General features: G+C 42.5%; 1 protein-coding gene and 1 pseudogene across 1 annotated transcript; both read left to right on the top strand.

Annotated features, from left to right (window-relative positions):
* Positions 1–106,662: 106,662 nt before the first annotated feature.
* LOC130860975 (serine/threonine-protein phosphatase CPPED1-like) lies at positions 106,663–206,840 on the top strand. The gene is made up of 4 exons (XM_057749491.1): positions 106,663–106,691; positions 203,049–203,494; positions 204,143–204,361; positions 206,743–206,840. Exons 1-4 carry the CDS (start codon positions 106,663–106,665, stop codon positions 206,838–206,840), a joined length of 792 nt encoding a protein of 263 aa, XP_057605474.1.
* A 571-nt stretch (positions 206,841–207,411) lies between these two features.
* On the top strand, positions 207,412–273,455 carry LOC130860974 (acyl-coenzyme A synthetase ACSM1, mitochondrial-like; annotated as a pseudogene).
* Positions 273,456–288,358: the final 14,903 nt, after the last annotated feature.

The following is a 288,358-nucleotide window of genomic DNA, read 5'->3' as shown; positions in this document are numbered from 1 at the left end:
GGGATGACATCTTTCAGGCTCCCTGATGCAGCGTTCACAAATTTAGCCTCTGCTTCCATGTAAAGCCCTGCCTCCCTGAGGCCCAGGTCCCTCCCATCTCTATTTTCTCCAGATTCCCTGGAGACACCGTGCCTCACAGTCTCCTCCAACCCAGTCCTGCTGGAACCCTTTCATCATCTGCGTGGACCACCCATTCAAGCCTTTAGCCTCCCAGTGTCTCAATGGCCTTAGCTCTGACTACCTTCACCTCCTCTCAAGTTCAACTCTTTACAGCCACAGCCTGAGTCTGGTCTGCAGTTTGGACTGTGCCACTGCAAAAAGTTCAAATTCAAAGGCCTCACGCTCTGCCTTCAACCTCTTATCTTACCATCTCTGACTCAGCTACTTGGACCCATCTTATCCTCAGCCTCACCAGCACCTCTTGTTCCCTGTACTCTCTCCCTGTCAGCCTCCACTTTCTTTCCATTTTTCTTTGTCTAGCCTGGACTACATGCTTTATTATTTGAGCTACTCTATTGCCAGTATTTCATTCTCTTGACATTTTCAATCCTCAAGTAACCCACCTCATCAGTTGGTTCTGTGTTTTCTCTCTCTCTCTCTCTCTCTCTCTGTGGCATGCAAACCTGTCTATTCTTAGCTCACAATTCTTTCTTCCCATCTTTGCCATGGTTCCCTGTAGGCAGAGCACTTTTCCCTGCCATGTGACCTGCTTTGGACAGTGGAACCTGGGCAGAAGTGATAGTGTGTCTGTTCTGAGCCAAGACCTTAAGAGTCTCCCTGTTCCTGGTCCTCCCTCTTCAACCTCTGCAACATGCTTGGCTAGCTCACTGGCCCAAGGATGGAAAGCATATGGAACAGCCCCAGGTACACAGACCTACACACAGTGCAGAGCCACCCTGCAGATATATGAGTAAGTCAAATAAATGTTTATTCTTACTGTAAGTCACAGGGACTGGGCTCGCTTATTATGCAGCATCATTGTGTTATTAGTATTGACTAACACAGCCTCCTATGTCTTAATCTCCTCTCCTTCCAGATCATCCCCATCAGTATTTAAATATGTCTAAGTCTATTTCATCTTACAAAACAAACCCTCCATCTCGCCATGTCCTCTTCTAGCTATTGCCCTTCTCACCCACACTCTTCTCAAGTAAGAGCCTAGAAAGAAGTGTCTCTTTTCACTGTCCCTCATTCTCTCTTCATCTTGCTGTTGTCTGGCTTTGCTCCACTACTTCTCTGAAACTGCTCTTGTCAGGGTCACCGTGTTTTTCAGCAATATTTACTGAGCACCTACTCTGTGCTCTGGCTGGACATTGAGGATACAATATGAAAAGATAGGCAGGAGATCTATCAGCCTCACGGAACTCATGGCCCAGGGGCACTAGACAGGTAAGCAGACAATTACAGCCCAGTGTGCTGAGGGCTGTACAATGAGATATCACCACACACCAGTCAGAATGCCCATCATTAAAAAGTCTACAATTAATACATCCGAGAGAGGGTGTAGAGAAAAGGGAACCCTCCTACACTGTCAGTGGGAACATAAGTTGGTGCAGCCACTGTGGAAAATAGTATGGAGGTCCTTCAGAAAATTAAAAATAGAATTACTATGTGATCCAGCAATCCCACTCTTGGACATACATCTAGACAAAACCATAATTCAAAAAGGTACACGCACCCGTATGCTCATAGGAGCACTATTCACAATAGCCAAGATATGGAAGCAACCTAAATGTCCATCCACAGATGAATGGATAAAGAAATGTGGTATATATACACAATGGAATACTACTCAACCATAAAAAAGAACGAAATAATGCCATTTGCAGCAACATGGATGGAACTAGAGATTATCATACTGAGTAAAGTAAGCCAGAAAGAGAAAAACAAATATCGTATAACATCACTTTCATATGGAATCTAAAATATGACACAAACGAACCTATCTATGAAACAGAAACAGACTTACGGACTTAGAGAACAGACTTGTGATTACCAAGGGGGAGGGGGTTGGGGGAGGGATGGATTGGGAGTTTGGGATTAGCAGATACAAAGTATTTTATATAGAATGGATAAACAACAAGGTCCTACTGTATAGCACAGAGAACCATGTTCAATATCCTATGGTAAACCATAATGGAAAAGAATATCAAAAAAAGAATGTATATATATATATATATATATATATATATATATATATATATATATATGTATAACTGAATCACTTTGCTGTACAGCAGAAATTAACACAACATTGTAAATCAACTATACTTCAATAAAATTTTTTTAAAAAGAGTGCACATGAGAGGGCATAAACCCAGGATGGGAGGTCAGAGAAGTATCCTTGGAGTAGGGGACATCAAATTTGAGAAATAAAGAACGAGAGGACTTAGCAAGGCAAAGAAGGGAAGAAAGTTCCAACTAAAGTGGGAAAAGTAATATTTTTAAGGACACAAATCCCATCAAATCACTACCTTCCTTAGAGCCTTCAAAAGTTCCTCTTTGTACTCATACCACTGCAGGAGGGTGGGTTCTTATTCACCATTTTATCCCCACTAGGCTCACAGTAGGAATTTGATGACCATTTCGTAACACAAAATAGTTAACCTACAAAATACAAAAGATTTAACAAGATATTCACAGGTGAAACATGAGAAGCACAAAGCAGAATGTTATTTGCTAGATTCTCTAGGAGACTATTCTTGATTATTGAGTGTTACAACAAAAGTAGCACTTGCGTAATGGCTAGTTTAATGTCAGTTACACAGTTGGTGCTTAATAAATGCTTACTGAATACATGTAATGTTTGGTAATTTAACAGAATTTAATTCTATTATCTTGTAATCCTTGTGTCATTTCCGTGAAAAATTTAATTTCTCAAAGGCTAAGTAAATTTCCTAAGATCACTCAACTAGTAAGTAGTGAGGTCACAATTGGATCTCAAGGCTTCCAGTGGCAAAATCTATGCTCTTTCCACAAAGCATGTAGGCTCCAGAAACATGTAAATTGTAGCATCGGAAAGGCCATCATGCAGGTGAGACTTGAGCTGCACTGAGAAAAATCAGTAGCATTTGGCTAGACCATAAGTGGTACAGAGAAGGAATTCTTGGTGAGAGGACCAGCATGAACACAGGAATGGGGAAGGAGAAAACATGCTTCTTTCAAAGGACGGAGAGGAATTGGTCTGCTTGAGGCAGAGGGACCACATGGCTGGAGCAGCACCACATCCAAGGATTAGATTGAACTCAAAGTGCTGACCCTAAATAGGTCCTTTTGACCCTAGTAATTGAGCATCAGATGGTTTCTGAGTACAGGCATCCAGGAAGAAAAGGAATCATGATAACAAACACAAGAATTGTCATCCAATGGGAGAAAGCACACCACAAGCTTCTCTACCCTCAACTGTACAAGCCTCTATATATATTCATAACGCTAGGTATGTGTGTGCAAGTACCAAAGTGAGCCACCTTGGTAGGATCAGCCAAAGATGCTTATTTCTTAGACCAAGCTATATGACCCAAATGAATTCACTGGGATTCATAGTGAATTTATCTGCTTGCGAATCTTTCACTGGGTATAAAATTTCAGGCATACAAGATGAGTAAGTTCTAGAGATTTCTTGTACAACATAGTGCCTATAGTTAACAATAATATATTGTGCCTTAAAATTTTGTCAAGAAGGTAGATTTCAGGCATACACACAAACCACAGAGGCTCAAGGAAACTTTTGGAGGTGATACATATGTCTATTACCTTGACTGAGGTAGATGGTTTCCCAGGAGTATGCATATGTCCAAACTCATCAAATTTTATACATTAAATATGGGGTTTTTTGGTAAATAAACTATGCCTCAACAAAGCTGTCTAAAAAAATTAAAAGAAGCATCTGAGATGAAACTAGAGGATGTAGCTTTGTTATACAAGAACCAAGAAGGAAGTGGAGCCAGAATCTGTGATATCCAAGAAGAGCTAGTGCTGCCTGGGGCTCAGCAGTCCTGCGTGAAGCTGGGAGTGGCAGCACGCATGGGGGTGGACAGTCTGAATGTGCTTTCAGAGTCTGTTGAAGCCCATAAATGTTAAAGTCGATATTCCATGTTAGTTGCTTTTACACCAAATTCCCTTTCTTGGTTTTGAATAATTTCTTCATGCTTAACAGGAAGACCAAGGTTTTCCTGGCATCAATTTTTTTCAGCTTACATTGCTGTGATTTTGTGTCTTGTAACTTTCAGTTCTTGTTTATTACCCAAGCAGTACTTGCTTGCAGATAAACTACAGTAGAAACTGCAGTTGAGCAAAAAGGAAGGAATGAAATGTACCCACAATCCCTGCACCCAGAGATGTGTTAAGTTATATATTTCCCCGGAATCTTTATATCATTTTAAACATAAAAATAAGACCATTATATACATACAATTTCATATTCTGATTTTTATCTGACAATATAACACTGAATATTTTTTTGTGTCAGTGAATATTCTTCCACAGTATCATTCGTAGCTGTGCAGTGTTTTGTTGTACTGGTGTTACCGGGAACCTATTACTTGACATCTAAATTGTCCCGAAGCTTCAGCTATCATAACCATCACTGATGCTTTGGTGAGCTTTCGTACGCACCCTCAATTATTTCCTTAGGGTACTTCACCTCCCTTTGCATCCTCCCCACTTTTCATCCTCTTACTCTTTCTTCTCTTTCTGGCCAAGCCAAGCTTCCTTAGGTTCCTGAAGTACGCCATACTCTCTCTGCCTCTGTGACCTTGTGCATACCCTTCCTGCCTAAAACATTCTCTCTTCACCTGTGATCCCCTGCCTAGCTCACCCTACTCATCATTCAGACATCACTTCCTCAGATGAAACTCGCTTGTCATCCTGCCATCACCATTATCACCAGACAAGGTCGGATATTCCTCCCATGGTGGCCACCGCTGCCTGCCCTTCATTCTGCTAGAGCATGATTCAGGCTGTATTTGTAATATCCTGTTTCTCTCTCTCCCCTTCAGTAAATTGTAAGGTCTGTGAGGATAGGGATCATGTCCATCTTGTTCAACGTACCTGAACAGTGCCTGGCACTGTTGGTACTCCACAAAACTTTGTTGAATAAATAAATATATTCCAAAGAATAAAATTGTTGGGTCAAAGATATGCACTTTTTTAAGGTTTATGATGCATATTTCCAAATTGTCTCCCCAAAAGACCTTCCCAATTTATCTTAACTCCTGTAGTGTGTGAATGTGTTCATTTCCTCACATCCTGGATAGCCTTGCAAAAAATTCTGAAAATAATTTCCCTCCACAGGGCTTTATTTAGGGAGCACTGGCTGGAATGATGTGCAGCGGGTTATTGAAGACTCTCAGCTCAGTGGGGTATAAACATGAAAGTTAATTTTTCCAGTCACTGCCTTCTGCTCTGTTCTGTCGAATCCCTTTCCTCATCACTTAATGATATTTTGAGTGGAAAGTGAATGTTCCTGTGGCTTTCAGATATTAAAATTCCTTCCAAATTAAATCTCCAAATTTGTATCTGATTCAAGCTCTTTCTCTCCCTCAAAACCCAGGAAGATTATGGCTCTAGGGACCCAAAGGAAGGAGCAGTGTGGTCTCTTCTTTCCCCTCTGCTCCTCCTCCTCTCTCTCCTGGGTCTTTCTTTCTAGGCTTAGGGGCAGGAAGGAGGGGTGGGGAGGCAGGAGGCATCTCAGTATGGCTGTGGACCAGTGGTGGTGAGGACGCATCTCCAATCTTGGCCTGGTTCAGTCTATCCCTTGTGAGGCTAGTAGATTCTACATTGAAGGTGGGGTGGTGTTTGGGGCAATGCTTAACTCAACCTGGGTCTCCTCTCATCCAAGGATTCACTCAGACAGGAGACGGCAAAGTCCTTCAGTCCGGTTATGGCCCCAACCTTCTCTGGATGGAGGTTCTCCCCACCTGTCACAGCAACTGTCTGGGCAGCCCGCAGCTCCTGAGCCCCTCATTCCATGCTCCTGTAGGTGGAACCACAGGAAAGGCTGTGGACCTCCTTTGTGTTTTCTAAGGATAAGGGGAACTGGGATGTGAGTTCCTCCAGTTCTTCCCTCCCACGCCTTCTGCAGTCCCCTCTCCCTCTGCTGGCATGGGCCACCTCCTCAGGCCCCTTACAGAAACCTGTAGACCAGAAATAGCCAGTGGTCCCTGTGATCACATATGTCTTCCCACGAGGAATGAAGGGAATGGCCCCTCATTGCGAATGCTGTGAGGTTGGCAGCCCTGATGCCATCTCCCCAGGTTCCCTGATCCTCTTTTCATATAAACAAGACTGGAGGATCAAGGATCAGGATGGGGTGTGGATGGAAGGTGGCAGGCTGATTCTGCAACCTGTTTTCAAACCACACTGTCATGGTCGGGATGCATGGGTTCTGCTCCTGTGCAGCGCTCTTTAGCAGGCAGAGTTCCTCAGTGCCTCTTGTCAACTGCTTTGGTTTGGACATTGGCCACAATTCTGGCACAGCAGACAACACCCCCTCCCATCATCTTGTTGTAGATGTACAACAAGTCAGGGTCCTCAGCAGTGTTTTTATAACAATTGCAGAACCAGATTGCACATGGTTATTCCTTGTAGCAGCATGGGATAAAAGCTGAGGGTGAAACAAGACAATTTGGAAAACTACCACATAAAGCAAGAAAGACAGCTCAGAGCCCTGTGCTGTGGGAGTGGGGGAGGACAAGGGGTGGACAATGAGAAGAGTAGGCACTCTTGTGCCTCCAGGGACCTTTAGGGTCAGGAGGCCTCTCTGTCCAGTCTTGTCCATTGTCAGGGACAACCAGACATCTCATGCAAAGCAGAGAGTTGGGGAGAACGAGGCCCCAGTGAAATCCTCTCACCCTGCCTCAGTCCTCCAAATGTAAGTGTCCTGTCCAACGAACCTCATGCTCTGGTCAGGGCCCCTCCCTCCCCCTGGCACTGGCCATGATCATCCATATGGTCACTTCCCAGAACCTGAGCTGTTACAGGCTGATTGGAAAAGTGCAGAGGTGGTCATGAGATGGGAGAGGGTGGCCAGGGGTTTCCACCCCCCAGCATCCATGAAAAAAGGAAGCTTGGATAGGGTCTCAATGCATCAATCATGGTGAGAAGGGCCCTCTTCCCTCCAACCTCTGTGGCATGGTCTATTGAAATAAGATCCTCAATATTGCAATTACAGTCAGAGTGTTGGGTGCCTTTGGATTTATTAGTCTTGACTTCAACGACATTGATTTCTTGTTTAGTAATTAGCTTACCAGAGCCCCTGATGGCATAATTGCTCTATTTACATAATTAAGACAAATCTTGAGGCTGGATAGTAGCCAGGACACTAAGGACACTGGACACTAAGGGCAGCAGGTGCTTGACAGCTTGTAGCCCCAATTCCACACTCTCACCAGCTAATGCCATTTGCTTCAGTGACTTCAATGGGCTGAGAAATTGTCCTTAGAAACATTTTTGAAGGTTCACACAAGGAGATCAATCTATGTAAATTAGGCTCACAGAGAGGCTGTGATGGTTTTAAAATACACTTACAACTTCTTTGACACTTGTTCCTTCAAACTTCCCATTCCTTCAACGTGGGCCAGAGTCAATGATGTGTTTCTAAGGAATAGAGTGTGGCAGAAGTGATGGCGTGTGATTTCCAACATTCGTTCAAAAGCCACTGCTACTTCCATCTCTCTCTCACTCTCTTGCTCTCTCATTCTCTCACTCTCTCATCCTCACTCTGGGATAGGTTGTTCTGGAGAACCCAACTGCCATGCTGTGATGATACTCAAGCAGAGTGTGGAGAGCCTACATTGCAGAAGAAACTGAGGCCACCTGTCAAGGACTAGCACCAACTTGCCAGCTGCATGAGTGAGCCGTCTTGAAAGTAATCCTCCAGCCTCCAACAAGCCTTCAAATGTTGCACTCCTGCTTGACATCTTGATGACCATCTCAAGTCAGAATCACTCAACTAAGCCACTCCCAACTTACGTCACAGAAACTGTGAGGATAATAATTGTCTATTATTGTTTTAAACCATCAAGTTTTGCAGTCAGTTGTTACTCACAATAAATAACTGATACAGGGGCATTGCTCTCTCCTGTCCTGCTCTTTTAGGAAAGAAATGGTCTGATTTCAAGACCAAGATAGCTAAAAATGTTCATACTTTATGACCCGGCAATTCCTCTTATAAGAATTTATCTTATAAAATGTTTGAAATGTAAAGACACACAAACTTGCTAACTATTAGTATAAATGTGTTTATTGCAGCATCCTTTGTAATAGTGAAAACTGAAAGCAATTAACATTTCCATCAATAGAGTTCAATTAAATTATGGAGAAATGCTAAAGAAGTTTATGTAAGCATTAAAGAAATTAAATTAGTAGTAAAAAAATATATATATTTCTGAGTATAAAACTCCAAGTCCAGATGATTTCACCAGTGAGTCTACTAGCAATTTATGGAAGAAATATTTGAATCTTTATACAATCATGAGAAATTAAAAAATAAGTAAATACATTCCAACTTAAGTATAACCTGGATACCAAGCCTGGCAGAAATATTAAAAGAAACAAAAATTATAAGCAAATCTCACTCTTGCACATAGATGCAATCATTTCCCAAAAAATTTTAGGAAGCAAATCCAACAATTTATAGCAAGACATATAACATGAATAAGTTGAATTTAATGCCGAAATGCAAAGTTGATTCAACATTAGAAAAGTCAGTCAAGGTAATTTACCTTATTAATAGGATAAGAAGAAAAAAATTATATGACTATTCCAATAAATGTGGGAAAGTCTTTTGATAAAATGCAACATTCATTTGGAATCACTTAGCTGAACAGGAAGAGAAAAAGTGCTCTCCTCCTCCTCCTCCTCCTCCTCCTCCTCCTTCTTCTTCTTCTTCTTCTAGACCTTTACTAACAGGTGCTTGCAGTTTATTGACTTTTTGGGGAAAAAATTAAGTAGGAAAGTTTTATTACAAATTAAAAATGAGATATATATATATATATATATATATATATCCAGAGAAAGCTGTAATTAGAAAAGATACATGCATCCCAATGTTCATAGCAGCACTATTTACAATAGCCAAGACATGGAAGCAACCTAAATATCCATGGACGGATGAATGGATAAAGAATATGTGGTAAATATATACAACGGAACATTAGCCATAAAAAGAATGAAATAATGCCATTTGTAGCAATATGGATGGACTTAGAGATTATCAAACTAAGTGAAGTAAGTCAGACAAAGACAAATATCATATATCACTTATATGTGGAATCTAAAATATGATATAAATGAACTTATTTACAAAACAGAAACAGACTCACAGACATAGAAAACAAACTTATGGTTATCAAAGGGGAAAGGTGGACTATACATTAGAAATTTGGGATTAGCAGATACAAACTACTGTATATAAAATAGATAAACAACAAAGTCCTATGGAATAGTATAAGGAACTGTACTCAATATCTTGTAAAAAACTATAATGGAAAAGAATCTGAAAAAAATATATATATATACACACATACACACACATATATATCTGAATCAATTTGTGATACACCAGAAACTAACACAATGTTGTAAATCAACTATACTTCAATTTTTAAATAAATAAAAATAAAAAATGACTTCTTAAAAATCTCAACTTGACCAGATATAAAACAATTTAAAAACCTCTAAAGATGTATTGAGAGAAACCAGGTTTTTAAAAAAAAAAAATTCCCACATTTGTCAATACCAGAAAGAGACCTCTTTAGATAAAAAATAATAAAAGCCCCAAGCTACACAGATATTGCAGATGGTTCTAGTTATCCAGTCAACAGGCCAAGAGCAAGCACTTAAGGTGTTCTCCCATCTTTTGTTCATTTCTTATTGCTGGAACTTCATATTCATTTCTTCTCCCCAGATGACTAAATCTGGTGATGGTAGAGACAGTAAGCCCCATTTACTCATCCCTGCCTTCTTCAGCCTCAGGAGTAGTCAAACTCACAGCTGCTTTTGTCTCTTTGCCACCTTGTGGTTGGAGGGTTTCTGGGTGTTGAGACAGATGTTGAGGTGTGTGCTGACCTTGGGTCTCCTCTTCTTGATTTCCCCCATCTTCTTCATTGCCATACTCTGTAGGCTGTCTTCTGTAAGAATAGTGCCTACTGAACCTTGATCAATAACGTGATATATATTCTGTCTCACAGGACTACCTTGTCTTCCTGCACCCTGGCTCTCAGCACCCTCCTCCCTTCTCCCTGCATAAGATGGCTGGACTGTGGGAGTGCTCATAGGATCTCTGCATGCAGTGAGGTGGGCACGGGGGCCTGTGGTAAGGCTGGTGCTGCTGGGCCTGACCTTTGGCAGCCCTCTCTGATCCCTTTCTTTCCCCACTCTCACTGTTTTGGAAATTCTGCTGATAACTGTGTGGAGGACCCCTGTGACGTGGGTAGGGTCTGTAAGTGTCATTTATGGTCTGCTACTGCCTTGCTCTGGAACTCCACCAGGGCCTGTGACATCTGCTGCTTCTGCATCCTTTTCTCCTTCAACAACATCAAACTCCACAGTCTCTCCACATTCTACACTGCAAAGATAGTTCCTTGGATTCTCTTCTTTTTGGCATTCTGGTGTGCAAATACATCTTTTCATTGATGAATCCATATCTATTTCTTACAATGAGCTTTTTTTACTGTTCCCAAAAACCTCATTGTGATGACTTTCTTGGTGCCTCCTAGGTGAGGCTGCTGGGGCCACTGCTCCCTTCACCCACTGCTCCAGTGCAGGGTTTGGTGTGGGCATCACTGAGGGCCAAACTGTGAGATGCTGGATCTCGCCTAGCTACTCATGGGTGTGGTGATGGTGACTGGGGGCAGCTGCAGCAGCTGTGGCTCCTTCAGAGTGTGATAGTAACTAAGATGGTGGTGGCATTGGGGCAGCTCTGAGCTCTCTGAGATGGTGCTTCCTGATGTGGTATAGGATATCTATTAAATGGTGAATAAGACAAGGATGTCTGATATAACAGTTGCAGTCTGACATTGTAGTAGAGATACTCCCCAGTGCATTAAAGCAAGAAAAATAAATGCAAGGTATAAAGATCATAAATGAAGAAATGACTGTCACTGTTCACTGGTGAAATTATTGTGTACCTAGGAAATCTGGACAAATCTACAATTAAACTATTAGCATCAATAAGAAACTTTATTGCTTTAGCTGGATACAAAGCTAGTATTTTTTTTAAATGATATTTTTGTATATCACCCACAAAAAGAAAATTTGTGAAAGACCCTTTTCATAATAGCATCAGAAAATATCAAATATCTAGGAATCCTGCTATCTTGCATTAAGCCAGATGTTAAAGAGTTTTGCAAAATTGTAAAACAACGTCAGTAATCTCTGTGCATTGGGTCTTTGAATGAACTTTTGGAGAATTAACATCTTTACAATTTTGAGTCTTATGATCTAAAGAATATGGTTTAGAGACTTCCCTAGTGGCACAGTGGTTAAGAATCTGCCTGCCAGTGCAAGGGACACGGGTTTGATCCCTGGTCCAGGAAGATCCCACTTCCTCAGACCTGGGAAGAAGTTGGGTATTTTTGTGGTTTTTGGAAAAGTGTAGGGAACATAGCCAGCAGAAGGTTGTGAACTGCTTGAAGAGGCTCTAACTGCCTGTGTTGTGTGGTTTTACAAAGGAGGATCTGCCTGATCCTGCTACTTCCAGTGGTCCAGGAAGGGAACTGCATAGCTGGAAAAATTTCAAATATCTTGGTGGTAAAAACAGGGAAATATCCTTCTAAAAACTCAACAGGGTAATAATTGCCAGTTCAATCATCTCTCGTTCAGAAAAGCAGAAATCGTATGTTCTACCACTAGTCAGTTTGACACCACAGTAGAAATGCAAACAACCTGCCTTATATGGAGCTGAAAGGATGACAAACCATAAGAAGACAAAGCAAAATTACAAGTCACTTAAGGGGACTCTGGAATCTTAAGGGGGGATGACTAAGTAGGAGGTGTAGAGCAGGTGGTTCATGTTGAAGAAGGGCTATTGGAAGAGAATATGAGAATATTAATTTTAAAAAGTGGTGAGGACTCTCAAAAAGATGAAATCTGAGCACAAAGAGACTTTCAGAAGCTGAAAACAAAACCTCTCTATTTAATAGATAATATTGGTAAACTGAGAAACAAGATAGTTACTATTGAGAATCACATTGGCGATCTAGAAAATCAAGAGAAATGCCTCATAAAACCAAGCCAAGGCAAAAAACAAAATTAATAAAAGATAACCAAATTGGATAAAGTTCCAGGAAACCTAACAAGCAAAGAATAGGAGATCCAGAAGGAGAACAGGAGAACAAATGCACAACACTCTTTGTCCTGAGTTCCAGATAAACTTGAAATTGCAGATTGAAATGACATTTTTAAAAAACTAACTGAGAACTGATGAAAATAGACAGACACCTAGAAATATCCTAGTGAAATTCCTAAATTATGATATTGAATCTTCTCAAAGGGTAAAGAGCAAAGTATTAAAAGCTGTCAAACAGAGAGGAAGGGGTAGAGGGTGAAAGGAAACACACATGAAAGAGAATCAGACTAACATTGGATTTCTTATCTGCAATGCTGCAGTTAAAAAGCAGCAGAATTATAACTGTAATGCAGACCACCAGGGCTCATCTTGGGAGAAAGGCTGTGCAAAATTATTCAAATAATGGGAAGAGAATTTAGTGTAGTAATAGAAGTGATCAATGTAATTCTGACTATTAGGAATGGGAAAGTAATTTACAAGAGAATTAGAGAGCATAACAAAACATTACAATTAATGAGAGGAAAAGAGAATAAGCAGAAATTAAACCAGGGAAATATAGTGAATATCTCTTTTTTTTTTTATTGAAGTACAGTTGATTTACAATATTAGACTAGTTTCAGGTAAACAACATAGTGATTCAATATTTCATAGATTATACTCCATTTAAAATTATAAAATATTGTTCTATTCCCTGTGTTGTACAATGTATCCTGTAGCTTATTTATTTTATACATAGTAGTTTGTACCTCTTAATCCACTACCCCATCTTGGCCCTTCCCTCTTCCCTCTTCCCAATGGTAGCCACTAGTTTGTTCTCTATATCTGTGAGTCTCTTTTTGTTTTGTTATACTCATTTATTTGCTTACTTTTTAGGTTCCACATATAAGTGATAACATATAGTATTTGTCTTTCTCTGTCTGACTTATTTCAACAAGCATAATACCATCCAGGTCCATCTGTGTTGCTGCAAATGGCAAAATTTCATATTTTATAGCTGAGTAATATTCCACTAGATAGATAGATGATAGATAGATAGTATAGATATATCACATCTTCTTTATCTATTCATCTCTTGATAGACATATACCACATCTTCTTTACCCATTCATCTGTTAATAGACACTAAGGTTGTTTCTATATCTTGGCTGTTATAAATTATACTGCTGTGAACATTGGGGTACACGTATCTTTTCAAATTAGTATTTTTATTTTCTTCAGATATATACCCAGGAGTGGAATTTCTGGATCATATGATAGTTATCTGTTTGTTTGTTTACTTATTTATTTATAGAATCTCCATATTGTTTTCATAGTAGCTGCACCAGTTCACATTCCCACCAATAGTGTACTAGGGTTTCCTTTTCTCCCCATCCTCACCAACATTTGTTACTTGTGGTCTTTTTAAAGATAGACAGTCTGACAGGTGTGAGGTGATATCTCATTGTGCTTTGGATTTGCATTAACCTACTGATTAGCAATGTTGTGCATCTTTTTATCTGCCTGTTGGTCATCTGTATGTCTTCTTTGGGAAAATGTCTATTCAGGTCTTCTGCCCATTTTTAAATTGGGGTGTTTGGGGATTTTTTGGAATTGAGTTGTATGACTTGTTTACATATTTTGGATATTAACCCTTTATCTGTCATATCATTTGTGAATATTCTCTCCCATTCAGTCGGCTGTCTTTTGTTTTGTTGATGGTTTCTTTTGCTGCACAAAAGACTTTAAGCATAAATTATGTCCCATTTGTTTATTTTTTCTTTTGTTTCCTTTACCTTAGGAGACAGATCCAAAAAAAGAATATTGCCATGATATGTCAAAGAGTGCTCTACATATGTTTTGTTCTAAGATTTTTATGGTTTCTGGTCTTACATTTAGAGCTTTAATCCATTTTGAGTTTTTTAAAATAAATTTATTTATTTATTTATTTTATTTTATTGGCTGTGTTGGGTCTTCATTGCTGCACATGGGCTTTCTCTAGTTGCGGCAAGCGGGGGCTACTCTTCATTGTGGTGCATAGGCTTCTCACTGTGGTGGCCTTTCTTGTTGGCCTTTCTTGTTGCAGAGCATGGGCTCTAAGCATGTGGACTTCAGTAGTTGTGGCACATGGTCTCAATAGTTGTGTCTCATGGGCTCTAGAGCACAGGCTCAATAGTTGTGGCGCACAGGCTTAGTTGCTCCACAGCATGTGGTATCTTCCTTGGGCAGGGCTCTAACCCATGTCCCCTGCATTGGCAGGCGGATTCTTACCCACTGTGCCACCTAGGAAGTCCGAGTTTATTTTTTTATATGGTATTAGAGAATGTTCTAATTTCATTTTTTTACATGTAGCTATCCAGTTTTCACAGCACCACTTATTGAAGGACTGTCCTTTCCGCATTGCACATTTTTCCCACCGCTATTGTAGATTAATTGACCATGTGTGTGAGTTTATTTCTGGGCTCTCTATTCCGTTTCACTGATCAATGTGTCTGCTTTTGTACAAGTACCATACTGTTTTGGTGACTGTAGCTTTGTAGTGTAGTCTGAAGTCAGGAACATACCTCCAGTTTTGTTCTTTTTTCTCAAGATTGCTTTGGCTATTCGGGGTCTTTTGTGGCTTTGTATAAACTTTAGAATTATTTACTCTAGTTCTGTGGAAAATGTCAAGGGTATTTTGATATGGATTTTGTTATATCTGTAAATTGCTTTGTGTAGTGTGGACACTAATAATAATAATCCCTCGGATCCATGAACATGGGATATCTTGCCATTTTTTTCTGTCATCTTTAATTTCCATCCTAAATGTTTTGTAGTTTTCAGAGTATGGCTCCTTCATCTCCTTGGTTAAGTTTATTCCTAAGTATTTTATTCTTTTTGATGCAATTTTAAATGGGATTGTTTTCTTGTTTTCTCTTTCTGATAGTTCATTATTAGTGTATAGAAAAGCAATAGATTTCTGTATATTAATTTTGTGTCCTGCAACTTTACTGAATTCATTTATTAGTTCTAATAGTTTGGTTTTTTGGTAGAGACTTCAGAGTTTTATATATATAGTATCATGTCATCTGCAGATAGTGACAGTTTTACTTCTTCCCTTCCAATTTGGGTGCCTTTTATTTCTTGTTTATCTTATTGCTGTGGCTAGGATTTATACTATATTAAATAGAAGTGGCAAGGTGAGTATCCTTGTTGTGTTCCTGATTTTGGAGGAAAAGCTTTCAGCTTTTCACCATTGAGTATGATGTTAGCTGTGGGTTTGTCATAAATGGGATTATTATGTTGCAATATGTTCTCTCTACACCAACTTTGATAAGAATTTTTATTATGAATGAATGTTAAATTTTGTCAAATGCTTTTTATGCATCTATTGAGATGCTCACGTGATTTTTATCCTTCATTTTATTAATATGGTGTATCACATTGATTGGTGAACGTTCAAGCTTCCTTGTGACCCTGGAATAATTCCCACTTGATTATGGTGTATGTCCTTTTTATATATTGTTGAATTCAGTTTGCTAATATTTTGTTGAAGATTTTTCCATCTGTGTTTATCAGAGATATTGGCCTGTAATTTTCTTTGTAGCATCTTTGTTTGGTTTTGGTATCAGGGTAATGGTGACCTTGTAGAATGAATTTGGGAGTGTTCCATTCTCCTCATTTTTTGGGATAGTTTGAGAAGTGTATGTATTAACTCCTCTTTATATGTTTGATAGAATTTCCCTGTGAAGCCATCCAATCCTGGACTTTTATTTGCTGGGAGATTTTGACTACTGATTCAATTTCACTACTACTGATTGATCTGTTCAAATAATCTATTTCTTCCTGGTTCAGTTTTGGAAGTTTTGGAAGTTGTTTCTAGGAATTTATCCATTTCTTCTCTGTTGTCCAATTAGTTGATCCATAATTGCTCATAATATTCTCTTATGATATTTTGTAGCTCTGTGATATAGATTGTAATTTCTTTTATTTTGTTTCTTTTTTTGTTCATTTGGTTCCTCTTTCTTTCTTTCTTGATGAGCCTGGCAAAGGCTTATCAATTTTATCTTTAAAAAAACAAACAAAAAACAAAACAGCTCTTGGTTTCATTGATTTTTCTTTTTTTTAAATTTATTTCTGTTCTGGTCTTTATTATTTCCTTTCTTCTGCTGACTTTAGGTATTGTTTATTCTTTAGATGATAGGTTAAGTTATATATCTGAGATTTTTCTTGTTTCTTGAGGTAGGCCTGTATTGCTATAAAATTCCCTCTTAGAACTGCTTTTGCTGTGTCCCATAGATTTTTGGAAAGTTGTGTTTTTATTTTCACTTATCTCGAGGTATTTTCTGATTTCTTCTTTAATTTATTTACCCATTGGGTTTTTGATAGCATGTTGTTTACTATCCATGTGTTTGCGTTTTTTCTCATTTTTCTTCCTGTGATGGATTTCTAGTTTCACACTATTGTGATTGGAAAATTGTTTCATATAATCTATATTCTCTTAACTTTGCGGAGAATGGTTTTTCTGTCCTCTCATTTGATCCATCCTGGAGAATGGTCCACGTGCATTTGGAAAGATGTATTTTGCTGTTCTTGGATGGAAGGTCCTGTAGATATCTATTAAGTCCAAATGGTCTAATGTGTCATTTAAGGCCACTTTTTCCTTATTGATTTTCTGTCTGCACAATTTGTCCATTGATGTAAGTGGGGTGCTAATGTCCCCTACTGTTATTGTATTATTTTTTATTTTTCCCTGTGTCTGTTAATATTTGCTTTGTATATTTAAGTGTTCCTATATTAGGTGCATATATGTTAACAAATGTTGTACCCTCTTTTTTGTTGATCTCTTTATCATTATATGATGCCTTTCTTTGTCTTTTGTTATAGACTTTGTTTAAAAGTCTACTCTGCCTAATATGAATATTGCTACCCCTGGTTTCCTGTTGTTTCCATTTTAATGAAATATCTTTTTCTATTTCTTCACTTTCAGTCTCTGTGTGTCTTTAGCTCTGAAGTGAATCTCTTGTAAGCAGCGTATAGTCTTGTTTTTTTATACAGTCAGGCACTCTATGTCTTTTGATTGTAGCATTTAGTACATTGACATTTAAAGTGATTATTAATATATGCATACTTATTGTCATTTTGTTAATTGTTTTCTTGGGTTTTTTTATTTTGTTTTGTGGGAGTTCTTTTGTTTTTGTTTGTTTGTTTGTTTTTTGTCTTTGTTTTTGTTTTTTAGTTCTCTGTACTTTTATTCTTCTTTTAGTTTCTTCCCTTTCAGTCTGATGATTTCTTTGGTGGTATGCTTGTTTTACTTTCTCTTTAGTTTTTATGTATCTATTGTAGGTTTTTGATTTGTGATTACCATGAGCTTCATATTATTGACTTATAACTATATCTACTTGTTTTAAGCTGATAGCTTTTTCAATTCAAATACATTCTAAAAGATCTGCATTTTGTATTCCCCTCCCCCATTTTTGTGTTTTTGATATTTATCTCTTGTTTGTTGTAGTAATAGTTGATTTTATAATTTCTATCTTTTATTCTTTGTGTTAGTTTATTTAAGTGGTTGATCCACAGCCTTTATTAGTGGGATTTTTCCTTTCCTACAAATTCTTACTTCTTGTTGTAGCCTTTTATTTTACACTTAGAAAAGACCCTTTAACATTTCTTTTAGGTTTGGTTTAGTATTGATGAACTCCTTTAGTTTTCATTTGTCTAAGAATTTCATTATTTCTCCAATTATGAATGATAATTTTGTTAGGTAGAGTATCCTATGTTGTAGGTTTTTCCTTTTCAGCACTTTAAATGCATCACACCACTTTCTTTTGGCCTGCAAAGTCTCTGCAGGAAAACAACTGATAGCCTTATGGGTTGCTCCCTCATAGTGACTCTTTGTTTTTCTCTTATTGCCTTTAGAATTCTCTATTTATATTTAACTTCTGCCATTTTAATTATGATATATCTTGGGTTCATCTTGTTTGGGAGTCTTTGTGCTTCTCATATCTGTTTCCTTCTTCAGGTTCAGGAAGTTTTCAGCCATAATTTCATCAAATATATTTTCAACCCTTTTCTCTCTCTTCTCCTTCTGGGACTCCTATGATGCAAATGTTAATATATTTAATGTTGTTTCAGAGATCCCTTAAACTATTCTCATTTCTTAATTTGTTTTTCTTTTTGCTGCTCTGATTGGGTGATTTCCATTATTCTAACTTCCAGATCACTTATGCATTCTTCTGTATCTCTTAATCTGCTGTTAATTCCTTCTAGTGTGTTTTTCATTTCAGGTATTGTATTCTTCAATACTGCCTGGTTCTTTTTTATATTCTCTAGTTCACTCTTAAATTTCTCCCCTTGTTCATCTATTCTTTTCTCTGATTCAATCAGCATTCTTCTTATTAATGCTTTGAATTCTTTATCTGGTAAATTGTTTGTCTCTGATTCATTAGTTTTTTTATCAGGTTTTTTTTTCCTGTTTTCTCATTTGAAACAAATTCCTCTGCCTCCCCATTTTGCTTAACTTTCTCTGTCTCTGTTAAAGTAGGTGAAACCATTACCTATTCCAGTATTGATGGGGTGTCCTTGTGTGGGAGCATCCCTATGTAGTCTAGGTGTGTCCAGTGGCTTTGGTGGGAGAGCTGGATCTAAAGTGACCACGGGTCATGTCTTCCCCCAGAATATGCTGGCAACTATCACCTTGGTGAGAGGTGTGCCTGGAGATGGAGACACTAGTCATAGTCAAGTGTGAACTAGACCTTTTCTTATGCTCAGTGGCTGTCACTGCCCCAGTGGGGACAGAGTCAGTTCCCAAGGTGCTGGAGCAGAAGTGCTGAAGGTCAGGTCTGAGAGGGTTCCATTCTCTCCAAGTGTGCACTCTCCCCACTCACAACAATAACACACTTGCCCCAGAGGGGAGCACTCCTGAAGCAAAAGGGGCCAGAGTGAGCACTTGGTATGGCCTGGGTCACATACTGTGTGGTCCCTGTGCACCAGGCAGAGTTCCAGACTGCTCCTGATCTGCTGTCTCTCTCAACTCTCACCCCAATTGGATGCCATGCTGGGTTGAAGCCAACTCCAGCCTCTCCCTCCCCCAGACCTCCAACTGTGTACTCTCCTCAGCAGTGGCAGTTTACTCCTTAGTGTGGAGCTGTGCTGAAGCCAGAGGTGCCAGAGCAGATGCTCAGAGTGGGCTGAGGAACACACTGGGGCAGTTGTGGGAAATCAGCCAGACCCCTGGGTAGTTTCAGTCTCCTTCCTCCACCTTGTTCCCAGGAGTAAGCAATTGTGTGTGCACCCTTCATGAGCTGAGTCTAGGTTTCTTACAGCTATCCTGTTGGTCCCACTCATTTTCAAAACAGCCAAAGATCCTTGCCTTCCTGGCATTGGACCTGAACACTGGGATGCCCAATATATGGATCGAATCACTCACTCCCCAGGGAAAATCTCTGAGCCCATGTAATCCCCCTCTTCCTCTGTGTCCCCTTCTAGGAGCATAGGTCCTGATCTGATAGCCTATCTAATCTTCCTACCTGACTCCATGTGGATTTTTCTTTACAGCCTTGGTTTTAGAAGAGTCTTTCTGTTACTCTCCAATTCATTTTAGTGAGAATTGCTCCACATGTAGATATATATTTGATGTATTTGTTGGGGAAGGTGAGTTCAGCATCTTCCTACTCAGCCATCTTGATCTCCTTCTGTAGTGGATATCTCTTATTTCTACCTTCCCAAAATCCATTCCCCCTTCTACCAACAGCACCTAGTTTTTTTTGTTGTTTGTTTGTTTGTTTTTTACTTACCTAAAACACGAATACAGCATTTGTTATTGTTGTCAGGTTCTAAGTCCTTTATAAATATTAACTTATTTAATTCTTTTAATAACCCATTTTACAGAAGGCTGATAAGTCTAGGAATGAATATTTTACCCATACTAAACAAACTGTGAGCCCTCTATTGAACTTTGCACAGGAATTTTTGTTAAAGAGACTTTCTTCTAGCATTGATAGGCAGATGAAGTGTGAGCCTGGATATGCTGTGAGTATATATGTTTCCTCATAGGAAGAATTTGCCTGTGTACAAAGCTAGAAGAGTGGAAGTCTAAGCTGCAAGAATATCCCTGGCCCAGCTTTGCCTGGCTCTACCCTCTGGACTTTCCATATGTAAGGTACAAATTTTTGATTGTTTGTTTATTTGAGTTCTTGTCATTTACAACAATAGTCTTGACTAAACTGTCAGCAAAATTAGGAAAAAGGAAAAGAAGAAATCAACAAAATAAAAATGGTATATGTAAAATACTTTAAATGTAATAATACAAAATATATTGCACTAAATGTGAATAGGCTACATTTTCCTATTAAAATACAGAGAGTTTAAAAAATCCAGAAAAATTTTTGTCAACCAAGCAACCAACAAGGGATTGATCTCCAAAATATGCAAATAGCTCATGCAACTCAGTAACAAAAAAGCAAACAACACAATCAAAAACTGGGTGGAAGATCTACATAGACATTTCTTCAACGAAGACATACAGATGGCCATAAGTCACATGAAAAGATGTTCAACATCACTAATCATTAGAGAAATTCAAATCAAAACTACAATGAGGTATCACTTCAGACCACCCAGAATGGGCATCATCAAAAAATCTACAAACAGTAAATGCTGGAGAGGGAACCCTTCTACTGATGGTGGGAGTGTAAATTGGTACAACCACTGTGGAGAACAGTATGGAGCTTCCCTAAAAAACTAAAAATAGAGCTACCATATGATCCAGCAATCCCACTACTGGGCATTTACCTGGAGAAAAGCATAATTTGAAAAGATACGTGCACCCAATATTCATTGCAGCACTATTTACAATAGCCAGAACATGGAAGCAACCTAAATGTCCATCAACAGAGGAATGGCTAAAGAAGATGTAGTACATATATACAATGGAATATTACTAAGCCATAAAAATGAATAAAATAATGCCATTTGCAGCAACATGGATGGACAGAGATCGTCATACTGAGTGAAGTAAGTCAGCCAGAGAAGGACAAATATAGTATGATATCACTTATATGTGGAATCTTAAAAAATGGTATAAATGAACTTACCTACAAAAAAGAAATAGAGTCACAGATGTAGAAAACAATCTTCTGGTTACCAGGGGAAAAGGGGGGGAGGGATAAATTAGGAGATTGGGATTGACATATACACACTACTATATATAAAATAGATAACTAATAAGGGCCTACTGTATAGCACAGAGAACTCTACTCAATATTCTGTAATGACCTATATGGGAAAAGAATCTAAAGAAGAGTTGATATATGTGTATGTATAACTGACGCACTTTGCTGTACAGCAGACAGTAACACAACATTGTAAATCAACCATACTCCAATTAAAATTTAAAAAAAAAATTTATCAACCAATAAACACACAGAAAACATGATGACAAAGAATATTTGAAACATTTGGAAATTAAAAAAAAAACAGGCAAACACAAAAGAAAGCGGGAATGGCAACAATAATATCAAATAAATTGGAATTCAGATCTGAGATAAAAAAAAGATAATTATAGTGATAAAAGACATAGTCCATGAAGAAAATAAAATAATTATTACCTTATGTGCATGACCAATATAGCAGCTGTATCAATAGGATTCTCCAGAGAAACAGTACCAGTAGGAGATGTATAGAAATCAGATTTAATATGGGGTATTGTTTCACACAATTGTGGAGGCTGGGAAGTCCAATGAACTGTCATCAGCAAGCTGGGGACCCAGGAAAGCTAGTATTATAATTCAGTCCATGTTTGAAGGCCTGAGAACCAGGGGAGCCAATGTTATACATAGTAGTGAGAGCTCCAGAAAAGATGAGATGAGATGCCCCAGGGCAACAGTGAAGTTGGACAAAAAAGGATGAATTCCTTCCTCCTCTGCCTTTTGTTCTATTCAGGGTCTCAAAAGATTGGATAATGCCCCAATTGGGGACATAATCTGCTTTACTGAGTTCACTGATTCAAATGCTAATCTCATCCACAAACACCCTCACAGACACACCCAGAAGTAGTGTTTAATCTGACCATTTTATGGCCAATCAAGTTGACACAAAATTAATCATCACAGCAGCCAAATCAGAAATTTTTGTCTTAAAATAAGAAAAATTAATAAAAAGAGTGGAAGATTATAATACATTTCATTTATTTATTTATTTATTTATTTTTTATTTGTCAATCTTTATTGGAGTATAATAGCTTTACACTGTTGTACAAGTTTCTACTGTACAACAAAGCAAATCAGCTGTATTTATACATATACACCCAAGTTCCCTCCCTCTTGAGCCTCCCTCCTGAGCATCCCACTCTCCCTATCCCACCCCTCTAGGTCATCAGCAATCATGAAGTTGATCTCCCTGTGTTAGCCTGTTGCTTCCCACTAGTTATCTATTTTACATTTGGTAGTACATAAATGTCAATACTACTCTTTCACTTTGTCCCAGCTTCTCCTTCCCCACCTCCCCATGTCCTCAAGTCTGTTCTCTACCTCTGTGTTTTTATTCTTCCTCTACCACTGTGTTCATCCATATCATTTTTTTAGATTCCATATATATGTGTTATCATACGGTAATTGTTCTTCTCTTCCTGACTTCACTCTGTATGAGACTCTAGATCCATCCACCTCACTACAAATAACCCAACTTAATTCCTTTCTATTGTTGAATAATATTCCTTTGTATATATGTGCCACATCTGCTTTATCCATTCATCTTCCAATGCACATTTAGGTTGCTTCCATGTCCTGGCTATTGTAAATAATGCTGCATCGAACATTGTGATATATGTATCTTTTTGAATTACGGTTTTCTCTGGGTATGTACCCAGTACTGGGATTGCTGGGTCATATAGTAGTTCTATTTTTAGTTTTTTAAGGAACCTCCATACTGTTTTCCATAGTGGCTCTATCAATTTACATTCCCACCAACAGTGCAGGAGGGTTCCCTTTTCTCCACATCCTCTCCAGCATTTATTGTTTCTAGCTTTTTTTTTTTTGATGATGGCCATTCTGCTGGGGTGAGGTGATACCTCATTGTAGTTTTAATTTACATTTCTCTAATGATTAGTGATGCTGAGCATCTTTTCATGTGTTTGTTGGCCATATGTATGTCCTCTTTGGAGAAATGTCTGTTTAGCTCTCCTGCCAATTTTTGGATTGCGTTGTTTGTTTGTTTGTTTGTTTGTTTTGACATTGAGCTGCATGAGCTCCTTAAATATTTTGGAGATTAATCTTTTGTCAGTTGCCTCATTGGCAAATATTTTCTCCCACTCTGAGGGTTGTCTTTTTGTCATATTTATGGTTTCCTTTGCTGTGCAAAAACTTTTAAGTTTCATTAGGTCCCATTTGCTTATTTTTGTTTTTATTTCCTTTACTCTAGGAGGTGGGTCAAGAGAGATCTTGCTGTGATTTATGTCATAGAGTGTTTTGCCTATGTTTTCCTCTAAGAGTTTTATAGTGTCAGGCCTTACATTTAGGTCTTTGATCCATTTTGAGTTTATTTTTGTATATGGTGTTAGGGAATGTTCTAAATTCATTCTTTTACATGTAGCTGTCCAGTTTTCCCAGCACTACTTATTGAAGAGGCTGTCTTTTCACCATTGTATATTCTTGCCTCCTTTGTTGAAGACAAGGTGACCATATGTACATGGGTTTATCCCTGGGCTTTTTATCCTGTTCCATTGATCTATATTTCTGTTTTTGTGCCAGTACCATTTTGTCTTGATTACTGTAGCTTTGTAGTACAGTCTGAAGTCAGGGAGCTTGATTCCTCCAGCTCCGTTTTTTCTTCTCAAGATTGCATTGCCTATTCAGGGTCTTTTGTGTTTGATACAAATTTTAAAATTTCTTGGTCTAGTTCTGTGAAAAATGCCATTGGTAATTTGATAGGGATTGCACTGAATCTGTAGATTGCTTTGGGTCATATAGTCATTTTCACAATGTTGATTCTTCCAAGCCAAGGACATGGTATATCTCTCCATCTGTTTGTGTCATTTTTGATTTCTTTCATCAGTGTCTTATAGTTTTTGGCATACAGGTCTTTTGTCTTCTTAGGTAGATTTATTCCTAGGTATTTTATTCTTTTTGTTGCAATGGTAAATGGGAGTGTTTCTGTAATTTCTCTTTTTAATTTTTCATTGCTGGTGTAAATCTGACAAATCAAGTAAAGAAAAAGTAACAAGGATAAAAAGGATTTTAAAATATAATCAACAGAGTTGATTTAGTAGTTTTATAACCAGAAAACATACATTATTTTTACATGAATTGAACATTTACAAAAATACATCAAAGATCTGGAACAAAGCAAATCTTATAAATTATGAAATATAAAGCTTGTAATAAGCCACATTCTCTGATTATAATCTTTGAAAATCTGAAAATCATTAATAAGCAATACTCTCCCTCCAAAAATAACAATGTAACAACTAACTGAAAGGTAAAATTTTTTGTTTATGATTTCAGATACAGTTGTTACTTTCTTAAATAATGACTACATTTAAATTATAAATACAAAATAATTGGAAAGAAAATATATATCAAAATATCAAAATATTATATATATTATATATCTTATCCAGCAGAGCTAAATCTACTCACAGATACTTTAATAGTATTAAATTTCCCCTTTTATTATTAATTAAATTAAAAATAAATCAACTAAGTATTCAACAAATAAAATTAAAAGATATGATAAAATAAACCAAAGAAGTTTTAGAAAAATAATTAATAAAGATAATTTAAATTAATATAATGGAAAATAATAAAAAATAGGAGAGCAAACAGTGCCAAAAGCTATTTTCTGAGAAAAAAAATTATAAAAGAATCCTTGCATAGTTGATTTAAGACAAAAGAGTGAAAGCAGAAGTACACAATGTTGGGGGGAAAAGAGGGATATAAATAACCACAGATATGCAATATATACAATAAGTGAATATTACATGCAACATAGTGAAACTGTAAAAGAAACTAGCTTTTCTTTCTAGTCAAATAGTACCTCTAGTATTGGCCTAAAGGAAGAGAATCTGGAGAGACAATAACTGTATACGAAATTGGGAAGATAGCTGAAGACGTATAATTAAAAATAACTCTAGGTTCAGATGTGTTTATAGGCAAGTTCTATCTAACCCTTAAAAAATTGCTCATTTCTATGTTATTTAAAATATTCCAGACCACTGAAAAAGTGGAAAGCAATCTATGACATACATCATAGCAAGATCCTTCTTGACCCACCTCCCAGAATAATGGAAATAAAAACAAAAATAAGCAAATGGGACCTAATGAAACTTAAAAGTTTTTGCACAGCAAAGGAAACCATAAACAAGACAAAAAGACAACCCTCAGAATGGGAGAAAATATTTGTAAATGACACAACTGACAAAGGATTAATCTCCAAAATACACAAGCAGCTCATTGCAGCACTATTTACAATTGCCAGAACATGGAAGCAACCTAAATGTCCATCAACAGAGGAAAGGATAAAGCAGATGTGGCACATATATACAATGGAATATTACTCAGCCATAAAAAGGAATGAAATGGAGCTATATGTAATGAGGTGGATAGACCTAGAGTCTGTCATACAGAGTGAAGTAAGTCAGAAAGAGAAAAAACAAATACTGTATGCTAACTCATATATATGGAATCTAAAAAAAAGAAATGGTACTGATGAACCCAGTGACAGGGCAAGAATAAGGATGCAGATGCAGAGAATGGACTGGAGCACGTGGGGTTGCAGGGGCAGGGGGCAAAGGGGAAGCTGGGATGAAGTGAGAGAGTAGCAGAGACATATATACACTACCAACTGTAAATAGATAGGTAGTTGGAAGTTGCTGTATAACAAAGGGAGATCAACTCAATGATGGGTAAGGCCTTAGAGGGCCAGGACAGAGAGGGTAGAAGGGAGTCGTGGGGGGGGGGGGGGATATGGGGCTATATGTATAAATACGGCTGGTCCACTCTGGTGTACCTCAAAAGCTGGTACAAGAGTGTAATATTTTCTTTATATTCCAATACAGAGCTTAAAAAAATAAAAATGGAAAAACAAAGTCCCATTCCCAAAAGGGACAAAAACTGTAAAATATTGAGGAATACAATTTATAAGAAAAGTATAGAAACTTTAAAAGAAAACACTGAACCCCAAATAGTAAAAGAGGGGCTATTTAACTACATAAAAATATTTTTTTAGTTCATGACAGAAGAGTCATAAGAAAATTGAAAAGCAAGTAATATAGGGAAAATATTTAAAATCAATTATTTAAGAGATAGTATCTTTAATATGCAAAGAGAGCTTACAAATTGGAAAGATAGACCAAAGTCCAATAAGAAAATGGGCAAATAATAGGAACTGACATTTCACAGAAGAGAATATCCAAAAGACCAATAAACTTGCAATCTCATTGTGTTATGCAAATGGAAATTCAAGCTGGTATGAGATACCCCTCCCACCCATTAGATCAGCAAAATATATATTCAAAGAATATTGAGTCTAAACAAACGGCCTGATTTAAATTTCAAATTACTAACTTTGTCAACTTTGGCAAGTTACTTAGCCTCACTGTGCCTAAGTATCTTCATCTTTAAAATAAGGGCAGTGGGACTTCTCTGGCAGTCCAGTGGTTGAGATTTCACCTGCTAATACACTGATGAAAGAAATCAAAGATGATACAAACAGATGGAGAGATATATCATGTTCATTTTTTTAAGCTCTTTATTGGAATATAATTGCTTTACACTGTTGTGCCAGTTTTTGCTGTACAACAAAGTGAATCAGCTGTATTCATACATATATCCCCATATCCCCTCCCTCCCATGACTCCTTCCCACCCTCCCTATCCCAGCCTTCTAAGTCATTGCCCATGTTCTTGGATTGGAAGAATTAACATTGTGAAAATGATTATACTACCCAAAGTAATCTACACATTCAATGCAATCCCTACCAAATTACCAATGGCATTTTTCACAGAACTAGACCAAGAAATTTTAAAATTTGTATGGAAACACAAAAGACCCTGAATAGCCAATGCAATCTTGAGAAAGAAAAACGAAGCTGGAGGAATCAAGCTCCCTGATTTCAGACTATACTACAAAGCTACAGTAATCAAGACAAAATGGTACTGGCACAAAAACAGAAATATAAATCAATGGAACAGGATGGAAATCCCAGAGATAAACCCATGCATATACGGTCACCATATCTTTGACAAAGGAGGCAAGAATATACAATGGTGAAAAGACAGCCTCTTAATAAGTGATGCTGGGAAAACTGGACAGCTACATGTAAAAGAATGAAATTAGAACACTTCCTAACACCATATACAAAAATAAACTCAAAATGGATCAAAGACCTAAATGTAAGGCCTGACACTATAAAACTCTTAGAGGAAAACATAGGCAAAATACTCTACAACATAAATCACTGCAAGATCCTTTTTGACCCACCTCCTAGAATAATGGAAATAAAAACAAAAATAATCAAATGAGACCTAATGAAACTTAGAAGCTTTTCCACAGTAAAAGAAACCATAAACAAGACAAAAAGACAATGCTCAGAATGGGAGAAAATACTTGTCAATGAAGCAACTGACAAAGGATTAATCTCCAAAATATTTAAGGAGCTCATGCAGCTCAATATCAAAAAGCAAACAACCCAATCCATAAATGGGCAGAAGACCTAAACAGATATTTCTCCAAAGAAGACATATGGATGGCCAACAAACACATGAAAAGATGCTCAACATCACTAATTATTAGAGGAATGCAAATTAAAACCACAGTGAGGTATCATCTCACCCCAGTCAGAATGGCCATCATCAAAAAAATCTAGGAACAATAAATGCTGGAGAGGGTATGGAGAAAACGGAACCCTCCTGCACATTGGTAGGAATGTAAACTGATACAGTCACTATGGAAAACAGTATGGTGGTTCCTTAAAAAACTAAAAATAGAACTACCATATGACCCAGCAGTCCCACTACTGGGCATATACCCGGAGAAAATCATAATTCAAAAAGATACATATACCACAATGTTCATTGCAGCACTATTTACAATAGCCAGGATATGGAAGCAATCTAAATGTCCATTGGCATTGATGAATGGATAAAGAAGATGTGGCACATAGATACAATGGAATATTACTCAGCCATAAAAAGGAATTAAATTATTTGTAGTGCGGTGGATGGACCTAGTCTATCATACAGAATGAAGTAAATCAGAAAGAGGAAAACAATTACCATATGCTAACACATATATATGGAATCTAAAAAATGGTACTGATGAACCTAGTGGCAGGGCAGGAATAAAGATGCAGATGTAGAGAATGGACTTGAGGACACAGAGGAGGAAGGGGAAGCTGGAACGTAGTGAGAGAGTAGCATTGACGTATATACACTACCAAGCATAAAATGGATAGCTTGTGGGAAGCAGCTGCAGAGCATGGGGAGATCAACTGGATGTTTGGTGATGACCTAGAGGGGTGGGATAGGGAGGGTCGGAGGGAGGCTCAAGAGGGAGGGAATATGGGGATATATGTATAAATATAGCTGATTCACTTTGTTGTACAGCAGAAACTAACACAACATTGGAAAGCAATTATTCTCCAACAAAGATCTGGAAAAAAATTCAGATATTGAAGTCCTAACCTCCAGCACCTCAGAACATGACCTTATTTGGAGATAGTGTCTTGACAGAGGTAACCAAGTTAAAATGAGGTCATTAGGATAGGTCCTGATCCAATCTGACTGGTGTCTTTAAAAGTGAAGGGGGAGGATTTGTACTTGGAGACGGACATTGAGGGAAGACAGTGTGAAGAGACACAGAGAGAAGACGAGCAAGGAGAGAGGTCTGGAACAGATTTTTCTCTCCGGGGACCAACCTTGCCAACACCTTGATTTTGGACTTTCAGCTTCCAGAACTGTGAGACTATACATTTCTGCTGTTTAAGCTACCCAGCCTGTGGTACTTTGTTAGCACGGCTCTGGGATACAATTTGTTTGATGGGTGGTTGGAGGCTTGGCTAAACAGATAAATATGTAGTAAAAGGAGTCCAGTAAAGTGTTAATGATAGGTGGAATCAAGGTGCTGAATCTACGAATGTTCACTGTAAAATTATTTCAGCTTTGCTGCATGTTTGAAATTTTTTAAATGTTAGGAGGCAAAAAGAGCAATACAAAAATATTCACTTAGAACAAAGATAAGTCAACTTCGTTTCAAATTGCAGTTCCATTCCTAGAAGTTCCATGACTAGATAATTCCATAGAAAAGATCGAATAGCTTTAGGTGAGCAATTACCACAGTAACAATGGCATTTAAAACTCACACATACATACCCCACATCCCTACATGTGGATTTAGAAATTCTACCTTGGAGAGTCATAAAAATAAAAATGCCCATATATAAGTATATATTTGCTTATTTCACTATAGATTATAATGACTAAAAAACAAAAACAAAAACAAAACCTGGGAAAGAGCAGTTTCTGTGCATCAGTAAGGGAATGGCTGACTAAATGGAGGTCCATCTGTGGAATACTGTGTTGCTGTTATTCAAATGAGGTTAATCTATATTATTTTCTGCTTTTAGCCTCTGCCCTATACTGTGGGGATGAAATGTGCTCTCACCTTCTCTTGACAGCTGGACAACAGTAGGAACAGAAACTGAGCTGGAGTTTGGGTCTGGTGAAGAAACTGGGATTCGTTCATTGAAAACTCAGGTCTCACGTGCCCAGCAGAACAAGACACAGCAGGTGGGTAAGCGAGTTTGAAGACTCTAGAACCAGAATAACCTTGCTTTGGAAATAACCTGGGTTTGGAAATTCTGGCTGTTCTATTGCCTGTGAGGCTGGGCAGATGCCTCACTCTATATAAAATATGTCTGTTGTAAGATGGAAAAATTGCAAAATGGGAATCATGGTATATTCCCCCTAGCTTTGATGAGAGGAGTAAATGCAATGATGTATGTAAGATACATACCACAGATACTCAGGAGGGACAGCCGTCGTCATCAGCATTTCTGTCTATGTATCCACTCAGAGCAGGGGCTGAGCCACGGTGACCGTCATCATCATGACTACAGTGCTTTCCCAGTCTTCCCTGGAGATGAAAAGAGAGAGAGAAACTTGCTTCTGCCCCCCTTGCTCTCTGCTCCACAACCCCGGAACCTCCTTCAGTTTCTTCTTTTATTATCTCTGCATGCAGCTGAGGAATGTGGTCCTTAGGCAACTTGAATGGCAGGAAGCCAAGGGAAGAAGCATCACAACAGTGTCCTGGTAATAACCAGTCTTGATTTACGTATGCAAATGGCCCATGTGTGCCCTGTGCCAATGAACACATCAGGATTTGAGGACCAAGTTTAGATATTTGGTCCAGGGCTGGGTTCTGATCGGTGTGTGTGTGTGTGTGTGTGTGTGTGTGTGTGTGTTTAAGAGAGACAGACAGAGACGGAGACAGAAAGAGGGAGAGAAGGCTTGCTTGCTTTACACAGCAGCAGGGTGAATAAGGAGACAATATCATGATATTCAGAATATTATTCATGAAAATCAGAAAACAATAGCCCTTGTGTTCCTGCAGCTCAGTCTGGAGGGTGCTTAGATGCAACAGGATCTGCTGTGATGAGCTGTATGGCTTATAAGCTGCCCACCCCTGTCTTACAGGCTGAGTCTGGTTAGCTGGTTTAGGCAGCAGGGGACGTACAGGTGGATCAGAAAATTGTAGAACCCGTCAATCAGAGAGGTGATTTTCATTCCCTTCCCTACAGGACAAACTAACCCTAACAATCCCAGCTGGAAAGAAAGGCTGCTGTGTTCTAAGGACCCTTGAAACCCCTCTCACACTGCTGGCCACCCTGTCTCTTTTAAAAGAAATCTCCCAACTTTTTTGCTCACAGGCTCACCGTCCTCATAGTCAGGAAACTCTTCCCCGGAGTTTCACTGGCAGTTTTACTGCTCTGATAAACCCTCTTTCCTCAACAGATACAGAATATAGGACATTTCCCTTCTTTAAATAAACCACCCATTACAAAATGAAGGATGTCTTTTCTTCTTTCACAAGAAAGTCCCAACTTGAGGGGACACCTAGCAGCTCTGCCCTGGTCTTGAGCAAGCCTCTGCATTCTGTCTCTGGCTCCAGCATCCTTCAACCTGACTAACCCCGCAGAGATGATAGCAGTGGGGAGAGCAGGCAGCTTCTTTGGGGAGGTGGCTCCTGTTCACTAGTGTTGTGAGCTCTGACCCTCTTGGGACCCACCCCAGCCTTGGTCTTTGAGACAGCTGATTCTCTATCTCAACTGGCTTTCCGAACATCCCATAGCCAATCTATCACCTGACTTTTCTTCATAGCCATGTACTTATCACCAGTCCAAGTCTATGGTAATACACAGACTAGTAACCCTGGACTAGTAACCACCAGTGGCCCTGGTGGGTGGGTGGTCATTGAGAACATCCCTTTTCTTGAAGGTTTGCCAGTCTCTTTCAGCTTAGCCACTTCCCTGCTATTACCTAAAGCTGGAAGCTGAAGTTAGTTTGGTTCTATCTCCCTTGGAAATTGCTCCACAGCTCTACAGTTCATGGCTGCTGCCCTGGGCTGCCCCCCCCCCCCATTATGTCGATTGCATAACAAGCACCTCTGTTCCTGGCTGAGTGTTGACATTACTCAAAAGTGACAATGCTCCTTTATTCTCCCCTTCCCAGAGCATCAGTGGCAGGCATTCCACACCATACCACCGTGAAAACCGTGAAAACTGAATCAGCAGGAGCCCGCTGGAAACTGACGCGTGATGCCTGAGAAACTCTCTCCGGATGCTAAACAGACACCCATTATTGGCACCTTCTCTTGACTCTCTCAAAATTGCTTGAGGGCCCTGTCGCTTTATCTGCTACACAAGTAATGAGCTGTTAAGCCTCACCTACCTCGGCCAATTGCACAATCGTTTTTGGACTCACTTAAGTTTCCCTAGAGTTACAGATTCCCAAGAAAGGTAGTGACCTGAAGAGGTCATTGAGTCCATCCCCCAGCTTCCAGGCTAGCCTGTCCATTGTCCAAGACAAAGGGGTGTCTGTTATCCCTTCAGTCCTCATAAGGTCCCCAGTGGAGGAGCTGTTCCATTCCCATTTCACAGATGAAAAAATTGAGGTTTGGAGGGAACACAAGGCTGGTAAGTTGTGGCATTGGCCAGGAACACAGACTTGGGGCTCTTTTCACTCCTCCAGACTGGCTTTGCAGACTTAGAGAAAACAATTCCCCTCCTGTGCTTCTTAGCTACTGCTGACAAAGAGGAATAGGGCTTGAAAGGGGGGCCTTGGTCACAGAGGCAACTGGAGTCCCAAGTCCTAACTGTGGAGAAGTGCTCCTTATAGCACGGGGGCCACAACAGGTGTGACAGCAAGCATGCTGGCCAGTCGAGTGTGCCGTGTGCCAAACTGAGCTAACACAGTCCCTGTTAGCCAGGGCTTTGTTCTCACTATCCCAGGAAAGGGAAGGAGAATAGATGCATGTGGGAAATGCAGACTCAGAGGTCTCCAGCTCAGGCTGCATCTGCCCTATTGAGGCCTTCCCAACAGAGAGGCAGCCAGGCTGCAGAGCCTGGACCCACAGGTGGAAGAGTTCAGGGCTCCCTTGCTGAAGTTACTGCCTTCCCTCAGGTCTGTATTCCTCCTTTGCATGCTTCCCTGTGAGATGAGGTTCCCTGAGTTTGGGGAGTAGGTCCCCCTCTCTGAGCTGGAGGACAGGGGGTAAACTCCCCCATTTTGATTCCCAGCTTCCAAATATCACTGCCAATGCCTTGTAGAACATTTGGGCTTTGAGGGGTTGGTTTGGTTGTGGCTTAGTTCAGCCTGCTATGACGAAATACCACAGACCAGATAATTATCAATAACTGAAACTTATTTCTCACAGTTCTAGAGGCTGCAAGTCAGGAGCATAGTGCCAGGATGCTTGGCTTCCGGTGAGAACTCATTTCCACGTTGCAAACAGCTAATTTTTCCTTTTATCCTCATGTGGCAGAAAGAGAGAGTGAAAAAGCAAGTTCTCTCCTGACTCTTATAAGGGCACTAATCCCATTCATGAGGGTTCCACCCTCATAACTTCATCTAATCCTAATTAGCTCCCAAAGGCCCCACCTCCTAATGCCATTGAGTGGTGGGGTTTCACCCTATGAATTAAGGAGGACACAAACATTTAGTGCATAACAGGCTGGAATATTTTTCCTTTCCTTTTTTGGTTTCTGTTAGCAATAAGAGCTGCTCCCATGGCCAGGCTCTTGTTGCATTTGGAGAGGTAAATGCTAAAAATGTAGGTAGTGCCTCCAGCCCTTCCACCCTCCCACCAACCCACCAAGTCTGTGGCTTGGGAAGAACATAAAACCAGGTCAGCGAGGGCTCCCAGGACTTGAGTAAGAGAAGGCAGGAGCGGCAGGGGAGGTGAAGACCTGTGCGGGGTGATGGATGGGAGAGAGGATGAAGGGGAGAAAGAGAAACCTAGAGGAAAGAGTGGAGGAAGGAAGAGAGAGAATGGAAAATGAGAAGAAGGGGGAAAATGATAAAGTAAGGAAGAAATAAGGGGAAGAGAAGGGCAGGGATATGATATCAGTGCTTGCAACGTGAATCCCATTGGTTTCAGGGCCAGACTGTGCAAGTTTCTGGCTAACAGTGGTTTTTTTGGGAGTGATACAGGCTGAGCCACAGAAAATTGAATCTGTTCTAAGAGTAACGATGATATTAATAAATAAAATAGCTAATGTCGAGGATAATTAAGGTTGAAAGGAAAGCTCACTGTAGTGAGAGAGAAGCCCTTCCACTGCCCATGTGACTTCAACTGGTGTCTAGTGGGGGGATTTTAAATGTTTTAGAAATAGTATTTTTGAGCCAGAAAGAATCTTGGGCATCTCAGGGACTGTCTGACTCCCTCATTTTACAGATAAGGCTCAGAGAAATCAAGTGATTTTTCTCACCGCCACTCAGCAAGTTAATAACACGGTCTGACTCAGGGAGATCTAGACGCCCATTTGATAGGTGGCTGCACAGAGCCAAGAGTCTGGGGCTCTGGAGCTAGGCAGCCCTGAGTTCCAATCTCAGCTCTGCCTTTGGTCCAGCAAAAGAGGCTTGTTCTTTTAGTGACTCCTTTATGGTAAGGGATTTTTTCTTTTCTTTTCTTTTCTTTTCTTTTCTTTTCTTTTCTTTTCTTTTCTTTTAATTGAAGTATAGTCAATTTACAATATTGTGTTAGTTTCAAGTGCATAGCAAAGCGATTCAGTTACACATATATATTTAAGATTCTTTTCCATTCTAGGTTATTACAAGATATTGAATATAATTCTTTATGCTATACAATAGGTCCTTGTTTTTAATCTATTATTTTATATATAGTGGTATATATCTGTTAATCCCAAACTCCTAATTCATCCCTCCCCCTCCACCTTTCCCCTTTGGTAACCATGAGTTTCTTTCCAATGTCTGTGAGTCTACTTCTGTTTTCTAAATAAGTTCACTTGTATCATATTTTAGATTGCACAAATGTGATATCATATGATATGTGTCTTTCTCTAACTTACTTCACTTAGTATGATCATCTCTAAGTCCATCCATGTTGCTGCAAATGGAATTGTATTCTTTTTTATGGATAAGTTTCCCGTGTGTATACATACCACGTCTTCTCTATCCATTCATCGGTCTATGGGCATTTAGGCTGCTTCCATGTCTTGGGTATTGTAAACAGGGCTGCTATGAACACTGGGGTGCATGTATCTTTTCATGTTAGAGTTTTTGTCTTTTCCGGATATGTGCCCAGGAGTGGGACTGCTGGATCTTATGGTAGCTCTGTATTTATTTTTTTAAGGAACCTCCATCCTGTTATCCAGAGTGGCGGCACCAACTTAAGGTAAGGGTTTTGAGAACTGTTGCAGTGGAAGAATGGAATCGTGTCTCCCTTGAGTGCTACAGGATTCAGCAGTGGCCTCCCCTTGTGATGCTGGAAGCGCCGTGAGAATGAGAATTCCTGCATCAGCCAGAGATCTCAGGAAGCCGCAACTCAGGAGGCCTGGCTCCCACGATGAGGGAAAATGTCTTATGACGTTTTCCACCCCACACAACAAGAACTTGACATTCTTGTCCAACTTACGTGCTGGTGTTTTCCTTCTCCTGGTCCACCCCAGGCTCAGGCTCCTGCCTGCCACCCATTCAGCTCTCTGCATAGACTTGTGCTGTCCCACAGGGCAGCCATTAGCTAACATGGCTATTTAAATGTAAATTCATTAACATGAAATAAAATTTAAAAGTCAGTTCCCTGTACTAGTCACACTTCAAGTGTGACGTGTAGCCAGCGGCTGCCCTATTGGACAGTATAGGGTAGAACGTTTCTATCACTGCAGAAAATAACATAAGACATTGAGAGTCAAAGGTCCACTTCTGTAGTCTTGTTGTTCTTATGTAAGTTGTCTTGCTATTTCAATTAAAAATTGCTGTAAGCCCAACCATTGATGGTTTGAGGATTCCTGCACTTGGTTCATGTCCCTGATTCATATTCTTTGCTTCCTTCATCTGACTGTCGAGGGCCCTGAAGGCCAAGGAGAAGATGTGTGTCCTGCAGAGCAGAGCGGCCACTGTGCCTCCTTCTGGTAGCAGATGAGTCGAGAGAGGTCACTCCATGCCACCTGCAGGGACTGATTGGCTGGTCTCTTTCTTTCTTTACCCTCATCCCTGATTTCTCTCTTCCTCCCTAGGTTAAATGGCTTAAACGGTTCCTCAGACTCCAGGGTCCTGCTGGGTTGAGCTGAGCACGGGGCATTAATCACCAAATCCAAACTGAATCATCCCTCCTCCTGTTTGTAGTTCCCCCTCCTCACCATGACCTCAATTTCCAATCCAATCTACGTGCTAACAACAAGACAGCAACCATGGAGATCTGCAAATTGGAACCCAAAGAGAAAAGGCCAGACTCCTGTTTCTGGGCAGTTATTGGCGTCTCCTAGAAAGAAGGAGAAGGAGTGACAGGAATGGGGAAGAAGCTACTTCTTGCTTCCCCAGAAAGTGCTGTTTATTTTGCCAATTGAGTGAAAGGAAAGAAGACTAGTGGAAGATCACACCCACCAATTTCCTGAACCATATAGAAGGCTCATCTGTCCTTGCTTCTTCAGTTTCTTGGTCCCAACTAAAACCGCTCCTATTAGCTCATATATTTCATTCATTCATTCATTCATTCATTTACTTAACCAAACCTGCACATCAGAATCACCTGGGGAGTTTTTCCAAAGCACACAACCTCAAACTATAGGTAAACAAACTGAACCTGAGTTAGTAGAGGATGGAGAGGGGGATGGAGGAGACTGGAGGGTGGAAGGGGCTCGTATATTTTGCAAAACATTCCCAGGGTATTCTGTTGCTCAGTTCCGAGTAGGAATCCCTGCATTAATTCATTCTTTCATCCTTCCTTTCTTCTTTCCTTCATTCATTCAACAAACATCCTTTGAATGCCAAGAACTCTGTTAGATGATGGGGAGGCAACAGAGTTTATGCAGGGGTTCTCAGCTTTGGTTGCACATTAGAAATATCTGGAGAACTTCTGAAAATCCTCATGCTCAGGCCATGCTCCAGAACAATCAAATGAGAATCTCTCCGTGGGGGGCAGCAGGGGGAGGGATGCAGAGATCAGCATTTTCAAAGTGTTGCAGGTGATTCCAATGGTGTGGCTTAGGGGCAAAAGAAATCTATGAAAGCATGGGCTGGGAGTGTGGGGGTCCTCACTGAACCCTGTGGGGGAAGTCAGCAAAGCTTCTCTGTAGATGGATGCAGTCACAGCACCCATGCTAGCTGGCTAAATGTCTTCGGCATCCTTCATCAGGCAGTGATTAGGGCAGAGAAGATGAAGAGGACAAGTCCAGGGCAGAGTTCAAAGAACATAGGTCTCAGTGCTGTCCAGAAGACAGATATTCACCCAGTCCCCTAGCTGGTCGGACCACAAACTGGAACTTGAAATGGCCTCATCCCATTAACACCAGAAAATCTGGTTTGAAGCCAGGTACTCATGGAGATGCCATCATTTCTAGGGGAGAAGCCGTGGGACAGGGCCAGGGGCAGGTATCTCTCATCTCCTTCCACTTCCTACTCTTTTGTCAACAATTTCGTCCATGTTTTTTCAACATTTTTGAGCACTTACTGTGACTCAGGGACTTTGCCAGATGCTGGGGGCCTAGAAATGACAGAGACCTGGTCCCAACCCCCGGTGAGCTCACAGTCTTGAGCAGGTATTGTCTCAGTCTCAGTTTCCTTATCTGTAAATCAAGTGCATGATGAAGGGAAATCTCTGGGGCTCTGAAGGGACCTGATGTCACATGCTTCTTTGACACTCTGATTAAAACAGAGTTAAACAGAAAGTTGTTCTTTGCCTCCTAAGCTGACTTTTCTGGTGGCTGGTAAATAATGCATACATTTTTGTGGTCCCCTGTAAGAAATCAAAGTCAATCCCAGCTGTATGTCTGCAACCAGGAATTCAGTTCTGATGAGAGGTGCATGCTCTGCTGAGCTCTGGGCGGGCATGTGGTAAGACCCCAGCCCATTCCCTTTCTTCAGGGTTCTCTGTCCCTAATCTTCTCTATCTCAGGAACAATGTTATCCAAAAACCTCTATCTGCTTGGGCATTGCCCCCTTGAATCTCTACTTAGAAAGTTGTTTGTTTGTCTACATTGTTGTGGTTGCTCCAAGCCCAAAGTCTAACCAGTTTTTTTCTGCTCAGCAGCCCTGCTCAGGAAATTCTCCTTAAGCCAGTGCTTGTAAAGCAGGAAAAGACCTTCCAAAGCTGAGAGAGAAGGTTGGCAGAGCTCATATTTATTCTGCATGGCACAAATTCTCTTCTATGTTATCATACAGTTTCCAAAAACTGCCAAAGGAAGGCAATGCTATGTTGGTGTAGGCAGGAATTTTGGAATTAAGAAAGAACTGGGTTCAAATCCTGGCTGCTTTACTTATAATTAGGCTGAGCCATATGAAATTGATGATATTTTTCCATTTTATACCTACAAAAGCAAAAATTTATATAGGTTTAACCTATAGATAAATTTAATCTGTGTCTCAGTTTGTTCATCTGTGAAATGGGAATAAAGTTACTTATCTGTCAGCATTGTTGTGAAGCTAAATGAGGTGGGTAATAATGTGCTGGGACAGTACCTGAACTTAGTGTTTTCATGTGAAAACTGAATGCTCAACATCTACTAAGTGCCCAGCCACTTGCTCAAAAAATGGCAGCCATCACTACTGAAATAGGCTGTTTGATAGCAACCTGGCCATCCTTCCTTATCCTAAGTCCCAGGCCCCTGCAGAGCCCATGTTGCATCAACAGTGGAGGAGAACTGGTGTGATGAAGGGCCAGGGGCCACACGGACCCACAGTAAGTCAGCTCTGTCCTCTCCCATCTGTGGGACTGCAGCAAATCACACCTTCTGAGACCCTTGGCTCTTCCTCTGGTGAAAGGGGATGGTGGGAGGGGTGGGGGTGGGGGTTCACATTTTCTTGAAAGTTTATTTTAAGGATTAAATGATTGCATATGCCTGGCACAGAGCAGGTTCTTAATAAATAACCTCAGACCACAAGGGACATGGGGTAGGGGTGCCGAAGGGAGCAGGGGAGGGACTCAGTGGGGACAGGGGAGTCGGGGGAGCTGGAGGCTAGGCTGAGCCCAGCGGTTTCCCCACTCACACTCTGAGACATCACCTTGGGGAGAGGTCTCTGGTCGTCAGGAGCCAGAAGGAAGGACCCCCTCCCGCTGGAAATTGTACTGGGCAGTGTGAGAGAGAGGGTGAGAAACACAATTACCGTCGCCATCAGCGACCAGATGCCGGATGCAGCTAAGGCCCAGCACCTTGATTGGGGATTAGAGGCTAAACTTTACCGACGCACTGCCTTGGTGGTTTCATTAAAAGCTGGAAAATTCTCCATGCAGGTGCGATGACCTTTTGTGAAGTGACCTAGAGACTAGCTGGGCCCCGGGGAGCGTCATGCCCCGGGCCGGACACTGGAGTCCTCTCCCCACCTGCCTCTTCTCTTGCCCAGCGCAACACAAGTCCACCCTCCCCCTTCCACCCTCCTGCAGCACCTGCCTACCTGCCTACCTCCTAGCCTGGGTGATGGAGCAGGGAGACAGGCTGACCAAAGACTTGTACTTACTTGTATCGTGTCACTTGTTGTGGCCTGAGCAATCCTGGTGCCCACATACTACTTTTCTTCCCAGAAAAGAAGAAGGGTCTGAACTTGGTCTGAACTTTCATCATTATGTTTAGTAAAGCAACTTTAAAACTCAAAACATAAATGTTTCTCTTTAAAATGCAGGTAATAATGACCTGACAGCTCTGTTTCACATGATCCAGGTGGTAAAGTTCATTAACACACAGACCATGTGATTCTCCCATGATCCTGTAAGTGAGGAAGGACAGAAGATGCCCTTCATAGTTTCAGAGGTGGAATTGGGGCATGGAGGTGGGGCAGTTTCAGAGGCAGGCCTGATCCAGGCCTTCTGATGCTCTGTCTTTCCCACGAACCTAGCAGGGATGCGTTACCCACCAGGTGGGACCTGGAGGGGCTGACGGCCTTGGACGCCTGTTGAGTTGGGGACGAGAAGGTGCTGCTGCCGAGAGGAGGGCAAGGCGGACAGAGGACATGAGGGCACGACTCTGTTCTTGCAGTGGAGGGATGTTCAGGAGAGAAGACCTGGGAGAGGGACATAAGACCAAGAGAAGAATTTTCGAAGAACAAGTCAGAACTCAGGGGCTGCTGGGAAAAGCAGACATGTTTGCTCTGAAGCCCTCAGTGAAGGGTAACTGCTCCTCACCTGCTGGGCCTGGTGGATGGCAGGAGCTGGATGAAATGACCTCTGTAAGGCCCTGTTGACTGGGCATCTGATGGCATTTAGCTCTGACCGGGTAGCATGCCCTCTCTGGTCCTCTTGGTTCTGGAAGGGGAGTAATCAGCAGACAATCATGGATGGAGATGCACTTTGCTGAGGGCACCATGGAAACCACAGAAAGCATGAGTCCTATTCTGATTCATGGAGCTTGTAGCCTAAATGGGGAGCCAAGACAGACAGACATCTAACGATGAGTCATGATAACAGGATCGGCTTCAATTTTCTTGTGACTATACCTAATTTCAAAGGATTTAGTACTTGGTGTTATGAATCTTTACATTTGTCTGTATGTAAAGCATTTAGCCCAATGCGCTGTGGAAAGCACAACTGTGAAGTTATTGTCGTTGTTATTATTTACATTATTTTACACTGAACTACAAGCTACTTGAGGGTGAAGCTGTATTTTATTCACCTTTTTTCCCTCTGCACCTAGTCTTGTATGCTTTGAACTAAAAACAGAATAAGTGTTTGTAAATGGTCAATGAATGAAGGTCATTTAAACCTCACGAAAAGTCTCTGGAGGGATTTTCCTTCCTCTAAAGACAAGGAATCTGAGACACAGGTAGGGAAAGTGACACATGATTAGTGAGAGAGCTGAGGCTAGAAGACATTCTATGCCAAGTATACAAGGAGCACCTGGGAATTCTGCACTGAGGTGATCAAGGAGGGCTTCATGGAAGAGGTGTCTCTTTCTCAGGCATTTTTTTTTTTTTTGCAATGACTGAGCTTCAGAGAGACACATAAGGAAGAGGCATCAATAACAGAGAACTTCATGAATGAAGTTCTGGAGGAGGAGGGAGTATTCTGCAGGGAGGGGTTTAGAGAACAAAAGGTCTAACCAGGCAGGTGGAGACTAAGCCTGGGGGGGCCTTGAGTGTCAGGCTGAAAGTTGAGGCTTAATCCTGAAGCTCATTAGGTCTGGGGTGCCACCTGGACCCCCTTCCACCCAAAGACACCAACTCTGGGCCTGTGTCCATCCAATGTGGGGGCTGTGTTGGCCACTAGTTCCTGAAAGGATGGGAGCACTTTCACCCCAGGGTGGCACAGGGCCACCTGCTGGGTGGCATGATTCATTCATTAGCACCAAGGAAGGGAGATGAGCAGTCTGCCTCAGCCCCTAATGAGAAAGATTGGAGGCCATCGGGTGCATGTTTATTACTGAAGGTGCTGCATTAATTGTGGACTCTGGAAGGGAAGAGGGAAGCTGTGCTCAGCCTGGGGACCATCTGGAAGACGTGGCCAGAGGACCGTGCCCATTACTCTGATCCCAGCCTCCAGGGCTCCCACTCAGCCCCCTGAGGAACGTTCACTCAGCTCTGTATTCATTCATTTACTCAGGAAATATTTCTTAAATACCGCCTGTGTGCCAGGCCCCTGCGCTGAGGCCTGGAGGCTTGTGCCTGGGAGGAACTCAGAATCTGGTGACTGCTGGGGACAGATGCACAATCATATATTTAGAGTAAAATCTGCTGGGATGGACTCACCCAAAGCATGGGCTCCTAACCTAGTCTGGGGGTGGCCTGGACCAGCAGGAGTTATCTGGGGATCCTTGCAAGTCACCTAAGAGGATGGTTCCTTAACTTTCTTTTCTTTTTTTTTTTTTAAGAACTTTTATTGAGGTATAATTGACATACAATAAACTGCATATATTTAAAGTGTACAATTTGATATTTTTTCTTATTAGTAATATATATATGGCAATCTCTCAATTACTTTCTTTTCTTTTTCTTTTTCTCTTTCTTTCTTTTTTTCTTTTTCTTTAACTTCCCAGCAAGGGGAGCCACTGGAGGGATTGAGAAGGGGAGTCACATGGTCAGATCTACTCCGTCTCACCCAAGGGCACCCAGAACCCCTGGCTGCCTCCTGCTTTCTCTCTTTTCCCCTTCAACTGTGCCTGTCCTGGGCTCCAACTCCTAAGGGACAATGGATGCCAGGATGCTACCCACCCCCCGCCCCCACCCCAGACTTCTGGAATCGCTGTGTCCAGCAGCTAGGCAAATGTTTGAAGGCAGGACGACCAATGGGAACTGTACTACGTGGACTAAGTGCCCGCCTGGTCCCCCCACCTTGGTTCCCCCAAAGTGCTGCTGAGACCCCGCTGGCCTAAGGTAGAGGGCAGCTACCCCAGACCAAAAGCCATCATAAGACCTAGAATCAGTGTTGGGACTGTGGCATCCTAGAGCCCATGTGGTGGGGGAGAGGGGAACAGCTCTGGGCAGGGCTCTGAGATCTAAGCTCCTAGGAAGCAGGAGCCCTGTGGTCCTGATTCCCCACTGCATGCTCACGTCAGCACAGGGCCTGGAGGAATTGTGAGTGAATGAATTGAACGAGTGATTGTTCAGATCTCAGCTCAGGCGCTTTCTAGCTCTGGGACTTTGGAAGTGTTTCTCTTCACCGTCTGAGTCTTACCTTCCACATCTGTGAAACACAGATTACAAAGTTTCCTGCACAGAATCGCTAAGATGAAGACGTGGGGTGGCTATGAGTGTAGTACACTATCTGACACTCAGGAAATGTCAGGAAATTCTTGAGAAAATATGACCCTGAACGTGTAAGTTTTTGTAGAAGGATTGTGTCATATGTAGGAAATTAGACCACCTTCAGGGAAAACATTCCTTTCACAGGGGTGGCCTCCCAGCATGGTCATTTCTGAGATACTCATTTCTGCTGAAATTGAGGTTTAAGGAAGCCTAGGGTTTGGCAAAAGTCACACCACTGATCTCAAATCTAGGTTTTCTGTCGTTCCATCATTCAATGACATTCAACAAAGATTCACTGTGCTCCCACCAGTGCCGGGCACACCACCATTCTTTCCATGACACCGCAGCTGGGACAGGACAGAGGCTCCCCAAAGCCCACCCTTGGAGACCATATTATCCACCATCCTCCTCTCTTGGGTGAGGAAAAGGGCACTGCTTGGTGACAGGTACAAGGTTACTGGACAGGAAGTGGTGACGTGAGCCTCGGGGATCTGGCTCCTCCCTTACTCTGGGACCAGGGGTCTGTTTCCCAAGGATCTGAGAACAGCAATGATTATATTGCCCAGGTGTACAGGTAGTGGAAATGAAGGGGGGTGGGGGGAGAAGGGAGGGAGGGAGGCAGAGCAGAAAAGAGGATCAGCTAGAGAAATGAGAGCTTGTTAAGGCCTTATTAACTCTCCTCCCCCAGGCAGGAGAGTTAATTCTGCAGTGCCCTCCAGGAACTTTCCAGGAGGTCTGGATAAGGCTGAAGAAACTATAGGAACAAGACTGGGGGCTGAGCTCCACCAGATAGGTTTCCCAGGGTCAGCCCCAGTGTCCCCTGTCCACTCTTGAGATGTTAGGTCTAGAGTTCCTACCTTCATCCTTGTCTAGGTGTGAGGCAGAGGAATGCAAGCAGGGGAGGAAGGGAGGGAGGAACAGTTATGTTGCCAAGTACCATTCTACGCTACAGCAACAGGGGCAAACTCTGTGTGTGTGTGTGTGTGTGTGTGTGTGTACGTGTGCACACTCACAAGTCAGAGTTTTCTAGAGAAAGGGAATAGAATGTGAATGTAATATAACATTATATATATATATATATGTATATATATGGGATTTATTATGAGGCATTGGGGCTTTGGCTTAGGCAATTATGGAGACTGGCAAATCCAAAATCTGCAGTTTGGGCCAGCAGCCTGGAGACCCCAGAGAGCTGATGCTATAGGTTGAATCCAAAGGTCATCTGCTATAGAATAAGAAGAACCAGTGTTGCAGATGAAATTCAAAATCTGTGTGCGGGAAGAATCTCTCTTGCTCAAAGGAGACTGGTCCTTTTGTTCTATTCAGGCCTTCAACTGATTGGATGAGGCCCACCCACATTAGGGAGGGCAATCTGCTTCACTCAGAGTCAGCAGATTTGTGTCAATCTCAGCCAAAAACACATCCACAGAAACACCCAGAATAACGTTTGACTAAATATCTCGGGCACCCAGTGGCCCAGCTGAGTTGACATGTAAAACTAACCATGTCACAGCACATGTGTGCATGTGTGGTGTTTTGGGGACAGGTTGAAGGCATAGTGTCTCCTACACCCAAGCCAGCTCCCAGCACCAGGAAAGCTCCCAGCCAGGGAATTTAATCAGGAGAAACCAAATCTCACTTGCTGGCCTCTCAGCAAGTCTGGGAAGGGTCACGCTCAGGCCTGTGAGTCTGGGTGTGTTCCCGTGCCAGTGTGATGCTGAGCGTCTCTCAGTAGGGTCCCTGTCTGCGGGAGTCATATGTCAGTGTCACTGTGTGTCCAGGTCTGGAGGTCAGTACCTGGAAGTGGCCAGATACTGGCGACAGGAAGCGTGTGGCTTCCTTAGCGAAGGCCAGGGAGATGAGTACCTGTTCTTCACAGCCACACTGCCTGCCACTTTCCTGGAGACAATGACGCATCACTGTCCAGAAAGGTTCCCATTTCCCTGCTGTGCAGACCTTTCTTTGCGAGATCACAGAAGCACTAAGTGGGGAGCGCCATGTCAAAATGCTCGGCGCTCGGCTAATACAGCCATCAGGGGCCTGGCGGCACCACCTGTGCCAGGAAACCTGTGATATATGTTTATCAAACCAGGAAACAGCACACAGAATGCAGGGAGGTGGGCAAGCCCTGGCATCCTCAAAACAGGAGCCCCTAATTATCCAGCGAGAAATGCCACTGTTCCCTTTATTCATCTGCCCTGGGACCTGACCCTCTTCCTTTTACCTGAACTGCACCCCTCTCAGAGTTCAGACCCATTTCGTTCATTCTGGTCTCCTTAGAAATGGATGACAGCCGGTCGCCCTGCCCCCCCAAGGCTCCCCCTGCCCCCGACTGCTGACACCACCTCCAGGGCACCCACATTCTTGGCTCTGGTTGCCATCTTCCCTGTGGTCGACTTGTCCATTCCTGGGCAGCGCCATGCTGGTTCTGTTTCTACAGCTTTGAATTCATCCTCACAGATGGCCAAGGGAGGTCCCCTTCTTTGTTCTTTCTCACAATTGTTTTAGCTATTTGTGCCCTTGATTCTACCATGTGACTTTTGGGATCATTTTGTCAAATTTCTGAAATATCCTCCTGAGAGTCTGATTCAAATTCATCAAATGTAAAGATTAACTGGGGAGAAAGGGTCCCTTACGGTGCTGTCTTCACATCAATGAATATGTTACATCTCTCTTTGTTTGTTTTCATACAATTTTCGCCAAAAAGGTTTTGTACTTCTCTGGTTAGGTTTATTGGTGTGGGTTCCCCCAGAAGCAGCCTCTGAGCCAACGGCTCAAGTGTGAACAGTTTACTAAAAGGTACAAGAAGTGCAGGAAGCAAGATAGCCAAAAAGGGTGCATGAATAAGCCAGCTTCCAAATAGGTGACTGGAGCTGAATCTTACAGGAAAACTTTGGGAAAAAAGAGCAATAAACATGCCTCAGAGGTATCTCAGTCAAGGGACAAGGGACCCTTCCATGCATCACTCATTGGTGAAGGGCTGCCTTTGGAAAGATATTAATTCCCAGGTACTTCTCTCCAGGTCATGCAGGCAAGTGGGTTCTAATAGCCCTGCCAAAAGGAACAGGAGTTGGTGTTACAAAGAAATGGCGACAGCAACAGAGGTGGTATTGGTACAGCATCTGCTTCAGGCAGCTTGCAAAAGAGATCCGCTCTCTCTAGGAGGGAAAACTAGGGCGATGGGTGGAAACCACAGACAGTTCAATAGCAATAAAAGCTTTCTGTCTAATCAATCTGCTGTCTGCGGTTGTAAAGGCCACCCTGGCAGTTTTCATACAGAGCCTGGATAATGTATCAAGGATGCACAGAAGGGATCCCATCATTGACAAAAAGTTTGGACCGGCTCAGCAATTCCCAAGGTTTATCTATAGAGATTTCTGATATGCTCATATGAGTACAATTCCCAGCTCTTTCTCTTTCCCCCAGGAAGGCTGTCAAAATGCAATTAAGTCCTAAACTATAACTTTAGATCCACTACAATCCATGATTTTTTGATGCAATAAATAATTTTCACTTTTTATTACTTGGTTGTTTGTCCCCATCTGTGTGCAGCACACACCCCAAATCCCCACAAACATCAGCTGTCCCCAGCCCCATTGTTGGGAACTTCAGGGCCAGTTGACCTCTGAGGGCCTGTCCTACGTCACCACTTCCCGTGGGTGGACAGGCCAGGGTGTTGTGTTTGGGACCTGGTTCCTCAGGCCTGAGGGCGCCTCTGCCTCTTTTGGCAAAATGCTTGCTTGGAATGTTGAGCAATTTCATATTCTTCCACCTAAAGTAAACATCACAATTAATTATTTGAGCCTGAACAGTCGGGGTTTTGAGCACCGCAAGCTCCTACAGGGGATTGCAGCTGGGTAGCACCAAGTGGATTCTCTGTAGAAATGCTCCCAGAATGGGGCTTCAAAGTGGTGGTTTCTTTTTGGGAAGCTAAAGGTGACAGAAAGGACCAGGAAGGGAAGCAAATGATTTCCTGTAAGGGCTGGATAAAGCAAGGCACTCCTGACCCCAGCTAGGCCCTTCCATCAGAATTCTCCATTCTGTCGGTGAACACCCAGAGCTCTCGCAATGACTGGACACTTCTCTTTCCCAGCTCCCTCAGTGAACACCTGTGTGTCAGAGCAGAGGGGGGAGTCTGACAGGCTGACAGGTAGAGTCAACCCCTCCCACCTCCACCCACTTAGGGCAGAGGGGTAGGGGAAAGCTCTAGCTAGCCTTCCTGACATACTTCTCATCCCTGATTGAATGCAATCTATTGCTTATTTTTTTTTTAAATTCCTGTCACAACAAATGCTTTTGCAAATAAAGAATGCCTAGAGATAGGGGCAGGGAGTAGGTGATGCGGGTGCCAGAACATACTTCACCCTGTCCCCCAAGGTTTCTGTGAATAAGTTCTCCACTCTGAGATTCATTTGGGGGCAGAGATGCTGTGTTTGATCAAATTCAGTAAACGTATATTGAACCTCTACTATGCAGAGGCAGCCTTTGGGCTATGGCTAAGGCACTAGAATGAAGTACCCCAAAGACACAATAGTTTAAAGGAAGAAATAGACAAGTAAAACACAAATGCTAGTTCTGTGCAATGTGTGATACAGTCATCTTTCCTCCCTTCTTTTCTTCCTTCCTTCCTTCCTATGATATTTATGTAATGTCTGTTATGTACCATCCTTTTTCTAGTTTCTGAGAACAAAGTGGCATATATAACAAAATCCTTGCTCTCATGAAGCTTGTATTCTAATGAGGAAAATAGACAATTAACAAATAAAAAAATCTATAAAATAATTTTCTATGAATGAAAACAAGTTGGTTAGAGGGTAACTGGGGGTGCTATTTTACAGGGGAGACAGAGACAGCCTCTCTGAGCAGAGGAATTTTGAGCAAAGACCTAAGCAAGATGAGGAAAATGAAGGGAAAGGGAGTTTTAAGCACAGGAAAGAGTAAGGGCAAAGGAACAAGCATAGAATCTTTCAAAACAATGGGACAAGTAAGAGAGACAAAGGAAGTTCAAGGCCAGGTTACCTAACTAGACAAATGCAAGAGAGAAATGGGGAAGGGTCAAGGAGGACTGATCTCTGAGGGATGCATAAGAGGACTGTGCTGGGCACTGGCTGGAAAGGGAGTTGGAGGAAGAAGTCACAGGCAGGGAACAGATATGCCATGTGCTGAGGCTGACAGAGCAGAGAGCCTTCTGGGCCCTGCAAGTGTTCTCTTCCTTAAGACCAAGGTTCCCAGGATGGTTTGGGAGGCAGAACGTTCAAGAGGAGAATGAACTCCTGGCTGGAAACCAGAAGGCTCATTGGCTGAGACTTTTTTTTCCCCTCTAACCCCTGGTTGCCCCATCTGTAAACGTAAGGTGAACACTCTTGCTTCTCTGTCCACTGAACATGTTGAAGGTCATGGCCTCCCGCCATGTGGAGGGGATTCTGAGTCCTTAGGAGGCGAAACTGCACCTGCTCTCTCAGCTCCTGCCCTCACAGGTGCTTGTCAGAAGCTGGGGCCCACTTGTCAGTAAGACCATTTTCATCTGAACCTGGTCTCCTCTAAGCTTGAAGACTCAGATCCTCCTGAGATCTGGCAGGGCCACCCCTGTGACCCACTCCCTGGCAATAGAATTGTAATAACATCAGCTAGGACAGTCAACTCCCAGCATGACCAGTGTGATGTAAAGTTGACACTTCTTCCTTCTCTCAGAAATCACCTCCAAACAACAAGGCAAATGAGAGGCCGGAACACAAACTCCATCTTCGCAAAGTAGGAGAGACCTGAGTCTTAGAACCATAGATAGATGGACATGTTATCCTGAAGTGAAGATCCAGGTGGAAGAAGTGAAGAGGGGAAGTCCCAGCTCAGAAAGAGCTTTCAAAGTACATTTCTGGAAGGTGAGAAGCCAGCCATCTTCAAGATGTAAAACCTAAACCCGTGATTTCAAAAGCAGGAATGGAGTACATGGGGTGGTGCCAGCAGAGTCTGTGGACCCAGTTCCGTGAAGCAGAGAAGGTGGGGCAAGACCAGGTGTCACAGAAACAAGCCATTTTTGTGAGAAACCATCTGTCTTTGTGACAGTGGGGAGGAGAGAGCTTTTTCCTTGTGAATTACCCCAGAGCTGCCCGTCTTCTCCGGCTGGAGAGAAGTAAAGCCCCAGCTTCTCATATACAAAACTCTGAGTCCCAGCAAGTAATTCCGGCCACCTGGAACACATGCTCACCCATCCCACACACAAACCAACCACTAATAGCTGCTTCATGGAAAAACTCTCCTCCATCAAAACTGTTTGAAAAGGGACCAAAACAAGGTCTATACACAAAGAGCAAAATAAAGGGGAAAAGAAATAGTAAAAAACAAATAGATGAAAAAGAATCAATAAGAAACTGTTTTCACAGAGCTGAATAAATTGTGACTAAATATTTCACCATGATTTTTTAAAAAGAAAGTAATGAGGCAATTATCTCAGTGAAGCAATAGCACTGAACAAAGATATGAAAGAAATTACTACCTATTATCTAAAGAAATAGAGAATTGAATGTATTATATAATTAACAGACTGTCTAAAGAAATAGAGGATTAAGCGTGTTATGTAAAGTTATAGTTATGAAGGTAATGGCCAGAAAAATACAAACCTTCCAAATTACCCAAGAAAAGGGAGGAAAAAATGTTCACAAAGATGACGGTTCTTTTTTTTTAATTATTTAATTAATTTATTTATTTACTTATTGGCTGTGTTGGGTCTTTGTTGCTGTGCACAAGCTTCTCAGTGCAGTGGCTTCTCTTGTTGCAAGCACAGGCTGTAGGCGCACGGGCTTCAGCAGTTATGGCACGAGGGCTCAGTAGTTGTGTCTCATAGGCTTAGCTGCTCTGCAGCATGTGGGATCTTCCCAGACCAGAGATCAAACCAGTGTTCCCTGCATTGGCAGGCAGATTCTTAACCACTGTGCCACCAGGGAAGTCCCAAGATGATGTTTCTTAAATAAAAAAGCCGAAAACATGACAAGACAATGACGTAATGAAGACCAAATGTACACATCATATAAATCCATGTAATGAACTAAACTCACTTGTTAAAAGAAAAAGATTTCAGATTGTATCACAAAGCAAAACCAATTCTGCTGCATATAAAAACCACCTAAAACAAAGGGACTTAAAAGTTTGAAATTAAAAGGGTAGACAATGGTATACCAAGTACATGTGCAGAAAAACAAAACAGGTCATGATCTAAATATCAGATAGGTTGAATTTGTATGAAAGCACACAGTGAGACAAAGAATGACACTTTATAATGCTAAATTATAAACTCACAGTGAAATAAAAAAATTATGACTACTTATAGGTAAATAGCATGCCATCAATATTTACAAACCAAAAATAAAAGGAGACACAAGGATAAATAGGTGAAAATACATCAGTAGCAAAAGATTTTAATTCAACTCCCTATGATCACAGGTCAAGTGGATAAAGATTAAGCTTACAGAACACCAAAATAACACAGCTCAATAAGTACATTTAGCTTACAATTTCCAATTCTGTAACCTCAAAAGAGAGAAAACATCTTCATTTGAAGTATACTCGAAGTCAGAAAGTACAAAATTCATTCTCTGTTCATACTGCACTAAAACTAGAAATGAATTAAAAAACCAAAAATAAAACATTCTTACCACTGGAAAAACATTTAAAGACTTTCTAAAACAACTCTTAGGTCAAAAAAGGTATGCAAATAAATATGGTACAATAGCTAGGACATGATAATTGAGACAATATATATAAATTCTATGAAATGCAGCTAAAGTAATATCAAGAGGGAAATTTATCTCAGTAAACAGTAATAATAATCAAGGGTCTATAAAATAAATGAGTTAAACATTCAATTCTAGAAGCTATAAAAATACTAAAACAACTCTTAGGAAAGCATAGAGAAGGATGTAATAGTTAAAAGCAGAAATAAATATATTAATTGAAAAAGGAAAATGTTAGGATAAATCCAAGAGCTGACTTTTAGGAAAATAAATAAGTAATCTAATTAATGAAAGAGAGAGAAAACCAAACTACCAAATAAGGCATATGGAGGAGGAGAACCACAGATGTAGAGGAAATTAAAACATTAACTCTACATAAATACATTTGAAAATTTCAAGAGAATGAATAATTGCATATGTTGTATAATTTTCTAAACTGACTATAAAAGATAGAAAACCTAAACAGACCAGTTACAAAAGATTAAATAGAAACTGTTGGCAAACTTTCTCTCCATAAAACTACCAAGCAAGAAATTTTTAGAAGGTAATTTTCTACACCTATTTTTAAAAGAAGAAAAAGAAAACAGTAGTTTCTAATAGCCCTGAAAATTTTTTAGAGCATAGAAGAAAAGGAATTCTTCCAAATTCTTTTGAATGAAGCAAGCATAACACTAATTCCAAAACCTAACTATAAACCAAAACACTTATACGTATCACTTGCAAAAATCCCAAATAGTGACTGGGTAAGATTTTTCTCCAGTAAAGCAAGGGAGATTCAATATTAGGAAATCCATTAATTCATTCACTATATTAATAGATAGAAGAAAAATGATGATTATCTGCACAGATGCCAAAAAGGCATACAATAGAATTCAACAATCGCTCTTTTCTGTTTTCTTTTTAATTTACATGTACTACATATACAGTAAAGAGCACGAATCACAAATATACAACTCAATGATGGTTCACATTTATATATCTAATCATCACCCTGGTCCTATTTCTAGCCCCCCAGAAGATTCCCTTATGTGCCTTCTCAGTCAATAATCCCTCCACCAAGGTGAACATTGTCCTCACCTTTTTTTTTTAACCATGTATTTTTGTCTGTTTATGAACTTCCATATAAATTGAATCATATCTTCGCCACATTCATTCATTAGAATCTCTTAATTAAGAGTTTTTAATGAATACTCCCTCAACATGATAAGATACATCTCTCTGAACTCCAAAGTTTAATGAGGAAACATCAGAAACATTTTCATTAGTGGTAAGAACACAGGAAAAATATCCACTATCAGTTTATTCTAGAAGTACCAGCCTATGCAGTTAGATATAGAAAGAAGTTAGAGCTATAAACATTGGAAAGGAGGAGGAAAAATTATCAGTGTTTTCATTTGGGGAACCCCAAAAATCCAACAAGGAGAAAAACAACACCAAATAAGCTATTACAAGTAGTGAGAGATTTCACTACATTGGCCAGATTCAAAATTAGTATATAGAACTTAAGGGCTTCATGTAAGCAAACTTCATGTAAGCATAATAGAAGACAAGACTGCATTTGCAACAGCAAAAAATACACATACAAATAAAGATGAAATACTAAGCAATAAAAATTAGTGGTAAATATGCAAGATTCATATGAGGAAAACTAAAATAAAGAAGAAAACTTGAACAAATGAAAAGGCAGACTATGGACTTGACAACACTCAACATTATAAAGATAAAAATTCTCCTCAATCTATGAATATAATTGATGTAAAAAGTACATTTAAGTATATTCAAGTATAAAAGTATATTCAAATATATTATAAAGCTACAAAAAGCAAAGCATTGTGATATAGCATATGAATAGACTGACAGATCATTGGGACAGAAATAAATAGACCAGAAATCAACCCAAATGACCTGGGAAATTAGCACATTATAAAGAAAGCATCTCAAATCAGATAAATGGATTTTTCTAAAAAAAAGATTCTGGGAAAATAGGATGAAAACCCTAAAAAGAAATTAAGTTTTATTCATACAACACCTAAACAAAAAGAAATTCCAAATGTTGAATAACAGTTTTAAATGCAAAACTGATATCATAGTAATATCAGAAGAAAACATGGGAGAATATTTTTTATTACCTCAGAGTATAAATGACATAAATATGATGCAAATCACAAAAGTTGCAAAAGAAACACGGAAAAACTTGTCAACCTAAATGTTTTTAAAGACCTGCATAGCAAAAGCCACCATATATAAGATAAAAAGACAAACTAAAAACTGAGAAAATATCCACAAGTCATTTCATGATTTCCTTAATGTATAAAGAGTTCACAAATTAATAAGGAAAAAAATCCTAATAGAATAATAGAAAAAGGAACAAAACATTTGGAACACTTTATTGAAAGGAAAATGCAAATGGGTTTTAAGCATAGGGAAAAAATACTTAAATCTACACACAATGAGACTTGCAAAATAAAATTATGCTGAAATACCATTTGTCACCTATTAAATTGGCAATTATCAAAATGTTAGGTATTGCTAAATTACTCTCCATAGAGGTGACACAAATTTACACTCTCTTTAACAATGCATGATAATGTATATCCCAACACACTCCACATGCTCATACATTGTTGGTGGAGGTGTAAATTGGTATAACATCTATGTTACTTAGCAGTATCTAACAAAATAAAAAATGAATGTGTGTTCTTGATCCAGACATTCTACTTCCAGGAAATTTATACTTAGCTAGACGCCAGCATGAGTGAAATAATACCGTTTGCTCTTTAAAGCACCACGGTTTGTAATAGCAAAAGGTTAGACAATAGTTCACTAGTTAAAGAAACTACTTATGAGAAATTGCAGCCCAAAGTGGAGGGGCAGGGAGGGTGGAAGTGCAATATAACGTTAGAAAGTACATCACCAGTTGTGTAATAAAAAGAGGGAGGATATATGTATTTTATTGGACACATATAAGCTATCTTAAAAGAATGCCCAAGAAGCTAGTAATGTTTGTCACAGTCAGGGAGAAAACCTAGATATCTAGGGAATACTGGTAAGAATGAGACTTTTCTCTCCCCCATACATATAATTTTGTACTTTTGGAATTCTGAATCATTTGGATGATTGAACTATCCCATAAATATACAAGAATTAGGGATTTTAATGATTCCAAAGTGTTAATAGATTATATTCTATTTAAAGTTATATAATATTGGCTGTATTCCCTGTGCTGCACAACATAGCCTTGTAGCTTCTTTATTTTATATGTAGTAGTGTGTACCTCTTAATACCCCTCCCCTGTCTTGCCCATCTCCCCTTTCCCTCCCTCCACAACTAACCACTAGTTTCTTCTCTATATCTGTGAGTCTGATTCTGTTTTGCTTCTTTCATTCCTTTGTTCATTTTTTAGATTCCACATATAAGTGATATCATATGCTATTTTTTTTCTCTGTCTGACTTATTTCACTAAGCATAGACCTCCAGGTCCATCCATGTTGTTGCAAATGGCAAAATTTTATTTTTTTTATGGCTGAGTAGTATTCCATTGTCTATACATATATATCTCCTTTACCCATCAATCCATTAACGGACACTTAGGTTGCTTCCATATCTTAGCTATGGTAACTAATGCTGCTATGAACATTGGGGTGCATATATCTTCTCGAATTAGTGTTTTCATTGTCTTCAGATTCTTACCCAGGAGTGGACTTGCTGGAACAAATGTTCTATTTCAGTTTTGGGGGGAATCTCCATAGTGTTTTCCATAGTGGTTGCAGGAGTTTACATTCCCACCAACAGTTTACTAGAGTTCTCTTTTCTCCACATCCTCACCAACAGTTGTTATTTGTGGATTTCTTGATGACAGCCATTCTGACAGGTGTGAGGTGACATCTCATTGTGGTTTTCATTTGCATTTACCTGATGATTAGCAATGCTGAGCATCTTTTCATGTGCCTATTGGCCATCTGTATGTCTTCTTTGGGCAAATGTCTATAGAGGTCTTCTCCCCATTTTTAATTGGATTGCTTGTTTTTTGGCTATTGGTTGTATGAGCTGTTTGCACTTTTGGATATTAATCCCTTATTGTTCACATTATTCACAAATACTTTCTCTCATTCAGTAGGTTGTCTTTCATTTTGTCAGTGTTTTCCTTTGTTGGTCAAAAGCTTTTAAGTTTAATTAGGTCCCATTTGTTTATTTTTGCTTTGTTTCCTTTGCCTTAAGAGACAGATCTATATATATCTATATATAGATACAGATAGATAGATGATAGATAGATAGATAGATAGATAGATAGATAGATAGATAGATAGATGATAGATAGATAGATGATAGATAGATACAATGTATGTCAAAGAGTGTTCTGCCTGTGTTCTCTTCTATGAGTTTTATGGTTTCCAGTATTACATTTGTCTTCAATCCATTGCAAATTTATTTTTGTATATGGTGTGAGAAAATGTTATAATTTCATTCTTTCTCATGTAGCTGTCCAGTTTCACCAGCACCACTTATTGAAGAGACTGTCTTTTCTCCATTGTGTATTCTTTCCCCCTTTGTCATAGATTAATTGACCATAAGTGTGTGGGTTTATTTTGGAGATCTCTGTCCTGTTCCATTGATCTATGTGTCTGTATTTGTGCCAGTACCATACAGATTTGACAACTGTAGCTTTGTAGTATAGTCTGAAGTCCAGGAGCATGATACCTTCAGCTTTGTTCTTCTTTCTCAAGGTTACTTTGGCTATTTGGAGTCTTTTGTGTTTTCATACAAATTTTAGAATTATTTGTTTTAGTTCTGTGAAAAATGCCATCGGTACTTTATTATGTTGAAGTATGTTCCCTCTATGCTGGCTTTGTTGAGAACTTTTATCATAAATGGACATCAAAAGCTTCATCTGCTTCAGTTGTGATGATCATACGATTTTTATTCTTTAATTTGTTAAAGTGGTGTATCACAGTGATTGATTTGCCGATATTGAGCTATACTTGCATCCCTGGGATAAATCCCACTTGGTTGTGTTGTATGTTCCTTTTAATGTATTGTTGAATTTGGTTTGCTAATATTTTGTTGAGGATTTTTGCATCTATATTCATCAATGATACTGGCCTGTACTTTTCTTATAATAACTTTGTCTGGTTTCGGTATTAGGGTGATGCTGGACTCATAGAATGAGTTTGAAGGCATTCCATCCTCTGTAAATTTTTGGAATAGTTTGAGGAGGATAGAGGTTAACTCTTCTCTAATTGTTTGGTAGAATTCACCTGTAAAGTCATCTGATCCTAGACTTTTGTGTTTTGGGAGTTTCTGTTTTTAATTACTGATTCAATTTCATTACTGATAATTGGTCTGTTCATATTTTCTACTTCTTTCTGGTTCAGGCTTGGGAGGAATTTGTCTATTTCTTCTAGGTTGTCCAGTTTATTGGTGCATGGTTGTTTGTAGTGGTCTCTCATGATCTTTTGCATTTCTGTAGTGTCTGTTGCAACTTCTCCTTTTTCATTTCTGATTTTATTGATTTGTGTCCTCTCTCTTTTTATCTTGATGAGTCTAAAGGTTGCTAAAGGTTTATCAATTTTATTTATCTTTTCAAAGAACCAGCTCTCAGTTTCACTGATCTTTTCTATTGTGTTTTGGTCTCTATTTCATTTATTTCTGCTCTGATCTTTATGACTTCTTTCCTTCTACTAACTTTGGGTTTTGTTTGTTCTTCTTTATCTAGTTCCTTTAGGTGTAAGGTTAGGTTGTTTATTTGATATTTTTCTTGTTTCCTGATGTTGGCTTGTATCACTATAACTTCCCTCTTAGAACTGCTTTTGCTGTGTCATACAGATTTTGGATCATTGTGTTTACACTTTGATTTGTCTCCAGGTATTTTTTTGGTTATAGGTCTTCCCCTTTCATCACCTTAAATGTATCATGCCACTCCCATTTGTCCTGCAGAATTTCTGCTGAAAAGTCAAGCTTATAGGCTTATAGGAGTTCACTTGTATGTAACTTGTTACTTTTCCCTTGCTACTTTTGATATTCTCTCCCTGCCTTTAATTTTTTTGCTATTTTAATTACAATGTGTCTTGGTATGGTCTTCTTTGAGTTGATCCTGTTTGGAACTCTCTGCACTTCCTATACCTGAATATCTGTTTCTTTTCCCAGTTAAGGGAAGTTTTCAGCTCTTACATCTTCAAATATGTTTTCTGCCTCCTTTTCTCTCTCTTCTCCTCCTGAGACCCCTATAATGTGAATGTTAGTATATTGATGTTGTCTCAGGTGTCTCTTAAACTATCCTTACTTTTTCTTATTTTTTTTCCTTTTTCTCTTCAGCTTCAGTGATTTCCACTACTCTGTCTTCAGTTAGCTTATCAATTCCTCCATGTCATTTAATCTACTGTTGATTCCTCCTAGTGGATACTCTTATACTCTTCATCTGTGTTTGGTTCTTCTTTATATTCTCTAACTCCTTGTTAAAAACTTCTAACTTCTCACTATGTTCATCAATTCTTTCCCTAGTTCTTTGATCATCTTTATGATAATTACCTTGAACTCTTAATCAGGTAGATAGCTCATCTCCACTTCACTTAGTTCTTCTTCTGGGGTTTTCATCTTATCCTTTCATCTGGAATATGTTCCTCTATCATCTACATTTGCCTCATCTGCAGTTTTTATTTGTGTATTTGGTAGGTTGGTTACATTTCTTGATCTTGCAGAAGTTGCCTTTTTTAGGAGATGTCCTCTGCATCCCAGCTGCACACTTCCCTCTGGTCACCAGAGCTATATGCTCTATGGGTGCCCCGAATGTGGGCTGTGTTGGTCCTCCTGTTTTGGTGGACTGACTACTGTGGGCAGTCTGGTAGGCATGGCTGGTCCCTGGTCTGGTTGGCTGTGAGTTCCTGCCTTGTGCAGAGGCTGCCAGCCACTGGCTGGAGGTGTCAGGTCACAAGGCAGCTGGCTGTGAAATCCTGGGTGGTCCCGTGACTAGTGCTGGGTGACTGGTGGGCAGAGCCAGGTTCTGGGGTGGGTGGTTGCATTCCAGGTTTCCCAGATCTAGTGTCAGCCTGCTGGTGGATTGGGACAGTTCCTGACAGCCGGCTGTGGGTTCTGGGGTGTCCCAAAGCTAGTGTTGGCCTGAAGGTGGGTGGGGCTGGATTCTAGGATGGCTGGCTGAGGAGTCCAAAACACCTCAGAGCTGGTGTCCACCTGCTGGTGAGTGAAGCCAGGTCCCAGGGCTACTGCTTACCACTGGTGGGTAGAGCCAGGTCCTGGGGTCTCTGGCTACAGGGGCCAGGTGTCCCAGAATTGGTATTAGACCACTAGTCAGTGGAGCCAAAGCCCAAGGGGTCCTAGAGCTGGTGCTGCCTCACTGGTGGGCAGAGCAGGAGAGCAGGATCTCTGGCTGCAGTGTCCAGGGTGTCCTGAAGCTGAAAAAAACTATTTTAATAATTATTATAGCTTCCATTTATCAAGTGTTTTCTATATCCCAGCATGCTTCTAAGATTTTACAAGCATCATCCCATGTAATCCTCACAGCAACCCTATAAAGTATCCTTCTTTCCATAGGTGAGTAAACTAAGGAACAGAGGGTTTAGGTAACATCTAAAAATCACAGAGCTAGAAAATATCCAGCACTCAAGCCAGGATTGAACCCAGGTTGTTCTACTGAGTATGCTCAGGAGCCCCAGCTGTTCCTCACTCAGGTATACACACTGCTTATCTATTTGTGGATTGCCTACCAGGTGGGAAGTGTATTAATATAGATCAGCCCAACCCCCTCTGAGAGGTCCCTGCTTTCAGAGACACATCCTATCAGGGTACCCAGCCTACAAAGCAATTTTATTGGTCAGTGCTAGACTTTCTGCACCCCTGGAGATAGGTGCATGAATGGGGAGATTTGCAGGATATGGCATTATTTGTATCTCCTTCTCTTTAGTCCTCATATTCCAACTGCACCAAATCTCACATTTATAACTTCCTAAGTGGCTCTCCTATGTCTCCCTTCTTCCTCCTTCCATCTGCCTTTGACTGAATTCAGGCTGCCGTCAAATTATAACCACAATAATTAAGGATAACCTAATGTATAGCACAGGTAACTCTAACTCAGCATTCTGTGGTGACCTAAATGAGAAGGAAATCCAAAAAAGAGGGGATATATATATGTACATATAGTTGATTCACTTTGCTGCTCAGTATACACTAACACAATACTGTAAAACAACTATATTCCAATAAAAAATAAATAAAATGGAATAATAATCACAAAGAAAGTTACAAACTTGAAAAAAAAGTCATAACTACGTTTTGGCACCAGCCTCCTCATTCTGTGGGTGGCGGCCAGAATAACGTTTTCCCATTTGTATTATATTGTACACAAGTAAATGTGTTTATTATAGGAAACCATTTAAATGCCATTATGCAAAAAAGAAGATGCCTTTCTAATGCTCTCCCTTGGTTTCCAAGTATTGGGGCATGATACAGTATAAGAACCTACATGGTCTAGGCTTTCTGGGCCCATCTAGCACACACTTTCTTCCTTCTGGATATGTGGAACGAGGAACCATATTCAACTTTCTGGGGGTTTCAAGGCGTTTCTCATCCTGGGGCCTTCATACACACTATCTCCTGTGTTCAGAATGCCCACCAGCAAATCCACCTGGCCAGCTCCCATTGTTACCCTGAAACTCAGCTCAAGTATTCCTTCCCTAGGAAAGCCATCTCTGACCCTCAGTCTGATGTAAACCCTTCTCCTCTCTTTTTTTTTTAAGCTCTTTATTTTCCAATAATTGCTTTACACTGTTGTGCCAGTTTTTGAGGTACACCAAAGTGAAACAGCTGTATCCATACCCCTCTCCTCTTTGACTCTATATGATCCAAGGCAAAGCTCAGTCCCAGTACAGATCATACATTCTAGAGTATTGCCAATTCTCTGTAATCAATGATCTGTGAGCTCCGTGAAAGCAGGGACAGTGACTTGGTCATCCTGGGATGCCTAGTATGTGGCATGGTGCCTGGTATTATTTACTTTGAGTGACTTACTACTTACTGAACATGGATTGAATAAAATATGTTAAAGCCATGTGCACCTCCAAGCACTGCTTTTTCACCTTCTAGACTTGTCTAATCAAGCCCTGCATTAGTTTCCTGAGCATTTATTGGCAGCTGCAGCTCCAAAGGCCACATGGTAGACTATCACATTGGTGGCTCCCACTACACCACATTTTCTGGTAGTTACACCCCTGCCTAGTCCCCAGCATTCTTCTAAGTCACAGCACTCTTCTTCCCACAGTGACTCTGGACTTGGCCATGTGACTTGCTTTGGCCATTGGGACATCAACAAGCATGATGCAAACAGAAGCTGGATTAGTCTTTGCATCCTGGGGCTTGTCCTCTTGGGAGGCTCCCTCTTGGAAGCCACCTGCCATGTTGTAGAGAAGCTCAGAGTAAACTATTGAATGATGAGAGACCACTTGGATAAAAGACGAAAGTCATGTTGGGCATTCCAGCCCCTACCAGCTCCCAGCAGAATGCAACCTCATGAGTGATCTCAGCTACACCTTGTAGAGTAGAGAAGAACCTCCCAGCTGAACCCAGTCTACTCATAAAACTGCAAGAAATAATGTCACTGTTCCTTTAAGCCACTATTGGTTATGATAGGTTTGGGGTGATTTGTTCTGCAGCAACGGACAACTGAAAGAGGCCCACATGGAAACTCCCATGTTCCTGACTCTCTGTGCAGCAATACAGTTTCCCTGGCAACCCTGGCTGGTCACTGCAGCTGCCCTACACACCCGAGGTCATTTTCTAGGACCAGAGCTGCCAGAAAAAGCAAATCCAGGTGAGAAAATGAGAGCCCCCAAATCAAAGCACAACCATAAAACAGAAACACCTGGGAAAGAGCCACAGCTGTCTCTGCGTGTGAGTGGCCTTTCTCAGAGAGAAGAAAGGAAGGTCAAGCCGAACTTTGATGCTGCCTTTGTCTGGAGCAGAGAAAATGCACAAAACTCCAGCCTTCCAAGACTTTTGATGTTAGAAAACAAAAGGCATGTTCAGTACCACCCCATCCATGCAGCGACCCCAGGGGAATTCTGCGCTCCGGCCCCCTTCTCCAGCGTGGGGGCACGTGCTCCTACTTTCTTTGTCCAGATCCCTTGTGCCAGGCGCTGTATACAAACCTGTGATTTCAGCTTATGGGCAAAAGGAGGTAAACTGTCAACCAGAGAGAAGATAGCAGCCCTGGGAGCCCTAAAGGAAAGGATGTCTTTCAGTTGAAAGACTGAGTACAGTAAGTATCCTCTCCAGCAAAACTAAGCTGGTTAAGCACAAAGCTAGTGCTTTGTGGCTCTTATTTCAATTACAATTAAATCATTTTTGGTGAATTTGCTCTTCCCCAGTAGAAAGACAGCTCCTCAAGAGTAGAGACTTATGTCCGTGTTGTTCCACATTGTAACTACCTTGCCCAGCACAGATCATGGCACAAGGTGGGTACTCAGTAAGTAGCTATGCAGTGAACAAATCGATAAATGAATGAATACCCAGCCCAGCACCATACACACAGGGTTTCTTTCTTCCTTCCTTTCTTCCTTCCTTCCTTCCTTCCTTCCTTCCTTCCTTCATTCCTTCCTTTCTTGGCTGAATTGGGTCTTTGTTGCTGCACACCAGCTTTCTCTAGTTGCTAAGAGCAGGGACTACTCTTTGTTGCTGTGCAAGGGCTTCATTGCAGTGGCTTCTCTTGTTGCAGAGCACGGGCTTTAGGCATACGGACTTCAGTAGTTGCAGCACACGGGCTCAGTAGTTGTGGTGAACTGGCTTTGTTGCTCCATGGCATGTGGGATCTTCCCAGACCAGGGATCGAACCTGTGTCCCCTGCATTGGCAGGCGGATTCTTAACAACTGCACCACCAGGGAAGTCCCCACATAGGGTTTCTTAACACTGATGCTGACGATGCTTTCTCCCATCTCTGTGCCTCTCTACAGGCTGTTACGCTGCCTGGAATTTCCTTTCTCTCCACATCTAACTGGCACTCAGTCTTCTTACTGGCTCTGGAATGGTAAGCTAGCTTCCAACCTCTTCAATCCTCAGTTTTCTCCTCCATGTATGGGAGACACCCTCCCTGCCTTGGAGAGAAGAGGTAAGGATAAGATCAGATCATGCTTATAATATCCCTGGCACCTAGTAAGGGCTTGATGAAGATAGCTGGCTCACTCTGACTTCTGGCCAAGATGCCTATGACTATTTCTTTGTACCATGTCCTCTGCCCCTGGTGCTGAGTAGCAGAAGTAATCTTTAGAGTTGTCCTTATCGTAAGGTGGTTGGGCAGTGATGGGAGCCCACAGCCGAGCTAGATGCATGATTCTCAGACTTTAACGTGCATGCATATTACCTGGCGATCTTGCAGGCTCTAATTTGGTAGTTCTGGGGAGGGAAGATGGCTAAGATTTTATATTTCTAACAAGTACTCAGATGATGGGATGCTGCTGACCCAGGGAGACTCTTTGAGGAGCAAGAGGGTACAGCACCAGCTGTGTGATGTGTAGGGAGAGAGCCGTGGGGTAGGCATGGGGGCAGTTACCAGAAGTAGGGAGTGGGGGTGGCCATGGTTCAGTTTGAGGAACTGGTCCTTCTGGTTGGTGGGTGGTGGGACCTGACACCAGCAGGTCTGGGGCCCCTTACTAGAGGCCAAACAGCCGAACTGCAGGTGTTTCCCAAGTTGTGGAAGTAGGAGGGAGCAGGGGAGTTTTCTCCTGGGGGGTTGCTCTAAGGGTTAATGCCTGAAGGGCACGTTTTTCCAGCTACAAACCTTTGCCTCTGCTCCTCACCCTCAGTACTAGAGGGCAGTGGAGGGGAACACTGATCACTTAAGGAGGTCAAATGATGAGTGCTATTCTGATGAACCGGAAGTCCTCCCCCAAAACTCCCTTAATTTGGGGCTGGACTGTAGGAAAGGAAGGGGAAAACTAACACTAGGCGTTTCGAGGAGCTCGGTCAAGCCTGCCTGTCGGTAGGCATGCAGTACATTCTTTGTAACCCAGCAGCCTCGAGGAGAGAAATCAGAACCCTTTCCAGGTCAGAAGAGCCCTCCTTCTCTGGGCTTGGGGGGTAGGGATGGGATTAAGTGCTTTACATGCATTATCTTGGTGGCTCCCAACCTTCCTGGGGGCCTTTGGGGACTCTCATCTCACAGCAAACATGTCCACAGACCTCCACGTGAGAGCACTGGCACTTGGGGCTCCAGAACACATCATTGCAAAGTCTACCAAGAATTCCAGGATGCTTGTTCCTAAATTTGCACTTTATTTATTATAAGAACACCAATGCACACACGAAAAATGGCTGAACACATATGAACAGGCAGTGTAAATTCAGTGTGCGGACAACGGGCTTGACGTGCCAGTGGAGACGCGTATCTTTTGCATTAATTCTTGCCCTCTCCCCACCCTGGTCTGCGTTATTTTATTTAATCCGACTTTGTCTCTTTCAGTCTTCATAACAACCCTGCAAGCCAGATATAGCTACCCTCGTTTTACAGATGAGGAAGCTGAGGCTCTAGGAGGTTAAATAAGTTGTCCGAGTTTACTTGCCAAATAAGAAGCAGAATCGGGTTTTCAACCTGGGTCTTTGAGGCACGAAAGCTCCCCCTCTTCGTACTACTCCCCTGGACTTCTTTAGCAGCTACTTAACATTGAATCACTCTGGCGCCCTCTGCAGGTCACTCCTCCATCCTGCCCCCTTATAAAGGTCCGTTGATCGCAAATTAATACCCATTGGTTTCTTCTCCCTTTTTTGTAAAGTCTGGCACCCAGAGGAGACTCTTAAGTAAAGGCTAGTTGAGTATTATAAAAATCTGTCCAAAAATGGAATCACGTGGAGGGCCCCTCAGCCCGCTCCCGCAGCAATAAAGAGAAGGGGAGGAGGTGACGGCCCCCTCCACCCCCACCCCGCCCCCACGCCGGTCCCACAGCTGTCTGTCTGTGTCAAATGTTCTGAACAGAGGTTGGGGGCTTCAGCTCCCCACACAAAGAGAGTTCAGAGCTGTCAGCACCTTTCTCACAATACACTCGGTGCTGAGGAGCAGGTGATAATTGTAGCCCTGTCACCCTCGTCACCTGGTGGTTGGGATTCTTTTCTTTCTTTTTTTTCCAAAACAAATGTTGTGCTGCCTGGAAATCAAAGTTGGAGTTTCAGGTGAGGAAATACACACATGCAGGCTGCTGCTCTTTCTCACCGGGCAGAGAGGAGATCCCTAGTTTGGCCTCCTGTCCAGGGAAAGAGGCTGAGGACAGCTGTCCTGCAGTGTGCCCGCACCCCCCGGGGCGAAGGCCTCCCATCCCACAGCCAGCTTGGCTGTCAGAGCTCCACCTGCCTCCAGCTGAATCCAACACTGCTTTCATTCTGCTGTTTGGAGAAAACACACAAGAGGTCTCAGCTTCCTTCCCTGCTAAGGCCCTTTCCGTGTTCTGCCCCCTGCCCTTTTGAGACCAGCTCTTTTCTCCAGCTTAAATGCTCCCTAGCTCTTCTGATCCTGGATTTAGAAGGATTCCAGTTTCACACAGATGGCCAACAGGCACATGAAAAGATGCTCAACATCGCCAAGCATCAGGGAAATGCAGATCCAAACCACAATGACATATCACCTCGCACCTGTCAGAATGGCTATCCTCAAAAAGAACACAAATTACAAATGTTGGTGAGGATGTAGAGGAAAGGGAATCCTTGTACTCTGTTGGTGGGAATGTAAATTGGTGCAGCCACTGTGGAAAACACTACAAGATGTCTCAAAAAACTAAAACTAAAACTACCATATGATCCAGCAATTCCATTCCTGCATATATATCCAAAGAAAACAAAAACATTGGTTCAAAAAGATACATGCTCCCCAATGTTCATAGCAGTATTATTTACAATAACCAAGATATGAAAGCAACCTAAGTTGTCCATCAAGGGATGAATGGATAAAGAAGAGTAGTGTACACACACACACACACACACACACACACACACACACTGGAATTCTACTTGGTCATAAAAAAGAATGAAAATTTTCCATTTGCAATGACATAGATGGACCTGGAGGGTACTATGCCTAGTGAAATGTCAGTCAGAGAGAGACAAATAGTGTATGTTATCACCTATATGTGGAATCTAAAAAATAAAACAAACTAGTGACTGTAGCAAAACAGAAACAGACTCACAGATATAGAGAACTAACTAGTGGTTACCAGTGAGGAGAGGAAAACAGGGAGAGGCAAGATAGAGATAGCGGATTAAGAGGTACAAACCTCTATGTATAAAATAAATTAGCTACAAGAATGTATTGTACAGCACAGGGAAGATAACCAACATTTTATAACTATAAATGGATTATAATCTCCATATAAAAAAAAACAGATTCCAGATTACAGTCTCCTCACGCTTAAGGTCTCCCTGTCCTCGGGACACACTATAGTGTGTCTGTAAAGGTCTGTGTTAAACAGTAGCATGAGACTAAAATATTCCAGAAGCATATACTCAGACTTTCACATTCAGATTCACACACACTGATACAAACCAAAGCAACGTCCCTTAAGAACAGATGTGGGTATGCATACTAATCACATCCTAAGTTAATTGTGCATTTTACTACATGCCAGTATTGTGCTAAGCATTTACATACATTATCTCCTTAATTTTTTTTTCTCTTTTTTTGGCTGTGTTGGTTCTTCTCTGCTGTGCACAGGCTTTCTAGTTGCAGTGAGCGGGGGCTACTCTTCATTGCAGTGCATTGGCTTCTCTTGTTGTGGAGCACGGGCCCTAGGCACATGGGCTTCAGTCTTTGCAATATGCAGGCTCAGCAGTTGTGGCGCACAGGCTTAGTTGCTCCACGGCATGTGGGATCTTTCCGGACCAGGGATCAAACCCATGTCCCCTGCATTGGCAGGTAGATTCTTAACCACTGTGCCATCAAGGAAGTCCCATTATCTCCTTTAGTCTTCACTCACCTTTAAGATTGCTATAGACCCTGTATCACCATCACTTTAAAGATAAGACAACTGAAGCTTAAAAATGTTAGGAATCCACTGAATCTCAGAGCTAATAAATTGCTGAGAAAGCACTGAAATCCATGTCTGTCTCCAAAAAGTAATGCTCTTAACCACTCCTTTACATTGTCCACTTCATATAAAGTCACTTAATGTTGTTTTCCCTAAAACAGCACATACGCTTCTATACAGCTCTTCTTAGAGCCACATGTGTTCATATTACATAAGTACACACAGAGACTCAAATAATTTCCTGCAAGCTGACATACAGACAAATGAAATTTCTATTTTGAAAAACTCCACAGAAATGTCATTTCCCAGTCTGAGTTACCTAATCAATTTTATTTACAACTACTTTTCATTGCAGGAACTATCACCACAGGTAAGAGCAGGGAACATTCAATACCTTCTTGTTCTACCACAGCAATTTAATCTCTCAGAAAGCAGAGGTTGAGGACAGGGCCAGACATCTATTTTGCACTTAATTCTGCTCCAATAAGGGTGAACTGCTTGGAAAAGGAACAGGGAGAGAAATCCTGAGAAACAGTAGCAAGGTCATCTCAAAGGTCATGCTATTCTCGGAGAAAATGCTGGGCATGGTCTGACATGTACATGACATGAGGACATGACTTTATGAAGGCAGATTGCAAAACCTTCAGAGGAAAATGAGCTGATCCCATGACCTTCCACTCTCAAGAAAGACAGTTCTGCAAGGATGACTTTCAAAAATGAAATTCTGATAGTACAATTGCAAATGACTCTGATACGAAAGAAACATGGTTGCACAGAATGAATACAAAGGAGGGATACAGACTTTTAAGTATCACGCCAGCAAGGCTGAAGCCAGAATGAGCTGAGGATCATGACACAAAAGGCCTTCCTGGATATAGTCAGAGCAACGAGAACAGGGAAGGACTAGATGCACCTCTCAAGTACTGGCTGTATGACCTTGGGCAACTTTTCTAACCTCTCTGAACCTCAGTTTCCTTACCCTTAACATGAGAATAATAGTTCTTACACTGTGGGTTTGTTGTGAGGATGACATGCAATGGCACATTAAAGAACAATAACAACAAAAACAAACAAATAAACAAACCCTAGCACAAAGGAAAGCTCTCAAAAAGTATCGGTTAGCAGTTTCCTCCCGTCCTTCTAGGACTAATGGTTTAAAATTAACCAAAAGCAGCACTCTTCAGCTTCCATCTTCCTGTCAAGGAAAATGGTCCCCAGATTAGGACATCTAGAATGAATGCTGATAAAGAGAATCCAATAGCACATGGATTGTTAAAACGAGATCAAACCTCTTGTCCCAGAAGAGTGACATTCCATGGTTTGAGGATAGCGTGCAGAGTGCTGATTGGCTGTTAGGAATCCCTGAAGAAGTCCATGGAATGGAAAAGGGAACAAAAGACATACCTGGGACATAGCAAGCACTCAGTTAGAATTTGCTGGATGCTGTTGAAAAGGGGTGAGAAACTAACAAACACCTTGATTTTCTCAAAGGGAGAGAAGGCATGCCTGAGGTCTATTCCAGGTACAAGTCCAGAACTGCTTATTAAACAGGTGGCTTTGGGGGCCTCAGGAAGAGATGCCGTGATCCCCATCATGGGTCCGTTAAGAACTCATCATGCTTGACATACCTCATTTCCTTTTCTGATAGAGTTCATAGAGGACCAAAATTGTAGTTTCTGGGGTCATTATCCCAGGTGGAGAAACGTGACTTGACTGATAATGCAGTCAGGGGCTTAGTGACTGACAGGTTGACCACACCAACGGGAGAAGATTAGCTGAGTTGATACCAATCTGGGGATGGGGGCTTGAGTCCTCAGGCAGGGCGCTCATCTTGGCCTGTCCTGGCCCACATTTTTCTTATCGATTGGAGGAGAGCGTAGATAGACTGCTCATCAGTTTATACATGAAACAAGGAGGGGCAGCTCATGTGCTGGGGAGCAGAATCAGGATCCAGCTACACTTGTACCTGCTGAATCTGGGGTCAAAAGAGCAATACTGTTTCCATAAATCTTTTTATTTCAAACTCCAGACTCATCTGGGCCAGAAGCTTCTCCCTCTCACTCATTCCCTATATCTATCCACTCACCAAATTCACTGGCTTTACCTCCTAAATATTCCTCAGACTTTTCCTCTGCTTTCAGTCCCACTCTCCCTGCCCAAATGTAGGTCCACAGTAGGTCATATTGGCCAAGGGTTTGGAATCCAATCAGAGTGAACTCTGTTCAAATTCCAGTTGATGCTGGTAGCTGTGTGATCTGGGGGTAAAATACTGAACCTTTCAAAATTTCAGTCTCCATTCGGGTAACCCTGGAGATAATAATAATATCATAACAGGGGTTATTGTGAGATTTCTAAGATAATACTTAAGCACTCAGCACTGTGCTTGGCATGGGATGAGTACTCAGAAAACATTAGTTAATATTAATATACTGGATGGCTGTGATAACCTCCCAACTGGTCTGTCCACCACCCGTCCCATCTTCCTTTGCATCAACTGCTTCTCATCAGAGCAGTGATTAAATCTACAACCAATCAATATTCTGCCCAGTGTAAACACCACCATATACGTGCGTGCACACATGCACACATACATGGCATTGCCCCAGCACAAAGTCCCAGTTCCTTAGCCTGATACATAAAGATCTTCCTGACTTTTCTAAACTGCAACTCGTAACTGCCTGCTGTTTGCACTGCATGGGCATCTGGTTCCCACCTCTATGCTTTTGAGTGAGCTTTTCCCTCTGCCTGGAATCCCCTTGCCCCTTGGCCATGCAGTGACCTTCAGCTTGTCCATGAATATCCAGGCAGGTGTCACGTCCTCTGTGAAGCCCTCTAGGTCCTCTGGAGGAGCCCTAATTCTTCTTCACACTCACATGGGTTCCGCCCACCAGAGGCATCTTGGAGCCTATGTGCCCACACCGGCAAAGTGATGCTTAAAATACCAACTCCAGAAGATGTCATTATGAGACTTAAGTGAGGTAAAACACATAGCAGGTCTAGGAGGTTGGAATGCAAGCAGATGCTGAGAGGCTCAGAGCCTTTCTTATGAAGGATGGTGGGCAGAATTGGGATTGTGACAATATCCAAGGGGAGAGAGTAGGGACTTACAATGTGAGTTCTAAGGGGCAGAAGCCATGTTCTATTCATTTTTGCATTACCAAGAATAGGAGACAGTAGATGCTTGCTAAATTGAGGTGAAGTATGAAAATCGATCATTCGGTCAGTCAGTCTTTCAGTCTTTCGGGACCCTTCTCCTGCAATGAACATGGGTGCCCTACAGCCAGGAGTTATACCAACAGTCACGCATCTTTCCTTCCAAGTGAGGAAGTCACTTTCTCAGTCTCACTGACTGCCCTGCCCCCTAGCAAGGCAAATATGATCATACCACCCTTATCTCTGGTTCACAGAAGGAGGAAGGGAGTGAGGCTCAGAGGTTAGATTCTTCCCCCAAGGTGCCCCAACTTGTCACCTGTAGCACCTGGCACTAACTGAGATTTAACCCACTTGCTTACACGCTGCTTCCTGAGGCCCCAGACAGAAACACGTGTGCTCATTGCCTGTGACAGCAGAGAGGCATGGGACAGCCTGGACCATCCCAGTAAAACAGCTTGGCCTCTCTCCTCATGTCTGAGGGACATTCCTTAGCTGTCTCTGCACCAGGGCTGCTGGGCCTGCTCCCTCTATCATAACCAAAGCAAAGAACCCCTTGCACTTTCTCAGGAGCTTTGAAAACTACTGTGGATCTTATTGTCAACAGGGGTTTAGCTTCAGAGATTTTTTGAAGTTGGTTTCATGAATCAAATGATCTCCTTATCTGCTCTTTGCTAAACATCACCTACAGGCTGGGGCGTGCAGTGCCTATAGCTCTCACTCACTAGGCAAGGCTGGACATCCCCTTCCTCACTCCTCGAAAGCAGCTCTCCAGCTTCCTGTAGTTTTCAGACCACACGGACTGCAAAACCTTGCACAGCAGGGCTGAGGGGGAAGCACTTGATCACCCAGGGGAATACTTCGTTGAGGTCACCCAGACTCAGGCTCAAACCTGGGTCCTGACTCCCAGTCTAATGTCCTTGCCTTTCACCATGCTGCCTGCCTGGAGGGTACCTTGGGGTGCCCTCCCCCTAAGGATGGGTGGAAATTCACCCATTTTTTCAGAGTCCTGAAACCCCTACAAGCCAATCAGGAACTCAACAGATAATGGGGCTGAAGACCTGGTGATTTTCACAAGGATAATCATCTCTGATTATCCACTTTTTGCAATATCTGTACATTTTTTTTCTCTTTGGACCTCACAAAACTTTATGAGGTGGGTGTTATCACTTCCACTTTACAGATGAGGAAAATCCTGTAACAAACATTCCAAGATTCCACATAGGAAGTGAACGGCTTTCATTTCAGGACCATGAGGCCCCAGGTGTAGCTGGGCCAGGCAGTAGCTTTGACAAGGTAGGGGAAAAGTGAGACTTCATCCAAATGAGAAGGAAAATCATTCATAAACCAGCTAGTAGACGTGGTGCAGACAAGGGAACTAGAAGGACCACAGTAAGAGACTCCTCCAGAAGACGCAGTGGGATGTCTGCTATTCCATGCAGGACAGCTGGGAGCCCAAGACTTATTTCTGTAAAGTCACTATGCCACAGCAAAAGCCCGGGTTGACCCGAGAGGCAAGGACAGCTGCAGAGGATACATGTGGCAACCCAGGGCCAGGAAGCACATTGTGAATCCTCATCCAGAGAGGAGGCAGGGCAGCAGGCCTGAAAATCCCTCTGAATCTGGCAGTTAGCAGGTGCAGCTGCCTCAAGTCCCATTCACGCAGGATCAACCGGGATCAGCATCAGCCAAGACGCCCTTGAGGCCTTAGGTCGCCTTAGAATACACATTTGATTAACAATACTGAAATATACTGAGCTTTCCATCTTTGCTTCATAATTTTTCTTTCCAAACATGTCAACCTGTGTGGATCAACCTTGGGTTAAAATGCTTGCCCCTCTGGCTGAGCAGAGCACCCCTAGACACTAGGTGAGATAATGAAAGCCCAGCTACCCAATGTGTATTTCCTGAGTACCTACTGTTTGCCAAGTCCTGTTCCACATTCCAGGTAGAAACCATGAGCAGAGCAGAAATGGCCCCTGCTTTCATGGAGCTAATTGCACAGGGCTGAACAAATACTATAAAGTGAATTCGGAGTAATAAGAGCATCCAAGGCTCTCTGTGGGCATCTCTCTAAGGAAGTAATGAGGTATTTTGGAGCTGCATTAGGAGAAGGAGCCCATCTTGTGAAGCCCTGGGGAGAGGGAACAGCAAACACAAAACCCTGAGATAGGCTGAAGCTTGGCATGCTGGAGGGATAGCCAGAGGTGAGCGTGATTAGCACCTGGTGAATGTAGAGATGGAGCTGGGATGTGAGATGAGGGTCAAGCAGCTGGCAGGCCCAGTCAGCAAGGTGAGCCCCAGGAGGACCTCACTTCTTTGCTGCACCCCAAGCCTAGCTGAGTTCTTTGCACAGGATAACCGCTTAATAAGCGTTTGCTGAATGAACAAGTAAGTGAGACAGCACCTAGATTCATGAGTGTGGGGTGGACCCTGGGGAATGAAAGTGATGGCTGGTGGCTTTCCCATAACAGACCTCCTCCAGGCCTCCAGCTCCATATGTGTCCTCTCCACCTCCCACCCCAACATGGTTCTCCCAGCAGGAACCCATTACTAAAGCAGAAAGGGACAGACCAAAATGAGGATCTCTGAGTTGGGAGACCCTAAAGCTGACTTCAGTCCATCTTCTCTGCAGAAAAATCATGTCTCTGGGATGCTGAGATCAACCCTGATATGGAAAAAAAGGGAAGTTTCCATTTGACCACCAGAGAGACACTCTTCTCACTAAGGATGCCTAAGATACTCAGGGACCCTAAGGTCCTGTCACTGCCTGGAGCTTCCCGGGGTTTACCCATAAAGACCCAGACTGGGCACAGGGGCTTCTGGACTCCCCATGCTGGTACCGCTGGCTCTGTTGCACAGAGGATTTTGTTTTCTAAGAAGAGGTGTTTTAGGCTCTGTTTCCACTTGTCTGTTGGCAGGACTGATTGAAGAATTCAGCTGAGATTGACAAACAGTGGTGGGCCCCACCTGCTAGGTGCTGGGCATGGACAAATGAGGAGCAGCCTAGAGCAGGAGACAGCCTCACACACAGAGCACACAAGCCCCATCAACACTGTCTGGTCGATCAATACATGTCTGGGGGTTTGCTCCCACAGAGCCGCAGAGGAGGATGTCAGTGAGGATTTCCCACCCACTCTCCCACCCTTGCTTCTTGCTCTTTTGTTTGTTTTCTTACAGGAGCCAGAACACAGGCATTGAAGTTTGGAATTATTGAAGCTTGTGGAAGCCAACAGGAGGATGCATTATTGAAGTGTTATGGTTGTTAATAGTATACTCCAAATCTCTGGTGATTATAAGACTACAGGTCATGAGGGGGTCAGTTCAAGCCAAATACTTTTCAGAGACTAACCCAGAATTCATATGATGCTTTTGAAAGAAGAGAAATGCCCTATTTCCCCCCAAATACTTAACCCAGGGGCAAGGGGGTGGGGATGCAAGTGGTTCAGCCTGTCTTCATGACATTGTAGGTCCCTCAGCAGGCCTCCTGTGGCCTCAAGCAGACTCCTGCAAACCCAAGACCTACCCAGTTTTAGAGGCCCTTGTTCACCTCATAGGGTCCGTGGTTATCCAGTCCTGTCTCTATGGTGCCTTACAGCTCATGGTCTCAGAATCACGCCATCCAAGCCAAACCTCACAGAACCTGCACCCACTATATGGAAGCCTCAGATAAAGCACCCAGCCTCTTCCTCCTGGGACAGACCTGGCAGTCAGCACCCAGAGGTCCCCCTGGAAACTCTCTCCTCTCTCCTCTTTCTGAGCACTATAGATAGTGAACTTATCTACAGCAACTTCTCCCCATAGTCGAACTGAAGATTTCCTGATTTAAAAGTAGCAGATGTTCAATAATTCAGTGATTATTCAAGGGCATTCTTCTAAGCATTTAGAATACTGATTTGAACAAACTGGACAAATCTAATTTTGTATCATGGTTGTCTTAGTCCATTTAGTCCGATATAACAAAAATGCAATAGACAGAGTGCCTGAAACAGCAAACATTTATTTTTCACAATTCTGGAAGCTGGAACCAAGATTAAGGTGCTGGCAGATTTTGTGTCTGGTGAGAGCTCACCTCCTGGTTGTCTTACCATCTCCTTACATGGCAGAAGGGGTCTGGGAGCTCTCTGGGGTCTCTTTTATAAGGACACTAATCCCATTCATGAGGGCTCCACCCTCATGACCTAATCACCTCCCAAAGACACCACGTCCTAAAACCATCACACTGCGGGGGGGGGGGGTAGGATTTTAACATATGAATTAGGGGCACATGCAAACATTCAGCCCATAACAGTGATTTTTTAACTTAATATTATGTCATAACTCTCTTCCTCAGAGATGTCAAATTTAGACAAAAATTCAGGACATCCAGTTAACATTGAATTTTGGAGACAGATGAAAATTTTCAGCGTAAGTATTTCTCGAGTACTTCATGGGACACACTTATACTAAAAAAATTATTCATTGTGTCTCTGAAATTAAAATGTAAACTGGAATCTTATATTTTATCTGGCAACCCTCTGGTTAAAAACTCACTCAAAGTCTTTTCTGGCCTCATTTTTGCCAGTGGCCTCCTTCCCTCATTCTGCTGCAAACATACTAACCTTGCACAGATCACCTGCACCTGCCACAGCCTCGGCCCTTGTTCCTCCTCCTTCTACGTGGGCACCCCTCCTCTGTGATTTGAGTGACTCCTTATTTACTTATTAAAAGGCCTTCCACCACCATTCTATCTGAAATGACACTCTCCATCTCTCTCCTGACCTCATCCTGACTGGTTCTTTTCATAACCTTCATCCCCCACATAACATTATACATTTGTTTATGGTCTGGCTCCATGATTGAAATCCCTAAAAACAAGAACTTTGTTCCGTATGGTTTTTCTTTTGTCTTTTTGCCATCTCCCCAGTGTATAGAACAGCACCCACTTGATAAATATTTGCTAAATGAATGGATACGTGTGTGTGTGTGTATCTGGTTATCAAGTCCATTCTATTGAACAATTCTTGAACCATTACCACACTGATTTAATTATCATAGCTTCATAAGTTTGCTTTTTAAAAAATATCTAATGGAGCTAACCCTCTCATTCTTCTTCTCACCCTTGGTTATTTTCAACTGATTATTCTTTCATCTAAATTTAGAGGCATAAAAATGACAAACAGTAATAGAGCATTTACTCTCTGCCAGGCATATTCTAAGCACTTTCCATGCATTAACTCATGTAATCTAACTCTCAACTGACCTATGAGGCAAGTACTATACATACCCCTACTTTCCAGATGAGGGAACTGAGGCTAAGTAATTTCGTCAAGATCACACAGCTAGTAGGTGCCAGAGCGGATGTTTGAACCCAGTCTGGCTGCAGAGGGCATCCTTTGAACCACCATTCTGTGCTGCTGTAACAAGTAACCACAAACTCAGCAGCTGTAAAACAGCCCACAATTATTATCGCACAGTTCCATGGATCAGAGGATGAAATCACAGTGTCAGTGGAGCTGCAATTCTCCTTTCAGGTTGGGGTCCTTTTCCAAGTTCCCTGGTTCTGTGGCCTGTGCCCCCCACAGCAGCTTCAGCATAGCAGTTTGCTGCTTCTTCCTCGAAGCCAACAGGAACCAGCATGAGTCTGTCTCCCCAGGACTTCCTCTCCTGCCAATTGCAAGAAAAAACTCTCCGCTTTTAAAGGTCTCCCCTGATTGGGTCAGGCCACTCAATCTCTGTGTCTTAAAGCCAACTCACTTGAGACTTTATTTACATCTGAAAAGTCCCTTCACAGCAATGGCTAGCTTAGTGTTCGATTGAATAATCAGAGGCAGGGATCTTGAGGAGGCTATCTTTAGAATTCTGGCTACCACAGTCTTTTTTTTTTTTTTTTTAATATTTATTTATTTATTTGGCTGCCTTAGGTCTTAGTTGTGGCACACAGGATTTTTTTTTTAAGAACTTCTATTGAGATAAAATTGACATACAATACACTGCATATATTTAAAGTGTACAATTTGATTTTTTTTCTTATTAGTAATGTAAATATGGCAAGCCTAATCTCCCAATTCATCCCTTCCCAACACCCCCCACTTTCCCCAATTCATGTCCATATGTTTTTTCTCTACATCTGTGTCTCTATTTCTGCCTTGAAAACTGGTTGATTTGTACCATTTTTCTATATTCCACCTATATGTGTTAATGTGATATTTGTTTTTCTCTTTCTGACTCACTTCACTCTGTATGACAGTCTCTAGGTCCATCCATGTCTCTACAAATGTCCCAATTTCATTCTTTTTTATGGCTGAGTAATATTCCATTGTATATATGTACCACATCATTTTTATCCATTCATCTGTTGATGGACATTTAGGTTGCTTTCATGTCCTGGCTATTGTAAATTGTGCTGCAAAGAACATTGGAGTGCATGTGTCTTTTTGAATGATGGTGTTCTCTGGGTATATGCCCAGCAGTGGGATTGCTAGGTCATATGGTAGTTCTATTTTTAGTTTTGCAAGGAAACTCCATACTGTTCTCCATGGTGGCTGTATCAATTTACATTCCCACCAACAGTGCAAGAGCATTCCCTTTTCTCCACACCCTCTGCAGCATTTGCTGTTTATAGATTTTCTGATGATGCCCATTCTAACTGGTGTGAGGTGATACCTCATTGTCTTTTTGATTTGCATTTCTCTAATAATGAGTGATGTTGAGCAGCTTTTCACATGTCTTGTGGCCATCCATATGTTTTCTTTGGAGAAATGCCTATTTAGATCTTCTGCCCATTTTTTGATTAGGTTGTTTGTTTTTTTGATATTGAGCTGGATGAACTGTTTATATATTTTGGAGATTAATCCTCTGTATGTTGATTCGTTTCCAAATATTTTCTCCCATTCAGAGGGTTGTCTCTTTGTCTTGCTTATAGTTTCCTTTGCTGTGCAGAAGCTTTGACATTTCATTAAGTCCCACTTATTTGTTTATTTTTTATTAACATTACCCTAGGGAGTGGATCAAAAAAGATCTTGCTGTGATTTATGTCAAAGTGCGTTCTTCCTATGTTTTCCTCTAGGAGTTTTATTGTGCCTGGCCTTATATTTAGGCCTTTAATCCACTTTGAGTTTATTTTTGTGTATGGTGTTAGGGAGTGTTCTAATTTCATTCTTTTACACGTAGCTGTCCAGTTTTTCCAGCACCACTTATTGAAGAGACTGTCTTTTCTCCATTGTATATCCTTGCCTCCTTTGTCATAGGTTAGTTGACCATAGTTTATCTCTGGGCTTTCTATCCTGTTCTGTTGATCTATATTTCTGTTTTTGTGCCAGTACCATATTGTCTTGATTACTGCAGCTTTGTAGTATATTCTGAAGTCAGGGAGTCTGATTCCTCCAGCTCCATTTTTTTCCCCTCAAGATTTCTTTGGCTATTCGGGGTCTTTTGTAGCACCATACAAATTATAGGATTTTTTGTTCTAGTTCTGTAAAAAATGCCATTGGTAATTTGATAGTGATTGCATTGAATCTGTAGGTTGCTTTGGGTAATATAGTCATTTTCACAATGTTGAGTCTTCCAATCCAAGAACATGGTATGTCCCTCCAGCTGTTTGTGTCTTCTTTGATTTCTTTCATTAGTGTCTTATAGTTTTCTGAGTACAAGTCTTTTACCTCCTTGGTTAGGTTTATTCCTAGGTATTTTATTCTTTTTGTTGCAATGGTGAATGGGATTGTTTCCTTAATTTCTCCTTCTGATCTTTCATTGTTAGTTTATAGAAATGCAAGAGATTTCTGTGTGTTAATTTTGTATCCTGCAACTTTGCCAAATTCATTGATTGGCTGAAGTTTTCTGGAGGCATCTTTAGGATTTTCTATGTATAGTATCATGTCATCTGCAAACAGTGACAGTTTTACTTCTTCTTTTCCAATTTGGATTCCTTTGATTTCTTTTTCTTCTCTGATTGCTGTGGCAAGCACTTCCAAAACTATATTGAATAGTAGTGGGGAGAGTGGACATCCTGGTACATGGGATCTTTATTGTGGCATGTGGATTCTTTTGTTGCAGTGCCCGGGCTTCTCTAGTTGCAGCATGTGGGCTTAGTTGCCCCACAGCATGTGGGATCTTAGTGCCCTGACCAGGGATTGAACACACATCCCCTGCATTGGAAGGTGGATTCTTAACTATTGGACCACCAGGGAAGTCCCCCACACGGTCATTTAATGCATATTTGGTTACTACTTAGGTACTGTTAAGTCCAACAAATCAGGAAACAACTGCCATGGAAAAAATGTTTTGTGATATTCAGAGATCCCAAGACAAAAGAGGGCCGCATAGGGAAGCATTGGCATCGGTCAGGAAGCAGAGAGAGTGGGGGAAACTAAGGGCAAGAGCTTTTATTGTGATTTCCATGGGAGGGATCAGGCAAGGCAGGTAAGCAGGTTTAGGATTCATTTCAATAATTTCAGGAGGCTCCTGGATTTAGGGGTTGTCCCTTGTTGTCTGCTGCCTCGCCCTGGGGTGATTAAGGCAGGGAGATAGAGACCTGGAATGTGAGAGCCCAATAAAGGAGGTGAGGAGGTGTGAGCTCTGGATTGGTTGCTTTGCATTTGAAAGACACATTCAAGGGCAAGCTCTAGGATCTGGCTAACCCCTGTACAGGCAGTCCCTCCTGGCTCAGCAAGGCCTCAGATGTGAAAACATCAGAATACAGAAAATAAGAGACCTGGTTAGTGCACACAGCTGCCTCTTTTGGTCAAATCCTCCTCTCCTTCCCCCAATCCCCCACCCTTCCAAGAAAAAAACAACTCTGTCTTTTGTGTGTGTGTACCAGACACTGTTATTAGCACTTAGCATGTAATTTTTTTAAAATTTTTATTGGAGTATAGTTGATTTACAATGTTGTGTTAGTTTCAGGTGTACAACAAAGTGAATCAGTTTTACATGTGCATATATCCACTCTTTTTTTTTTAAGATTCTTTTCCCATATAAGCCATTACAGAGTATTGAGTAGAGTTCCCTGTGCTATACAGCAGGTTCTTATTACTTATCTATTTTGTACATAGAAGTGTGTATATGTCCCAACTCTGTCCTTTTGATTGACATTGTTCCAAACGTGCTTGGCAATTTAAGAAGAATGACTTCTTTGGACCAGTCTTTCCACCCAGGAACATATATTATATATACCTCTCCATTTACTCAAGTCTTCTTTTGCAACTCTCAGTAAAATTGTGCCCCTTTCTTTATATAAATTCTCACCTTTTCTCACCTTTTATTGTGGTTATTCCAGATATTTTATGGGTTTTATTGCTATAATAAATGGAATTTTCCCTATATTTTCTAACTAGCTGGTGCTGGTATATAGGAACTGCATTTTTGTATAGCTTTATTGAGATCCAATAAACTGCACATATTTAAGCTGAGAATTTGATGTATTTGGCATGTGTTCCACCCATGAAACCATCACCACAATCAAAGCCGTGAACATACCCACCACCCTCCCAAATTTCCTCCTGCCCTTTTGTAATCTCTCTCTCCCTCCTAACCCTTCCACTCCACTCCTAGGCAACCATCGATCTGCTTTCTGACACTAGAGATTTTTGTATTGCCTTGTGTTTTCAGCTACTAAATTGTCATGTTACTTTTCATAGTTTTTCAAGTTATTCTTTTGAGTTTTCTAGTACACAAGCAGATCATCAATATATAATAACAACTTTATTTCTTCCTTTCCACATTTATATTACCTAATCCTTGTTCATATTTAATAAATCAGCAAGAATTTCCAGAGCAATGCTAAAACACATCAGCCAATTCTTGTGTCATTCCTGATTCTGTTTAGAATACCTGTAATGTTTGGATCATTATTTTAAGGGAACATCAGCTATTATCCAGAACCAGCCTTTAAAACACAGAGAACAAGTTCTATAACCAAGTAGCGTCCTCTTTCTGAACCTGGATCTGTCCCCTCACCAGCCCTGTCTCCTGTCTTGTCATCTCCGGCTGGCCCACTTTAATCATCCCTCCTGTGTATCTGGTACATATGTTTATTAGGGCATCTCTCACACTAGAGGATAATTCATTTCTACCCATTCTCCTTCATGACCAGACTGTGAATTAAAGCAGAAATTGTGTCCTTCTCATCTTTTTGGGCAAAATACCTCACATATACTAGATACTTCATAAAGGCTTATTAAATTGAATTGAAATACAGTAGTGTTTACCTAAAAGCATGGCTCCCAAACCTGGATACACATCAAAATCACCTTAGTAAGTTAGTGGGGAAAGAGAGGCAGAGAGGAAGCAAAAAATATAATTTTAAACAGATTTTTTTTTAATTAGTAAATGAGTTTATTGTTTTTTAAAGGATACATTCTCCCATGTCCCGCCCATCCCAGACCTCATAAATTAGAATGTTGTTAGAATCTCTTATTCTGGAAGCCTGGAATTTTTTTTTCTTTTTTTGGTCATGTGGCTTTCGGGATCTTAGTTCCCTGACCAGGGATTGAACCTGAGCCTTTGGCAGGGAAAGCACAGAGTCCTAATCACTGGACCACCAAGGAATTCCCTAGAATTTGTATTTTTAATAAGCTCCCAGGTGATTTTTATCCAGCCAGCCTCACATAGGGTGATGATCAGTTTGTAGAATCATTGCCTGTAAGTAACAAAGACAAGCTGCAGCAAAGCCCTTTTATATTATAAAATGTTGGTGCTAAAGAAATTCTAAAAATCTATCCCACAATACATTGTCCAGTGGGAGAAACATCCGAAAGGTAAATTCCTTTGCCTAAAGAATTTTAGGTCACCCTGGTTAGTCTCAGACAAGAGCTGGGACCCAGAGGATCCGTTTCCACCTGACACCTTGCCCCCTCCCCACCGGAATTCCACCCCAGCCTTGGCGGAGAAGAACGTCTCAGAATGTTGAAGAAATCCTAATCATCCCAGCCCCAGCGAAAGCAGCAGGGATACCAGGGTAACACGTTGAGAGTATTTGCTTTTGGAGGACTCTGATGACTACACACTGCACCAAGTTTTTCAGCCAAATGCTTGGATCTGAGTTCTGAAATAATTCAAACCCTTGAGAAAGTTATAAACACACATGAAACCAGACGACAGGCGATACTTCTCCAAGCCAGTTCTGACAGGTACATTATTTATAAGGTGAGAAATACATTTTTATGCATTTTTTTCTTTATAGATATGCAATAAAAACCACAATGCAAAGCAGCTCCTAACATTCACTTCCCGACACCATCAGGCTCACGTCACATACTGACTCACTTCCCTGGGTCCTGCCCTGGGCAGAAGGCTTCCAAACCTGACCCCCACAGGGAATATTCCCGAGGACTACTAGGAGGCAGAGGCCCTCAGGACAGGAGAAGAAGTTGTGAGATCACCTGACATGGCCTCCTTACTTTACAGAGAAGAAAAGCAAAGCTCAGAGAGAGACAGTGATCTGCTAGCCACCCCCAGCAAGATGAGATGAAGACAGTCTTGGACTCCAAGTAGTCCTCTGGAGACCTTGAAGATTGCATGCTAAATTCTGTGCACTTTATTCCTGGGGGAAAGGTCTTCAGGTTTTATTGGGTTTGCAAAGAGGTCCTTGACCCTCATAATGTTGCAAGTCATTGCTAGAGGTGTCCAACTCCCCTTCACCTCTTGAGCCCCTCTGTCCAGCCTCCATCACATATAACCCGCATTCTTGAAACAGCCTTCCTTGGGTCACGCTGGCTCTAGATGTGACCTGTGCACCACGCTGCTGCCAGAGGGCTCTTTCTAAAATGTAAACCTACCCACATCGTTGCCCTGCCTATAGGACTGCAGTGATTCCCAAAGGCCATCAGGATAAAAATCAAAACAGAGGGTATCACACAAGGGCCTCCATAAGCAGGCCCTGTTCTGTCTCTCTAGTTTCTTTCTTTTTTAAAAAATTAATTTATTTGCTTATTTATTTATTATTGGCTACATTGGGTCTTCGTTGCTACATGGGCTTTCTCTAGTTGCAGAGGCAGGGGCTACTCCTTGCTGTGGTGCACGGGCTTCTTATTGCAGTGGCTTCTTTTATTGCGGAGCACAGGCTCTAGGTGCACAGGCTTCAGTAGTTGTGGCACATTGGCTCAGTAGTTGTGGTGCACAGGCTTAGTTGCTCCAAGGCATGTGGGATCTTCCCAGACCAGGGCTCAAACCTGTGTCTCCTGCATTGGCAGGCGGATTCTTAACCACTGCACCACCAGGGAAGCCCCGTCTCTCAGTTTCAAAGCTCACTGTTGTGCTGTTTTTCCCACCCACAGTGAGGACTGGGGCCTCAGCACAGGATTTGAACCCACATCTGCTTGGCATCAAAGCACAGGTCACTGGATGACAAAACTGTGTCCCATACCAGTAAGGAAAACCCCTTCATCTGTCATGACCCTCTTATATACTCCTTGGGTGCTTTCTTTTTTTTTTTTTCCAAAGGAAACCATTTCTTTTATTTATATAAAAGAAATGAGTTCATTACAAAGTAGAAAAATGATATTAATGAGTATGTTTAAGGACTAGTCTTGGATGTAGGAAATAGGCAAACCCAACCAGGCCAACCAAAGAAAAACAGAAAATATAAGTAAAATTTAGAAATGAGACTCTAACCACAAGTCTGGAGTTGATAAAAACAAGGTTTCTGTGTTCAACCCTGAGAATACATTTGGAAATCTTTTTTTTTTTTTTTCATCTTTTTTTTGGGGGAGGGGGTACACCAAGTTCAATCATCTGTTTTTATATACATATCCCCGTATTCCCTCCCTTCCTTGACTCCCCCGCCTCGAGTCCCCCCCATCCTCCCCGCCCCAGTCCTCTAAGGCATCTTCCATCTTCAAGTTGGACTCCCTTTGTTATACAACAACTTCCCACTGACTATCTATTTTACAGTTGGTAGTATATATATGTCTGTGCTACTCTCTTACTTCATCTCAGTTTCCCCTTCACCCCCACCCCCTCCCATACCTCGAGTTCTCCAGTCCATTCTCTGCACCTGCATCCTTGTTCTTGTCACTGAGTTCATCAGTACCATTTTTAGATTCCGTATATGTGAGTTAGCACACAATATTTGTCCTTCTCTTTCTGACTTACTTCACTCTGTATGACAGATTCTTGGGTGCTTTCTTAAACCCACCTGAGTCCCACCACTCTGGCCATATATATGAGCATCCTTTAGCAATGGGAGTCTGATGGGATTCATTCTATCAATAGTACTTAAAATTCAACTATCACATATTAAGCACCAATTTTGCCCTAGCCAATATACCACGTGCTTAGATATAAGCGGGAATGAAACACAGACCCCAATTACTAGCCATCAGGAAAATGCAAATCAAAATGCCATGAAATATTGTTCACACCCACGAGGAAGGCTGCAATAAAAAGACAGAATGTTAACAAGTGCTGGCGAGAGTGTAGAGAAATCGAAACCCTCATACACTGTTGTGAGAATGTAAAATGGAGCTGCTGCTTTGGAAAACATCTGACAGTTCCCCACATGACCCAGCAGTCCCTCTCCTAGATTTCTACCCAAGAAAAATGAAAACAGATGTCCACACAAACACTTGTACATGAATAATCATCACAGCATTATTCCTAATAACAAAAAAGTAGAAACAGCCTGAATGTCCAACAACTGATGAACAGATAAATAGATGTGGTATACCCATACAATGGAATATTATTCAGCAATTAAAAAGGAATGAAGTATTCACACACTACAACATGAATGGACCTTGAAGACATTATGCTAATTGAAAGAAGCCAGACACAAAAGGTCACATATTATATGGTTCCATTTATATGGAATGTCCAGAAGAGACAAATCTGTAGAGACAGAAAGTAGATTAATTTGGTCCAAGGCTGTGGCCTTGGGATGGGAGTAAGGTTTTGAGGCAGAAATGGGGAGTGACTGTTAATGGGTATGGGGATGCTTTTGAGGGTGATGGCAATGTTCTAAAATGGATTAGATGATGGTTGCATAACTGTAAATCTACTAAAATTCACTGAACTGTACATTTTACATGGATCAATTGATGGCATGTAATCATATCTCAATAAAGCAGTTAGCAAACCAACAACAAAACACAGCCCCTGCTCTCAATGAGCACATAGTCTAGGCAGCCTCTAGGGTGACCAATTGTCTTGGTTTGCCTGGGACTTTCCCAGTTATAGGACCAAAAGTCCCACACCCATGGAAACCCCTCACTCCTAGACAAACCAGGACAACAGGTCACCCTACTGGAATTTCTCCCCACCCCAGCAGGGACTGCACTGGCTGAGAACAAGGTTACCTCCTCGCCTGCAGTCCTGGGGCTCCGAAGTCAGATATGGAAATGATACCTACAGGAAGGAGGTGGGAGGCTGAGCAGGGAAGTCTCTGGGGTGGGGATGGGGGGGCGGGGAATGACTCCTCAGGGACCTGGGCTGACAAACCTGACCCCACAGGAGGCCAGACACTTAAAGTGAGCTTGTGGCTAGCAAGCCTGCCCCACCCCAGCCCCATTCTCCCTTGGGAACTAGTGTAGCTCAGGGTGGAGGGCAGCTGGTCCACACTGTGGGGCCTGACTTTTTAAGCTCACATTGTGATTTTAACCCCACGCTCTGCTCTGTCATCCCCTCAGCCCCTCCTGTGATGACTGCCCTCCCACCCAAGGTGCTGCAGATGCCGCTCTGTGCCTCCAAGTGTCTCAGCTAAGTGGCCAGGGTAGCAAGCTTTCCAGAAAACAGATCTGGGAGGCTTAATGATGTTTGGTCTTCCTAAAGCACTTGTAATCATCTCTCATTTTTGTGATCCAATTTCAGATATGGCAAATAGTCCAGCCCAGCCCGCGTGGCTCTAATTGCCGCTGAAGGCTGACAAAGAGGGACGACTGGATAGTTTCATCAGCTGAGAGAGAGCTGGCCAGAGGTCAAGGTTTCCATGCCCCGGACCTGCTGGGTACACACCCCTTCTCCAAGGGGACTCTGCTCTCTTGTCACCCTTCAGCAATCTGACTGTTTTCCCAACTAACCTCATACTGTCTTGTCACAGCTGTAGGTAATTCCCTTAAATAGGCTCTGGTGCCATAGTGGGTATTCAATGTGTATTGTGGACAAAAAGTGATATCGGGCATTTAAAAAATAGTTCACAGTTTGCCTTCCATGTACGATAGCCAGAATTATTTTATAAGTCAGGGCATGTCACATCCCTGCTCAAAACCCTCCTTTGACTTCTCTTTCCCTGTAGAATAGAATCCCAAGCCTTTCCATGGCCCGGGGGCCCTGAATGATCCCTGCCCTGCCTGCTTCCACAACCTCAAGCCGGAGCACCACCACCCCACCCCACCCCTGCCTCAGCTCCAGCCACCCTGGCTCACGTGCTCCTGGCCTTTGTACATGCTGCACTCTGACCCAGAATATTGCTCTTCTAAATATCCTTATGTCTTTCTTCCTCATTTCCGTTGGGTCTTACCCAATTGTCACCTCCCTAAAGAGGACTTCCCTGCCATCCTATGAAGTAAAATGTTACCCTTCCATCACTCTCTATTCCTTTACCCTGCTGGATTTTTCTTCATCTCATTCATTACTATACTAAATATTTGTTTACTTATTTGTCTACCTCCCCCCAATAGGACATAAGGTCCACAATTAAAGAGACACTATTTTGTTTATTCCCAGGACCTAGAATAATGCCTGGTATATAACAGGTGCTCAAATAATATTTATTAAATGACCACTGCTATTCACTCTCCTGTATGAGGTGGTAATCGCTAGCTCCACTTCACAGATGAGGAAACTGAGGTGCAGAAAGATGATGTTACTCATCCAAAGTCATGTAACTAGTAAGTGGCAGGTGTGGAATGTGAACCAAAATGTCTCTGAAGCCAAACTCTATGTTCTCTCAGTTATACCACGTTGCCTCCCTTCTGAAATACAGTCCTTGGTGGAACGGTGTGGGCAGGGAGCTTAAAAAGGGAAGAGACTCCTCAGAGAAATAAGGAATCTGCCAGCCTCCTTTTCCACCTCCAGCTCCCAGCTGATGTTTTGTGACATTGAAGCTGGAGCAATACCAGCTAGAAACATTTATCGATTCCAAAGCCAAGCGTGCTTGAAGTGCAGTGTTAAGGCAATCCCATCCTAGAACTGCAGTTGCTGGTGTCGAGGAAAAGTTACAGCAAATCTCAAGATGGGTGACAACAATTATACCATTTAGGGCTTAAATCCTTTTGGGCAGAAGGCTGGAAAGTCATGGAGAGATGAACAAGCCATTAGTAGAAATTCCACCAAAGTGGAATTTTGACCAAAGGCAACTCGTGGCCTAATATGAAACTTCAGAGAAGTTCCAGAAAATCAATCAGCTATTTCTTATTCCACAGAGCAGTGAACACAGCATGGGTGTTTCCCAGAAGATTAAGAGCATCGGGAATATAAAGAGCTCAGGGTTCAATAAGACCAGAAATTAGCAAACTTTTTCTATAAACTGCCAGATAATAACTACGTTAGGCTTGTGAGCTGGACTGTCTCTGCTGCCACTCAGCTCTGCTGTGTACTCCGAAAGCAGCCACAGACAATATGTAAACAAGTGAGCATGGCTGTGTCCCAATAAAACTTTATTTACAAAACAGGTGATGGACCAGATTGGCCCACGAGCTGTAGTTTGCCGGCTGCTACTCTAGACCAATGTGTTTCTGTGACAAATGAAGAAAGTAAGACATGGAGAGATGAAGTGACTGTCACAGCCAGTTGTGAAAGAGGGAAAAGAGTTAGAAAGTCATTTAACAAATGTTTACGAAACATGTATTACACATCAAGAGACATGTGATACAAGAGAGGCAAAGATAAAGAAAACAGAAGCAATCCCTGCTCTCCTGGAGCTCACATGCCAAAATGGGCAGCAGACAGTAAGACAAATAAATCAGAGATCAGGTCAGATAGCAATAAGTTCTATGGGTGCAGTGGAATGTATAATACAAGATAATGTATACATACAAGATAATGTATGAAGAGGCAGCTTTAGGCACGGGAATAGGTAAAAGAGGGGCAATTATACTGGTTGCCAAGGAAGACGGTTAAATTACCCATGAAAAGATCACACCTTTACATATACACTCATTTAATCTTCTTAGCTCTGTTATTCCAGATGGGAAAACTGAGGCTCACAGCTGAGAAATTTGCCCATGGAGGAGCCTGCAAGGATCTGCAAGCCAGTCTCGCCTGGCTCCAAAGGCTGAACTCTTTCTTTCACAACAATGTTTCTCTGCCATTTCACAGTAAGATGACTTAGGAATCCCCTCAGGAATTTAAAGCATCTCAGTTTCACATGCTTTGTTTGGGGCCTGAACGTGTATCAAAATGCAGCTTAACTTTTAACGAGGTATTACAGCATCAGAAACTGCTTTGATGACCTGATGCTTGAAACTACCACATTTTGCACTTTAAAAATTAAACCTTTTTTTTCTTTTTCATATTTTGTTTCTAAACAAGATAGGAGAGAGGGTTTCAGGCCGTTACCTTCAAGTATCTCTCTGCAAACAAAACCTTCATGAATAATACTTATTCCCAAAGAAAGAAAAGCCGAAATGAAATGCATTTTTTTTCCTTCTTAATATTGGTTTTTGAAGTACCAGAGAAACCTCAAAGTGTTATCTCAGAATTTTGATTAGCTAAATGCAGCTTGCTGATTTGATCAAGATGATCATGGGACAAAACATCCACGTCTTTTTCAATTCCGACACAGCGTTCCTTAGGCTTCCTACCTTCAACTAGCGGTCCATTAGGCGTGAAAACTAGACAAAATACGACTCGTGGCGGGAATGGTTTCACCCATGTGGAGTGTGCACGTAGGCTCCTCCATACACACCCTGCGCTCCAACTGTTCCTTTTAGAAAGAAGAGAAGGTTTAAATAATCACTCTGTTCCTTGGCTGTCATGAACCAGAAATGCAGACAGAGGCCTTGGAGGAGAACGCCCAGCCCCACCGCGCAGGCGCAGGACCTGGGGGGAGGAAAGTGAGGCTCCTGGGGCTGGGGGGTGGGGGGTGTGGTGGGGGGCAGCAGATCAGAAGGATACGGTCAGCCACCTGCATAATCCTGGGGGAGGAGAGGGGGCTTCTTTCTGCTTTGCACCCCGCCTGCCTCACTGGCCTTCCCCTGGGCATGGGCAGGCGCGCACACACATGTGCGCACACACACTCTGCAACTCAACTTTTCCAGGAATCAGTGGTCATGAAAACGCTGCACCTCACCTTACTAGATCCTAAAAACGCCCCACATTAACGTGCATTAACTTACTGGGCCTGGGTTTGGGTTTGTGCCAACAGGCAGTGCCGCTTGGCTTGTGTTTGCTGGTGCCTGTCCCCTCCATGTGTCTCTCTGAGTTCGGTCTGAGGGTATCTGTTTTCTAGGATAGCTTAGGTTGTAACGAAGATATTTTTCTTTCATGAATTTTTTTGTTTGTCTTCTTTCAGAGAGAAAAGGACTTTTGGAGGAAAACACAAAACAAGAGACACTGGGACCTCAAGCAAGTTAGTTAATTTCTCTGTGCCTCCGTTACTATATCTGTGAGGCATGATGGTCATAGTTTCTACCTCCTAAGTTCAAGGTTAAGTGTGTTCACACGGGTGGTTGGGCCCTGGGCTGTGCTCCGTAGGAGAGGCTCCCGTGAAGTACCAAAATCAGGCACTGGCCCACTGTATTGATCTGAGTCAAAACATAAGGCAAAAAAGAGGATGTTAGTTAGATAACTGTACGAATATGAAAAGAGACAGTTTTATTTTTATTTAAAATTTTTCCATGCTAAATATTTCTATGCATGTTTTATTATTACATGACCATTTCATTCCAGTGACATTACTTGTTGCTTTGTGATTTAGATTTCTTTTTTACATTTTAGTTTACGTTATTGAATAAATAATACGTGCACAGGGCATAACAAAAAACACACATCATTGATTGCTGAAACTCCCCAATGACCTCAACCAGTTTTTTTTAAATCTCTTTTTGTAACTCCTGATCATCTTCCATTTTTTTAATTCAATTTTATTTTATATTGGAGTATAGTTGACCTACAATGTTGTGTTAGTTTCAGGTATACAGCAGTGATTCACTTTTTCATATACATATATCCATTTTTTTCAGATTCTTTTCCTATATAGGTTATTACCGAATGTTGAGTAGAGTTCCCTGGGCTAAACAGTAGGTCCATGTTGATTATCTATTTTATATATAGTAATGTGTACATGTTAAGCCCAGACTCCTAATTTATCCCTCCTCTACACCTTTTCCCTTTGGTAACCATAAGTTTTTGAAGTCTTTGAGTTTGTTTCTCTTTAATAAATAAGTTCATTTGTATCATTTTTTTTTAGATTCCACATATAAGTGATATGATATTTGTCTTTCTCTGTCTGACTTACATCACATAGTATGTTAATCTCTAAGTCCATCCATGTTGCTACAAGTGGCATTATTGCTTTCTTAAGGCTGAGTAATAGTCCATTTTGTATATATATACACCACACCTTCTTCATCTGTTCATCTGTTGATGGACACTTCCACATCTTGGCTATTGTAAATAGTACTGCTATGAACATTGGGGTGCATGTATCTTTTCCAAATATATGCCCAGAGAGGGATTGCTGGATCATATGGAAACTCTATTTTTAGTTTTTAAAGGACTCTGCATACTGTTCTCCATAGTGACTGCACCAATTTACATTGCCACAGTGTAGGAGGGTTCCCTTTTTTCCACACCCTCTCCAGCATTTATTATTTGTAGACTTTTTGATGATGGCCATTCTCATGACCTCAACCAGCTTTTAAGTTATAGAGCTCTTAAGCCAGAAAGGATTCCCAGACCTCCTCTGGTCCAACCACCCACCTCCAGCCAGTCATCACCGCCAGTGGCATCACCAGGCTGCACGCAGGAAGCCTAGCAGATGAGTTTGGACAACCTGGGGCTGCTGCTCCCTCATCACACAATATTAGCAAGTCTGTGTCTCTCTAACATGCAGGAACTAATAGCTACCCTTTATATCTTACAGGGGATTGGGAAGACCTAAATAAAGTAGTTTACATAATAGTACTTTTTAAAAAAAGTGTTAAGCATTATAAAATGAACCTGGAGAGTATCATACTAAGAGAAGGAAGTCAGACAGAGAAGGACAAACATCATATGATATCACTTATATGCAGAATCTAAAAAAAATGATACAAACGAACTTGTTTACAAAACAGAAACACTCCCGGACTTAGAGAATGAATTTATGGTTACCAGGGGAAAGGCTGGGGGGAGAGATAGATTGGGAGTCTGGGATTGACATGTACACAGTACTATATTTAAGATAGAGAACCAACAAGGACCTACTGTGTAGCACGGGGAAGTCAGCTCAGTATTCTGTAATAATCTAAATGGGAAAAGAATTTGAAAAAGAATGGATACTTGTATGGGTATAACTGAGTCACTTTGCTGCACACCTGTAACTAACACCTAATTGTTAATCAACTGTACTCCAATATACATTAAAAAATTTTAAATAAAATAAAATAAAAAATAGTTTAAAATCTCTAGGAGTAGTAAATTTTAGAACCCTTTCATTACTATATCAGCATAGAGTCAACCATGTGGAGAAAGTTTATCCTCACTTCTAATTAGCTTCTCCTGCTGCATATCTTACTTGTCTTCTAGAAATAAACAAAACCATTTTCAAATCTTGATGCTACCATCCTTAGCTGTGTGACCTTAGATGAGTCCCCTAACCTCTCTGGGCACCCGTTTCCTTATCTATGAAATGAGAATGTGAATCTACTGTAAAGGGCTGTTATAATGGCTCAGTGAATACCGCACACAGCACACTGTCTCAATAATGGTATTGTTAAGAAATAGTTTTATTACAAAAACAAAACTTTAGAGTTACAAAAGATCCATTTCATCCTTTTGTTCTTCTCCAGAACCAACACTCCTGTTGCCTCTAACTGTTCCCAGTTTTCTAATCCCTGTTTTCAAACTAGTGATTCTTGAGCTCTTTGGGGTTTCTCAGCCTAATTGAGAATCCGATGAAAATTTCAGACTCTCGTCATCCAAAAGTTTACCAGGAAATTTTTGTGCACAATTTCAAGAGATTCAGGAACTTTCCCAGGCCCATTCACATGCCCCTCAGAAAGCCCAAGGACCCTCAGCTATAAACCTTAGTTTTGAGAATTCCCCCACTTCGTCCCACCAACTTGTGGGCAGCACCCTAGAAACAGCCTTTTCTGATAGGATCTGGTTTCTGAGAGTGGCCTTCCTGCCCTAAAGTGACTTCAGATGCAAAATTTTGGCAGCCCCAGGGATCTGGAGGAGTGTGGGATTTGGGCAGAAACACTCAAGCTGAGAAGAAATGCATCTCAGCACAGCCTGAGTCTGGCAGAAAAAGGCCCAATTTCAAAATGTCAGACCTAGTTTACCAGAAACCTTTTTCAGCTGAGAAGCATTAATTGGACCAAAAGGAGAAAGCTGAGTCAGAGGATGGAAACACCAGGGCTGGTGGAGGAGGTGTCCAGGGGCTTGTAATGACAGGTCCCTTGACAAAACTGCAAGACCCCAGTGGGCAGGTCTGGGAACTTTTCCCATGTGCTGACACCCTCCATTGACGAGAAGATCCACATCCCTTCTGCATACCAAGAGGCTGCTGAGATCAGGCTCTTACCATCTCCAGCCATGACCATGAATTTCATTCGTCTGGGGTGCCTGGTTGGCCATACTGTGAGTTCAGACAGGGGTCCCACTGAAGGGTCCCCTAGAACCACCCAGGAGAGGTGTCTAGAGTCAGACAGATGCCTGGGTTGGCATCCAGCTCCTCACAGCTTCATTTACAGACCTCAGGAGGTCATTTAACCTTTTTAAGCCCAAGTTTCCTTATCTATAAAAGGTGAATATTCTCATCTCTTGAGGCTGAGTTGAGCATTAAGTGAGGAAATATATGTAAAGAGCCTGGAATCTACTAAGCCCTCAGCGAATGGCAGCTGGTATTTTTGCAGTTATTAGTATTACCCCTGGGAAAGGGATTGCATCAATATTCCCATTTCACTAAACATGTTAAAAGCCTACTGTGTGTAGTTGAGATAGGGAAGAAGATGCACACAGGATCAAAAGGAGAAGAAACCATTTGTAGACAATTAGAACCTCCATTTGTTGTGATGCTACAAGGGTGAGTCAAAAATTATCTGCACTCTGGTTATATTAAAACTTCTGTTGGCTACACTGTCTTATCAGCACTTTCTGTTCAAGTCTACTGTCTCCCCAGTCACTGCTGTGCAAGTGTGAACGTGTTACATCAGTTCATTTGTAACTGCAGTGCAAGCAAAAATGGCTGCCTCACTTGTGATTTGCACAAAAGAAGAGCAGCGTGCAGTGATTTGTTTTTTGTGGTCTGAGGGTTTACCTGGTGCCATTATTTATCGAAGACTTTGTGCTCAGTTTGGAGAAAGTGTTTTGTCACAAAGAAGTATGTATGAGTGGCTAGAGAAGTTCAAGGAAGGTCACACAAGTGTTAGCCATCAAGAAGGATCCGGATTCACTTCTGATGAAAAAGTAAGACAGCGGTGCATTCGTGGCTCTCAGCTCAGCCTCAAACATTTTTTAATAAGGGAATACGAAAGCTTGTTGACAGGCGGACAAAGTGTATTGACAAGCAAGGAGATAATGTCAAAAACTGATGTGTTTGTCTTTTCTGAAAGTTAATTAACTATAGCCAGAGTGTAGATAATTTTGTCTTTTCTTAAAGTTAGTTAATTACAGCGAGTGTAGATGATTTTTAACTCACCCTTGTATTTGTTCTTGCAGACCTATAAGGAGCTCCCTCTTGCAGGGAATATTTCATGTGGTTACTCTGTGGTTGAGAGAATACAACTACTTTTGAGGGAGAAATTCTACAGTTAGAATTTTTGCTCACTCAGACTGGTCTTTGCCCTAGTTAATCATAATTAGTGAGATTTGTCCATGGGATAAGAAAACCGAATTGACTGACTGCTTGTGAGTTAGAAGCTCCACAGCTATTTTATTTAAGCTTCACAACCCTGCTAGATAGGAATTATTATCCTCATTTGTAAGATGAAACACTTCAGCCAAAGAGAGGTCAAGGGAACACTCTTTGTCTGAGATCACAAGCAGACCTCTGGGATTTCAACATAAGTCACTAAGATACCCCATTCAGCACACTGTCTTAGTCTGTTTTCCTGAAAAGGCAACTTTAACCTCCAAAGCACTAGTAATAGCTGGAGTGAGCTCAGGCCACTCAGAGCAGCTGTGGGGGGGCTGAAGAGGACACTCAGGACTTCAGTGGTCTTGCTAGAGGGAAACTGCACTGGACGCATCTCAAACATTGCAGGGAAGACTTCACTCAAGACTACTGCAATAGAGGAGAGAGATGGAACACAACCCTGAATATAACAGGGGCTGCTGGGGATTTATAGCCAACCAACAGGGTGAGGGAGAAGATGGAAAATTATTAAGAAGGACTTGCTTAGGCATCAAGGGTGGGGAATGAGGAACTTGAATGGATATCAAGGGTTAGCAACTTGGTTAGGGAGACTTCCATGGTAGTCCAGTGGTTAAGACTCTATGCTCCCAACGCAGGGGGCATGGGTTCGATCCTTGGTTGGGGAACCAAGATCCCACAGGCCAAAAAAAAAAAGAAAGAAAAAGAAAGAAACTTGGTTAGGAGGATTCTTGCTAAAAGTGGGCTCAGCAGGCCAAGAATTGAGTCAAAGACAGGGCCTAGTTGAAAAGAGGGCTGCAAAGAGGCTGACTAAAATTTGGTTCAGGAGGGAATTTCCTGGCTGTCCAGTGGTTAGGATTCCACGCTTTCTCTGCCGGGGCCCGGGTTCAATCCCTGGTCAGGAACTAAGATCTTCCAAGCCTCATGGCACAGCCAGAAAAAAAAAAAAAAAACAAGTTTAGGCCAGGAGCAAGTCCTTATCAGTCCAGTGTGGCAGACAGCAAAACTTGCCGTGCTTCTCCAGTCTTCCCTGCACCCTCCGGAGGTAGAATCTGTGCTGGTCACAATGGTAGAAGCAGCATGCTGTCAGTCCTCAGCCTAGATCTCTTTCTCCCTCTCCCCGCTCTCCCCATCTAGCTGCCACGTGAACAAGCCCAGGCTAGCCTTATGGATGGCAAAAGAAATAGGGCTCAGTCCCACACTTCCTCCTTGAGCCTGCAACAATTGCTGAAAGCACAGCCACCTTCTGGTCTGCGGCTGACTGAAGACACATGAGTGAGCCCAGCAGCAACCAGAGGAACTGCCTAGCAGATTCCAGCCCAAAGTACTGACCTACACAACCATGAGCTGAATAAATGGTTATTGTTCTAAGACACAAAATTATGGGACACTGTTATGAGGTAATAGATACTAGATATAATCCCCAAATGTGCCCACAAATTGGAATCACTGAGGAGCTTTCTAAAATATAGGTGCCTGGGTCTCCGCTCCTCCCCCCGCCCCCCCCCCCCCCCCCCCCCCACGTACACTCCCTGCAGAGCTTCTCACTTATTTGGCCTAGAGTTTGAGCCCAGCATCTGGAGTCTCAAAGGATCCCCCAGCAATTCCAAAGTATAGCCAAGTATATCCCTGTCATAGCTCCTCTGGCCTGGGCTATCCTGATGCAACTGGTTGGACCCTCCAGGTGTGTGGAGGTTACATGAGAGGTATGCGGGTCAGTTATGACATAAGCTGCCATGAGATCCAAGGGTCTATGGGCCAGAGGCAGTGCTTCTCAAATCTTCCCATTCATACTAATCCCCTGAGCCTCTTGTTAAAATGAAGACTCTGATTCAGTAGACTAAGGTAGAGGCTGCATTTTTAACACATGCCCAGGTGACACTGATGCTTCTCTCTGTGGACCATCCTTTAGTGGGTCTTTGAAAGCTTCCTCAGACTCCCTCCTTCCAATCAGTCTTCAGAAGCCTGGCAGCCACCTCTGAGCCAAACTTTCTTACATGTACAGTTGCCCCCTGGAAGAGAACAACCTCCAGACGGTGAGATTTGGGGCAGGCTCTGAGGAGTACAGGGAGGCCTGGGGCTCATCTTGGTTATTTCAGACTCCCATGTAACTCATTCCAGGACAGGGGCCTCTGCCAAACCCAAAGGAGGACACTTTTGCCATGGCTGTCATAAAGTCCCACAGACTGAGTAGCGTAAACAACAGAAATATATTTCCTCACAGTTCTGGAGGCTGGAAGTTCAACATCAAGGTGTCAGCAGGGTCAGTTTCTTCTGAGGCCTCTCTTTTTGGCTTGCAGGGGGCTGCTTTCTAGCTGTGTCCTCACATGGTCTTCCCTCTGTACGTGTCAGTGTCCTAATCTCCTCATCGTGTAAGGACACCAATCACACTGGATTAGGGCCCACTCTAGTGACCTCATTTTAACTCAGTTACCTCTTTGAAGACTCTCCAAATACAGCCACATTCTGGGGGTTAGGATTTCAACATATGAATTTTGCAGGGACAAAATTCAGCCCGTAATAGGCACCCACTTTTCTCTTCCCTCCTGTAGGAACCAGCAATGTCACCGTTGTAAAGGGGCCATAGTCTCATCCAGCAGAATCTGGGACGGGTGGCAGGTGCAGGGCTGTGCAGCACTTTCAAGGGCAGAAGGACAAGCAGACAAAGCTGTGTTTGAAATCGGAGAACAGGCTCATGTAGCCAGAGTGTCTGTAGAAAACCTGAAGCGACACGACGTTTTCTCTCTAGAACAACCACACCATAGCATGGGTCCAGCATATGAAGCTCCATGTCTAAGCAAACCAATGCCTGGAATAAAACTTGATTGGAACTAGAAAAGTGGTCAAAGGATGATCAGAAAACACCAAGACCAGGGAACCACAGAATGCTGCCAAAGCTTGGAGAGGAGGGCAGGAGCTTCCCCGAGTGTCAACCCAGCACGTGGTGCTTTGTCTTCTCAACTTATGACCATCCTCCTTACCTTCTCTGAGCCCTTTCTCCTCCTTTCCAACATGAGGCTCATTCCACCTCCCTCCCAGGGTTTGTTGGAGGTTAAATCCTAAGAGGTCTGCGACCAGATCCAGACATCACTAATACTCCCGGTTTCCACTCTTCTTTCTCCACCTCCTCACCCTACCCCACCCCATCCACCTTGGAGAATTTTGCTCAGCTCTTCCTCACCCCTGATCTTTCAGTAGAGTTCTGTCTCTGCCCACAGGTTCTCTGGCTTTTGGTTGTGCAATAGGGTGAACGGAAGGAGAGAGACAGCCCTAGAGAGGTCAGAGGCCAGGATACAGGCTCTTGCCTGTTGGGTTGGTCCCAGCACTGTCCTTTCCTGTGGAGAATCTGCATAACAGGCAGCCATCTAAACTTGAAGGTGAGATCTATCTGCCTGGGAAAGATCCCGAGCAGAGGAGAGGCGAAGGAGAAAGAAACAGCAGCAAGAACACTGAAGTATCAGGGAACATTCTGGAGTGTTTGCCAAGTGAGAGCTTCTGAATTAGGCTGCAGATGTGGGGGATTCCAGACAGAACGGGAACTCAGAGATTTTACTATGAGGCTTAAATTCAATCATTTTGATGCTCTTTGAGAGATGCCGGTAAAGATTGGAATTCCTGTTTAATTACTTAGGGCTCATGGAAAGTGCCTCTTAAAGCACAACTCAATGCAGGAACTGGTGCATGTGAGCCCTGGGTTTTATGTGGAGGAGTTCATCTATATCCATTTCCATTTCCATATTCATATCTGTATCTCTCTGATCTCCGTCTGCACGATTTCTACAGCTTAGCAGCTACTAAATAAGTGGTAGCTTACAATTATTATTATTAGCTCTTTGCCTTATGCTCTAGAGCCAGAAGCCCATCCTTCTGAGAAATGACTTGATGCTTTGGACCTCTCCCCTCCCCCATGTCTCCAATCCCTGCCCTGCTCAGGACTCACCTACTTTTGGGATGACTGGAAGGAAGGCAGTCCTGATGGTCACCACTCATCTCAGCCTCTGAAGAAACCACACAACAGGTTCCATTCCAGAAACTGCAGACTCCAAGACAAACAGTCCTGGGAACAGTAGAGTCGTTGAAAAATGCACAATCCAAAAGCACACCACGCATCGCCTATGGGCTGACAAAATATGTTATCACATATGTAAGCTATTTTTGAAATGTATGTACTAGATTTTCAGTACTTTCTGTTATTTTTATCTTCTCAGTTTTCGTATACTTTTACACAATTTCAATTGTTTGAAAAGAAGACCCGGATTTTTTTTTTTTCTGATGTAAAAAGTATTCTTATAAACAAAAAATGGTTAGAAATTTCCAATATAGGATCCCTTAAGGGAGGAGCTGTGCCTGCTCCAAGTTCTAGAGCTCTGCAGCCCTCACCTGGCAAATAGCAATTGAGTTTTTGTCTGTGAGTTGTTTAAGATCAAGCGTCTCTCAAGAGGCTCACAGCACGGAGGCCAAATGGCACAGTGATCACTGTTAAGTGATGACTTGAGGGAAGGAAACATCCCTGAGGGACCACCTCGCTGGTCTCTGGACACTTCCTCAGGGCTGGCATAACTCTAGGTCCTGCTCTACCACTAGCCAATATCAGTGTCACGTTGGACAACTCATCTCTCCACTCAGGGTCTCAGTCTCCCCAACTGAATGGTGAAGAGGCATCAGTAGATGGTCTCAGAAATCCCTTCAGGTGTAGAACATCCAATCAGCTAAGCTTGGATGGGTGGGAGGAGGATACAGTGCTTTTCTAGCCTCAGGCTTACAAGGAAAGCACTCTCAGAGCACAGTGTGGGCAAAAGCAAACAGGGACCTAGCCCTGCCTGCCCCAGGGCATGCATACTGAGGGGAGGGAGGATGGGAGCCAGAGTGTGCAGTCTATTGAACCAGGAGGGCTTCCCAAGGGGTATCCCCTGGGTCATAGAGTGATTGTTTGCTGAGGAGCTTAACAGAGAGCATGTTGTGTCAGACTCGAAGACAGGCTTAGCTTACATGTGACACACATGAGCTTAAGTTTTGACCATGAAACCCACATTATAAAGTATTCCTTTCTTTTACCATTATGTAGATCATCTCGGTATCTATTGATTGCATTTGCATGCGAAGAGGGATGCTGCCTTTGTAACTCATGTATTTCGATGTGCATTTTAATTAACCAAGTGGCAGGAGGATGGTGATTAGGAGGGCAGGTATGGAAATATTGCTCTCTCCTGCTAATAGAATTTGGCACCTCTGGAGGCCATGTGCCATCTGATGGGTGGGAATCTTGCAGGTGGGGGCTGAGCAGCGGCAGCCCATCCTGATGTGTCTGTCAAGGTGGCTGCCACCTGAGGCCACTCACTGTCTAGCCCAGCCTGAGGACGGTGGAACCCTGCAAAGATACTGATGGTCCGCCCCAGGTCTGCATGGAGAAGAGCTGCTTTCTCTTTAAGCCATTACGATTTTACTTCCATGTGGCTTGGCAGAAGTCATCAAAAAGCTATCACATTATGCCTGCATGCTAGCAATAGGCCTGTCTACTCAGAAAAAAAAGCCTCACAGCTGTTTAACTATCTCCTTCGCTCTTTGCTCTTTGAAGCTAGAATTAATATTAAACCTAATTTGCATCCAACAGTTAAATTTACTCATTAAACTCTAAGCCACAGCACCTTCTGACAGCCCAGTGCCTGATAAAGACTGCAGTCCTTTCAGAAGAACATGTCCCCTTTCACAGAACATAAATTCCTAAAACACGTTTGACCCGAATACCAGGTTTTTGCTTACAGAGGAATCAGGTGACTTATCTCCTGGCTGGCCCCGGGGACATGTAGGGAGAGGGCAGAGTGGTGAGGGGAGCCCTGAGACTGGGGTGGGTTCCCATAGTCACTCACTGTTGTGGAAAGATTTCAGACTCAGAATTTTAAATGTATTTTTTCTTGTTGATTTTTTTTGTTTGGTTTTGCTTTTTATCATTTACTCAAGCTCTGCATGCAGAACAAAACAAATAAGATTGACCACCAGCTTGAAGCCAGAGATGTGACCTCAGTTCTGCAGACCTCAGTTGCATGAGTTCCCTTTCATCCATGAGGACTACCTGAGATGCCCCGCAGGTGCACTTTTCCAGGGATTGTTTTGGGCTCAACAGGGGAGGCAAGTGTTATACTCTAAGTAAACAAACTCCAAAAGATTGCTAGTATACATTTGATACACCTGGAGTGATAGCAAATAAGGCAAAATATATATTTGAAATGAGATTCAAGTCTATATTTTTAAGGCAAATCAGAGTCTTAGGATACAAAGTAAATAATATACCTGAAAGAAGATTCAGGGATTTCCCTGGTGGTAAGACTCCTCGCTCCCAATGTGGGGGGCCTGGGTTCCATCCCTGGTCAGGGAGCTAGATCCCGCATGCATGCCACAACTAAGGAGCCCACGTGCTGCAACTAAAACCTGGTGCAACCAAATAAATAAATACTTTTAAAGAAGAAGATTCAGCGAGAGAGATGATAGGTGATAGATAGATAGATGATAGATAGATAGATATAGATAGATGATAGATAGATAGATATAGATAGATAGATAGATAGATAGATAGATAGATGATAGATAGATACATAGATACATGGACAGGTAGATAGATTATTTGAAAAGAAAGAAGGTCATGGTATTCATTCAGAATAACAAAGAGGGAGTTTGATATTGAGAGAATAAAACATTATGATACCTGTTATTTGAATATTTAATACTTATTTGCTCCTTTTTGTAGTTTTTTTCTTTGTTGTTGAAGTATAGTTGATTTACAATATTGTGATAGTCTCAGGTGTATAGCAAAGTGATTCAGATATATATACAGATAGTCTTTTTAGATTTTTTTCCATTATAGGTTATTACAAGATATTGAATATAGTTCCCTGTGCTGTACAGTAAATCACTGTTGCTTATCTATGTTACATATAGTAGTGTGTATCTGTTCATCCCAAACTCTTAAGGCTTATTTACTTTCAAGTCCCGGCTGGAGAACCAGGGCTCTGTCCTTGGTCCTTACTTCTACTCGATCCACACTGATTCCCTTGGATATCTCTCTCGTCCTCCCAGCTTTCAATCCATCTCTATGCTTATATCTCCCCGATTCATGTCTCCAGCCCAGCTCCCTCTTCTGAGCTCCAGGCCCGCATAGCCAGTGGCCTCCTAACACCTCCACTTGGGTGTCTAACAGGCCTCTCAAAGATGACGTGTCCAAAACGGAATTCCTGATCTCACCCCACAAACCTACTCCAGGCCCACAGCCTTCCACATCCCTTTCTTCCAGTTGCTCCAGCCAAAAGCTTTGGTGTCATCCTTAACCTCCCTCATTCTCTCACTCCCCACAGCCAACCTGTCAGGAAGTCCTGTAAGTTCTAGCTTCAAAATATATCCAGAGTCCAACCACTCTCACCAGTTCCATGGCTCGCACCCTGGGCCAAGCCCCCCGAGTCTCACAGGGGCCAGTGCAGATGCTTCCAGCAGGCATCACTGTTTCCTCCCACACTCCTGTAGAGAATATTCTCAGCAGAGCCCTTGTGAAAATGTCAGTCAAATCATGTCATCCTTTTGCCCAAAGCCCTCCAAATGGTCCCTATGCCTCTAGGAAAAAAAGCCAAATCCTTATAATGGCCAGCAGAAACCCACCTCCCTGTAGTCCCCTGTCTTCCCCTTCTCCCCTTTTCCTCACTCTGCTCCTGCCCTACAGAGTGCCCCCCACCCCGCCGAGATCCCCAAGGCACACCCCTGCTCAGAGACTGTGCACTGGCTCCTCCCTCTGCAGGGAGCACCCTGTAAATCAGCTCACAGGGACTTAGCACAGTAGCTAAGACTCCACCTGCCATTGCAGGGGACATGGGCTCGATCCCTGCTCCAGGAAGATCCCATATGCCACAGAGCAACTAAGCCCATGCACCACAACTATTTAGCCTGTGCTCTAGAGCCCGTGAGCCACAATTACCAAAGCCCACATGCCTAGAGCCTGTGATCCACAACAAGAGAAGCCACTGCAATGAGACGTCCACGCATCGCAATGAAGAGTAGCCCCTGCCCACCACAACTAGAGAAAGCCCACATGCAGCAACAAAGACCCAAAGCAGCAAATTAATTAATTAATTAATTAATTAATTAATTTTAAAAAACTAGCTCAAACCTGCAGCATCTCCATGTCTTTGCTTCAATGCCACCTTCTCCTCGAAACCTGCTTGGCTGCTTCATTTAAATTGCAAGCCCTGACTCTGCCAGCACCCCAGCAACACCCCCTCTGCTGTATTTTATTTTGCTGTTCATAGCCTGTCTCCCACTCCCACTGGCATGTAAGCTCCAAAAGGCAGAAATGATTGTCCGAGATCCCCGGCACCTAAAACTGCCCTTGGTACCCAGTAGGCACCCAAAAATAGATGCTGGGTGAATAAATGTCAATGGGCCAGGCAATGGCCTAGGTGTTTTAAATACATTTTTATGTTTAATAACTCTATCCTTGTTTTATTGAAGAGAAAACTAAATTAGAGACCACGTAATTTGCCCAGGGTTTCACAGTTAATAAATCGTCGGGTCGCAATTTGCAGGCAGGCCTGTCTGACTTCAGAACACCAAAAAGCAAGCATAATTTCTGAACAGAGAGAGACTTTTCTCAGAAATTTCACAACCCCTAGTGAGGGATGTTACCCAGTGCCCACAGTTCTGCCCCAGCTGCCTAAGTAAAGGGACAAAGTGTCTCTCCTCCCCAAGGTGGGTCCACGGAGGATGGCTGAGGGGGTAGGCACGCCCCTTCAATAAGTGAGCTAGAGCAGCTCAGGACCCAGGATCCAGGGTGACACATGACATAACCCACCTTCAGCAGAGGAATAACAGCATGAGGAATGCCGAAATACTGCTTGATTATCCCGGACGGGGAGTAGAGGAGTTGGGGAGAAGAAGGCGTTGAATGCCAGGGCTTTATTTCTTAGAGTCCAAAACTTCTATCCCAGTGTGATTAAAATAATCAATTTTAGGCTTATTTCAGAGAGAAATGTCACCACTACCTTGGCAGGTCCTAAAACAAGTAACTGCTATGCTTCTAGCCCATCACGTGATCTCACCTATCCTACCACATACCTAGGAGGGAGGTCTTACTGTCTCCATGGAATAGAAAGGTTAGATCGCATGCCTGAGAGTGGGCATGGAACACGTGGCAGAGCTGGATGTGAGCCCAGGTGTCTCCCAACCCAGGTCCATGCTCTTCCCGTATTTTCACATTGCACCTGTACCCCTTCCTTTCTGGCAGTTCAGGGATAAAGAAGCAAACGTGGGAGCTTGATGGACACGAAGGCCTGCAGACACTTAGCTCTGCAAAGCCAGAGCAACCCCGTGCCTCATTTAGGAGGTGGGGGAGGCAGGTAAGGATGGGGTAGGTTGATGAGCTTCAGACAAAATTAATAAGTTAGGCTTCTTAGATCTCCTTGGAGAAGCCGTGCCATTGGGCCTCAGCTGGATTCCCCCTGCCTACCCAGGCCACTCTTGGGCACGTCCATTATGACCACTGCGCAGTGGCCAGGGCCACAGGTGAGCACATGTGCATGGTGGAGTTGGGGTGCTTGTGTCAAATGCTGCTTCGTGGAGGTGTAGCATGTGGGAAGGAGCCTGAAGCGTGGGGCAGGATGTTTACAGGCCTTCACAGAAATGCAAGGGGGCACCCGCAGGCAAGAGCTCAGATGCCACTGGGGCAGGAGAGCATGGAGTGTGTCTGCAGGAGGGTGGGGGGCCCCGTGTGGCGGAATTGAGGCCACAAGCAGGAAAGTGATGGGAAACAAGGGAACAGTGGGGACCAGAGGGCACAAGGCCTCACTTACTTCAGTGGGAGACACCAGCTGCTTCTCAATAAGTGAGTATTATGATCAAAGCTATGTTTTCCCGAGATTAACCTGTTGGCAACCAGTAAGGTGGGTTGGGAGGGGTTGAGGGAAGGAGCCAAGAGGCTCGATAAGAAGCTACTGATTGTAATAACCTGTAATGGAAAATAATCTGAAAAAGAAAAAAATACATATATGTGTATAACTGAATTGCTTTGCGTGTTATACACTAGAAACAAACACAACCTTGTAAATCAACCATACTTCAATAAAAAATAAACAGAATAAAATAAAATAAAATTATATAAACAGCAAAAAAAAAGAAGAAGTTAATGCTGTGACAAGCCTGAGGCAGGACTGTGACAGCAGGATAGAGAGAAGGATGTACATGGGAGAAACACGTTTTTCCATCTCTCAGAGGCTCCCAGCTCCCTCCTGCCTCAGGGCATTAGCACAGACCAGGGGTTTTTTTCTACCTCATCCTACATCAAGATCTCTACCTAGGACTTCCCTGCTGGCACAGTGGTTAAGAATCCGCCTGCCAATGCAGGGGACACAGGTTCGATCCCTGGTCCAGGAAGATCCCACATGCTGCAGAGCAACTAAGCCCGTGCACCACAACTACTGAGCCTGCGTGCTGCAACTACTGAAGGCTGCATGTCTAGAGCCTGTGCTCCACAACAGGAGAAGCCACCATACTGAGAAGCCCGTGCACCGCAATGAAGAGTAGCCCCTGCTCGCCACAACTAGAGAAAGCCCACACGCAGCAACAATGACCCAATGGAGCCAGAAAAAAAAAAAAAAAAAAAAGACCTCTGCCAACAGGTGACTCTTTGACCTCCTGGACTAGTCCAGGCCCCGGCTTTATACCCCCCCTTTCATGGCACTTATGGCCATTGTATTTGTGTGAGAGTCTATGTGGGGGGGAGGGCCTCCCTCCTGCTGTGCCCCCACCATCCACTTCACCACTGCTCCCAGCTGCTCCCAGCACAGCACAGGACTACCCTGGGCTCTGTCCTTCCACTCTCAGAGGCAAGTGGTCTAGGGATTCATTACATGCCCTGGGTCACTTGGAGAGACAACATGTTCAGGGTGATGCGGCTGGGGGTGGACCAACCAAAATCTGGAAACTTGTGTGGGGATGTCTCCTCAGCCCCACCCGGAAGTTCCTGACTTCCAGAGGCACGATCCGCAGCAGGCTTGCAGGAGAATTCATCATGCTTCCAAAGTGATTGACTTCTGATGAGAGGCTCGGGAGCTCAGGAAAATGCTCCTGGCTTACAGTGTATTGTGAGTAAAAGAAAAGAAATAACAGGTACTCTTCAAGTGTGGGAGCTGAAAAAGATGCTAATTAAATGTCAGGGCTGGAGTTTAACCCACTTGAATGTAGTGTTTCTATTCTGGAGTCGTTGAATTTCTCCTTCCCAAACCCGGCCTCTGAAGCACTCAACCCGGTTTCAAAGCTGACAACAGGATCCGGGTGACATGGGAGGCCTAAGAAGGTGGGGGCGGGGTGCTGGACCGGCCTCTCTAGTCCTCCCTCCTCACCCTGCATTCAAAATTTCAGTGATGCTGAGGGGAATGATCGGGTCTGAGAAGTGGAAGAAAGCAGCAAGCCATCCAAATCTTCTTCCTCATGTCCAGAGCAGAGCAAAGAAGGAGCCAGAGAGGAAGGACCACTTTCTTGGGGTGGGGGTGGGAGGGGCCGTGTCTCAAATTCCATCTGAAGAAGGGTATTTGGAGACAGATGGCTCAGAAGCCCAGCCCAGCATGGCTGGGGTCGAGGCAATGACGGATCTGTCCCTGGCGTCATACATGGTGGGGAGGCTGGCCCCACCCGGCCTGAGAGCCCAGACCTGGCTCTTTGCACTGCCTATTTACATTCCCAGAGGCCAAGCCTAATCACGGGCCCTGCAGAGAGAGCTGGAGCCACGTGGAGGTTTTATTAATGAGCTCTGGCTGGAAAGGCCAGCAGACAGACAGCCCGGAGCTCTGCACCCACGTGGAGCATCTGTCACTGAACAGCTGCTCCTGCAGGGCACAGGGCCCGGCGGCCCTGCTCTCCTCCAGTCTGTCCCTGGGACTCTACATTAGCCCACCACCTTGTGGAAAGGAGAAGAAGGTCCTTTCCCCCACCCCACCCCCCTTCATCTCCATAGGAGAAGAGTTTTCAATAACAATCTCCATCCCTGGACACCTATTCTCTGCTTAGCCATCCTGAAAATACCTTCCCCGCCCTTCTCTCTCCTAATCCTCATTACTGCCTATGAGGACAGACCTATATTGATCTTGACCGTGTGCAGCTGAGAAAATGGAAACCCAGAGGTGATGGGCCTCGCCTAAGTCCAAACGCAAACCCTGCAGAGCAGGGACGCCTTCTCCAGAGCCATGCCGTGTAGTGGGGGGATTTGCACCCAGGCCTGGGCCCTGGCAGGCTGGATTCTCCCAGCCTCACACCAGAACCTCTCACCAGGCCTGCAAACCCCTCCGCCTCCCTGGGAAGCCCAGGTTCAGGGTCATAGAGAAACCCGGGCAATGAGCTCCTGAGAAGCTAACTCCCTATTTCAATCAACCATATTAACACACATGAACCAGATTTCTACTTTTTAACTCCTGCCATCCACAGGCACAGGAGCAGGGGAGGAGGGATAAGGATGAGGAGGAATGAATGAAAGGCGAGCAAATCCCCCCACTCAAGGCAGCGGCATCAGCCACTTGTTATTAACAGAGGCCCCAAGAGAGGCTTATTTTTAATATGGTTCGGATTAAGCAGAGAGAAGGAACACGGGCTCCCCCACACACCCTGGTATGACTAAGTCAGCCGCAAAGGTGGCTAGATCCCCCTCCCTCGCCCCACCTCCCAGCTCCCGGGGCCCGGGCATCAGTGAGGCTGAAGGGGAGTCCAGCCTCTGCACAGGGACTGGGAGTCCGGGCCTCCTCTGGGCCCCGGGGAGGCCAACTCACACATGCTCAACCAGGGACAGATAATGTCACCCTCTTACCACCCAGGGGTTTACTCTCAAAATTGATTTTCTGTGTTCTCTGAAGACAGTAAAGAGCACTTAGGAATCTGGCCCCAGCTCTGCTACTCCACTCTCAGGGTCTTTCTGAAGGGTTGAGCTGCAAGGCCCCATCAACTGCGACACTTCCTCAGACAGAAAGCAGGCTTCTCTCAAACCCAACCAGCAGCTGTGCAATATTCCGTCTCCTTCCCAACTCCCTCAGCACTTTAAGCGCCCAGCATTGAAAGGTATCTAAAAAATGTTTGTTAAATTAATAAAGGAACATCCTTTTTAATCTGAAACCCAGCCAGCCAGGAAGTTCTTCTCTGTGTTTAACTGAGCTCTGCTGCTTTGATTTCCATGCTTTTCCCCTTTGGGGTTCTCGGTGGACGTGGCAGATCCTGGTCCCGGAGAAGGGGGTGAGGCGCCAAGTCAGAAACAGGGTTAAATATGTAACTTACATTTACACATATATTTAATAACTGCATGAGCACCAACCAATCAAAACAGCTGCCCACGCTAACATCCCGTACCTCCTCACCAGTGAGGTTGGGGTGCCCGTAAGAACAAGGGCCATTTAGACGTGGTGGGTGCTTAACACGTGGGCTGCCGTGAAAGGGCTTCTCGGGAGCATCGCTGTGGGGCTGGAAGCCCCTAGACAATGGGTCCCAATGTCGTCACTGTCCATGGAGGTCACTTGGTTTCTCACTATGAGAGGTTGTATTACTGTTCAGCAAACGTCCACCCTCTAGAGCCCCCATCCCCACGGAAGGAGACACCTCCCACACCTTGGATGTTGGGCTTGGCCAACTTGCTTCGGCTGATGAAGTGTGAGTAGAGGTGGCACATGGCTCCAAAGCTTCTAGAAGGGCTGTACAATTATGATAGCCCTCTTGAGCTTCCTCTCTCTACCATGAGAACAAAATGCCCCAGAGCACGGAGACTCCTTCAGCCTAATCCTGGAATGAGAAGCAGGAGCAAGCCTGAACTTGACCCTCCACCCAGAGCCAAGCACAGCCAGGCCCAGCAGAGACACAGCCGCCCTCCGGACCCATGAAGATGACCGTCGCTTGCTGTCAGCTGTGAGGTTTAGGGGTTGTTACCATAGCCCAGGCTGACTCAGCCACTCACTCCCCTGGTTCCTGGCAATGTGAGCAGCATGTTGTCATTCAGGGCACGTGCAGTGAAGAAATGGATAGGCTTCGGAGGCAGATAGACCTGAGTGCTAATCCCAGCTCTGTCACTTAGCTGTGTGATGTTAGGTGAGTTACTTTCACTCTCTGAACCCCAACTTCTTCCTCTATATGACGAGACTGACGGTAAGCACCTCGGAGGACTGTTACTAGCATTACACATGGAAATGCGTGCACCTGTGCTGCAGCTGCAACAAGCAGATGCTAAGCCAGGACATCTCTAAGGCCCAGGTTCATATTCGTTCATTCATTCACTCATTCATTCATCCAACAGCTGTGCTTTGAGCAGCCTTTCTGTTCAAACACTGTGCTTGGCCATGGGGACACAAAATTGAAAAAGACAGAGGCACTTCCTGGCCTCACAGAAGCCAGCTCTACCTCCCTACCACCCAGCTAAACTCACTGCTAAAGCCATGAGTTTACACCTTAGTGAAGAACACAGACAACCAGCAAGTCCCTAGGTGTTTAAACTTAGGTACAGAGGGCTTCTAGGCAGTGTAAAGGGGACCTGACCTAGTCTGGAAGCAGGAGAGGCTTCCCGGAAGAAGGGAGATTTGAGATGAGCACTGAAGGGTGGCAGAAATTAACCAGGGGAAGGGAAGCTGAGGGACAAGCATTCGGGCAGAGGGAACAGCACATAAGTGAAGGGAGCACTGTCCTTGGAGAGGTGAGGCAGGATGTAGAGCAGACAGGCCTTCGAGCCACGTCAGAAACTTTAGGCTGTAATCCTAGGAAAACATCTGGAGCCTTGATTTTAAATTAAGGAGTGGTAAGAGCAGGCTTGCTATTTGGAAAGATTACTCTGACACACCTAAAACAAAGTGATTCAGAAAGGATGGAAATTAAAGGACAGGCTGCTTCCAGCTCAACATGGAATTACAGACATATTTATCTCCATTTCTTCCCTGATGACAACAAAAGGATGAAAACCACATGAAAGAGAACATAGCATAAAACTACAACAAAGAGAACAGGAGAGGAGATCAGAGCAGATGTAAACAGAATTTTAGAATTCTGGGGAAAAACAAAAAAAAGCAGAAGCATGAAGAAACAGCTGACTAAAAAGAGCTGCACCTAACCACAAGCATGGAGGGCAGGAAAGTGGTGAAGAAGAAGCAGAGCTGCTTTAGTGCACGGATCCCAGAAAGCTCAGGATGGAGAGGCCCCAAGGACCTTCATGGACAACGGGATTGTCCTCAAGTCTGTGTAAGCAGCAGTTAGCTTCCCCCACCACATCAGCCAGGCAAATAGGGAGGAGGTCTAGTCCGCAGGGACTCTGAAAGTGGGCATGCCATGTTTTACACGGCATCAACTAAAGGTCTACTGTCAAGAGGTGAGACCATCCCCCCCTTCCCTGACCTTCTTTCCCTACTTTGCTCCCAGAACCGGGCATTCAGGTGTGTTTCCCCACTCTCACCCCACCCCCCAGGGTAGGAGACAGGCAGATCCCCCTCTGCAGAAACCACTCGAGAGAAAAGAGAACGTCATGGCAGGGGAATGGGGAGTCCTAAATGACCCAAAGTGGTCCCTGTCCAATAAGCCCTCAGTGACACCCACCTCTGGGCAATCAGGCCTAAGTATCAGAACTTCCAATCCATACTGTAATGTTTCACTCTTAAACATCAACAATTAGCCAAAAATCAACAGATATTGCCAAGGGGGAGGGGCGAGGGAGATGGGAGTTTGGGGTTGGTAGATGCAAACTATTACATTTAGAATGGATAAACAATAAGGTCCTAACGTATAGCCCAGGGAACTATATTCAATATCCTGTGATAAACCATAATGGAAAGGCATATGAAAAAAGAAAGTCTATATGTGTATAACTGAGTCAATTTGCTGTACAGCAGAGATTGGCACAACATTGTAAATCAACTATACTTCAATAAAAAAAATCAAGAGATAAGAAAGTCTCTAATATGAAACACAGATATGAAACAAATAGAAAAACAACTTTTAAAAAATAAGTCAAAGTATGGAACAGAGAAAACCTACCAAATACTCTAGTTAATATCCTCAGAGAAGTAAAAAGAAGCTATTGCATCCATGGAAATTAGAACAGGATGTCCCTCCACCACAAAAAATGTGTGTGGGGGGGGGGGTGGAGGATTGAGGAAACAAAAAATATCATGAGCTAAAAAATCAATAGAAGCATTAGAAAATAAAGATAACTTCTCTTAGAAAGAAGAATATAAAGATAAAGAAATTGAAAATAGGAAAGAGAAAAAAATTAAAGGCTAGTTCCTGAAGGTCAAATGTCCAATAATAATGATATGAGTTTTGGAAAGAGAGAATAAAAAGAAAGTGCTACTTAAAAAATGTAGCTCTGTGCAAGTTAACTTCCTAGATTTGAAGGAAGTGTTTCCATATTGAAAGGTCCTATCATCGAGAGCCCAGCACAATGCAAGAAAATGGATATCCAAGCACACCATCAGCAAACCTCAGAATACCAAGTCAGAGAGGTGATCTAGAAGCATCCAGAGAGGTGACGCACTGATGGGAAGGGAGGCAGGCAAGCTGGGGTCACATCCAAAGGATTCAGTATCAGAACAAATTCTCATCAATACTGGAAACTAGGAGACAATAGTCCTTCAAATTCTAAGGGAAAGTGATACCAAACCTAGGATTCTATATCTAACAAAACCATCAGTCAGCTATTAATGGATATAAGGTAGAATAAGAACATTCTCAGAGATGAAAATCCTCCAGGGCTTCCCTGGTTAGGAATCCACCTGCCAATGCAGGGGTCACGGGTTTGATCCTGGCCCAGGAAGATCCCACATGCCATGGAGCAAGTAAGCCCATGCACCACAACTACTGAGCCTGCGCTCTAGAGCCCACGAGCCACACTACTGAGCCCGTGTGCCACAACTACCGAAGCCCACGTGACTAGAGCCTGTGTCTGCAGCAAGAGAAGCCACTGCAATGAGGAGCCCCCACTCGCCTCAACTAGAGAAAGCCCGCTTGCAGCAACAAAGACCCAATGAAGTCAACAAATAAAAATAAATAAAATAATAAATCTTTAAAATAAATAAATAAATAAAATCTTGAAAAAAAGAAAGAAAATCCTCCGAAGTTTGACCCCCTCATGCACCTTTCCTCTGAAAGCTATTTAAATAGATGGTTCCACCAACATGAGAAAGAGAAAGCCAGAAGACAGGAGATGCAACACAGGAGAAAGCAGACGGGGTGCCCCGGGGTGGCAAAGGGGGCTAAGAGGATGACCAATCTGGGTAAGAACAAGAGGCCAGGGGCCTCCAGGAGGATCCCTTACTGGAGTTTTGAATACTGAGACAAGAATTATACTTCTGCCAGAGAGTTGGAGGGTAAATTAATGATAAATACAGAGAAATGGACACAAAGAAAAAGCTGAATAGTAGCTGCAGAAAAAAATAGAACGTTGTGCAAAAAGGAAAAAACATGATTCATCACATTGCTCAACTCTAAATAATAGTCGTATGACCACAATACTATGTACATTAAATATTTATTTAGTAAAAAAAAAAGTGCTATAGCTATATTAAAAGAATTGAGAGGGGAAATGGCGACGAGTAGAGTAAGAAGGTTAAATCCACCTTTTCCATTGTAGGAAGTCGATAGATAATATCTGAAACTTTACAACATTAAAAAAAATAGCAATAAATGTGTTACTTAGAAATATAGAGAAAATGCCAGAAAAGCCAAAAGAATTTCAAGCAGTTGCCTTGTCTGAGTGCAGAAGCTGTGGACGCAGAGGACTGAGAAGTTTTTCTTTGACTATTTTAAAATATAAGCTTCATAGAATGTTTGACATCTGTATCTATGCATTTTTATCTAGTCCAATGTGTTTTTACAAAAGGGGAAAGTAAAACAGTGCAATTCATAAACAGACACCCACCGGCCAAACAGACCAAACAACTGAATGTTAAAACGCCAATAGCTTCGGATAACTTTGACAGTGACATAAGTACAGATGGATACAAAAAATTGTGGTATGTCAACTTTTAGAAGGAGGTGAAGATGATGTGCTCTGGAAAATTGGGATAAATGACTCAGAACATTATCTCTAATGATGGAGGAGAGAACCATGATGTTATAAATGCATGCGAAGAGTCTGAACAAAGTGATTTCATGAAATAATGAGGGTGGAGGAAACGGTGCTTCTAAATTAAGATTTTACATAATATATGACATTTTAATATGCATATGCAAGTGAACTAATTGATAAATTGACAAATGTTAAATAAAAATGCACAGAAATATAAAGGAAAGCAGTAGCAAAGGCACACCAGGCAAATGCCGATTTGCAGTTGGGATGAAGAACAAAGGGTTAAACACAATCACAATTCACCATGAAGCTCTAACAGCCCTAAATATCTGTGCACCAATAATATAACCTCTAAATTCATAAAATAAAAACTAAAAATATTAAAAAGAAATGGAAGCACATTTGCTTAACAATACTTCCTATTGGCAAAGTGTGGGGGCAACTCTTGCAGGCAGCACTGACAGAGTGGACATTCTATGAAGGGCAGTTTGCAAAATCTATCACATTACCAGGGCACATACATACCTTTGGTCCAGAAATTTTATTTCTATCAATTTATCCTACAGATAGAATTACACATTATAAAAGGCACCTATAAAAATATTTATTGCAACATTTTTTATAATGGCAAAATATTGAAAACAGTCTGAATCCTCTCTATGCAAAGAGGGGGCAATGGACCAGAACATCAGCATCACCCAAGAGCTTGTTAAAAATGCAGAATCTCAGGATTTCCCTGGTGGTGCAGTGATTAAGAATCACCTGCCAAAGCTGGGGACATGGGTTCGAATCCTGGTCCAGGAAGATCGCACATGCCGCGGAGCAACTAAGCCCATGAGCCACAAGTACTGAAGGCTGTGTGCTGCAACTACTGAAGATCGTGAGCCTAGAGCCCATGCTCCACAACAAAGGAAGATACTGCAATAAGAAGCCCGCGCACCGCAACAAAGAGTAGCCTCCACTCCCTACAACCAGAGAAAGCTCACAAGCAGCAATGAAGACCCAACTAAGCCAAAAAAAAAAAAAAAAATGCAGAATCTCAGGCTCCACCTTAGACCCACGGAATCAGAATCTGCATTTCCACAAGATCACCAGATGATTGATTCACATGCACTTTAAAGTTTGAGAAATGCTTGTCTAAATATCCATCGACAGGAAGCTGATTGAATCAATGACAGTATATCCATCAAATAAAGTTTTATATATGCTTATTAAAACCTGAGCAACCTCTCTCTGTGCCAATATAGAATAGCCTACAAGACGTAATGTAAAAGGAAAAAAAAGAGCACGGGGCAGAACACCATTGTGATACGCTCCCGTTTGTACTTTATTTTGAAAAAGTATTATGCAGCCACAACCTAATTGGTGACCTAATTGGTCTCCCGGATTCTACTCTTGTACCAGTTAGGTCAGTTATTTTCCTCCTTCTCATTCCCCGGTGCTTGTGGTCAGCACTCACCATTCATTTTCATCTTACTCAGCTCCTGGAGGAGGTAGTTAAAGAAAGGAATTGGGAAGGAAGTATCTCCATCATCCCCAGGACCCAGGAAAAGAGAAAGGAAAAAAAAACAACAACAAAAAAAAAACCCAGCAGCCCAAAGCAGCCCTGATCCTGTCCACATTTCACAGCCTCGTTTGATGCCCATGCAGGACTTAGAGGGCATCTCTCTCTCTCTCTCTTTCTCTGTCTCTCTCCCCCTCACACACATACACACACACACACACCTCCTGTGGCACCTCCCCATCCAGTCCCAGACTGCTGTGTACCAACCCCTCCCCACAGCCAGACACATCACCTCCACATCCACACAGGAGGCTCAATAGTCCTGCCAGGGCCCCAGCGAGAGCTGCGTGTCAAAGCGGGCATTTGTCTCTGGCAATTATCTTCTCCTGTGGTCAATACAGTCATTTTGTAAATGATGCACTAACAGCCCCTAAGTGCTGTCTCAGAGGCAGATATTGATTAGGCCTCAGGGACCAGGGCCCTCTCCCCACAGCTGGTAGCTGAGCTCCCAGACCTGTGAGCAGCCCCGTCCAGATGGAAGGAGGGAGGAAAGAGGCCAACAGGTGATTAATGGCACCACTTACTTCCCTTTTCAGCCAAGTGCTTGGCAGGAAGGAAGGGTGAAGTGGCCCAGCCATCACATGCAGGCCCAGTGATCGACCCACGGACCAGTGGGCACCTGCACCCCAGCAGCCTCCGCCTCGCCAGTCTGCCTGCAAGGAATTAGAAACAATATCGGGAGAGTCTGAGAAAGTGAGTTCCCATAACCTTTTGATCTGGCATGGTGTCCTGGTTATCTGCTGCTCTGTAACAAACCACTCCAAACTAGGTGGCATAAGACAAAATGATTTTATATGCTCACAGACTCTAGGCAGGAAATTAAGTAGAGAACAGCAGATATGGCCTCTCTCTTCTCTGTGAGGTCTGGGGACTTCTCTGAGAAACTCAGACATCGAGGGGTTGATCAGCCAGGGTTGGATCACCTGGAGGCTTCTTCACTCTCGTGTCTGGTACCTGGGCTAGGATGACGTGAGGCTGGGCTCGGCTGGGACCACCAACCAGGTGCCTACATGGGTCCATCTGGCTTGGACTTCCTGAAACATATTAGCTGGGTTCCCAGAGGGAGAATTCAGAGAGTGAATGTTGCACGAGAACCAGGTGCAGGCCCTTTGATGACCTAGTCTCAGAAGCCTCATAGCATCACTTCCTCTGTATTCTATGAGCCAAAGCTGCCAAAATCCCACCCAGATTCAAGGGAGGAGACATAGACCCACTTCTCAAAGGAAAGACTGTCTAAGAACTTGAGGCTATTTTAAAACTACAAACTTTATTTTTTAGAGCAGTTTTAGGCTCACAGCCAAATTGAGGGGAAGGTATAGATATTTTCCATATATCCCCACCCCTACTCATGCAGAGTTTCCCTTTTATCAACATCAGCGACCAGAATGGTACATTAGTTACCAAGGTTGAACCTACATTGACATATCATAATCACCAAAAGTCCATAGTTTTCATTAGGGCTTATTCTGGGAGTTGCACATTCTATGAGTTTGGGCAAATGTAAAATGATGTGTCCATTGTTACGGTATCTTACAAAGCAGTTTTGCCCAAAAAATCCTCTGTGCTCCACTCATTCATCCATCCCTCCCAACCCCCAGCTCCTGGCAACTGGTGAACTGTTTACTGTCTCCATATTTTTGCCTTTTCTAGAATGTCATGTAGTTGGGATCATACAGCATGTAGTCTTTTCAAATTTCACATTTCATCATCCAGAGAAAGCAGTTGCTACCACCCTTGAGTGCACTGCTCTGAGGGCTGCTGGGATGAAGGCCCTTTGGGAGTAGCAGTTAATGGAAAAGAGGGACGTGTAGCCAGCCAAGCTGTACCTCCAGATCGGAGAAAGTGGCAACAGGTAGGAGCAGGCAGCAGACAGGCTACGTACTCAGGTGTGCATCACACCACTCTCCCCAGGTGCTCAGGGTCATCATCCATCTTCCTCATCATCCCCTACATCCTCTCCATAGGCAGTCACAGAGCCTTGGAGCTCAGCGGGCAGTTCTGGGATCACAACAGAGTCGATCTCTAAGAGATGCAGGGAATCCTCCCCTCTAATCACCACTCCTCAATCCCTGGCAAGACTTATAGGAAGACACTGAAGCGGGTAAAGAATTCAGTCTAAGGCCAGGTCACCAGCTGAGGATCAGCAAGCATGGTGGGCTCACACAGCCTGGCTTCGTAGTATTGGACCAAATAAGGAAGCAGATGCAAGCGAGCTCCTGACAGCATCTGATTTGGTTTGTGGGGTTGGGCCTGGGCTAGTCAGACCCAACCACCACCATCACCCCCCACTCCTACAGCCTGCTGTAAACCACACGGTGCAGAGTTGGAAGGGATCTACCACTGGTTAGCCACTACCTTTCCAGATTATTCCTCCCCTTTTGATTAGTGTTACTTATTAGAAAATTCTATTGAACCAGACACCTCCTTGAGCCATCTCTGACCACCCCACCCTTCCCCTGGCCCAAGGCATGTGCTTCCCTACCCCACAGTGAATCCCAGCACTGGGCACTACTGACACAGTATAGCTTGTGACTCAACCAGACCAAATGCTCATCATCAACAGGGATGGGTTCACCATTGTGCACACAAGCGAGTGCTTATAAGTGTCTGTGGAATTCAGGGCACTAAACAAATATGCTTCTCATTGGTCCAAGCTCCACCCTCTGGGAATACCCAGCACAAGTGAATTGTACTGGATATTCCTCCCAGTACAATGAGTCTCCTCCCACCCAACAGCCCATCAGAAAAAGCATTTCTTCTCCAGGCTAACCAGCCCCCATTCCTGCTGCTCTGGCTTCAAGTCTTCTTCCCTCCTGACCTGCCCCATGTCAACCCACAGCCATCCCACACAGGTGTTTCCATGTGGGGCACTTGGGATATTGTTTGTTCCTGGCTCTACTCAGAGCTTCCTCTGAGCATTGCTGTTCCAACCCACCCAGTGACCTTAGCCTGCAACTGAAGCTGGACCAGGAAACATCATCCTGGAGTAAGAAGGCTGAAAGGGACACTGATATCTCTGTGCCCTTGGGTAAGTCACCTTGGCTCCCAGGACTCAGTTTCCTCATCAGATATGATCCCTTCTAGATGAAGCCAATAAATCTATGGCCTCTCCTCCACTTGACAAACATTTATAGGTCATCTGCAACATGCCAGGCTCCGGGCTGGGTGCTGGGATTTGGTGGCAAACCAGAGATAGTGCATGTAGGGAGAAACATACTTTACCTCTCCCCACACTCCTTCTGGCCTGTAAAAGAGAAATTTGTCCCCCAAGCCTATAAGTGCTGGTGTTAAACTAATCAACAAGGAGGCCATTAGATTGAGGTGGCTTTAAGGTCCTGGTAGCCAACGTAAACAAACTGAAACCAGGCCTGTAATGCCTCAAGGGTAAAAAATTGAAACCTAAGGGCAGTCAGTCACAAGCAGACACCTGGGCTTTCCCAAATAAGGCAGCCCTTAAGCTAAGAGCCAACTGAATCATTTCCTTGCTTTGCTTCCACCACTTCTCTGCAGAGGTCTTGCCCCATCTCCTGCCAGAGGAGCTCCTAACCACTTCTGGTTGGGCACTTCTAGCTGCCCAATTCCAATCAATTTTTGCTTACATAAACTCTTACAATTTTTAATATGCCTCAGTCTATCTTTTAACACTGGGCATAAATGGCCATATGCTCCCCTCATTTATTTCACCTTTGGAAGAAGCAGTGACTACAGTTGTTGAGACCGGAAAAGGGTCAAGCAGATATGTGACTGTCCATCTCTGCTGTTCCTTGGGAGTCGCTGCTGCTGCTGGTCAGGAACAACCCTTCCTTCCTCCATGTGGTAAGATCTCTGGGGAGAGCAGCTCTGCACCGAGGCTTGCGGCTGTCCTCTGTGCTGCTCTGACAGGCAGGTAGTCTCATCCTAGGAGGGAAGGAGTAGAGAGCTTGTTCTGTCTTTGGGCCAAGTCTTTCTCTTCAATCTAGCTTTATTAGCAAAAATAAAAAGCCTAATAATAATAAGAGCCTATCTGACTCTTGCACTTATTTCTTAATTCAAAACTCACAGCTAGAGGGCATGAATCACTGTCATTGCCACCCAACCGCCGCCCCCCCACTTCCAAAACCCTTCCTTCTTCTGGAATGCAGGCTGGTGGGACAGCCAGAGCAACCCCAGGCAGTTGCAATCCAGCGTAACCAATGCAGTGTTGGGGATCAGCCCACACTGCTATGGGAACACAGCCCAGTGCTGCAGGTCAGAGAAGGCTTCCTGGAGGAAAGGATGCACAAGAAATGGGAGGGGCAGCAGGAGCTCAGCAGTGACAAGGAGAACGTTAGTGGGATGGCTGAGTGGTGTCCCCTCAGGACAGGTACCCAGAGGATGGAAAAAGAATTTGGTGAGGCCAAGCCTGGAGTCAGGGAGGCCAGTTAAGAGGCTGTCACCATCACCTGGGTGGGACCTGATGGTGGTGTTGATGCTGAAATTTCGACCTCTGTGGACGTGTACTGAATCAAATCTTGGAGAGAGAGTTTTGGGTGAAGTAGAAAGTAATAGTTTTATTGCTTTGCTAGACAAAGGGGGCACAGTGGGCTTGTGCCCTCAAAACTCAGTGTCCCAATTCTGGGGGATTTGGTGAGGAGTTTTATAGCAATGGTTCAGGGGTGGAGTTGCTAAGGATCACAGGGTATGTGCAGGGCCTGCACTCCTCTAATCTGGCCTCAAGTGGTCTCCTGATGAGCCTTTGTGATTCTCAAGGTTACCAAACTATGACCTTCTCTCTGGAATAAAGAACGCTTCATCAAATAGTTCATCTTGTATTTGCTGGAGGTTTTAGTACTGCAGAAAAGCTCAAAGATATTCTTATGTGTATTCATTGAGGCAGAATCAGGACCCTGCCCCAAGGCTGCACTATTGTTTCTTGGTTGCTCCTCCCTTGTCTCCTCATCCCCTCCCTTCCCTGATTAGCAACTGTTTGAACCTGCCCTTTGGAACTCAGGGAAGGTCATGGAGGCTGGAGACTACTCCCTACAAACAAGAAACAGGGGACACAGAAAGGCTTCCATGCCCAGGAGCCCCACAGGGTCCTGCTCAGTTTCAGTGCAGACTGGGGCAGTTGCCCAGGGCAGGGGGGTTGGGGGGAAACTGTGGAAGGATTTGAGGCATATTCAGGAGGTAAGTCTATGTGACATGGTGACTGATTTGATGAGAGGGAGAGGGAGCGTGTGGAGGTGGGACAACTGGCAGGTGTTTAACCCTGGGACACTTTCCCAGGTCTGGCTGGAGCTCAGGAGGAAAAGAAGGCAGGGAAGAGTTAAGGGGAGAGGGGAGGCAGGAGCAGCACCCTGGTGCTGAAGGCGTGTGTATTTCACCTCATTAATGTTCCCCTAATTAATGCTGGGAGGCTGTGCCTACCACTTCACCATTTCACTCTGCTGATTTGCCCCTTAAGACAAAAGGAAATTGGAATTAAGAGGAGACAATGGAATTGCCAGCGAGATTATTAGCTTCAATGAAGTTAATGAAAGGAGTGGGAGGGGGGAGGAGTCGGGAGCCTCAGGGGGGCTGTGACTCAGGCTGGGAGCTGCCAGCAGGAGGGAGCCTGGGGCGGGGGAGGGGAGGGAGGGGGAGATGCCATGGCAAGGACTCTTGGCCCTTCTGGGCTCCAGAGATCCTGGAGGTGCCCCAAGGTCAGGGGCCCCACCAAGGCAAGATCCCATGGGAAGAGGACAGGAATCCGGAATAGGAGGGGGATGTCCCCAAGCAAAAGGAGTGCAGCAGGGTGATAGAGGGGATGCCAGGCTAGGTATGAAGGAGGCACCTCATCCCTGAGCCCCTGGAGAGGGGTTCCAGGTACTGGGCAGTCCCAGATGCCTTCCAAGCAGGCTCAGAGTCCAACTGCCTATCCCCTTGAGGGTAAAGGGGTTGCATTTCTCCAAAGGGAGCCCAACTGAAACTCCAACTACACAGCAAGACACAGCCAAGTCCTCTACCCCAGGTACCAAGACACAGAGGGCTGGATTGCAGCAGTCAGCTCAGGTTCCTAAAACTTGAAGGACATAACATAGATGGAGGAAGCAAAAATAATGAGTCCAAACCCCAAAAAGAACAGCAGCATTCAGGCCAGGCACATCTTTACACACTCACACTCACTTGCTCTCTCACATGCTCACTACAAGCCCACACAGTCAAGCAGCTCACCTGTGCACATAGACCCACACTCACATGCACACACATGCACCCACACTTGTGCATTCACCTGACCTTGGGAGGGTTTAACACTAATTTGGCAGTGACTCTCTCCTTTGCAAACCCCTGCATGTGCTAGTTCCTTTTCCAATGGCCTTAGGCTGGGTTTGCCACCCTACACACGTGACCAGGTCCATCCCTCCTCTGGTTTCCATATCACTGGAATACTTCACTGAGAGGCAGGGGTATAAGGTCATTCCAGCAGGGTTGCCAGGATGACCAGGCTCTGCTCCGTACAGCTAAGCCCCAGCTTGCCCTCCCCACTGAAATAAGATGAGACACTCAGAAAACACGATGCAGTTTCATTTCCAGGTGGGTTTTTTTCTTATATGTAGCTCATGAGTCACCAGATTAGCACCTTTCCAATTACTGGGAGGCAAAAACCCTATTATCATAGAAACCCTCCTGCAGAATGACGGCTCTATTCTTTTTGACGGCAGCAGCCAGTCCCACAGAGAGCTGCAGAGCTCAGCAAGCTGGGAGCCGACGTTCCTGGGAACTTCATGTCCTTGTTTCCAAAGTGAACTTTAAAGAACTCACATGACAGCCTGAGCAGCACCTCACATGCTCAGCAAGACATGCCAGGACAGCTTAAATGGAGAGACTGGGGAAGGGCAAGGGAGCACATCCCAGGACACTGTGCCTTGGCCCAGGGCTGCCTTGCACCTCTCCCCCACCCTCACCCCCCATAGGAGCCCACAGCACTGAAGGCTCTGTCAGAACTGCTTGCCTCTGGGAGGTTCTGGAATATGCTGGGAAGATGCGCTGGAGATCCTTTCTTGGGAGGACTTTGGGACCAGGACAGTCAGCAGATAGGGTCTGATGAACAACTAGAGACATCAGACCTCAGGTTCAAGGGCTACCATACTCCTTAATGAGCCACACTGTAAGCAATTGGCTGAGTGGGAACCTGGCTCTGAAATCACCATTTCCTTGCTATGTGACATTGAACCACTAAGCCTTGAGCCTTCATTTTCTCACTTGTAAACTGAAGAGGATGCTGATATGCTCCCTTCCAGCTGTTATTCCAGCTCTTCTATGAATGAAGGTGACATCTGGATCAATTAAGACTGAAAGCCCCATCTAGCAGGCAGCTTCAGGCAGGGGTGGCCCTCTTGGCTGTGCAGGGAGCCTGCTCCTCCCCTAGTATCCTGATGCCCGTGTCCCCATCATTCTTCTCCCCATGATGCACCCTGGGTCCCAGGAATGAGCTAACAAACATACCTTGACAGCTGATTATGTACCCAGTACTATGCAAGGTGCCAGGTAGATTAGATGAATAATAGCAGCAATCAGTATCCCATGCTGAGCACTTACTGTGAGCCAGGGACTGCATAGAGATTATCCCACTGTCTCCTCCCACAACCCTGGAAGAAGATGTGTTATGTTCATTCTACAGATGAAGAAACTGAGCCTCAGTTAAGTAATCTGACCAGCAGGATTCAAACAGGTAGAGTTTGAATCAAAACCTGTGCTCTTATCCAAAAGATAGGTCACCTTCCAGGATGTTGCATGTCACGGCCTTCAAAAATCTCAGATTGTCAGCCTCTGATGACTGAGCCTCCTTTAGACTTTCCTCTGCCCCTCGAGATGCAGGTCACCAGGGTTGACTGGTGGTCAACTCCAGACCACAGCCCTCAAGGAGTAAGGGACTTCCCAAGTCCTGGGCTCTTGGAGCCCAGGGATACTCAGCCTCTCCCAAGATGCATCCCTTGTGTAAGAAGGAAGGTCTGTGTGGGAAGATAGGGAGAATCTGACCCCTTGTCCCATTGCCACTCTTCTCCTTCCCAAAGCTAAAAAACATTCCCAAGTTCAGCTCAAAAAGTTTAGAAAATAACAAAAGACAGTCAGAGGCTGACCTAGGACAGCCTAGGAACCAGGAGGACTACGAGGGGTGATAGGCTAGTGGGATAGATGAACCCCAGACCTTTAGCAGTCCAAGTTTATCCCAGTTTCCCCCAGTTTATGATTCCAGTCTTGGTGCAGTGTTGTCCTTTTGCTTTGGGGTTGGTGTCTGACTTTTTGTAAAATATTTTTTGCACTTTAGGCAATAGAATGCAGCTGGTCACATCTCTTTTTTTCTTTTTAACATATAGCCAAATTCTATGCTGAAATCAGGAACCCCCACCTGGTTCTGCTGTCACCAGTATCTTTCATGCTCTGTCCAAGTTTCTTACGAGCTCCAGGCAAATAGGCCTGCTATTCTCAGGGATTACTGTCCTCAGAAACACAGCCACCATTACTCTCCAAATCAACATCACAGCCATATAAGGGATACCAAGCTATTCAACAGAGAATGAGACCAAGGGTTAAATTTTTTAGGTAGTATCTTAGCAATGAAACTCTTCTTTCCAGAGACACAAATAAAACTTCCAGGATGTACAATGGCCACAGCTTTCAATGTTTTTCAGAGGGAGTTTCCACTCAGGGAAGAAGATCATTTATTATCATTGGTATTCACTTTCTTTTTACAAACAGTTCAGTTCTATCAAAGAAATCAGAAACAGCATCAGCACTTACCACATTAATTGTTGATGGTTGGTTTTCTCCTAGCTACATGTTTTATAACCCAGTGGATGTCAATTGCATAATTAGAATTAGTTGCATTATTTAATTATTTAGAATATTTAATATTCCCCCAACTGTTTGTCATTTGAGCTTATATGTAACTCTACTGAAGAATAAAATATCTCCATAAATATTGCAGTAAAAAATGTAATTACACTTTAATTGCTCCATAGATTTATTTGCATTAGTTAAGAAGTTCTATTCTGGAATGCCTATCTCAGCCTCTCAGCTCCTTTGTAGACCATTAGTTAACCAAATAACCATCTTGCTACTTGACAGGCTTTGGATTCTAGTTTGATAGAAATGTGCAACATCCAGGGAGACCGACCAAGTGGAGAGAGAGCATCACACAGCCTGTCCTGGCTGAATTGGACTGTCTCCTCTTCTCACCATACCTGCTGTGAAATAAGAAGAAGAAGAAGAGAGAGGGGGGGAGGGAGGAGGAGGGATGAGGATAGGGGAGGAGGAAGGGAAAAGGAAGGAGAAGGAGGAGGAGGAGAGAAAGAGGAAGAAGAAGAAGAAGAAGGGGGGAGGGGGAGGAGAGAGGGGGAAGGAGGTGGAGGAGGAGAAATAACCAGATACAAAGATTTACAACTTGCCAGAAACTGTACTGACTGCCTTATATACATTATCTAATTTCTTTCTTGCATCAACTCTGGGAAGAATGTATATTATCCCAATTTTACTGGTGAGGAATCTGAGGACAGAAAGATTATATAATTTACCCAAAGATACACTATGAGGAAATTATAGAGCTGGGATTCAAACCCAGGTTTGCGTTGTTCCAAAGTTTATTTACTCTATTGGTAGCCTTCCATTTTGCCTTCCAATCTGTACCACTAAATAGGCCCATAAAGGACTATACTGGGGCAGACCATTTCCCAAATTGTTTCAAGTCTCTGGAGATCACCCCAATGGTTATTGTCTGGAGAAGGTAATCTCATGGAAAATATTCTCTAAACAAAATACACGGAGGCTGCTTCTGGCATCACCCACCTGCTTTGTCTGCCACCCTGGCCCCTCTGATCCTCTCTACCTGCCCATGGACCATAGAATATTAGAGTTGAAAGGGCCCTTAAATGTTTTGTAGTTAATATCCTCAGTATGTATGTAGGAAACTGGAGTCTAGAGAGGTTTAGGTGACTTGATTGAGATCACACAGCTAGTTAAGGTCAGAGCAGGTTCTGGTACCCAGATCTGTTCATTTTTGTTGAATAAATGGGGTCCTTCTCCCACCACTCAACTCAGAACAATTTCCCTTCAGCTACTTCACTTCCCATGAACAATTCACCTGACCTCTAATTAAGTCCGGAAGGCTCACCCAGGTCTAAGATTCTGGGGCTTTGACTATATTTTCAGCCTGCACAAAAATCACAACTGACAAGTTCCACTTGTTCTGAGCCACTGTATAAAACAGCATTTCTTCTGCTGTCCTTCCGTTAAGAGGCAAAGGGCACCCTCCAGACCTATGATCAAATCCCTACCATCACAGGCTCTGTTCTGACACAAGACCCTCCTCAATGCTGAATCACCTTAGAGGTCTTTCTCTGCCTCTTTTCTATCTTTGGGATGTCTTTTTAGGGTGCAGCACCCTAAATTCCAATTAGTCTCCTTATCTGGAAGAGAGTTTGCTATTAATCTCACTTATTCTCTCTGCTCCTCAGAGCCCTGAGCCCTAGAACTAGTGCCTCCCTGGTTAAGCACACCCACTACACTGAGAAACCACAGGAATGTGCAGAGGCAATTCCTATGGGATACTCAGGACTCCAAGCCCCACACTCCTCTGGAGTTCCCCCTGCCAGCATCCAAGATCCCTTTGTCCAAGATGGGGCCTGGCCCTCTCTGCACGGGTCCTTTGTGCCCCAAAAGTAATAATCTATAGAGTGAATGATTTCCAAGGTCCCTTAAACTAGCTGTGTGCCTTTGGACAAGTGACTCTCCAAGTCTCAGTTTCCTCATCAGTATAGTGAGTATAATAATACAACTTGATAATATATATAAACATAGAGCCCAACACATAGTATGCTTCAATAAATGTTAGCCATTATATGGCTATACCACAATTTATTTATCCATTCACCAATTGTTGGCCATTGGGTTGTTTTCAATTTTTGATGACTATAAGAATTGAGATACAAAAGACATCTAAAGCTGCTATGAACACCTGCTGGAGTAGGTAAAATCAGGTCAACTTTTCACTGTCCTTTGGGATGGTCTCTTCCATCCATGACAACTGTAAATCCTTATCTTTGCAAAGCTTTCAAGGTCTCAAGATCTTTCACTGACATTATCTCATTAGATATTCAATACAACCCTGTAAGGTAGGTGAGGTAGATTGTAGGCCCCATTCAAATAAGTGAGAACATGCTAATCACCTGCTAAGCCCAGGCACCATGTTAAGTGCTGTGAGGTTCAGAGGGTCTGTAAGACAGGCCCCGAAGGACCTTACACTCTAGTATTTTGTAGATGAGGAGACTGAAGTTCCTACCAAGGACACACAAGTGAGAAGTGACAGAGTTGTGTGTGGGAAGGAGAACCCAGGTCATCAAACTCCCCCTCCAGTGTTCCCCCCACCCCCAATACACACACACTGCTTCTGGAGAGCTTTTGGTTCTCAGGAGCCCCATCTGAATGGGGTATTGACTGGGAAGCAAAAGAAGGGAGGAGAGGGGAAAAGGATGAAGAGCATGTATGCATGTCACCTTGACCCTTGACTAGACTTTCCTCTGTGAGGTTGGAATGGTGAGGAGGATTCCCACACAGGCTGGTCCAGGTCCTCCCCTTCCTGAGTTATTTTATGGACACAATTACTAAACCTCTTTGAGGACCAAAGTTCTGTTTTAGGAAGTCTCCTTTTCTTATTGTATCTACCATATTGTTATGGACCTTGCAGGTGTCCAAGTCAGGAGTGACCTCCCTAGTGGTTGGCTCTTGTCTCCCAGATTCCATGGTCAGCAGAGCTGCGAATAGAAGAGAAACACAGATAAAGAAGTCTCAGGCCCTGCTCTTGGGGCACTCACAGTAGGGATGGAATGCAATACCCCCACACATGAATCAGTATTTCATTCCTTTGTGTGGCCAAAGGATATTCTATTGCGTGGGATGCTGCATTTTGTTTATCTGCTTATCAGCTGATGGATATTTGGGTTGTTCTTATGAATAACCCTGCTATGAACATTGAAGTTTGGGTGTGTATAGGAGTGCATATGACAGCGACCATAATGCCTGAATCATAGCCCTGCAACAGGCATAACAGGACTGACAGGCAGCTAGGGAACAGGAGAGTTTAGTGGAATCAGTCTGGGAAGACTACCTGGAGGAAGCAACATTTGAGCTGCTTTTAAAAGCTTTGCTTGCATACAGGGAGGAGAGGAGCAAGGTGAGATGGGCTGGTGGGTAGGAGGTGAGAGATAAAGAGAAGATATTCCAGCTGACTGAGAAGGCACAAACTTGCCTTACAGAAGCTTGAGCATGGATCGGCCTATCAGGGAAGGGAACAGTTTTGTGATTCAGGTGTGATTCCCACATGAGCCTCACAAGTTCATTAACCTTATTCCAAAATGAAGCTTTTTATGGAAAAAGCTCAAGATCTAAAGTCAAACAATCCTAGCTCCTCCACTTAGCACTCATGTGGTTTCTTTTTTAGTTAATTACTTAATTTATTTATTGGCTGTGTTGGGTCTTCATTGCTGTGCACAGGCTTTCTCTAGTTGTGGTGAGCAGGGGCTACTCTTTGTTACAGTGCTCAGGCTCCTCATTGCAGTGGTTTCTCTTGTGGAGCACAGGATCTAGGTGTGCAGGCTTCAGTAGTTGTGCCCCATAGGCTCAGTAGTTGTGGCACACGGGTTTAGTTGCTTTGCGGCATGTGGGATCTTCCTGGACCAGGGCTCAAACCTGTGTCCCCTGTTTTGGCAGGCAGATTCTTAACCACTGCACCACCAGGGAAGTCCCCTCATGTGGTTTCTTCATATATAAAATGGGGCTACAATAGTCACCCTCCAAGGAGTCATTCATTTGTTCAATATATACGTACCTACTCTATGAGATGCCATGGTACACAGTACTCAATGCATGTTTAAAACACAGAAGCATGGACAGGAAAAAAAAAAATCTCCAGCATCCCACTCAAGGCTGTTTCCTGCATTCCACTGCCCCCCAGCTCTGCCCTGCCCTTTCTGGAGTTTTCGAGATAATCCCTTAGGAGGAGGCCCTCCCGAAACTCCCGCCGGCCCAGGAGGACCTGGCAGGTGCTACAACACACAATCGCCAAAGGGAAGTAGGTTGATTCCACTTAGCAGGAGAGCTCCTTAGGCAAATCAAAGGAAGAGCCTTGGCCACACGTCATTCAGAGGCTTATTCAGGCTTGAAAAGAGGAAAGAGGAAAGTGGCCTTTTTCTGGGTTGACATACAGCCTGCAGCACTATTGTTGCAGCCCTGGGGCTGCCACTGCTCCTTCCCCAGCGCCACTTGGCCTGAGCTGTCTGCAAAGGCTCCCTGCCCACACTGGGCACTCCAGACACTGCCCTTAGACCCCAATGTGCAGGGGGCAGAGGGGCCTGAGGGCACAGCATTTCCAGTCTCTGGCTGTAATCACAGCTAATTGAATTCAAAATTGGCTCCAGATTGAATTCAGAACTTTTGTTTAATTATCAATCACCTGAATACTGCTGCTTCCCTCAGACTAAGTGGTTAACCATTTCCTCCCCTCTGAGACTCTTGGCTTCCCTTGAGCCTTGAAACTTGGACTAAAGAGTAAATCTCCTTCCAGGGAGACTCCTAGTTCAAGTTTCAAAGAGGATAAGGTAAAATGTCAGGGAGTCAAGAAAGTGAAAAACCAACTCAGGATAAAAGAAAATATTTCCAAATTTGCTAAGGGTCTAGTGTCCTGAATATATAAAGAACTCCTACAACTCAAAAAAAAAATTTTTAATGGGAATAAACATTAGTAAGTGTTTTCTCTCAAAAGTGTTTTTAAATTACTATTAACTTTATAAAAAGACTGTCATCTTGTATCTAATCTTTTGGGATTTGTTTTTCACTCATGTTAAAATATTCATTCATATTAATGTGTTACTGGTAATTAACATTAAATTTTAATCCATAGACATTTTTGTCCTAACAAATGTTTAATGATCAGCTTTCTAGAAAACAAAATATACACATTAAATAAGTTCTGGTCACCAATTCAGACCAGGGATGGGGTCTCGCCCAACCCAAACAGTTTTCTGACACCAACTGGGTGTCCTACCATTCAACTCAATTCTGATAACATCTACCCAGAGATAGCATCCGATTCCAACGGTTAAGGGTTCAGTTCCACAAGATTGCCCTCCACTTCAGATACCAATAGAAAGTCCAGGTTCTCACCTGTGCTTCTGACCAACTGGCTTTAGATTGGAGGTGTCAAGGACCCTCTTCTTGAGTTACAACTTAAGGGCTCAGTCCTATAAGACTGCCTCCCACACACTTCAGAAGCCAACTGTAAGTCCAGATTATCATCATTGTTTTTGACTGAATGGCTATAAATCAGAGGTTTCCACAACCCCCACCCCCAACTTAGGTTGGATTAATTTGCTAGAGTGGCTGGCAGACCACAGAGAAATATATTACTTGCTAGATTATCAGTTTATTATAAAAGGACATAACTGAGGAACAGCCAGATGGGAGAGATGCACAGGGTGAGTTATGTGGGAAGGGCGTGGAGTTTCCATGCCCTCTCTGAGATGCCACTCTTCCCAAATCTCCACGTGCTCACCAGCCCAAAGCTCTCCAAACCCTGTCCTTTTGAGGTTTTATGGAAGCATTATTACACACGCATGATTGATTAAATCATTGGTCACTGGCCCACCTCCAAACCCTCTCCCTTCCCCCAAAGTCAGGGGGATAGGACTGAAAGTCCCATCCCTTTAATTAATGACATGGTTGATTCTGCCAGCAGTCATCTCGCATCCTGGGTCTTTCTAAAATTCACCTTCTTCAATCAAAGATGATACAAACAGATGGAGGGACATACTATGTTCTTGGATTGGAAGAAGCAACATTGTGAAAATGGCTATAATACCCAAAGCAATTTACAAATTCAACACAATCCCTATCAAATTACCAATGGCATTTTTCACAGAACTAGAACAAGAAATCTTACGATTTACATAGAAATGCAAAAGACCCCGAATAGCCAAAGCAATCTTGAGAAGGAAAAATGGAGTTGAGGGAATCAGGCTTCCTGACTTCAGGCTATACTACAAGGCTACAGTGATCAAGACAGTATGAACTGGCACAAAAACAGAAATATAGATCAATGGAACAGAATAGAGAGCCAAGAGATAAATCCATGTGCATATGGGCATCTTATCTTTGACAAATGAGGCAAGAATATACAATAGAAAAAACCTCTTCAATAAGTGGTGCTGGGGAAATTGGACAGCTACATGGAAAAGAATGAAATTAGAACACTTCCTAACACCATACACAAAAAGAAACTCAAAATGGATTAAAGAGTTAAATGTAAGGCCAGACCCTATAAAACTCTTAGAGGAAAATATAGGCAGAACACTCTATGACATATAGCAAAGCAAGATCCTTTTTGACCCACCTCCTAGAATAATGCAAATAAAATCAAGAATAAACAAATGGGACCTAATGAAACTTAAAATTTTGCACAGCAAAAGAAACCATAAACAAGACAAGAAGACAACCCTCAGAATGGGAGAAAATACTTGCCAATGAAGCAACTTACAAAGGATTAATCTCCAAAATGTACAAGCAGCTCATGCAGCTTAATACCAAAAAAGCAAATAACCCAATCCACAAATGGGCAGAAGACCTAAATAGACATTTCTCCAAAGAAGACATGCAGATGGCCAACAAACACATGAAAAGATGCTCAACATCACTAATCATCAGAGAAATGCATGTTAAAGCCACATGAGGTATCACCTCACACTGGTCAAAATGGCCATCATCACAAAATCTAGAAACAACAAATGTTGGAGAGGATGCGGAAAAAAGTGAACCCTCCTGCTCTGTTGGTGGGAATGTAATTTGGTATAGCCACTATGGAAAACAGTTTGGAGGTTTCTTAAAAAACTAAAAATAGAACTACCATATGACCCAGCAATCCCACCCCTGGGCATATACCCTGAGAAAAACATAATCCAAAAAGAAACATGTACCACAATGTTCATTGCAGCACTATCTACAATAGCCAGGACATGGAAGCAACCTAAATGCCCACAACAGATGAATGGATAAAGAAGATGTGGCACATATATACAATGGAATATTACTCAGCTATAAAAAGGAATGAAATTGAGTCATTTGTAGTGAGATGGAAGGACCTAGAGTCTGTCATACAGAGCAAAGTAAGCCAGAAAGAGAAAAACATACTGTATGCTAACTCATATATATGGACTCTAAAATAATGGTACAGATGAACCCAGTGACAGGGCAAGAATAAAGATGCAGGTGTAGAGAACAGACTTGAGCACACAGGGTGGGGGGCAAAGGGGAAGCTGGGACAAAGTGAGAGAGTAGCATTGACATATATACAATACCAAATATAAAATAGATAGCTAGTAGGAAGCTGCTGCATAAAACAGGGAGATCAACTCAATGATGCGTGATGACTTAGAGAGATAGGGAGGGTGGGAGGGAGTAGCAGGAGGGAGGGGATATGGGGATATATGTATAAATGCAGCTGATTCACTTTGTTGTACAGCAAAAACTGGCACAAGAGTGTAAAGCAATTATATTCCAATAAAGAGCTTTAAAAAAAAAGTCACCTTCTTCTCCCCAAAACCTGGTTTTGCTCTATAAGCCTTCAACTGATTGGATGAGGCCCACCCACCTTACAGAGCATAATCTGTCTTACTTGAAATCAACTGTTTGTAAATTTAATCACATTTACAAAATACCTTCTCAGCAACATCTAGGCCAGTGTTTGATCAACAAATTGGGCTCTCGCCAAGTTGACACAAAAATTAACTTTCAGTCACATTCACAGGTACCCAGGGTTAGGACTTCAATACATCTTTTGGGGAGACATGATCCATGCCACAACAGGGATCCAATTTAATTTAATTTTTTTAATTTTATTTTTAAACAGACAACTAGTTGTCCCTGCACTGGACATGGAATAGTTCACCATTTCCTTACTGATTTGAAATGCTTATTCCTATTTATAAACTAAATACATATATTCATCTCCTCAAATCTGTATTCTATTACAATAATCTATTATAATAATCTTTTTTTCTTTTCTGATGCCAATAAGACAGTGTTTTATTTCCTATAGCTCTGTAGTATGTGGTAATAAATCAAGTCCCTTCTCTTTTCAAAGCTGTCTTGACTATTCTTCCATATTTTTTCTTCCAAGTAAATGTGAGCATCAGTTTGTTAAGTTATCTAAATATTTAATGTTGGTGGGCTTCTGTTTAAACATGACATATTGATCAAATGCTTGTATTTCTCTACTTCCTGAAATCCCACAAATATGAAAGTAAAGCGGAAGATAATATAAACTTCTGGATAATATAAACTGCAGGAGTCAATAGTAGACTGGAAGGTTTAGGATATTTTTGAAGATGGAAAGTAGATGAAGAAGCAGTAACTAATTTAGTAGAGCAAATGTAGGTAACAGCGATACGGCCTTGTTGCCTGAATAGGCAATTGTAAGATAGGAACAACATTTCCCGGGAGGTGGGTGGGGGTGGGGGAAGGAAAAGGGAGCACAGTGAGTGGAGACATAAAGCTGAAAATGGGCTCCACCTTTTCCCTCCTCTATTCCAACCCTGGGGATACCACAGAAGTAAACAGAAAAGTATTGATTTGGAGACTCAAAGTAAAGACTGTGAAGATGTTTAATTTAAAGGAAAAGTATGAAAGTGACTGAAGCCACGTGGTACTGCTTAAAGATTATCTTCCTTATGGATAACAAGAAATTTGTTGCCAGAAGTAGATCTAGAAACTTAGAATAAAAACAGAGTGGCATTCCTGGGGATGCAAGGTACAGCATGGTGACTACAGTCAACAACACTGTCATGTGTGAAACATGCTAAGATAGTAGATCTTTAAACTTCTTATCACAAGAAAAAAAATTGTAACTATGTGTGGTGATGGAAGTTAACTAGACTTTTTTTAATTAATTAATTAATTAATTATTGGCTGCATTGGGTCTTCATTGCTGGGTGCAGGCTTTCTCCAGCTGCAGAGAATGGGGGCTTCTCTTTGTTGCAGTGCACAGACCTCTCACTGTGGTAGCTTCTCTGTTACAGAGCACGGGCTCCAGGTGCATGGGCTTCAGTAGTTGCAGCACACAGGCCAAATAGTTGTGGCTCGCGGACACTAGAGTACAGGCTCAGTAGTTGTGGTGCACGGGCTTAGTTTCTTCATGGCATATGGGATCTTCCCAGAGCAGGGCTCAAACCCATGTCCCCTGCATTGGCACCAACCACTGCACCACCAGGGAAGCCCTGGACTTATTTTTGTAACTATGTGTGGTGATCATTTTTTTTCAATAAATGCACATTAAAAAAGAAAAAAAAAACACTGTGAAGAGACGTAGGGGACAGAGGGTGACTACGACCAGATGTGAGGAGCAAAGAGCAGGTCAGAGCAAAAAAGGCTCAGGCATCACTGTAAGGAAAGGTTTTTTGAGCTGTGCTCTGTGCTTCTACTTTGCTGTCCTGGGTGCATTGTGGCCCCTCTCAGGAGGAATAGAAAAACAGCAGCTCCAGAGAGCAACACAGAATGAGTGGGAGAAACATCAAAGTACCTGAGCTTGACTGAGGTGAGAGGCCGGAAAACTGGGTGGCTTGAGAGTTGTCTCCTTCCTAACCCTCCACACTCATAGAGCTTGCAAGTTACAAATCAGGGAGACAGAGTCCTCAGAAAACAGGAGTGCTCAGGAATCTTCCCTACTGCCAACAAGTAAGCTTCCTGATGAGAGGTTAGCAAAGCAGGGAGGGCAAGGCCAGACTGTATGTGACTTTCCTTGGCCCCCTCCTTTATTAACCCAACAGGAGCATCTCATGTTGAGACCTAGGTCTTGCTCCCTTCTTCAGTAACAATTCAAGCTCAGATAGTTAATACTTCCAGGGGAAGATGAACTCAGGCAAAAACTATCAGATATCTGAGAAGCAGCACCACTATAAAAGAAAGACAACCAACTGTACAACAAATACAAGATTAATTAGAATGAATGGAATAAACATATTAATAATTAAAAATTATTAATAAATTTTCATAATAAATAAAGAAAAGGAAGGATAATAGTAAGATGAAGCAAAAAAAGTAGTTATGAAAAGATCAAATAGAAACACTGGATGTGCAAATTTTAATCACTGAAATAAAGAATTCAATAAATGACATAAATAATAAAAATGAACTACATTGGAACAGAGACAGGTGAGCTGAGAGATCAGGTTGACGGGTTCTCCCAGAAGGCACTGGGAAGGAATAAACAGTTGGAATATAACAAAATTTGAAGCTAATAAAATTAAAAATAAGCTAAGAAAAATCCAGGTGTCACCATGTGTACAATAGGAAGTCTTGAAGAAAAGAAAAAAATGAAAAAGAAGAATGTGTTGAAGAAAAACAAAAAACCAAGGGTTTTCCAAGATCAAAGAAAGATGAAAGACCTCAGACTAAAAGGGCTCATGGAGTGCCTAATAAGATAGAATTAATGAGAAAAAATAAACATAAATATGATTTTAATAAGTTAAATATAAGTAATAAAAAGCACAAAAATAGAATTCAGATTTTCAAACCAATAGAAGAAAATTCTATCCAATGAAAGGCAAGAAAGGAAAAAAGCAAAGAGAAAAAAGTAAAATACAGCAAGCATAAATTAGAAATAAGATAACTGGAATAAATACTAATATAAAATTAATTACATAATTTGTGTTATGGATTGAATTGTGTCCCCCCCAAAAAAGATATATTGTAATTCTAAATCCTAGTACCTTTCAATGTAAACTCATTTGGAAATAGGGCTATTGCAGATGTAATTAGCTACATTAAGATGAGGTCATAGTGAAGTAGGGTGGGGTCATAATCCAATAAAACTGGAGTCCTTATAAAAAAACAGCCATAGGAATACAGAGACACATGGGAGAATGCTACATAACAACACAGTCAGAGACTGGAGTTATCCAGCTACAAACCAAGCAATGCCAAAGATTGCCAGCAAACCACCAGAAGCTAGGAAGTGACGGATTTTCCCACAGGTTTCAGGAGGATCATGGCCCTGCTGACACCTTGACTTTTGGCCTCTAGTCACCAGAACTGTGAGACAACCCATTTCTGTTGTTTCCAGCCACCCAGTTTGTGATACTTTGTTATGGGAGTCCTAGGGAAGTAATACAATTTGTAATGAATTAAACTCACAGTTATAATCAAAAGACAAACACTCACAGATTGGACTTTTTTTAAAAAGCAATATTCTAAAAGGAATATTTATAAAACAAAGGTGATAGGAAAGTCACAAATAAAAGGACAGAAATGTATATGAGGTGATTTTAAACCAAATAAAACGATTTTATATCAAACAAAATTGAATTCAAGGCAAAAAAATCATAAAGAGGGGTGTTTTTAAAGAAAACAAAATCAGAAAGATACAACAATTGTGGACTTACATGCCTTTAAAACCATAGCTTCAAGATATAAAATGCAACAACATAACAACAAAGAAAAACACAAGGGAATTGTAATTAGAAACTTTTTTGCAACCATCTGAGAAACTGATAGAACAAGCAGACAAATAGTAAGCAATCATAGAGAATATTCAAGTAGAATGATTCATAAATGTGAAATAATAATTATATGGGAAGTGGGAAGAACTTTATAACATCAACCAACAACTGGAGAAAGCACATTTTTTGAGCACAAATGAAACATTTAAACAATTCACCAGGACTTCCCTGGTGGAGCAGTGGTTAAGAATCTGCCTGCCAAGCATTTATATTCTAATAAAGAGCTAAAAAAAAAAAAAAAGAAGAATCCAGCTGCCAATGCAGGGGACATGGGTTGGATCCCTTGTCTGGGAAGAGCCCACATGCCTCAGAGTAACTAAGCTCATGCATCACAACTACTGCACCTGAGCTCTAGAGCCCACAAGCCACAACTATTGAACCCTTGAGCCACAACTACTGAAGCCTGTGCACCTACAGCCCATGCTCCACAATAAGAGAAGCCACCGCAATGAGAAGCCTGCACACTGCAATAAAGAGTAGCCCCCACTCACCGCAACTAGAGAAAGCCCGTACACAGCAACAAAGACCCAACATAATCAATCAATCAATCAATCAAATTCACCATTTACCAGATCACAAAGAGAGAGAGCTTCAACACAGTCTCCAAAATCAACACTGTACACGTTATTATCTTAACACAATGGATTCATTTTAATGATATTATGATATGATAAATTATTAATAAAATCACTTTAAATCCTTGTCCATCTAGAAAGCAAATGACATAATACTAAATAATCCTTGGGTTAATGAGGAAATATAGAGGAAATGATTAAATACTTGGAATTGAATGAAATGAGAAAAGGGCATGCTGGAATTTAAGAGACATATCTAAAGCAGCCTTAAGAATAATATTTCGGGACTTCCCTCATGGTGCAGTGGTTAAGAATCTGCCTGCCAATGCAGGGGACACGGGTTCAATCCCTGATCCAGGAAGATTCCACGTAGTGAAGCAACTAAGCTTGAGTGCCACAACTGCTGAGCCTGTGCTCTGGAGCCCGAGAGCCACAACTACCGAGACTGTGCACCGCAAGTACTGAAGCCCGCATGCCTAGAGCCCATGCTCCGAAACAAGAGAAGCCACTGCAATGAGAAGCCGTGCACTGCAACGAAGAGTAGCCCCTGCCCACCACAACTAGAGAAAGGCCATGCTCAGCAACAAAGACCCAATGCAGCCAAAAATAAAATAAATAACAGAAAAATAAATCTTTTAAAAAAAAAGCTTATCAAGGGGAAAAAAGACACAGATACAAAAAATTCAGAATTAAAAAAAAAAAGAAAATACTTATAGACACAAAAGAGATTAAAATAACCATAAAAGAATATTATTAACAGCTATTCAATAATAAAATAAAAATCAAGATAAAATATGTTAAACTTTTATTAAAATATTTAAAATGTATATAAAATATAAAACTGGCCCAATAAAAATTAGGAAATTTGAACAAATCAATAACAAATAAAGATACTGTAAAGATTAACAACAACAAAAAAGGATACATAGCCCTATGTGTAATGGAGGAAAAAGGCCTTAAGCCAGGTGGTTTTACAGATGATATTTCAGAACACAGGTACTCTTCTCTGGAACAATCTGCTTCATAAAGTAGAAAAAGAGTGAAAGCTGCCCAACTCATTCTATTAGATTAGCATTAGTTTAATTCCCAAGCCCTAAAAAGAATAGGAGAAGAAAACAAAAGAATAGCTCTTTTTCACCTACAGATCCCAAAAAGTTAAATAAAATATAAAAATGTAGTAGATCATGATTATGTAAGATTTATTCCAGTAATATAAAAATCATTTGACAACAGAAATCATTGAATATAATTTACACACCAGACCAAAGAAGAAAAATCAAATGATATCTCAATAGATAGGGGGAAAAAATCTAGTAGGAATTACAAATATATATTTATGATTAAATACCCTCAGAAAAAAATAGGAATAAAAGGGAACTCCCTTACTTTAATAAAGGATCTAAACCCACTATATATAGTAAACATCATACTCAATGGAGAAGATCAGGCATTAAACGAGCATTTACTATCACCATCTGTGGGTATCCTAGCTAACGCTAGGTAAGGCTTTCAACAGTCATAATAACAGCAACAAGAATGGGAAGTGATAAAATGGCTATTATTTACAAACTGTATGCTCATCTATGAGGAATGCCAATAGACCCAAAGACAAACTGTTAGATCTGAAAAGAGTTTAGTATGGAAGCTGTATACAAAATCAGTCTACAAAAATCAGTAGCACTGGGGCTTCCCTGGTGGCGCAGTGGTTAAGAATTCGCCTGCAATTCAGGAGACGTGGGTTTGAGCCCTGGTCCGGGAAGATCCCACATGCCACAGAGCAACTAAGCCCATGCACCACAACTACTGAGCCTGTGCTCTAGGGCCTGTGAGCCAAAACTATTGAGCCCACGCACTGCAACTACTGAAGCCCGAGTACCTAGAGCCCATGCCCCGCAACAAGAGAAGCTACAGAAAAAAGCAGCCCGCGCACTGCAATGAAGAGTGGTAGCCCCCACTCTCCGCAACTACAGAAAGCCTGCGCGCAGCAACAAAGACCCAATGCAGCCAATAAATAAAAAATAAAATAAGTAAATTTTTAAAAACTCAGTAGCATTTCTTTAGACCTCTAACAACTATCTAGAAAATAGAAAATAGAAAATAAGGTATTATTCACGATAGCAACAAAATCCCTAACATATCTAGGAATAAGCTAATAAAGAATGTGCACACTTTTAAAGGCATAAATTTCAAACTATTAAATTTTTTAAAGCTAGTTTAAAAGATACAAAGAAAATGAATAAATGGAGAGCTCTATTTTTCCCAAATTAATCTATAAAATCAATGCAATCTAATTAAAAGTTCAGCTGAATTTCTTGAGAAAGCAACAAATAATTCTACAATTTATTTGGAAAAATAAGGATGCCAACTAGAAAAATCAATTTAAAAATACAGTACACCACATCATTGGTCATTAGAGAAAAGCAAATCAAAGCCACAATAAGATGTCACTTCACACCCATTAGGATGGCTATCACAAAAAAAAAAAAAAGGAAAATAAAACAGTATTGGCAAGGATAAGGAGAAAATGGAACCCTGTGCATTGCTGGTGGGAATGTAAAATGGTGCAGCTGCTGTGGTTAAGAATCTGCCTGCCAATTCAGGAGACGTGGGTTTGAACCCTGGTCTGGGAAGATTCCACATGCCACAGAGCAACTAAGCCCGTGCACCACAACTACTGAGCCTGTGCTCTAGAGCCTGCAAGCTACAACTACTGAAGCCCACGCACCTCAAAAAGTTAAACACAGGATTATCGTATGATCCAACAATTCCACTTCTAGATATATATCCGAGAGTACTGAAAGTAGGACTTTGTACAGATATTTGTATACCTATATTCATAATAGAATTATTCCCAATGGCCAAATGGTGACAGAATTTTCAGATATTGTTGTTTATTGGGAAAGAAAAAACACTTTAGCCAACAAAAACTTTTCCATTATTCCTCAAATCAACAATAGCTAGCATTGCAGCTCAAAACAAATGTCTCCAAATGACATGTTCTCATTTCACTACATAAAGCAGTGATTTCCACAGTGGGATGTGCCAGAAGACCCATGAGGTACAAGAGAAGAATATGAGAACTTCTAATCCATTAGCACTATATCAGTCTATGAATTTCCTACCTTCTATATAAGCTTTATAACAGGTACATATATAATTATCAATGTACATGTATAAAATTTATGAGTAAATACACAAGCAAAGCAAGTGTATGCTCAAAAATGTTTTACTAATAGGAAAGAGTGATGAAAAATTTTGGAGACCCTGATGTAACATACAGGCCAGTGTGTTATGCTTAAAACCAGTCTTGGTAGTGACAGTCTTAGCAGGTACCTGAAACATCAGGGTCTGTGTCCCCAGACCAAAGTCCAGCTCAGTTAACTGTGGGTCATTTCATCCCAGTCCCACAGACACAGGGAAATTCTAGTAGAACAATGAAGGGAAATGAGGGAGTCAGAAATAGAGACTGGAGGGAGAATTGGCTCTTCCAGGTCACTGGCTTATTCATGGGCAACATCCCAGGATCTAAAAATAGAAGAACCATCTGCAGTTGCCTCCTGGAGCTGGGGCTTGGATAAGCCCCAGGACAAGCCCTCACAGACTGGTGGCCATGATGACAGCACTGGCCTCCTCAGGTGACCTCAGCAAATAATGGCCAGGAGCCAAAACAGATATGTTTCCAAAACCAGGGTCCTCATGGTAGAACAAGAGAAACAGGAATAAACTGTAGTTCTTTAACCAGAGATCTGTCTCTTGCTTCTGGGTTCAGAGACTGGCTGCAGTGTGAGAAAAGGAAAGGAGAAGGATGGAAGAGGAGGTCAGAAATCAGAGGGAGTCTCCTCTGGTTATTCTCAAGGAAGGATTTTCTTGCATTCTCAAGGATGACTTCTGGACTAGATGATGGCTCAACATTACTTTTTGTTTCTTTTCTATGGATTTTCCTTTGGGCTTTCTGAGTCTGGCATGCATTTGTACTCAAAAATACTATAGGAGAGGGAATTCCCTGGCAGTCCAGTGGTTAGGACTCATCACTTTCACTGCCAGGACCCGGGTTCAATCCCTGGTAGGGGAGCTAAGATCCCATAAGCCATGCGTCATGACAAAAACAAAACAAAACAAAACAAAACCTACAGGAGAGAAAAGAGGAAGATTTCATAAATGCAAGTACTTGCTCTAGGCTCTGAGGAGAATTTGATTTCTGACCAGTTTCTCAACCTGGAGATCGTTATTCAGGAATAAAAGGAAGGGCCTGGTTGAGTCCTGTAAGCATCTTTGGGTCTCTTCCTTGTGAAAATTCAGAAGGAAAGGAGGGGGAAATAAATCATAACCCACCATCTCCCTTTCTTGGAAGAAAGGGGAGAAGTAGGTGAGGAGATAGAAAAAAGTGGGAGGGAAAGGAGAAGAGCTCTGTTCCACATTGAAGAAAAGGGACAGAATTCAAGATGCCCACAGAGGAGCAAGCACTCATAAACAGAGCTTCCTCTTCCTCCCTTTGTCCCCTCAATCCCCATCTCCTAAGCCAAATCCAATTCCTTCATTTCACCTGGATCTTCCCTCCACTTTCATCTTGCCCATTTCCCAAAGGAATTTTTAAAATAGGTGTTACATAAACTGGGATTAATTGATAACCATTTAGATGAACTATGTATCTTTTCTCATCCTCTCCTTCCCTTTATTCTCCAAGAAAAAGGATGAAATGTGTCTGGTCAAGATGGGAAAGGAGTTCATGCTTGATAAATTCCACTACTTCAAACATGTAGCAATGAAGTAAAAAGTGAAAACAAACAAACAAACAACAACAAAACCCAAACACATAACCAGGCTCAAGTATGAGATATGCATCTCTATTGATGAGAAACAGGACACAAACATAAAAAGGTGGGCCGAGATGGAGCTGTGAGCTTGCTGTGCTCTGGGCCAGGAGCAGGGAATGGAGGCTAGGAATTCAACTCCTGGGATAAAGGAGCTTAAAATATTTCACACAAAGCAGAGGACTGGATCCAGGAGTTTTTACCACCCCACTCCTCTCCCAGATGAAAAAAGGAAGCAAAAAGCTATTACTGACAAATGCTGTCCAAGGTACATCTCTTTGTAAGCTACAATGTTGTACCAGGTCCTGGGATCTCTGACAACCCACCATCACCTGGGGGAGAACTCTGAGTAGCTATTTATAAGACCTAGTTTTGAAATAGGGACCAAGTAAGCTGCGAGAAGGTAAATGCAAATCACTAACCAAGAAGGGGTGAGGAGAAAGAGAAGGAGAAGGGGAAGAAAAGTTAAAGGGATTAAAACTTTCACTCAAATACCTTGTTCACAGAAAACTTGCAGATCTTTTGATGAATTTATGAATAAGTATCTTACAGCTTCTTTAGTATTGTGAATGAGACTTTTTTCTAATTACATTTCTGATTGTTCATTGTTTTGTGCAGAAATGCTATTGACTTTGTATACTGATTTGGTATCAAGCAACCATGCTAAAATTTGTATTAGCTCTAATAGGTTGTAAATTCTCTTGGAATTTTGATGTAGACAATCATATCATCTAGAAATAAGGAGAATTTTATATATTGTTTCCTTTACCTCTTATTTCTTTTTCTTGTTTTATTGAATTGGCTATAGAATCAACCATAGTGCTCCTTTTGTCTTATCCTTGTCTTTAATGGGAATACTTCTATAATCTCATGATTAAATATGATTTTTGATGTAGGTCTTTTAGAAGTATCCTTGATCAGTAAGAAGACATCTATCAATTCTATAATAATTACCTACTAAGAGTTGGGCTTTTTTTTTTTTTTTAATCTTGAAGGAGTGCTAGATTTTATCAAATGCTTTTATTGCATCTATTTGAATGGTCAAGTTTTTCCTTTAATCTATTGAAACAAGTGAATATAACAAAAAAGAAATAGACTCACGGATATAGAGAACAAACTTGTGGTTACCAATGAGGAGATGTAAGGGGGAAGGGATAGGGATAAGGTATTAAGAGGTACAAACTACTATGTATAACATAATAAGCTATAAGGACATACAGTACAACACAGGGAATATAGCCAATATTTTATAACATCTATAAATGGAATATAAACTTTAAAAACTGTGAATCACTATGTTGTACATGTGAAACTTGCATAATATTGTATACCAGCTATATCTCAAAAAAATTAAATTAAAAAAATTTGAAGATCCTATATGTACCATTACTAAATGAAAAAACAGAAACAGTAAAAACAAAAAAGTAAAGTGTCTGGTAAAACTGCATGGTACTGGCACAAAAGCAGACACATAGATCAATGGAAAAGAATGCAATGCCCAGAAATAAACCTATACACCTATGGTCAATTAATCTCTGACAAAGGGGACAAGAATACACAATGGAGAAAATACAGTTTCTTCAATAAGTGATGCTGGGAAAACTGGACAGCTACATGTAAAACATTACCTCACACCATATACAAAAATAAATTCAAAATGGATTAAAGACCTAAACGTAAGACCAGAAACCATAAAACTCCTAGAAGAGAACATAGGCAAAACACTTTTGACATAAACCATAACAACATTTTTTGAGATCTGTCTCCTCAAAGGAAACAAAAGCAAAAATAAAGAAATGGGACCTAATTAAATGTAAAAGTTTTTGCAAAGCAAAGGAAACCACTAACAAAATGAAAAGACAATCTATAGACTGAAGAAACTATTTGCAATGATATGACCGACAAGAGGTTAATATCCAAAATATATAAACAGCTCATACAACTCAACATCAAAAAAACATACAACCCAATCAAAAAATGGGCAGAAGACCTAAATACACATTTTTCCAAAGAAGACATACAGATGGCTAACAGGCACAAGAAAAGATGCTCAACATCATTAATTATTAGAGAAATGCACATCAAAACCACAATGAAATATCACCTTGCACTTGTCAGAATGACTATCATAAAAAGTACAAATCACAAGTATTGGCAAGGATGTGGAGAAAAGAGGACACCTGTAGACTGTTGGTGGGAATGTAGTTCATGCAGCCACCATGGAAAACAGTATGGCAGTTCCTCAGTAAACTAAAAATAGAGCCAGCAATTCCACTCCTGGAATTATATATCCAGAAAAAATGAAAATGGTAATTCAAAAAGATACACACACCACAATGTTCATAGTAGAACTATTTATAAATAGCCAAGATAAGAAAGCAACCTAAGGGCCCATCAACAGAAGAATGGACAAAGAAGATGTGGTATGTATAATCAGTGGAATTTTACTTAGTCATAGAAAAGGAACATGGATGGACCTAGAGAATGTTATGCTTAGTGAAATAAGTCATACAGACAAAGACAAATACTGTATGATATAACTTATGTGTAGAATCTAAAAAATAAAACAAATGAATGTATATAGGAAAACAGAAACAGACTCACAGATATAGAAAACTAACTAGTGGTTACCAATGGGGAGAGGGAAGGGGCAAGGGGCAAGGTAGGGATAGGGGATTAACAGAATACAAAATACATGTATAAAATAGATGTGACAGGATATGTTATACAGCACAGGGAAATTATAGCCATTATCTTGTAATAACTTTTAATGGAGTATAATCTATAAAAACACTGAATCACTATGCCATACACCTGAAACTAATATAATATTGTAAATCAACTATAATTTAAAATAAATAAATAAAGGGTTTCGACAAGACTTCCAAGTTCTCTTCTGGCCCTTAGGATGCTAAGGGTCTGGAGATCAAGGCTTTAAACAATACCCAGTGAGCAAAAAATTGAGAGGGAGCAAACTGTGTCCTTGAGCTATAAATGAATGTGCTGCTCCCAGAAATATTTCAAAGGGGTGTTTTGTGCCCTAAAGAATGGCCAGGTGAGTTTAACCCCATTCTTCTCACATGAGTTTATCATCTGGTTATTTAGATAGTTTTGCTGTTTTCTTAGAGTTGCAATCAACAAATAAATCAAAAACACTGTCCTTTTCCCATTGGTAGATACAGGCTGACTTGGAAATTGAAAATTTTATAGTATTGCTATTTATAGAATGAAACACTGAAACTCAAAAATCAATTATTCATTTATACTGCATGGATCAAAACTAAATTAAAATGAAATGGCAGACATTGTTGGTGGAAAAATTCTTTGGATTAGTTGAAATGATTTGGAAATCTATAAAGAAATTATTTCCGGATTTAAAATTTCTTTCATTTATATCTGACTTCGAACTAGAGGTACAAAATTCACTGGGTCTTTTAGATACCTAAATATTTCAATTAGAAAATCAACCACTGGAACTTCTTCATGATGAGAGACATATGTGCAAACCAATACATATATTTAGTTAAATTGCTCTCATTCTTTAGTTGTAGGAATCTATACTAATGGTATGGCTACTCCTCAGAGACTAATATAGTAAAATATATGTTTACATATTTGCATATATTTATACAGACTTGTGCATGCACCTTCTCCTAAAATCACTTGACTGAATGTCCACTCCAACACTCTTGGATACTTTGAAAAAATTAAAGGTCTGAGAGTAAATTACTCTAAATTCTACATAATTTTTTTTATCTTCATGATTTCCTGACTCAAATGACAAAAATAATTTGGGAAAACCCTCAACAATTTATGCTGTAAGCTACTATTACAAGGAATTTATATTTCAAATGTTTTCATATTATATCCCATAGGTAACAGAAATTAAATTTCAACCTACACTAAACTGAGTTTATTCTTATAAAAAATTGGAAAATCAGAAAAAATTTAACCTCCAAAATCCATTAAAACCTCTACTTTCCTTTTCCCTTTTTAAATCTTACTTTAAAATATAATTTAGAATATACTTAGGAACAAGAATATACCCTAAAGACAAAAGAACTACTGTCTTAGTCTGCTTGGGCTGCCATAAGAAAATATCACAGACTGGGTGACTTACAAACAGCATTTTTTTCTCTCACAGTTCTGGAGACTAGGAAGTCCAAGATCAAAGTATGGCAGAGTTTGGTTTCTGGTGAGAGTGCTCTTCCTGGCTGGTAGATGGCCTCCTTTTTGTTGGGTCCTCATAAGACAGAGAGAAAGCAAGCAAGCTCTCTATATCTCTTCCTATAAGGGCACTAATCCCATCATGAGGGCCCCACCTTCATGACCTCATCTGACCCTAATTACTTCAAAAAGGCCCATCTCCAAATACCATCACACTGGGGGGTTAGAACTTTAACATATGAACTTGGGGAAGGGGGAGAAACACAAATATTCAGCCTGGAGCAACTGAAAAACAAAAACAATAACATGTTTTCAATAACTATATTGTTGGTAGAAGTGCTGGTGTTGCTATTCTGAGACTATTGTGGAATAAAGCCAACAAAAAAATTTGTTGATGTCATTGGGAACCAGTATTTTCAAAATGGAAGAAAGGAGATACAGATGTAAAATCAAAACATTTAAGTAAAAACCTGACAGTCCTTAAATTGTTGTGCTATAAGAAAGATAATGTCAAGAGAATGAGAAGACAAGCTGCAGTGTAGGGGTGGGGGACACAAGAAGGGGAATATAATGAAATGAGATCGGCTGTAAGTTAATTATTAATAAAGGAGGGTAATGGGTACATGGGTATTTGTTATACAATTCTCTTTATTCTTGTGTGTGTGTTTGAAATTCCCCATAATAAAGATATAGAAACAATGTGAAAAAGTAATAGAATGCAATATTAAAAATATAAATTTTTTGAGTATAAAATTAAAGAAAAAAACAATAATTTCACCATTCTAGTATGAACAGGGTAAATGATTTGTTGTATTTCCTTCTGCTATTTTTCTTCATATTTTATATGTATACCATTTTTCATTCTGTTTTGTTTAACATATTATTCACTCAGCAAGTGAAGATATTTGGCAATAAATATTTATTGAATAAATTATATTTTTATGCTGCTATGTAGTCTTTGCATCCATCTTCTTTAACAGCAATACTTTAATGCTGTAAAGAAGTGGTTTACATAATTAACTGAGCCCTCCCTGAGTTTAGTTTTAGTATAAGTAGTGAAGAAATCAAGGTGATACACGAATCAAGATGGCAGAGTTGGAGGATGTGTGCTCACTCCCTCTTGCAAGAGCACTGGAATTACAACTAACTGCTGAACAATCATCAACAGAAAGACACTGGAACTCACCAAAAAAGACACCCCACATCCAGAGACAAAGGAGAAGCTGCAATGAGATGGTAGGAGGGGCGCAACGGCATTGAAATCAAATCCCATAAATGCTGGGTGGGTGACTCACAGTTATGCTGTAGAAATCAACCCACTAAAGTGAGGGTTCTGAGCCCCATGTTAGGCTTCCTAACCTAGGGGTCCAACAATGGGAGAAGGAATCCCCAGATAGTCAGACTTTGAAAGCCAGAGGGATTTGATTGCAGGACCTCCACAGACTGGGGGAAACAGAGACTCCACTCTTGGAGAGAACACAAAAAATAGTGTGCTCACCAGGACCCAGGGGAAAGGAGCAGTAGCCCCATAGGAGACTAAACCAGACCTACCTGCTGGTGTTGGAGGGTTCCTTGCAGAGGTGGGGGGCAGCTGTGGCTCACTGAGGAGACAGGGGCACTGGTGGCAGGGTTCTGGGAAGTGCTCATTGGCATGAACCCTCCCAGAGTCCACCATTAGCTCCACCAAAGAGCCTGTAAGCTCCAGTGCTGAGTAGCCTCAGGCCAAACAACCAATAAGGTGGGAACACAGCCCCACCCATTGGCAGACAAGCAGATTAAACTTTTACTGAGCTCTGCCCACCCAGCCCAACCCAATATCAGTCCCTCCCAACAGGAAGCACAAACGAGCCTCCTAGATAGCTTGCTCCACAAGAGGGCAGACAGCAGTATCAAGCAGTATCAGCATTTGCCTTGTGGAACTGAAAACCACAGACACAGAAAGATAGAGAAAATGAAAAGGCAGAAGACTTTGAACCAGATGAAGGGACAAGATAAAATGCCAGAAAAACAACTAAATGAAGAGGAGATAGGCACCCTTCCAGAACAAGAATTCAGAATAATGATGGTGAAGATGATCTAGGACTTTGAAAAAAGACAGGATGCAAAGATCAAAAAGTTGCAAGGAAAGCTTACCAAAAACCTAGAAGAATTAAAGAGCAAACAAACAGAGATATGCAACACAATAACTGAAATGAAAAATACACTAGAAGGAACCAGTAGCAGATTAACTGATGCAGAAGGGCGAATAAGTGACCTGGAAAACACAATGGCAATAATCACTGATGTGGAAAAGAATAAAGAAAAAAGAATGAAAAGAACTGAAGACAGCCTAAGAGACCTCTGGGACAATGTTAGATGCACCAACATTCACATTATAGGGGTCCCAGAAGGAGAAGAGAGAGAGAAAGGACCCGAGAAAATATCGGAAGAGATTCTAGTTGAAAACTTCCCTACCATGGGAAAGGAAATAGCTACCCAAGTCCAGGAAGCACAGAGAGTCCCAGGCAGGATAAACCCAAGGAGAAACATGCCAAGACATATAGTGGTCAAATTGACAAAAATTAAAGACAGAGAAAAGTTTTTAAAAGCAGCAAGGGGAAAATGACAGATAACATACAAGGGAACTCCCATCAGGTTAACAGCTGATTAATCAGCAGAAACTCTGCAAGCCAGAAGGGAGTGGCCTGATATATTTAAAGTGATGAAAGGGAAGAACCTACAACCAAGAATACTCTACCCAGCAAGGATCTCATTCAGATTTGATGGAGAAATCAAAAGCTTTACAGACAAGCAACAGCTAAGAATTCAGCACCACCAAACAAGCCCTACAACAAATGCTAAAGGAACTTCTCTAAGTGGGAAACATAAAAGAAGAAAAGGACCTAAAAAAATAACAACAAAACAACTAAGAAAATGGTAATAGGAACACACATATCGATAATTACCTTGAATATAAATGGACTAAATGCACCAACCAGAAGACACAGACTGGCTGAATGGATACAAAAACAAGATCCATATATATGCTGTCTGCAAGAGACCCACTTCAGACCAAGAGACACATACAGACTGAAAGTGAGGGGATGGAAAAAAATATTCCATGCAAATGGAAATCAAAAGAAAGCTGGAGTAGCAATACTCATATCAGATAAAATAGACTTTAAAATACAAAATGTTACAAGAGACAAGAAAGGACATTACATAAAGATCAAGGGATCAATCCAAGAAGAGATAACAATTATAAATATATATGCATCCAATATAGGAGCACTTCAATACATAAGGCAAATGCTAACAACTAGAAAGAGGAACTTGACAGGAACACAATCATAGTGGGGGACTTTAACACCCCACTTACACCAATGGACAGATCATCCACACAGAAAATTAATAAGGAAACACAAGCTTTAAATGACACAATAAATCAGCTTGATTTAATAGATATCTATAGGACATTACAGCCAAAAACAGCAGATTACACATTTTTCTCAAGTGCACATGGACCATTCTCCAGGATAGATCACATTTTGGGTCACAAATCAAGCCTTGGTAAATTTAAGAAAATTGAAATCCTATCAAGCATCTCTTCTGACCACAACGCTATGAGATTAGAAATCAATTACAGGAAAAAAATTGTAAAAAACACAAACACATGGAGGCTAAACAATACGCTACTAAATAAGCAACAGATCACTGAAGAAATCAAAGAGGAAATCAAAAAATACCTAGAGACAAATGACAATGAAAACACAACAATCCAAAACCTATGGGATGCAGCAAAAGCAGTTCTAAGTGGAAAGTTTATAGCGATACAATCCTATCTCAAGAAACAAGTAAAATCCCAAATAAACAATCTAACCTTACACCTAAAGAAACTAGAGGACTTCCTAGGTGGTGCAGTGGTTAAGAATCTGCCTGCCAATACAGGGGACACAGGTTTGAGCCCTGCTCTGCGAAGATTCCACATGCCATGGAGCAACTAAGCCCGTGTGCCACAACTATTGAGCCTGTGCTCTAGAGCCCGTGAGCCACAACTATTGAAGCCCACATGCCTAGAGCCTGTGCTCCACAACAAGAGAAGCCACTACAATGAGGAGCCCAGGCATCACAATGAAGAGTAGCCCCCACTCACAGCAACTAGAGAAACACCGTGTGCAGCAATGAAGACCCAACACAGCCAATAAATAAATAAAATAAATAAATAAATTTAAAAAAAAAGAAACTAGAGAAAGAAGAGCAAACAAAACCCAAAGTGAGTAGATGGAGAGAAATCATAAAGATCAGAGCAGAAATAAATGAAATAGAAACAAAGAAAACAATAGCAAAAATCAATAAAACAAAAGCTGGTTCTTTGAGAAGATAAATAAAATTGATAAACTTCTAGCAAGACTCATCAAGAAAAAGAGGGAGAGGACTCAAATCAATAAAATTAGAAATGAAACAGGAGAAGTTACAATGGACACCACAGAAATAAAAAGCACCATAAGAGACTACTACAAGCAACTATATGCCAATAAAATGGACAACCTGGATGAAATGGACACATTCTTAGAAAGGTATAAACTTCCACGACTGAATCAGGAAGACATAGAAAATATGAGCAGACCAATCACAAGTCATAAAATTGAAACTGTGATCAAAAATCTCTCAACAAACAAAAGTCCAGGACCAGATGGATTCACAGGTGAATTTTATCAAACATTTAGAGAAGAGCTAACACCCATCCTTCTCAAACTCTTCCAAAACATTGCAGAGGAAGGAACAATCCTAAACTCATTTTATGAGGCCACCATCACCCTGATACCAAAACCAGACAAAGATACTACAAAAAAAGAAAACTACAGACCAATATCACTGATGAATTGAGATGCAAAAATCCTCAACAAAATACTAGCCAACAGAACGCAACAGCACATTAAGAGGATCATACACCACGATCAAGTGGGGTTTATCCCTGGAATGCAAGGATTCTTCAATATATGTAAATCAATCAATGTGATACACCACATTAACAAACTGAAGGATAAAAACCACATGATCATCTCAATAGATGCAGAAAAAGCTTTTGACAAAATTCAACACCCATTTATGATAAAAACTCTCCAGAAAGTGGGCATAGAGGGAATCTACCTCAACATAATAAAGGCCATATATGACAAACCCACAGCCAATATCATTCTCAATGGTGAAAAACTGGAAGCATTCCCTCTAAGATCAGGAACAAGACAAGGAGGTTCACTCTCACCACTACTATTCAACATAGTTTTGGAAGTCCTTGCCACAGAAATCAGAGAAGAAAAAGAAATCAAAGGAATCCAAATTGGAAAAGAAGTAAAACTGTCACTGTTTGCAGATGACATGATCCTATACATAGAAAATCCTAAAGAGGCCACCAGAAAACTACTTGAGCTAATCAATGAATTTGGTAAAGTTGCAGGATACAAAATTAATGCACAGAAATCTCTTGCATTTCTATACACTAACAATGAAAGATCAGAAAGAGAAATTAAGGAAACAATCCCATTCACCATTGCAACAAAAGAATAAAATACCTAGGAATAAACCTAACCAAGGAGGTAAAAGACCTGTACTCAGAAAACTGTAAGACACTAATGAAAGAAATCAAAGACACAAACAGATGGAGGGACATACCATGTTCTTGGATTGGAAGAATTAACATTGTGAAAATGACTATATTGCGAAAAGCAATTTACAGACTCAATGCAATCCCTACCAAATTAACAATGGCATTTTCCACAGAATTAGAACAAGAAATCTCACGATGTGTGTGGAAATGTAAAAGACCCCAAATAGCCAAAGCAATCTTGAGAAGGAAAGATGGAGTTTGTGGAATCAGGCTTCCTGACTTCAAGCTATACTACAAGGCTACAGTGATCAAGACAATATGGTACTGGCACAAAAACAGAAATATAGATCAATGGAACAGGATAGAAAGCCCAGAGATAAACTATGGTCAACTAATCTATGACAAAGGAGGCAAGGATATACAATGGAGAAAAGGCAGCCTCTTCAATAAGTGGTGCTGGGAAAACTGGACAGCTACATGTGAAAGAATGAAATTAGAACACTCCCTAACACCATACACAAAAATAAACTCAAAATGGATTAAAGACCTAAATGTAAGGCCAGACACTATAAAACTCCTAGAGAAAAACATAGGAAGAACACCCTTTGACCTAAATCACAGCAAGATCTTTTTTGATCCACCCCCTAGAATAATGGAAATAAAAACAAAGATAAATAAGGGGGACCTAATGAAACTTCAAAGCAAAGGAAACTATAAGCAAGACGAAAAGACAACCCTCAGAATAGGCGAAAATATTTGCAAGCAAATCAACAGACAAAGGATTAGTCTCCAAAATATATAAACAGTTCATCCAGCTCAATATCAAAAAAACAAACAACCCAATCAAAAAATGGGCAGAAGACCTAAATAGGCATTTCTCCAAAGAAGACATACGGATGGCCAAAAGGCACATGAAAAGCTGCTCAACATCACTAATGATTAGAGAAATGCAAATCAAAACTACAATGAGGTATCACTTCACACCAGTTAGAATGGGCATCATCAGAAAATCTGCAAGCAGCAAATGATGGAGAGGGTGTGGAGAAAAGGGAATGCTCTTGCACTGTTGGTGGGAATGTAAATTGATACAGCCACTATGGAGAACAGTATGGAGGTTCCTTGCAACACTAAAAACAGAGTTACCATATGACCCAGCAATCCCACTGCTGGGCATATACCCAGAGAACACCATCATTCAAAAAGACACATGCACTCCAATGTTCTTTGCAGCACTATTTACAATAGCCAGGACATGGAAGCAACTTAAATGTCCATCAACAGATGAATGGATAAAAATGATGTGGTACATATATACAATGGAATATTACTCAGCTATGAAAAGCAATGAAACTGGGACATTTGTAGAGACATGGATGAACCTAGAGACTGTCATACAGAGTGAAGTGAGTCAGAAAGAGAAAAACAAATATAGTATGTTAACATATATGTGGAGTATAAAAAAATGGTACAAATCAACCGGTTTGCAAGACAGAAACAAACACAGATGTAGAGAACAAACATAGGGATACCAAGTGGGGAAAGCGGGGAGGGTTGGGGGGGAATGAATTGGGAGACTGGGATACCAAATTGTACACTCTAAATATATGCAGTTTATTGTATGTTAACTGTATCTCAGTAAAAGTTCTTAAAAAAAAAAAAAAAGAAATCAAGCTGAGAAGATAGACCTGAGCTCATATCTCATGTAACTGACTAGCTACATGACCCTCTGCAAGGTACTTAAACTCATTAAACATTAGTTTTCTCTTTTCTAAAAAAGGCATAATAGTCTACACGAATATAATTTTCCCTATGTTTTTGGTTCTTTCCTTAGTCTGGAATCTTAGAAAAGGAATTCCTAGATCAAACAAAATGGATGAGCACTTCTATGGTACTTGTCACACTTGCCAAATTGTTTCCCCAAAGGATTGTACTGATTTTCACTGCCATGTGTTCCACCACCCTTGCTAGCAACAGGCATTATTATTTTAATGTTAACTTAATAGAAGTCCTCTATACTTTAGGACTTTTGCTTTTTTAATGCTTTCGGATTCATGAGAACATTTAATTTGTATGCAGTCAATATTATTGTTTTTTGGGGGGTTGGGGGTTGGAGGGGGGGGCTTGCTTTAATTTCCTTTTGGCTTCTGTGATTGGGTGCATTTGGGGTATCTACCTATAAGAGGGGGACCAGGAGGAGAAACAGGTTTAGGATGAAGCTTGTAAATTCAGATTTAGACAAGTTGGGTTTGAGGTACCTGTGGGATTTCTAGATGGAGATGTCCAGAAGAAACTTGAATACATAGTTATAGAGCTCAAGAGAGCCATCAGGATATAAATTCTGAAATTATCATTGGTAGCAATGGAAACTGTGATTCTAGATGAGATTGTCTAGGGAGTACATTTATACTGAAGAGAAGTGAAGAGTAGAACAAACCCTCACATTCATAGCAAACACTTTTAGGGGTTTGCAGAATTTCAGACTACAAAAGCTTATCTTAAAAGTTGAAGGGACAAAAGAGTGGCCAACATGGTAGAGTAGGAAAACCTTGAGCTTACCTCCTTCCGTAGATACACCAAAATTACAACTATTTACAAAGAAACTATTGATGAGAAAAACTAGAAGGCTAGCAGAAAAGATCTTCTACAGCTAAAGATATAAAGAAGGAGCCACAAAAAGATGGGTAGCAGGGGTAGTGACAATATAATCAAGAGACATACCCCTGGGTGGGCGACCCAAAATGGGAGGATACTTACAATTGCAGAGGTTTTCCCCAAGGAGTGAGGGGTCTGAGCCCATATCAACCTCCCCAGCCTAGGGTCACACACTGGGAAGACAAGCCCCCAGAGCGTTTGGTTTTGAAGGCCAGCACAGCTTACTTTCAGAAGAGCTGGAGGGCTGTGGGAAATAGAGAATGCATTCCTAAATTGTGCACAGAAAACCTCACATGCTCCAGGACCCAGGGGAGAAGTCATTTGAAAGGAGCCTCGGTCAGACCCACCTGCTGATCGTGGAAGTCCTTCCAGAGAGGAAGACAGCAGCTGGGGCTCACCCCAGAGACACAGACACTGGCAGCAGCTGTTTGGGGGATTCTCTCTATCATGTAGACACGGGAGCTGCCAAGCGCCACGGTGGAATCTACATGCTGGCTCGCCAGTTCCAGGACCCAGGCCTCCCTGCCATCTTCTCAGCTGCACCACTACGGGGACACCTCAGGCCAAGGAACTAGCTGGGGGGAGACAGCCTTACCTACCAGGAGGCCTGCTGCCCTAAGACTCCCTGAGCCCACAGCTGGCCCAAGACCTGGCCCTGTCCACTGGGGGGCCCAGGACTCAGCCATACACACACCAGTGTACCAGCAGGAGCCCTGGGCACAGCCTCACCCACCGGTGGGTAGGCACCAGCCCCAGGACTCCCTGGCCCCAGCCTTGCCCACAAGAAGACTGAAACACCAACCCTGGGATCCCCAAGGCCTCACAGACAGAGACCCCAGGACCCGGCTCTGCCCACCAGTGGTCCAGTACTAGCACTGAGGCCCCCCTGGGGCTTGACCCTGCCCACCAGCATACAGACACCAGCCCCAGGACCATGGCAGCCCCTCAGCCAACCACAATAAGATCTGGCCCCACCCAGCTTGTGGGCTGACACCAGCTTTAGGACACACTGGACTCCACAGCCAGCTGTGTCAGGAAAAAACCCCAATGACCAGCAGACCAACACGAGTTACAGGACCCTGAGGGCCCTGAAACCAGATACCTGAGAACCCAATCCCACCTACCAGTGAGCCAGCACTAGCCCTGGGATCCCTCAGTGCCCCACAGCCAGCAGTCTTGTGACCCAGCCTCACCCACCAGCGGCCTGCAGCCTCTGCATAAGGCAAAGCCTACCAACTAACCAGACCAGGGGCTACCCCTTGTAGGATGCCCACAGCAGTCGGCTCGCCACAGCAGAAGAACCCATGCAGCCCGATAGGGGGTACCCCCACAGTATATAAATCTAGTGACCAGAGGGGAGTGGAGACTCATAGGTCTCCTACAAAAGGTCATTTCTCCCAGGTCAGGAAACATAACCAACCTACCAAACACATAGAAATAAAAACAGCAAACTAGCCAAAATGAGGCCAAAAGGAATATATTCCAAACGAAGGAACAGGATAAAGTCTCAGAAGAAGAACTAAGTGAAGTACAGATAGGCAACCTACCCAACAAAGAGTTTAAGATAATATTTGGAAAGATGCTTAAAGAACTTTAGAGAAGATAGGATGAACACAGAGAGAAGTTTAACAAAGAGTTAGAAGATATAAAGAACAACCAAACAGAGCTGAAGAATAACAATAACTGAAATTTTTTAAATACACTAGAAGAAATCAACAGTAGATTCAATGATACACAGAAATGGATCAGTGAGCTCGAAGACAGAGTAGTGGGAATCACTGAAGCAGAACAGAAAAAAGAAAAAATATAAAGAGACATGAGGACAGTTTAAGGGACCTCTGGAACAACATCAAGCACACTAATTTTGCAATATAGGATCCCAGAAGGAGAAGAAAGAGGGAAAGGGACAGAGAACATATTTGAAGACATTATAGCTGAAAACTTTCTTAACCCGGGAAAGGAAACAGACATCCAGGTTCAGGAAGCACAGAAAGTTCCAAACAGGATCAACCCTAGGGGGATCACGCCATCGAGAAAACAAAAAGACAACCTACAGAATGGAGAAACTATTTGCAATGATATGACCGACAAGAGGTTAATATCCAAAATATTTAAACAGCTCATACAACTCAATATCAAAAATACAAACAAACTGATCAAAAAAAATGGGCAGAAAACCTAAATAGATATTTTTTCCAAAGACATACAGATGGCTAACAGACACATGAAAAGATGCTCAACATCTCTAATCATCAGGGAAATACAAATAAAAACCACAATGAGATATCACCTCCTGCCTGTCAGAATGGCTATTGACAAAATTACAACAAGTAGCAAATGCTGTTGAGGATGTGGAGAAGAGAACCCTCATAAACCATTGATGGGAATGTAAATTGGTACAGCCACTATGGAAAACAGTATGGAGGTTCCTCAAAAAATTAAAAATAGAGCTTCTACATGATCCAGCAATCCCACTTCTGGGATTATATATATTCAAAGGAAATGAAAACAAGATATCAAAGAGATATCTGTAATCCCATGTTCATTGCAGTGTTATTTATAAGAGCCAAGATATGGAAGCAACCCAAGTGACCATTAATAGATGAATGGATAAAGAAGAGGTGGTGTGTGTGTGTGTGTGTGTGTGTGTGTGTGTGTGTGTATTTATTTAGCCATAAAAAGGAATGAAATTTTGCCATTTGCAAGATGGACCTGGAGGGTGTTACACTTAGTGAAATGTCAGAGAAAGACAAATACAGTATAGTACAGATGCACTTTTATGTGAAGTCTAAAAAATAAAACTAATGAACAAACATAGCAAAAAAGAAACAGTTATAGATACAAAGAACAAACGGATGGTTGCCATTGGTGGGGAGGTGGGGCGAGGAAATAAATAGGTGAGGGGGATTAACAGGTACAAACTTCCACTTGCAAAATAAATGTTACAGGTATGAAATGTACAGTGTTGGGAATATAGTCAAAGACTCTGTAATACCTTTGTATGGTGACATAATGTAACCAGACTTATTGTGATGATCATTTTGAAATGTATAGAAAAAAGTCACTATGTTGTGTAACAGAAAGTAACAGGGTTATAGGTCAATTACACTCAAAAACAAACAAACAAACATACAAACCAGCTCATAGAAAAAGAGGTCATGTTTGTGGTTACCAGGGGTGGAGGGTAGGAAGAAAGGGACTTGGATGAAGGAAGTCAAAAGTTGCTACAAACTTCCAGTTATAAGATAAAGAAGCACTAGTGATGTAATATACAACACAATAAATATAATTAACACTGCTGTATGTTATATATAAAAGTTAAGAGTAAATCGAGTTCTCATCACACACACAAAAAAAATCCTATTTCTTCAATTTTGTATCTACTTGAGATGAAGGATGTTCACTAAATTTACTGTGATAATCATTTCATGACGTGTGTAAGCCAAACCATTATGCTGTGCACCTAAAACTTATGCAGTGCTGTATGTTGATTGTATCTCAATAAAACAGGAATGTAAAACTTGATGAGAAAGAGAGTTGGTCAAACTCATAGCCCTGATTCCTTTAGGGGAGAGGAGTGAGGAATGAAGGAACTGGGTTGAAAGAGAGTGTAGCCTTTTCAGTAATGTTTTCTTTGGTCGGCGGGGGGGGGGGCCTGGTAAGCAAAATATATCTCTGTATTACTTAAAAAATTAAAATTGAAATTTTTAATTGGAAAAGTAGGTTACAAAACCCCAGGAGTAAGCAAATGGAGTTTTGCATAAAAGCAATAAACTTGTTACATGTGCTCCCAGAAAGGGGACTCCAGGACTGTGTTCAGAGACACAGCTGTCAGTCAAATACAGTATATGAAAGATTAATGTGACTCTGGCTGAAAGAGGCAAAGCCCAGAGGCTCTGGATGCTTCAGTCGAAATCTGTCCCAGAACTCAAAACAGAATCCTATATTCTGGGGATGGAATAAGTTGACTCAGGTACCTAAGTCCAGAAGGACCAAGTAACATTCTGGTCAGGCACATATGGGTTTACTTTTTTTAATCTGGGGCCAGGATCAGAACATTTTCTGCATGCCAGATATACAACTATTTCGTTGCCATCAAAGATGAGCTGAGAATAATAACCTCACTTGTTCATTGCCGATTCTGTGCCAGAGACTCTACCAAGACTTTCATTTAAATCTCACAACAATGGGACTTCCCTGGTGGTGCAGTGATTAAGAATCCGCCTGCCAATGCAGGGGACACAGGCTTGTTCCCTGGGCTGGGAAGATCCCACAAGCCACGGAGTAACTAAGCCTGTGAGCCACAACTACTGAGCTTGCGAGCTGCAACTACTGAAGCTCACACCCCTAGAGCCGGTGCTTCACAACAAGAGAAGCCACCACAATGAAAAGCCCTCGCACCACAACACAGAGTAGCCCCCACTCACCACAACTAGAGAAAGCACTTGCTCAGCAAGGAAGACCCAAGGCAGCCAAAAAATAAAAATTAATTAATTAATTAATTAATTAAGGTGGGTTGATGGATGGATGGGGGTTGGATAGATGGATAGTTATGTAATAAAGCAAGTATAATGAAATATTAAAAAAATTTTTACGGCAGTCATTTAGCCCAATATTGTTCATCACTCTGCATGGAGGAGTCTGAGACACAGAAGTTTCAGGGACTCAAGTTCACAAAGCCAATACATGACAGTGCCAGGATTTACACCCAGCTCTTACTAATTCCAGAGCACTTATTTGTATACGTCATGCTATGCTGTGTCTCTATGAGCATGCACACATGTACTAAAATGCAACATGACCCAAAAGTGAGTCAAGGACATTCATAACTTTTTTTGGCAATGAGCTTATAAAATGCCTTGTTCCCTGTTCTACTCTGATGACTTGCTACTTAGTGTTTTCCTCAGACCAGCAACATGAGCATGACCTAAAAGCTTGTTAAAAACATAGACCCTCAGACACTACTAAAACAGAATCTACACTTTAACAAGATACCCAGGTGATCCGTATGCACATTTAGAGAAGGACAGCTTCAGAGGATTGAAGCACATGAAGAGTTCAAAATGGCATAACTGATTATATTCAATTTTAAATAAACTTTAAAATTATTGATGTAAGCCTCTTAGCATAAACACTGCATCTTATTTTTCCCATTCATGAGTTTTGTATTAGTTAATTAAAATTGTGTTTTAAAGTTTGGCAAAAACCTTTAGGTAGACCTCCTCTGGACTGTCAGGCTGCCAACTGGACAAAAAATTCAGGTTTCTGACCCCCTCATTGAGCCTTTGGGGAATTGAATCTTCTAATTAAGACTTAGAAAGTGAAATCTTCCCACCTTAGCTCCCACGACTTCCTGATTCTATGCTCTCCAACCCTCCCAACCCACCCCAGAGGTGAACTTTGCCCAATTTTTGAAGCCAGCAGGCCTCACCCAATTTGTGCATTCCCCGTCAGGTCCCAGACCCCTTGCTGTAGATCAGCCAGGTGACAGATTTCTGGCCAACAGGATGTGGGAAAAAATGTGCCATTTCCAGACCTAGCCCCTAGCAAGCCCCACACCAAATATGCCACCTGAAAGGCTGGCAGAACCACAAAGTAGAAGGAGCTCTGCTGAGTCACCACCTGGAGGGGAGCTGTGCAGTAGGTAGCCCAATCTCATCACCATAAACTTTTATGTTGCCAAGCCTCTGAGATTTGAAGATCATAGTTACCGTGGCTAGTACTAGTTACAGTGGCCAGTACTAGTCACAGTGGCTAGATGGCTCTGACTAACGTACAGTCCAAGCTAGAATCCAGCCCAAGAGGCCAAAAAGGTGAGATTTTCTGAGCATTCAAGACAAGAGTAAGTGAACGCCGTTGCTTGTATATTACTCAGGGTCACTCCGTGAACAGAATGGACTTTTGCCAGAAAGTAAAATTTAAAGTAATGATTCTGTATTGTGTGTATAAACTAGTTTCACAACTGGGAATTAAAGTTCTACATTACAATAGAGAACAAAACTACCTGTGAGGTTAGAGAAGTGTCACTGTGATCCAATAAGTAATTATTTGCAAGGGTTGGTGGGAGGGGTAGTGATATATTCAATATTCAGACACTTCCTGAACCAGCCAAAGATATTTTTTAATGCAAATGCTGATTATAGATTTGTTGTTAGAATTAATGTCCCTATTTTATATACTTAACTGGATACGATTGTACTAGGTTGGAAATCTTGATCTCAAATGGAATATAAAGTGAGAAACAACCATTTCTTGAAATAGTGAAGAGTGCCTCTAAAAGACACTTGTGAGAGCTGGATATTGAACATTACAAAAATCAGAATTACATAGAAAGAAATTGATTTCTAAGGAAAGAAACTGAATACGTATTAAAGTGTTATGTTGTTAGGGAAGTGTTTATGTCCAAATTCACTGATTTTTATCAACACTGACACTATGTTGAAGGCAATCTGTTAAAGTGTCGTAAGAGTCTAAATATTGAATGGAATGTGCAAATAGCTTAGCCACTTGTGCAGTAATTTTTACACACAAATGGATTTGTTATCATTTGTTATTTTAAAACAAACCTGTGGACTCAGTGAGGCTTCCTTTGGGAGGGCTTGGCATAAGCAATTTGTGTTTCATAGGGTTTTAGAGCCTGGAGTGACAGCAAAATTATTTTTGGAGGATAAAGTCCTTATTGAATACAGAGTAGATGTATTGGGAAAACTTCAGTCCTTTCCTCCTGAGTAGAGGAAGACTCAGTTCTCCTCTGTGTTTCTCCTTTACCCTCACACTACTTCCACCCTCACAGTTTAATGACACCAGATGCAGGGGGTGGCAGGGAGTCCCCCCCGCAACCCACCAAGCAGTTCTCTGTGACACCAGCTGGGTGTCCTCTGGCTTAACTCAACTCTGACATTATCCACCTGGAGATAGCTTCAGGCCCCACAGCTGAGGGCTCAGTCTCACAAGACTGCCCCCTCTGCCCGCTTTAGATGCCAGTCACAAGTCCAGGTTATCACCTGCAATTCTGACAGATTTGTAGTAAATGAGAGGTACCCAGGAGCCCCACCTCAGGTTTGATTACTTTGCTAGAGCGACTCACAGAACTCAAGGAAATACTTACGTTCAGCAGTTTATTAAAGTATCTGATAAAGGATACAGATGAACAGCCAGATGAAGAGATACAGAGGGCGAGGTCTGGGAGATCCTGAGTGCAGAACTTCTGACCACATGGAATTGGGGTGTCACCTCCCCAGCAATTTCTCTGAACCCCATACTATTGGGATGTTATGGAGGGCTCTTCACATAGGCAGGATCGATTACTATTCCATTTCCAGCCCCTCTGCCCTCTCTAGAGAAGTGGGGTGGGGGGCATTGCAGTGAGAATTCTAGGCTTCTAATCACTGCTTGGTCTTTCAGGTGACCAGCCCCCATCCAGGAGCCATCCAGGAGTCCACTCTCATTAGAACAAAAGATGCTCCTGTTGATCTTTTTTTCTTTAATAAATTTATTTATTTATTTATGGCTGCACTGGGTCTTCGTTGCTGCGGGCAGGGTTTCTCTAGCTGCGGGGAGTCGGGGCTACTCTTTGTTGCGGTGCACCAGCTTCTCCGTGAGGTGGCTTCTCTTGCAGCGGAGCACAGGCTGTAGGCACGCAGGCTTCAGCAGTTGTGGCTCACAGGCTCTAGAGCGCAGGCTCAGTCGTTGCATCGCACGGGCTTAGTTGCTCCGAGGCATGTGGGATCTTCCTGGACCAGGGCTCAGACCCATGTCTCCTGCACTAGTAGGTGGGTTCTTAACCACCGTGCCACTGGGGAAGTCCCGCTCCTGTTGATCTTATTACTTAGGAATTTACAAGGGTTTCAGGAGCCCTGTGTCAGGGACAGGGTGGAAGAAAAAATATCAGAACAAGAGAGGCTCCTGGTGTTCTTATCACTTAGGAACTTACGAGGATTTTAGGAGCTCTGTTCTGGGAACTGGGGGCAGAGACCAGTATATACGTTCTCTAGAATCTCACAGTAGGCGATGTGAGGAAGAAACTGACAGTGTCAATAAGGCCAGTTTCAGAGATTTACAAGGATTCAGAGAGTAGGAACATGTGGAAAAAATAGATGTGGAATTGGAGAAAGATGAAGGAATGAAATATGTTGGGGAAAATATAGACAAAAAGTGATAACTGGAAAGAGGTAAAGGAGAGAAAATATTAAAGTCTTACACCCGAGTGTCAGGGAGGACAAAAGCCTGGCAGGGGTGTTGGGAGGGGCTGCTGCAGGAGGAAGGAAGGTGATGATGGTGGGATCTCTGCTCAAAGGCTAGGATAGCGCAAAGGCCATTCTTGGTTGGCAAGCTTTGTTTCCACAGGTGTAGAGATAGAAACGTGAGCAGTATGTGTGTAAAACAAAGAAACATCTAGGCCAACGAGAATCTTCCAGAAAAGACCGTGGTATTCAGGAAAGAGCACAGTACATAGGATAGGGCGGATCTGCTTCTGAATCCTAGCTCTGCCCTCATGAGCTGTGTGATCTCTGGCAAGTTACTTAAACTTTCTGGCCTTCAGTTTCCTCCTCTGTAAAATGAGATAAGCAATAGGTCACTAAATAGAAGTCATTCTATTTTCTTGATTCTTTAAGACTATTTCCCAAACTCATCTCAGATACAGGCATTCCTGGGATCACATGGGAAATTGTTATTTAATCCCCTCTCCCTTGGCCTATCTGTAAAACAAGGATAATATTGTTTATGTCTGTGGTTCTTGAATGTTATGTATGCAATAAAATCCCCTACAGAATATTTTTAAAATACAGATTCCTGAGCCCCCATCCATGAACTTCTGAGTCAAAACTTCTGGGCTAGAGTCCAGGCATCAATATCTTTCTAGCTGAGAACCACCAGTCCATATCCGAAGCTGCAGTGATGATGGAATAAAACAGTGGCAGCCAACCCACATGGCAGCCAACCCACATGGCAGCCAACCCATCTGGCAGCCTACCCATCTGGCACAGTCCCTGGCACAGGGTGCTTGCTTAAGAAGTGATGCTGGTTGAGACGGTGGGCTAGTGATGGGGGTAAGTAGTGGTAGTGGGGCAGGGGTAGTGGGGGTGGTGACGGTGACAGAGGGGAGGCCACGCCAGTGTAGGTGGTGAGTGAGGATAGTGAGTGGTGAGTGGTGGAAGCCAAGTCCTTGGAGGCCCCTAACTCGGCAAGAAGATTCAGATTTTTCCTGGTTGAGCACAAGGAGGCAGTGAATGGAGGCCTCCAACGGGAACAGGCATTCATGTTTGCTTGCATCAGGCATTTCTTCCTGGGCCGAATCAAAAAAGAGACAGCTCTTTGGAAATCACATTCTCCTGTCCTCAGAGGCAAGAAGTAAAACTGAAACCACAAACTTCAAAATTGTACTATGACTTGCACAATAGATCAATTCCATGATCCCTGTTTTGAAATACAAACTGAGATAAAAATATGTTAACACCAGCTCATACAAAGCCACAGACTTCATAATAAGATCATGGGGGGAAAGATTTAACAGTAATTCCATAGGAGCTCAAGTTCCCAAGACAAAACCACTGGCTATTCCTGCATTTCACTTGGGTTACTAATTCTGACCAGTCCTTGCCCAGACCTCACTAACTTCTCCGTCCTGTCACAAGAGCCCACTAACTTCCCCCTTTTGAGCCACTACTGAGACTCTGTCAAGATGATGCTGCCCTTTCTCAGCATGTTTTAGAAACTCAGTTTTGCAAAATCCCTAGGTTTCATTGTGGTCTTTGTAAGGGGGCTTCAACAAGGGAGGTGGGGACCCATGGCCCTTTGCTCTGAGAATGTCAACTTGTTTCATTGATACAGTCTCTCCAAGCCTCAGGACCCACTAAATATGGAAAATGGCTTGCTGGGGACCAAGCACTTTGAAGAAGTCAGGGAGTTACGTCCGCTCAGAATCAAAATTCTGAGATGTTGAGACAAATCCTGGAAGTTAAATTTATGAGTCTCTTCATATTCACTTGGAAAAGGGACCCGGGGCCTGGAGGAACCATCAAATAGGACATTTGACTTTCAGTACTCAGTCCTCTGGGCATTTCCTGCAGGGAAAAGACTAATGGGAAATCAAAGTGCAGGGTATCTGCCTGACTGGCCAGTGGCTAGAGGACTGGCTATCCCTGAAAACTGCCTATGTCCTTCCTGGGGCCAAGCCAGCATGTAGAGGTATGGCGGGAGGGTGTTCCAAGGGTGACCCCACTCACGTGTGCTCAGACAGCACTCAGGCCCATCCTTCCCTGAGCTCCAGCTCCTGCTGTAGGCGCCCCATGCTCTTTGACTACTCCAACCTCTGCCCCATGGTGTTTGTTTGTATGCATTAAGGTTATGGTGGTTTGACACCAAGCAGACAGGAGTAAACCATGTGTGCAAGTGGAAATTCCCTCATCCTTTGGTTTGGGAGATTTACCATTGCCTTAAACCAGAAGGGTTTGAATGGCCAAATAGGCACGTGTATTTTCCTTCAGTTTATTTTTCTTCCATCTATTTGTTTTTAAAGATCGCAGTGAGTAGTCCACATGTTTCTTGCCTAAAGCCCTTCATGGCTTCCTGATAGGATAGGACTCTGAAACTGTCATCCTTACCCTGATCTGTAAAATGGTCTCACAGGGTGACCACATCTCCCTGTTTTCCTCAGGAGTCTGTTCCTGATATAATTATTAATAACCTCTCTTTCACTCTAAAGTGGTTCAGTTTAAGCAATACATTATTTGGTGACCCCACTAATCTGATATTTTCAAAGGGGAACTAATGGTACAGTACGTTTAATGAGCCCTTACTATATGCTGCACATGATTCTAAGTATATATGTTTAGATCCTAAATATATTAATTTCTTCTGTCCTCACCAACTCTCTATGAAGTTCAATAAAATTATTGTTCCCATTTTACTTATGAGAAAATCAAGACACAGGAATAAATAACTTGCTCAAGATTATACAATCTGACTTCAGAACCTGTACTCTTAACCACTATCCATTGCTGCCTCCTGAGATGCTGGACCTTTACTCCAGAAAATCTGGACAGTCAGAGATGGTCTGATTTAGACTTGGTGCTGCTGAAGCCCACAGACAACAGAAAGAAGTTAAGGCCTCAGAAGAAATAGAGAAATCAGAAGGTAACCACCCCCCCCGCCCCACCGCCCCCCGCCCCCACACCCTATATCAGTTTCCTAGGACTGCTGTAAGAAACTTGTGGCTTATGACAATAGAAATTTATTCTTTGACAGTATGGAGGCCAGATGTCTGAAATCGAAGTGTCAGCAGGGCTGTGCCCCCTCTGCTCTAGGGAAGAATCCTTTCCTGACCCTTTAGCATCTGATGGCTCCAAGTGTTCCTTGGCTACTGGTAGCATCACTGCAATCTCTGCTCCGATCTTCACATGGCTTCTCATATGTGTCTGTGTCTCAAATCTCCCTCTTCTTTCTCTTATAAGGACAACTGTCATTGGATTTAGGGCTCTTTGAATCCAGGATGATTTTTTTAAATTAATTAACTAATTTATTTATTTGGCTTCATTGAGTCTTCATTGCTGCAAGTGGGCATTCTCAAGTTGTGGCGAGTGGGGGTTACTCTACCCTTGTGGTGTGTGGCTTCTCACTGAGGTGTCTTCTCTTGTTGGGGATCACGAGCTCTAAGTGCATGGGCTTCAATAGTGGCGGCACATGGGTTCAGTAGTTGTGGCTCGAGGGCTCTAGAGTACAGGATCAGTAGTTGTGGCACATGGACTTAGTTGCTCCACGGTATATGGGATCTTCCCAGACCAGGGCACGAACCCATGTCCCCTGCATTGGCATGGATAGAATGATCTTATCTCAAGATCCTGAACTTAGTCACACCTGCAAAGACGACTTTTCCAACTAGGGTCAAATTCATGGGTTCCAGGGATTAGAACATAGACAAATTGAGGTGGGTGGGGGGGACACCATTCAACCCACTGCACCTCCTGACATACATTGTGAGAATAAGAGGTATAGTTCCTGTAATCTGTATAAACCTAGGTCTCAATGTACCTGTCTCTGAGCCTGTCTTAAGAAGTCATCTTATTCTTCTCTGCAGAGTTCCTGAATTTTACCTACTTAAGAAAACTTTCCAAGAGATTTCCTTGGTGGCGCTGTGGTTAAGAATCCACCTGCCAATGCAGGGGACATGGGTTCGAGCCCTGGTCCAGGAAGATACCACATTCCTCAGAGCAACTAAGCCAATGCGCCACTACTAAGCCTGCACTCTAGGGCCCTCATGCCACAACTACTGAAGCCTGAGCACCTAGAGCCTGTGCTCCACAACAAGAGAAGCCACTGCACTGAGAAGACCGCACACCACAACATAGAGCAGCCCCCACTCGCCACAACTAGAGAAAGTCTGCGCACAGCAACAAAGACCCAAAGCAGCCAAAAGAAAAGAAAAGAAAACTCTCCAACTTACCATCAGAAGAAAAAAAAAAAGTGTCTATATCTTTTCTAGAAAACCCCCAGAACTTAACAGAGGTCAGGATGATGAAGAGAAGCCACTCATTTCCTTATCTTGAAAGCCCTGCTCCCCTCCACCTGCCTGGGCATCCTCCTCCAAGCCCAGTGCCACTCTGTGGGAATCCCTTTAAATCACCCTCTCACTCACCCCTACTCACAACCCCACAAAGATACAGTTGGCTTTCTGTCGACCCTGTCTAATTAGCTGTGTGACTTCAGGCTACTCATTTCAACTCTCTAGGCTTCTGTTTCCTCCTTGGTGTAGGGGGGGAAAAAAGCAGACAGTTTGACCTTGAAGATCCCTGAATTCTAGCCATAGAGTTAAAGTTGTTCTGTCTGGAAACCACCATCTCTGCTGCAAAGCCTCCGTCTGATCCTCTCTGTTCAAGGACTAGTATTTCATCTTTTCTCAGTCCAAGCCTAGTTTGCCTTATTCTCCTGCCTCCAAAGGGCTCTCTCCAAGGCTGATCTTACTCATCCTCTCCACCAAAAGTCTTCACTACCTTGGACAGATCTTTATCTCCAGGCAGGACCCCTCACTTCTTATTCTCGCTCCGAGAGTTCTTCCCTTCCCTCTGAAGATGTCAGAGCAGAATCCTTACTCTTTATTCAGCTCTTGTTTCCTCCCCAGTAATGAACCTTATTATTATTTAATGAAGACACACAGAGGCACTCTTAGCAAAGCACCACAAAAGCTTGGTTCCAAATACTAACATTGGGAATTCATCACATCCCATTGCCAGCCAGAAAATGGGTATGACGAGAAAGAACTTGCTGTAGGGTTTCTATGCCTTCCCTATGAGAGGTGACAGATGGTTCCCAACCCACAAGAAAGATCTAGTCACACTGGATTAAAAAAAGAAAGTGCACATTAAACCAAAAAGACGGAGATGGAGAACAGATTGACAACCATTACTCCTGTAGCTGATGTTTTGTGTTCACAGGCACTGGTTGTATGCACCCAACTCTCGTCACATCATAATACAGTCCACACGAAATCTGATTAAACAGCAAACAAACCTGTACGTGTTCAATATTTCCTCTACCAGACGTGAAGCTCAAACACCAGATGGACTGTTCAGTCCAAAATCAAGCCCGGGGTAAGCCTGCTGCCTGCAGGGGACCAGGACCAAAACGTAGCCAGTGTGACGTATTAAAGAGTAAGTCCAGGGGCAAGGCCAGCACCATGAATTTGGGAGGATTAAGTGCTTCAGATGGTTGTCATCCTGTGACTACCTTCCCTACTTTCCTCCTGGGCTGACTCTGAAATTTCCACAGTGGCCTGTTACCTTAGTCTTCACCAGAATGGCAGTGGTGTTTTCTTTTCCAACCACCCTCAGGGGAACAGCTGTTTCAACCCCACCACAGCGGCAGGGCTGTGAGCTGCAGAGTCAGCCCTGAGTCTCCCCTCCCCACCCCATACCCCGTCCCAGCCAGAAGTTCGGCCAGCAGGGTAACCCTGGGGAAGATACAGGGCCACTCTCCCCCGATGGCTTGCAGCAGAATTCAAAAGGTTTCATCAACTGATAGGAAGCAGAAAAATATCAGGTGGAGGGAAAAAAATCCAGGGAGCTGTTCTGTTCTAAGTCCACCTCAGGGAGTCTCTGCGAGCCATTATTCTGAAGCCTAAAAGCAATTTTCCCCCGAGGGGTGCCTTGCTTCCACAAATACTAAGAGGCCAAACAAAAAACACTCCATTTCAGAGCTTCCAAGAACCCCTGAAGAGGCTGGTGTTCCCTCCAGTGGCACAGTGGCTCTACATGAAGAGAGATGGTAGGTCAATGGCAGAGGAGGGGAGATGAAACCTACAAACTGTGCCACCAGGAGTTAGTCATCACCACCTCTTGGGTCTCTCAAGAGACGGATAGCTCTGGACTGGACAGGTTTGTACTCATTCATTCATTCACATTCTTTCAGTACCGAAGATGTGTCAGGGTTACAGCAGTCCTTGTTGTATTAGAGAAAATACTATTGTATGTGATCATCAAACATCTGCTATGTTATCTCAGAGACACACGGGTTGAGGTGCAGAGTGCGCACAGAGAAGGAGAAAGATCTAAGGCCCAAGACAGGAGGAGGTCGTGGAGGAAGTCAGGTCTAACCTGAGAGCTGAAGGAGAAGGAACTGGCCAGGGGAAGTGGGAAGAGTGGGAGCTCCGGAGAGCTCGCCCTGAGGCCTGGGGGTGACAAGACAGTTGCCACATTCTGTGACACTGAAAAAAGCTCAGGTTAGCTGGAACAGAAAGGAAGGGGGAGGCAGGTTGGTGGGAAATGAGTCTGGAGAAGGAGACAGTGGATGGGTGAGGGTTATAGGTGCATTATAGAGTCTGGATCTTCTCCTAAAGGGATCTGGAGAGTCTGAGGTGGGGAAGCAGAAGACAGAGCTGCAGAATAAATGATGTAATCAGACCAGCAATTTAGATCATTTCTCTTAGAAGCAGCACCTTGACCTTGGGCCTTTTGTTATCTTTGATGCACAGGACAGGTATCATGGCAATTGATAAGAAATAAAAACTTAAAAAAACAAAACAAAACAATGGTAGGAGACGGAAGATAGGAGGAGTTCTTCAATATTCTCTGAGTGTCATTACAGGAAGCCAGTTGAAGGCCTATGAGGTCCAAGTTTCCCTAAGATCTACATGTGAAGGGAATGCTTTTGCCTCCTCCAATTCCAGGGCAAGGCCAGGCCCCCCAGCCTTCCCTGAAGAGAAGGGGCAACATTGCACACAGACCAGACTTCCTCCTGCAGCCGCCCCCAGGCTAAGCCTGTGTCAAACTGAACCCCATAAGCTAAAGTTGAGCTTATGGCAGCAATGGCATTTTCTGGTGCAATTCAGAACTTCTGGAGGATGAGCAGCTTTAAGAAGTGCCTCATTTTAGGCAAAAGCAGATGTTAAATAAGGCTCCTTGGACATGTGTATAGGTATAATAACTCACACTTGTATGGAGTTCTATCGCTTACTCACTTCTGAATTAAGTTGGCTTCCTATTCAGGCCCACCAGAAAAGAGAATAAAAATATGCCAATCCAAATATTAGGGTTCAAGCTGTATTTCATATTAGTAAGGCTGTGTTAGTTTACAAGCAGCTGATATAGCAGATAAACATAGAAATCTCAATGATTTTATGCAACAAAAGTTTTTCTTGCACAAACACTACATAGTAGCAAGAGGAGAGTGATATGAGTGCTGTGCTCTAGAGATGCTGGGGCCCCTACCTTCTTCAAAGTGACTTTGAAGGCAATCCTGGGCATCAGACACTCAGCCAGCAGATGATGGAAGAGAAAGTAGAGGATTGAGAGAGAAGTATTATGGTCCAAGCCTGGAACTAGGGTACCTTACTTCTGCCCACATTTACATGCCACACATAATAACTGCATGGAATTTTGGGAAAGATACCCTAAGTATGGGCCCCAGGAGAAGGGAAACTGGATGTGTAAAAAGTGGCCAGTCTCTGCCACAGAGGCTTCCTAGCACCATCTGGCTGTCTTCTCTGCTACCACCCAAACTTCCCCTTTTGAATTGCCAAAGAGAGAAGAAAGAACAGGAAAAAGGATGGAACTATGGAGAGCAGTAAAACAATCTGAGAGCCAAGTAGAAAAAGCAGCCATGAAGAAGACTGAGAAGGGAAATCAGAGAATGAAAAACAAAATCCAGGAGCGAAATCAGAGAACGAAAGACAAAATCCAGGAGCGTGGAGACATCAAGCTCAAAGGAAGCAGTTCGAAAAGGGAGGAGAGAACACTTAACTCGCTTTTTTGCTTCATCAGATGGAGATAGGAAGGGGGTGGGGCACAACCTTTAAAAGAATGACAGCCATTGAGGACACGACAAAAACTGATTAGGACCAACTGGGTCCAAGATGGCAGATGAGTCGACTTCCACTAGACCTTGAGCCTCATTTTACTCTCATTGTAATACATTAGCATATGCTAAATGACACACACCACAGGCACCGTGACAGTTCCAAGGCCGACCACAAAAGGCCAAAAAGTGGATGGTGGCCCAATTCCTGGAAATCCCCGCCCCTTCCCCAAAATTGTTAGAGTAATCCTCCCACTCATTAGCCTATGAAATTACCTATCCCTATAAAAACTGACAAGCCCATACCCTGGGGCCTCTTGCCTTCTGAGATGGCCCACACTCTGTCTATGGAGTGCATATCTCCCTGAATAAACCTTCTTTCACTTTACTATGTCTCTCTTTTAAATTATTTCCTGCGTGAAGCCAAGAAGCCACCCTTGGCGACCTGTCCCAGGGACTCACCTGAGACCTGGGAAGTGACCATCCTCTCACGCCCCACTTTCTTTCCTGTGACAAGGTGGTGCTGGGATTGAATGAGCTGGAAAAGTGAGAGTGCTTTCACAAAGGTAAACTGCTATAGCCGTGTAAGAGATGACCTCCCATAACCTATGTGCTTCTCATTGCAGTCAAGACCAGGCTGCCTGCAGCATTCACAGCCCTCGGAATTGCCAGGTCCCACCCTGCTCCCTCCCCTTCTGCACTCCCAGCAAATGGAGTAGGAAGGAAGGGCCTGGAGAAATGATCCTGTAAACCCACAATCTCAGGTAAACTTCCAGTGTCAGGTGAGGTTCCTAAGCCCCCACGAGGTCATGAGGGCTTGCATCCCCAAGATCCTATGTCTCTGCACTCTCCTGGGGAATCTCCACTCCTGGTTTACACCAGATGGGACTGGGCTGCACTTGTACTTGAAGAAGAAAGAGAGGAGAGAGAATAAATACGAGAAATCTTTGTACAGAAGGGGGGGGTAGGAGGGTAGGAGGACTGTTTCAAAAGCTTTTATAAATTTAATGATATGTCATTTTCTAATTGTACTTCATAATTGTGTAATTATCCCCAAGTATTTTTCTTTAAGTAATAGAACTCATAATTACATACTAATTGAAATGTGTAGTATCGTCATTAGGACATGTAAATATATAATAGTGTGAAGATAAGGCAATTAAAATTCCAGGGATGACTCTGCCATGAAAACTGGTGACATGTTCCTGCTTCTGTCCCAGGATTCTCTGCTCCAACAGGCTTTGAAATTCTACCTGGAGAGAGATGATAAGCCCCAAGGCCCAGGAAACGTGTAACGGGAGGTACATTTACCAACAAACACAGGCCATCGGGCAGTGGGATTGCCTGCCTCCCCCTCCAAAATCCTACCCAAAATACCTCCTTGGGATTTCCCACTTTCATGTTCTTTCCCCTCATCTTCCCAACATCTGCTGGAGCTGTGTAATAACATCCTGCCTCAATGCAAAGCTCAGAGAGGGGTGGGCTGGCCTTGACACCAGACCCAAGACATGCACAAAAGGACGAATATACATCCCTTCTGCATTAGGGTTCTCCAGAGAAGCAGAACCAGTAGGAGATAGATAGATGATAGATGATAGATAGATAGATAGATAGATAGATAGATAGATAGATAGATACATAGATAGATGATAGATAGATACATAGATACATAGATGAAGATAGATAGATGATGATAGATAGATAGATAGATAGATAGATAGATAGATAGATAGATGATGTTGAGAGAGAGAGATTGAGATCAATTATGAAGGCCAAGAAGTCCCACAATCTGCCATCTGCAAGCTAGAGAACTAAGAAAGCTAGTGGTGTAATTCAGTCTGAATCCGAAGACCAGTGAATTAGGGGGTTGATAGTGTTAAGTTCTACTCTGAGTCTGAAAGCCTGAGAACCAGAAGCACTAATGTCCGAGGGCAGGAGAAGGTGAATGCCTCAGTTCAAGCAAAGAACGAATTCGCCCTTCCACTGTCTTTCTGTTCTGTTCAGGCTCTCAGGGGATTGGATGATGCCCACTCACATCAGTGAGGATGATCTTCTTTACTCAATCTACCAAATTCAAAAGCTAATCTCTTCTGTAGGCACCCTCACAGACACACCCAGAAATAATGTTTTACCAGCTCTCTGGGCATCCCTTGGCCCAATCAAATTAATACATAAAATTAATCATCACACACCCCCTTCACCCCACATGTTGGTCCTGTGGTATCCAGGACCAACCACAGATCAATAACTGAGGTCTTCTTCATAGCTAGAAGCTGCATCTTCTAGGGAAACCTACTGATCAGGACCACTCTGTGAGGTTTCAGCCACCCAGATGGCCTTAAGGTGGAGGCAGAGAACCAGCCTCAGCCACAGCTACCAGCTTCCTGTGCCTGGGCTGGGACCATGAAGAAATCTGTCCAACCTGAGATGACACTCATGGCCTCACCTATAGTGTGACTTGTGTCCTCATGGGGAAGCACAGATGAGGAGGGACATTTACCCAAATGTGGGCAATAGGGCAGATGTGAGGAAAGGCTTCCTGGAGGAAGTGACATCTGAATTCAAGCCTGAAGGGTAGAATATGAGGTGGGTGGGTGGGTGGGGGACAAGATGTACCAGAGATGGGAGGTAAGAGTGTGACCATTTCAACAGGGTGTAGACTGTGAAGCAGAGGGTCAGGAGAGACAGGGCTGGAGGGGAGACAAGGGCCAGGATGAAAAGCCTTATAACTTTCATCAGTTTGGACTCTCCTGAAAATGATGTTTTTGACTAATTTGGAAAAAATGTAAAGCTGGATGGATGGAAAGATGGACAAATTGATGGTTGATGGAGTGGTGATAGGTGGGAAGGTCTTGGGTATCACAGCTGGGTCTCAAGCAAAACTACAATATGGGCTCCACCAGGGCTGTAGGGTTTTTTCTATGTACTTCTGATTCCCAAGTCCTAGAAGGCCAGGGCTAGCAAAGCAAAGTATAAACCTGAAACCCAGTGCTCTCTCCACTCTGTGTGCCCATCCTGGGGACGTGGAGAGGCTCTTCTTTTCCACCCAACACTTCTGACCTGCTCTAGTCACTTCATACAGTCACACGCACCCTAAAGGCCCCACGTCATACACTGGCACTAAAAGCCCTTGACCTCCAAGTCCCAAAGAAAGGACCTCTTCAAGCTAACATACTCAAACAGAAAATTTCTCAACGTTTGGTACACAGATTGATTTGGTCCCACCATCATATTAAAAAATGAGTATTCCAAACAAGCTGCTTTGACATTCAGTTTGTGGCCCTCAGAAATCTCAGAGGCGCATGGGGCTGCTGCCAGGATGCGACGAGGCAAACAGTTCCCTGGGAAGTGGGTCACGTACTTGCCTCCAGGGTACAGGGCCTTGAACGCTGCCTCTAGAGCAGGGGTGTTGAAGTGTGGCTTGAGTGACAGAGAGGAGGAGGGAGGGAGGCTCCCTGCAGGGAACCCAGTGGAACCCCTCAGTGACAGCTTTGGTGTGGGAGGGAAGAGGAGGGGAGATTCATGTCAGAAATTGGAAGGGAGTTAAGTGGAGTCCCTATGTGAGTATATTTTAAGCATTTTCTTTGTATACCAGTCAGATAAGGATTGAATTGTGACGTAACTCAGTGCCCCCAGGTGCCGGCAATCTGACTATCTCTGATCACTTAGCCTGAAGAATATGTATTACCAGTCCTTTTTTCTTTCTTCTGAGATGCCTTTTTATTAACGCAAAGAATTCAGCCCATGTACACACAAAAATCCTCATTCCGATGGTGGCAGCCTTGTTCCACCACAATGGGCTGGGAGTTGGTGGGGGGGGGGGGAAGGTGCTTGGGAACACAGGGACCCTCAACACAGGTTCCTCTGTGCCACTCCAGAGGGGATAGAGGAGAACTTCCTCCTGACATCTTCTTGGAAGCCTGGAATCTCAACTACTGTTACTGAGGTCACCAACGCCAGCCATTGGCCAGACCGCTGAAACCCCATCCCATTTGTTCTGAAAAGTAACAGTTGCCTCCGCGTAGACATTCTGCTGTGAAAGTTTCTATAATTGGCTGCCTCAGAGACACACAATGGGGCTTACGTTAGTAACAATACAGCAGTGCATTAAGTTCAAATTACATTTAGAAAGCCGTTATCCACCTCAGAAGTCTCTCTCACTAGGTCTGGAAGGTGAGGCTGGACAGCTCCCAACCCACTCATTGTCCAGGATCCCTTGGGAGAACTCAGCAGCAGGGCAGGAGCAGAGGGAGTCCCCAGCAACCTGGAAAGTGGGACTGAGATCCTTGGGCATAGCTTGGGGCCTGAGACCCCGCTGTCCTGCAGTGGTCCCTCTGCCTTGGGCTCTTCATCTTAGCACTCCTGTGTCAGAGGTCACGGGCATGGCAGATGGAGCCTGGGCTCCCAAGTCACAGAGATGGGAGTTGAAGTCCTGCCTTTGCCACCATGAGTTGAAGGACCTAGAGAAAGTTACTTTACCTCTCTGAACTCTAGTTTATTTCAACAAAATAAAAAGTCATACAGATTCATAGGATTTTGTTGTGAAGATTAAATTTGATTTTATCACTACATAACTCAATGTAATAGTTTGCAATAATGGTCCTTCCTGGCCTCAGCCTGACATAAGATATAATAAACTCTACCCTCAGGGCTCTTTCCTCCCCCCAGGAACTATCTCTGTTTATTTAGCTGGCTCACCTTCCTCCTCCCCACTCTAATAAGAAAATAGCAATTTATTGGGCAATTACTAACAAGGCGTCTGTAAATGGAGAGTAATAAACCTGGAGGGATGGGGGTGGGTGTTGGTCAGAGAATGATGTCCTGACTTCATAAATGGAACCACTCACCACCTAGCTGGTGATAAGACACAAGGTGAGGGGGTGAGTGAGATTATTGAGTCTAAGAGATCAAAGATTCTAGAAGCCATGCACTAACCACTATTCCATACTGTTTCTTAAACTATATAGAAAACCAAAGAGAGAAGACGTGTATGTACAAACTAGGTCTCACCACAGGATTATGAGGTTAGGATTAGCTGGGGGACCATGGAGGGCTGTGTGAAGCAGATGCTCGTGAAGACGGGCATTAGAGACTACACAGGTGATATGGAGTGATGCAAAGATTAGAGGAAACGGGCTCGAGAAAATGACATGATGACTCAATCTTTGCAGAGCCCTTCTCGCTTGGTTCTGATCCTCCCACAAATGAAAATGGAATCAGAAATGTGGACTTTAATCCTATCTATTCTGCTTAAAAGTTGGTGACACTGGGCACATCACCACCCTTTTGAGCCTCAGTTTCCTCAGCTGTAAAATATGGATAAGGTATTGTTTTCAATTATAAGGTGAAATGAGAAAGTGATCTGTAAACAGTAGAGATCAATGATTTCCAGACCTACTGGAATATTAGAATTACCAAGGGTGAATGCTAAAAGTACATATTTCTGGAGGGACACAGCTGGATCAGCATGACAGAACAGATGTTTCCTGATCTCTCTCTCATTCCACCCTTGGCTTTTTTGCCAGTACCCCATTGATGGAGCCTAACCAGAAGCTGGCCAGCAAGGGAGCGGGGTGATGCCGTTTGGGGGACTCCTTCTCCTGGTGTATACAAATTAGGGGACAAACAGAATAATTAGCACTCTATCCTCTCAAAAACTTCCAGTGGTTCCCTGCTGCCTACTAAATAAAGTCTAATCTCCCTAAATGGCCCTTCAAGTCCCTGTACAATCTACACCATCTTTCCAGACTTCTTTCCGCACTGCTCATATATGAGAGCCTGAAATGGCACTTCTTGTTTTCCAGCCCGTTGCACCTCATCCATCCCCACTGATCCCATGCTCAAGTTATCTCTGTCTATCACTTTCTCTGTTAGATTGAAAGCTCCTGGAGGGTAGAAACCGTGTCTTTTTGGGTTTGCATTCCCCAGTTCCCACACTGTCCTGCTCAAGATGTCTCTCCTTCCTTTCTCTAGCTCACGGACTCCCACGCCTTCTTTAAGATGAAGAACAAATGCCAACTCCTCTGTTTCCTCCAGGCAGAGCCAATTCATCTTCTCTTTCTCCTCCATAGGAGGTGAGGTATATATCTTAGCCCCCACACACATCCCACCCAGGGAGCCAGGGTCATGGTTGGAGCACGGTCAAAACTCTGAAAATCTATCAAAAGCTGTGTAACATGGAGAAATTTTTGTTTTAAATCTTCTAACACTTTCTTTTTTTTTTTGGCTGCACCACGCGGTTGGTGAGATCTTAGCTCCCCGACCAGAGATCAAACCCTTGCCCCCTGCAGTGGAAGCATAGAATCCTAAACACTGAACTGCCAGGGAATTCCCAAGAAATTTATTTAAATTCTCTATGCCTGTTTCTTCATGGTACCTTGCATAGCAAATGAGTTAATATACATAAAGCATTCAGCACAGTGCTGGGCATATATACTAAATGTTGAATAAAGGTCAGCTATTAATATTATTACTTGACTCTAAGCTCCTTGAAGGCGGGACCTGTGCCTTGATCTTTGTTTCCCTAATGTCTACACGATGCCTAGTATACAGTACATGCTCATTATGTTTATGGGTTGTATAAATGAAGAGGCATTTAATATTCAATAAATGGTTGCTTGGTTGATTGACAGATGGGTAGATGGATAGATGGTCAAACAGTAGGTACAGTGTTGCTGACCGGTTACATAAATAAGTGAATCAGTAGGGATTCAATATATGTCAGCTGGTTCATTCTTTGCTTAAAACAAATGAGTGACTGAGGAATGAATAATAGTATTTAATAAGAAGGCTGCTTGTCTGCATGGTTGAATACACAAACAGATTTTCCACAAAGAGCAGATGTTTCATAAACACTGCCAGGTTGAGTGAATGAACAAACATCCCGAAAATATAACAATAGCCTAGAGCCACAGCCAGAGAGGACACAGCTAGAGCACTGGTGGGGGAGACATGATAGAGCTGGCCACCCAGGAACTACCTCAGAAACTCCCCTTGTCCCTGCCATTTCTCGGGGGCTCCCCCACCCCGCAGCTTCTTCTGCAGACTGCGTGGGCTGCAATATGGGTGTTATGGGAAGCTGAGGCCGGGCAAGGGGCTGGAGATGGGCTAGCCACCCCTCCTTCTCCCTGCTCAGCGGAGGAGCAGCCCCCGCAGGCCCCTGTCCCCAGAGCGGGCTTCCCTGCCCCACCCCCGGTGAGGAGGGGCCTCCACCTCCGCGAACACGGGTAACAAATTCTGTGTTTTCTTCATCCCAGGGGGCAGGGATGCTAGCTAATCGGCTCCCATCCTCGGCCCTATTCCCTGGCCCTGTTTCCCTGCCCCCGCCTCCACCTCACCCCGAGAAACCCCAGCCACTCACCTCTCTCGTTAATGAATTATTTTGCAACACGTCTGGAGATGCATGAACTAGAAATCTTACACATGTTGGAGGATTTTGCCATTTCCATTAAATATGCCATTCATTTGGTGGGTAATTAAATGTGCAATAATGGGCTCTAATTTCTGTCTTAAATGACTTAGAAGCAGCAGAAAAAGAGACGCAGGGTGTAATTTTCTAGAAGAGCCTTTTTCCCCCTAAAGGTTTTTAGTATGTAGAAGAAGGGAGAATTAAGTCAAATAAAGTTGGTTTTCATACTGGTCCTCACTGGCAATCACCCCCCCACTTGGGGAACAAGACTAGAGCCTGTCACACAGCACAGAAGCCCTGAGGCAGCCCGGGGACAGTGGCCGTGGCAGTCTGAACTGGAGGAGGAGAAGAGAGGGTGGCAGCAATAGGAGCCAGGGTGGGGAGAGCAGGCATGTCTTCAGAGCCTGCAGGCACCATGTCTGGGCAGAGTTCGCAAACCTGAGAATGCTAAGCCCTCCTCCTCCTCTCCATACTTCCCACACCGGCCATGTGTGCTGTATGCGAGAACACAGTGCACACATACACACACACACACACACGCACACAAGCACAGAGTTCACCTTCAACCCTAGAAGCACCAGTCCAAGGCAGTGGCAGAGAGGCAGCCGGGAAACAGAAGGGAAGCAAAGGAAACCACGCCGCACCTGAATGAAAAGGGCTGGGTATGAAACACGGCCTCCTGAGGAAGCATCAGATCCACCACCAGCTGTGAAAATATGGTTGAGTTACTTAGCCTCTCTGAGCCTCGGTTTCCTCGTCTGTAAGATGGGGGTAGTCAAACTCAGCCCAGAAGATCACTGTAACAGTCAAAGGCCCTGGCACAGCCTGGGCTCCTGGTAGCAGGCTCTCAATAGATGGATTCCCTCTTGCCCCTCTCTTTCTCAGTTGGCACTGAGGGCCAGGTTCACCCAGTCAGCTTGTAATTCCAGGGCCTCAGGAGGCCCACTCACCCTCTGAAAGATGCCGTGACCCTCCCCACTCTACGGCATCCTCCCTCAGAGCAGCTTGCCCACCTCATCCCTCCCCTCCCTCATCCCACCTCAGGGCAGCCTCCACATTCCAGTGGGAGTGAGTCCTGCAGCCTTTCCTGAGGCAGGGCTGGGACTGCAGGGAGGCCGAGGGGTCCCAAGGGACTGGGCCCCTGTTAGGAACACAAAGGAAGCCCAAGGGGTGAGAGAGGGCAGAAAAGGCCAAGGGCAGCCCTCCTTTTGCTGACGGTCTGTGGTGAGTTCCGACGTCCTAGCCAGCCCTCAGAGGCATTCCCTGCTCACCAGATCTTCAGGGACCGCTGCCGTGCACACGGAGGGCCCAGTGGAAGGGCTGTCACTGGTCGGGGGCTCCCAGCCCCTGGGCGTCTCCCTTAGCTTGTCAGAGCCTCTGAGTGTGGACGAGGGTGCCAAGATGGGGCTGAGGGCGACAAATCAGGCTGGTCTCCATCCTGGGCACCTGGAAAGGAGATAAGGAAACCACTCTGAGAACATATCCCGAGACATCCCGGGATCTCTGGCAGAAAATGGGCCACATTACATAACAGCTTATCTGCGAGTGGGCCTGGGTAGAGGTGGGAGTGAAGACAGTATGAAAAGAAATGATCTGATGGACTCAAAGCAGAGGCTGTCTTCAAATAAAAAAATAAATATGGGTGAATATGTGCTGGGAGAGTGGGGGTGGGGGTCCTCCATGAGGCAAGAGCAGAGGAGAACTAAAAGGGTCCCAGAAGACAGTCACCTGCTACAAAGCCTGGGCCCCATTCACTGAGGTAGAGGGGGCAGCATGGAACCCCGAAAGCCACTCAGGCTGCACGGCAAAGCTTTCCACTTATTTATTCTCCCAAGCCCTCGCTCTTCTCTTACTCCATTAGCCAAGCAATATTTGTGGATTGCCCACTTTACACAAAGAGACCATTCAGGTGGTAAACAGCATGGGGTTCAGAGGCAGACTGACCTGGTTGGACTCCCTATACTGTCCTTACTGGTTATATGACTTTGGCCAGTTACTTGAAGTCTCTGGGCCTCAGTTTCCACATCTCTAGAATGGGATTGTTGTAAAGACTACATGAGAAAATACCTGCATCGTGCTTAGCATGGTGACTAGCACATAGTTTTGCCCTAACTAAAAAAATCAGTCATTGCTGTTATTACGAAGGCAAAGTGCTGAAATCTTAAGATGTTCAAAATGTATTTTTATCCACTGGGACCATCAGTGAATAAAATACACTTTATATAAAATTATGTCCCCCCAAAAGAGAATGTTCTGTCCTTTTTGTTGCCCACAGCATCCATGATTTTGCACATGATAGGGGCTCAGTAGCTTTTTGACAAATGGAGGTAAGTTCCTTAATGACCAAGGATAAACCATTTTAGCAATAACTGATATTAGAGACTGTTACCTTATACAGGGGCTTTGGGCTGGAGAGGTGGTAATTTAAGCTTGGAAATGACAAAGACCCTCAAATAGACTAGCCGTGAAATCTCAAGTCCCCAGAGCTTGCCTTTATGATGTTTCCTTTTAATTTTTCTGAAGGAAAGCGGATACAAAGCATTACACGTAGGCTGCCAGGTATTCGTATTACAATATTCATCTCTGATCTTGTGTGCAGTTCCGAACCCCTTCTGGGGGAATGCCGATGTGCACAGAAATACCAGCTTCTGAGGAGGAAAGGGAGGGGTACTGAGGAGAGGCAGGCAGAAGCCATAAAGTGAAACAAGGCATGAAACAAGCTTGGAGGCTCCTCCTACAATCCCAGACGATGAGAGCCGTAAGGGATTTGGGGGTCCCCCTCAACCTTCCCACTCCTCTGACAGATGAGAACACAAGGTCCAAGGGGGCTCTGTGATTTGACCAAGGCCACCCGCTAGTTAGTGACAGGGCTGGGACCAAATGCACTCTCCTGACTCCACTTTGATGATCTTCCTAATTCATCTGCCTGTCATCTTCTCTGAACGTGAATTCATCACAGGCAAGCAGATAACTGCCTTCCTTCGCAAGCAGGCCAGAGGGACCCCAAGAGCGTCACTTTAGCGAGACAGGGCCAAACACAGCTCCTTATTAGAAGCTCATCACGGGGGCATATTCTTTACCCACACTCACCCCTCGTCACAGTGGTGCAGGTAAGCGTGTTTATGTCTGCAAGCATGTTTATGCCTGCTGTACAGGGGAATTAGCCCTCGAGACAATTAGAACTGACACCTGCTTTTAACACTGGAAACAATCTGAGAAATATTTATGTGAGTCATAGTTCAGCTGCCATATTAAAAGAAAAAGAAAAAGAAAAAAAGAGGATGGGGCCTGTGGGAGGGATCACGGCCAGACTCTCCAAGGGGCCTCTTGCAGATGAAACCTAGCTCCTCTGAGGAATCCACCGAGACCCCACTTACCCTCCCTTCCTGGCCCCAGCCCACTGGGAAGATTCAGGGTAGCAATGTGCTACAGCAAAACTGAGAACACACGAGGGTCCTTGAGTGCAAAGAAAGGAAAGCGAAGGTCTTAGGGAGCTGCCTGTGGACTGGCACCATTTCAGCTGGTCCCTGCCAGCCCCTCAGGGTCCTATTCCCTCCTCCTGCCTTCACACACAGTCTCTGTCCGCTTGTTCAAAGAGCTATCCTGCAGTCTCACTCCTGGACATGTATCCGGAGAAAATTCTAATCCAAAAAGATACATGCACCCCAATGTTCACTGCAGCACTGTTTACAGTAGCCAAGACAACGGAAGCAACCTAAGTGTCCACCAACAGATGAATGGATAAAGAAGATGTGGTGTGTGTGTGTATATATATATGTGTGTGTGTATATATATATATATATCTCACAATGAAATAATGCCACTTGCAGCAACATTGATGGACCAAGAGATGATCATACTAAGTGAAGTAAATTAGACAAAGACAAATATCATATGACATCACATGTATGTGGAATCTAAAAAGAAAAAGTTACAAATGAACTTATTTACAAAACAGAAATAGACCCACAGACATAGAAAACAAACATGATTATCAAAGCGGAAGGCAGGGGGATAAATTAGGAGGTTGGGATTAACATATACACACTACTATATGTAAAATAAACAACAAGGTCCTACTGTATAGCACAGGGAGCTCCACTCAATACTCAATATTTTGTAATAACTTATAAGGCAAAAGACTGTGAAAAAGAATATATAGTATATATATAAATATCTGAGTCACTGTGTTGTGCACTTGAAATTAACACAACATTGTAAATCAACAATGCTTCAGTTAAAAAATAGCTGGATTCCAATTATACAAAATAAATACTTAATTTTACAAATAAAAAATAAAAAGGAGCTATCTAGCTCTGCCTTGTTCTCCCTGATAACTGCTCCAAAGTAGCAAGTGATAATTAAGGGAGCTCTTTCACCTGCTATATCTAGGACCTGATACAGGTCCTAATGTGTAGTAAACATTCCATACATAGGTATGGATAACTCTTAAGCATTAGCACTCATTTCTTTGGCAATTTTATACTTTCATTCTTCCATATTCATTCTTTTCTTAGGTATTTATGACCCTTCAGATGTGGGTGGCTATGGCCATCACGTCACAGATGAGAAAACTGAAGTTTGAATGAGTGAAGAGAACTTGCTCAGGTCGATGCAGCCAGTACTTGGAAGAGCCAGGAATCCAGCAGGTCTCTTCAGCCACTGGAGGTGACAGCCTTGGGATGTGAATGCCGCACAGGTAATAGCATTTAGAAGGAAACTCTCTCCCATAGTCCAGGGCCTCCCTGGGGGCCTCGCACACTGTACGAGCTCATTAACTTGGAGGCTGTTCTCTCCCAGGGGCTTTGGGTGGGAGGCGCTGTGATTTAAGCCTATTGGTGGAGGTAAGGGCTAAGACATAGGTGGTGATGATAGGAAGCATCAAGAAAACAGAATAATAAACAAGGCAATTTCAGGTGGTGATAAGTGCTGCAAAGATGGTCACAAATGGAGAATCTTAGGGGACAAATACAGGACACAGTGCATCAGTGGCATGAAGGGCTAGGCTGTATGAGTCAGACTCTAAGTGCTCAGAGATGCAGGGAAGGGAGAAAGTCGAATGGACAGAGAAGTCTGAAATGCCTTGTGAAAATGGGATCCTGCATCGGGCTTTGACAAAAGGTTAGAATTTGGTTAGATGGAGGGAACAGGAGATGGGTCCTCCAAATGTGAACTCCCAAACAAGGGAATGGAAGCAAGGTCACATTTATTAAGCAACTACCATGTGTCAGGCAGCATGCTAGATGCTGTCACATCCTTACAGAGAGGGAATAAGCACCATGTAGGGGAATGGGGACAGGAAAGAGGGCAGATGACAGCAGGGGGCCCAAGTAGGAGGGGAGTGATAAGGAACAAGAGGAAAGGTCAGAGGATCTCAGGCTAAGACAGACCTTAAATGCAGGGCTAGGAAACCTCCCCCGACCTCTCCCCTGTGCTTGCTAGGGCACTATTTCATGATGGTTTAATAATTTAAACTGGGCAATGAGCAACTCGAGAATGGAGACTGTTTCATCCATCACTGCGATGGTTCCTGGATTTTAGTGTACCTCAGGAGCACTGGAAGGGCTTAAAAAACATCTATCGGAGGACCCCTTTCCTGGAGGGTCTGAGTCCATTGGTTTTGGGTTTGGCCTGAGAATTTGCATTTCTAACACGTTCCCAGTATCACAAATGGCCCTTCTGATTCTTGCTTCCTGGTAAACCCCATATGGGGTTTCCTCCCACATTGAATAGAGTTGACTTGTGTGACCAACAGCATTATCATGGAAGTGATGGTGTGTGACTTCCACGATTAGGTCACAGAAGGAACTGAAGCTTGCTGCTTACTCTCTTGGATAGTTCACTTGGGGGACCAGCCACCATGATGTAAGGACACTCAAACAGCCTCTCGGGGAGGTCCACACAGGTTGGAACTGAAGCTTCCAACCTGCAATCAACACCAACTTATCAGCCACATGAATGAGCTACCTTGGAAGCAGATCCTTGATCCTTTGGTCAAGCCTTCAAATGACTGCAGCCCCAGCCAATATTTTGACTGCTACTTCCCAATAGACCCTAAGTCAGAACCTACAGAAACTATGAGGGACAACAAATGGTTATTGTTGCTTTAGGCCACTAAGTCTTGGAGGGATTTGTTAGGCAGCCATAGATAACTAATACACCAGATGGTGTTGATGAGCCGGGTCCAGGGACCACTCTTTGAGAAGGACTACACTATTTTCACCCTTGTGCCCAGTGTGTGCCTGGAATCTAGGATGCACTCAATAAATATTTTTTAATTAACTAGCAAGTGAACGGATAGGATACCATGAATAAAAGTGAGACTTAAAAGCTGCACGCATAGGGGAGCCACTGAGTTGATAAATGATATAACATCAGTGATAGTTGGGAACATTAGCTGAGAAAGGGCTATAGAACCATGGTTTGCTGAGTGGCCCTGCTGGCAACATTGCCCACTTAGTGTGCAGTCTCCACTTTAGTTTACGAGGCCTCCATCCAAGGACTTGGCAAGCAAAAGAGCCTAGGCCTGGGAACTGCTATTTCTACCTCTTCAGGCCTGCAGAAAACCTGCCAGGACCTCCATCTGCCCCTACATTTTGATCTCCATCAGCAAACTTTCATCTCTCTCTCTGCTTTCCTTTGTCAGTCCTTATCCTCCCATTCTGTCCATTCTCTTTTCTCCCTTTTATTCCTCTAACCCCTTGCCTTCCACAGCAAGTCCTCTGGGGAAATTCCAGCCTCCTCTGCTGCTGGCTCCATGAAGATTCTTCCTCCTCCCAGCCTGGGATGTTTTATCCCCTCTACATTATTCCCATAAAGCAGTTCACAGTATAATGCCACAAATATTTACCAAGTACTAGCTGTCTGCGCCAGCCAGCATTAGGCTGAGTATATAGAGACAAATAAGAGCCATTTATACTTGAAAGATTTCCATTAGGGACTTCAAAGTGCCCATGGACCTGCATCTCTGTTTCAGCTAAAATCCCTCCATGCCACACTCCAAACTCACCCCCAAATCCCCCCCTCCATCCCCGCATCATTGCCTTCTCTTTGTGGCTGGTGTGGGCTTGGGGGGGCTTGACCACTGGCCTAAGCTAAGCACCACCTCACCCAGTGTCAGAAACATGTAGAAAAGGGTTAAACAAGAGCAATTCTATCAGCAGGAAACTTTCATCACAATCTTAGCCCAGGACAAATTTTCTGCTCCTGTAGATATTTGATTACTGCCTTTGGAAGGATCCCTGAGTCTCGGAAGGAAACTGACTTTACTTTGATGTTTTGCCAGCTCTCTCTCTCTCTTGTTCTGTTGGTTTCAGCCATTCTGCCAGAGCTGCAGATTTATTTGTCTTTCCTTGCATTTTGGCTTGGGGTGTTTGTGCAGTAATACTCAGGCTTTGGTTGGGATTTCTGAAAAACATGTGTCTGATGAGCTACAGTAGATTGGGGGTGTCTAACTCACTTCTAAGCAGACCTGGGGATGCTAAGCCACTTATTTTTAGCATTGGTATGGTTAGGTAAAATAGGTCTACCCAAGCTCCCTTCTCCCCTTTGGGTCCTTCCAGGATGCCCAGAACCCCCAAGAGGAGTGTAGTCAGCCTACAGGGAGGGAGTTGAGCCCACACCCTACAGCCAGCCCCTCCCAAGCCTTCCCCATAGAAACTCTGGAATTGCTGGATGATACAAATAAGCTTCTAGAGAAACTCAGTCACATGAGGAAGCAGCTCACATAGTCCCACAGAGAGTACAGACCACCAGTGTCTACCCAGCGAGCGCCGACCCCACACCAGAAGCACTTCTGCCTTATCTATTTGGGATCCCGGAGTCTCACTTCCAGCCTCTCCACCGAGGCTGTTTCCTGTAATGAGAACACCTCACCCCTAGCAAGTCCAAATCAGAACGTGTCACCTTCCCCTTCCACCTTAAGAGCGACGTTGCCACTCTCTGGGTGCTCAAGTGAAACAGCCAGCATACATCTTCACCACCCTTCCTTCTACATCCTCTCCCCTCATCCATTCTTTCACCAAGTCTAGAATATTCTATCTTCAAAATATATTTCTCCAAAAAAACCCCAAAACACTAATTCAAGAAGATACGTGCACCCCAGTGTTCATAGCAGCATTATTTATGATGGCCAAGATATGGAAGCAACCTAAGCGTCCAACAACAGATGAAGGGATAAAGAAGATATGGTACATATATAATGGAATACTATTCATCCATAAAAAGAATGACATTTTGCCATTTGCAGCAACATGGATGGACTTGGAGGACATTATGCTAAGTGAAATTAAGTCAGACAGAGAAAGACAAATACTATATGATATCATTCATATGTGGAATCTAAAAAATGCAACAAGCTAGTGAATATAAGAAAAAAGCAGCACACTCACAGTTATGGAGAACAAACTAGTGGTTACCGGGGGGGGGGGGCAATATAGGGGTAGGGGAGTAAGAGCTACAAACTATTAGGTATAAAATAAGCTACAGGATATATTGTACAACACGAGGAATATAGCCAATATTTTATAACTACACATAGAGTATAAACTTTAGCAAATGTGAATCACTATATTGTACACATATAACTTGTATAATATTATACAGCAACTATACTTCAATAAAAAAGGGAAATATATATATATCTCAATCCATCTACTTCTCTCCTTCACTGCCATGACCCTAGCCCAGGCCACTATCATCTCCCAAGTGGACCCCCAACTACTCTCTCAGATCCTACACATGTTCCCTTTTGGCCTCTTCTCCCTCCTCCCCCAGCAGCTAGAATGAGCCATTCAAAACCGTGTCTCCTCACATCATTCCCTGCTTTGCTTCAAACTTTTCACTTAAACTGAGAAAAAGGAAAAAGATCCCAATCCCTTATAAGGCCTATAAGACCCTTCATGTTCTGGCCTGTGACCACCTCAGACCTCGCTCCAGACTGCAGTACCCTCTCGTCCCTCCGCACCCATCATGGTCCTCAAACATTCCCAGTCCTTTGGCATATGCAGTCCCTCATGCCTAGAAGAGGACACTGGCCCAGGCACGCCAGGGCTCTTTCCCTGCCTGGCTGATCCTAGCTCTAACCCTAACCCTAACCTCAATGCTAGCTTTTCAAGTCTTAGCTTAGAAAGCACGTCATCAGAGGAAGCCTTCCCTGACCTCCCTAATCTAAATGCAGTTCCTCCATTTTATTCTCTCCTGGTACCCTGTACTTTTCCTTCACAGCTTGTAATTGTGTTATCATGTGTGCAGTACTCTGTTTCATATTTCCTCACCAGACTATGAGCTCCATGAGCGTAGGGGTCCTGTGTGTTTCTTCACCCCCTATTCCTAACTTGGAGGCATAAATAGGAGCAAGTCCCTGTCCTCAGGGGGAATCACACTCTCATGGTAAAGACACATCCATATTTTAATTGAACATCTAAGGCACGAAGGCTTTGAGCTTTGACAAGGTGCTAGGTAATGGCTGTTAGCCCAAGAGAGCTCCAGCTTCCCAGAGACAGCATCAAAAAGATGAACTGAAGGACTTCCTTGGTTGCACAGTGGTTAAGAATCCTCATGTCAATGCAGGGGACCCGGGTTCCATCCCTGGTCTGGGAAGATCCCACATGCCGCGGAGCGACTAAGCCAGTGAGCCACAACTACTGAAGCCCACGCCTCTAGAGCCCGTGCTCCGCAACAAGAGAAGCCACCACAATGAGCAGCCTGCGCACCACAACAAAGAGTAGCCCTCACTCTCCACAATGAGAGAAAGCCCGCACACAGCAACACAGACCCAACACAGCCAATAAATTGAATAAACAAATAAATTTTAAAAAAGGATGAACTGAGATTGGTCAGTATGCTGGCTATTTGGTCATCGTGCCTGCTACTCCTACAGCTCCTTCTAAGGGCCAGCTGCCCAACTGTGACCTGCTGAGTGAGTAGTCATGACCAGGTCTTCCCCCACACCATTCGCCAATGAATAATCATGGGTACCTGACAGAAGACAAGCACGACCCTGGCTCTCCAGCACAGCATGGAGCAGTGATGTGCAACTTTTCGGTCTCAGGATATCTTTACATGGTTAAAAATTATTGAAGATCACCAAGAACTTTTGTTTATGGGTCTTATATTTATTAATATTTACCAAATTTTCTAATTCTGAAAATATTTATTCATTAATTCATTTGAAAATAATATCAACTCATCATATCCTAACATAAATAATATATCTGTATGAAAGACAACTAAATTTTCCAAAATAAAAAGAATTTAGTGAAAAAAATGGCACTGGTTTACATTTCTGCAAATCTCCCCAAGTCTGGTTTACTAGAAGGCAATCAGATTCTTATATTTTTTCTTGCACACAATCTGTTGTAATAAGTTGTTTTGCTGGATATATACAAAGAAAGTCCAGCCTCACACAAATATGCAGCTGGAAAAGAGGGGAGGATGTTAATAGCCTTTTCAGGTTATTGTGGACAGTCTTCTTTAACACTTCATCAAAACTCGACTCAAAGGTTAGTTGTGATGTAGAACCTGAAACCGCATCAGTGAACTTTTCACACTCTGTTACATTCAAATCTATTGGTCTCTCCAGTATTTAACTGGATCTTTTTCCCCGGGGCATGATTGTGTAACATCCTGTCTTGGTCATTTGGAGAATACTGGTTTATTGACTTACATAGATTTTTTTCAAATGACATTTTATTATGCTATATCCAAAAAGTCACATCCATCATATATCACCACCAATCAGAAAAGTCTTTAAGTATTGGGAAGCTATCCAGTTCATGGTGGATACAAGTTTTCCAAAACCCTAGTGTTCACTCGAAAATTCAAATGTCATCACTGTCAACACCGTGGGTCATTTTCTTGAAGTGGCAGGCTCGCTTCATCCACTTTCAAGAAAATGTCTACAAAATATCAAATCTGAATAGCCATGGTTTTTCTGTCCATAAATCTCACAAGCAAAATAATGTTCTATGAAAAAAGTGGCAGGTTCAGCTTGGAACTCAGTCACACAGTGCTTTTCCCGGAGATGACCGCTGGACTTCTCTTCAGTAAGAGAAGCACTGTATGCGTCCCTCACACAGACTTAAAAAAGACATGTCCTCAAGGGTCGAGTTGTAACCAAATTAGTACTCTTCACTGCTTCATCAAAGACATTCTTTAGTGAAACTCGCTTTTATTTTTTTCCCGCGCGTGCATGGTGGTGAAAAATATGATGCGTACTAGAATGGTTTGGTGGCATTGCCTTGATCGGTGCCAAGGTGGCAGCAGTTTTATCCACAATTGTTTTTGTGCCAACACTACAAGTACCAGCACTATGCAAAAGGCGAATGAAACTAGTATTATCATGGGAAAGGTTTTAAACATATAGAACCCCTGAAAAAGTCTCAGGGAGTCCACAGATCGTGCTTTGAGGACTACCAGCCTAGAGCAAAAATAATTAACTAGGACAAGCAGATTCCCTCTCTGGAATTTTTAAACCAAGAAACACTGGGCCAATAAGGTAGCTGGTAATGAGACGTGAACTTGAGAACAGCAGCACCCTTATATCAAAGCCAGCAGGGCCCCTTTCCCAGGCCCCACACCTCAGACTTCCTCTCTGATGCCTGGGACCTGCGAGGGCTAGCAGTAACATCCAGCTGGGGCACCCCACACCTGGACTAGGATTTCACAGACCCTGTTCCCTGTTTCTTTCCTTCGGGGTGCTCTAGACCCTCCCATATGTGGGATTAACCAGATATCCTGAAAGCTCAAGGTCTTGCACCAATGTGATTGGCCCAGGAGTCCCAGGCAGGCCCAGACTCCAGGAGGGCAGCCTGACAAAGGGATTGCTTCTGCTGGCCAATGTGGTATTTATTTCATGGGATTGTATAAAATTAAGTGCCCAGAATGATATTGTCATATTTCTTTTGGTGACACTCACTCACGTTAGACACAAGATGATTTCAGAACTCTACAGCATTACTTGGGCCTAAGGAGGGTGGGGGGCATGCATCAGCTCTCACCCATCTGTATTCCATCCATGGTGCTGCCTTCAGTCTATGACAGCCATGGGCAATGGGGCACCCACGCTCCGCTACCAGTGGCTCCCCACCCCACCCCACTCTGCAGGTTCCATGCTGCATATTAGTCAGTCCTCTGAGCCATCTCCTCCAAGGACTTGAGAGATCACTGCTCCATATTGCCAATAGGCTTTTCCTATCATATCCTCTCTTTATTCTGATGGATATTCCTCCAGGATAGTCTTAAACAACCCCAGACCAAGGACTGCCCTTCTTCCTCCACCCTACAGAACCTCATCTATCCTCCATGCAGGCAGCATTGGGTGGAATAGGAGTGGAGCCGATATTGAAAGAAATCATATTCTAAAGTGCCTAGCAAAGTCAAAAGAAGGCATGCTTGTAAAATGTGTTATTTGAAGGTTATTGTATAAAATTTCAAAGGCATTTAATGTATAAAATACAAAGCATTGTTCACAGTCTCTTGAAGACTCTGGGTAAGACTTGCATTTGTGGTCACCAACAAAGGGGTACGGTAACAACCTTTGAGAGAGCCATTAGAAGCCGGTACTCACAGGCAGCATGACAGATGATGCAGGGTCATGAGTAATGATGCAAACCAGCCTTAACTACATGGTATTAGGGAGCTGCAGAGGCAAGATTACATTGTTTCAATAAAAAAACATTCCTAAGAGCCATGGAATTGTGCATAAAAACATCAAAGCTTCCTTTTTCTCAGTAGGAGACATAAAATTAGCCAGGAACTGCAAATTTTACAATATAGAACACAAAGAGATGGTTGGTGGGCCTGAAGAGGAAGAGTGGATTATGAAGATTCTTCAATGCCCAGAGTGGACAATAACCAAATACATAAGTACCTCTCCTTTGCCCACTATTCTAAATATTCACTGATAAATTGCTTTACCTCATATGGGCCCATGAATTTTATAATACATTTTTATAACACATTTATTAAAATGTAATTCATATGACATTAAAATTCATCCTTTTATAGTACACAATTCAGGAGTTTTTAGTGTATTCACAGTGATGTGCAACCATGAGAACTATCTAATTTTATGACATTTTTTATCACCCCAAAGAAATCTTGTCCCCATCCTTTCACTCCCAAACCCTGGAAAACATTCATCTACTTTCTGCCTTTATAAATTTGCCTATTCTACACATTTCATATAAATGAAATTACATAATATGCAGTTTTTCATTTCTGAGTTCTTTCACCTGTGGTATAAGATGTATCAGTATCTCATTCCTTTTTATTGACAAATAATATCCCATTGTGTGGATATAGCACATTTTATTTATCCATTCATCAGTTGTTGGACATTTAGATTATTTCTACTTTTTTGGCTACTACAAATTGTGCTGTTATGAATATTCATGTACAGGTGTTTATGTGAACATATGTTTTATGTACCTACATGTGGAATTGCTGGGTCATATGATGACTCTATACTTTAGCCTTTTGAGAAACTGCCAAACTGTTTTCCAAAGTGGCTGTACCATTTTACATTCCCACCAGCAGTTTATGAGAGTTCCAGTTTTTCCACATCCTCACCAAAACTTATTATTGCCTATTTTTTTTTTACAACCTGTTTTGTGAACTAATATATGGTCTATCCTGGAGAATGTTCCACATGCAATTGTGAAGAAAGTATAGTCTGTAATTGTTGGAGTGTTCTATAGATATCTGTTAGGTCTAATTCATTTATAGTGTTGTCACTATTTCCTTATTGCTTTTCTGTCTAGCTGTTCTATACATTATTGAAAATGGGTATTGAAGTCACCAACCATTATTGTTGAATTGTCTATTTTCCCTTCAATTCTGTCAGTTTTTACTTCATGTATTTTAGAGGTCTCTTGCTTAGGTGCATATATGTTTATAATTGTTATGTCTCCCTGAGGAATTGAACCTTTTTAGTATAAAGTTTCCTTCTTTGTCTAATAAATATTTTTGTCTTAAAGTCTATTTTGTCTGATATCAATACAGTCACTCCAGCTCTCTTTTGATTTCTTTTTGCATAGCATGTCTTTCTCCATCCTTTTGCCTTCAACCTATTGGTCTTCCTCTGATTTGAAAATATGTTCTCCTCATTGCCTTTTCATTTTTTTGGTGGTTTTCTTTCTTGTGCAGTATGTAGGTTTTTCACCTCCTTCATTAAATTATTCTTAGGTATTTCATTATTTTTGATTCAGTTGTAAATGGAATTTTTTAATTCCTCTTTCTGATAGTTTGTTATTAGTGTATAGAAATGCAATATATTTTTGCATATTAATTTTGTATCATGCAACTTTACTGAATTCATTTATTAGTTCTAACAGTTTTTTGATGGCATCTTTAGGATTTTCTACAATATATATAATATCATGTAATCTGCAAATAGTGACAGTTTTACTTCTTCCTCTCTGATTTGGATTCCTTTTATTTCTCTTTCTTGCCTAATTGCTCTGGCTAGCACTTCCAATACTATGTTGAATAAAAGTGGCAAGAGTGGGCATTCTTGTCTCTTGCCATTCGCTGTCTTTGTATTTTCCAATCTCTGTCTTTTGACTGTAATGTTTAGTCCATTCACACTTAATGTAATTACTGCTAAGGTAGGTTTTATATCTGCATTTTGCTGTTTGTTTTCTACAGATCATGTCTTTTCTGTTCTTCTATTCCTCCATTACTATCTTCTTTGTACTAAAAAGATATTTCCTAGTAGGCCACTTTAATTCCTTTGTTTCTTTTATTCTGTTTTTTTAGTCATTTTCCTAGTGGTTGCCTTGGGGATTACAATTAAAATCCTAACTTAAAACAATCTATGTTGGATAAATACTAACTAAAATTCAATAGATTACAAAACTTTGCTCCAATATAGCTCTATTCCTTGCCACTTCCTGTACTTTTATTGTCATACAAATTACATCTTTATAAACCCTTTGATATAGCCTTATCATTATTGCTTTATGCAATTTTCTTTTAAATCAGATGGTGAAAATGTTACAAACATAAAATATACTTGTAATGTCTTTTACATTTGCCTATATAGTTACCTTTACTAGTTGTATTTTTTTTAAGGGATTCTAATTATTGTCTGGTGTTCTTTGAGTCTGAAAAACTCTTTTTAGTATTTTTTGTAAGGCAGGTATGCTAGCAAGGTATTCCCTCAGTTTTTGTTTGTCTGGGAATTCCTTAAATTCACCTTCATTTTTTGAAGATAATTTTGCTGGATATAGACTTCTTTGTTAACAATCTTTCTTTCAGGACCTTGAATATGTTATCCCACTGCCTTCTGGCCTCCAAGTGTTCTCATACAACGTCAGCTGTTAATCTTATTGAGGATCCCTTATAAGTGATGAGTCACTTCTCTCTTGTTGCTTCCAAGATTCTCTTTTCATCTCGGCTTTTGATAGTTTGACTATAATGTGTCTAAGTGTAGATCTCTTTGAGTCTATCCTGCTTGGAGTTTGTTGAGCTTTTATATGTATAGATTAATGTTTTTAATCAAATCTGGGATGTTTTTAGCCAATATTCCTTCAAATATATTTCCTACCCCTTTCTCTCACTCCTCTCCTTTTGGGACTCCTATTATGTATATGTTGGTCACTTGATGGTGTTCCACAGGTCTGAGCTCTGAACTGGGTAAAATAAAGGCAAATCTTGAGAGTGTATCTTTATCCAGGAGCTTCCATCCAGCTCAAATATTAATATTTCTCTAGGTGTGGGGCTTTTTGGAGAATCAAAACCCATTCTACCCTTTCCAGTGGCTACTAGGCTGCTGGTTTTCACAGCAACCATAGTTGTGAGCCTACCATAGAGATGGGGACAGGGAATAGGGCAAGTTTAAATGCTACCAAAACATGCTGTTTTTACTGAAATTCAGCCATTGCTTGAGTAAATGATTCTCAAATTGCTGTACATCTTGGTTAATTTCCATAATTCTGGGAAAGTTGATTTTGACTATTTTTGCCACTGTTCTCATTGCTTTTATGAAAGAGAAGATTTTTGGAGGTCCTTACTTCATTATTCCAGAAGCACTTTAAGGTTTTTATATAAATAGGGGCCTTGAACACCCTAGTAGTGACCCTCTCTGAAAGAACATCAGTGAGGCAGAACTTGAGCCATGGCAAGCCAAAATTATGAGAAAACACAAACTATGAATAACATGAGGGAGAGGAAGCAGAAGCTATAGAGAGCATGAAAAAACAGTATTTGGGAAGCATAAGTTGGTAGAGAGTAGGGTAAGGAGCAGATACAGAGTCACAGAGTCACTTAGTGGCCAAACATTAGAGGAAAGACACACAAGTTTCTGCTGCTGATGTCACCTCAGCCACCCTGAAATCAGAACCACCCAACTGTTTCTGCTCTTTCTGAAATCTGTTCAGCCTCTCTTTGAGGTCTTTAAAATAAAATCCCTATAAAATGAAGTAATTTGAGTGACTGTCTGTTCCTTCACACCAAAAGAGGCAAATAAATCAGCCAGACAGAGAAAAAGAAAGGGAATTCCAGGCACAGAATTCAGCACATGCAATGAAAGAGCCAAGTGATAAAACGGCTTAGAATGTTTAAAAAGATGAAAAGTGAGGGCCGGAAAAGAGGAAAGGGCTGAAAAACAGGAGAAGTAGAAAGATAAGGATTGCATTTTGCAGTGGTTAAAGGAGATGCTGATGGAAGCTAACAAGGGTTTTCTCATGGAGTTTCTGTGAAGACAGGACAAGGTGCACAGCTTTACACCCTGGGTTTCCAGGAGTGTGTCAGGATTTGATTCTCCCTTGTGAAAGAAAATTCACATTTTATGGCAGGACAAGAAAAATTTAAACATAAAAATAATTTTCTCAGCCCTTTGGCCTCCTCTCTCCCTCTACTGTGCCCTGTGCATCTGCATTATACATTGACCAAACCTCTCCCATTGGCAGAAATACCTGTTGAACCAAAAAGAGCAACATTCTCCCAGTACCCACAAGACAAGTCCTTAAGAGATAATGTTCCTTCTTGATTTTGTAAGGGGTCATGATGACCCACCACTTTGTACTTGCAGATCTGAATTTTGTAAACTGTCAATAATACGTCATTTAATATACAGAACTTTGTCTCAAAAAAAAAAAACAATAACTGTGCTTCTAACTTAATAACTTGACTTCTAATGGGTGGAATAGTTCTCGGAGCTTTCTGGGATGCTGTTCCTGGGTTATAATCTTCAATTTGGCTCAAATAAAACTTTCCATCACTCTCTTAGATTGACTGATTCATTTTTCATTGACACCCTATATGGGGTTAACACTCAGAAAATCCAGGTGAAAGGACATTGGTTTTGGGTTTTGGGGGGTTTGGGGGTTTTTTTGTCGTTGTTTTCTCATTAAACTTTTTTTAATGGGTCTCAAATTCTGTGACAGATTTTTGGTCAAGTTGTTTCCATTAAAAAGTACTGATTTTAAAAACTAATAACTTAAAACTGCCACACACAAAACAAGTTGTCCACAAAACATTCTCCTTTCCTTCTGAAGGTTTTAAGATGCATTGGTATCATTAATCAGTCTTTTACTATTAAACTTAAATGGCCAATTGAGACAAATAGTTCTGAGACTGTTTTTCCACCACTGATTAAGACTGAGGTGGCAGGTATTGGGGGTAATACTCATTTAGCCTTCTGAGCTTTCTGGGCAGACTTGATGACATTGCCAACTCCAGCTGCCTTCTTAGGACCTTGTTTTTAAAGAAGAAATTCCCAAAGTGTGCTGCCCAGACAAGCAGCATCAGTGCCACCTGAGAACTCCTTAGAAATGCAAATTCTCAAGCTCCTTCCTAATCCTACAAAATCAGAAATCCAGCAGTCTGCATTTTAAAAAACACCCCAGATGGTTCTGGTGCAGGTCTGTACACAAAGAGAGCAGGCTTCTGCTTAGACCTAATGGGGAGAAGCCCAGCCAGAATTAGGGAAATACACATGCACAGAGCTTGGCAAGGTAAGACATTTGCCCTCTATAGAGCCCACTTGCATGTGGTTGGGACTGAAGAAGCCTCACTCCAGGTCACAGAAGTCTGCACATCTCCATCACTGGCTAAGTGTGGAAACGTGGAGGAAGGAGACAGAGAGCGAAGCATTACATGGAAAAGGCAGTGACCTCAGTGAGCGGGGAATCCAGAATATCCTAGCTCCAGGCTCATAGTCACGTTATTGTAGCTTCCCCCTGATTGGAGCTATACTCTGATGATTTCAGCTTGAACTCAAGATTATAGACTCAGGAGAGCAAGTCCTCCTCCCCCAGGCTATGTCTCTTATCCCCTTGATCAGGAGCTGGAGTGTTCAATCCTCCCACAGCCTTGGCCAGTCCTGAGATGGTTCCACCCCTCCTCCAACCTCAATGGTAGGCCTTTGTGCAAGACCAGCTCACTCTCCAGTCTTCAGTAGCTTCCGTTACGTAGATTATTGACCCCCACCATCAGAATCAATAGGGAAGCTTACCAATAAGTTTTAAAGCTGAACCCATTCCAGAGAAATTAACTCAAAATTTCTGGAAGCAGGTCTGAAACCGAGCAGGACTCTGTGAGGCTCCTGGGCATGGAAGCCTTTCTGCTCCCTGTTTTTTGTAGGGAACAGACTCCAGCCTCCAGACCATCCCTGAGTTCCAAACAGGAGGTTCAAACAGTTGCTAATCAGGGAAGGGAGGGGATGCAGAGACAAGGGAGGAGCAGCCAAGAAACCACTGAGGGAAGAATCAAGATGGCAGAGTAGGAGGACGTGTGCTCACTCCCTCTTGCAAGAGCACTGGAATTACAACTAACTGCTGAACAACCATTGACAGAAAGACACTGGAACTCACCAAAAAAAACCACCCCATATCCAGAGACAAAGGAGAAGCCACAATGAGATGGTAGGAGGGGCACAATCGCATTAAAAATCAAACCCCATAAATGCTGGGTGGGTGACTCCCAAGCTGGAGAACAGTTATACCGCAGAAGTCCTGAGGGTTCTGAGCCCCACGTCAGGTTTCCTAACCTGGCGGTCCAGCAACGGGAGGAGGAATCCCCAGAGAATCAGACTTTGAAAGCCAGTGGGATTTGATTGTAGGACCTTCACAGGACTGGGGGAAATGGAGACTCCACTCTTGGAGGGCACAGAAAAAACTGTGCTCACAAGGACCCAGGGGGAAGGAGCAGTGACCCCATAGGAGACTGAACCAGACATACCTGCTGGTGTTGGAGGGTTGCCTGCAGAAGTGGGGGGCAGCTGTGGCTCACCAAGGAGACAAGGGCACTGGCAGCAGGGGTTCTGAGAAGTGCTCATTGGAGTGAGCCCTTCCAGAGTCCACCATTAGCTCCACCAAAGAGCCTGTAAGCTCCAGTGCTGAGTCGCCTCAGGCCAAAAAACCACCAAGGTGTGAACACAGCCCCACCCATTGGCAGACAAGCAGATTAAAGTGGCACTGAGCTCCACCCACCAAATCAGATTAAAGTTTTACTGCGCTCCACCCACCCAGCCCAACCCACCATCAGTCCCTCTCATCAGGAAGCACCCACGAGCCTCCCAGACAGCTTCCTCCACAAGAGGGCAGACAGCAGTATCAAGCAGTATCAGCAGTATTTCATCTTGTGGAACTGAAAATCACAGCCACAGAAAGACACAGAAAATAAAAAGGCAAAAGACTTTGTACCAGATGAAGGGACAAGTTAAAACAGCAGAAAAACAACTAAATGAAGAGGAGATAGGCACTCTTCCAGAAAAAGAATTCAGAATAATGATGGTGAAGATGATCCAGGACTTTGAAAACAGATTGGATGCAAAGATCGAAAAGTTGCAAGGAAAGTTTAACAAAGACCTAGAAGAGTTAAAGAACAAACAAACAGAGATATGCAACACAATAACTGAAATGAAAAATACACTGGAAGGAACCAATAGCAGATTAACTGAGGCAGAAGGATGAATAAGTGAGCTGGAAGACAGAATGGTGATAATCACTGATGTGGAAAAGAATAAAGAAAAAAGAATGAAAAGGAGTGAAGACAGCCTAAGAGACTTTTGGGACAATGTTAAATGCACCAACATTTGCATTATAGGGGTCCCAGAAGGAGAAGAGAGAGAGAAAGGACCCGAGAAAATACTGGAAGAGATTATAGTTGAAAACTTCCCTAACATGCGAAAGGAAATAGCTACCCAAGTCCAGGAAGCACAGAGAGTTCCAGGCAGGATAAATCCAAGGAGAAACATGCCAAGACATACAGTAGTCAAACTGACAAAAATTAAAGACAGAGAAAAGTTATTAAAAGCAACAAGGGAAAAATGACAAATAACATACAAGGGAACTCCCATAAGGGTAACAGCTGATTTCTCAGCAGAAACTCTGCAAGCCAGAAGGGAGTGGCATGATATATTTAAAGTGATGACAGAGAAGAACCTACAACCAAGAATACCCTACCCAGCAAGGATCTCATTCAGATTCAATGGAGAAATCAAAAGCATTACAGACAAGCAACAGCTAAGAGAATTCAGCACCACCAAACCAGCCTTACAACAAATGCTAAAGGAACTTCTCTAAGTGGGAAACATAAGAGAAGAAAAAGACCTACAGAAACAAAAACAAAACAATGAAGAAAATGGTAATAGGAACATACATATTGATAATCACCTTGAATATAAATGGACTAAATGCACCAACCAAAAGACACAGACTGGCTGAATGGATACAAAAACAAGACCCACATATATGCTGTCTCCAAGAGACCCACTTCAGATGTAGGGACACATACAGACTGAAAGTGAGGGGATGGAAAAAGATATTCCATGCAAATGGAAATCAAAAGAAAGCTGGAGTAGTGATACTCATATCAGATAAAATAGACTTTAAAATAAAAAATGTTACAAGAGACAAATAAGGACACTACATAAAGATTGAGGGATCCATCCAAGAAGAAGAGATAACAATTATAAATATATATGCATCCAATATAGGAGCACCTCAATATGTAAGGCAAATGCTAACAACTAGAAAGAGGAAATCGACAGAAACACAATCATAGTGGGGGACTTGAACACCCCACTTACACCAATGGACAGATCATCCACACAAAAAATTAATAAGGAAACACAAGCTTTAAATGACACAATAAATCAGCTGGATTTAATAGATATTTATAGGACATTACATCCAAAAACAGCAGATTACACATTCTTCTCAAATACGCATGGAACCTTCTCCAGGATAGATCACATTTTGGGTCATAAATCAAGCCTTGATAAATACAAGAAAATTGAAATCCTATCAAGCATCTTTTCTGACCACAATGCTATGAGATTAGAAATCAATTACAGGGGAAAAAAATCTGTAAAAACCAAACACATGGAGGCTAAACAATACACTACTAAATAAGCAACAGATCACTGAAGAAATCAAAGAGGAAATCCAAAAATACCTAGAGACAAATGACAATGAAAACACAACAATCCAAAACCTATGGGATGCAGCAAAGGCAGTTCTAAGAGGGAAATTTATAGTGATACAATCCGACACCAAGAAACAAGAAAAATCCCAAATAAACAATCTAAACTTACACCTCAAGAAAATTGACAAAGAAGAGCAAACAACACCCAAAGTGAGTAGATGGAGAGAACTCATAAAGATTAGAGCAGAAATAAATGAAATAGAGACAAAGAAAACAATAGCAAAACTCAATAAAACTAAAAGCTGGTTCTTTGAGAAGATAAATAAAATTGATAAACCTCTAGCAAGACTCATCAAGAAAAAGAGGGAGAGGACTCAAATCAATAAAATTAGAAATGAAACAGGAGAAGTTACAAAAGACAAGGCAGAAATAAAAAGCACCATAAGAGATTATTACAAGCAACTATATGCCAATAAAATGGACAACCTGGATGAAATGGACACATTCTTAGAAAGGTATAAACTTCCAAGACTGAATCAGGAAGACATAGAAAATATGAGCAGACCAATCACAAGTCATGAAATTGAAACTGTGATCAAAAATCTCCCAACAAACAAAAGTCCAGGAGCAGATGGATTCACAGGCGAATTTTATCAAACATTTAGAGACGAGCTAACACCCATCCTTCTCAAACTCTTCCAAAACATTGCAGAGGAAGGAACAATCCTAAACTCATTTTATGAGGCCACCATCACCCTGATACCAAAACCAGACAAAGATACTACAAAAAAAGAAAACTACAGACCAATATCACTGATGAATTGAGATGCAAAAATCCTCAACAAAATACTAGCCAACAGAACCCAACAACACATTAAAAGGATCACACACCATGATCAGGTGGGGTTTATCCCTGGAATGCAAGGATTCTTCAATATACGCAAATCAATCAATGTGATACACCACATTAACAAACTGAAGGATAAAAACCATATGATCATCTCAATAGATGCAGAAAAAGCTTTTGACAAAATTCAACACCCATTTATGATAAAAACTCTCCAGAAGGTGGGCATAGAGGGAACCTACCTCAACATAATAAAGGCCATATATGACAAACCCACAGCAAACATCATTCTCAATGGTGAAAAACTGCAAGCATTCCCTCTAAGATCAGGAACAAGACAAGGAGGTTCACTCTCACCACTACTATTCAACATAGTTTTGGAAGTCCTTGCCACAGCAATCAGAGAAGAAAAAGAAATCAAAGGAATCCAAAATCAAAAAGAAGAAGTAAAACTGTCACTGTTTGCAGATGACATGATCCTATACATAGAAAATCCTAAAGAGGCCACCAGAAAACTACTTGAGCTAATCAATGAATTTAGTAAGGTTGCAGGATACAAAATTAACACACAGAAATCTCTTGCATTTCTATACACCAACAATGAAAGATCAGAAAGAGAAATTAAGGAAACAATCCCATTCACCATTGCAACAAAAAGAACAAAATACCTAGGAATAAACCCAACCAAGGAGGTAAAAGACCTGTACTCAGAAAACTATAAGACACTAATGAAAGAAATCAAAGACGACACAAACAGATGGAGGGACATACCATGTTCTTGGATTGGAAGAATCAACATTGTGAAAATGACTATATTGCGAAAAGCAATTTACAGATTCAATGCAATCCCGATCAAATTACCAATGGCATTTTTCTCAGAACTAGAACAAGAAATTTTACTATTTATATGGAAACGCAAAAGACCCCAAATAGCCAAAGCAACCTTGAGAAGGAAAGATGGAGTTTGTGGAATCATGCTTCCCAACTTCAGGCTATACTACAAGGCTACAGTGATCAAGACAATATGGTACTGGCACAAAAACAGAAATACAGATCAATGGAACAGGACAGAAATCCCAGAGATAAACTATGGTCAACTAATCCATGACAAAGGAGGCAAGGATATACAATGGAGGAAAGGTAGCCTCTTCAAACAGTGGTGCTGGGAAAACTGGACAGCTACATGTAAAAGAATGAAATTAGAACACTCCCTAACACCATACACAAAAATAAACTCAAAATGGATAAAAGACCTAAATGTAAGGGCAGACACTATAAAACTCCTAGAGGAAAACATAGGAAGAACACTCTTCTACGTAGATAACAGCAAGATCTTTTTTGATCCACCCCCTAGAATAATGCAAAGAAAAACAAAAATAAATAAGCGGGACCTAATGAAACTTCAAAGCTTCTGCACAGCAAAGGAAACTATAAGCAAGACAAAAAGACAACCCTCTGAATGGGAGAAAATATTTGCAAATGAATCAACAAACAAAGGATTAATCTCCAAAATATATAAACAGTTCATCCAGCTCAATATCAAAAAAAACAAACAACCCAATCAAAAAATGGGCAGAAGACCTAAATAGGCATTTCTCTGAAGAAGACATACGGATGGACAAGAGGCACATGAAAAGCTGCTCAACATCACTAATGATTAGAGAAATGCAAATCAAAACGACAATGAGGTATCACTTCACACTGGTTAGAATGGGCATCATCAGAAAATCTACAAACAGTAAATCCTGGAGAGGGTGTGGAGAAAAAGGAACGCTCTTGCATTGCTGGTGGGAATATAAATTGATACAGCCACTATGGAAAATAGTATGGAGGTTCCTTGCAAAACTAAAAATAGAACTACCATATGACCCAGCAATCCCACTGCTGGGCATATACCCAGAGAACACCATCATTCAAAAAGACACATGCACTCCAATGTTCATTGCAGCACTATTTACAATAGCCAGGACTTGGAAGCGAACTAAATGTCCATCAACAGATGAATGGATAAAGAAGATGTGGTACATATATACAATGGAATATTGCTCAGCTGTAGAAAGCAATGAAACTGGGACATTTTTAGAGACATGGATGGACCTAGAGACTGTCATACAGAGTGAAGTGAGTCAGAAAGAGAAAAACAAATATTGTATATTAACACATATATGTGGACTATAGAAAAATGGTACAAATCAACCAGTTTGCAAGGCAGAAATAGAGACACAGATGTAGAGAACAAACATATGGACACCAAGTGGGGAAAGCAGGAAGAGTTGGGGAGGGAATGAATTGGGAGACTGGGATACCAAATTGTACACTCCAAATATATGCAGTTTACTGTAAAAAATAAAAAAATAAAAAGTTAAAGAAAAAAAACCACTGAGGCCAGATTAAAGGAACCAGAGGAGCTCATCAAGATTAGGAGACCACCTGAGACAGGATTAAAGGTGTGCAGGTCCTGCATACACCCTAATCTTATCAGCAACCCCACCCTTGAACCATTGCTATAAAATGCCTCATCACATCCTCCCACTTTGGGACACACAGTTTTGGGGGGCAGGAGCCAGCTGTGTCCATCTTTGCCTGGCAAACAAATAAAGTTATTCTTTTCAACTTCACCCAAAAATCTGTCTCCAAGATTCCATTTGGCACCGATGCACAGAGGCCACGTTTTTGGCATCAGGCCTGTCACTGTTATTTTTAGGGTGATTACCAAAGTGATTCTAACATGCAACCAGGGTAGAGAACAACTGATGATTGAAGTTTCTGTATCAATTCCATCTCCCTTCCCTGGTCGCTGGTGATTAAGAGAAGGAAGATACCCTTTGACATTGGTAAGGAGGTTGATGAGACCTGGTTATCCTGCAGGCCACAACATGGCAAAAATGTCCAGTAATTAATATATATAATTACAATTTAATGATATCCTTTGAGGCAATAATTCCATAAATGTCTCTTACATGTTTATTATGTGCTAGACATTGGGGATATACCAGCAAATAAAACAGACAAAAACTCCTACCCTCATGGAGCTTATGAAAATATATACTATGCTAGATGGTGATAAGTACTATGGGTAAAAAATTAAGCAGAAAAAGCAATCAGGAATCCCCAGGGCTAGAGAGGATTTGCCTTTTTTAGAATGGCAAAGACCTGAGGAGTGGATCCTGTGGCCATCGGGAGAAGGATGGTCTGGGCAATGGGGACAGACCCTGAGTGAGAATGTGCCTGCAATGTGCTCAGTTCTTTGCATACATCATCTTATTTTATTCTCACAACAAGCCTTTAATGGAGGTAGTATCCCCATTGTTACATATGGGACTCAGGAAGGGTAAGTAGTTTGCCCAAGTGCACAGTGAGTGTTAAAGCTGAGATTCCAGGTCAGTGTGGCCTCAGAGGCCCTGCTTTCAGCCAATACTCTACTGCTCTGTCAACATCACGTCTCACCCCTGCCAGGGGGTCATCGCAGGTGACAATGTCTGGGAAGTGATGAGTCTCCCAAGGAACCCATGGCTGTGTGTGGCCCCACGACCCCCACTACCACCCAAGTCTGGCTTCCATGCCAGGTGTGGATGCTGCCCCTCCATGCTTCTCTCCCCTTACTTACTCATTTCCTTCCAACACACACACACGCACGCGCGCACACACACACACACACACAACCTTTTTGAACAGACCTAGTCCTTCTTCCTGTCCTTTCTGTCTCTCCCACTGGTCTGCTGCAGGGGGATTGTAGACCAGACAACCCAATGTGTCACACCCCACAAGGTCCCAGTGCTACCCCAGCATCTCAGAGTTTCTGTTTGGTAGGTAAGACCATCCATCAGGAACTTCCTCAACCCCTTGGCAACTCTTTCGGGCCTAAAAGAGGCATCCTAGGTGCAAGGTTCAGGGTACTCTTTACTCTGATGCAAAGCCATCTCGAGGCATTTGACTCCGCACAAGTCTCTAGAAGGTGGTTCCTATAAGAGGAAAGTCACCTCCAGATTGAGTGTCTCTAACAGGCCAGCCAGGGAACTGGGCACCTTCTTCTCTCACTCCTCTCTTGGGCTTTCCTCCTCCTTCTCTTGTGAAGGGCAAGAGCCAAGCTCCAAACCCATGTGTCACAGACTCCACATCCACATGGGAGTGGAGGAGGGGGGTATAGAAAGTTCTGGGAAAGCTGCACAAGAGAGGCTCGTCTTTGATTGAGGGGATCTAGGGAAGATGGGCTTCATGTTTTTTAAACAGGTTATTGGGAATTATTTGTGATTTCTCCAAGAGCAGCATTCATCTGAAGTTTGGAAAAAAATGAACATCCTATTATCATGAATAATTCAGAGCTCTTCACTGTAGATTGCTTTGTAGATAAGGTCTCCTTTCCAAGGTTTGAATAAGTCTGTCTTTTGAGGTGCTTCTTTTTAACTTCTCTGTGTATGCTACTTGAACATTCTCTGTGTCTGCCTCAGTCAGTGTGTGAAGCATTGTGATGAAATGTCTTTTGAAAATCAAGAATGGGAGACACTCTGCACCCCAGTGTATTATCAAGTCCGCATCTTATGGATCAGGACTTGATAATACACAGTGACCAGGACCCTGTAATGAGAGGCAGCACTCTGAGCCAGAGCACCGAGTTCAAGTTCCCCACTGGTTGTCACCTGAGTGAATACACGTACAGTTCTTAGAGCAGCGCCTGGCCTGGAGTAAGTGCTCGGTAAATATTGGCTAGTATTGAGTGTCAGAAAATTCCCAAGTCAATGGAAAGAAGGAGACAATTGTGGTGGCTTTGGGGTCTTCTAGAAAAATGGTTATGAAAAGTAGTGATGACATTAGTCTTGGTTCATGGAGTCCCTTTGAGATGGTTTATCATGTTCAAGGCCATAAAGGATTCATCATCTCTAACTAGCAGTATGTTCACATGGGAAAAGAACTCACCAGCGGGGTCTTAGAGGGGATTAGAGTCAACACAGATACCCACAGTCCAAATTCAGCTAAGAAAGCAACATCAGTCAATGGCATCTTCAAACCAGGAACCCCAGGGCAGCCTAGACAAGTGAGGAAACAGATGCTGATTGTAAGCAAATCCCCAGCATCACCGAGGGAGAGGCTTCCTGGTCCCCAGTGCCAGGCAGGACCTGCTTCTCCCCTCACCTGAGCTCTTCCTATGGGGCTCAACCAGCCTTTCCCAAGCAAATTCCACTCACCCCCGAGATTGGGGTCCACTGGAAATACAGCAGCCTGACTGGCCTCCCCTGAAGTTTCTTCAATCCTTAGGCTCCTGGGGCTAAGGATTTTTTAAAAAAAATTTTAGAAGAATAATACATAAGCTTTTAAAAATTCTCTCTTTTTAAAATTTAATTCTTTTTTAAAATGAAAATGATACATAAGCTTGGAAAAAGTGGAGAAGAAAGGAAGGAACTTTTAAAATATAGTCCGAAGGGTTTTAAGCCAAATGTGAAAGTCTCCTTCACTCTCCACTTCTGTTTTCCAGACTTCACCAGAGTTAATAGTTTCCTTTGTATCTTTGGAGAAGTTCTATCCATAATACATGAATATGTTAGCCTTTTCAAAATTTATATGTGATTTTTACTCTTCCATGTCTTACCTTTTTAATTTAATATATATTACAGATCTTTCCAGAACGTCAATATAGATCTACCTCTTTATTTTCTTTTTATTTATTTATTTTGTTAGGATTACATGTAAAAATATTTCAGTGAGATATGGGGATTGTGAACTTTTAAGCGTCTAACAACATAGCTAAAACTAAGTGAATGCCGAACTTGGCAGAATCACAAGGAGAAGTGGATCAATCCATAATTACAGTGGTACCCTAACCAAGTCTTTCAGAAACTGATAGAGATCAATAGGCCAAAAAGCAAAGAATTTGAGTCACCCCATTAACAAGTTTGAGTGGAAATGTGACGGGCTCTATATTCAACAGTTAGAGAATGCACATTCTGTACACATTCTCATGGCCTATTTAGAAAAACAGGCATATACTTGCTGTGAAGGAAACCTCACTACTGCTAATCTTGTGGTCATAATTTCTGAAACAGCTTTGTCGGTTCCCTCTCTTTCTTTCCTGAGTTAGTTTTACCAGTTCCTATTTCACATCTGCTTATTTTTTGGCCATCTAGACCAGCAGTCCACAACCTTTTTGGCACCAGGAACCAGTTTCGTGGAAGACAGTTTTCCCTTGGTTGGGGGAAGGGGGGAATATGATGATGGTTCAGGCCGTAATGCGAGCAGTGGGGAGTGGCAGATGAAGCTCCACTTACCTCCTGCTGTGTTGCCCAAGGGGGTTAAGGACCCCTGATCTAGACTGAATTCCTTTCTTTTTTTTTTAAATTGTTTTTGGCTGCATTGGGTCTTCACTGCTGTGCATGGCTTTCTCTAGTTGTGGCCAGTGGGGGTTACTCTTCGTTGCGGTGCGCGAACTTCTCTTGTTGTGGAGCACAGGCTCTAGGCGTGCAGGCTTCAGGAGTTGTGGCACACGGGCTCAATAGTTGTGGTTCACAACATGGGCTTAGTTGCTCCGCGGCGTGTGGGATCTCCCCAGACCAGGGCTCAAACCCGTGTTCCCTGCATTGGCAGATGGATTCTTGACCACTGCGCCACCAGAGAAGCCCTTTCAGGTGAGTTTTTATCATCCCTTGTGAAGGTAGACTGCTCTCTTTCATCATTTGTCTTATGCTGTCTTTGTGGGATGCTGAGCTTAATCCTTAGGACTATCAGGAATTCCATCCTTTCCCCGCTTTACTTTTCTCAATCACACTTAATAACATGTGAATCAGATGTGTGTGCTTCTGTGATTTACGTGACAGATTATCTGACTCACCAGTTTGAAAGGAAGGGTTTGTGTGTCTCTTTGACTCACAACTCATCCTGGTAACTGAATCAGTACCTTATACATAGTTGGTATTCGATAAATATTTGTTGAATAAATTAGCGCACGCATGCGCTCATGCACACACACAAATACACACACACAAAGCAGATCTGGAATTAAATTGGTCATTTCAAAACCCATTTATTAAGGTTTTAATATATTATTACAGGAAGTGTGGAAGCCAGGAATCCACACTTGGAACCCACAGTTGGAAGCCTGGGAGGGGAGAGCCCAGTCTTTGCCCACATAATCATCTCCATACCAACTCCTGAGTGCCAGGGGTAGTGTGCTTCATGTTAAGACATTGATCCCCTGCTCTCTTACACACTGTTAGCAGAATATAACATGCCTCTTCCCCCATATGGGGAAGGTTTGGCAAGATACACATGCCAATTGATGTAGCCATTTGGATTCTAAGAATTTTTCTCATAAATGTGGTCGCACAGTCTGCATGGTCTTGTGTATGGTAAGAAAAACCTAAATAGCTGTCATTTGAGATTAGTGTTCAGAGCTGGGTCCACACATCTCAGGGGTGCATTTGATGATCCCTTGAAACAGGGAAGAAAAGTCACAACTATTTATATTTATTTTCTAATAAAATTAAATAGAAATTCAGCTTCACTAATATTTACGATTAGAAGAACTCTACACCATCACTTAATCATCAGTGTTGCATCAGATGGCCAGTTAGATGCTGAATTTCCAGGGGAAGGAGGACAGAAGTTCTCACCTCACTTGTTGATTTGTTTAACATATGACTGCTTTGGGCTGTTTCCATGTGTCCAGTTGAGTGGATTTCTAGATTATTCTCCTATTTGATATTAACAAAAGCGTAAACAGCCTCGGCCATTTCAGGACATGCCTCACTCTTCCAGGGACACCCTGGCGGAAGGAGCAGACAGAGGACCTGCAGCGGGTGCTCAGGGCTGTGGACAGTGAGATCCCACTGGTCTTTGTCAGCGGCAACCACAACGTAGGCAACATCCCCACCCCTGAGATCATTGCAGAGTTCCAGCGGACTTGGGGAGATGACTATTTCAGCTTCTGGGTCGGGGGCATCCTGTTCCTCGTCCTCAACTCCCAGTTCTTGTATCACGCCTCCATGTGCTCTGCCTTGAAGCAGGCCCAGGACCAAAAGCTGGACCAGCAGCTGAGCATCGCAGGGCAGCGGAAGTGCCAGCACGCGGTCGTCTTCCAGCACATCCTGCTGTTCCTGCAGAGCATTGATGAGGATGACTACTACTTCAACCTCACCAAATCCGTGCGGAAGGAGGTGGCAGACAAGTTCGTGGAAGCAGGTAGGCCTGGGACCCCCGGCGCCTGGGTGGAAGGGTGGTCTGGAGAGGGGATGTCCGGATCCTTCTCCTGTCCCTCTGCGACCTGGCAAAGGGGAGAGAGGAGGATGTGGCCTTGGGCAGAACTGAGTTTTTATCCCTGCTCTGCCACTCATGGCCGTGTGGCCTTAGATGAGCTGCCTCGCCCTCCAAGCCTCACCTTCCTGTCTGTAAAGCAGGAATAGCAGCTCTCTCATGGTATGGCTGTAAGGATTCAATGAGAAGACGCCTGGGCAGGATTAGAGCAGCCCCAAGCTGAGTCCTGAAGTTGTAGCTGCTCACAGCTGAGGGTGGGGACACTACTGGTTGGGGGTTATAGAAGGAGGGTGTCTGAGTGTAGCTGTCTGTGCCCCAAGCAAAGGAAGTTGCCAGGGATGCTTTTTCTCCTTTCTCTGGGACTCAGGAACTTGCCCAAGGGCAGATGATGTTTAAGAGCCAGACTTCCTACCAGTATTAGATGTAGTCCGGGAAATCCTTGGACATGGCTGTAGGGCAGGTCTGGGAGCCTCATCAGTGTTCCTTTAGGGAGGTGGACTGAGCAGGAGGAGACATCTATTTAGTCCTGTCTTACCCTGCTGTGAATTGTAAGCTAATCATACACGTCACATACGTGTGCATGCGTGCACACCCTTACGCACACACACAGTGGGGACACCCTGTGTCTAGAGCTCTCACTTCCGGTGGTGCTGTGTGCACCGCCAGCCCACACGCCTAATTTCTCCTCCTGGGAGCACCTGCAGCTTTCCTCTCCTGAGATGTGGTGCATTCTAAGCCGGTTCCCTACATTGCCAGTGACTTGCCAGGATTCCAATTTTGACAACTGTCGTGTCTCATGTTTTGGTCCTAATGCCTCCTTTCAGATCTTTCCAGGGTGTGCTTCATCAAACTCTCCTAAAATTTAAATACATTCTATTATTTGTTAAGGGGGAGGGAGAGGACGGTGGCCTACCCCACTAAGTAGCAAGCACTCATTAAAAAAATCCTGACACTCCTTTCATCTTTGAGCATTAAATGTATTCACATTTGCTTGTGAAAAGTACAATAGGCCCCTCTGTATTTTTGAGACATTTTACCAAAAGCTTGCATAATTGGAGACATTTTCCAGCTGTTCCATGGAGATGAAGTTGGAAAACTTCTATTAAGGTCTTTGAACTTTTATGCCATGCTTGAGTTTGGTGACAAAGAAATGGAGTGTCAAGATGGCATCAGCCCCACCACCAAGACTATTTTGTAACAGAGAATAATGCCAGTGAGAACACTTTATGCCACTGAAATGATTCCTTTCATATCAAATGTTAAACGATGCAGATGCCGTCCCCATAGCTGCTCTTTGTTCTCCATTCTTATCAGCCGTATTCTTGAGTGGCACGTGGTTCTGGGTTTCCCATCGGAGGACGGAGCACACGCAGCCCATGAGCAACCCCAGATACTGAGACCTGGAGACAGTGACACACAGACAGCCCTTGGCTCTAACAGGACATCCTTGGGGGAAGCCTGCTGTCCACCCCCCAGGAACCCCAGAGGGTGGCATCGCATCTGGGGTGCATCAGACACCTCTCCCTTCAGGCCTGCAACCCCATGAGCTCAGGGAGGATTTGTCGGTACACCCAGAGCTGATCTGTGTCTCTCTGGTGGGCTCCAATTGCCCCAGCTCACAGAGACTGAGATCTACCACTGGAATGGCATTTTATTAATTTAGAGCAGGGCTGAAATCCTCCCCTTAACCCCAGCAGCTCAGTCTCTTCCCATAGGCAGAGCAACATGGGAGGCCAAGCTATAATTGGGAGGTTGCTTGCAAAGCATGAGACAGAGTGGAGGGACTCGTTTTCTTATCTGCTTTTTTTTTTTTCAATTGAAGCATAATTGATTTACAATATTGTGTTAGTTTCAAGTGTACAACATAGCGATTCAGTATTTTTACAGATTATACTCTCCATTAGAAGTTATTACAAAACATTGGGTACTATTCCCGGTGCTATACAGTACAGCCTTGCTACTTATCTATTTTATATATAGTGGTTGGTATCTGTTAATCCCATGCCCCTAATTTGTCTCTCCTCCTTTCCCTTTCCCCTTTGGTAACCACAAGTTTGTTTTCTATGTCGGTAAGTCTGTTTCTGTTTTGCACATACATTCATTTGTATTATTTTTTAGATTCCACATGTAAGTGATATCATATAGTATTTGTCTTTCCTTGACTTATTTCACTGGGTATAATTGTCCTTAGGTCCATGCATGTTGCTGCAGATGGCAGTATTTCTTCTTTTTTTATGGCCAAATAATATTCCTGTGTGTGTGTGTGTGTGTGTGTATGTGTGTGCGTACGTGTACCACACGTCTTAATCCAGTTGTCTGTTGGTGGGCACTTGGGCTGCTTCCGTGTCTTGGCTACTGTAAACAATCTTATCAGCTCTTAGCAGCATCTGACTCTGGAACTGATGGATTCTTCTCCAGTAGGGCCTCCCTGCCCAGGAAGATTGACACTTCATGTGCCTTTAATTCTACCTCTTTAATAGCTCTCCAGCCTGTCCACTTCTTTACGCCTCCATTGCCTCCCAGTTGGGTCATAGCAACAGCTCTGACTTGGTCCCCTGCCCCATTCTTGCCCCATTCCAGTCCATTCTCCTCCTACAGCCAGAGGGGTGTGTAGCCTGGCAGCATCTACCCTTCGGAGGCCTCCTCACGCATAGGATCGGGCCGGCTCCTCACCCATTGTCACTGTCTGTGCCTCTTCCATTTCATCTGGCAATGCCACCTCAACTTTCAGTACAAGGTGCCCCCATCCCTGCCCCTCTGGGTTCTTCCTCAGCTTCCCTTGTTCCCAGCGCATTGGTAAGTGTCAGCCTGTCCGAAGCCCCCGTAGCCTCTGAGCTCCTTGAGTGCAGGGACGCCCTGCTCAGGTCTTAGCCTGTAGTAAATGCTTCATCAGCGTTGGCGGGATGTGTGAAGGATGAACCTCTGACTCAGGCTCCTTCCCTCGGGGGCCAACCAGCCCAGCTCATTTCTGTTTAGCACCCACTGTGCACCCGGCACAGAGCAGACCAGGTCCCTCTGCAAGGAGTTCCTGGGCACAAGCCTGTGCGTGGTGTGTTTCGGGCACACATCACGTGGCCTCCTGGTCCTTCGGTCTTGGGTGAGGCCAATGCATGTGACTCTGCTCCGACCCACGTGCTGGCTCTCCAGGTTCACCCAGCAGTCGATGGCTCTCTTCCCAGGTGGCCCCCTGCTGTCCCCACCAGGCGCCACCTTCATGTATGAGCAGGTGTGCCCTTCTTGGTCATCGGCCTTAGGATCTTCCCCTAGACCTGCTTGACCATGGAAAAGCAGAGAGAGGGGTGTCCTTCCTGTAGTCACCTGTCAGTTTGAGTGGCTTCCCAAACCAGGCCCTCTGCTTAATGGCCTTTCAAACTCAGAATAAACCATGGGCAGCATTAGGAAGAGATGGGGACCAGATGTGGTCACAGCTCTGTGGCCGCCTGAGGGGCCTGTGTGGTTTGGGAGCACAGGTAGGTGGACTGTGATGGGGAATGCAGGCCCCCACGACTCGGTAATGCTGGAGATCACTCAGGTCACAGCCATGTAATTCTTGAACTCATTTTGGAAAGCCAGAAGTTCAAGTGACATTTTGTGAAATTCACTGACTTAAAGCCCATGATCAAATTGGGGGTGATGATGGCAGATGGTATTTCATACTGCCTCCAGCTTTTTCCCCCATAGCAGTATTATTCCCTAATACTATTTCAGTCTCATTTATCTCCTAGTGCTAAAACGCCAGTACTCAAAAATATGTCAAAAGCTCATCAGAATATCAGAGTAGCTTTTAATTATGATAATCGTGTTGTTACAAAATATCCTTTTAAAGAGCACCTCCCTCCTCAACCGCCATGGAGGTAACACCCAGCCTCCTTCCAGCAAGCTTAATGAATAATTCTGAATCATTGTGTGGGGTGAATACATGATTTAATAACGAGCATCAACAATCATCTCGCACTGTGGCATTACTTTCCTAAACGGGAGGAGGGAAATGAGGAGGAGGGGTGTTACTATATAGTGGGCCACCCTGTGTGGAGGGATGTGTTCTGTGAATCGGATCCTTGCGCTTCCCAGCTCAGGTTTCCCTAGAAACAGGTGCATTTGGTTTCTCCTTTTGAAGCTCAATAAAAAACCTTCTCTGTATGGTAAGAAAACATTGTCAGTAGTCAGTGCAAATAAACAGTTATCGGGGCAGGACAGATGCACAGATGTGAAGTGGCACCATTATCTTCCGTCTTCTTTTGCTGTGCCCGAGCATAATCAATTTCATCACATCCACGGGATGTAGAAATTGATTTTCCCCTTAATTCACCTGATACCTAGTTGGAGTTGCAAAGACAGGAGATGATGAAATCTTGGTCGAACCTCCTGGCCATTGTCTGTATCCCTTATACCTTTTTTCAGCAGAAGGTTAATATGTGACCCAATTAATACAGATTTCAATTTAAAAACTCAATCTTAAAAAACAAAAGTAGCTCTTTAACCGATCCTGTTTCCCTTGATGTCCCGATATCTTTTCTTTTTTCCATTCTCCACATAGAGATTAGAACTGTGTAGTAGAAAGCCCAGAGAGAATATGTCAATTATGAAAAATTCCAATAAGTTGGTCTTTCCTGTAAAAGCTAATGAGTAATTTCACAGAATTCTAGTTTCATCTCTATTTATGCTTTTTAAAAAAAGTGGAGAAAAATCTTAGCCCATGTAATGTTCTGGTTTTAGAATTTCAAAGATTTAAAGAACAAAAAGATCAGGTTTCCAGGGTCTACTTACTAGGAAAAATGAAACATCAAATTCTACTCTGACATCTGATACTGAGTTGTACTGAAATTATTTGTTTCCATCCTGATTCCTCCAGGAAGTGGAGTCCCAGCTTTGTTCACCTCTATAAACCCAGCCCCTAGCCAAGACTATCACATAGTAGCTCCTCAAGAAATAAATACGGAATTGAGTTAAACTTGATTCACATCTCCTAATCAGTGGAATCACAGGTAATAGCCGTGTTACCTCTGGATTGGTATTTACCAGCCGACTTTTGGATGGGAAACGCATCACCTAGAGCAGGAGTCAGCATACTTTCCCTGCACAGGGTCAGACAGTGAACATCTTGGGCTGTTGCGTCTGTAGCAACTGTTCAACTTGTAGCATGAAAACAGCCACAAGCGCTACCTGAGCAAGTGGGCGTGACTAATTTCCAATAAAACTTTATTTACACTAACAGGTGGTGGGTCCGCAGGCATAGTTTCCTTGGCTTAGAGCGATGTTCCCGGTACAGCATGAGGCTCTTTCTCTCCCCAAGAACTTCTCCACAACATGCACACATCTAATACCAGCCCGTTTCTGGTGACCCCGCTGAACAACTGCCCACTCGCCGAAGGGTCTGCCCAGAAGGGGCCCTGGAATCCTCAGTGGAGGGCTTGCCTGGGTACAGCTCATCCCACGGGAGGCCCATGATGTGGTGAGGGTGGGAGAGCCCCTGAGGCACTTACAATTAAACGCTTGGGTGTTTACCATGTGTTCGAAGAAATTATAACTAGCTCATGAAGTGAAAGGAAAATAACAGATGACAAGTGCCATGGGTAGTATGTGGTAGAAAGGGTGGTGTGCTCACGAGGACGGGGTGCATGAGGCCACATAACGTCGCAGGTCACCAGGCAGCCTTCGGCTTCAGACGGCCCTGGATTCGAGTCCTTTGGTGCTACTCTCCAGCAAAGTGGCTTCCCCTAATCTGCTGAACATCTTTCTGCCTTAGTTTACTGCCTTGTTAAACACGGGTACTTGTCCCAACCTCATAAGGTTAGTGTGAGAACCAAGGAAAGGGAGGCGTGTATAAGAGCACTTAGCCCCATGCCTGGGACACGGCACGTGCTTGATGAAGGGTGGTTTGTCGTCATCTGACCCTGGACCATGCTGCCAGCCCACAGCAGCCACGTGAGCTGACCCGGGTCTGGCTTCCTCCTCTCGTTAGAGCAGCGTTTCTCACCCCTGGTGCCGGCAGGAGCGGGCAGTGTCCTCTCTGGAGGGTGTACGTGAGGGTGTTCAAAGCGTGGAGACTGGGGACATGCCTGCAGTTTGCTCACATAACTTTAGATATTGAAAAAGGACAAGGAATTAGCAACTCTTTTCAGAATACAAACTAAGGAAATAAAGCTAGACAAGAAACCTCTTGGCTTCTGGGCTACGCAGGAAGACACAGTATGCCTCAGGGAGTGTGAGGTTTCTCAGGGTGAATGAGGAATGCACACTATTTTCAGTTTTGTTGAAAAGGTGTATTAGTTTCAAAGGTTGGGAAACATTGAACTAGACGGAAAATTCCTATGGAATTTACTGAGAGGATCTGACCCTGCATTTATTTTTTTAAAGCACATGCCTCACCAATTAGTGTACTGGTAAACACACCTTGGAATGCGTAATTTCATAGTCAGATGTTTCTGAATCCAGCAAATGGGTCCACAAGGCAAGGCCATCATCAAACAACACACTCTGTTTAAAATGCGCTAAAAAAAAAAAAACCTATCTGACTGGTTCTTTTTTAATTTTCAAGTGAGAACTCAACAAACAGTCCTTTTTTTGAGCATCTGTAGAATTTAGTTTCTGGGGGCATGTCAGCTTGAGGAACTTGACCTTTTTTAATTTACATTTGGTCTTGAATTCATCTTCCAGCTTTGGTCTGCTTTATGTTTCAATCAGTTCACAATGAAACATCATGCTTTAGTCACTTGACGTCTGTGTTCCTTTCACTATAAACCAAGATAAAAGACCAACTGCGGAAGCTACATCTGGTGCGGAGGGATGGGTTACATTTCTCACTTTGGAGGTATCCTTAATAGTTGGGCTAATTAAAGCTAAAATCAAGTCCTGATGGTAAATATTTATAAGTTGAGAACCTGGCATGTGTAAGTGTGTGCTGCTGGTTCCTGAAGTTACATCAGCGTTTATCCATTCAGCAGATAGCTTGGGCCCTGTGCCAGGCACCCAGGGCTGCAGTGCACAAAACAGAGTAGTGTGGGTCACCCTCAAACCAAAAATTCAAAATCTTGTTGAAAAGTCCTGTAGCAACATTTCAAAAAGGAGCCACGTGTGCATGGGAAACAGCAACGTCTATTTAAGCTTGTGAAGTCAAAATATGATATTTTTTCTCTTTAGGTCACGTTTTTTAAAAACAGCAATTAGTGTCATTTTCAAGTGAGCAGTGGGATTCCCTTGTAAAATTGAAATATCCCTCACTTAGCTAAGCACTCTTATACTTTTGGGGAGGGGGTGGGTGCTTCATTGGGTCTTCCTTGCTGTGAGTGGGCTTGCTCTAGTTGCGGAAAGCAGGGGCTACTCTTCATTGCAGTGCATGGACTTTTCAGTGTGGTGGCTTCTCTTGTTGCAGAGCATGGGCTCTAGGCACTCGGGCTTCAGTAGTTGTGGTGTGTGGACGCAGTAATTGTGGCTCGCGGGTTCTAGAGCTGAGGCTCAGTGGTTGTGGCGCACAGGCTTAGTTGCTCTGAGGCATGTGGGATCTTCCTGGACCAGGGATCGAACCTGTGTCCCTTACATTGCCAGGCAGATTCTTAACCACTGCGCCACCAGCAAAGTCCCTTATTCCCTGTACTAGTCCAAGTATTTTTTTTTTTTATTTACTGGACTTGCCTTCATTTAAAAGGCACTTGCCCCAATTATGGTTAGTACTCTATGTGAAAATGTAGAATATTACTATGTAAAATAAGCTGAAAATTGTCTTAGTTTTGTTTTACAATTTTACTTAACAGAAATGTTTGCATATTGATGATTTATTTGGAAGTAAAAGAACGTCCCCCATTTGGGTAAAGCCTCCTATGTGCCCCGTCATCACAACCCAGGGTCCTGTGAGTACAGGTGTCTGCAGTCCAGGTGAGGAACCCGAGCACATAGCAGTGAGGAACCTGAGTCCATTTCAAATTTAAATTATAGACACATGAGGACGGAAAAGAACTTCTCTTAAATGTCTCCTTTGTGTAAGGCCCTCCACTACGCAGCAGTGAAAGTGCAGGTGAGGAGTCCTTGCACCACTGCCCAGGGGGGAGGGGCCGAGTCCTGGCAGGTGTAATGCTCCCTCAGCCGCCAGCCTCCTGCTGGGCCACCTGCAGCGTGGGGGCCTGTGTCTGTCTCCCTCAGGGGCTGTAACCTCACTTCCTCACCTCACTTCCTCTGTGATGACACCGAAGGCACCTAATAGAGCAGTTTTTCTCCAGAAAAAGGCAGAAGATGAACAAGGTCTTGAGCCATGGCTAATACTCAGTTTTTTATTGCTCCCATGATTGTCAGTGGCCGTTCTTATCATCACTGCAGCCTACACAACACCCATCACAGTGCTGACGTTCTCACCATCTTACTCATAAGCAAAGTCCCAGAGGCTGAATCACTTGTTCAGGTCACAGAGCTAGGAAGCAGGGATGGAACAGCTCAGGTTTATGTGGGGATCAGATAAGATAATCCAACACCCTTACACGGTGTCTGGTTCCTGGTGAGTGCTCAGTGACGATGACGCTCTTACATCACCCATCTTAGCGTCGCCGTGTTTATTATTATCATAAAAATATTTCAGGTGACTTAACATCAGAGAGACAGGTGTGTAAGGAACCTGTTTTCTCCCTTGCATAAGTTAACACTTCTCACCCGCTGCTGGTGGCTGGAGTGTGGCCGGAGTTGGAGCTGAAGTCCTTCTGACTGTGTTCTTTGTACCCCTTCACTGCCCGCCACACCAGGGTCCCACGTCCGAGTCAGCCTCACCATGTGCCGTCAGTGGGTGCTAAAGACCCCAAGGTAACCAGCTTCCTCGAGTATCAGTTTTACTTCATAAGCCATTTAAAACACAATTAACATTACATTCACATAATAATAATAATTCCCACTTATTAAGTACTGTACTATAGGTACTATTGCTCTGACTTTATAGATAAGGACACTGAGGCACAGAGAGACACATTAGCTTACCCAGATTCACGCAGCTCGGCTCCAGTCCCAGGGCCCTGGCCCTGGTCCTGACCCCTGGCCTCTTAATCATGCTTTCGGGGTAATGAGTAGAACGTGCATTGGGCAAGGTGAGAGGAGCCAGGTCAGCTTGTGTTGGGGCAGTTCCCACTGCTTACCTACCATGTCCCCTCTCTACCTGCACTGCTTCAGGGGCTGCCCCAGGGAAGGAGTTGGTCCAGCCAGCCGTGGAGGCTTAGAATCACAGCGTCTGAAGGGGTCCTGCTGGGTGAGGGTCCAGGGAGTCCATGCCGTGTGTGGAATTCCCCTCTGGCCTCAGCAAGCAGCAGTCTTTTTTCAGAGTAAGCCCCTCACCTCATCCTTTCATCTTGAATGAATAGGCTCTGAGTTCTGCAGACAGAGATGCTGCTTGAAACAGAAAGGGATCTGTATCCCTGCTGCCCCAAGACAACCCCACCCCCCAGGGATACAAGTCCAATTTGGGCTCCTATCAGAGCATTCCAGGCACTAGAAAAAGCTCACTTTAAAAATGGTGACTGTAGCTCGTAGAAAATAGTGATAAAATAAAAATAAAGGTTAGTTTGAGACTTGAGAAAAGAGACAAATTATGGTCATCAGCTTATTTCAACTTGTATTTGATAAAATGTTGGTTACTGGAAATATGCACCAACTCTTAGGATGAACAAAGAAAGAATCAAGTGTCAGCTTGGTTCCCTTGGCCTGAATTGTGATTCAGGCAGTTCCCTGGTGTTACTTTTCATCGGCTTCATATAAAATCCTGCATCTTTGTGTGTGTTTGTGATTTAACGGAACGGTTCCTCTGTCTGGTTGTACAGGTTGAGGGGTGGGGTTTAGGAGGGGTTTGGTTTATAAGTAATCCATTCATTAATGTTTTCTCATTATTAAGAAGTTCTCTTTTCATACAGTTAAGATCATATGAGCACGTTAGAAGCATAAGATTATGTCATACAAAGCATTTTCTCATGTCATTAAAAATATTCTCCAAACCACAGATGTTTTATACAATATAAACATAGCATGTTCATTGAACTCTTTGGCCACTATTGGACACTTAAGTTGTATTCGATTTTTCTCTGTGATAATTACTACTGTTATGAAGTTCTTTGTGCACGAACAGGGCCAAATCTTAAAATAAAAATGCTTACATGTTTTTTATGTATGAAACGAGTGCCTGAAATTGGTCACAATAAGGCCAAGTGTGACCTGGAGGCATGTTTTGTTGAAGAGGTTCAACATTCTGATTGGAGAATGTCTTTTGACAGTCATGACAGTGGGGTCGGGTACTGTGCGTATGGTCACATTCATCTTTGCATTTTGAGCACGTTACGTATTCTCTGCATTTGGAAACTAGGGGAACAAAGATGAATAAGCTTTGATCTTACCCTCAAGAAGCTCAATCCTAGGGGCAGCGTCGGAAGGGAACCAGAGAATTACAATCAGTGTGGAAGCCTTAGAGTGGGTACTTCCTGACACATTAGAGACTTGTTTTTAATATTTAAATTCCTCTCTCCATAAATCACAGTTGAAGATGTGTATGTACTTTGCTTGCTACCTACTTGATAGGGCGTGGTAAAAATGGTACTGATGAACTCAGTGACAAGAACAAGGATGCAGATACAGAGAATGGACTGGAGAACTCGAGGTTTGGGAGGGGCAGGGGGTGAAGGGGAAGCTGAGACGAAGCGAGAGAGTAGCACAGACATATATATACTACCAACTGTAAAATAGATAGTCAGTGGGAAGTTGTATAACAAAGGGAGTCCAACTCGAGGATGGAAGATGCCTTAGAGGACTGGGGCGGGGAAGGTGAGGGGGACTCGAGGCGAGGGGAGTCAAGGAAGGGAGGGAATACGGGGATACATGTATAAAAACAGTTGATTGAACTTGGTGTACCCCCCAAAATAAATAAATAAATAAATAAATAAATAAATAAATAAATAAAAATTAAAAAAAAAAAGAGTATGTGAATCGCGTTGTACCGGTTGCCAGGGATGGGCTCCACATCAGGGACATTGCTTCCTTCCTTCCTTTCTCTTTCCTTTTTCCTACTTCCTTCATTCCCTGTCCCCTTCATTCGTTTACTTCGTGGCTGTGTCTTGCTTTGGGAGCACCCATTCATTTAACTCAGTGGATCAGAGTCTGCCTGCTCTGTGCTGAGCCCACTATCATGGCAAAGAGTGCTTTCAAGGAGAAGAGCCCTTTCTGTGTGGTTGACCCATCAGCGCCTGGACGAATTGTGATGCCTGCCCCTGTTTCCTGTCTCCTGACCAAGGCTATAGAGCAGCTGTTCTCAACCTTGTGGAGGCCACTGACCCTCTGGCCAGAGTTGCCTGTTCCTTGGAGGTGAAGCCAGGTGCCTCTGAGACAGAGGGGCTGGTCAGAGGGTGCATGGGTTATGATTTTACACAGTTATATAGTTATAACTCTTTTCTTTCTTAAAAACTGTGAAAGGAGATCTTATAAGATGTTAATATTTATCATTTGTGGGTGGTGAGAATATAAATGTTAGATTATTTTTTTTCCTCATCTGAATCTTCTGTTTCTCAAAAAATGAAAAAAGAATAATAAAAAGAATCCCTATAATGAAGTCAAGGTCAGGGGTTGGCAGACTGATTTTGTAAAGGTCCAGATGGTAAATATCTTAGGCCTTGTGGATCAAGAGGTGAAATTGAAGAGAATACATAGGGGCTCATGTAAACCTAAATGTAGCCATTGAAAAATGTAAGAACTTTTCTGAGTTCACATCCCTTAAAAACTAATAGACAGAGACTTCCCTGGTGGCTCAGTGGTTAAGACTCTGCACTCCCAGTGCAATCCCTGGTCAGGGAACTAGATCCCACAGCATGCCACAACTAAGGTGCCCACATGCTGCAACTAAGGAGACCTTGAGCCACAACTAAGGAGCCCTCCTGCTGCAAGTAAGACACAGCACAACCAAATAAATAAATAAATAACAAAAATAAATAAAAATGCTAATAGACAATGAGCTGTGATTTCCCAGCCCCTGGTCTAGGTACTTAAGATCAGTCTCCTTTGACACTTGTATTTAAGGATAATAATACAGCGCCATCAGTTATTTTCAGAAGATTATACCTCTTAGCATCTTCCACACTTCGTCTCTTCTGCCCACAAGTGAAAGACTGAAATCTAAGGAAGGAGATTTTCTTTCTTTGTTATTAGCTGACCATGTTTGGGGCCTTTCAATAATAGCACACTCTGCCTCTGTTGTGTGTTGTCTGTTTCTCACTTCCAGATTGCCTCCAAGTTGTCATGTAGACATGGCCTAAGGTTACCCAGTGCCCTGCCCCCTCCTCTGTGCCAGGCACTGCCTTGGGTCTGTGCCTGAGGTCCTGTTGAATGCTTGATGCTTTATTTTATTTTCTAAGGTTTATTTTATTTATTTGTTTATTTATTTATTTATTTTTGGCTGTGTTGGGTCTTCATTGCTTTGCATGGGCTTTCTCTAATTGTAGCAAGGGGGGCTATTCTTCGTTGTGATGCATGGACTTCTCATTGCAGTGGTTTCTCTTGTTGCAGAGCAGGGCTCTAGGCGCATGGGCTTCAGTAGTTGTGGTGTACAGGCTTAGTTGCTCCGCGGCATGTGGGATCTTCCCGGAACAGGGATTGAACATGTGTGCCCTGCATTGGCAGGCAGATTCTTAACCACTGCGCCATCAAGGAAGCCCCAAACACTTGATGTTTGAGAAAGCAATTTCACAAGCTGTAGAAAGGATGTCAAGATCCCTGATGAAACAGCACTCTACTGGAGTTCTGTTGAACCCCACCCTATCAAGGAAACATCCTGGGACATTTTGTAATGTCTTGTAAGAGCTTCCAAAGGGCAACTTACGTTGTGTTTAAAAGCAGATTACTGGTCACCCCAAAAGACAAGTTACTGCTCTAAAATAAAAAGGATAGGATACTCAGCCATAAAAAGGAATGAAACTGAGTTATTTGTAATAAGGTGGATGAACCTAGAGACTGTCATACAAAGCGAGGTAAGCCAGAAAGAGAAAAACAAATACCATATGCTAACTCATATATATGGAATCTAAAAACCTGGCACTGATGAACCCAGTGACAGGGCAAGAAAAAGATGCAGATGTAGAGAACAGACTTGAGGACACAGGGTGGGGGGTGGGGGCGAAGGAGAAGCTGGGACGAAGTGAGAGAGTAGCATTGACATATATACACTACCAAATGTGAAGCAGATAGCTAGTGGGAAGTTGCTGCATAACATAGGGAGATAAACTCGATGATGGGTGATGACTTGGAGGGCTAGGATAGGGAGGGTGGGAGGGAGTCGAGGGAGGGAGGGGATATGGGGATATATGTATAAATACAGCTGATTCACTTTGGTGTACCTCAAAAGCTGGCGCAGCAGTGTAAAGCAATTATATTCCAATAAAGAGCTTAAAAAGAAATTAAAGTGTAGGATAATATTCATTCCTTTTGGCTATACATAATCGGAAGCTCCAACTTGCCCAGCTCAGAGAATAAGGAAGTTTATTATGTCATGTGGTTCAGGCTTTCAGACAAGTCTAACTTAGGGACCAGGATCTTGCCGTGATTCTGCTGTCCCCACCCCACCCCGCCTACACACACACACAGTGTGGCCCTTTCCTTTGTTTTGACCTCAGGTGGCTGCTGTAGTTCTGGGCATCCAGTTCAGACTTGACAGTATTCTTTGCTGTAGGTTTTCCCCTTTCAGGACTTTCACTATATCCTGCACTCCCTTCTGGCCTGCAGAGTTTCTGCAGAAAGATCAGCTGTTATCCTTATGGGTTTTTTCCTTATGTGTTATTTGTTGCTTTTCTCTTGCTGCTTTTAATATTTTTTCTTTGTGTTTAATTTTTATTATTTTGATTAATATCTGCCTCGGTGTATTTCTCCTTGGGTTTATTCTGTATGGGACTCTCTACAATTCTTGGACTTGATTAAATATTTCCTTTTCCATGTCGGGAAAGTTTTCCGCTATAACCTCTTCAAATATTTTCTCAGACCCTTTCTTTTTTTATTCCTCTGGGATGCCTATGATTCAAATGTTGGTGTTGTTGTCACCAAGGTCTCTGAGACTGTCTTTCATTCTTTTTATTCTTTTTTCATTTTCTTGCTCTTTGGCAGTTATTTCCCCCATTCTATTTCCCAACTCACTTATTCGTTCTTCTGCATTAGTTATTCTGCTGTTTATACCATCTAGAGTATTTTTAATTTCAGTTATTCTGTTGTGCATTACTGTTTGTTTGCTCTTTAGTTCTTCTGAGTCCTTATGAACAGTTTCTTGTATTTTCTGTATTTTATTATCGAGATTTTGGATCATCTTTGCTATCATTACTCTGAATTCTTTCTGAAGCATTTTTCCTATTTCCTCTTCATTTATTTGGTCTTGTGTATTTTTACTTTGTTCCTTCATCTGCAACATAATTTTTTGGCATCTCACTTTCCCCCCACTTTGGATGGGTGGGATTGTGTTCCTGTCCCATTGGATGTTTGGCCTGAGGTTTCAATCACTGGAGTTTGTAGGCTGTTGAGTATAGCTTGGTTTGGTGTTGAGGTGAGAACCTCTGGGAGACCTCACTGTGATGAATATTCCCTGGGAACTGAGTTTCACTATTAGTCCAATATTTTGGAGTCAGAGTTCCCACCTCAGGAGCTCAGGCCTGACCCCAAGCTTGTGAATCAAGATCCCACAAGCTGTGTGGAGTGGGAAAATGAAAAAAAAAATTTTAAAAAATTAGGAGAACTGCAGAAGAATAACAAGATAAAAAATATGCTGAGAATAGGAAACTAACAGATGTATTAGATAAAATTTAAAAAGAAAACAGATGGAGACACAATTAGACCATAAAACAACTGTAATAGCTGAAGTGAGGAGGTGGGAAGAAAAAAAGAAAGAAAGAAAGAAAAGAAAAAGCCAGAAAAGGCCTTGGCTGTAGGGGTGGGGCTTAGACAAGGGCCGGCAGCAGGAGGTGGTGGTGGTTAGGCAATGGGCAGGGCCTATGCTTACAAAAGGCCCTGGGGGTGGTGGGGAATGGGGCTTAGGCCCAGTGAGGCAGAGGGACCCAGGAATGCCTCTGGTCCTGGGGGTAAAGGACCAGGTCCAGGTACCCAGCAGGCTCCCTGGGCCCAAGTTGGTGGGAGAAATGCTAGGCACCTCCCCTAGTCCTCCAATCTTGGAGGGTCCTTCCCCCTTGGGTTCTCTTCTTCCCCACACCCTCCCTCCTATTCCCCTAGGACCCTCACAGCTGCAGGGGCCCTGGAAGGCAGGAGACCAGACTCTGATGCCCAACAGGCTTCCTAGGGCCAACTGGGCTAGAGTAACATGTGCAACACTTCCCCAGATCTCCTAGTCTTGTAGGGTCCCTGTCCACCTTTCTTTCTCTCCCCTGCCCCCCACCCTCCTACGTCTGAAGCAGCTGGAGGGGGCCCTGGAGTGTGCAAGAGCAAGTGCATGAGCCTTGCAGCCTTCCCAGAGCTAGTGGGCAGGGGAAATACCTTCCCCGCCTCACTTGATCTTCCAATCCCAGAAGGCCCCCTCCCCTGCCCACCTCTCCTCTTCTCCCCTGCTTTCCTCCTACACCCCTAGAACCAGTGAGACCTAGAGGGGCCCTTGGAGGACTGAAGACCAGGCTTGGGGGCACCACAAGTCTCCCAGTGCCAAGTGGGTAGGGAGATTTCCTGCAGCATCTCCCCTGATTCTCCAGTCCTGCAAGATTCCCCCCACCACTGTCTGCCTCTCTTCCTCTTCCCCTCTCCTCCCTCCCTCCCACACCTGTATGACCCACTCAGCTGAAGAGGGCCTCAGAGACTGAGGACCAGACTCAAGAGTCCAGCAGCCCCACTGGGCCCAAGTGGGTTGGGGAAATGTCCTCCGCACCTCCCCTGGTCCTCCTATCCTGGAACGTCCCACCACTGGTCTGCGTCTCTTCCCCTTCCCCTGCCAGGCTCCCATGCCCCTGGGACCAACAAGACTGGGAGGGGACCCTGGAGAGTTGGAGACCAGGCCCTGGAGCCCAGCAGTCTTCCTGGGCCAGTGGGTAGCGTAAATGTCTTCTGCTCCTCCCCCAATCCTCTGATCCCAGAATGTTGCTCCCCCCTTCTGCCTCTCTTCTTCTCCCCCCAGCACTTCCCTCCTGTACTTCTAGGACCAACGGCCTGGAGGGGCCTTGGAACATGGAGGACCGGCACAGAAGAAATACCTGGCAGCACCTCCCCTATTCTTCTGACCTGGAGAGATCCCTTCCCACCCCCACTGCCTGCCTCTCTCCCTCCCCGTCCCCCTCCCCACCATGCCCCCAGGACCTACGTGCCAGAGGGTAGCCTGGAGAGCAAAGGACAAGCCCAAGAGACCAGTCAGCCTCCCTGGCCAAGAAGGCAAGCAAAACGCACTCTTGCCTCCCTGTCCCCCCACCTCAAAGCCCCCACCCTCCACCAGTCTGCCTCTCCACCTCCTTGCCCTCCTCCCTCCTACACCCCCAGGATCCAGGCAGCCCTGAGGGGGCCTTGGAGAGTGGAGGACCCCACTCTGGAGCCCAGCAGTCTCCCAGGCCCAGGAACTCAGCAGGCCTCCTGGCCCCCTAGGCAGGAGAAACCCAGATGTGGTTTCGTGATCTCCCCAGCCCCCAAGGGTCTCCCCAGGTGGGAACCTCCCCCCTCAGCCAGCCACCCCCCAAGGGTGCCGGTCCCATCTGGCTTCCCCTTTCCCACCCCTCTGATGTCCCCCAGGTCCTACCTGGTTGCTCCGCGGTTCCTCCAGTCTTCTTGGGCCTCAGGTCCCCCGCCAGCCTCCAGCAACTGATCTATTTTTGGGGAGAGGCATCTCCACATCTTCCCACATTGCCTTCTTGACTCCGACCCCCAACCATAATGAATTGGCAGAAGTTATTTTGACTCAACTTTCAACACATTTTACTTCTAAAACATGTTAAGTTAGAAATCCAACACATATATGGCATAAGCCAGGCAACATAGGTGTCCAGGGGTTGAATATAGTCACTCATTCAAGTCACCAATTTATAACTCCTTCCTATCCTTGGAAATTATACCCTATGTTACTATATTACTCTAGGCTTCTAGGGTATTACACTCCAGTTGATTCCTGGAGCAGCACCCCAAATCTATTCACGAGAGGTCACATTCATGTCCAAAATCATTCGTTCTGTCTCTTTGATACTGCATTCATTCAGTTAAGATTTAGTGAGTACCTAACATGCGCCAAGCCTATTCTAGATAAAAAAGGGATAAAGAAGTAAACAAGATGCAACTCTTTATCCTTCCTCTTTTGATAGTGTAATTCTCCACTTCATGTCTCAGGAGAGATGAGTACGGCATCTGTGACACTGAATTCTGTTTTGGCCAAAATTATGACAGGAGCAAATCCCTCCTATCAACTTCCTTTTTTTTCAATTTTTTTTCGGATCTTTATTGGAGTATAGTTGCTTTACAACGTTGTATTTGTTTCTTCTGTATAACAAAGTGAATCAGCTATATGTATAAATATATCCCCATAACCTTTGCTCTTGGGGCTCCCTCCCTCCCTCCCTATCCCACCTCTGTATGTCATCACAAAGCATCGAGTTGATCTCACTGTTCTATGCAGCAGCTTCCCACTAGCCATCCATTTTACACTTCGTAGTGTATATATGTCAGTGCTACTCTCTTACTATATCCCAGGCTTCCCATCTGTGTCCATCCATTCTTCTGTGTCCTCAGGTCCATTCTCTATGTCTGCATCTTTATTCCTGGCCTGTCGCAAGGTTCATCAGTACTATTTTCCTAGATTCCAAATATATGCGTTAGCATATGGTATTTCTTTTTCTCTTTCTGACTTACTTCACTCTCTATGACAGACTCTAGGTCCATTCCCCTCACTACAAATAACTCAATTTCGTTCCTTTTTATGGCTGAGTAGTATTGCATTGTATACATGAGCCACATCTTTATCCATTCATCTGTTGATGGACATTTAGGTTGTTTCCATGTCTTGGCTATTGTAAATAGTGCTGCAGTGAACATTGTGGCACATGTATCTTTTCTTTCTTTTTTTTTTTTTTTTTTTGCACATGACAATACGGAGAAATTTTATTCATTTATTTTATTTTTTTCTTCAGATCTTTATTGCAGTATAATTGCTTCACAATGTTGTGCCAGTTTCCACTATACAACAAAATGAATCAGCTGTATTTTTTTTTTCATTTTATTTGTTTATTATTTTGGGGGGATACATCAAGTTCAATCATCTGTTTTTATACACATATCCCCATATTCCCTCCCTCCCTCGACTCCCCCCCACCCTCCCCATCCCAGTTCCTCCAAGGCATCATCCATCATGGAGCTGAACTCCCTTAGTTATACAGCAACTTCCCACTGGCTATCTACTTTACAGTTGGTAGTGTATATATGTCTATGCTACTCTCTCACTTTGTCTCAGCTTCCCCTTCACCCCCCACCCCCCCAAACCTTGAGTTCTCCAGTCCATTCTCTGCATCTGCATCCTTGTTCTTGTCTTGTCACTGAGTTCATCAGTACCATTTTTAGATTCCGTATATGTGAGTTAGCATACAATATTTGTCCTTCTCTTTCTGACTTACTTCACTCTGTATGACAGACTCTAGGTCTATCCACCTCATTACATATAGCTCCATCTCATCCCTTTTTATAGCTGAGTAATATTCCATTGTATATATCTTCTTTATCCATTCATATGTTGGTGGGCATTTAGGTTGCTTCCATGTCCTGGCTATTGTAAATAGTGCTGCAATGAACATTATGTTACATGTTTCTTTTCGGATTATGGTTTTCTTTGGGTATCTGCCCAGGAGTGGGATTACTGGATCATATGGTAGTTCTATTTGTAGTTTTTTAAGGAAACTCCAAACTGTTTTCCATAGTGGCTGTAACAACTTACATTCCCACCAACAATGCAGGAGAGTTCCCTTTTCTCCACACCCTCTCCAACATTTGTTGTTTCCAGATTTTGTGATGATGGCCATTCTGATCGGTGTGAGGTGATACCTCATTGTGGCTTTGACTTGCATTTCTCTGATGATTAGTGATGAGCATCTTTTCATGTGTTTGTTGGCCATCTGTATGTCTTCTTTGGAGAAATGTCTATTGAGGTCTTCCACCCATTTGTGGATTGGGTTATTTGCCTTTTTGGTATTAAGCTTCATGAGCTGCTTGTATATTTTGGAGGTTAATCCTTTGTCCTTTGTTTTGTAGGCAACTATTTTTTCCCATTCTGAGGGTTGCCTTTTAGTCTTGTTTATGGTTTCTTTTGCTGTGCAAAAGCTTTTAAGTTTCATGAGGTCCCATTTGTTTATTCTCGATTTTATTTCCATGATTCTAGGAGGTGGGTCAAAAAGGATCTTGCTTTGATGGATGTCATAGAGTGTTCTGCCTATGTTTTCCTCTAGGAGTTTTATCATGTCTGGCCTTACATGTAGGTCTTTAATCCATTTTGAGCTTATTTTTGTGTATGGTGTTAGGAAGTGTTCTAATTTCATTCTTTTCCATGTAGCTGTCCAGTTTTCCCAGCACCACTTATTGAAGAGGCTGTCTTTTTTCCATTGTATATTCATGCCTCCTTTGTCAAAGATAAGGTGCCCATATGTGTTTGGGCTTACCTCTGAGTTCTCTATTCTATTCCATTGATCTTCCTTTCTCTTTTTGTGCCAGTACCACACTGTCTTGATCACTATGGCCTTGTAGTATAGTTTGAACTCAAGAAGCCTGATTCCACCAACTCCATTTTTCCTTCTCAAGATTGCTTTGGCTATTCAGGGTCTTTTGCATTTCCATACAAATCGTAAGATTTCTTGCTCTAGTTCTGTGAAAAATGCCATTGGTAATTTGATCAGGATTGCATTGAATCTGTAAATGGCTTTGGGTAGTACAGTCATTTTCACGATGTTGATTCTTCCAATCCAGGAACATGGTATGTCCCTCCATCTGTTTGTGTCGTCTTTGATTTCTTTCATCAGTGTCTTAAAGTTTTCTACATACAGAGCTTTTGCCTCCTTAGGCAGGTTTCTTCCTAGGTATTTTATTCTTTTTTGTTGCGATGGTAAATGGGCGAGTTTCCTTGATTTCTCTTTCTGCTCTTCCATTGTTAGTGTATAGGAATGCAAGAGATTTCTGTGCATTAATTTTGTATCCTGCTACTTTACTAAACTCATCAATTAGCACTAGCCATTTTCTGGTAGTCTTTAGGGTTTTCTATGTATAATATCATGTCATCTGCAAAGAGTGACAATTTTACTTCTTCTTTTCCAATTTGGATTCCTTTTATTTCTTTTTCTTTTCTCATTGCTGTGGCTAAAATTTCCAAAACTATGTTGAATAGTAGTGATGAGAGTGGACATCCTTGTCTTGTTCCTGATCTTAGAGGGATAATGCTTTCCATTTTTCACCATTGAGAATAATGTTTGCTGTGGATTTGCCATGTATGGCCTTTATTATGTTGAGGTAGGTTCCCTCCATGCCCACCTTCTGGAGAGTTTGAATCATAAATGGGTGTTGAATTTTTTCAAAAGCTTTTCCTGCATCTATTGAGATGATCATATGGTTTTTAACCTTCAGTTTGTTAATCTGATGTGTCACATTGATTGATTTGCATGTTTTGAAGAATCCTTGCATATCCCACTTGATCATGGTGTATGATTCTTGTAATTTGTTGCTGGATTCTGTTTGCTAGTATTTTGCTGAGAATTTTTGCATCCAAATTCATCAGTGACATTGGTCTGTAAGTTTCCTTTTTTGTAGTATCTTTGTTTGGCTTTGGTATCAGGGTGATGATGATTTTGTGGAAAGAGTTTGGGAGTGTTCCTTCCTCTGCAATGTTTTGGAAGATTTTGAGAAGTGTGGGTGTTAGCTCTTCTCCAAATGTTGGATAGATTTCAGCTGTGAAGCCATCTGGTCCTGGACTTTTGTTTGTTGGAAGATTTTATATTACAGTTTCAGATTCGTTATCTATGATAGATCTGTTTATATTTTTTAATTCTTTCTGATTCAGTGTTGGAAAATTGTACCTTTCCAAGAATTTGTCCATTTATTCGAGGTTATCCATTTTATTGGCATATAGTTGTTAATAGTAGTCTCTTATAATCCTTTGTATTTGTGCAGTGTCAGTTGTGATTTGTCCTATTTCATTTCTAATTTTATTGATTTGTGTCCTCTCCCTTTTTTTCTTGATGAGTCTGGCTCAAGGTTTATTAGTTTTGTTTATCTTCGCAAAGAACCAGCTTTTACTTTCATTGATCTTTGCTATTGTTTTCTCCTTTGCTCTTTCATGTATTTCTGCTCTGACTCTTAGGATTTATTTTCTAATAACTTTGGTATTTTTTGTTCTTTTTTCTCTAATTGCTTTAGGTGTATGGCTAGATTGCTTATTTGATATTTCTTGTTTCTTGAGATGAGATTGAATTGCTATAAACATCCCTTTTAGAACCGCTTTTGCTACATCCCAGAGGTTTTGGATCATTACGTTTTCACTGTCATTTATCTATAGGAATTTTTTGATTTCCTCTTTGATTTCTTCAGTGATGTGTTGGTTATTTAATAGTGTATTGTTTAGCCTCCATGTGTTTCTGTTTTTTACAGTTTTTTTTTTCTTTTAATTGAGTTTGAACCTCATAGCATTGTGGTTGGAAAACATGCTTGATGTGATTTCAATTTTCTTAAATCTATTGACTTGATTTCTGACCCAAAATGTGATCTATCCTGGAGAATGTTCCATGTGCACTTGAGAAGAACGTGTAATCTGCTTTTTTTGTATGGACTGTCTTATAAATATCAATTAAATCTAGCTGGTCTATTGTGTCATTTAAAGCTTGTGTTTCCTTATTAATTTTCTTTGTGGATGATCTGTCCTTTGGTGTAAGTGGGGTGTTAAAGCCCCCCATTATTATTGTGTTACTGTCAATTTCCTCTTTTATAGTTGTTAGCATTTGCCTTATGTATTGAGGTGCTCCTATATTGGGTGACTATAGATTTATAATTGTTATACCCTCTTCTTGGACTGATCCCTTGATCATGATGTAATGCCCTTTCTTGTGTCTTACAACATTTTTTATATTAAAGTCTATTTTATCTGATATGAGTATCGCTACTCCAGCTTTCTTTTGATTTCCATTTGCATGGAATATCTTTTTCCATCCCCTCACTTTCAGTCTGTATGTGTCCCTAGGTCTGAAGTGGGTGTCTTGTGAACAGCATATATATGGGTCTTGTTTTTGTATCCATTCAGCCAGTCTGTGTCTTTGGTTGGAGCATTTTATCCATTTACATTCAATGTTATTATCAATATGTATGTTCCTATTACCATTTTCTTAATTGTCCTGGATTTGTTTTTGCAGGCCTTTTCCTTCTCTTCTGTTTCCCTCCTAGAGATGTTCCTTTAGCATTTTTTGTAAAACTGGTTTCGTTGTGCTGAATTCTCATAGCTTTTGCTTGTCTGTAAAGCTTTTGATTTCGCTATCAAATCTAAATGAGATCCTTGCTGGATAGAATAATCTTTGTTGTAGGTTTTTCTCTTTCATCTCTTTAAGTATTTCCTGCCATTCCCTTCTGGCCTGTAGAGTATCTGCAGAAAAATCAGCTAACAACCTTACGGAGTTTCCTTTCTATGTTATTTTTTTTTGCTTTTCCCTTGCTGCTTTTAATATTTTTTCTTTGAATTTATTTTTTGTCAATTTGATTACTATGTATCTTGGTGTGTTTTTCCCAGGGTTAATCCTGTGTGGGAGTCTGTTCTTCCTGGACCTGGGAGACTATTTCTTTTCCCATGTTAGGGAAGTTTTCCATTATAATCTCTTCGAATATTTTCTCAGACCCTTTCTTTTTCTCTTCTTCTTCTGGAACCCCTATAATTCAAATGTGAGGGCATTTAGCGTTGTCCTAGAGGTTTCTGAGAGTATCCCCAATTCTTTTCATTCTTGTTTCTTTATTCTTTTCCTTGGCAGTTATTTCCACCATTCTATTCTCCATCTCACTTACTTGTTCTTCCACTTCAGTTATTCTGTCATTTATACCTTCCAGTGTATTTTTCATTTCAGTTACTGTGTTGTTCATCTCTGTTTTTTGTTCCTTATCACTTCTAGGTGTTTGTTAAACACTTCTTGTATTTTCTCGATCCATAGCTACATTCTATTTCCAAGATTCTCGATCATCTTTAGTATCATTACTCTGAAGTCTTTTTCAGCAAGGTTGCCTATTCCTCTTCATTTATTTGGCCTTGTAGAGTTTTATCATGGTGCTTCATCTGTGAATTATTGTTTTGTCATCTTTTTTTTTTTTTTTTTTTTTTGACGAGCAGGATTATGTTCCTGTCTTACTGGTTGTTTGGCCTGAGGTTTCAAGCACTGGAGTTTGTATGCTGTTGAGTAGAGCTGGGTCTTGATGCTGAGGTGAGAACCTCTGGGAGGCCTCACAATGATGAATATTACCTGGGGTCTGGGGGTTCCCTGTTAGTCCAGTGTTTTGTACTCAGAACTCCCACCTCAGAAGTTCCTGCCTGACCTCAGGCTTGTGAACCAAGATCCCCCGGGCTGCGTGAGCAGGATAATAAAGAAAAAAAAAGGAGCAGAACAATAGCAAAATATAAATACAGTAAGGTTAGAAAACTAACATGTGTTAGAGAAAATTGGAAAAGTAGATAAAGCAACAACTGGAAGGTAAAACAGAACTGCAATAGCAAAAAAGAGGAGGAGGAGGGAAAGGAAAAGAAAAGAAAACAAAGCCTTTAAAGGTTTTGGCGGTTGGGGTGGGGAGGCAGAGGCAGGGTTTAGGCTGTTGACGAGGCCTATGTTTAGGTCCCACAGGGCCAGAAAAAGCCCTGGAGGGGTGGGTGGGCAGTGGCACTTAGGCTTAATGAGGCAGGAGGAGCCCAGGAGTGCTGCTGGTCCTGGAGGTGAGGGACCAGGTCCAGGACCCCAGCAGGCTCCCTAGGCCTGAGTTGGTGGGGGAAATGCTAGGGCCTTCCCCCAGTGCTCTGATCTCAGAAGCCTCTCTTCTTCCCCGCCCCCTCCCTCCTATGCTGCTAGGACCCACGCATTTGGAGGGGGCACCAGAAGGCAGGATACCAGACCTGGAAGCCCAACAGTCTTCCTGCAGCTGAGTGGGCAAGGAAAACATCTGTGGCACTTTGCCAGATCTCCCAGTCCTGGTGTGTCCCTGGCCCAACTCTCTTCCTCTTCCCCCCTCCTCCCTCCCTCCCTCTTGTCTAGGACCCACATGGCTGGAGGGGGCCCCGGAGTGTAAAGGACCAGCATCCCAGCAGGCTTCCCAGGCTGAATGGGCAGGGGAAATGCCTTCCTCACCTCCCCTGATCTTCTGATCCCTCCACCCATCTGTCTCTCCTCTTCTCCCCCACTTCCCTCCTATGCCCCTAGGACCAAGGTGGCCTGGAGGGGCCCTTGGAGGGCTGAGGACCAGGCCTGGGAGCCCAGCAGGCTTCCTGGGCCAAGTGGGCAGAGGAAATGCCTTCCACACCTCCCCTGAACCTCTGACCCCAGAGGACCCCTCTCCCCATCCATCTCTCCTCCCCTCCCCACTTCCCTCCTACACCCCTAGGGCCAATGGCCCAGAGAGACCCTTTGAAGGTGGATGACCTGGCCTGGAAGCTCAGAAGGCTGCTTGCAACCAAGTGGGTGGAGGAATAGCTGGAGGTGCCTCCCCTGCTCTTCTGGTCCTGAGGGGTCCCTCCCCATACCCACTGTTTCCCTCCCTTCTTATTTCCCCCTCCTCCCTCCCTGACAAGTACCTAGGACCCTCGCAGCTGGAGGGGGCACCAGAGAATGAAGGGTCAGGCCAGGGAGCCCAGCAGGCTTACTGGGGCTGAGTGGGGAGGGGAAAAGGCCTCCCACCTCCCTGGTCCTCTGATCTCTGAAGGTCCCTCCACCAGTCTGCCTCTCCACCTCTTCCCCCACCCTCCCTCTCTCCCATGCACCTAGGACCTATGCAGCTGGAGGGGGCCTCAGAGAATGAAGGACCAAGCCAGGAGGACCACAGGCTTCTCAGGGCCCTAGTGGGCAGAGAAAATGCCCGCCTGCCTTCCCTGGTCCTCAGATCTCAGAAGGTCCCCCCACCAGTCCACTTCTCCACCTCTCCACTTCTTCCCCCCTCCTCCCTCCCTCCTTCCTACACCCCTAGGACCAAGGTGGCCTGGAGGGGGCCTTGGAGGCTGAGGACCCGGCCAGAGAGCCCAGCAGGCCTCCCAGTCAATTGGGCAGTGGAAACCTAAAAGCACTCCCCCTTTATCCTCCAAGACCCTGAGGGTCCCACCAGGCTGGAACCTCCCCCTCCCCCAGCCATCCCTCAGGGGCAGCTGTCCTGTCCAGCCTCCACTTATCCTTCCGCTTGACTCCCTCTACATCCTACCCTGTCGCTCAGGGGTTCCTTCAGTCTCCTTGGGCCTCAAGGTCCCCCGCTAGCATTGGGCAACTGGGCTAATTGTGGGGAGACAGGAAATCCATATCCTCCCATGCCGCCATCTTGACTCTGCCCCCCAGCCTAGGCAGGTCAAATGCATTCTAACCACCCTACATTTTTAGTGTTTCTCCCATGTTGGTTGCTTTTAATGACATAGTTTACACGTTTCAGTCTTGTATATCCCTTAACTACTTATTGTGGGTAGAGGTGATTTTATTAATTTTGCCTTTTAAGCTTCCTACTAGCTTTTTTTTTTTTTTTAAATTAGACGACCTCCTGCTGCAGCTGCTTCTCTCCCACCACCCGGAAGGACGGGAAGCAGGTCGAGAAGCGCAACACGGGGGCGGCCCTCCCACCACGCGCAGAGCCTGCCCGGCGCTGCTCCCCGCGAGGCGACCCGCGGCAGCCAAGGCGGGGCCCGGGCGGCCTCCGCCTCCCTCCCGCTTCCCTCCCGCCAGCCCTCCGTGCGCCGCCGCCGCCTCCCCCCAGCCGCCCGGCCGTCGCCGCCGCGCGCGCTTCGGGCACCTCCGGCGCCCGGACGTCCTCGAGAGAGCACGCAGGCTTCCTACTAGCTTTATAAGTGGTTCCTGATCTTGGAGAACCAGCCTACTGTAGGAGATATCCTATGGGCCCAGCAGCACTCTCCCCTCTGGTCACTAGAGTTATATGCTTTAGGGTTCCCCCCATGTGGGCTCTTATATTGTGGCATGGCCAACTGCTGTGGGAGTACTGGTAGGCAAGGCTGGTCCCCACCGCTAGACTGGTTGGCTGACATTTCCTGTCTCATGTGGTAGTTGCCAGCCAGTAGGCAGGGATGGTTCCTGGTGCGGCTGACCATGTGACCTGGTGTGTTCCAGGGCTGGCCTTGCCCACTAGTGGGTGAAGCTGGATCCTGGGATAGGTAGCCATGGGGACTTGGGGCACCTAGAGCTGGCGTTGGCCCACTGGTGACTGGGGTCATCTTTAGATTTACTTAAACCCTGAAATTCCTTATTATTCCTTATTTATATTCTAAAGTTGTTTATTTATTCAATACATATTTAATGAACATTTAATATGTGCTCTTCTAAGTGCTTTGATAAAGAATTTTAAAGTTATCACTAATTTTTGTTGTTTTGAGAAATCATTGAAATAAAATTATCACTGTTTTCTTAAAAAAACAAAAAGCAGCATCTTCTCAAGTCAAACTCAACAAATAAGCATGCATATCAAAATATTTAGACATAAAATCAGGGGTTGTCATTGTAAAAAGCTTTTGGTAATGGATTTAACTTTATTTTAATACATAGCAGGTTATTAAGAATTCTATTCATCAACTTTGGATGGTTAATTTTTTTAGCAATTTGTTCATTATATTCAAAATGTCAGATATTTTGACATAAAGTTATTAATATTTTTCTTATTGCTATTTTTAATGTCTATAAGAATTGTAATAATGTGCACTTTTTTATTCCTGATATTGTTAATATGTTTATTCTCTTTCATTCTTGAAAAGTCCTCCTAAGAGCTTACCAATGTTACTAGTCTTTTCAAAACCAGTTTTGGTTTTACTGATATTCTCTAATATGTATTTGCTTTCCATTTCATTGATCCTGCTAGCTCCATGATTTCTTTTCTTTTGCATTCCTTTGATTTAATATGCTATTCTCTCTTTTTTTAGCTCCTTTCAGCCTTCCTTCTTTTCTAATATATGCATTAAAAGTATAAATTTCCCACTAAGCACTCCTTTTAGGTGCATTATACAAATTTTGCTATGTCATATTTTATTACCATTCAGTTCAAAATAGTTTTTATTTGCCTTTTGATTCTTCTCTGGGCCGTAGGTTACATGGAAATGTATTGGTTAGTTTCCTGATAGTTGAGGTGAGTTTCTCATTGTCTTCTTGTTAATGATTTCTAGCTTAATTCCATTGTGGTCAAAAAGCATACTCTGACTTTTGAAATCTCTGGAGGTTAGTAAATATTGCAAATGCAATGGAAAAGAATATGAATTATATCATTGTTGGTGAAAGTATTTTATCTATGTCAACTAGGATTTACATTCTATGAAATCTATCGTATTCTGTCATTAAGTTACAGAAATTATAGAAATTCTATGTGTATTTCATTTTAATTAAAAACAAAGCAGACCCTTTCTATAGGCAATAAACTCTTCTGTGTTTTAACATTCATAGAGAATCATGTCATTCATCAATCACGTGAGTAATTGATCTACCTTTCCAATTTTTCTTCTTTAAAGTATATTTTAGGTAGAGATTAATAAGGAGGAACTATGTAGGTTTTTGTTGGTTTAAATCAACTATATTGATCTATAATTTCCTTAGAATACAATTCACACATTTTAAGTGAAATTTTAATGTTTTAGAGCATTTCTATCACCTCAAAAATTTTCCTTTTGTCCTTTTCTAGTCAATACCCACCCACCCCTCCCTGAGCCCCAGGTAGCCATTTATTTGCTGTCCTAGCCATTTTTATTTCTCTTTCCTAGGGTTTCACAGAAATGGAATAATATAGGATGTACACTTTTGTGTCTGGTTTCTTTTACTCAGCATGTTTTTGAGATTCATCCGTATTTCTTTGTGTATTACTTCATTCCTTTTTATTGCTGAGTTAGTGTTTTATTTTTTAAATCTATTTCTCAGTTTCCTTTGGCTTCAAATCTCACTGCATAAAAGTTTAAATGTCATATTCTTTTGAAAGATTGTGTTTTATCCTCTTGAAAACATGTTAGTTTTAATATCACATTATCAGATTAATTCTGAGCATAAAAACCTGTAATTGCTTAAGCAATATCTTCTTCAAGTTACAAAAGTTGCATCTGAACTTTTGTCTGAATTAAGGCAACAATTCTTTTCACCTCAGAATTTCTATCACTTTATAAACTCCTACAGAAATATTACATATTCTGTTCCCCTTAAATCGACAGTGCACTAGTCATTTGTACTTGCTAAATTTCCTTAATCTGTTGGACTAGAATTTTTTCACAGCACTGATTTTTCCATAGATATGAGTGTGTGTATATATATATATATATGTATGTGTGTGTGTACATATGTATGTATATATATTATATATATCTATCTATATATATCTATATAATCTATATATGTATAGATAGATTTGTGAGTGTATGTATGCATGTATATAAATATTATCTCAGGTGAGACACACTTTTTTGTTCTAATCATATGAGGCAAAGTTGGCAGGATCATATTTGCACATGTGTGGGAAAAAATTGCTGGGAATTATACACCAAACAATTATCAGTGTTGACCTTCAGGGAGTGAAAATGTGATGAAGAATTTGAAGAAACTTTTCTGTTCATAAGGAATTTTTCTGTTAATAAAATTGTGCATTGTCTGAACTTTTATACTGAATATGTTTTGTTTTGGGAATTAAAACAACAACAACAAGAACAAGCAAAAATAAAACTTTAATTCTTTTACTTGGGGAAAATAAAAGACTTGATTTAAACAAGTAAATGAAAATTGTCCATAAACATTTAAAACCATTTACATGCATGTGTATATGTATGTCTTTTTCCCCATTGTATCCTTTTGGTCTAAGAGCAGTGCCCAAGAAATGGTGAGAACTTCACAAATATATATGGAATGAATGAATGCATACTATTACATAAATTTATATCTAATGTAAATATGGGTTTACTTTTCTAAATTAATATTGTATTGTGAGGTTTTTTATTGAAAAAAGTATTCTGAAAGTTTTTTGGATTGGTTTTATCATAAGCCATCACATGGAATTAACAATTTTGTGAACAGCATATAATAAAATTCTGAGTTTTTTTATCCATTTTGCCAATCTAGTTCTTTGGGGAATTTCATTCACTTACACTTAAAGTAATTACTGATAAAGATGACTTACTATTCCCATATTAACTGTTTCCTTGATGTCACAGCTTTTGTGTCCCTCAGTTCATCCTTTATTACCTTCCTCTGAGTTTAGTTGATGTTTTATAGTGACATGCTTTGATTTACTTTTCATTTCCTTTTGTGTACATTCTGTAGATAATGTCTTTGTGGTTACCATGGGGATTACATGTAACATTCTAAATTATGACACTTTATTTTAAAATAATAACAACATAACTTTGTTCACATACGAAACCCTACTGTTCTGCAGTTACCTCACACCTTCGCACATTATGTTATTGATTTCATAAATGACATCTTTACATATTGCCTCCCCATTAACATAGATTTATAATTATTTTTATGCTTTTGTGCTTTACATGTGGTGAAAGTATAAAAAGTGAAGTTATGAACCAAAATTATAACAATACTCTTTTTATATTTGTCTGTGTATTTAACTTTATTAAAGAGCTTTATACCTTTGTATTTAGTTTACTCTCTAATGTCCTTTCATTTCAACTCAAACTCCTTTCAACATTTCTTGCAGGGAAAGTCTAAGGGTCATGAACTCCCTCAGTGTTTTTTATTGGAGAATGTCCTAATTTCTCTCTCATTTTTTTCAACTTTTTATTTCATACTGGAGTATAACTGATTAACAATGTTGTGATAGTTTCAGGTACACCACAAAGTGACTCAGCCACATATATATATTCCCTCATTTTTGAAGGATAATTTTGCTCGATATAGAGTTACTGGTTGACAGTTTTTTCTTCCTTAACACTTTAAGTATATAATCCCCTGCCTTATGGTCTCCAATCCACTGGTGATCTTACTAAGAATTGCTTACATTTGATGAGTCACTTTTCTCTTGCTGCTTTAAGATTCTCTTTTTGTTTTTGTCTTTTGTGGTTTTATTTTAATGTCTCTCTGTGGGCATCTTTGGGTTATCCGACTTGGAGTTCATTGAGGCTCTTGTATTTGTCTCTCTATGGCTTTCCTCACATTTGAGAAGTTTTCAGCCATTGTTACTTCAAGTAAGTTCTACGCTCCATTTTCTGTCTGTCTTCTACCTCTGATATTCCCATACTATGCATACTGGTCTCTTTGTGCCCCATAAATTCTATAGGCTCTGTTCACTTTTCTTCTTGTGAAAAAGTGAACTATTTTTCTTTTTGCACTTCTGACTCAATAATTTTAATGATGTCTTCAAGTTAGTGATTCTTTCTTCTGCCTGCTCAAGTCTGCTCTTGAGTCCTTTTGTGAAGTTTTCAATTCAGTTATTGTATTTTCCAGGTCCAGAATTTCTGTTTGGTCCTTTGTATAATTTGTATCTCTTTGTTTAATTTGTATCTCTTTGTTTATATTCTCACTTTGTTCATGTACTCTTTTCCTGATTTGCTTTAGTTCTTTGTCTGTGTTTTCCTTTAGCTCTTTCAGCATACGTAAGAGAGTCATTTAGCAATCTTTGTCTAGCAAATGCAGCCTATGCCTCTTTAGGGTCAGTTTCTGGAGATTAATGTTGTTATTTTGAATAGGCTGCTTCTCTTTTTCTTTGTAGACCTTGTGATCTGTTGTTAAAAAACAGAATTAAAAAAAAATAGCCACCTCTGTAAGTCTTTGCAGACTGGCTCCATGCAGGGAAAGACCTTCAGTAACCTGCCCAATATGAAAATGTAAGGTATCTCAGGTCTTCTCTGGCATGTGTCTTTCCTGGGCCTGTGCTTTTGCCTGCATTTCTCCCAAATACATGGCTGCTTTTAAACATTTTAACTTTCTTAAAAGTCTCATACGTGAATCTTCTTGAGGACTTAGATGTTCTATTATTTCTCTGTCTGTAGTCTCTTATCCCTAGGTAACCACAGGTCTACAATTTCCACACTCTGTGATGTCTGTCACTGTTTTCAGACACCTCCAATATGCCATCATTCCCTTCTGAGCTCCAAGTCAGTCAAGACAGAAACTAGTTTCTAAAGCAGCCTCCAGACAAGCCAGAATGTTGCAAACAAATTCCAGTATTTTTCATTCATCCTAGGGGAGGGGCTGGGAATTGGGCAGCTGCCTCCCAACTATACTGTACCACATCAGAGAGGAGGTGGTGAAAGAGCATGCAAAAACACCACAAGATTTCTTACCACTTCGATTATGACTTTTTATTGTTTGGGCATTTGTTGGTTGCTGCAGATTTGTGACTGTTTCTAAGTTCCGAGGAAGCTATCTCTGTCTGTTGTTGTTTACTTGATGTTTTTGTGAGGGCAGAAAAAAGCCTGGAGCTTCCAACACTGACTTCTTCCACCTCTACAGGTACCGTAATTTTAAAAATAATTTCCCCAAATATTCAGGAATTAAATTATCCTCTTTAATTTTGTTGTAATAACAATAACAACAGCAGTATTTTTATTGAGCTCCTACTATGTGCCAGGCACTGTTATCCACACTTAGGCTTTTAAAATACTTAATTTAAACTTGACTACATTCTAGGTAGTATTATTATACCCTTTTCATAGGTAAGAAAACTGAGACACAGAGAGTAACCTACTGTCCATATGGAACTAAGACAGACACATGGGGGGATGCAATTTTAAATCTTCAATAAGTGACATGAAGATTATTCATGGTTTTATGTGACTTAAGAGGCGAGGGTTACAGTAGGCCAGAAGAAGTTGGCTGGATCTCACCTCCCACCAACTTCTCTTGGCTCTATAAATGTGTGGAAATGGGATCTCAGACCTTGAGCTACACTCACACTGGAATGTGATATGGTAGTGGATGGGCCAAATTAGTGCCCCTTTCCTTTGAAGCAGGAAATAACATGTGGCATATGATCCTAACCAGGAGGGCAAGAGAGGTCCAAACCCAGCCCTGTGGTAGGTGAATGATCAAGGGGATAAAGTGAAGTGGAGTTTCAGAGAGATGACAGACCTAACCCGTCATGCAGCCAGCATCTTCACCCAGACCTGTGGCCTCCAGGAGGGAGACCACCTAGCCTTGATTCTGCCCCGAGTGCCCGAGTGGTGGCTGGTGACCGTGAGCTGCGTCCAAACAGGTCAGTGACCCACATGGACCTCAGGCTGCCTGGACTCAACTGGTCCTGAGATGCTGGTTGCTCACTCTTCCCCCCAGTGTTGTCTTCTTCGTGTCTTCTTCTCAGACTCCCTCAAATATGATTTCACTCCTTCTCATTCATTCTTTCCCTTATACACATGCTCCCACAAACAAAATGTCATAATTCTCTCTCTTACACACACACACACACACACACTTTTCTCTTACACAGTCTCAGACATTCTTACTTTTTTATGATTGATGAATTGTTAATGTTTTGCCATATTTGAGCCCCTCTCTCTCAGTGAGTCATTCAAGAATCATTAGCAGACACTGTGACACATACAAACACCAGATAAACACTGGAGCATGCCTCTGCTAAGATCCAAGACCTTTCCTTAACATCACCACAGTAGAGGTATCACAGAAGACGTTTAACACTGATGCAATATATGGGTTGGGACAAAAATTTGTTCAGGTTTTTCTGAAAGATGTTATGGAAAACCCAAACAAACTTTTTGGCCAATGCATAGCTACCTGATATACATCCACAGTCAACACTACTCAATTGTCCCAATAATGTCCTTTATACCATTTTTTTGTTTGTTTGTTTAAATGAAAAATCTAGCGACTTCCCTGGTGCTGCAGTCGTTAATAATTCACCTGCCAATGCAGGGGACATGGGTATGATCCCTGGTCTGGGAGGATTCCACATGCCACGGAGCATCTGGGCCTGTGAGCCAAAACTGCTGAGGCTGTGCTCTAGAGTCCGCGAGCTAAAACTGCTGAGCCCTCGCACCACGCTACTGACGCCTGAACACCTAGATCCTGTGCTGTGCAACAAAGGAAGCGATTGCAATGAGAAGTCTGTGCACTGCAACGAAGAGTAGCCTTCACTCACCACAACTAAAGAAAGCCCTTACACAACAATGAAGAGCTAAAAAATTAAAGCAGCCAAAAAATTTAAAAAAAAAACTCCAATTGAGGATCATGCATTGCATTTAGTTTGTATATCTCCTCCATCTCCTTTTATCTAGAATGTTTCTCTACCTTCTACATTGTCTATGTGACAATGACATTTTTGAAGTGTCTAAGCCAGTTTGTTTTGCTGAAGCTTCCCAAAATTGGCATTTCTGACTCCTTCTGCATGATTATACTCAGGTTAAACATGTTTAGCACAAGTACTAGAAGGGCACTATTGTGTCTTTCGTGGTGCATCACATTGGGAATATATAAAGTTGGTTTCTCCTAACATCAGTGATATTGTTTTATCACTTTAGCAAGGTTGTATCCACCTTTTGAAATGTGCATTTTCCCATTGTATTGAATAAGCAACCGGTCATGTAATATTTATGGGACTATGTGAACATCCTGTTCCCCAACTGTTTTTCACCTTATGGTTTGAGAATCCTGTGATGATTCTTGACTGAACTGAATATTTCAGTGGTGGTTTTGCATTAGGATTTTCCATTTTTATCATTCCCTGTATATTTATAAGTTGGCATTCTTCTGTAGAGATTTTCCTTTCCTTTTAATTTCTTATCTATGCATTCATCTATATAATCAGTATGGGACTCATGGGTTCTTTTTTGAATCACTTCAGTTGTTCTATCATGCATGCTCACACAACATGCCATACACTTGCTCATACATTCTCTCTCTCATATTTTCTCACAAGTAGTTGATGGATCCACCAAGGTCAAGAGCTAACAGCAGTGCCTGAGGAATTATAGAGAAGGCATACCATCTGTATAGTTAAGAGATGGTCCATGAGAAATGCAAGACATGAGTTGAGATCTTTGGGATACAAAGAATTCATGAGGAGTAGAAGAAATAGGTGGAAATTCCAAGAATGGGCACAGCACATGGGTGTCAGGATGGGGATGTGGTGTTTTCCTGGAGAGAGGGCCCAGGTGTTAGTGAAGAAAAGAGATGTGGAGGGGAAAAAGTCAGTGCTCCGTGGAGTCTAAGCAGGCTAATAATACGAAAAGGGGGTAGTAGGAAGATTCAGGACAGGGCACCTGGTAGAGAGAGAAGTTAGAATCCAATTGGGGCTCACAAAGACTTGAAGTAATTGTTGGTGATGGAGAATGGAAGGGAAGGTAGGAAAGTTCAAAGGACATTGTAGTTCACTTTGGGTATGTGGAATGAAGGAAAGAGAGGAAATTCAAGATGACAAGAGGAATGATGGCAAGAGATGACAAGAGCTTCAAGATGACTGAGAAGGAAGTGAGAGGAGAAAAATGGGGGCAGGGAGGCAGTGTCAGGGACACTGTCCTTCTTGTGTCTTTCCCAGGTTGCCTGTAAATTTGTGTAAAGAAGGACTCACCTGTCTACTGGCTAGATCCATCTAGAGCAGAAAAGGTTAGGACATGTTTTCAAATGTTCATGTGCATAGACATCACTTGGAGGAAAATGCAAATTATGATTCAGTACGCTTGGGGTGGAGTGTGAGATGCTGTGTCCTAGGCGTGTTGATGCTCTGGACCACATCTTGCACAGCCAGAGGTTAGTGGATTTCTCTGCAGATAAACCAGGTCTGATGCCCATGGTTGTGAGGTTGTGAAAGAGAAACCACAACAAGCTGTTCCTTTCTCATCCCTAGGGATCATTTTCATGCCAGGGACCACCCAGATGAAGGCCAAGGACATTCTCTACCGACTCCAAGTGTCTAAAGCCAAGGGCATCGTGACCACAGATATTCTTGCCCCAGAGGTGGATTCTGTGGCTTCTGAGTGTCCTGCTCTGCAAACCAAGCTCCTGGTGTCTGACCACAGCCGTAAAGGGTGGCTGGACTTCTGATCACTGATTAAGTGAGTTTCTTGTCTGATGAATGTGCTTTCTGAGGAATGGCAGGAGAAGACCACTCACTCCCAAGAGCTGGTAGAGAAGCAGCCAGTGGGAGGAAGTTCACCAGGTCGGAGCTTCTCTTCCCAGTTATGTCACTGATTTGCTGTGGGACCCTGGGCTAGTTCCTTCTCCTCTTTTGGCTGCAATTATTTTATCTATAAAATAAGGAAAGTGAACTTCTATGCCTCTCTCACTAAAATAGAATCACCCCTGCGCAAAGGAGATGTGTAAGGTCAGAGGGGCATTGTGTCTCATTTTCCTTGTAGCTGGGGAATTTGAAATATTTATATAAGTTTAACATTGAAAGAAGTTGAATGGCAGGTTAAGATGAAGTTTTAAGATGAAACGTGAGACTGAGAGAAAAATTACAGGCAGCTTTGGGAGCAAGCACTTTCCATCTCCTAGGGGGCGGGTGCCTATAGGGGCACCTTGAAGGGAAAGTTAGGGAAGGGTTGGAGGTGAGAAAGACTTGCTCCACCCCCAAAACTCTGATTCTGCAAGCCTTCAGGTAATTTTCATATCACACACAAACCATGCTGGATTTATTTTCTTGAAGTAACTCCACTGTTTTTAAAGCTCTTTACTTCATCCCCAAAAGGGAATTATTAGTGAAATCACATCTGATGCTAGATTCTAAAGTCAGAGAATTAAATGAATATCTTAAACAAAGAATACTCATTAAAACTCCCCCAAATTGCCTAGAGTTAGTATAGTGTTATTTCTCAACAAGAGGCGGTGCTTCCCCCAGCATTGGGATTGCTTGCAGTCTCTCTGACTGAACCCTATAGGAAGCTAGCATTTAAAATAGTTATAGGCTCAAGAAGGAGACCCTCAGTCTAGGAGAAGCTCTCCAACAATCAAGGCAAACAGGGAACTACGGATTCTACCTACCACCTCAAGCTCATGCCAGGGCTGATGTGTACATACATTTCCTTCACTCTTATTCACCCAGCTTTCTCTTTCCCATCCTTCAACATCAAGTTTGTGAGGTTAAATTCCCGTGAAGCTAGTCTGCATAAAACAATGTTAGCGGTGTGACTAAAAGCTTATTGTATGGGTCAGACTGTCTGAGTTTGAATCCTGGCTCTGCAACTTGCTAGCTATATGTCTTGAGGTAAGTTACCTAAGCTCTCTGAGCCTCCGTTTCCTCATCTGCTAAATGGGCATAAAAGCAGCATTTACCTCTTAGGGTTGCTCTGAAGATTGAATGAGTTCTTATTTGTAAATCATTTACAGCATTGTTTGGAATCATAGGAAATATTATTTCAATGTTTGTTAAATTAAAACATAATTCATCATATTTCCCCATTTCTTACAATGAAGAAATGTCAGTTCAGCTATTCGAGTCACCCATAAACTTTATCTGCTGCATAATGCTAGGAGTTGCAAACCCCAGTTGTCTGACTCCAAGACTCATGTTTCTTTTCTTCCCCAGAGGATGGAAAAACAGGAAACATGACTTCTGTACTTTTGTACTGAATTCCTTTGCAAATCAGCATCCCCAGATCACACCTGTATTAAGTCAAAAACCCTGGACCCAATGGTCATCTTCTTCACCAGTGGGACCTCAGGCTTTCCCAAGATGGCAAAGCACAACCACGGACTTGCATTGCGACCTTGCTTCCCTTCATGGTAGGAAAGGGGGCACCAATGTAGGAGCCGGGCCACAGATCTGGGGTCGAGTGTGTACGTGTATGTGTATGTGCTAGGAAAGGAACTGCTGGTGGACTTGACCCCATCCTGTTTATCCCTGCTGCTCTCTTCGATTCAGACCCCTAGGTGTGTGAGAAGTATAGGCTTTCTTTGAGTGTTTGCTGACAGAGGCATATGAATGACAAAGGAGGCATATTTGGGTCCTGCCTGAGCACCTCCACAGGAGGTGTGGAGGAGATGTGGGTAGAAACATCAGGCATTCTGCAAACCACACAAATGACAAGCCCCTGTGTCCCTGTCAGTGCTTCCAGCACTTGGTGGGGAAAGATAAAATGCTCCAGGCATGTGACCTTACATGACAGGACCTCTCCTCTCCTCAATTGTGCACAGATCAGGCATGGGGTTTCCCAATCATGAGCTGTTACGGAAAAATAATACCTGGAACCAAGCCACATGAAGCCACTGCCATAACCTGGAACAAACATACAGATTGCGACTGGGTTAACCATTTAATCAATTTTAAACCAGACTCTTCTCCCTTCTCCCCCTCCCCCAACTAGTAATATTCAAACCAGACCACATTCTATATAGTTTCTAACCTGCTAACCAGACCAGGGGCCAGACACAGTTGGTATCTGTGCTAACGATAACAACTGAATAGCCAAACCCTGGAGGAACAGGGGTGGAGAGAAGGGGAGGATAGTATAGCAGTTAGAATAGTATCTAATGCCCACCTGTTTTGGAGTTAGCTGGAAGTTACTGCAGCTGAAGATCTCTGATATCTTCTGGTGCATGTCAGACACAGGCTGGGCTGTTGCTGTCCTGGAGTGCCTGCTTGAACCATGGGCATCAGGGTCTACAGTCTTTATCCATCATCTGCCCCAGTTTGACCCCAAGGTCATTGTATTAGTAAGAAGACTAACATTTCAATATCAGCAAACTTCCAGAAGAAACTCATTTTGAGCTCAAAAGCTGGACCCAACTGAGAAATACTTTATTTAGCCTCTTAGCATACCCTGGCTCTGGTTTTCTCAAAGTGTGAGCACTGAATCAATCACTGTATTAGAATTATATGAAGATGCAACCTTGAAGACAACACATGTTCCACACTTGTCCCTAGACCTGTGGATGAGACTCTGGACTTGGGAAGTAGAATATACATTTGGAGAAATGAAAGCAACCAAAACAAGCTCAGGTCTCCTGGACCCTGCAACCTGGCTCTACCAGGGCCAGGTACCTGGTGTGTATATGTGTGTGTGTGTGTGTGTGTGTGTGTGTGTGTGTGTAAATGTGTGTGTAAATGTGTGAGTATAAATGTGTGTCTATAAATGTGTGTGTAAATGTGTGTGTGGCTGCTCAATTAAATGACGTGTTAGAAACAGAGGCCTTGGAATATGACAGGTATAGTTTCTTATCCCATGTTTGAGTTTATTAGTCGTTTACTTACCACTCTGAGCTTCAGTTTCCTTATCTGTAAAATGGGAGTTTTAATGGTTACTACCTCCCCAAAATGGTTGGGAATATTAATGAGTTGATATAGGAAAGGTGTGTAAAGTGCTTAGCCCTGAAACAGGCACATAGAAAACACGCAGTGAGTGGTAGCTGTTGCTGGCATGCAGAGATCACGATCATAACTGGTCACCAGCGTGAACTCCTTCCATGTATTGCATTTGTCTTCACCTGAAAATTGTCTTTGTGTGTCTGCTCACTCCCCTGCTTTCTATCTCAGAGGCAGCCCTGCCCCTTCACCTCTCAAGGTCCAGCTCCCTCCCGACAGCTGCTGCTGATCCTGTTCTTGTCCCTGCTCTTCTGTCCGGAGACCCTCTCTATTAATCTTTAACTCATTAAACCTTTTCTCCTCTATTTGCAAGCTCTCACTTTTCATTGGCTCTGCTCACTCAGTCCACAAACGTATTCAAATTTCCTGCTCCTAAAATACCTTCCCTTTACCCTAATAGATGTTGAACCAGCCCTGTCTTTCCTCTCTTAAGGTCAAATTGCTCCACTGAACCTTCTCCACTTGCTGCAGTCACCTCCTCTTCCCACAGCTTACTGCTCAACACAGTAGTCCTCCAAAGCTCTGCCCTCCATGTTCCCTCCCTTTTAAGCAATTTCCTTCACTTCCATTTCTCCAGCAGGCACATCTACTCAGGTGGCTCTCAAAACCGTCCAGTCTTCTCTCTCTGAGCTAGTTCTCCCACATTTTTATGCTGGTTGGTTAAGTCCGTCTGATCATCCCTCCAGCGCCTGAAACGGCGCCTCCCATTTGTCGTACCCTTCCCTTATATCAATACCTCCCTCTCCATCATTATTTTCTGCCTGAATCCTGCCAGTCTCTGAGGCTTATAGCTGCATAAACAACATTGAATCCACCTTTCCCCTTTCCCCACCAGGTCTGATTTTCCTTCCCCTACAAGAGGTGGCCCCAAAGTCTCAGTGTATTTTATGGTTGAATTATTTCAAAGTGTTAATTCTACAAACTTACCCCAAACCCAGTATTTGAATGTTTAATTGTTTAATTTATTTTATGCTTACTTCTTTTGTGAATTTTTAGTAATAAACTTTTAAATTTAATTTCAGCCTCTCTTACTAAAGATAGGAGATAGTGACTAAAACCAAAAATATTAAATTAAAAATTTACTATATAAATTCACAAAATAAAACTTTCCCTCCATTCCCTCTCTGCCCACACCCTCAACATAGATTTTCTTGTGTTCCCCCAATAGTACCTGACACATGCTATGTACGAAATTCATGTTCAATTTAGGCAGACTGAAAGAACTAACAAATGAATAAATGGTCTCTCCTGGAGGGGAGATCAGAATTAAAATACTAATAACAGATCCATATTGTAAATCTTAATTGTAAACTAAAATTTCTTCCCTCCTCATGTCCTAGACATTCTTCAAATACCCTATTACCAGATGCTTTGCTGCACCCTCTGTATTTCGAACGATTCTGCAGCAGAATTTCACTAGGTATGTAGAGGTGGCTGAGGCAGGTAACAAGAATCTCCGGGTAGGACTTTAAGTACCTGATGCACTGCGGTCTGAATGCTTTTAACTATGGTTCTTTGAGGATACTCTGTGTTTGTGTGTGTGTGTGTGTGTGTGTGTGTGTGTGTGTGTGTGTGTGTGTGTGAGAGAGAGAGAGAGAGAGAGAGAGAGAGAGAGGTAAGTGCTGGTGGTTTTATTTAGCACCCAGTCTAATTAGCTCTTTAAACACGACTCAGAGAACCAAAAAAAACACTCAGTGAGCCTTGCATAACTGTGGATTTCTTTTTTAAACATTTGTGTTGTGAAATAAGCCTACAGAAAAGTACCTAAGATACACATTTACAGATTACTGAATCATTGAAAATAAAACACCTATGTAACCTCTCACCCAAGTCACAGAATAGAACACTGCCAGCACCCCAGAGACCAGCCCATGCCTCTTCATCAACACTAAAGGAATCCACTCTCTTCGATTTTATGCTGTTCATGTCTTATTTTCCTTCATAGTTTACCTCCTAAGGAAATATCCCTAGACAAGTTACTCTATTTTAGCTGCTTTTGAAGTTCATGTAATCATACATTTTTCTGTAATATCTGGCTTCCTTTTTCAACATTATGTTTCTAAGATGTGTCCGTGTTGTTACATAATGCCATAGTTGATTTTCACTGCTGTTTAAGAATATGTTTTATACAAGTATCACATTTTTAATCAGTTCTATTAATGGGCATTTGGGTAGGTTTCAGTTTGGGGCTATTGATGATTAATGCTGCATTGAGTCCTTGCACATGTACATAAACACATAAACACACATTTCTGTGGAACTTCTCTGGGAGAGGGGCTGCTGGGTCACACTGACATTGCACCTACCACCTTATTTTTCAAAGTCTTGAACCAATGTATGCTCCCACTAGCAGGGTAGGAGAATTTCCATTTTTCCACATCTTTGGCAATATTTGCTATTGTCAAAGTTTTTATTTTTTGCTCATCTGATGGGTATGTAGTATCATAATGTAATTTTAGTTTTGCATTTCCCCCATGTTTCCAGATTAATTTTTAACTAACCTGAAATCTGCCCTTTGAATCTTATGGTTGTTTACCTGTCTTTTAACAACTCTGAAATTGAAATGGCTACTTCAAAATCAGAGCTAACATGTTTTAGGCATAAAAGGTACAGTATAAAGGAGTTCAGTGTACGAAGATAACTGAAATACAGCTTGATTGTATTCATGAACCCTCAATCTGGCTGAATTTTTATGTTTCCAGCTGTATTTCAAAGGTCATAGTACAGCCACTTTTGGGAACACCCCTGAGATGGTGACCAAAGCCAGTAGACATTCAACCAGGGCATAACTCCTGACTCTATTGGAGACTCTGCCTATTTTATGTACTTTGGATTAAGCTCAAGAATGAGGAACATACCCGCAATGAAACCAGCCCTCCTGTCCATCACTACTGCCTCTGTATGTACCAGGAAAGGGTGACAAGGGAGCCTGCCACCTCCCTCATCCTTAAGAGCTGGCCCAGCTCAGCCCCGTGCAGGCTGGTACTAAGACCTCCATCACTTCTGCCCATTTCCTTCAGGGAATCTATCATTATTTTGCGATAATTTTTGTATTATTTATGGAAATTTTCATGGGAAAAAGAGATGAGAGGATTTTCATCCCCCAATGTGCGTAGCAAACTACAGCAAATGTTCAAGCAGACTTTTCTGTTCTCTCCAAAATACCTTCTCTCATGGCTGTTACCTGCGATCCTTATTTTCCTTTCTTACATGAAGCCCCGTCTTCCCTGATGTCCTGAGCAATTCATTTTGCAACCCCTAATTTGCATTCGCCAGCCAGACACACAAGCCCTTCAGTTCACAAAGTCCACTCTCCACAGCAGATGGTACAGTTCTATTACCATCCTCTCATATCCTTGAGGTCTTATCCATCAGCCATTATGGTTTATAAAAATATTTCTCTTAGTCACACAGAATGCTGAGAATGTGTTCTAAGCACACTTTTCTCCCTCTTGTTACATCAACATCCAAACTCAATCCTGATCTCCCTGATTTAACCCGTTAGCCTCACCACCACCACCACCTTCTCCTGCCAAAAGAGTCAACAGGGACCGATAGGGAGTGAGTGACTTCCAGTAGGACTTGACCATCAGTAAAATGCCCAGAAGGCAAGTAAGAAAGTGAAGAAGCAGAAGGATGAATGATCCAGTTGACAATGTCATGAGCCCCTAACCCTGGGCGTGGGGCAGAGCACCTAAGCTCATTCTGAAGCTCTGTTGACATCTTGCCTCCCCCTCAGTCTCAGGTTCCCCACTCTGCAGCACTGTGTCTCTGGTGGGGAAGCCCTGCAGCCTGAGGATCAAGAACAGTGGAGAAGACAGACAGGGCTTCTGCTCTATGAGGCCTACGGACAGTCAGAAACGGTAGGTGAGTGGTCCCTTCTGGGCCAGTCAGGATTCTCCATCCACTGAGCCCAGCAGATGAGCTGAATCCTGCTATGAGTGTGCGCAGAGGCCCCACTGTGTGCACAGCATTGCTCAAAGCCAGTGGGAGGCTCCAGAGCTCTAAGCTAACTTCTCCCAAATAAATTTGCAGAGAAGACAATTCAGAGCTCCTCAACCTGTCAAAAGTCCAATGTGCTCAAAACTGTTGAACAAAACCTTGCGAAGCAGTCTAAGGACGTGGTGCCACTGTGATAATTAGCTTTAGGGAGCCCAGCAGGGGCCGTGGGATAGAAGGCACTCTCCACAAACAGGGAGGTCACCACCACAAGTCCTGTCCACTTCACCGTCCCTTCCTAGGCAGCAGTCACAGGGGCAGGCAGGAGCTGGCCCCAGAAGTTCACTAGTTCACTTCTGATGTTTATGAGGAGAGCACACAGCTTTGATTGTGAGACACTTAGCAGGAGGAGAGACCATCTATATATACCCCCCCCACACACACACACACACACAGAATGTGATCCCAGAGAGGATCACTGATCAGTTAGGTGGGCAGAGCATTCAGAGAATGATGCATGTCTTGAACCTCAAGCCCTTTTATCCATGATACTGTGGGCAGGTATCTCTCTTCCAACACATCCTCAATCCATTTCAGATTCTGGACAGAGCCCCTTTCCCTATCTCTCCATCATCCCTTTAGCTGACAGAAGGATGACTGTCATCTCAGGACCTGTAGCAAAGTAGATGTTATTTGTCAAGTATTAAGTATAAATTACTTAGATATAGGTATTAAGCATATATGAAGTTAACAAGACAGACATGAGTTCTTTCCTAATCAAGTTTTTGTAAATGCACAGATAATTTTTGTGTGACAAGTTCTGACAAATCTAATTAACTAGGTACCTAATATCCTTGTTAAGATGTAAGACATTTTAATTATCCTAGAGTGTCCCCTCATGCCTCTTTAGTCCAAGTCACCTTCCCTGAGCATCCCCTATCTCCAGCAACCATCCTGATCTCTGTCACTACAGACTAGTTTGGCCTCTTCTTGAACTTCATATAAATCGAATGTGCTTTTATGTTTATCCTGATTCACTCAGCATAGAATTTTTGAAGTTTGTGCATGTTGTTGGGTGTATCAATACTAAGATTTGTTTATTGTGAGTAATATATTACTGCGTAAATACACCACAGATTGCTTGTCCCTTCTACTAATGATGATCACTTCAGTGGGTACAGTATTTTATTGTCATGAGTAAGATGCTGTGAACATTCTTGTATAAAAAAGAGCTCTTTTAGATACATTTCACATAGTTGTCTGATATTATTTTGCAAAAAAAATTAACTAATGATGAGTTATTGGGTGTGCTTTCAGGCCTGAGAAATGTTAAGACTCTAGATCTGTCCTTGCTGATTCACGGTTTACATACAGAAAAGGAGGGTGAGATTAAAACTATGCACTATCCCATGACCCTAGTCCCCTTGCATCAACTATTTGTAACAACAGAATACTCCCTGATACACAGATGGTGCTTTATTGCTCCAAACATTTTCACCCCTATCCACTCACCTGTGCAACATTTTCCACTTCCCTATAGTGTGAGCAGTGACGTACCAGAGGGGAACGTGCTTCCTCTCCCAGGAGCTCAGACCCCAGTTCAAATCTCAGCCTTGCCAGTTATAGGCTGAGACTGTAGGCATATCTCTGAATCTTATTGAGTCTACCTACCCTTTCTCCAAAATGGAAACAAAATGCCAGTCTTGCCAGGTGGTGATAAAGTCAATGAAAGAAAGTATACAAAGCTCTGGCCCCAGTGTCCAAGTCCTTTTGCAGTTATGGTGGTTTTTGTTGTTTTTAGGTGGGTATTGTGTTTAGATGCTGGGGTGCAGAGATGGATGGGACAGCCTCTATTCTCTGAATGTTCATTATCTACTGGGGAAAAGTGACCTGCAAAACTAAGTATAATGCTGTTGGCAACACTAGAAGTGTGGGGGAAATAGCACAGAAAGAGGATCTCCCAGCTCTCTTTTTTGGGGCCTGAATGATTGCTGGCAGTAGCTGTGTATTAAATACGTGCTGTGTGCCTGGCACACATTCACGAGCACTCTAAGAGGGAATGTTGTAATTACCCCCTTTTCACAGAGGAGGGGATCAAGGGGGTTTCATTTGTACATAGCTAGTGAGTGGTGGAGTCCAGATTCAAACTTTGGTCTGTCTGAGGGTAAAGTGCTTAACTTTAGAAAGAATGATGTTTTAGAGACCCATAAAGAAAGAACAAGATCCATCAGGAAGACAAAGGGAGTAGGGCAGTGCAGAGGGAACCACACGGACAATCTGAATAACCTCAGCACAGCTCTGAGAAGTAGCTGAGGCAGCTCCAAGTGCATGTGTGTTAAATGGACTCATGGCCCTCCCCTGGCAAATGGACACATGCCAGGCATACAGTGGGCCTCCCACAGCCTACGCTACATGTTCACAGCCATGGGCTCACCCCTCTGCCCCTTCTTGGCCTCTCCCACTGGACTCCGTAGCCCCAGACTTGGCTCAGAACCAGCCCATGTCAGGTGCAGTGACTGTCTGCTGACTAGAGTTGGGTCAAGGCCTCCTAGCTTCCCCTCAAGGGCTCTTCCCACAGCATCAAATGACCTCTGCGAGCAAGGACACTGTGTTTGATTCTTGCTGCTTTGTGATTTGCCTGGACTCTTGGCCAATCCCAGTTCTCTTTTGTGATCAGGGAGTAACTTGTGGCACTCTCCGGGGGATGAAGATAAGGCCGGGTTCCATCGGGAAGGCCATCCCACCCTATGACATTCAGGTCTGGTGCTGAAGACATAGGCAGAGAGCAGTTAGTGCTCAGCTGGGGTTGGACCCTTGTGTGACACAAGGTGACAGAACCAGTCATGCGTCCCGGTTGTCCTTCCTCCTCTCCTCCAACTTTTCCTCCAATTTCATGGGGAAGTTTCAGTTGAGAACTGCCACGTCCTGGCCATGAGTGCAGCCCACCAGGACTGCCAGAGGCCTCACACACCAAGCCTGGAAAAAGAGTACTTGAGTAGCTCTGGTGGCTGTCTCCATTGCTGGTGTTTTTAGTTTTTTCTGATCCACGTTTTCTAGCTTGAAGACTCATTTGTGATGTCTAAATATGCATGAAACAAGTAGAGGTATTACTTAGGTTTCACCATGTGCTGATTTTAAAGCCTTTTGACAGTATTATTCTATTTTCTGCAGGGCTCCTCTACCACAAACCCCTCCCCCAATTTCCCCCACTGTGTCATGTGAATAAGCCAGGCAGTGTTTTGGGGGCCAGGAGTGTTGGGGAGCCCTGCAGGCTGGGATTCACAGGTCTCTTGCTCCAGATCGTTGATGACAAGGGCAACATCCTGCCACCCAACACTGAAGGAAACATTGGCATCAGGATCAAGCCCAGCAGGCCCATAGACCTCTTCTGGTGCTATGAGGTAAGGACACAGGGTCTGCCCCCATACAGGCCCAAGGATCCTTGAAGGGAGTTGTATAGGGAGAAGGACTGGACTCAACTCTGCATGCTGAGACTTTTTCCATCTTCCTTTAGTAGCTCCAAGTCAATGACACCTGTTCTTATTAATCTCAAAGCTCTAGTATGTTCCCACATCCCTTTCTGTCATAACCTATCTGGCACTTATGGGCTGAGTGATGGGGGAGAAACAGCGTGGCTTCAGGCTGTTTTGGACCAGCAGACTTGGGGTCCAATGATCTCTTATGGTTAAGAATGTTGGCGTTGACTGGGTTCAAATCCTACCACCCCACTTACCAACGAGGTACAAACAAATCTATGGATGTCTCTGAGCCGGCAGGGGCACTATTATCCCCACTTGAAAGAGGAAGAAACTGCAGATTGGAAGCTTTACATGTCTTTCCCATGTCAAATAAATGGCAGGATTGTAAGTGGTGTGTTTTGGGCCCCAAACTCTACATGAGAAACTCAGGGATTACAGCTACCTGCAATAGACTGTAAGGAAATCTGCTGTAGCTCTTCATCAGACAAACCCTAGCTAGCAGTGGCCACCGGGAGGAAATTCTCAGCTTCCAGGATTGGTCGTAGGAGGGTAGACAGGCCCTGAAATTGATCTCAGACTCCATCTCCTTTCTACAAAGTCACAGCCAGTGGTGTCATTGTTGTCCTCACACTATGGGCTTAAGGAGGGAGGGGTCCTGCTCCTCTTGTGGTACCAATGTCTAGAAGCTAACATGAAAGCCTTAGCCTTAATTCCCAGCAGCAAAATGTCAAAGTTGGATGAAAGAGAAAATAAACACAGGGGAACAGGTATATAGATCAGCAGTTCTTAATCCTGCCTGCACATTAGACTCATTTGAGCGATTTTTTTTTTTTTAATATTTGGCTCTACCCACAGAGATTCTGGTTAAATTGAACTGGAGTGGTCCAGAGCAATGACTTTTTAAAACAAAAACTGTGCATGAAATATTTTATTTTTCAAAGATGTCTTTACATATGGCCACACAGATTTCTCCCATTTCACGTGCTCTGATGGAAATGAGATGTGTCACTTTTCCAATAAGATTTGTTGGCTTATTTTCTGTTCTTTTATTTTCTTTTCTTTGGGGTCATGTCTATATAAAGCATAAAATTTACCCTTTCACCATTCTTGAGCATACAATTCATTAGCATTGAGTAAAATTTACAATATTGCACAGCCATCACCACTAAGCACCTGCAGAAAGTGTTCACCATCCCCAGAAGAAATTCTGTTCCCATTAAACAATAGCTCCCTAGTCCCCATCTCCCCAGCATTTGGTAACCTCTAATGGTACTTTTGTCTTTAGGAGCCTGCCTATTTAGTTGCCTCATATATGTGGAATCATACAACATTTGCCCTTTTGTGTCTGGCTTAGTTCACTTAGCACAACGTTTCAAAGCTTCATCCATGTTGTAGCAAAATGTCATTTTTTTGAGACTGAATAATATTCCACAGCATGTATACACCACGTTTTCTATATTCATGAATCTCTTGGTGGACAATTGAGTTGTTTCTACCTTTTTGGCTATTGTGAATAACGCTGCTGTGAACACTGGTTGTGCAAGTAACTGTTTGGGTCCCTGCTTTCACTTGTCTTGGTGGAAGTGGAATTGCTAATTCTGTTTAACTTTTGGAGGAATTCCCAGACTGTTTTCCACAGTTTTGATTTCTCCTTATTCTCACATGAACTTGCTATTTTCAATTTATTTTATTTTATTTTTTAAGCTCTTTATTGGAATCTAATTGATTTACACTCTTGTACCAGATTTTGAGGTACACCAAAGTGAATCAGCTGTATTCAGACATATATCCCCATATTCCCTCCCTCCCATGACTCCCTCCCACCCTCCCTGTCCTGGCCCTCTAAGGCATCACCCATCATCGAGTTGATCTTCCTTTGTTATACAGCAACTTCCCACTAGCTATCTACTTTACAGTTGGTAGTGTATATGTCTATGCTATTCTCACTTTGTCCCAGCTTCCCCTTCGCCCCCCCCCCACCCAACCCCATGTCCTCCAGTCCATTCTCTGCATCTGCATCCTTATTCTTGTCCTGTCACTGGGTTCATTAGTACCATTTTTTTTTAGATTTGGTATATATGAGTTAGCATACGGTATTTGTCTTTCTCTTTCTGGCTTACTTCACTCTGTATGACAGACACTAGGTCTATCCACCTCATGACATATAGCTCCATTTCATTCCTTTCTATAGCTGAGTAATATTCCATTGTATATATGTGCTTCCATGTCCTGGCTATTGTAAATAGTGCTGCAGTGAACATTGTGGTACATGTTTCGTTTGGAATTATGGTTTTCTCTGGGTATATGCCCAGTAGTGGCATTACTGGATCATATGGTAGTTCTTTTTTAGTTTTTTAAGGAACCTCCAAACTGTTTTCCATAGTGGCTGTACCAGCTTACATTCCCACCCACAGTGCAGGAGAGTTCCCTTTTCTCCACACCCTCTCCAACATTTATTGTTTCTAGATTTTTTGATGATGGCCATGCTGACCGGTGTGAGGTGAAACCTCATTGTAGCTTTGACTTGCATTTCTCTAATGATTAGTGATGCTGAGCATCTTTTCATGTGTTTGTTGGCCATGAGTATGTCTTCTTTGGAGCAATGTCTATTTTGGTCTTCTGCCCATTTGTGGATTGGGTTTTTTGCTTTTTTGGTGTTAAGCTGCATGAGCAGCTTGTATATTTTGGAGATTAATCCTTTGTTTATTTCTTCGTTGGCAAGTATCTTCTCCCATTGTGAGGGTTGTCTTCTTGTCTTGTTTATGGTTTCTTTCACTGTGCATCCGTTTATTTTTAATAACAGCCATCCTAATGGGTGTGAAGTGGTATCTCATTGTGGTTTTGATTTACATTTCCTGAATGACTAGGATCTTTTCAAGTTCTTAGTGACTATTTGCCTATCTTCTGAGAATTGCCTTTTCAAGTTCTTTGCCCATTTTTAAAACTTGGGTTGTTCATTTGGTGGTGGTGGTTTTGCTAAGTTGTAAGAGTTCCTTATATAGCCTGGATATTAATACCTTATCAGATATGCAAATATATGCTTTACAAGCATTTTCTCCCATTCAGTGCATTGTCTTCTCACTTTCTTGATAGTATCCTTTGACATACAAAGTTTTTAAGTTTAATGAAGACCCTTTTATCTATTCAATGCTTTTTCTTTTGTTTCCTGTGCTTTTGGTGTCATATTCAAATCATTGAATCATTGCCAAATCCAACATCAAGAAGATTTTCCTCTGTGTTTTCTTTCAAGAGTTTCACAAGCTCAGCTCTTACATTTAAGTTTTTGATCCATTTTGAATTAGTTTTTGTGTATGATATAAGGTAACTTCATTCTTTTGCATGTGGACTTCAAGTTTCCCAGCACCATGTGTTCAAAAGCCTGTCCTTTCCCACTGAATGGTCTTGGTACCCTTGCTTAAAATCAACTGACAGTGTAAGTGAGGGTTACTTTCTGTGTTCTCTATGCTAGTCCAGTGGTCTGAATGTCTCTTTTTATACAAGTATCACATTGTTTTGATTGCTTTAGCTCCGAAATAAGTTTTGAAACCGGGAGTGTTAAGTCCTCCAACTTTCTTCTCCTTTCTAAAGGTTGCTTTTGCTATTTGGGATCCCCTGAGATGTTATATGAATTTTAGGATTGGTTTTTCTATTTTTGCCAAAAGCACCATTGAAATTTTGATAGGGATTGCATTGAGTCTGTAGATAATGTTGGGTAATATTGTCACCTTAATGTTGTCTCAAATCAATACATATGGGATGCTTTTCCATTTATTTATGTCTTCTTTCTCTTTTTCCTCAGTGATTCTTAATTTTCAGTGTACAAATCTTTCACCTTCTTTACTAAATTTATCCTTAGTATTGTATTCTTTTTGACGTTTCCTTAATTTCCTGTTTGGATTGTTAATTGTCAATGTATAGAAATGCAACTAGAGTTTTGTGTGTTGATTTTCTTTCCTACAACTTTGCTGAATTCCTTTACTAGCTCTACCAATTTCTGTGTTTGTGTGTTTGTGTGAGAGAGTTGTTTAGGGATTTCTACATGTAAGATCATGTTTTCTGTGAACAGATCTAATTTAATGCTTTTTTTATTTTGATGCCTCATTTCTTTTTTCTTGCCTAATTGATCTGGCTAAGCTTCCAATACTCTGCTGAGTAGAGATGATGAGATCAGGCACCCCTGTCTTCTTCCTGATCTTAGGAGGAAATCTTTCAGTTTTTTACCATGTGAATGATGTTAGCTATGCTTTTTTTGTTTTTCCATAATATGTGGCCTTTTTTAGGTTGAGGAAGTTTACTTCTATTCCTGGTTTATTAAATAAACTGATTTTCTTTTTTTTATGATGAAAGGGTATTGAATTTTGTTAAATGCTTTCTCTGCATCAGTTGAATAGACATGTGGCAGCCAGCCTTCACTGTCATTCTGTTAACATGGTTTATTACATTGATTGATTTTAATATGTTGAACCAAGCATAAATCCCACTTGGTCATGGTGGATAAACCTTTTAATATGTTGCTGAATTCTGTTTGCTAGTCTTTTGTTGAGATTTTGCATCAATTATTCTTAAGCATCTGTAATGTTCTTTGCTCATAGTATCTTTGCCTGGACTTGGTGTCAGAGTAATGTTGACCTCATAGATTGAGTTAAAGAATATCCCCCTCCTCTTCAACTTTTGGGAAGCACTTGAGAATAATTGTTATTAATTCTTCTTTTTTTTTTTTGTAAAGAACATTTTATTTAACCCAACATATCTAAAACATTATCATTTCAACTCAAAATATTATCAATAGAAATTACTATTGACACATTTTACATTCTTTTTTTCTAAGTCTTTCAAATCTTCTGTATATTATTTGTTTTTGGTACATCTCAATCTGGATTCTAAATTTTTATTAGAAGTACTTGCCCTGCACTTAGATTTCATACAATTTACTGCTGAAGTAGATTCACATATCCAGGTTGTTCCAAACATAATTAAAACTTTAGAAGTTTTAAAGTTTAAATTTATATTCATTAGAATGAAATAAAATAAAAAAATTTAGTTTCTCAGTCTCACAGGTATGTTCAAGTTCTTAGTAGCCACTTGTGGCCAGCAGCTGCTGTGTCAGGCAGCACAGCCCAGCACATTGGGTAATTGCTAATGTTATTAAGTGGTTATTGACCATTATTAGGATTTATGTAGTATTTTATTGAGATTAAAAGGTGAGAATTGGACTCTGCCCCTTGGGAAATAAAACCATGAAGGCATGAGAGTGGAGCATCTGATTCTTGTTGTTTGGGAAAGTGCCAGGAGACATACCTATACCAGCATAGTCATAATCTGTCACAAAGAAAGTTCCGGTATTTTTCTCTCATATTCAGGTGATTTGTAAAGATGACCACTTTTCTAAAAGTATAGCCCCAACTTAAGCATTTAAATGCAAATGATGATAACTATATTATCAAATTATTCCCCCTATTTTCTAAGTCCTTTTGCTAGACTGTGAGCCATTGATAAGAGGCTTCTTGGAATTATCTTCCATTTTCAACTGGAGAACTTGAGGTTTGGGAGGGGGCAGGGGGTGAAGGGGAAGCTGAGATGAAGCAAGAGAGTAGCACAGACATATATATACTACCAGCGGTAAAATAGATAGTCAGTGGGAAGTTGTTGTATAACAAAGGGAGTTCAACTCGAGGATGGAAGATGCCTTAGAGGACTGGGGCAGGGAGGGGGGTGGGGACTTGAAGGGGGGGAGTCAAGGAAGGGAGGGAATATGGGGATATGTGTATAAAAACAGATGCTTGAACTTGGTGTACGCCCAAAAAAATAATAAATAAAAAAAAATTCTTCTTTAAATGTTTGGGAGAAATCACCAATGAAGCCATCGGTCTGTTTATTTGTGTTGTTTGTTTTTTTCGGGGTGGGGAGGGATGAGAGGGTTTGATTATTGATTAAATCTCCTTTCTAGTTATAGGTCTATTCAGGTTTTCTATTTGATCAGGATTTATTGTTGGTAGATTATGTGTTTCTATAAATTTGTCTCTTTCATGTAGATTTTCCAGTCTTTTGGTGTATAATTGTTCATAGTATTCTCTTATAAATTTTTGTTTTTGGAATGTAAAAAGGTAGTAATATCTCCTCTTGCATTTCTGATTTTAATAATTTGAATCATCTCCCTTTTTTCTTAATGAATATAACAAAAGATTTGTCAATTTTCTGATCCTATCAAGGAACCAACTTTTGGCTTTAATGATTTTCTCTATTGTTTCCTATTCTCTATTTTATTAGTCACAGATCTAAACTTTCTTATTTCCTTCTTTTGCTACCTTTGGATTTAGTTTGCTCCCCTTTTTCTAGTTACTTAAAATGTTGTTTATTGACTTGAGTTTTTTTTCCCTTATATATTTGTTTAAAATTCCTCCTCAGCACCACTTTTGCTACAATCACAAGCTTTGGATTGTTGTAGTTTTTTTTTGTTTTTTTTTGTTTTTTTTTTTTTTTTTTTTGAGAACTTTTATTGAGATACAGTTAACAGACAATAAACAGCAGATATTTAGAGTGTACAATTTGGTATCCCAACCTCCCGATTCATTCCCCCCCAACCCTCCCTGCTTTCCCCACTTGGTATCCACATGTTTGTTCTCTACATCTGTGTCTCTATTTCTGCCTTGCATTTCCTCTTTCATAGTTGTTAGCAGTTGCCTTATGTATTGAGGTGCTTCTATATTGGGTGCATATATATTTATAATTGTTATCTCTTCTTCTTGGATTGATCCCTTGATCTTTATGTAATGTTCTTTCTTGTCTCTTGCAACTGTCTTTATTTTAAAGTCTATTTAATTTGATATGACTGTTGCTACTCCAGCTTTCTTCTGATTTCCATTTGCATGGAATATCTTTTTCCATCCCCTCACTTTCAGTCTGTATGTGTCCCTACATCTGAAGTGGGTCTCTTGGAGACAGCATATATATGGGTCTTGTTTTTGTGTCCATTCAGCCAGTCTGTGTCTTTTGGTTGGTGCATTTAGTCCATTTACATTCAAGGTAATGATTGCTATGTATGTTCCTATTACTATTTTCTTAATTGTTTTGTTTTTGTTTTTGTAGGTCCTTTTCTTCTCTTATGTTTCCCACTTAGAGAAGTTCCTTTAGCATTTTCTGTAGGGCTGGATTGGTGGTGCTGAATTCTCTTAGCTATTGCTTGTCTGTAAAGCTTTTGATTTCTCCATTGAATCTGAATGAGATCCTTGCTGGGTAGAGTATTCTTGGTTGTAGGTTCTTCCCTTTCATCATTTAAATATATCAGGCCACTCCCTTCTGGCTTGCAGAGTTTCTGCTGAGAAATCAGCTGTTAACCTGATGGGAGTTCCCTTGTATGTTATTTGTCCTTTTTCCCTTGTCGCCTTTAATAACTTTTCTCTGTCTTTCATTTTTGTCAATTTGACTACTATATGTCTTGGCATGTTTCTCCTTGGGTTTATCCTGCCTGGGACTCTCTGTGCTTCCTGGACTTGGGTAGCTGTTTCCTTTCTCATGTTAGGGAAGTTTTCAACTAGAATCTCTTCCAAGATTTTCTCAGGTCCTTTCTCTCTCTCTTCTCCTTCTGGGACCCCTATATTACGAATGTTGGTGTGTTTAACATTGTCCCAGAGGTCTCTTAGGCTGTCTTCAGTTCTTTTCATTCCTTTTCCTTTATTCTTTTCCACATCAGTGATTATCAGCATTCTGTATTCCAGGTCACTTATTCGCCCTTCTGCCTCAGTTAATCTGCTATTGGTTCCTTCTAGTGTATTTTTCATTTCAGTTATTATGCTGCATATCTCTGTTTGTTTGCTCTTCAGTTCTTCTAGATCTTTGGTAAACTTTTCAATCTTTGCATCCAGTCTTTTTTCAACATCCTGGATCATCTTCACCCTCATTACTCTGAATTCTTTTTCAGCAAGGATGCCTATCTCCTCTTCGTTTACTTTTTTTTTTCTAGGGCTTTATCCTGTCCTTTCATCTGGTGCAAGTCCTCTGCTTTTTCATTTTTTCTATCTTTCTGTGTCTGTGGTTTTCAGTTCCACAAGATGAAATACTGCTGATACTGCTGTCTGCCCTCTTGTGGAAGAAGCTATCTGTAGTTTGGTTTTTATTTATCTCAATGTAATTTCTAATTTCCCTTGTGATTTCTTTTTTGACTTATTGGTTGTTTAAGACTGTATTGTTTCATTTTCTACATATTTGTGAATGTCTCACTTTTCTTTTGGTTATTGATTTGTGGTTTCATTCTATGCATGAGATAAGATGTCTTGTGTGATTTCAGTCTTCTAAAATGTACTAACCTTTGTTTTGTGGCTTACTATGTGGTCCATCCTGTAGAATGTTCCATGTGCATTTCACAAAAATATGTATTCTGTTGTTCTCAGGTAGAGTGTTTTATATGTCTTCTAGAGCCCATTGGTTTGTAGTTCTAGTCTAGTCCTCTACTTTATTATTGACTTTCTATCTGGTTTCTCTATCCATTATGGAAAGTAATATATTGAACTCTCCAAGTATTGCTGTAGAACTGTGTATTTCTCCCTTCACTCCATCTATATAATTTGGAATTCTGATTTCTCCCTTTAATTCTGTCAGTGTTTGTGTCATATATTTTGGTGCTATGCTGTTAGGTGTATATATGTTTCTAAATGTTATATAGTCTCTGAGAATTAACCTTTTTTTGAAACATGTAATGTCCTTTTTTTGTCACTTGCAATATTTTTTAACTTTGAGTCTACTTTGTGTGATATTATTAGATAGCTACACCAGCTCCCTTTGGCTCCTATTTGTAGTGAATATCTTTTTCCATCTTTTCAACCTACAGGTGTCTTTGAATCTGAAATGAGTCTCTTGTAGACAGTGTATAGTTGAATGAGGTTTTATTACCTATCCTGCAAATCTCTGCCTTTTAATTGGAGAGTTTTATCCACTTACATTTAAAGTAATTATTGATAAGGAAGGACTTACATATGCCATTTTGTGGTTCATCTTCTGTATGTCTTAAAGATTTTTGTCCCTCATTTGCTCCACTACTGCCTTCTTCTGTGTTTAGCTGATACCTTTTAGTGACACATTTTGCTTGTCTTCTAATTTCCTTTTGCCTACATGCTATAGATATTTTCTTCATGGTTACTCTGGGGATTACAGATAACATCCTAAAATTATAAAAATCTGATTTGAGTTCATACCAACTTAATTTCAATTACATACAAAAGCTCTACTTCTAAGCATGATGGTGGTGTGAGACAATCCTTTTGTCTCTCTCCTTTAATCTACAACTAGTAAAACATCCATAACTCAACAACGGTTCCTCTATTCCGCACACCAAGACACAAAAGAAATCTACACATCTGTACATGTGAAGGTAGGTGGATTGGAACCCCTTGAGGAGGCAGAACCAGGAGGACAGCAAAGGCTGTGCCCACAATACTGGCCCCCTGGCTACCATGGCTGAGCCCACAGCCCCAGGGAATCCAGTTGCAGCAGCAAAATGACACCCATGATTCTGGCCTACCAACTGCAGCAGTGCCCATGGCTATAGACAACTGGGTAGCAGCAGAAATAAGCCCCATGACCCCAGGCCAGCCACAGTAGCACATGAAACTCTGGACCCCTACTTTTGGTTGTGGTGTCCATTAACTTGACAACCCCTGATCCCAGCTTCTTCCTCTGCCTCCAACTTCCTCCACTGTGGCAGCAGTGGTTGCAGCCAAGGCAACCCCAGACACAGTGGAAGCTCCTGCCATACCAGTGCTCCCAGTGGTGATGCCAGCAACAGAAGTGACACCAGAAACAGCAAGTCACCAGTGACCCAAGAGGCACAAGAAGCAATTATGAGGGTAAGGGACCACACCTTCCACAGAGACAATGGAAGATGGAAAGCAGATGCTCAAATATAGCCAGAGGCAGCTCCGGAAGACAAACCAAAAACATGTGCTATAGTGCCACCTAATGAAAAACAAAAGAAAGGCCTCTAATTAGCAACTGTTGGTTTGATAGAAACAAAGCAAGCAAAACTTTACCAGTAAGAGAGTTGTTAGATACTTCAAATACACTGGCAGAGGAACAACTCATCAAACACCATGGAAAACCACAGCAACACAGTATCCTAAAAAGGAAATGACAACTCTCCAGAAACCAAACTGAAAATCACAGAATAGTGTCCTTTGGCTGATGGAGAATTCAAAATAGCTATCACAAAGAAACTTAATGAGCTCCAAGAAAACTCAGAAAAGCAGTTCAATGAGCTCAGGAATAAAGTTGATGAACAGAGGAATATTTTATGAAAGATTAATTACTATAAAAAAGAAATACAGAAATTCTAGAGCTGAAGAACTAAATAAATGAGATAAAGAAAGTACTAGAAGGCAATGGAAATAGAGCAGACCATGTGGAAAGAGAATAAGTGAGCTCACAGAGAGAAAGCAGAAATGATTCAGGTAGGAGAGAGAACTAAGTTTTTAAAAGGTGAAGAAACTCTTTGAAAACTCTCAGACTCCATTAGAAAAGGGAACAGAAGGATAAGTATATTCCACAAGGAGGAGAGAAGGGAAGAGAGCCGAGAACATACAAATAAATAAGAAGTAATAGCTGAGAACTAAACGAAACTAAAGCTAAAATGGCAGAATGAAACACAAGAGGAAAAACAAAACACAAAACACCAACAACAATAACAAAAACAATGGCAATACAGAGCAACCAGAAAACAAAAGAAAAAATGGCAGAACTAAGTCCTCATATATCATCAGGAATCACTCTCAACACACATGGATTAAACTCACCAATCAAGAGAGACGGAATGGACGGATGGATTGAAACACAAGATCCAACTATATTCTACCTCCCCGAGATGCATCTTAGGTCTAAAGACAAAATATGCTCTGTATGTAGGGGTGGGAGATGACACCCCAAGCAAAGGCAGCCAAAAGAGAGTGGGCATAACTATATTCACATCAGACAAAATAGACTTCAAGCCAGAAAAGGTAACCAGAGCAAAAGATGAAAATTATAAAATAATACAGGAGAAAATCCATCAGGAATATACAGTACTTATTAACATATATACAGTCCACCCTCCACATCTGCAGGTCCTCTTCCACAGAGTCAACTGACTGCAGATCAAGAAAATTCAGGAAAAATTTCCAGAAACTTCTGAAAAGCAGAACTTAAATTTGTTGTGTGCCTACAACTATTTGCATAGTATTTACGTTGTCTTAGGTATTATCAGTAATCTAAAGATGATATAAGCTTTCCAGGAAAATGTTTGTGCATTACATGCAAATTATAAGAGACCTGAGCCTCCTCAAAGTTTGGTATCTGCAGAGGGTCCTGGAACCAAACACTGTGTACATCTAACCCAGGAGCACCAACATATATAAAACGATTATTAACAGACCTGAAGGGAGAAATTTACAGCAGCACAATAGCAGTAGGAGATTTTAACACTTCACGTACATTAATGTATAGATGATTCAGACAAAATGTCAACAAGGAGACACTGGCCTTAAATGAAATATTAGACCAAATGGACTTAATAGATTTATATTCAACATTCTTTGCAAAAGCGGCAGACTCCACATTCTTCTCAAGTGCACATGGAACATTCTCAAGGTTAGGCCCTGTGTTTGGACACAGAATAAGTCTCAATAAATTTAAGGAGACTGAACTCCTATCAAGCATCTTTTCTGAATATAATGGTATGAAACTAGAAATCAACTACAAGGAGAAAGCTAGAAAAGTCACAGATATGTGGAGACTGAAAAACATCATACTGAACAACTATTGTGTGAATGAAGAAATCAAAGGAGACATTTTAAAAAGCCTGAAGACAAATAAAAATAAACATAAAACATACCAAAATCTGTGGGATGCAGCAAAAGTGGTACCAAAATGGATGTTTATAGAGATACAGGTCGCCTTCAAGAAACAAGGACAGTCTCAAGCATTTTAACCTTACACTTAAAGGAACTAGAAAAGGAACATGTAATGCCCAAAGTTAGTAGATGGAAAGAAATATTAAAACTCAGAGTAGAAAACAGTGAAATGGAGACTTACAAGACAATAGAAAATATCAATGAATGAAAGTGCTGGTTCTTTGAAAGATAAGCAAAATCAACACACCTTTAGCTAGACTCACAGAAAAAAATAAAGAAGGCACTGATAAATACAATAAAAAACAAAAGAGGAGTAATGGCAGTGGGTCCACAGAAATACCAAGGATTATGAGACTATTATGAACAAAAAAATGGACAACCTAGAATAAATGGAAACATTCTTAGAGTCATAAAACCTTCTACGAATGAATTATGTAGAAATAGAAAATCTGGATAAAATGATCACCATTAAGGAGCTTGAAACAGTAATCAAAAACCTCCCAGAAAGCAAGAGTCCAGGACCACATGGCTTCACTGGTGAATTCTACCAAACACTGAAGAAGCTTTGATACCTATCATATTCCAACTATTCCAAAAAGTTGAAGAGGAAGGACTGTTTCCTAACTCATTTTACAAAGCCATCATTAGACTGATACCAAAATAAGACAAAGATAACACATGCAAGAAAGAAAATTATACACCAATATCTCTGATGAACATAGATGAGAAAATTATCAGCAAAATACTAATATTAGCAAACCTAATATGACAATACATTAAAAGGATCATACACCATGATCAAGTGGGACTTATTACAGGGATCCAAGGATGGCTCAACATGTGCAAATCAAACAGCATGATACACCACATTAACAAAACAAAGAAAAAAATTCACCTGTTATTTCTACCGATGCAGAAAAATCATTTGAGAAATTTCAACATCCATTTATGATTAAAAAAATAATCTCAATAAAATGGGGATGGAAGGAATATACCTCAACATAATAAAGCCCATTTTGACAAACCCACAGCTAAAACCATACTCTACAGTGAGACACTGAAGGCCATCCCTCTAAAATCAGGAACAAGACAAGGATGCCCATTCTTGCCCCTCTTCTTCAACATAGTATCAGAAGTTCTAACCACAGCAAATAGGCAAGAAAAGGAAATAAAAGTCATCCAGATTGGAAAGGTGACAAGTTTTACTTGACACTATTTGCAGATGATGTGATTTTATATGAATAAACCCTACATTTTTGGATGCAAGTACCGTAATCTAGGGTTTTCTCATATAAAATCACACAGGGTTGGAGGGGGTGGGGTGAAAAGGAAGCTGGGATGAAGTGAGAGAGTAGCATTGACATATATACACTACCAAATGTGAAATAGATAGCTAGTGGGAAGTTCCTGCATAACACAGGGAGATAAACTCGATGATGGGTGATGACTTAGAAAGCCAGGATAGGGAGGGTGGGAGGGAGTCTTGGGAGGGAGAGAAAATGGGGATATATGTATAACTATAGCTGACACTTTGGTGTACCTCAAAAACTGTCACAAGACTGTAAAGCAATTTTATTCCAATAAAGAGCTTAAAAATAGAAAAACTTTAAAAAGTTTAAAAAAGTTAAAAACTAAAACAAAAAGAAAACCCTAAAGACTCCACCAAAAAACTGTTAGAAGTAACAAATGAAAAGAGTAAATTTGCAGGGTAGAAAATCAGTATACAAAAATCTGTTGCATTTATATACAATAACAGTGAACTAGCAGAACAATAGATTAATAAAAAAAATTCTATTTACAATCACAACAAAAAGAATAAAATCCTAAGGAATAAATTTAACTAAGGAGGTGGAAGATCTGTACACTAAACACTAGAAGACATTGTTGAAAGAAGTTGAAGAAGAAGCAAGAAATGGAAAACTATTTCATGCTCATGCATTGGAGGATTCACACGGTTAAAATATTCACTTCACATAAAGTAATCTTCATATTCAGTGCAATCCATATCAAAATCCCAGCAACATTTTTCTCAGAAGTAGAAAAAAATTCTAAACTTTTCTGGAACCACAAAAGACCCCAAGTAGCCAAAGCAATCCTGACTGAGAAAACAGAACAAAGTGGGAGGTATCACACTTGCTGATTTCAAATTATACTGCAAAGTTATACTATTCAAAGTAATGTTGGCAGAAAAACAGACACATGGATCAATGAGACATTTGAGAGCCCAGAAATAAATTCATGCATATACAGACAACTAATTTATAACACAGGAGCCAAGAATCTACAGTGGAGAAAAGAAAGTCTCTTTAATAAACGGTGTTGGGAAAGCTGGACAGCCACAGGCAATAAGAGTGAAACCAGACACTACCTTACCTCATACACAAAAAATTAACTCAAAATGGATTAAAAACTTGAATGTAAGACCAAAAACCATAAAAATCCTAGGAGAAAACATAGACAGTGTGCTCTTTGACACTGATCTTAGCAATAGTTTTTTTGGAAATGTCTCCTCAGGCAAGGGCAACAGAAATAAAAATAAACAAACGGAACTACATCAAATTAAACTGCTTCTGCACAGCAAAGGGAACCATCAAGAAAGCAGAGAAGGACAAATACCATGAGATTTCAATATTATGTGAACATTAAAGCACACAACAAACCAAAAAAAAAATCAAGTGCATAAATACGGAGAACATATTGATGGCTATCAGAGGGGATGGGGGCTGGAGAGCAAAATGGGTAAGGTGGGTCAATTGCATGGTAGAAGATGGAAACTAGACTTTTGGTGGTGAGCATACTCTAGTGTATAAAGAAGTCAAATTATAAGGTACACATTAAACATATAATGTCATAAACCAATGTTACCTCATTAAAAAAAAATTAAGCAGTAGAAGAAACAAAGCCAAAATATCTCTACTTCTATGGAGCTTTGTCCCCTCTTTCTATTACTGATCTCATAAGTTATATCTTTATACATTGTGTGCCCAAAAATATAGGTTTAGAATTCATTCCAAAGAAATTTTTCTTTTAAATACTATAGAAAATTAAAATTGAGTCACAAATCCAAAATAGTATTGGCTCATATACTGGCCCACACACCTACCTTTTCCAAAGATATCTTTACATGGATTCAACACAGGTCTAGCATCTTTTCATTTTAACCTGTAGGAACCCCTTTACCATTTCTTGTAGGGAAAGTCTAGTGGTAATGAACTCCCCCTGCTTTTATCTGAAAATATCTTAATTTCTCTCTATTTTTTAAGGAGAGTTCTGAAGGCAGGATATAGAATTTTCGATTCACAGCTTTTTCTTTCAACACTCTAAATATATAATCCCACCACCTCTGGCCTTGAGGTTTCCTGTGAGAATCAGCTGATAATCTTATTGAGGATCCTTGTATGTGATGAGTTACATCTCTTGCTGCTTTCAAGATTCTATTTGGCTTCCAACATTCTGATTATTATGTGCGCTGGTGTGGGTCTCTTGGGATTATCATCTTATTGGATTTCTTTGAACTTCTTGTAGTTGTGAATTCATGTGTTTCATTACATTTGAGACGATTTTGCCCATTATATCTTCAAATAACATTCTTGTCCATTTCTCTATCTCATTTCCTTCTCTGATAATGTACATGTTGGTCTGCTCGATGGTGTCATGCAAGCTCATTAGGCTCTGTTTGTTTTTCTTCATTTTTTTTCTGCTTTGCTCCTCAGACCCAATATTTTCTATTGTTCTGTCTTTGATTCTCTGATTCTTTCTTATTCTTGTTTTAATCTGCTGCCAAACACTTTAGTGAATGATTTGTTTTGGTTATTGTACTTTTGTAGAACCTCTGTTGGGTTCCTTTTTATAATGTCTATCTCTTTGATACTATTCTCACTTTGTCCATGTGTCATTTTTCTGACTTCTTTAAGTGCTTTATCCATTTCTTTCTTTACCTCTTTGACCACATTGAACACACTTGATTTAAACTATTTGTCTAGTAACTCTTGTGTCTCGGCTTCCTCAGGGATAGTTTCTGTCAATTAATTTCATTCCTTTGAATGAAACATGATTTCTGTTTCATTGTATGTCTTGTAAGTTTTAGTTGAAAATTGGGCCTCTCACTATTAGAATGTGGTAACTCTGGAAATCAGATTCTCCTGCTTCTGTGGGAGTTGGGGTTTCTGGGGTTCTGTTGTTGTTATTGGTTTGTTTGTTTTTGTATTTTTGTTGACCTTTGAAGCATAAAATGGTACTTTCCTTTTGAGACTTCAATTATTTTTCCAAAGGACAATTATTTCCACATGACGATGTGTGATCACACTGAAGTTTCTGATCACTTAGCTTGTGTTCAGCTAAAGCTTTGGCAGAGATTCTCTTGAGTGCCAAGAGCTCAAACAAACAAAAATGCCAATAACAACAAAAAAGAGAGAACAACCACTGTACAAGTCGGGTGTGTGCTGGGGTACTCCTTCACCACTTACCTAGGCTTGCTCTGAGCCTAGAGACCCATCTGAGGTGAAAGCTTCAGGTCTTCTTAGGAATTTTGTGAGCACACATCTTGCTCAGGTGTGTGCATGCTTTTCTTAATTATGTTATGTACACAGCCATCTTGAATATCTCAATTTCTCAAAAGAATCTCACCCCAGCTTTTCCTCTAGACCTTGATGGTCTATTGTATACCTCCACCCACAATTTCCTACCTCAGGCATCTTTCAGTTTTCTAGTCTTCCTGGTAGCTTCTAGGAACAGTGCCTGTTGCTTTTCCCACCTATATTCTGAGTTATGTGAACGGGGTGCCTTATAGCAGTCCTCCAATTATCCGCCAGACAGGTTAGCACAGGTACATACAATAATTTGCAAATGAGAGTGTCTCTGCTGTCTCTGGTTGGATGAGGGGGACTGGGAACTGGGCTGCCATCTGCTCAAGACCAAAACTGCCATGCAGGAGAAAGGGTAGAGCAAGGGTGAATAAAAAGGTCACAAAACATTTCTACCATTTTTAAGATGGTTTTTTCTTTATTGAGTAGTTACAAAGTAGTTTTAAGTCTCTGACTCTTTTCCAGAGGCCCCACATAGTCTATTCAGCTTCTTGTGCTTTTTTTTTTTTTTTTTGGTGCTTTTGGGGTAAATGAGACCTGAAATCTTCCTCGTATGCCATTTTTTCACATCACCTACCAGTAGCAGAATTTTAAAGTGGCCAAGTTTAAGAACTCACTTGGGTGCCTTTTCAGACTCTGTGGTAGATGGGGAACTATTCTACAATTCAAGAGATTTTCTATGGCCCTGAGGGTCTACTTCCAAAGAGTTCAGGCCCAAAGTGAGTCAGGAATTCCTTCCCTGGATGTGGGAGTCCCATCTTCCAGGTTCCAATCTCTGACCCTACCTGAGATAACTGGCATCAAGAAATTTCATTTCCTTTAGGAAAGACCTCTCCACAGGGGTGTGTCAGGTCAACTGTATGTATGTACAATGTACAATGATATGGACAGCAGTTCAAGTGGTACATGAATGAGGGTGGGACTTTTTCTGTATTCTTTGATGTGGTGTCTCTTAAATTTCAGCCAGTCAAGTCCATGTCAACTACTTTTTGCCATATCGATGTACCATCTGTATTATTCCTTACTTAATTTTTCTCTCTATGTCAAATTATTATTTTACTTTAAAACTTTTGTTTACAAAAGAAGGTGATCTGGTACCATAAGTGGAAAACAGTATCTCTTGCCAAGAAGAGGAGGCCATTATAACCATGACTATAATACACACAAAACAATATTCTTAAGTTCTAGCTAACTTCTATTTTCACTAAAATCACTGAAACGGTGTAATAACCACAAATGGAAAGCTACCTTTAAAATTGTAGAAAGATAAAAAACTAAAGGCAAAAAAAAGCTCTGAAATGGAAACTTATCTTCCTTTTGGTAGTTCTGGAGCCTTTAAAAATATGTCTGAGGGTCTCAATATAATCAGAACAATTGGAAGGGAATCAAAAAAAGGGATGCAATTCAGGGTGTTTTTCTTTTCTTTTTTTTTTTTTTCTGAAACATCTGAAAATTATTCCATGTTCTACAAGAAGAAACATCCCAACACGTTGCTTAGTAGTCACATGCATAGGCTGTAAATTCAAATAGCCACCTTCCCACTGACCAGCTGAGTGACTTTGAGTGAGTCATTGTGCCTCTTTGAACATCAGTTTCCTCTTCTGTAAAACGGGCTATAAAAATGTCAGCCTCACACAAAGTCTGTGAGGTTCATAACAGCGTTATGCATAACAGTTAAAAATGAAACTACCCAGATGCCCTTCAATGGGTGAACAGTTAACCTGTGTTTCATCCATAACGTGAGATGCTGTTCAGCAATAAATAAGATCAAACTATTGATGAACACAACAATGTGGATGGATCTCCAGAGAATGAGAGCGAGTTTAAAAAAGAGCCAGTCTCAAAAGTTATACACTATGTGATTCCATTTGTGTAACATTATTAAAATGACAAAAGTATAAAACTGGAGAGTAGATTAGTCATAGCAAGGGGTTAGAGATGAGAAGGGAGGAGGAAGAAGGAAGAGGAGAAAAGTGGATGTGGATATAAAAGCATCATAAGAGATCCTGGGGTTGATGAACTGTTCTGTATCTTGACTATGGAGGTAGATACATGGACCTACACATGTGATAAAATCCCACAGAACTAAATACACTCACACACACAAATGAGTACAAGTGAAAAACTGGGGAAATCTGAGTGAGATTGGTGGATGTTATCAATGTCAGCATCCTGGTTGTGATGTTGAACATTATTTTTGCAAGATGTTACAGCTAGGAGAAACGGGGTAAAGGGTACCTAAGACCTTTCTGAATCATTTCTCATAACTGCATGCAAATATACAATTATCTTTAAAGTTAAATTAAAAATACCATCTTCATAGACTTTCTGTGAGGTTCAAATGAGGTAATATTTTGGGAAGAAAATTCATTTAGCAAACTTTTATTGACACCTCCCATCTCTCCAGGTACTGTGTGAATGCTGAGCTGATAACAGTGAATAAAATAAAATAAAATTATGCTCTAGTGGACATTTTACTCTCCTGGAGTGCCACAGGAATGTGAGTTGTGAGTTTTAAAAATTGTTTTTAAATTGGCTTAGTGTCGTTCAGTAATTGATCAGTAGCATGTATTGAGTGCTTGCGTGTAATGAAAGCAGACTCAGAGAGATGATAAGCATTGCCCAGGTTGCAGGCAGAGCCAGAAGCAGGATTCAAACCCAGATCCAAGCCCTGTGTTGTAGCTCATCATCTCTAAACTCACTGTTTTCAACAAAGAAGTGCTGTTCTCTTTACAGAATAACCTGGTGAAGACAGCTGAAGTGGAGTGTGGGGATGTTTACAACACAGGGGACAGAGCAACTATTGATGCAGAGGGCTACATCTGGTTCCTGGGGAGGGCTGATGATGTCATCAATGCATCCAGGTAGGTGTGGCTGACCCTGAGCAGAAGGTATCACCCTGACATGCCTGGTGGGATCTATCTTGCCCAGACATCCCTTCATGCATTGGTGATGGACTCTCAGCCTGACCCTGAACCATAGTAAGACATCATGCAATTTAAAGTGAGTGGGAAGGAAAACTTCACTTTGGTCCCGATTTGTTGATGGAGCTTATTCTGTGTGCTCCTCTGATGAGGCACACGTCACAGAAAAACACAGTGATGTCAACTTAAAAAATATATCCACAACGTGAAGGTTGAGACTTATGAGGACTGCAGCCTGTGAGTCAACGTTTCAGATAGCTCAGAGAAACTGCTCCAAGGAGGCAAGTGGAGGAGCCAGGATATAGAGGAGTTTTGCAGCAAAAGACAGGTAGTCCAGAGAGTCAAGAGATTATTGTTAATTAAAAGAAACCGGATATCATAAGTTAAGGAATTTAGTGCTATTCTATGTATGGGAAGATGGAAAGTCTAGGCTTTCTGAAATCTTTCCTTTGATATGCACTTCAGCTATCTGGGCCAGTATCCTGACACATCCTGAGTTTCCTAGGCTTGCATTCTGATGGCTCCCAGAAGGTATGCATTCTTTTCAGCCCTGAGTTATCTTGGTTCACACTGGAGGGCTGCAATCCTAGATGACTGTGACATTCTTTGTTTATTGACATGGCAGGAAATGTCCCATTTCTCAATGACAACAGCAATAACAAAATTCACCTTTATGGAATATGTACTATGTGACAGCACTCTCTGTAGTGCTTTATACAATCCGTCTTTCAGTGCTACAAGGTAGATGTTATTATGTTTTTATTTTATTTTATTTTATTTTATTTTATTTTATTTTATTTTATTTTATTTGGGGGAGGCCTGCACTGCATGGAATGAAGGATCTTAGTTCCCCAACCAGGAATGAACCCATGACTCCCGCAGTGTAAGCATGGAGCCCTAATCACTGGACTGCTAGGTGATTGTGCCCATCTTATAAGAGGAAACTAAGTCAGTGACCACTGAAAACAGTTGCCTGAAGTTTCAGAGATAGCTGGGATGAAGTGAGAGGGTAGTACTGACATATATATACACTACCGAATGTAAAATAGATAGTGGGAAGCTGCTGCATAACACAGGGAGATCAACTCAATGGTGGGTGATGACTTACAGGGCTGGGATAGGGAGGGTGGGAGGAAGTCCTGGACTGGAGGGAATATGGGGATATATGTGTAAATACAGGTGATATACTTTGTTGTACATCAAAAACTGGTGCAACTGTGTATAGCAATCATACTCCAAAAAAGAGCTTAAAAATAAATAAAAAATAAAAAGCATAAAAGAAAAATGTTAGTAGAGGGTGCAGCCCAGTTTTGAACAATGGCAGTCTGACTCCAAGTCTTTATAAATCATGTCACTCTGACATGTTTTATAAAAAGAAAAAGAAAATAACGCATTGCACTAGAATAACAAGCTTTCTTGGCTATTTCAGGAAAATTGAGATTGTATTATTTTTTTAAATTTCTAAAACAAATTCTGATACAGTGAGAAATACGGTGTAAAATTTGTACCAATGTTTAAGATAAAGAGTTTTCATGCCAGAGGAAGCTGCTTGAGCTTGAGCCAAGCCCCAGAGCTCCGGGAGGACAAAGCATTCACCTCCTCCCTCACCTGGAGCAGTGAGGTGAGCAGCCCTGGGGAGCACCTGAGCCTCGTATTTCTTAGCATGGAACGTTCAGGACTTCCCATTTCAGTCCCTCTACATAGCCTTTGCACAGGCCTCTGGCTCCCTGTGACAGATACCCTCTGTGCCAAGGGAAGACGTGTCTCCAGAAGATGAGGTGGGAGGGCCTGGGTCGCCCTAGCCCTGGAACGGGCTCAGAGGGAACCCTTGGCCCTGCAGGTACCGCATTGGGCCGGCAGAAGTGGAGAATGCGCTGGCCGAGCACCCAGCAGTGGTTGAGTCAGCTGTGGTGAGCAGCCCGGACCCGATTGGAAGGGAGGTAAGGAGGCGGACACGGAGGTCATTGTGGCAGGTGTGGGGCTGGAAAGGCAGGTGAGGGGGAAGTTCCAGGCCATACCTACCCAGCCTTGGACCTGGGGTGGAGGGAGGGCATGGTTGGTGGGCATGTGCACTTACCCGACGTGGTCGGCAGGGGGCACTGTGGCCTCCTCTGGGACTGAAGTGCTGCTGACAGTGGACTCGCTGCTGGCGCCATCTAGTGGTTAATGAAGCCTCACTGTGCGCCGTTCATTCATCCTCCCAGAACACAGGGAAGCCAGGGCTCTGTTTATACCTTTTTCATTGAAGGAAACAGAGGCGGAAAGAGGGTCAAAGACTTGCCTAATTACACAGCCGATAAGTGGTGGGGTCCATGGGAGATTCAGCGCGCTGGCTCCCGAGCTCGCGGTCCTTGATCGGACAGGTGTTCACTGCACACCTTCCATGTACAGTCCCTGCGAAATTAAGTGAGGACATAAATAATAATATGAACTAATAAATTACCAACCTTTATGAAATGCCCACAAGGTTTAACCCTTATTAAATGCCCACAGAACTCTCCCTACAATGCAGTGAAAACGGTGATGATAACACTGGTAGGAATACACATAAATGTAAACCCGCTTCACGTTTTACATGTACTCTCTTGTGGAATCTTTACATGAACCTGATGAAGAATGAACCTGTCCGCCCCCACCCCTCCTTCACAGAAAAGGAAACTGAGATTAAGCTAGGTTAAGTAACTTTCCAAGGAAAAGAGTGGAAATTGCAAGTATTGGGGTTTGAACCTGGGATTTCCAAAGGCTCGCCTGTCAATTTGTTTTTCCACTAACTTGATAAGCATTTACTCTTTAGATTTAAATTTTTCCTTATTCTTTTGGCCGCCCAGTGTAGCATGGCATGGGGAATCTTAGTTCCCTGACCAGGGATGGAACCCGTGCCCCCTGCGGGTGGGAGCATGAGTCTTAACCACTGGACTGCCAGGGAAGTCCCAAGCATTTACTCTTGAAACTCTGCATTTGGTCGTCACTCACCCTGAGCCTCCACTCTGGTTCTTCACTGCAGGTAGTGAAGGCATTTATTGTCCTGACCCCGGAATTCCTGTCCCATGATCGGAACCAGCTCACCAAGGAGCTGCAGCGGCATGCGAAGTCAGTGACAGCCCCATGCAAGTACCCGAGGAAGGTGAGTGAGAGCGGAAGGAAGGGGCTGCTCCCGTGAGTGGTGCTGGGGGCGCCACTGCCTCAAGTCTCACAGGGTGGCTGCCGTGAAGCTTAAGTGGTCAAGAGAACTAATATTTTTTCTCTGCAGAAGAGGTATTTCAGCTTAGGGGTGTGGGGGAGCTAACTGAATCGCATGGAACCTCTATCCCATGTTAGAAACTCATGCATGCCTGGCTGTCAACCTAAAGGAAAAAAATGGACAATTGCTCAGATATATCCAAGAAGGTTGTTTAAAGGTTGAAGAATTTGAAAAAGACATCCAAATCAGCAACTTCTAAACTGTGAAAAAACAGTATTTGTAGTGAGACATACATTCTATATTGCAACCCAGTACACATATACGTACATAACAAACAAAAATGTACAAAATAATATTTACCCTAACAACATGTAATACATTCTGATATTTTTTTATTCAACTCCCTTTGTTGAACTGCCAGGCACAACCTACAAAAAAGTCCAACAACAGAGAAATAATTAAATTATTCATGAAATTTAATGTTATTCTGTAATTTAAAATGGTGATACAGATTTTGTATTTTTAACATAAAAATATCCCGACAATACATTATTCAGATTCAGAAAAGCAGGTTATGAAAGAATGTACATAATACGATCCTATTTGTTTAAAAACAAAAACAGTTAGTATTTCCTTCTTTTGTAATCACACTTGGCTGCATTGTCTGAGTGTTTACAATCAACACATATTATACAGCTATATAACTAACATTTGTTGAGCATTTACTATGTGTACCAGGCCCCGGACTCAATACTTTACACACATTATTATTTCATTTAATCCTCTCCGCAACCTGAGACAAACATCCCAGTTTTCAGAGAGGAAGCTAGGCTTCAAGACTCAAAGTAAATTCCCTGAGATTAGAGGATGTAGAAGCTGGAATTCAACCCCATGTGTGTGTGACAACAGAGTACATGCTTCTAACACTAGGATCTGAAGCTTTATGGAGGGTAGGATAGAGGATGCATACCAGTTAGGAAGGGCTCGATGTTATTGTGGGTAACAAACAATCCCAAAGACGTGGTGGATTGTGACAAGGAAAGAGTCTTTCTTGCTCCTGCCACTTGTCCACCATAGCTCTCCTGTGGCCTTTGCTCCACATCCCCTCATCCTGGGACCAGGATAGAGGAGCAGCCACCAGGTAGGTACCCACCAGAGGACTAGAAGAGATGGACACAGAAGGTGGCCTGTCTCAGTGACTCCCAACTGCTCTGTTGAAGTGAGGTGGCACACCCCACTCTTCTGCATATTTCATTGCTCAAAGTACATCAAAGGGCTGCATCCCACTTCAGGGGCCAGAGGAAAATCAGACATGAATGGTGGACCCCATGGAGGTCCCCACCTGGTTCCAGCCTGTCTGGGGGACTGTGAAGGGGCAGGGGAGGAGAGCTGGGGGTGGATAGACAATGACAGGGGGACTTAGTCGGAATGGGCTTGCTTTATGCTCAACCAGGTGGAGTCTGTCTCAGAGCTGCCCAAAACCATCACTGGCAAGATCAAAAGAAGTGAGCTTCGGAAGAAGGCGTTTGCTCAGGTGTAATTGGCAATAAACACAGAAGCCACTGTGTGATCCTGGCCAAATCCTTTGCTGCCTCACTTTCATCATGATGCTGAGGGTGAGGAGAAGAACGTTGACAGAGGTGACTTGAAAGAGAACCAGGAGTGCCAACAGTCCAGGATTTTTGTTCTTCGATGTTAATATCAGTCACTATCCTTCCTCCACACTCCCTGTTCCTTTCAGATTGCCCAGGTGAGTTCCCAGAATAGGACTGAAGGAAATAAAATACTGACTCAGCATCAACAGTGATTCTCTTGTGCACGTCTCCTGCGAAAGATCCGGTGCTAACTGCTGTCCCTCTGAAATCCCCCCACCCCATCAGAGATTGCCCCAGGGCCTGATTCTCCCTCCTGGTCCAGAGACTCTGGGCCACCCTCACCCCAATTCAGTGACCAGGACATAGAGGTCTAGCAGGGACAGTCCCTGTTGCCCCAGGGCTTTGCTCCTGCCTGGCTCCCCTCTACCCAACCGGAGGGTGAGGCGGGAGGCAGGGCAAGTGTGGTGTCTGGTGAATGAGGAAGAGGCAGGGCAGCCTAGCTTGGCGCCCACACTCACTGCCTGACCTTCCTTCACCTGCCACCCTCCAGTGGGTCTACGGCCTCTTCTCCCTCCAGGAATGCTGTTGCTGCTGCTTGCAGGTCCCAGCCTGGACCAGTGCAGGTGAGTGAGGCACCTGACCTCTGAGCACCCAGGAATCCTGCAGGACTCCTCCAGCCCTTCCCAGGGACCTGGGAGCTTTGTTCCCCAGCCCCTGCCCAGAGGCCCAGAGGCCTCCCCAGACAGCCTTGCTTACATTGCATAATCTCCTCTGACATCCATAGCCCTCTGACCCACCCCTGGTCTGTGGTCCTGTGACCTAACGCTTCACTCCATCCATCCTTGTGGACTGAGATGGAACCACCAGAGGCTGGAAGGAGCAGAGACAGAAGAGGCTGAGCCTGGGTTTGAGAGAAGCACACATGGTCTCCTTCTCACCCCTTCCTGGGGGTCCCCGAGAAGGAGATCCCCTCTGCAGCTGCCCTCTTCTGAGGTGCACAGATACAGACACGCACAGGGAAATGTACAGACACCACCAACACAGAGATGCACAGGCACAGAGTCACCCCCAGCCTCATCTGGGGACTCAGGTGTAGGGTTCATGGGCGGCTCACACACAGACCAACACAGGCAATGACACCCTGAGGGGAACACACACACACACACACACACAGAGAGGTACACATATCCTGGGCTGTGTGAGACAATCCCACAGGGCAGACCCCCACTCCCCACAGAGGTACATGGGCGTGCTTGCCCACGCGCGCACACACACACACAGGCAGAGACATAGACACAGAACACGGACACACACACGCAGGCACAAAGACGAAGACAAACACACAGATACCAGCAGGGACACCAAAAGGGACAGCAACTTCACACACAACACGTTCACACACATAGAAAACACAGACACAACTCCATGGACACATATGCCCTGAGTCACAAACACACACACAGATTTGCACAAATACCATACACTCACTCAGGGACAGAGATGCAAACAACACAAATACATACAGAGAAAAACACACAGGGAAGAACAGAGACACTCCATGTCTCAGTGCTGTGCAGTGGGAACTTCATGCTCACAATCATATACTCACAGAAACTCCGACACACAGGTCCATACATCAGACTTATACAGCCACAAGCACACACACGTACTCTGGCAGTCCAGTGGAGACCCCCACGGACACACAGCATGAGTAGACCCTGGCCTGAGGTAGCAGGTAGATGGGCTCCAGCCTGAGCAGCTGGAGCTTGTCTCCTGCTGACAGTTCAAGGCAAAGAGAACAGCAGGAGCAGGGAGGAGCTGAGCTCTGCTTGAGTAAAACGATAAGACGACCACAGTTTTCATTCTCGAGGTCAAGGAGCCCTCCCTGACTACACATGTGCAAAATGGTTCCTCAGGGGTCCAAAAAGGGAGGCATACTACCCCATAATATATCCCACCAACCTCCCAGAGACCCTCCTGCTGGAATCCATCATGGCTAAAAGATGCTTGCGCACAGTGGAGAGGACCCTGAGTCGGACCAAACATGGGCCAAAGCAAGATGAAGTGAGATGCTTGGCTAGAGGGAACCTGCAGCACTGCCCCCACAGAGGCAATTTAAGCCCCCCCAAAAGTGCACCTCTTTCTCTCCCAGCCCATCCCTGAGCCTTCCGCATGTACTTTTCTTCTAATAAACACTTTACTGCTTCACTAGCTTTGGTGTCTTTGCTGAATTATTGTCCTCAAAGAAGATAGGGGCTGAGGTCCTATTTCAAGCCCACTGGTCCTCATGGTCCTGTGGTTAGGATTCAGCACTTTCAGGGCCACAGCCTGGGTTCAATACCTGCTCGGGGAACTAAGATCCCACCTCAAGCCACCATACCGCCGAGATCAGCACGACCTGCGCATCGAAGCTGCATTGGAAGGCGGTATTTTCCTGGCTCCAAACTAGTGCTAGGCATCTGCCCCATTGCAAAGCCTTCCAGAGGGCTGTGCCTGTGTCCTGAGACCCAGAGAGTGGCCATGGTCGGGTGGTTCTGGGGACGGGGCACAGGCTAGGGCCTGGGCTATGACAGCATGCACTTAAAGTGCGGGTGTTGCATGGGGCTTAGCACATCCCAAGGTCAAGAGAGGGGAAGAAGGGAGCCTTCCCAAATCCCCCACTGTGTGCCACAGTGGGCCGTGCCCCCTCCTACAGTAACAACATCGACAGGAGAGACATCACCAGGACTCTTGTATAAAAATAGTATCCTCACCACAGCAATGACTGACCATCCCGCGGTGGAGGAGTGAGGTGTGACCATGGCTGCCTGGTTTGCTTCATCTTCTGCGCAGGGCTCACCTTGAGCAAAGTGGGACCACAGGCAAACATTGTCTCTGGCCCCTTCTCTCTCTGGAGAGACTCCAGCCCCAGCTTCTTCCTCTCCCAACATCACCTCCCAGACCCAAGTCCCCTCTGCCCCTGTTCTCATCCCGGATACAACACCTCTCCCTGACCACCCTGACCTCATTTTCCGTCTGTGCAATGGCGATAGAGATGGTATGGACCATAAGAAGAGGCCTGTTTCCAGTTACAGGCTGGTAACAGGAGAGGCCTTTAAAGGCTTCACAGCTTCTAAGGTGCCAGTTCTGGGAGGACAGGTGCCCCTGGGAGAGGATGCTGCTAATGTGCTCATGTGCTCAGCACACGGCCTCCCTTTGTCCTCATGGCAGTCTTTGGATGCAGGAATGGACACTCCCATTTTAGGGAGGAAACCCACCCAGGATCCCAGGGCTGGCGAGCAGCACAGTTGGGTCTCAAGGCCAAGGCTCTTGGCCCTGCCTCCAGGGGCCATGGAGGGCTGCCCTGCACGGGAGGCTGAACCAGCTTTGGGGATGCTTCCTCAGCTGCACGAATGGTCTCACCACTTCCAGGCTGCCTGACTCTGTTCACTTCTCCTTCTTTCCCTCACTCCTGCTTGAGCTATAACCAGGGTGACCCTGGCCCTCTTCATGGAAGTCCCCAGACCCTTAGAGGCTGTGTCTGCCTCCTGTTCACTTCTGGACTAGTCTGGTTTCTACCCATTCTGTGCCTAGTCTGTCTTTTATAAGCAGACAGCACAGTTCTGGGGCTAGGTAGGCAGGCATTGGCTTCTACACAGATTTTAACCCTATCGTTTTGTTATTCCTGTTGTTGTGTGTGTGTGTGTGTGTGTGTGTGTGTGTGTGTGTGTGTGATGTGTTTTCCTTGTTTTTTTTTTTGTTGTTGTTTATTTGTATTTATGGTAAAAAAAACATTAATTTTTCCATTATAACAGTAATAGAATATTTCCTGTTTACGATAAATTTCCATAATATTAAAAAGCTATGGAATTAAAGCACCACTTTAAAGTTCCCATGGGCCTGAATGAGCTGGAAAAACTGTCAATTATGCAGAAAATCATCTTTTGGAAGCTCACCTCAGGACAGAAGTCAGAATAGAGGATCACCAGTGGGGTGTGTCTAATCACCTGGGGCCCTGGGGCCCTGGGCCCCGGCCCACCTGCTTGGCTCTCCCAACCCCCAACACTCCTGCTGCTGCCAAGCTGTTTGGGTGCTGTCCTCAGATCCCCCAGAAGAGAAACTGATGAATTTTCTCTATTAAAATTCTCAATTTCTGGAGGTCCCTGCATCAATAATGAGAGTCAGATTGGATTTGTTCCCCAGCTGAGGTTCGTAATCTAAAGGCCCTGCTAACAGGTGATGTCTCTAACCCTGTTTCAGATGTTAAAATGTCTAAGTTATTACGGGATGATTGAGACCATGCTCAATCCATCTTGTCACACAAAGTGGGATTTGCAAGCCAGAAGGAAGCATATTGTATCACCATATGATCATCACCATGTAATTCAGTTCGCCTACAACATCTTTCCCTTTGGGATTTCTTGTTCCTCACATTTTATTCATAAGGGCACTTCTCAATTTCCAAACATGGGACATTCTACTTAGCTTTTCATCAGTGACTCTTCTGGCACAATTACATCACCAAAATCATGCTCTGTGTGATTTCATGCCTCTGACATATGTTGAAATTAGCTTTGTGGCCAAAATAAATAGGGTTAACTTCTGTAAATATACTATACGTGCCTCCAATTAATGTTTGCTCTGCAGTTGTTATATGATATTGATGGATATATGGATATAGCTATATGATTAAAGTGCTTTGCTGTTAAGACCTTCTACACCTGACAGACGTTCAGTGTGCTCAGTGTACGACTTGCTGAGGGAGAGGTGTGAAAACCTCCCAGCGCGCTTGTGTGTTTAATTATTCTTGTATCTCTGTCACCAATGGATTTGAGCCACTGCCCATGGGCAATCTAGGGAGCCCTCAAAGAAAGGAAGAAGCGCCCAGAAGTGGGCAACAGGGGACCCGGGTTGAGGAGGACGGGAAGCCATAGGTCTGAAACCTTCCAGAGAGGTCCTGGGGTAGGACCGCGAGCCAGGAGGCAGCAGGTGGGGGAGGGGCGTTCTAACGATGGGGTCGTGCGGCACGTCCATTGTGATGGACCAAGGGCGACGGCAAGTGATTGGCTGAGATAGAGTATAAAGATCCGCGTTTCTATGGCATCGTCCAAACAGGAGAAGACTCAGAGGAAGACGGAGCCTCGTCCCCTCCAACTGCTCCTGTGAAGCCACTTTACCTGCTACTTGTGTCCTGCTGTCCTGCTACCCTGCTGCCCTACTGACCTACTGACCTGTCTGAACCCTCCTTCCTCCCCTCGAGGGCTTGGTTGACCTCCCCGGTACTTTTCGTGACCCACTTTTACTCGGCGCAGGAGCCCAAACCGCCTCCCTGCCACACCCCCTCCTCAATCCCATCCCTGATTGATTCCAATCCCAACCCCGTCCCCCCAACCCCGCCCCCCTCCCCACCCCTCCCACCCCACCTCCTGCCTGCCGACCTCAGGGCCCTTGAGAGGACCAGGGCATGGAGGTGAAGAAGCTGCTCTTCTGGCTCCTCCTGCTGGGGTCTCCCGGTTACTCAAACAGGAATGTGAGTAAATCCCAGACATGGGTGGTTTCTTCCTTTTTATTGGGCTCTTTCACACTGTAGTTAAATAACTGTTTTTTCATGGGGTCCTTGATGGGAACGGGGCCCTTGACGGGAACTAGGTCCTTTGTGAGACAGAGGCCCTCAGGGCAGGTTTCTGGACCAGCCTGAACCGGCTCTGGCCGCAGCTGTCCTCATCATAATCTGGATCCTGTCACTGCTGCTTGGACCAAACACAGCAGGGGTGGCAGGATGAGACCTGAAATAGTAACTTTATTGTGTCAGAGGAGGAGGTGGGAATGGACAAAGGCCATTGACTTGTGTGCCCCAAGTGGGGGGATTGTGCCATAGGTGAATTATGTCTCAATAACGCTGTTTTTAAAAAGTCATGAACTCTTACTGCCATATATACATTACTAATAAGAAAAAAAATCAAATTGTACACTTTAAATACATGCAGTTTATTGTATGTCAATTATATCTCCATAAAAGTTCTTTAAAAAGAAAAAAAGGAAGGAACTCTTATTGATTAGGAGTCCTGGGAGTTAGACTGGCTTCTGGAATGCTTGTCAAGATCCTGCTTCAAGCAATGAAAGTTTCAGGTCCACCCCCTGTGTAGGCTGTTTTCCTGTAAGTACACTCTAGCGCCCTGGGAAGAGTGGTATCTAAGCATTCGGTTGGTACTAGTCTGTCAAAAAGTGAAATGTCACTTCTGCTCTGTGCTTCCTGGTTTGTTGACTTTTAGCCACATCTGAGCCATCCTTTTCCTTGTGGTTTGGAATGCTGCCCCCAGGGACTCTGTCCAACCAGGTTGGTGTGGGAACCCTGAGAGCCCAGCCGAAGTGGCTGCATCCTGCTGGGATGTTTCTAATGGGAAAGCCCTGGGAGTGACGTGACCAGGAGGTGAATGAGTCATTGTCCTTTCTGCAGTGACGTGTCCATGTGTGGAATGTTGACTTCCCCCAAAGCAGAACGCGTCCTTCAAGGCCTTGGAATTGTTCAAATATAAAGAAATGCCAGGCTCCTAATGTGAATGTCTTCACTCTCAACAGAATTCTTCTCCACAACAAGGAAAAGAGAGAGAAAGACTGAGAACACCCCGTAGAGATGAGTGGGTTTGTTCTGATTGCTGTGCACCAGGTTCGGAGGGATCTGGAAAGGTCCAGTGTCAGGAAGCACCTTTGCACGGAGATGGTGTCACGCCACAGGTATACCTCCAACCAGAGAAGAGTCTATTCTGTTTCTTTGGTGTCTACAAAGGAGGACATTTCTAGATAATCTTTGCTGGAATTTTTCCCTCGAAGGGGATGAGGCTGTGTTTGCAGAGATTAGTTAGGCTCTCTTTCCCCACCTCATCTTTGGGTACCTGGATAAAGTAACCTGCCTGGCATGCCCCACCTCCACTGTTGTTCGTGGACACTGCCTGGGAGCACCTGAGTTTAGGGCCACACTGGATCAAAGCTAGGCAGGAGTCAGTTGCTGATGTCAGCATGTACACAGTTGCCGTATGTAAGAAGAGTGCCCATGACTGAGGATATTTTTTACCCGTTTGGGAACAGATGCTGTTTTTCCTTTTTTGTGCATTTGATCTGTATGTTTAATCTTTGTGCTGAGAGCCCGTGCTCCCTCTCAGACAGTGGCCACTCAAAGGCAGTGCGTGTCTCCTACCAGCACACGTTTTACCGACCTCAGCTGTGAGGGTTGGCAATGGAAAGGTTATTCATTTCAGAGGCTACTTTCTAAAGAGGTTTTACTTGCACAAAACTGGAGCTTGGTATGTGGATTAGTATGAATCACATTCAGTTTATTTCCTCCTAAAGTGCCTATAGATCTAGACTTTGCAAGACGATATGCTTTCACTATCCAGAAATTCTGATATGTTTTTACAATTGAAAGTCCGTGGTTGTTATTATTTGTATAGGTGCAATACGATGACATACAAAAGTGAATTCTTTTTATTGGATTTTGGAATTGTGTTTTTAACTAAATTCAATTCTTCTAGTTTTAATCCTAATATACAAGAGATCACACTATTGTGTGAGTCTTGATGTACTTCAGCAGTCTGACATTATGTGCTCTGGTTCAAGAATCAAAGTGTGCATTGAAAGAGAACCTTAATGGTTTTACAGACTAGGGCTGAACAGTAATTTGTAATTAATTTTGATTGGAAAAATAGTCACTGTTTTATTCTAACAGCAGCTGCTCATCTTTCTCACTTATGTCCATATCTATAAACATTTCTCTATTATTCTCACGTCTTTAACATACATTTTTATTGCTATTTTTTCCCACCCTTTCATATATGTTGGGCTTATTTTGGGAGATGTTCAATAGGAGTTTATCCAGGTACCTCACAAATATACAACAGAAGACAGAGGCTTCCCATTCACTCTAAGTTTGTATTTATTTATTCTTCAGTTTTAAGTTGTCTTCTACATTCATAAGTTAAGTTCTGGTAACTATTTTTAAAGTATTTGCAATGTATTCATAGGCAAAATAAAATTTCTAGCAGTTTGTGTATCACATTTTTATTTTTCCCTAGAGCTTAAGTGGTATACAACTTACCTATGGTAGCAGCACCGCTGTAATGAATACAGTTTGGTGCTATTTGACATGTGTGTGCAGCAATGAAATTTTCACCATATTAAGATAGCAAACGCAGCCACACTCCCAACAGTTTCCTCTTGCTCCTTTAGAATCCACCTGAGCCCTCTCTCCTCCATGAGGAGACATACGAGGGGTGTGGCTGCCTCCTGGGGCTGGTTTGTGTTTCCTAAACATGATTCTTTGTGACAGATACACTGTAAATGTCTTTGCGTTTTCTAATATCTCAAATATCATTTCAGCTGTTCTGCGTTCTGCCTGAGCGCTACCATCTTGGACCTGATGCTTACGAACTTCTGTGGAAGCTTGCCATTATTACCGCCTCCTTGGCAATTTCTGCATTTGTCATTTCCCTCTGGAGCAGTATCCTTGCTGTGAGTATTACTAAAGTACCTTATAGGTATACTTTCAATCATATCATAACAGGAATTGTTACCGTCATGGACATTTTATCTGCATTCAGTCCTACAAATTTCCCTCTCAACAGTGCTTGCTCTGCATCCCACAAATTTTAATGTCCTGTATTTATTATCACTTAGATTGAACTATTTTCAAATGTGTGTTGAGATGTCCTCCTTGACATGTGTTTTCTTTGGAAGTGTGTTGTTTAGTCTCCATTTTCTTTTTGGTGTAGCTTTCCAGTTATCTTTCTGGGACTGATTTCCACTCTACATCCTTTGTGGTCTGAGAATAGCCTGCCTATGATGGCTATCACTTTAAATTTGTTAAGAAGTGTTTTATGGCTCTGAGCTATGGTCTGACTTAATGAATGTTCTATGTGAGCCTGAGAAGAATGTGTATTCTGCTGTCATGGGACGAAGTCTTCTACAGATGTCGTTAGATCCAGCTGATCGATGATGCTGTTCGGTTCAAGCGTAGTCTTCCTGAATTGCTGTGTGCTAGATCTGTCAGCGACTGCTAGAGGGTTTCAATCTTCAGCGCGAATGATGAGTTCATCTATGTATCCCAGAAATTCGGTCTGTGTTTGCCTCTTGTATGTTGACACTGTTGTCAATGCAAACACATGCAGGATTGTGGTGTCACCTTGGAGAACTGACCTCTTCATCATTCATGGCCTTCCCAGTAACGCCCTTCATTCGCACTGACAATTTTCCTTACTCCATAGTGTGTTTTGAAGGATAAGTTCGTGTTTACAGTATCTTGGGTTATGGTTCTTTCTTTGTAACACTTTTTTTTTTTTTTTGGTTCTTTTCTTTTCTTTTTTTTTTTTTAATTTTTTGGGGGTACACCAGGTTCAATCATCTGTTTTTATACACATATCCCCGTATTCCCTCCCTTCCTTGACTCACCCCCCCCCCGAGTCCCCCCTACCCTCCCCGCCCCAGTCCTCTAAGGCATCTTCCATCCTTGAGTTGGACTCCTTTTGTTATCTTTGTAACACTTTTAATATGTTTCATTCCACTTTCTTCTTGACTGCATGGCTCCTGAATAGAAGTCTGATGTATTTCTATCTTTGTAGATAGAAAGGAGTTATTACTGCATAAGGTGTTATTACTCCTGCACCCCTCCACCTGGCTTCTACAAAAGTTTCTCTTGGCTTTGATTTTCTGTCATTTGACTAGTGTATGTTATATGAATATATCAATAACATACAAATATATGTGTGTATTCATCCCCACCTGGGATTCGGTGAGTTCCTGGATCTGTGGTTTGGTGATTAGGATTATTATCATTATGTTGGAATTTCTCAGCCATTATCGCATCAAGCGTTTTTTTTTTTTTTTTTCTTTCTTCTACCTGTTTTCCTTTCTTCTTCTACGCTTGTCATGGTCCCCTGTCTTGAATAATCTGTGCTGTATTATTAATTTTTTCTTTGCCTTTCTGCTTAAGAAGTTTCCACTGACATTTCTTCAAGTTCATTGATTCTTCCTTAGGTGTGTTGAGGGTGAAGAAACCCGTCTACGGCATCCCTCCTTTCTGCGATGGTGTTTTTGATTCCTAGGTTTTCCTTGGACCCCTTCTCCTCAGCTCTCTTGCACGCGGTCCACGTTTCCCGTTGGCTCCATTACCGTGTGGTCACAGTGGAATCATAGATCCCCAGCCTGGTGATTTCATCATCTCTGCCATGTTCTGTGTGATCCAAACACTGGCTCTTTGGGCTCAACCTGTGCGGTTTCTTCTTTTAGTGTGCCTTGTAAGGATTTGTTGAAAGCCGCATATTGTGCCCTGTTGTAGTGGAACTGAAGTATGTAGGCCTTTAGTGCGAGGTTTTATGTTTATCTGGCTAGGAGTTAGGCTGAATTTACTCTCAGCTGAGACAGGAAGAAGAGAGAGAACATTGAAATTGGGTTTTTCCCTCACCTATGTCACCCAGTCTTTGGGAAAAAACAGTTAGGCTCCGATACATTGTTTCTCTTGAGGGCCTGACTGTCTTTGTTGAGATATAGTTGCTGTGCAGTATTATATAAGTTTCAGATGTATAGTATAGTGATTCACAATGTTAAAGGGTAGAATGCTCCATTTCTAAGTATTATAAAATTATTACAAAATATCTTTAATCACATGGCTGAGACAGTGTTTGTCAGGCTCCCCCCGTCCATAGTGTACCTTCTCTTGGATGAAATCACTCTGTGCGCATCACAAGGAGAGGGAAGTTGTGTTTCACGTCTTTTAGGACTGAGCATCTGCATAATCATGCGGATTTTGTTCTGTATGGAAAATATTTATTTCTCTATGGACTGCTTGAAATTTGTTGTATATTTTCTAGAATAATGCAATCCCTCTTTGTTTTGTTGCTCAAATAGCTCCAGCTTTGGCCCCTGGGCTCTCTTTCAGGTGGTTGCCATCTCCTGCTTGCACACCCCATCTTTGCTTTCATTCTTGTGTTGGTTAGTTTGTGAGAACCACCTTACTTCCTGGCACTGAGGAAAGCTGCTGTGCACTCATTTGCATATCCTGCTTCAGTCATTAGTGTCAGCCTTTTCTTCAAGCAGCCCTTGTTTCTCATGTTGGTACATTGTATTTAAAACCGAAGTCAGGGAGCTAAGTGTGCTCATCCCTACTAAGGTGTCCTCGATTCTTGGCCCTCCTAGCAGACAGTGCAAGGAAAAATGTGTCTGTACACTAACCTGTGCGTATACATGTTAACAACACCATTTATGTGGGACAAGCTGAGTGTATAAAATCCAAACATGAGCTCATACAGATGACTCCACCTGTTACCCATCCACACGCTTGTCTGCTAAACTTCCACTACCAACTGTGCTGCAAAACTTGGCTCCCGCCATCTGCTGTCTGTTACTGGTCAATTCTTTTTTTTTTTTTTTTTTTTATTTTTTTGGGGGTACACCAAGTTCAATCATCTGTTTTTATACACATATCCCTGTATTCCCTCCCTTCCTTGACTCCCCCCCCTCAAGTCCCCCCCACCCTCCCCACCCCAGTCCTCTAAGGCATCTTCCATCCTCGAGTTGGACTCCCTTTGTTATACAACAACTTCCCACTGACTATCTATTTTACAGTTGGTAGTATATATATGTCTGTGCTACTCTCTCGCTTCATCTCAGCTTCCCCGTCACCCCCTGCCCCCTGGTCAATTCTAATATACTTGCTTGGTGGTTGTAGAATTCTCCAGTCTGGTCTTGGGAAGATACTTTATCAACAAGAATCCATGGTTTGTGTACATTTCCTTTGCTTTGATGTACTGCACTCATTTCCACAGCTATTAGGTGAGCAGTCTTCCTCCCATGAATTGCATTGAGTCCTTCTTTTATTGAAGTATAGTTGATTTACCATAATATATTAGTTTTAGTTGTATAACATAGTGATGGTATTTTTATAGATTCTGCTGCATTTGAAGTTATTACAAAATAATGCCCATATTTCCCTGTGCTGTGCACTATATTCCTGTTGCTTTTCTATTCTATACGTACTCACTTTGTCTATGCACACTCTTCTCTGTTTCCTTTTAGATTACTAACTTGAACAGAAATTAGTTTTGAAATGGAAATTCTTTGCAAAATAATCTTTTTAGTAGAGACCTCAGTGAGCAGGACAGAATATATTCTCAATGGAAAAATGACAATCTGTAAACTCTTCTCTTCATGATAAAAACAGAAATATTAAGTATTTGGTGAGACCATCCCTCATCCCACATGCCCCTGCCTGTGGGGTTGGGTGACCAAGACAAGGAAGGTCACTGTTTCCTGAGCAATATGTGAAGTTAAAGGAATATCTTTAATTTTCTGTTTGCCCTCCATGGGTGCATTTTCCTACAATGACGTTATTATGATGGACATTTTATCCTACGGAGATATTTTAGTATCTTGGCAAGTTTTTTGGGCTAGCCTCAGAAAACAACCTCCAGCCTCCATCTGATCATTGGTAACGATTTTGAATGAGGAAATTCGTTTGAAGTGTCTGGAAAATGTATCCTTATATGATATTACAATGAAGCCCTTCCTGGGTTTTACTGAGCTACAATTCCTTAAGTTATAACTTATGTCTGGGAAGCACATTGTGCCTCTCTTGAAACATTTGTTGTCCTTTCTTTTGTTGCTTGTGCTTTTTATCTTGCCACCTCCAAGTTCTTTCTCGTTGATGACCCTCTTTTTCAGTGGTCTGGAAAAATCAAAAGCCCTATGTTTTAATGTTTATCAGTTCAGCAAACAGCCAAGTCTGTGTAAGATTTCAGAAAAGTGTCTAGTGAGCAAAGAGGCATATCTTAGCACAACGATTTTGCCTTTTCTTTTCTTTTTTCTTCTTTCTTCTTTTCTTTTTGTTTCGGAGGCTTTCAAAACAATCCCAGCTTCTGAACTGCAGTGTGGACATAGGATTTGAGGGGAAAAAAAAGTCAAGTAATGATGCTTTAGTATGTTGATAAAATTGTATTAGTAAAACTAAATAGCTTGATTATCAAAATTGTTAAAATCAAATACATCGCTTTATCAAAACTGAATAAATTGATGTTCATTTAATAGAATTTAAATAGTTCTTTTTTTAACTATTTACAAGAATAAGTTACTTAACTTTGTGATCTTTATCAGAAATGGTGCATGAAGTAACACGACTTAAATAGTAAAGTCTAATTTTTTTTTATTTTTAATCATATGAAGCATTACCCTGAACCAAATTGATTATTCTAATTTTCTTGGATTATTATTTTGATATTTTATTGGGAACTATAGATTGTTAAAATAATATGTTTTGACACCAAATTTAGTTTTGTTTCTTCCTTTCCTAGGTAAAGCCTCTAGTATATCAAGGTAAGAGTTTCAGCTTTAGACTTTTCTGTAATATTTTCTCAGTACTGGTATCTGATGTCGGTTTTAATTCAACTAGAAATAAATAGAGTGTCTTCTGATGTCTAATTGACTTCAGAAAACTTTGTTCCTCTTGGGTTGGAGTCTAATGTTAATGTAGAGGGAGTTGCCATTCAATGAGATAAGAGACAAGGAGGAACAGGTCACAGGAGTATGGAGAAGAGGATGGGTTTAATTTTGCATAGAAATGCTTAGGAAGCAAGGGATGATGAGTCTGCAGTTTGGAATGAGGACCTGACATGACCTGGTTCTTGGTGAAATGCGAAAATGATAAGAACTACTGAAGAAACTTCAGGTTTAAGGAAGAATGCAGATATTGCCAGGCAGTGTGTGTCACAACAGAGGTTGAAACCACGGGTTATGAGTCTGAAGTGGAGGGAGACATTCAGGCCACTGAACGATGAGTGGAAATGAGCATGATGCCAAAGAGGCATAGTGTATTCTGTATGGGCTTCACAGACTGTGACGATGACGTGGGGCTGTCTTTCGAGAGCAGGGTGGCGGCCTAGCACTTAGTAGGCCCTCAAATGCTGGTGTTTGTCACAATGCATGTAGCAGTGGTGGCAGTGAGAAGAGTGATCTTAGCATCTGCAATTTCACATTGGGCAAACAGAAGATAAATTTTTTCACTGTGTGGTCAGATGAGGGAATGCAATGCCTCTTGGAAGAGTGGGATCGCGGGCTGTGTTCTAGAGCTTTACATGTAATTGGATGCTTTATGAATGCTGTCTTTCTGAAACAGTGAGGGGAAGATTCTCATCCTGGGGATGAAAACACTTGTCTTTTAGGATTGTGAGGCATTCAGGTCCTCTAGTGCCTAGGTGGTGAAGCCCACATTGTATGCAAGTGTGTTTGATTCTAAAGACTTTGTCCTGCAGGCCCCCAGTGTGGTTTTCATGAAAGCCAATCTGCTGGGCAGCAGGAAGGCATTGGAGGCCTTTGAAGAGCCAATCAGTCAACATTTTGAACTTACCTTCTGTGCAACTGCAAATAGGGCCTGGATGTGGGGTGAATCTGGGTGAAATAAGGATTTTTTTTTTTTACAGCAACGTATTTATTTACCTTTGTAACTGGAGGCAAGGAATGTAAGTTGTCAGGGTGTTGGATTTCTCTATTTCATCTTTGGTGGTGACACGATGAGTTGAAGAGATTACATTTTCTAAGCATAGTACTTAGAGATGGAAGAGAATTTAGAAGTCATTTTATTGTGTTTCTTCATCTCTGAAAACACTTTAGATAGGAATCTCATTGAAATAATGTTTCTTACATTTAAACTTCTACTAAATAAAATTTACTTTCTTAGCTATCATCATAAAGATAAAAAGTTAACTAGGTAATGTGTGTCTGCTGCTTATACATTCAGATAATTCAGATTTACTGGGTTTTCTTACTAACCTTAGCAATTGTTTTATCTTTTTTAGTTAATTTACAGGAATTATCAGAGAAGATCAATAAT

The sequence above is a fragment of the Hippopotamus amphibius genome, chromosome 9, assembly GCF_030028045.1.
Source record: "Hippopotamus amphibius kiboko isolate mHipAmp2 chromosome 9, mHipAmp2.hap2, whole genome shotgun sequence".
NCBI lineage: Eukaryota > Metazoa > Chordata > Mammalia > Artiodactyla > Hippopotamidae > Hippopotamus > Hippopotamus amphibius.
Note: the sequence above shows the minus strand (reverse complement) of the source record. Positions and strands in the feature narration are given on the sequence as shown.

What these genes read in the sequence shown, in the direction of transcription:
- LOC130860975 (XM_057749491.1), top strand. Translation starts at nt 106,663, where the DNA reads ATGGACAACGGGATTGTCCTCAAGTCTGT. An exon ending in GGGATTGTCCTCAAGTCTGT is followed by an intron (nt 106,692 to 203,048) that starts GTAAGCAGCAGT and finishes CGGCCATTTCAG; the next exon opens with GACATGCCTCACTCTTCCAG. An exon ending in TGACAACTGTCGTGTCTCAT is followed by an intron (nt 204,362 to 206,742) that starts GTTTTGGTCCTA and finishes CTCTCTTCCCAG; the next exon opens with GTGGCCCCCTGCTGTCCCCA.